Source organism: Erpetoichthys calabaricus, chromosome 3 (assembly GCF_900747795.2).
Source record: "Erpetoichthys calabaricus chromosome 3, fErpCal1.3, whole genome shotgun sequence".
Lineage (NCBI taxonomy): Eukaryota > Metazoa > Chordata > Cladistia > Polypteriformes > Polypteridae > Erpetoichthys > Erpetoichthys calabaricus.
Genome location: NC_041396.2, coordinates 168,369,803 through 168,620,641, shown reverse-complemented (window position 1 = coordinate 168,620,641; position 250,839 = coordinate 168,369,803). Strand labels below are relative to the sequence as shown.

Here is a 250,839-nt window from a genome sequence, read left to right as displayed (position 1 = left end):
AGGGGAGAGGTGAAAAATAGCAAATAAAGATACAGCAGTAGTAAATAAATTAAAAAGATGAGAGGAGCAAATGGGACAATATTTAAAAGTTAACAGTGTGTAGTCACTTACATTAACATTTGTACTTAATTCACACTGTCATTAATGGCACTCTGCTTTTGATAGGTATATTATATGTGCTGTTAGCAGAAAGCTATTCCTCAGGCACCCTCTCAACATAGGATCTTTTATTGTCTAATGGTAGCTTGATTTTTTACTGTTACCCACAAATGAGAATTATTATTTGGCTATTGCTTTTATCCAAGGTGACTAATAACATTTCTTTTTTTTAACTGGAGCACAGGTAAGTGACCTGGGGCCTCATGTATAAATGGTGTGTACGCACAGAAATGTTGCGTACAAACGTTTCCACGCTCAAATCGCGATGTATAAAACCAAAACTTGGCGTAAAGCCACGCACATTTCCACGGTACCTCATACCATGGCGTACGCAATTTCTCCACTCATGTTCTGCAGACTGGCGGCACCTAGCGTCAAAGCAGTGCTACTGTTCCTGTGTGGTCACCCTTTCTTTCTTAGATCCACATTCCTGACGCGGCTTTATAAATACACTGAAACTAACTGCATATTGTTTATTAGTGTAATGCATCTGATTGTAATTAACCTGCAGCAATATAATGGTCCAGGGAATAGCCATAGTATTCCAAATACCATAACTGCTTTAGCGTTGTAACTCTCACTGCATCTTCTTCTTTCAGCTGCTCCCGTTAAGGGTTGCCACAGCAGATCATCTTTTTCAATATTACTCTCACTGCACCACTTGGAGTATTTATATCACTGTATCTGAGTGGGGAATCACAGCAGCAGCTGATCGGAAAGAGAATTATCGGTATACAGCATGAAGCAGATGTTGCCTCAGCCACGGACTTCGCGGTTTAGAAAATGTTTCATCCCAAGAACTATAAACGCACTCAATCAGTCCATCAAGTGCTCCTTGTAGATCTGTTTGTACTTGTAAGTACAATTACCTCACTGTAAACTTGCACTACAGTTATAATATTGCACAACCTGCGCCACTTTATAAACCGCGTATTTACATATGATGACGATACCATTTTTAAGATGAAATGCAGCAAAATATGTTGATTATATTATACAGATAAAACTTTAACTTCATTTAAATAATCTGTATTGTTAATAATTAAACTTGTGAGGACACGGTGCCGCAGCGCTAGCTAGTTCAGGGATTGTTCCTGCATTGCGTTGTATTTTTGCGCTGACGCGACACTGGAAGGATAGACGGATAGAATAATTAAACACGTACTACGAAGATATTTCAATGTTCCTTAAAAGTTTTGAAGAATCGGCGTTCTAAGCTTACAAATGGCTTCATGTCTATTACATAGCTGATTGTGTGGCGATTGGGTATTTGGAGAAAGAAAAGTAAGGACAGGAATTGGAGGTTAGTACATTTGAAAGAGACAGTACTGCTGTGATAAATTATTTCATTGAAGGTCGCATATGGCGCAGCAAGCCTCTTGCGTGAGATATGAACAAGCACTGCGCCACCGTGTTCCCATGTTTAATAACATGCTTTCATTCCTATCATCATGAAAAAGATATCATGTATACATCTCAGTATTTTAATTATTCAGAGAGCTGTAATATCACGAATGTAATGGATTATGTGTCCTGTCGGAGAAAGAGAAAGCCCGTTTAAGAAGCAGGTAGTGATTCACACACACAGAGCACATAGAAGATCAAATACAGAACAAAGCATTTAAAATGCTACTTTATTTACAATGGGATTTGAGAAACTAGTAAATTTAAACGATTTTAAGATGAAGCTGATGATGTTCTACTTTAATGGCAAAATAAACTACGTGATTAAAGTGGAAATTTCGAGATTAAAGTTGACATTTCGTGCTTTTTTCCCCACTGTGTGACTATTTTTTTTTGTCTGTACCCTAATAAGCTTTCATATGACACTCAGATGGGCTACGACTCTCCTTTTCATGGCGACTTTGATATGTGACTTCTTTTTTATTTCGGGCACCGTGCAACTTTGTGAACTTGAGCTTTCGAGTTTCTCCGATACTGTCACTCAATCAACTTCCTTTTGTTGATTATACCACTGTTTAAAATAACAAATAGTACGTTTTTCCTTTGCCTCCACTGGGTATTCGCTGAAATTCTTATATTTTCCCCCGTGCTTTTCCCATTGTCTTTTCACAGAAGGCTATTTATATTGATGAGGCGTAATTCTGGGAGGAGTTGGGGCGGGACAGAAGGCGCGTGCACATGCGTTACTTTTCACGCTGATCAGGATTTATGTAGCGGAAGAACGTGGAAGTTTGCGTACGTACAGATTCCTGCATCTGGATTTTTCTGTGCGTACGCACATTCCCGCTTTTGTGCTTACACCATGTTATAGTGTGAGTTCTACGCACAGCATTATACATGAGGCCCCTGGTCATGGCCACAAATTGTCAGTAATAGGAATTGAACCCACAACCTCAGGGTTTGAAGTTCATAGCCTTAACCACTATGCCACACTGAATAATGCATATCTGACTCTTAAAACATTCCTGTATGCTCCCTTGTCAAACTGTTTTTATGTGCTGTATATTATAAATGAGAAAACAATCAATGCTGCTTGGCCTCTAATGTTTGTTGGCTCTTACACTGGTGTTAATACTTTTTGGCTTATCAAAACAAACTGACCACAAAGACATTGTTAGGTTCCAGTATTACGGATGCTGTTTCGAATAAACCTGCTTCTGTACAGTCATGCAGGTGATTGTTGAAGGTGACAGAAGTAACATTCCCAGTTGCAGCTGTTGGCTCTAAGTGTCTTCTTTTATATAAAAAAAAGGAATTTTAATCTGACCACTTTATACATCTGTTTCTGTGAGTATCACATGTTAGCCAAATAAATTGTTCTTGAATTCTGAAGACTTGTTACTCTTGATGAAATTTTCAGTGTGGCTATCAGAAAATCAGTAATTTGGACATGTTAATAAGTTTGTAATTTTAAAAGAAATGTGGATGGATTAATTTTGGGCAATGTGATAAAGGTAAATATTTTTTGTCATTTACAAATGGCAATTTATATAGTGAACGTGGAAGAAAAATAAGCCTTAATAACCCAAAAACCATTCTATAATATAATCTTTCCAATGCCTTTATAAGAATAAGAGGAAGTTTAAACATTTCACTGTTTACTATGACCAAACTGGTAGCCCAGATTGTTTTTGATTTTTTTTTAATTTGAAAATGTTTTAGAATAACTTTTTTTTTCTTCTCAAATATACTTGTAAGGTGCAATAACTTGTAAAAGAATTACCAGAGATTGGCTACTTCTTGCACGTTGGTGGGGCATGCAAGTAAGAGTTTTACTGTAGTCTAAACATGTGCCAATAGTACTACCACTCTAAACCTGCTTTACTATTAACAGTGTATGAAGTATGTTGATATTAAATATCAAAAGAAAGGTTTAAAAGACAAAATTATAATCCTTGACGATTTGCTTTCATTCTTTCAGACACTGCAATGATGTGTGTTTTACACAAGACTTCAAGACCTAAAATATTTCAGGCTGGTACAGTATATGAGAAGTCTTTCCTTTGATGCCTGCCAATGGAAAAACATAAATTCAGTTCTTTTTCTAGGGTTCAAGCTCAGGGAGAAGCTGGCAGTTTGCTTTCGTTTAGCTTATCCAAATGGACATGCATTTGGCCTCAAATCTCAGCTTTTTATTTTGGTTCATTTTCCATTTGTGAATTGAATCCTGATTTCATGAAAGCATACAGTGAAATCATGTGAAAAGTATGTACACCCCATTATTTTTTTATTATAAACATTTGTGGACATACTAAGATTTGATCTTCATTTAAAAAGTATGAAGATGATGAGGAAAAGTTTATTTTTAATAAATTACCCAGCAAAAAAATGAACATATGTGCCATTTCCATCTGTGGAAAATTTAAGTACACCCTTTGCTCTAATAGCTGGTATTGCCCCCTTTTACATAAACAACTTAAAGTAAGCATTTCCTGTAACTGTGTACTAGTCTCTGACATTAACTGACATTCATCCAGGCAGCATTCTTTTAACTGTGCAGTGTCCGAGGGGTTGTCTTGCATGTTTCAATTCCCCCACTCAGCATCAGGATTTAGAAGTGGGGTTTGACTTGGCCAGTCCAGAACCTTCATTTCTTTCTTTTCAACCATTGCTTTGTGGGATTACTGTGACGTTTAGGGTCACTGCCATATTGCAAAGTCCACTTTCGGTTGATTCACAGTGGATTCTATGATGGTGAGCTGCCCAGGCACCGATGCACTGTGTTTTACAGTTGGTATTGGGTTCTTTTGAGCCGATGCAGGTTAGTCTCTACCAAATGTCTTTTGGTACTGTGGCACTATACCTCTTACCTTTATCTCATCTGGCCAGACCACATTGTTCCAGAAGTCCTGGGGCCTCATGTATAACGGCGTGCGTAGAACTCACACTATAACATGGCAGAAGCACAAAAGCGGGATTGTGCGTACGCACAGAAAAATCCAGATGCAGGAATCTGTGCACACGCAAAATTTTACGTTCTTCCACTACATAAATCCCGATCAGCGTGAAAAGTAACGCACGCGCCTTCTGTCCCGCCCCAACTCCTCCCAGAATTACGCCTCTTTGAATATGCAAATCAATATAAATAGCCTTCTGTGAAAAGACAATGGGAAAAGCACGGGGGAAAATATAAGAATTTCAGTGAATACCAAGTGGAGGCAAAGGAAAAACGTACTATTTGTTGGTTTAAACAGTGGTATAATCAACAAAAGAAAGTTGATCGAGTGACAGTATCGGAAAAACTCGAAAGATCAAATTCACAAAGTCGCACAGTGCCCGAAATAAAAAAGAAATCACATATCAAAGTCGCCATGAAAAGGAAAGTCGTAGCCCACCGTCTGAGTGTCATATGAAAGCGTATTAGGGTACAAACAAAAAACATAGGCACACAGTGGGGAAAAAAAGCACGAAATGTCAACTTTAATCTCGAAATTTCCACTTTAATCACGTAGTTTATTTTGCCATTAAAGTAGAACATCATAAACTTCATCTTAAAATCATTTATTTTACTAGTTTCTCATGTAGCATGTTAAATGCTTTGTTCTGTGTTTGATCTTCTATGTGTGTGAATCACTACGTGCTTCCGTTCTTTCTCTTTCTCCGACAGGACACAGAATCCATTACATTCGAGATATTACAGCTCTCTGAATAATTAAAATACTGAGATGTATACATGATATCATTTTCATGATGATAGGAATGAAAGCATGTTATTAAACATGGGAACACGGTGGCGCAGTGATTGTTCATATCTCACGCAAGAGGCTTGCTGCACCATGTGCGACCTTCGATGAAATAATTTATTACAGAAGTACTGTCTCTTTCAAACGTACTAACCTCCAATTCCTGTCCATACTTTTCTTTCTCCAATCGCCACACAATCAGCTCTGTAATAGACGTTAAGCCATTTGTAAGCTTGGAACGCCGATTCTTCAAAACTTTTAAGGAACATTGAAATATCTTCGTAGTACATGTTTAATTATTCTATTCGTCTATCCTTCCAGTGTCGCGTCAGCACCAGCAAGAATACAGCGCAAGGCAGGAGCTATCCTTGAACTAGCTATACGCTGCGGCACCGTGTCCTCACATGTTTAATTATTAACAATACAGATTATTTAAATGAAGTTAAAGTTTTATCTGTATACTATAAGCAACATATTTTGCTGCATTTCATCTTAAAAATGATATTGTCATCATACGCGCTTTATAAAGTAGCGCAGGTTGTGCAATATTATAACTGTAGTGTAAGTTTACAGTGAGGTGATTGTACTTATAAGTACAAACAGTTCTACAAGGAGCACTTGATGGACTGATTGAGTGCGTTTATAGTTCTTGGGATGAAACTGTTTCTGAAACGCGAGGTCCGTACAGGAAAGGCTTTGACGCTTTTTGCCGTGGTTGAGGTAGTGTGTACTTGAAACTGTATACCGATAATTCTCTTTCCGATCATCTGCTGCTGTGATTCACACTCAGATACAGTGATATAAATACTCCGAGTGGTGCAGTGAGAGTAATATGGAAAAAGATGATCCACAGTGGCAACCCTTAACGGGAGCAGCAAAAAGAAGAACAAGATGCAGTGAGCGCAACAACGCTAAAGCAGTTATGGTATTTGGAATACTATGGCTATTCCCTGGCCCATTATATTGCTACAGGTTAATTACAATCAGATGCATTACTGTACACAAATAAACAATATGCAGTTAATTTCAGTGTATTTATAAAGCCGCATCAGGAATGTGGAGCTAAGAAAGAAAGGATTTGCACACAGGAACAGTAGTTTGACCATTCTGTGGACCATTATATTGTTACAGGTTAATTACAATCAGATGCATTAAATTTATGAACGATATGCGGTTAATTTCAGTGTATTTGATAAAGCCACCGCCGTGGATGTGGATCTAAGAAAGGGTAACCACACAGGAACAGTAGCACTGCTTTGACGCTGGGTGCCGCCAGTCTGCAAAACCGAGCGGAGAAATTGTGTACGCCAAGGTATGAGTTACCGTGGAAATGTGCATGGCTTTACGCCAAGTTTAGGTTTTATACATCGCGATTTGAGCGTGGAAAGGTTCGTACGCAACATTTCTGTGCGTACGCACTGTTTATACATGAGGCCCCTGGTCTTTGCCTAGATCTTGATGGGCAAACCTTAGTATTGCCATGTTTGAGACCGCGGATCTCCTCGAGACACAGACAGGACGCCTCCCGATGCCACGGCTTAAGGAGAAGTCTGTGAATACTGCACGGGGCACGTACTTTCCCATTACACTTTACAGATGGCAGTTTTTCTAAGAAGATTTGTATAAATAAGGATCTTTTAATAAGTGCGCAATCACTGAGGGTTTCGTAATTTCCATGGACGTTTATTTATTTATTTTTGTTCTTTTTCTTCTCAGTGGCATGTTTTTGTAGGTGGGGAGCCTTCATCACTTTTAAACATGGCGCGCTGCTCGGACACGTGTGTGCTCGCGTGGTTATGTGAAAGGTCGAGTACAGTGGGGCTGGGTGCAGTATGGTGTCGGTATTATTTTCATGTGAAAGGCTAGGTTTCTTGTTGGTGTCTTGTGACTTGAGTGTCTATAGTGCTATACGAATAATAGTCTGTTGCTTTTGGTTTCATTTTGTCATTGTTGTCTTGCAAAGTTTTTTTACTCCTTCTGCAAGGATAAGAATGTTGATGCCTATTTGGAGTAGACCTAGAGATAGGATTGCTTTTTGTAAGGAGGTCCCCCGGAGTAGTTGGTAGTGAGAGTACATGTATTTGAAAAGATGAGCACACAGTGGTGAGGGAGACTGGGTGTCTCAGTGCCTGGAGCGTTTGGATGTATTTTCAAAAAAACCCAATAAGCCAGTATTGACTCCTGTTGTTTTTGAGGAAGTCTTATTTTTTATTTTTGTTTTGCTTAGGGAAAATTTATTGTAAATAGTATTTAAGGCTGCTATGCCTTTGTTTTCTTACCGTAGGAGGATAGGCTTAACATTCTTCCTGGATATATATATTTTTTGGGACTTGTCATTCTTTTCACTGTATGTATTTTTGCACCTTGAGAGTTCAGGAGAATTGTTAGTACTAAACTGCAACTTCTTTGATTTTAACATCTTCTCTGGGAATGATCACAGTTGGTCCTGACTACTAGCGGCACACCTGCTCCCGCAGGTGGGTTGTGACATTTTGGTGGCAGCAGGAGGATTCTGACCATTGTAAATGTAGTATAATGTTTGCTATATCACCTTTATCTATAGATACTCTTCAAATCGTGACATGTCCACATATGTGAAACAAAGAAAAAATGTTTCTTGGTGTGCACTTACATTTTCACTGGACTCTACAATCAGTGAAATTCTAGAATGTTTAGTTTTCTTCTTTTTTTTTTTTTTTTTTTCTTTTTCCTAGGATGACGGCTGCAGGGGGAACAGGTGTGCAAAATGAGTGCTGCTATATTTATTTGCTTAAATATCACAATTTGTCCAACTTTGGAGACCAGTACTTGTATCTTGATCCTAAAAGCTGGCAGTTTAATTTAGTCAAGCTCTGCACACCTCAGCTTATTCTTTTGGTTAGTTTACCATTTGCATAATCAATATTGATTTTATTAAATCCTATATTTAACAGATATGCAAGTTTATTTCGTTTCTAATGAATGTTAAAAATAATACTGCACTGTTTGAAATTAAAAGATTTGACGTAGTCAAAAATTGTTAAGCTATCTCTGCAGATATTTTATAGTGTGAACAATGAAAACTATGCTGCCAAAATATCACATTTCTAATCATTTTATTTTTCCAATGTAGGAAAAAAATGTTTCCTTCAACAGAAAACAAAAGTAGACATCATGGATCTAATTTTGAGAAAATTGTGCATACTCTTGATAAGAATGGACAGAAAAAACAAGCGTATGTACAGTATGTAAGGTACGTAAGATGAGCTTTCATTCTGTGAGGGGCCTGCTTAAGGCTATCAAGTACACACTTCGACCCATTTAACAAACAGAAAAAACAGTAAACTTTCCCTTTACTACAAACTCTTTAAAATCCTACACTACTGAATCCATTTTTCAAAGATTTTTTTTTTAGTGAAAGTACTTTTCCAAGTATAAGAATATTTAAACTTAAGATTTTAATACTAATGTACAGCATACCTTGCAGAAACAAATTTCATTAACAGTAAATTAAATCAGTAGACAACACTTTTAGAATGTAATAAGAATAGTTTTTTTCTATTGTATATTTTCATTTTCTTTCTAAACAAGCAAAATGGCACCTTTTATTGGCAAACTAAAAAGATTACAATATGCAAGCTTTCAAGGCAAGATGAAGAAGGGGCCCGAGTTGCCTCGAAAACTTGCATATTGTAATCTTTTTAGTTTGCCAATAAAAGGTGTCATTTTGCTTGACTTTTCACTACATTCATAATGGCTAACACAGTACAACACCCTAGTACTACTTTCTAAACAACTTATTTAAATGTCCGTCATTTTCAGCTGATATTTTAGAATTGCTCTTATGAAATTTTTTTTTCTCTGACACTGTATAATTTAATTTCATGCAAATAAGCATACTATATTGCCTTTCTTATTTGACAAGTTAAATGTCATTCAAAGAAGAGAAAATTAAGCCAGAGAGAAATCACACATCAAATCTACCATTTTTTATTTAATGTTTGGCAGGGAAGCTGACTTCCACATATTGATTTTTTTTTTTTTTTTTATATGAACTGACCAAAACAGCCAGGTATCTCTACATATTAGTATACTTCCTAACAGAGTGAGCGCAATAAAATGCATTGTTCTGAGGGACACAAATGGAAAACATGAAATGGAAAACATGGACTCAAATGTATAAGATGCGGAATAAGTCTATATATGTACTTCATATTCTGAAGAACACAGGCGGTGGAAATAAAATATATTTCACATGTAAAGATGTATCATCCAATTTATTATTTAGCTAAAATATTAAACAAATATACATATTGTGTATACAGAATTTAATGTAATATGATCATCAATGCTGTGGTTCTTGGACAGCATTATAGTTCAAGTATATCAATTGCATCATCTGTTTCGTAAAAGTTTCTATATTCTCTAGAGTGATTATATCTACATATTCCGGGCTGGTACACAAATTTAAAATTAATAATACAACACTGTGAAGTGCACCAACATAACTTTAGATTACTACCTAAAATGCTGAAAAATAAATAACTATTTTGATCTGCTTTACCTGTGTGCAGAAGTGTGCACTTAGAAATTTTAAGGTAATGATGAATCATACCATAAACTTAAAACATATAGTTTTACAGGCAATAATTGCTTTTATTCTGTAATCAATAAATAAAAAATCTTAAGAATCTGAAGTGATCTGTCCAAGAACCACAGCTTATAGTTATTCAATATCTTCAGGTCTCACAGGATGGGGCAGTGGTATTATCGACTTCTTATCCAAATCTCTTGAAAGGGCTTTTCTCATGTCTATTCAAAATTTAAATAAAGAAAAGAAAAACAATTACATTCTTAAGAAAAGCGGATATGAAGTAAAATGTAATAAATTAATTTTTTTTTAAGTTCGTGTTAATCTGAGCTAGACATAAGGCTACATGTTTTACATGAAAAATGACTAAAATTAGCCAATTAGTCCATGACTTTCAATAGAATTTGTAATAGTAAAACAACTTATGCCCTGCATAAAAAGGTTACTTAAACCACTGTGTAACACTAGCTGTTGTTCCCTGCCTGCCTAACTTTTCTATTAGATGTTATGACAGTGTAAGAAAAAAACAAAAAACTTGCCATATGCATCCTCATCAGGCTCGTTATTGCTGGCAGAGTAGTACTCAATCACAGTCCGGTACACACTGTATCCTAACTGTTTGTACATGTTCACTGCAACTTGGTTAGAAACACGTACAAAGAGATCAACAAAGAATCCTCCTTTTCTAATTAGAAGAAAAAATAAATTTCAGTAAATGAAAATCAAGAATCATGGCTACTGTAAAACAAATTCAAAAAAGGCCAATTTTAAAATTGTTAATTAATAAGAGCTGAAAATATGCAAGCATGTCTGATCAGGAATTGTATAGTTTTCATACCACGTAAGGTGTTAAAACGTTACATTCTTAAACCCACTTAATTCAAGGCATATTTACAGATGGCAGTGCTTGTTGCAAAGCAGGAACTAAACCTGCACAGGATTATTACAGTCCATTACAGGGCCTACTGTCTCACACACACACACAGGGCCAATTTGGAATTGCCAAACAACATGTAGCGGATGCCACATGTGCTATTATTCCGTGGGCAGTTTGCTGCCTCTTTGGGTGCATTGCAGGGAAGAAGGATGCTGTAAATACACCTTTAAGGGGGAGGTCATAACTCGGTCAGGGCGGTTGGTGTAAAAAACTTAAAAACCGGAAAAGAAGGGGAGAAAGGGAGACATCTTGTGGTGGAGCAAAGAAAAGAGACGAGGTAGCGCCAAGTAAAAATATCTGCTGGAACAAGTTCTTTTTTTTTTTTTTTTTTTTTTTTTTGAAGACTCAGCGCCACAAGGGAGACGCGTCTCTGAAGACGGACCTTTTTTCTTTGATTTCGCTGGAATACTTGGACCGGTAGGATTGAACTTTGTTGTTATCGGCTCGACGGCCGGTGTATTCCAGTAGGGTTATTCTTTGCCCTGCACAATAAGGACAGTAATCCCATTTGGTTGAACTGGTTTCTCTGATTTATGAACATCGCGCGTTTAAACCAGGAAGGGGGGTTTCGATTGTTATGTATTTGGTTGTTTGTTTTTTTTTTTTAATGTAAGATAATATATGTTATTCTTTTGCTTCTTCTTTATTTTGTAATATGGATTGTTGTTAATGCTAAGCTGGGACTGGTGGTGGGGAAATCAACAAAAGGACGAGCGTTGGTCACGTTGCCCGATCGATTTTATATATTGAACTGCTTTACACTAGCAGTTTTCTAATCGTGCTTATCCCGGGGTTTAGTTGTTCTCCCAGGGCAGCGGTACAAACCTAACTTGAATGGTTTTGGGGAGAAATAATCTGACTCCCATAATACTCTTTGTGTGAGTTGAAGATCCACCTATTCCCTGCAATAAATAATTGGTCAAGAGTCCTGATTTCAATTCAAACACAGTATTCTGTAAGAGTGTCTTTCCAGTGTATTTTTTACATTGGGGTTTTTGAAAGTATATTATTTTTAGCAAAAAATGCATGCATTTTGCATGTTTTGTGCAAACAAATGGATAATAGATGTGAATTAAGTATTTTTTTTCATCCCAATTTTTCACATTATTTGCTGTTGGACAGAACTGGTCACCATTTCATTAAATCATAAACTCTACTCTTTTTCTGCATGAAACCATGAGACTAAAATTGTTCGTGTCCACTACTACAGACTATATTGGGTAAGTAACCTATAAAAATACATAATTTGGGTGTTTATTCCTTTTTTGAGAAAATTTACCTCATCTGCCTACCTTTCTGAGATTTCCTCCAACAATTCCATGAGTTTTGCTGCCAAACCAAGCCGTCTAAATTCAGGGGCCACAGAAAGAGCTGTGACATGCCCGTGCCACTCTTCTCGAGCTACTGAACCCTCTGCCTTTCCCATTACTGTGTAGAAAAAAAGACAGTGTAGTAAGAATTATAATGTGAGAACAAATTCATTGTGTTTGCCATGGCCCATACTTACTGTATCCCATTAGTTCTCCTCCAGGTGCCTCTGCTACGATAAAGTATTCAGGCCAGTGAGCCAGGTACTGTAAGTAAAAGGGAATTCCATACTATGGGAAATTGTGTTAAGAATATAAATATTTAAATTAATCTGACACCAGCTGCTAATTTAAAATACATTTAATAAAGCTGACTGCAAATGAGTAGCAGTATATTTTTTTATGTGCAACCAGAAATACTAAATTCATGCTGGAGTGTTTGCTTTTTGGTCAGGTTCTAACACAGAAATACAAAATGACCTTTAGAAGTGTGCAAAATAAACTGTACTACTGGGAATGTTTTTGTTTTCATAATTGAAAAAGCAAGAACAAAAATATAACCTTAAAAATAAAACAAACTTGTTTTTTCAGTACTGCTTTGATATGTTCACACAAGAGCAACCAGATCTTGGATAGTCATCTGTCTTGTCGGTCTCTTGATCCTTGTGCCTGCAGTGTGGACAAAGTCTAACACCTTAATAAGTAGTGCATGGCAGCAAAAACACATGACATGCCTGCAGACAGCATTCTAATATCCCTTTCTTGTTTTGGACAATATTCCAAGTATTATGGAAAGTGTAGAAAACTGACTTAGTGTGGCCTATGCTTTGATTTTAAGACTTTGAAAAGTGGCCTGAACAGGGATTATTCCTTCTGAACCTTATGGTTAAAAGTGCACCCAATGAGCTTTTGTGTGTTTGCCAGGCTGCAATGAGCCACTGCAGTGTATTAAAAACTGAAATGTCTTAAAATTCAAAACTGCAACAAGTAATAAACAAGTAATGAATATAGTCTTGGCATATACCCACTGGTTTGTAGAAGTGATCAAGTGAAAGAAGAGTTTTGTGACAGGTTGATTGAGGTGACGTCTGAGGTATCACAGGGAAAGGTGATTGTATAGGGCGATGACTCAAACAGGCATGCTGAAGGCAGTGCTGAAGGTAATGAGTTAGCCACTAAGAGTTTTAGCTTCAATACCAGGAATATTGGGGATTAAAGGATTCTGGAGTCTGGTGTTGTATGTAACACCATGTTTACAAAGGAGAGAAAACAAGTTGGTGACATATAAATCTAGTAGTGTAAAGGAGTACAACAGAATAACTGTTGGTTAGAAACATTGATTAGAATATTGTTTAAAATGTGAAGGTGATCCTAGGAGATGACTGTGTATCAAAAATTTCCTGGAAATCCTATTTATAATCTAATGCTGCTTCAGGTTTTAATTTTACTTCTGGGGAAAATAATAAAAAGTGGTCTTCAGCAGTGGACCGAATGCGCAAATGGATTTTTACCTTTAAATAATTTGCCTGATGTGAACACAGTATTTTTTCCTAATTAATCTTCCTTCTTGGAACTTACCCTTCAACTCCACATATTTCGCTCTCTAATGGGGAAGGAAAGACAAAGGAAGGGTGGACATTGGTAGGGGTTCTTTCTCTTTCTGTGTTGTTTCTTTTTATATTTCTCATTCACAATTGAACTTTGGCTCCTTGCTGAAGCAACATAAAAAAAAAAATTGTGTTTATTTTGTGCTGGCATGGGGCTTCTCCTTTTGTGTACTGTTCAATATGCACTTTATAATGTATGTTAATTATGCAAGTGACAGGCAGCCAGCCACACCTGCTGTGCTGCCACAGAAACCAATGTTACACATGACAACTGACTGAACATGGCAATTGGTCAGCTTTCATCAATCAATGCATCTTTTGCATCTGTTAAGGTAACAGCCTACAGCTGGTCTGGAAGTGGCCAGACACATGAAGAAATGAATATTAGTTCACGATAAACACATCCGTGACCCCAGGTGGCCGAGATACAGACTTGTGCGCATCCTTCTACCCTACTGCTACATTAGCTTATTTATTATTGTGGTACAATTTAATTAAAATGCAAATGACCCCTGCCAGTGCAAACAGCAAGCTTCTAGTTATATGAATGCAGCATTGTGAAAATGTAAACAGCTGTACCTACATATAGACACTGGAAATAGCACACCGTCTGTGAACAGACAGCATTGATGGAGGCTGAGCCTCCAAGAGTCAAAAATACGAAGTGGTGCAATTAAGAAAGAATAATTCATATAGTCGGTTTAATTATTTGTTTGAAGGCAAACATTTCAGCTGTTTTTAAAAGTTGTTTTATACTGTAGATGGCTGTATACTGTATCATGCCCAAATAAAAAGTATTTCTAGTGTATTATTAATTATCTTTAGGCGTTTTTATTGTAAACTGACATATTTCACTGATTAGTTTACACACGTAATCAGTGACGGTGCATGGAAGTCATCCAGTCATGGCTTCGCCGTTCATGAATGAGCGACCAATAGATATTGGTGCGCAAATTATACGAAGAGAATTTCATATAGAGAGGGTTTTGCGCGATTGGCAAGATCCTTTATTGCTCCTGGAGGAAATTCTTTTCGAAAGATACCGCTTTAGCCGAGGGGGAATATTGTACCTCAAAGATTTATTAGCACCTTATACTCTAAGTCAAACTAGGCAAAGTCGGGCTCTCACAACCACAGACAGTATGCATTGCTTTGAGGTTTTTCACAAGCGGCACTTTTTTTATGGACTGTAGGCGATGCGGAAAATCTAACTAAAAGTGCAGTTTGCCAGGCAATGTAAAGTCTGTTTGGCTTTGAAATATTTCCTTCGGGTTTTCATAGTGTTTCCTGGACACCTGTGCGTGCAGACAATAAAAGAGGCGTTTCATGCCATTGCAGGTAGGTCAAATATTTCACCTTCGTCAATATCTCGTTGGTCAGACACAGGTTCAAGGGATATGACATTCCATGCAACTGACCCAACAAAAAAGGGGGCTATATGGAACATACCTATGGCACACATGGAGGACAAATATATGCAATGACCATCCTTTACCTGAAATGAAGTGACCACTGCATCCTGCCACTGGTTATGAGGAGGAGCTTCCCCCTGGAATGCCCTCAGAAACGGGGCAATGGGCATTTTGCTGGAGAGCCAACTCTTCTGCAGAGGTTAGGTCTGGACTGCGTGGACCTCCACCTGTTTTTTGCTTGTCTGCCTTCTTATTAGCTTTAAAATTAATGTTTTTTATATTATATATGATTATTTATGTCAACAATTATTTAAATAGATAGATAGAAAATAGTTATATACCAAAATTTACCAGTTTGAAGTATATTCTTGTACCTCACTTTAACCTGTTCCCATGTTCTCACGTTTGATCTGGAATTATGACATATTAAATAATAATTAATCTGACACATAGGAAATGAAAAGCTGCATTCAGTAAGTACAATGCACACTACTTAGCGTTTAATTCGGCAGCCACTTTTTGCCAGCCGTCTTTTCTGGTCTGGGCTGCTTTTGCAGTGTTACCCCTTGTGCATATTAAATCTTGAAATTCTTCATGTCCTTCGAATAAAAGGTCTTGCGCCGCGTGTGTGAAAAAAAAATGCTCCTGTTCTTTCGTCATTTTGTTACAGCCTATCAAAGACTTGCTGATCATGTTTTCTAGACTCAATATATATGGGCTTTTCACTCAGCGCAGGCGCGCGCATTCATCTCGTATGATTAGATCCAGCTAGACTAATCTAATACACGGCTGCATTTGAAAAACATCTATCCCGGATGAGTGTCACCAGCATTAACTCATCCAAGATGATGCATCTGATCTCGGATGATTTAAGCGACGTACGAAAAATACCCCCATGGCCATGCTGCACAAATTACATATTTTACCAACCAAAAAGAAAACAGGATAGGAGGTTGGGTGTATTAGACGCTTCTGATTGATTAATGCAAGAAGTATGCAGGAGCAAACATTCAGAGAACAAAACACTGCAGTAAGACATCAATTCCACAGTCATGTCTGAACAATTAAGACAAGGTTTTCATCTAGTTGTTTTTACAGCTATCATATAAGCATTCCCACATTAAGTACTGTATTCAATGCAAAGGGACTTAAATCTACCATTAGCCACGTAATGCATGAACTGTGCAAGTTACTTAATACCTGCAAACTCCATCATGAGAAAACATATCTTTAAAAGAATGAATCATAAATACACAAGCCAGCTGCCCTAACAATGTGTGCTGTGGCCCTGCCTACCTCATCTATATCCACAGAGTCTGTGTTCATGTACTGTAGCTTTAAACAAACTGACCTTGGAATCAACCTCTTAAAAAAAAAAAAAAAAAACAATACAGCAGAAATTTGGTGGTCGTATGACATACCTTCTAAAGATATTAATAGCATACGTGCACACACCTGTTACTTTATACCTTCTAACTGTCAGCTGTACTGTGTAATAATACTGAAGTTTTCGAAGTTCCTGTTTTGAGAATGGAGACATGTCATGTTCAAAGCATTACTAAGTAAAGTCAATTTTCCCCAAATTTGTTTAGGTTTAGAAGCAAAGTATCATATAAAAAATAAAATAGTACTACGCTTAAAGGATACAGTCTCTGTCAGGGGATCCAAATTGCTGTCAAGGAAATAAAAATCAAGCATTTATTTAAAGTTTAATTCACAATCTGTCTTTTCTCATTTAATCCTGCATTAAAGCTCAAAATTATGTATAATTACTAGGGTGTACACCCCCTGCTCGCTTTGCTCACCAACCCCCCAAGCCTGCGCTACGCATCAGCTACTTTGCGTCTCTGCCATTGCTTGCTGCTTCCGTGCTGCGTGATCTGCATCTCGCGCAGCGCTTCAAACATTTAAAAGCCTGTACAGCAGCTGTCCTTTTGTCTCACTGCCTTGTCTCTACGACGTTCTACTTTGTCATCTACTCTTCGTCTTTTATTTCCATGACAAAAAAGTGACATAAAAACGTCACATAAAATTGTTGCACTTTTAGACTTAGGATTATATATATAATATATATATTGTATATATAAAATATTTCAAAAACAAATGAATATGTATCAGCTATAAGATGAAACAATAATGCAAAATAATAATGATAACACAGAAGGAATATTTTCAGATAAAATAGGCAAACAGCAATTTGCAGGTTCAGTGTCCATTTTGATCTGTTATTTTTTATTCATTCAGACATTTCTAAATTCATATAAAAAATTCTACAGGTCATCTGCTGAATTTGCAAGCATCAATGCTGTATGTGTCAACAAATTCTTTCAGCTTGCCACAGCACTATAGACAGTTGTGTTACATCTAATGAAATAACAAGTGCACCCATGGCATTAAACAACAGCAGAGCCACACTACAGCCAGTCTCGCAGCTTAATGTTTATACCTCATAATTTTAAGGTTACCTAGAAAAGGGAAATCTGCAAATAAACATCTAATTGCTCTTGAAACATGACACAGATTGTGCATTGTTTACAGGTTTTATAATGCACATACCTTACAACTGCCCTAAACACCTTTAATAAGGCCCATTACTATATCCTTGTTTTTGGACAATTCATTACACCACCAGTCAAGTATTTGTGTTTCAGATTGTCTGTCAACTCTATCAGTGCTGCAGGCATTTTTATGCTGGGACTCCAGTCTATGCTGTACTTCATTGTCACAACACATCTGAAACTCTGCCAATTTTCTTAGATTTGACACTTTTTAAACATAGTAGTCTTATCTATTCAATATTTATGCTAACTCTCCAGTGCTATCAATTCATATCATCAAATAACTGTAAAATAATTCCTATTCTGATTTCATTGCAGATCTGCATGATAAAAAAAATACATTTTTGATCCATATTACTCACTTCCAAAAGCAGCAGTTCAGAAGCCAAGCTTAAATAATAAAAATGTAAGTTTGCACAATCATGAAACCGACCCCCTCCACTCACATCTGCTGCTTGTACCTTAGCTACATATGTATATGACATACATTTTTTACAATTGCAACTACTATTGTTAGTTATTGTTATCATTTATGTGTTTATGTTGCACCTCAGTCCTGGGGTAATGTTACTTTCATACCACTCTATGCTTCAATATTGTGTACATACTGTGTTTTTTTTTTTATTTGTAACATCTTCTTAATAAAGCAAATCACTTCTAATGTTTCATTAAAATAAGCATAAAATCAATAGGTGATAACTTTTGCTTTAACAAACAGCCATGCAATGTTATGGTATGTGTAAACTTGCATACACTATGTATTATTTTTAATATCCATTGACAATTACAAGCAGGAATGCATGGCTAAGTGGGTACGATATTGCAACGAACACACTTCTCTGAACATGTTTCAAATGCACTGAATTTTAGTTGTATAGCACCTCAACTACTATGTGTAATATGGTATGACAACTGTTCAATTATGAACAAACAAATCAAAAAGAAAACACTCGTCACCTATGAGAGATACAGTACAGTATATTTAAATGGTTGTACATTTCATTTCAGTCTGTTCTGCCAAGAAAGGCTGTTGTTACCCATTACCCTAAAATGGAGTAAGATTGTGAGAATACGGATCTTTTACAATAAAGTCCTATTCCCATTTTATTAATCAGTAGCATAAATTAGATTTAAGAAAACAGAGCATTTCAAACCAAGCCTGGAAATTACTTGTGCTCTCCTCTGCTATAAATCAATGTACAAAGCAAGTGAAAGCTTAATGCTATTGAAAAACTAAATATTTACAATTAGAAAGATGTCCATGTCCTATTCTTACACACAAGGGGGCTCCGCCCCCTGTTCGCTTCGCTCGCCTACCCCTGGCGTTGGGTATCTGAAATACATTGTTTGTATATCCGTCAGTCGAGCTTGTTCGTTTTGAACCCTTACCTGCTTTGCTTCCGCAGTTTCAGACGCGCGTTTACTTCACTCCGGAGTGGTGCCACTCACAATATGGCGGTAACGCCTGTGCCTTCACTCCGCAGTAGTGCCACTCACAATATGGCGGTGAAGCCTGCGCCTTCTGTACATTATGGACCCGTGGGGCCTCCGTAGCCTCTTCCGTTTGAATCTGGACTGCAGCGCAGAGTCCTCTTATTTGTCTGGCTGTGTCGGTAGTCGTTAGCCATGGGCGCGTTGTTGCTTCATTACTCATTCACGTCAGTTGAGCTCTTTCGTTTTTGGGCCGTGACTCCTTCATGCGCAGTGGATAAGACTTCGCGTGCGGTTTATGAGACGAGCGCTGTACGCGCCTGCACAGTACGTCTCATGGTCCCATCATCATGTCCCTGCGTCCATGCCATCCGGTTTACCATTCTCGGTTAGTAATATGGATATGCATTAAGTAATTAATAATTGGTAAAATGGTATTTACATTTTACCTGAGAACTTGTTAGAGTGCTACAAAAAAATAAACTGCTCCGCAAAATGAACATAAGAATTCAGACATAATGGTACAAATGATTTGTATTTTTCCACATTACAAAGTTTATGTAAAAAATGTCTAATTATTTACAAAATATACATTTCTCATTAAGCTGCAAAAATGACAAAACAGCAGTATCTCATTACAATGAGATTACATTACATCTCCAAAACAGCTGGTCTTGTGGGGGTGTTCCCAGTATGAAGTGGTTAGTACCTACCAAAAGTGGTCCAAAGAAGGACAACCAGTGAACTGTCATTAGGATCAAGGGGAGCAAAGGCTAGCCCATGTGAATTGCTGAAAAACATAATGCTGGCCATGAGAGAAAGGTGTCAGACCATACAGAGCATCGCAGCTTTGTGTAACTACAGACAGAGCAGAGTGCCCGTGCTGACCCCAGTCCACCACCGAATGCACCTACAATGGATACATGAATGTCAGAACTGGAGCGTAGAGCGATGAAAGAAGATAGCCTGGTTTGATGAACCACATCTCTGCTAGAAAACCTTGGGTCCCGGCATTCATGTGGATATTACTTTGATTCGTACCATCTACCTAACCATTTCTGTTGACCACATTGATCCCTTAATAGAAACAGTATCCCATGATAGCAGTGGCCTCATTCAGCAGGATAATGAGCCCTGTAACACTGCAAAAATTGTGTAAAAAAAAAAAAAAAAAATTGTAGAGGAACGTGACCAAAAGTTTAAAATGTTGACTTGACCTTCAAATTCCCCAGATCTCATTCCGGTCAAGCAACTGTGCGATATGCTAGAAAAACAAGTCCTATCTATGGAGGCCCCACCTCACAGCACTTAAAGCATCTCCTGCTAATATCTGGGAGCAGGACACCACAGAAGTCTTATTTAGTCTTTGACGCGTGGAGGACCTTCACAATACTAGGCACATGGTTTTAATGCTGTGGCTGATCGGTTTATATAGCTGATGGTAAATTCAGCTACACTTAATTAATCATATCCTTTATCTTAAAATTTTTAAAAATTAGAGTACGAGAGAGTTTTTTTTGAACAAACCAAAAATGCAGATGTACGATTACTTTTCACATGTGATTGGCCATTAATAATTAAATTCTACCAGATTTGCGGAATGAAATAGTAAAATTGTTTCCTTCCTTCCTTTCTTTCAGCATTTACAGAACTGGACTGCAAACGCGTTTACAAAGTGTTAAGCATTAGGAGTAGGAAGCTAGAGGTACACTAAACATATTTAATCATAATAAGTCCACTAGTAAAATTGCTACAGAAAAGGTAACACGAATTAAATGTTTAGTATTCCTCTGTCTGTCTCTCTCTCTCTCTCTATATATATATTATATATATATATCATTTACCTACTGTCAAAAGAGCACAGACGTGGGTGCTTTACTTTTCAAAATATATACTATTTGTTTGTCACTGTTCTGCAAACTGCTTTGTAATAATCGGTGCGAAACAATATAAAAAGTAAGCCACGGAACAGTTCATTTCTTATCTAGTGACACAAATTATCTCGGTACGCCGGTGGACCCTACCCGACTCTCGTTTTCCAAACAAAACGTTTGGATACTAAAGACCTCAGATTTGTAATATTCTATAAACAACATCAACGTTTAAAATAATGAAAACTCCGCTACTTTGAGAAGGTGCGCCACACGTGTTTTCATGGATCGTAGGCATCTTGCACAGTTGAGTTAGCATTCTATCAAAATGAAATACAAGGTATTTAAATTCACTGTTGCATACATAAACAAAAGTAATACTACAATACAAATATAAACTCACATATTATTGAATTTGAAGAGATCGTCACAAGTGAAAGCTCTTAATGTTGTCATTTTCGTTTCTTCTTTTTTTAATATTCTTCGATTGATCCGGATGAGCTATTGTGAGGCAAGGCGGAAAGACGTACCTTTGTCCCCTGACCTCTTGACCCCGGAACAGCGTGCAGCAGACGAGATTGTGTTCTCATTCTAACAGTAAACACAGCAAATCAACCTCCTGAAAACCTCGTTGTAATTCAGATTAAGGTACATTATGTTATACGTATTTTCGATGCTGAAATTTGAACATATATATGTAAAACAGAATTTTTAAAATCTTCCCCTCCCGAAGGTGCATATAAAAATCCTAACGCCACATAACTTGTATACAGGTGTTTGATTTTGTTCACGGATCTCTGTAGGAGCCGCTACGGCATGAATAATTCAGTCAGGCAAGTGTGCTTATGAGTTTTGGGAACACGTAGGCTGAGATTTTAGTTTTCACTTTCAGAAAAAGCGGCGGATGATCGAAGACAATCCGAAGTTTGGAGATTATTTAAAGTCACAAAAAGCAACAAAAAAAGAAAGAAGATTGTGTGTAGCATCTGCTATACTGAACTACTGTGGTGCATCACGCACGGGTTCGATGACCAACCATCTTCGTTACAAACACAGTGACGTCTCTTCCACGGGCAAGTTATACAAGACTTACAGGTCATCCCGCAATAATCAACCAAAATGTAATCCAAGCGTTATTAGTAACACTGTTCCAGTAGGTGGCGATCAATGAGATAAGTGTACTTCAAGGCTAGCTTCCGTGTGCGCTCTTGATTACCTTCCGCCAAGTACTGCGGAAACGGTTGGCTTCGAAGAGTTTGTTAAAGAACAAAATCATTTGTATAATATACCTAAATGATAAAGAAAACCTCGTATTGCGACACAAGTTGACTAGTCTAGTTAAGTTTTGATTCCTAAATCTGCCTCTGGCGTTAAGCATATTACGGTAGCTGCTCATTTTTAGACTCAAATGGAGAACTTAATAACTTTTGGAAACAAGAGCACTAGATAATAATTAAAACGTAGAAAATACAGTCCACAAAATAAGAAAATTCTTACAGAATATTAAAGGACTCGTGACAGAAAATCTGCCACACATCAAATGTTTTGGGGATGCTCTGCACATTTTAATAGAATATTGGTGTCATCGCTAAAAAAGTGCTATAACAAAGACATTATAGCAAGTCATGGTCCATCCCTCATTTGCTCATTTCTAGTTCCTCATTAAAGGTCCCTTTTGCTATTAAACCCTAACCAGCCTCAGGTAGTATCTCTAATACAGAAGGAGTATTACTTAGGTCAATTCTGCAATGTGCAGTAATTCACAAAGTGTAAAAAGCCAGCGCACAAGTCAGACATGGATTTTCTTCTGGGAAAATATTACCAGGATGCGGAAAGGCATATTGATCTGTTGACATCTGAAAACAAACTTCAGCATTTTATTCTGGGAAAACTTGTTCGAACTGATGTAAACCCAATAATGTGGTGGAAAAAATGATCCAAACTTTTCTACTCTTAGCAAAATTGCAAGAAAATGCTTATGTTATCTTGTCACAAAGGGTGTTTTAGAGCCCATGGGGACACAGTGACCAGGCACAGGGTATCACTTGATTCTGGTAGTATTGGCATGCTTATCTTTTTAAACAATGTTCTCTGTATAAAAATTGAAGAAAATGGTTTGAGTGCTTCACTACTTACAAATGATTTGGAAGATGATATTACTGTTCAAATTGACTTTATACTTAAACAAGAGAATGCACATTCTTGAGTGAAACATAAACTTCATACAGAAATCTTTGTGGTACTTCATGCTAGTTTTGCCACATTTAAATGAAGGAATCATGACTAAAACAGCCGTACATAAATTCATCTTACACCCTCCTCAAGTAGTGGTGACCTGTGGAGACTGTTATGTATTCTTATTGACTCCCTTCCCTAATTAGGTTTTTCCTTCACTGTACAGATGTTCATGTGGTCCAATTTAATTTTTTAGGAAGACTGGCAAATGGGTATTGTGTGGCAGAATTCTGGTAGACACAACTGTCTTGTGTCTTCTTTATCTGCATGTTTTTTTCTGAAAAGTGGTCAGTTCTGATTTCTTTACAGGCACAGTTAAGAAGATGCCCTGTTATCACTTGTGTGGATTTTTATTAGCAGTCCCATAAACAAACCAATGATAATAAAAAGCCACCTTAAATAGTAAAAACACCTTTACAGATGAACAGCTTGATGTCTGGTACAGTCCACTCACTGAAATGCTATCATTTTAATATATTTTAAATGTGCTTGCTTTATTTTTAAAGATTAGTTTCAATGTAAACCAGAAGGTGCCAGGTGTCTCTGGCATTGTGGTTAGGTATCTATTGTAAAATTAATTCTAAATGAAAAAAAGTCATTCATGAAGAACATACATTTTTGCTGATAATGATTTCACTATCAATATGTTAAATTTAATGGACTGGGGTCCTGTCCAGGGTGGGTCCTGTCTTGTGCCTGAGCTACCAGAAGAGGTTCCATTACCTTGTCATCCAAAACTTGGCAAGCAGGCTAGAGAAATGTATGTTTTGTTTAATTAAAGCCAACTGCATAAGTACATTTTTATAAAATCTTCACAACTGTACATTTATGTTAAAACTAGACAAAGAGCCCGTTTCGACAATGTAAGATGAAACGGGCACGAGTGGAATAGTATAATATATAATAAGTATAAGCACCATAAACCTGATATAGGTGTATTGAATGAATGCGTAATTAGGCCTTGAGCTGTAGTCGAAATCGCCTTTCAGGCCTTTAATCGAAGCTTTAATCGAAGTCGCCTTTCTCTTTGAATTTTTGCGGCCGTAACTCCGCCGCCTCCTGCGATGTTGGGGTTGGATGTCGGTCGAAATCGCCTTTCTCTTTGAATTTTCGCGGCCGTAGTCACCTTTCTCTTTGAATTTTCGCAGCTGTAAATCCGCCGCCTGCCGCGATGTCGGTCTCGTAAGGTTTTTCGGCAGCTGCGCAGAAAGCGACTGCGCATTCGGCTTCGGACATGCGCAGAAGGCGACTGCGCATTCGGCTTCGGTCGGACGTGAGTGAGTGAGGAGACTGGCGAATTATGTATTAAGATAGCCAACTGTATGGCTGTATCAGGCTGTGTACAAAATTATTCTGCTTTATAATATTTCTGTAAACAGTGCACATGTTATCTTATTACTGTCGGTCACTGAGATGTAACCTGGTGCATTTAACTTTAAATAAGGTTTTGTTTTCCTGTTTAATATACTTCCCTGATTTTTTTTTCTATATTTTCTATATATTTCTATTAATATTCTTTTTCTATATTTTCCAGCTTCCTTTTAATAGCAATTATTACTAGTGTTTCTGAAAATATAATAGGTGTTGAAATGCTTGGCATTTGCTCAAATGGAAACTACACTTAGATGCTTAGAGCTGAACCAAGGTTCGGGGTCTTTATGAGGGGTCTGTGCTAACTGATGCACAACCATGCCATTCATCACTTACAGTGCATCTGGAAAGTATTCACAGCGCATCACTTTTTCCACATTTTGTTATGTTACAGCCTTATTCCAAAATGGACTAAATTCATTTTTTTTCCTCAGAATTCTACACACAACACCCCATAATAACAACGTGAAAAAACTTTACTTGAGGCTTTTGCAAATTTATTAAAAATTAAAAAACTGAGAAATCACATGTACATAAGTATTCACAGCCTTTGCTCAATACTTTGTCGATGCACCTTTGGCAGCAATTACAGCCTCAAGTCTTGTTGAATATGATGCCACAAGCTTGGCACACCTATCCTTGGCCAGTTTCGCCCATTCCTCTTTGCAGCACCTCTCAAGCTCCATCAGGTTGGATGGGAAGTGTCGGTGCACAGCCATTTTAAGATCTCTCCAGAGATGTTCAATCGGATTCAAGTCTGGGCTCTGGCTGGCCCACTCAAGGGCATTCACAGAGTTGTCCTGAGGCCACTCCTTTGATATCTTGGCTGTGTGCTTAGGGTCATTGTCCTGCTGAAAGATGAAACGTCGCCCCAGTCTGAGGTCAAGAGCGCTCTGGAGCAGGTTTTCATCCAGGATGTCTCTGTACATTGCTGCAGTCACCTTTCCCTTTATCCTGACTAATCTCCCAGTTCCTGCCGCTGAAAAACATCCCCACAGCATGATGACGCCACTACCATGCTTCACTGTAAGGATGGTGCCAGGTTTCCTCCAAACGTGACGCCTGGCATTCACACCAAAGAGTTCAATCTTTGTCTCATCAGACCAGAGAATTTTCTCTCTCATGGTCTGAGAGTCCTTCGGGTGGGCAAACTCGAGGCGGGCTGCCATGTGCCTTTTATTAAGGAGTGGCTTCCGTCTGGACACTCTACCATACAGGCCTGATTGGTGGATTGCTGCAGAGATGGTTGTCCTTCTGGAAGGTTCTCCTCTCTCCACAGAGGACCTCTGGAGCTCTGACAGAGTGACCATTGGGTTCTTGGTCACCTCCCTGACTAAGACCCTTCTCCCCCGATCGCTCAGTTAGATGGCCGGCCAGCTCTAGGAAGAGTAATGGTGGTTTCGAACTTCTTCCACTTACGAATGATGGAGGCCACTGTGCTCATTGGGACCTTCAAAACAGCAGAAATGTTTCTGTAACCTTCCCCATATTTGTGCCTCGAGACAATCCTGTCTCGGAGGTCTACAGACAATTCCTTTGACTTCATGGTTGGTTTGTGCTCTGACATGAACTGTCAACTGTGGGACCTTATATAGACAGGTGTGTTCCTTTCCAAATCTTGTCCAGTCAACTGAATTTACCACAGGTGGACTCCAATTAAGCTGCAGAAACATCTCAAGGATGATCAGGGGAAACAGGATGCACCTGAGCTCAATTTTGAGCTTCATGGCAAAGGCTGTGATTACTTATGTACATGTGCTTTCTCAATTTTTTTATTTTTAATACATTTGCAAAAATCTCAAGTAGACTTTTTTCATGTTGTCATTATGGGGTGTTGTGTGTAGAATTCTGAGAAAAAAAATGAATTTAATCCATTTTGGAATAAGGCTGTAACATAACAAAATGTGGAAAAAGTGATGCGCTGTATAAAACTGGTCTGCACCAGAATCCTCCCATGGTGTACTTTATAGATTTAGGTCTGCTGAATCCATTTATGAAATTGGAATTTCTCTACCACAAACCATTTCCACAAAATAGCAGGTTCAGTGAAACATAATATTTGTTGTTGATTATTTAAAAACAAGTTACATTTGTTTTATGGCATAACTGCTTTTATGCTTAGAATATTATTTGAAGTATCTTTTGAATGGGTATGTGGCAGTCTTCCTTGTTCTTAACATTAGTTGAGATGGAAACATCCAAAAATCATTTATTTGCTACACATTTTTTGCTTTTCCTCTCAATCATTTTTGCTTTCTTCTTATTCCTTCAACATTGCCAGGAAATTATATATACTGTATATTAGGTTAGAAGGGTGCCTTTGTATTGCCCAGTAAAGAAACAAGTTGTTATTTAGATGTTGTTTTATAGAAATATGCAAGGTCAGGTTGATCCATCCATTGTCTTGACCAGATAACAGGTAAGCAAACCTTGAATCTACTGTGCTGTATTTTTGGCAGCCAGATGTCCCATCTGGAAGACTTTTAAAGAAAACAGAAAAACATATTAGCATTTTAATTATAACATGCTATGCTAGAGGAGTATACCCTAATATGCATAATTTACGTTTCTTCAATCTGTTTCTCTGTTAATGAGGTAAAAAGTTTAACTAATACACATCTAGTCTTCTTTTTTGATTTGTTCTTCTCCTCGGTTTGTTGCCAATCAACAGCAGTGTGTCATCAATTAATGTGTAAAGTAACAACTTGCCACTACATATTACTCTCAAAATAAAGGGGCAAATCATAGGGAGAAAGTATGTCCTATTAAATATATTAAAATATATTTATAATTGTTAACTTACATTAGATCAAAATGAGTGTCACTGTAATCCCTGTATAGAAAGTAATAACAAGACGTGCACATTAGTAGGATAATATCTGAAGCATGACTTTCTCTCAGTAACTCATGGGTGAATCTACCATCAGGATGACCGGAGTGTACGCACTTGGACTGTTGCTCCTAAGGATCTTTGGCATATGCAAGAAAAAAAAAAATAATGGCAAAATTTTCCTGTTACAGTGGTCCCTCGCGCTGTGCCATGCAACACACATACACACGTACTCATACATTATATCACCACCCCTCGCTGTTATGTGCGAGTAACCGCTTGTTAAATATCCGAGAGAGACCACCCCTGACTTATTTTATTTTTATATGTGATGAGTGTAAATAGATATATACATGTGACACCCTGGGGGCCTGTCGGGGTCTTAATCTAGTCTTGCTGTACAGTAACTCATTTGTCAATTACGTAAATAATTCAGAACAGTCGATACCTGTCATTCATTATGTGCCCTGCTTTTCCTAATAACCAAATTAATCCAACAGTCATCAAAGCGTATAATATATCCATTCAGAAGCAGGAAAATATTACTAAAAAATGTCTTAATTGTGGTGGAAATTTCAATACATATAAATATTATTTCCATATTTTGTATGTCATATTTGTGCTTTTTCATACCCATAACAGACTGTCTGATGCCTTTGGAGTTCATTTGGTAACATTATCCACTGTGTTAAGTCTGTTAAACCTGCTCATGAGGTGATCTCTGACTTCCGGAACCAGACTGCAACTGCACTTAACTGCAATTCCACAACTGCAAGACAAACTGCAGTGGTGCTAAATCTGGAATTTAGTCTTGTTACTGTAAATACTTACGAAGTCCATTTCAGCACAGGACCATCCCCAGTTGATAGCACACTGCAACTGGCTCACACAGTTTAGCTGTGTTCAACTACTTTTCATCTGATGACCAAGTACTTTAGGAGAACTGCTACAAAGGTATTTTATTATATGTAAACAAATACAAAGTAGCCAAAGGATAAATTATGAAATGTGTAGAAAGGCGGAATGGGGTGAGGAAAAAAATACTGTAGTCTGTTAAATTAAACATTATGTAATGCAAACATGGAATTTATTACCAAAAGTTGGTAACCTGTTTACTTTTGCATAATGAACACAGCAGATTACATCATGTCATCTGGTGCTATTCTTGGAGTACTTTAAATCAGATTAGGGAGAGGGCAAGATCATTAAGTGTAGCTATATCTGTGTTTAAGTATAAAGGTAGGTATTTGTGCAAGACCCTGTTAAAGCTAATATGAAACCAAGTGATGATTTTGAATTTTATTACAAGTAAGTAATAAATACTATCCACTGATTCATTGTCAAACATGCTTAATCCAATTACAGTCTCACTTTGGAGTTATGGCCAAGTTTCTGTCAGGTCATCTTTTTATACCAGTTACAAGTATGAGATATATTTCTAGCATGGCATTTAGCCACACAGCTAAGATAGAAATACACAGGCTTAGACAAAGGATGGATGCATGGGTGAATGAATAATTGTAAGGTGCTTACTATAAAATGTACAGTTAAATTAACCGTGGATTGACAGACTTATGCACCAGAGTTGGAAAGCCATAGATAAATTTGCAAATTTTAGTTTTTTACTACTTTCAGAATCCTGAACAGGTGGAGCACATTTTATTTTGCGTTTATTCTATCTATCTCTTTTTTTGGCTAGGAACTTTTCATAGTTTCCTGTGATGTAAGATGGTTGGTTCTTTTGGGATATGTAAAACCTCTTTTTTTGTTTTGCATTTGTGCATGCATTTTATGCTTGGCAACATACTCAGTACATTCACGAGTTTGTACTCTTTTAGGGGACAACTGCCTAACAAGGCACAAACATAGATACAGGTGGAAGGAAGAGGTTCATCTTGGCTTGACTGTTATTCTGTCATATTTTCTTCTTTTTCTTCTAGCATTATAGTCTTTTTAGAGTTTTAAGCATCACACACTGTTATGTTTGTAAATTCTTTTGACTCGGCAGCATATTTTGCGCTTTCTAGTCAGAGTTAGAGAATAAAACACGGGAAATGAGAAGTTCTTAGGAGGAAGAATATATACTATATTTTGTAGTATAATGTTGGTGGCCTAAAGGAAACCAAAGATACTTGTGAGCGGATACGCAGATCAGCAAAATTTGTGATGCGTTATGTTGCTTTATGTTGGAAAGGATTTAATGTATATTTAGAAGCTCGACATTACAGCAGCACAACTCTAAACATAATTTTCTTTGTTTTTCTACATCTTGATCATTGAATCAGCCAAAGCACATAACACAAACTCCCTGGTTTACTTTGATGGTGTCTGTATTATTAACTTGAGTGTCTTTAATTTTGCCTGGTAATCAACATACAAAAGACTTCTGGACACACATTTTGTCCTTGATTTATGTCTTTGATTCTGCATTTGATTGCATTAAGTGATTGGTTTACAGTTGTATATATGAATATCTTTTGTTGTTTTCATTCAATTTTCAAATATTTCTTGGTTTCATTATTGCATTGTTCAATTTTAATGGGTTTAAAGATTGAGATGAACATAATATACAGTAAATAAATAAGAGCAGATAAATTTAAAAGATTTACCTAAAAAAAGTTGATAGCACTAAAAACACACTATTTCCAGTAGATTTTTGTGCATTACCATCCAACCAGAATGCCAGCTACTATGATGATATCTTTACAATTTGTGAACAAAGTTTATAAATTGGCAAAAGGCCACATTAAACAAACCTTAACTTTCTCTGTGGTTCGAATGCAACAATAGACTATTTTTTCAATATATCATTCCAAACATTCTTACTGCAATTAACAAGATAGATAGATAGATAGATAGATAGATAGATAGATAGATAGATAGATAGATAGATAGATAGATAGATAGATAGATAGATCTTTATTGTCATTGTCACTTTTACAAAGGAACAACGAAATTGAAGGTGCAATCGACTCAGTGTGAGGAATAAGAGTTAAAAAGACAAAAGAGAGAAAATAATAACAAACCGAATAGTAATAAATATACAAATTGCACTTGTTGACTTAAGGTCTATATTGCACATTGGTAGAATGATATGGAGCAGTTTTATTCCAAGTTCAGGGCCATGATTGTGTTTGGATAAAAGCTGTTTTTAAGGCAGTTTGTCCTAGTTTTCATTGCTCTGTATCTCTTGCCCGATGGCAAAAGCTGGAAGAGGCAATGACCGGGATGTGATGAGTCCTGTGAAATGTCTATTGCTTTTTTGCGGCTTCGGGAGGTGTAGATTTGTTCCAGAGTGGGGAGGGTACAACCAATTGTTCTCTCCGCTATCCTGACGACCCTGTGGAGCGCTTTCTTTTCTGAGGAAGTGCAGCTGCCGTACCACACACACAGTCCGTACGTGAGCACACTCTCGATGGAACAATGATAAAAAGCAAGGAGCAGATTTTTTGGGAGGTGGTTATTTCTGAGAATTCTCAGAAAATACAGTCTCTGCTGCGCCTTCTTTAGCAGCTCCTTGGTGTTGGCGCTCCAGGTCAGGTCATCCTCCAGCTCCATACCCAGAAACCTGAACACCGGGACCCTCTCCACACAGGCCCTGCCAATGATGAGTGGCTGGATGTCAGTTTTGTTTTTCCTAAAGTCAATAACAAGCTCCTTTGTTTTTTTGTTGTTGAGGAGCAGGTTATTGACTGTGCACCACTCTGACAGTCGCTCCACCTCGTCCCTGTTTGCTAGCTCACCCTCCTTGCCCGAGATGAGTCCGACCACCGTCGTGTCATCCGCAAACTTTATAATCTTGTTGCTGTGGTGAGTGGGGACACAGTCATATGTGTAGAGGGTGTAGAGGAGCGGGCTGAGCACACAACCCTGCGGCGTCCCAGTGTTGAGGCTGAGAGCAGTGGATGTGTGGAGACCCAGCCTGACCCTCTGGGAGTGACCAGACAGGAAGTCCAGTATCCAACTGCAGGTGAGTGATGGAAGTCCCAGATCTGCCAGTTTGGACACAAGTCGTTGTGGGAGGATGGTGTTAAACGCCGAGCTGAAGTCTACAAAGAGCAGTCTGGCGTAACTCCCCTGCTGCTCCAGGTGGGTCAGGGCAGCATGAAGGGCTGTGGCTACAGCATCCTCCGTGGATCTCTTTGCTTTGTAAGCAAATTGAAATGGGTCCAGGTCTGCTGGCAGGCAGGCGATGATATGACTCCGCACCAGTTTCTCAAAACACTTCATGATGACAGATGTGAGTGCCACTGGGCAGAAATCATTCAGACTGTTCGTGTTGGATTTTTTCGGCAGCGGAACAATGATTGAGGACTTGAGGCAGGATGGGACAGTGGCCTGGGACAGTGGCCTGGGACAGGGACTGGTTGAAAATCCTGGTGAAGATTCCGGCCAGTTGATCTGCACAGTCTTTCAGCACCCGTCCAGCCACACCGTCGGGTCCTGCAGCCTTCCTTGGGTTCACTTTCCTCATCACCCGCCTCACCTCACACTCTTCCACTGTGAGTATATTGCTGTTGTGAACAGGCTGTTGTGATGGAGCTGCTGTTGGTGTCGCCTCAAAGCGGGCAAAGAAGATGTTCAGCTCCTCTGCCAGAGAAGCGTCTCCCTCAGCGGCCAAGGAGTTGCTGGATTTGTAGCCGGTGATGTGCTGGACACCCTGCCACACCTGCCTGGTGTTGTTACTCCTCAGATGATCTTCTATCCTCCTTCAATAATATGATTTATAATGGAGGGTAGATATATAAAGGGCACAGGTTTCTGATACCTTACCCGGCGGCAGTCCTTTACAATGGGAGCATGGAGGAAGCTGCTTCATAGGGCCACATACTACCCCAGCATAACAGACAGCAGCATCCCTCTGGTGAATTCCTCACGTACACACCTGCAGGGCTACAAAGGAGTTGTTGACTTGGTGAGCATTCCCGCTTAGTTTCCTGGGGTCAGCCAGTGAAGACTGAGGGGGGATGAATTCCTTATTTTAACCTTCATGACATTAACCCAGAGTGCAAGTTCCTAAGTGTTCTGAGACCAGTCTATCCTGTCATTAATATGAAGCCCCAAGTAATTGCCTGAGTGGACCACATCTCCATCCACTCCTTGAATAATGACTGGACATAGAGGCTCTTTGGTGCGGCAAAAGTCTGTAATGAGTTCTTTGGTTTTGTTGATGTTAAGATGCAGACGATTCTTTCTCCACCAGTTAACAAACTTTTCCACCTGAACCTATACCCTGTCTTATCCCCTTTTATCAATACACCCCATAAGAGCAGAATCATCTGAGAATTTTTCAGCAAATGGCATGACCTGATGTTATATTTAAAGTCTGAAGTGTACAGAGTGAAGATAAAAAGTGTATGTTCCTGATCGTGTTATAAATATTGACAAAAATGTCATGGATTACAAGGGAAGGCTGTCATGGATACAATACATTGCATCCAGATGGGCATACTTTGGTGTCAACTTATACATGCTGTCTGTCTGGAGTGAAAGGGATTGCTTCAGTCCTTGTTAGGGCCACACTCTAGTGTTCCTGCTATGGACAGCCAGGCCGAGAGCACAGAAGGCATCAAGAGAGCAAAGATCTAGCTCTTGCAATTGGTTATATAGGAGGGAGTGGATGTTTCCTATTGGTTTCTTGTTTACACATAACCCATGCTTTTTGGTTCATATTAGTGCCAAGTTTTATTTATCAGGGTTGCCAGTCATTGAGTTATGTTTCTTTGTTTATATGTTATATATCTGATCAGTCTTATCAGATGAGACTCAGAAACTGCATTCCAAAGAGACATTTTAGCTGATGTTAAGTGGGTCAGGCAGCTGCCTCTTATTCAAAAGGCTTGTATGCCAAATTAAAACAAAGTGGGAAATGCCAATGCTACAGTACACAGTGGTTAACACACCAAAAGACAATTTTCTCTTGGGGATTAATAAACTGTATATATTGTCGTGGATGGCCAGGGCCCATGTCTCGCCGGGATGCCTCTTTCTTTGTGACAAATGTAGAGGGTGTAGTAGCAGCCACTCAAACCGACATAGACAGTAACTGGAGGCACACTAATATAAGCAGAACCTTTTTATTATGTTTTCTTCACTTGTGGGCAAATCCTTCCTCATTCCCACAAGTACAACACAGTCTTAAGCACCAACAGCACACAATACTCTTCTTTCCTGTTCTTTTTCTTTTCTGTCTTCCACTGGCCGAGTTACTGTTGAAAGAAGGATGTATCGTAATGTTATTGTGTGATTTATGTATGAGTGATAGACTAAGCAAAGGAACAAGATTAGTTGTATTAAAAATTGGTCAAAAAATTCTAACATGTAAAATTTTAACAGGCGGCAAGAAAGGTAATGTAGTACATATTCCATGAATAACATTAGTTATATAGTTTCCCGTTAGAATAGCTTTTGCTATGAGCTTTTTTTGCTCTCCTTACCTGTATCTGCTGGCCTGAAAGCATCTTCTCCCAGGATATATCCTTGACTACACCCACAAAAAACTCTGTTTGGGCTTTTCCAGAATCCAAAAAATTCAAAATTCCACAAAAAATCTAAATCCAAAGTAGTTCACCAGTACTAGCAGAAATCAAGTAAACATTACCAAATCAACTTTTTTTCCACATTTGTCCAGTTGCTTTTTCCTTTTGATGTAACAAGCATGAGACATTTTTGCATCAAATTTCTGGATACAAAATAATTAGTAGTGTGGCCTTATATCATGTATTGTATGACATTATAACATGATTGAAATGAAACACAAAGACAAGCAAAAATGTCTTGTCAAAAGTAGGGAATTAAAAAATATGACTGTGTGGAAGAAAAATGATACTTTGGGGTCACATGGTCATTAAGGGGTAATATGGCTATTGGACATGAAGTGTTTTTGTATGCTTTCCACATTGAAATGTAGCATCTATCTTAGAAGTAATATAAAAGGGTTAATATATGTCAGAAACTTTTTCAAGCATATCAGGAAACCAGATAAAGGTCAAATGAACAACAAAGAACAAGAAGGTCCTGGCTGATGGTTCAAAATATTGGCTATTATGTGCCCAGTAAGACTTGACAGATGTCACACAAACAGGAACTCAAGAAGTATTGTGAAGACCAAGAATATACAGTAGTGAAATGAGACTTTCATTTAGATATGTTAGTTAGGTTTGCAAGCCAATGAACCAATAAGAGTAAATGTCAGGTGATGTACGTATATACATTAATTAAGCACTTTTATGTAAATTCAATTGCTTATAAATATAGACCTCTGCACTTATTCTTTGACCATCCGCTGACATCTCTACTCAGGGAAGCTGTCCCTTAGGAGATGGTTGTACAGGGTACTCCCCTCTTCATGAAGAAACAGTTAAAAGATGCAATGGACAACCTTCGTAGTTCTTTGGTTTGATTAACTATATAAATACCCAAAGAGGCCCTAGTTTAGGACAAGATTTCTTTTCTTTAATATGCATTTCCAAATTTAGTTTCTAACCACAACTCAAAAACTAGGACTAAACTATAACATGGTAATCTTCAGCAGAACAGCTTTTCACTGCTTGTATAATGATATGAAGGTGAAAACTGTTGTTACAAAACAGACACCACTGTATGTAAAAAGGGATAGGCACTGTAAAGTAAGTGTTTTGCACACAATTTAGTACGTCAATTATTCAAACAAGTAAGGAGAATCACAGCATTGTTTCAAAAAATGTCCCACTGCATCCACAAGCTTGTTTTAAGGTGAACACTACTGGAACCAGCAAAGCACAAACTTACTGTATTGTAACAGTTCCCATGATATACTCAAACATTACTGGGAGCAGCAAGTTACAATTAATGACTTTCATGAACTGGGGAAGTGAGAACAAGTGCTCAAAGTTTTAATAAACCTTCCACTTGATTATAGCAAAGTGAAATTATACAGAAGTGTATTTTGTACTGCACACAACAGCTGTCCTCTAGCATGGTGGAGAGAGAAAGCAGCCAAATTCCCAATGCCTGCTTTTCTGGTTAAATAATACATCTGATCCTATCAAATCTATATCTGGTAAATGAGAGTTTCAGTAGTGTGGGATATAGTCATAGCAGACAGGTCTTGGCTACATGCAGAGTGTTGACATTCTTATTTTTATTAAAAATTAAATATAACATTAGAAGTTTTTCAAAGATTTAGTAAGGCCCTACAGCTAACAGGTAGTTAAGATGTTCAAAAGGGAAATGAAATGACACCCATTCTTGGAGCAATATTTAATGTTGACTCAGAAAATAAAGAGATACATTTAAATTTGGATGGTTTTGCACTGCAGTAACTGGTTATTATAGGTCTATAGGGCTATTATTGACACATGTCCAGAGTTCAGTGAAATTCTTATTTGCATGTGTTAATCAACATGCAACACATCTTATTTTACTGCAGTGCAGATATTTTATGTTAAAGGAATACTCCACCCAAAAATTATATTTTTAACAGAACGCTTGACCAAAGAATAATGGGGAGAGGTGGGTCTTCAAGTCAAAAACTCACTCCCAGGCATCTTTGGGTTTACCATTTATGTAGGAGCTGATTTCGAAAGAAACTACTGAACAATTATTTTCGAGAAAAAAAAACAAAAAAACATTCATTTTTACAGGTTTTGAGCAGACAACTGGATAATAAACTTCTTTCTATTCATCCTGCATAAAAAAAATGAGATTTACATTTTTTTTGGCCACTATCACGAAGTACATTGGGTAACATATAAAAAAAATAACATTTTGGGTGGAGTATTTCTTGAATATTTAAGATTTTATTTTAATGAAAAAGAAAATGTTACAAGTTTTGTATTTGTACACTCATTTTAAATTTATTTTTCAGTGTTTGTATATACTGTATATGAATGTCTAAAAAATAAGCAACTCTAAGCATGTAGTACATATTTTAATGAAACTTTCATATCATGGGAATATTGTATTGTGAAGGCAAAATTGCAATATGAATTGTATTGGGGGTAAAATGTACTGTTTCATGCTTAATAAGTAAGGGTTATTTTATTTTTTTTATAAAAAAAAAAACACCTTTCTTTATGGCGCCATCCTCTAGCAGTAAGGAGACTGTGGAAGATTGAGGGTTCGCTTCCCGGTTCCTCCCTGTGTGGATAGCGCTTTGAGTACTGAGAAAAGCGCTATATAAATGTAATGAATTATTATTATTATTAGATAAGACTAAAACCGGTGCCCTATCTATCTGTAGTAATAACAGATCCCTGTGCAACTTTCATAAAGAGTAAGGGGTTTTCCAGCTAAATTGTCCATCACAGCTTAGTCATTCTAGCCCTTTATCATTCCCCGTCCCAAACTGGTTAACAATCTCTCTCACCCTTTCACCACCTAATAACCAGTGTGTGGTTAGCATGCTGGCACAAAATGGTTGCCATTGCATCATCAGGGTGGATGCTACAATTGGTAGTGGTTGAAGTGGCTCCTCACTCTCTATGTAAAAGACTCCTGAGTGCCTTAAAAAGTGCTATATACAAGCAATATTGTCTTCTTCTCTTAAGTGCATGGACTGAGAGAAAAATCTAATAGCAAGAAAGGGCAATTACATGCATCAGGAATGAATCCTGCTGAAAGTGTACTAAGTGTGCATTTATATATCAGCAATTCAGTTCTTTCAGAAAAAAACAAGAAGACTATTTACAGTAGGTACACTGAGCAAGTTTGTTGAGCTGAGCACTATTTTAACTTTTAAAAGGAGCCACTATGGTACTGAAGGAAACTTTACAGAAGGTATATACAAAAATGAGATGTATTCAAAGAAGGAGGAACAGGAAGCAAAATTACAGTGTCATAAGAATTTGGGGAAGATCTACAGTATCAATGAAGGAGAGTTCAAATTCAGACTTATAGAAGGACTATGGAGAAAATAGGTAAGCCAATAACAGGCTTGGCAAGTTTAGACATAAAGAGGGAAAGGTAGAAATGACCAAGTAAAGAGGTGCAGTATGATGAACATGGAATTAAGTGAAAATGGACAGAATTAGTGGTGGAAAACATTGTGAAGAATGTTCTTCACCAACAAGGATATCCCATATTGTTGAAAATAGAATTTGGAAAGCACCCAGCCAGATTAAGCAAATACAAAAGAAAACTGACTGAACAAAAAACTTTGCTCATTTGCCATAATATGTACTTAAATTTTCACAAAAAAAAATATAGCAATGTAAACTGGTTCATCCATCCAAAATATTTTCAATCTCAGAATCAAAATTAAGTAAGTATTACCTCTGGCATATCAAGACGTGGCTGGTTTATGGCAAGTTTATATATGGCACGTGCTCTATCAATGTCTCCCAAGATAGTCTCCAGCTCAGCAAACTTAATCCAGGTTGTACAGTTTTCAGGAGCAAATTCTAGGTATTTCTCATAAAGCTTCCTGCAGCGTTCAACTTCTCTCAGCTGCAGTTCTAATTCAATGTACCCTTTGAAGAGTTTGTTTTTTGGACATTTGCCTATTGATGTACCCTGAGAAAAGGAAAATCTATCCATCCATCCATTTTCCAACCCGCTGAATCCGAACACAGGGTCATAGGGGTCTGCTGGAGCCAATCCAAGCCAACACAGGGCACAAGGCAGGAACCAATCCCAGGCAGGCTGCCAACCCACCGCAAGACACACACAAACACACACCAAGCATACACTTGGGCCAATTTAGAATCGCCAATCCACCTAACCAGTATGTCTTTGGACTGTGGGAGGAAACCCAAGCAGACATGGGGAGAACATGCAAACTCCCCGCAGGGAGGGCCCGGGAAGCGAACCCGGGTCCCCAGGTCTCCCAACTGCGAGGCAGCAGCACTACCCACTGCGCCACCGTGCAAGAAAAGGAGAATTACATGTTTAAATAAAAGCAAGATAAAATACAAGTTATGTTTGTATACTTAAATCGAATACTACTGTGTTGTCTTTTTAATTGTTATTTTATTGTAAGGTATTCACAGTGAAGTTGAAGTGAATTTGCTCTTACTATAATTACTGTGGATAAAAGTATTATGTTCAAAAGGGTCTTACATTTCTGTGACGTTAATTTTTTAAAATCTGGTATTTGGTACTGATATAGTTTTCATTTATGTAAAAAAGAATAATGTTAATTTGGAAATAATGCATATGTGAGAAAAGCTTGACTTACCAGTGCTTGTCTGGCAAATGGAAGATTTTTCTGTCTGATCTCAAACTGTGCATATAGTAGCCACAGCTTAGCAAAGGTAAACTATAAAACAAAAAAATATATAAGACACACCATTTTTACACATTAAAATGCTGAAATTATCCAGAAAAGATATACAGTATCAATTGGTCACTTAACTGACTAGAATTAGCCCTTATCAAAGTAGACTATAGATTTTATCATTATTGATTAGCAATATATTATTTTGACACTTATATTTTAGTTTAAACATTTCAAAGCCTGCTGAGATATGTGTTTCAAATAACAGCGTTTAATTAATCCATATAGATACTACCAAAGGTTTGAAAGAAGGTTGCTCAGTGACAATCTATCTCTTGCAAGCATTATAAGGTGGCAAAACACCTTACATACCTTAATACTAGAATCCCTGAAACCTACAAAAAAGTAGTTTTTTTCCCTGAAATTTAAAGATAATTAGTTTTTTCCATCTAGAAAAGAAAATGATGATTAACAATTCTTAAGATGCTATTATCTCTTCAGACATGTCAATTGTGCATTGATCAGAACTAGAGTGTTACCAGAACAAAACATTAACCATTTAACTGTTCACAAACCTAAAACCTAACAGCTTTAAAGAAAAATAATTCACAGGTACAGCTCATCAGATATTGTTTATTATCATATCACCATCATCAAAAATCACCACCAGTTTAATGGTTAGCCATTTACCCCCCTGATATGTTAATACTGCATGTTTCCTCTATTCTTGGCTGTCCTACGCAATTTTTCAGGTGAGACCCATTCTCTTCATATCATCTGACAATAACATCAAACCACATTTTAACTGGTTTCTTTCATTTAACACTAGAATCCCAGAAGCCTACAAAAAAGTCATAATCCAGGCCAACTTAAATTCCTTCATACCTCTTCATCCGTGTCTTTGTTTTTCAAATGTGTCAATCAGCACAAGCAGAAAGCAGCCTGCTATCCCATCCCCCACCGTCGCAGCTCAAGTTCTAACAACTCAAGTCTCTTTATTTGGGTGTGAGGTGCCTTGAGTTGTATAGGGTAAATAATATATTGTTATTTGGAATACACGCATTTCACGTGTGTTCCATGTCTACAACGATCTGGGTAAATGTTGGATGACTGGAAATGCAAGGCAAGAAATGTTGAACACATACCTAAAACAGAAACCTTTTCCATGTTATAGTAATAATGATGTGAAGTGTATAATGTGTGAAGATTTTAGTACAAATATCAAATAAACACGTGCACTTTTATTCAAGAATGTAACAAAAGAAAAATAAACCATTCAATTTACACGTTGCGGTCAATGAGTTAAAAACCCAAGCTGAAATGTCAATTGACAGAAAATTGACATGTCTTCTTGGGTGGTACAGAGGTAAGAACTGCTGCCTTATAACCAAAAGATTGTGGGTTTGAGTCCGGGTGTTCCTTGTTTTGAGTAGTGAGCTGCTATTATTATTACTATAATATAATAAGAACATATATTTGATTTGAGTCTGTAACATCTGGTGTAAATTTTTGCTACCTGTAAAAGATATCACTGAAGGGATATGAGCAGACACACAAACGCCGGTGAATCATGTCTTTTAGGTATTTTGTTGTCACTTGAATTTTTTGTTATTCAGTTTTATTCTTGAATAAAAGCACACTTGTTTCATTATACCTTTGCGGAAGTGTTTATTTTATATTCCAGTAACCACTTGAATGAGATCAAATCAGTCTCTGCCTCTCTCATGCATGCACACACACATCCATGCATGAAAACGTCATTATTTGAAAATGCTATGCCATTTGAACATGAGTTGTCATTTGAACATGTTTTGTTTCGATCTTGCCCGTACTCCGCGTTATGGTGGATGGTACTGAGAATGCAGACAGGCTTCTAATTTTTGGGTGCATACACCATCAGCATGACTCTGCCAGATCCAAATACTAGCATGGAGAATTGCTCACATACACAAATGACTTTAGCTGCAGGTGGAATTTCCCATCCCATTTTATTTATGGTGCCAATCAGAGTTGTGCTACGGTGCAGCAGTCTATTTGCAAGCAAAAGCGATGTGAAGAAGTTGTCTGTTGTTATGGTTCTGCCTTTGTCCAGAAATGGCTCCATAAGCTTTATTACCACAATTCTTGGTAAGTCTTTCTCCTGTGGGACGACTAGGATCTTTTTTTAAATAAGGAATGGCATTGCACACTGCACAGGCTTCTTCTGATGGTGTTCGATGTCACTCCTTTCAACGAGCGTATTATGGGACTCAGATTACGACACTCCCTGGGTGCCTTGTCTGTATGCTCCGACCGCGGTGAGTGATGTCTCGGCGAGGGAGACATTTTATTCGCAGCTTCGCTCAGTGGTTGATGGGTGCCAACGAGGTGACACTCCTCTGGTCATGGGCGACTTCAATGCAGCCACTGGCACTGACAGGGCTGGCTATGAGGATTGTCTTGGTCCCCATGGGTCTGGTGACCGTGGTGAAAATGACTCCATGTTCCTTGACTTTGCAAATATTATATATATATTCAATATATATTGGCGTGGCGGCCCTGTGCAGGTGCACAGTTTGCACATGCCTAAGGCCGCCCCTGCTGCCAGGCTGGTGCAGCCTAGCACTTCAGTTGCAACGTCGCGGCTCATTAACTTTGGACAAGGCTCGTGGCTATGCTAGAAGATGACGTTTCTGGTACCGTAATACCATGGGAAAACACGCTTTTGTCAGAAGGCAGAAGTAAGAAAAGTCAATAAGTAATGCCGAAGATGCAGAATGATTCAATCGCAAACGATAGTAATCATTTTGTACAAGTTTAGTGCTAACTAGGATCTGTCATGCGGGCCGCACAGATTTCTGTTGTGCCACGTGTTTGACATCCATCCATCCATCCATTTTCCAACCCGCTGAATCCGAACACAGGGTCACGGGGGTCTGCCGGAGCCAATCCCAGCCAACACAGGGCACAAGGCAGGAAACAATCCTGGGCAGGGTGCCAACCCACCGCAGGACACACACAAACACACAGCAAGCACACACTAGGGCCAATTTAGAATCGCCAATCCACCTAACCTGCATGTCTTTGGACTGTGGGAGGAAACCGGAGCGCCCGGAGGAAACCCACGCAGACACGGGGAGAACATGCAAACTCCACGCAGGGAGGGCCCGGGAATCGAACCCAGGTCCCCAGATCTCCCAACTGCGAGGCAGCAGCGCTACCCACTGCGCCACCGTGCCGCCGTGTTTGACATGCCTGCGTTAAATGATTTGTTTTTCTTTGTTTATATTCTTGAATAAAAGCACACTTGCCATTTCACCTTTTGTGAAAGTGTTTATTTGATATTTGAACTAAAGTCTTCACACATTATACACTTCACTTCATTATTACTATAACATGGAAAAAGTTTCTGTTTTAGTTATGTGTTCAACATTTCTTGCCTCGCATTTCCTGTCATCCAACATTTACCCAGATCGTTGTAGACACGGAACACACATAAAATGCATGTATTCCAAATAACAATACAGTATTATTTAATGTATATAACTCCAGTCATAATTTGATCAGAAAACTTTAGTGATTTAACTTTTGGCAGATTATCTAATACAAAACAATTGTAATATAACTTTAGAATACAACTTTAGTCACTTCCAGCACTTAACTTGAGAGTCAAAATAATTAAAATACAATACATTTTTATGTGGAATTAGTTCTAGACATGCCCGGTAAACTTGCCTTGTTCGTTCTGAATCCTGTAATTAAACAAATTTAATTAAAGTCAATTTAAGATTATACATTAACACAACAAATGGTTGCGATTATTTAGGATACTTCAGGGTGAAAATTACTTTCATATTATAAAGTTTCTTTAATGATGAAAGGTACAGCAAATGACTTCACATAAAGAGCCTAATAGAACAGATTCATTAGAAATGTTTTTAATTGGACAAATACATATTTGTGACATGCTCAGAGGTAGTGATGAGATTTAAATCTAAAACCTTATTCAAACCTAAACCAAAAACATGTGGCCACAGTTATATAAAATGACACATAATAAAATCACAAAGGTTTTTTTGATCATGTGATTATATTTTTCATTTCAAATAAAATGTATTACCTTGGGGGCGGCACGGCAGTGGTAGCGCTGCTGCCTTGCAGTTAGGAGACCCGGGTTTGCTTCCCGGGTACTCCCTGTGTGGAGTTTGCATGTTCTCCCCGTGTCTGCATGGGTTTCCTCCGGGCGCTCCGGTTTCCTCCCACAGTCCAGAGACATGCAGGTTAGGTGGATTGGCGATTCTCAATTGGCCCTAGTGTGTGCTTGGTGTGTGGGTGTGTTTGTGTGTGTCGTGCGGTGGGTTGGCACCCTGCCCAGGATTGGTTCCTGCCTTGTGCCCTGTGTTGATTGGGATTGGCTTCAGCAGACCCCCGTGACCCTGTGTTCGGATTCAGCGGGTTGGAAGGTTGCCAGTGTCGCTCCATCCCCAGCAAGAATACAGGGCGAGGCTTGAACAATCTGTGAACGGCGCCCTCACATGTTTAATTATAAACAATATAGATTATTTAAATGAAGTTAAAGTTTTATCTGTATAATATAATAAACATATTTTGCTGCCTACGTGCTTTATAAAGTGGCTCAGGTTGTGCACTATTATAAATGTAGTGCAAGTTTACAGCGAGGTTGTTGTGATGTAAGATTTTGCATATAACTTGATAAATATTTTGTATGTCTTTATTTGTAATTTAGGCAAAGCAATGTAATTTAGTGTTACATTAGTGAGTGTTTAAACCCCCCCCCCCCCTTTAGGAATGGGTCTCTTTGAATTTTATGACAGAGTTGGGGGAGGATGTGCTTTGAACCAGTTTGGCGAGTGTTTCTCTGCTAAAGTCTTTCAACCCCCGCAAGGAAGCCAAGCTGCCATATGGTTTTGGGGGATGGCAGGTGTTAAGATTGTTTTTGCCCCATTGGTCTGAAGCATGGCTGTTTGGAATTGGCTTCTATCAGAAGCTTTTAAGTACCATGATGTCCTATTGGCTGTAGGGGTTGGACAGAGAATCTATAAATCTGCTTGTTCAACCACATTCTCTCTCTTACTAGCCTTTGATCATGAAGAAGCATATCTCTCTCTTACTAACCAACATATGATGAAGAAGCATCTCTCTTACCAAACTGATGAAGACCATCACACCATGAACCGAAGAAGACAACACAATGGAGAGCACAACTTGGCAGCCATATTGAGGCAGGCAATGCTGCCTGTTCTGAAGAAAGCTGAATGATGCTTTAACTAGAGACATTTTAAATAACTACAAGTCTGTGTGCCGCCTGAACTACACATCACCATTTAATCAGGTTGTATGGTTGCCAATTTTCAAATGTACTTTGCATATTGTTATTATTTATGATTATTATCAATAATACATTATTTTATGTGTAACTCAACTCCTGCTTGTCTTTTTACTACACCTAATTGCCTGAGGTTATAGATATAGAAGGGAAGGTGGGGATAAGTTATATACTATAATACCTTATAAACAGTGGTAAGTCTGTGAGATTAGGCATTCTGACAAAGGCTAATATTAATAATATAATTGGGGAAAGTAGAGCAATATATTACTCTACCAAGACAAAACAGAGGTGATTGTACTAATAAGTACAAACAGTTCTACAATGAGCACTTGATGGACTGATTGAATGCATTTATAGTTCTTGGGATGAAACTGTTTCTGAACCACAAGGTCAGTACAGGAAAGGCTCTGAAGCGTTTGTCGTATGAGAGCAATTCAATAGATAGATAGATAGATAGATAGATAGATAGATAGATAGATACTTTATTAATCCCAATGGGAAATTCACATTCTCCAGCAGCAGCATACTGATACAATAAATAATATTAAATTAAAGAATGATAATAATGCAGGTGAAAAACAGACAATAACTTTGTATAATGTTAAATGTTAACGTTTACCCCCCTGGGTGGAATTGAAGAGTCGCATAGTTTGGGGGAGGAACGATCTCCTCAATCTGTCGGTGGAGCAGAACAGTGACAGCAGTCTGTCGCTGAAGCTGCTCTTCTGTCTGGAGATGATACTATTTAGTGGATGCAGTGGATTCTTCATAATTGATAGGAGCCTGCTGAGCGCCCTTCGCTCTGCCACAGATGTTAAACTGTCCAGCTCCATGCCAACAATAGAGCCTGCCTTCCTCACCAGTTTGTCCAGGCGTGAGGCGTCTTTCCTTTTAATGCTGCCTCCCCAGCACACCACCGCGTAGAAGAGGGCGCTCGCCACAACTGTCTGATAGAAAATCTGCAGCATCTTATTGCAGATGTTGAAGGACGCCAGCCTTCTAAGGAAGTATAGTCGGCTCTGTCCTTTCTTGCACAGCGTATCAGTATTGGCAGTCCAGTCTAATTTATCATCCAGCTGCACTCCCAGATATTTATAGGTCTGCACCATCTGCACACAGTCACCTTTGATGATCACGGGGTCTATGAGGGGTCTGGGCCTCCTAAAATCCACCACCAGCTCCTTGGTTTTGCTGGTGTTCAGTTGTAGGTGGTTTGAGTCGCACCATTTAACAAAGTCATTGATTAGGTCCCTATACTCCTCCTCCAACCCATTCCTGATGCAGCCCACGATAGCAGTGTCATCAGCGAACTTTTGCACATGGCAGGACTCCGAGTTGTATTGGAAGTCCGATGTATATAGGCTGAACAGGACCGGAGAAAGTACAGTCCCTTGTGGCGCTCCTGTGTTGCTGACCACAATGTCAGACGTGCAGTTCCCAAGACGCACATACTGAGGTCTGTCTTTAAGATAGTCCACGATCCATGCCACTAGGTATGAATCTAATCCCATCTCCATCAGCTTGTCCCTAAGTAGCAGAGGTTGGATTGTGTTAAAGGCGCTAGAGAAGTCTAGAAACATAATTCTTACAGCACCACTGCCTCTGTCCAAGTGAGAGAGGGATCGGTGTAGCATATAGATGATGGCATCCTCCGCTCCCACCTTCTCCTGATATGCAAACTGCAGAGGGTCAAGGGCGTGTTGAACCTGTGGCCTAAGGTGGTGAAGCAGCAGCCTCTCCATGGTCTTCATCACATGTAATGTCAGAGCAACAGGCCGAAAGTCATTGAGCTCACAAGGACGTGATACCTTTGGGACTGGGGTGATACAAGATGTTTTCCAAAGCCTCGGGACTCTCCCCTGTTCCAGGCTCAGGTTGAAGATGCGCTGTAGAGGACCCCCCAGCTCCGATGCACAGACCTTCAGCAGTCGTGGCGATACTCCATCTGGACCCGCAGCTTTGCTGGCACGAAGTCTCCTCAGCTTTCTGCTCACCTGTGCTGCTGAAATTGTGGGTGGGGATGTCTCTCCTATGCTGGTATCAGCAGAAGGATGTGTGGAGGGTGCAGTACTCCGAGGTGAGAGTGAGAGTGGGTTAGGGTGGTCAAACCTGTTGAAGAAGTTGTTCATTTGGTTTGCTCTCTTCACGTCTCTCTCGATGGTGGTACTCTGCTTTGAGCTGCAGCCAGTGATGATCTTCATCCCATCCCACACTTCCTTTATGCTGTTATTCTGCAACTTCTGCTCCAGCTTTCTCCTGTACTGCTCCTTTGCCACCCTGAGCTGGACTCGGAGTTCCTTCTGCACGCGCTTGAGCTCATGCTGATCACCGTCTTTAAAAGCCCTTTTCTTCTGGTTCAAAAGGCCCTTGATGTCACTTGTAATCCATGGCTTGTTGTTAGCATAGCAGCGTACAGTTCTTACTGGAACTACAATGTCCATACAGAAGTTGATGTAGTCAGTAGTGCAGTCAACAACTTCCTCAATGTTCTCACTATGAGATCCCTGCAGGATATCCCAGTCTGTAGTTCAAAAACATTCTCTTAGAGTATTCTCAGCCTCCGGGGTCCACTTCCTGAATGATCGTGTGGTTACAGGTAGGACTCTCACTTTTGGTTTATAGTGAGGCTGAAGCAGAACCAGGTTATGATCTGCTTTCCCAAGCGCAGGCAGCGGGGTGGCGCTGCATGCGTCTTTAACGTTTGCATACAGTAAATCAATAGTCTTATTTCCCCGGGTGTTACAGTCCACATACTGGGAGAATGCAGGCAATGTTTTGTCCAGCGTCACATGGTTAAAGTCTCCAGCGATTAGCACAAGCGCCTCTGGGTGCTGCGTTTGTAATTCAGCAACAGCAGAATGGATGATGTCACTCGCTGACTCCACGTCCGCCCGAGGAGGAATGTATACAATAACAACAATGACGTCTCCAAACTCTCTGGGCAAGTAATAGGGACATAAACTTTCGGCCAACAGTTCAATGTCCCTGCAGCAAGTGGAGATTTTGACGTTAACATGTCCAGAGTTACACCACCGTGTATTAACATAGAGAGCGAGTCCTCCTCCTTTGTGCTTCCCACAGGTACTTGCATCTCTGTCCGCTCTAACTGTGCTAAACCCGGGTAGTTCCACGTTAGCATCTGGGATGGTGTTAGTTAGCCAAGTTTCGCAAAAACACAACAAACTGCATTCTTTGTAGGTTCTGACATTTTTCACCAGCGCAGCCAGTTCATCGATCTTATTTGAGATTGAGTTCACATTCCCCAGAATCACAGAAGGCACCGAAGGCTTAAAATGCCACTTTCTCGCAAGCCGCTTCATTTTTAGCTTAGTGCCCGCTCTGCTGCCACGATACCGCCTTCTTACCTCGTCGGGTAAATAGGGAACCACACTGGCACTGGTATTTGTTCTCAGCGCTCAAAGTTGAGTACTTGAATAGACGAGTCTCGGCGTGTAAAAATCCATGTCCACGTTGTAAAAGTAAGTGTGTCCAGTGAACAAATCCACATAAAATAAAGTGATAGGAGTGATCAATAAATAAAAATAGAAAAATAAAAGTAGAAAAGTACACATACACATACAGTCATACACGGAGCTGATGAAAAGGCTGCCACTCTCGGCGGCGCCGGATGTATAAATGATAGAATTATATCATTTAGTATATCATATCAATAGACAGCATGGCTGAGGCAGCGTGTGCTTGATGCTGTATCCAGATAATTTTCCTGTGATTCCCCACTCAGATACAGTGATAAATATTCCGAGTGGTGCAGTGAGAGTAATATGGAAAAAGATGATCCACTGTGGCAACCCCTAACAGGAGCAGCTGAAAGAAGAAAAAGAAGGTGCAGTGAGAGTAACAACGCTAAAGCAGCTATGGTATTTAGAATACTTTGGCTATTCCCTGGACCATTATATTGTTAGAGGTTAATTACAATCGGATGCATTAAACTAATAAACAATATGCGGTTAATTTCAGTGTATTTATAAAGCCGCGTCAGGGATGTGGATCTAAAAAAGAAAGGGAAACCACACTGGAACAGTAGCACTGCTTTGATGCTGGGTGCCGCCAGTTTACAAAACTGAGCGGAGAACTTGCATACGCCAGGGTTTGAGCTACTGTGAAGATGTGCATAGCTTTACGCTAAGTTTAGGTTTTATACATCGCGATTTCAGAGTGGAAACGGGCTTACGCAACATTTTTGTGCGTACGCACCATTTATACATAAGGCCCGTGGAGAGTAAATTATGACTCTAAATATACTAAAAGCAAAATTTTAATAGCTATTCTAAAATTAACTGGTAATATGCAAGGATTTTCATTATTAGATTACATTAGATATACTTTATGTGATTTAAATGTTACCAAAATGTGCAGGAGTATTCTTAGAATATACATACTATAAATGGATATATTTAGAAAGTATGTGGGTGCAAAAATCAAAGGATATACAGAACTGCACTACCTTAGTGTAATGGGTAGTGATGCTGAACTATAACTCTAGAGTCCTGAGCTAGATTTCCATCTCAAGCATGTGTGTGGACTTTATACATTCTAACTGTATCTTTTTGTTTTTCCCCACTATTTTTTCTTCAGAAAATCCAGTGCCTTCTCACATTTTAAAGACATGTATATAAAATGAAATAGTGGCTCACAATTGTCCCTGTATGAGTAAGAGTGATGTGAGAGCAGCAAAACTGGTAAGCATACTGCAAATGGGTTCAGAAAAATAAAAATTCTTGTTATTCTAATTTTGCCTATACTGTAATTAAAATTATTACAACTATTTTGTTATATAGAATGCATGCCCGTTGAGAATGCAAACATACTTGCAATGTAAACAGAAAACTTAATCCAATTAATAAAGGACAACCAACCTTACAAATTAATTAATCTTTACTAACCTTTGTACTTCTTTCAAGCTTTCCTCCCATTGTGCATACTTTATCCAATTACTAATAATTGGATTTTTTTGGATATTATCTTCAAATCCCTTTCAGAAAAAGAAAAAAAGTTAGTATCCTTTATTGTCCCAGTTTAATACTAAACTCTAATTCAGTTTCTGTAATAAGTATGTAAGGATTAATTATTCAAAATAGTCTTATTAAAAATATGTGAACAAAGATGATTTGAAAGCTGCCTGGATGCAATAGATCATGCCCACACAGTGTGCTGGATCATGAAATACCCAAAAAAAGAGGAGAATGTTGAAATGGTGGTCACTAACAAAGGGGTACCTGTGGGAATTGTTCTGTCTCCCTTTACACTACTAATTTAAATACAGTAACCATTTATGTAACCTACATATATTCTCAAAAGATTCCTCTGCTGTAGGTTGCATTAAAAATAAGAGATGAGAGGACAGAAAAGTGGTGCAGAACTTTGTCAAGTAGTGTAGGGAGAACCGTGTAGAACTCAAAAGAAAAGATGGCTGTGAACCAGGAGCAAGGACACTTAAGTGAGCCCCAGGTATCAGTCACTATAACAGGTTAGGAGAGAAAGGAGGTGTGAGCCTCTAAATATCCAGCGATACATCACAAAGGTAAAACGAACAAAGTTAATTACACAGACATGCATCCTTCAATGTATACTGTATGATAAGCTGCTGGGGATATTCTACTAGATCTTAGTAGCCAGTGTACTGTTTTACGACCGTGTTTTCTGTTGGGGGAGTTGCAGCCCCTCAGCAGACATCAAAAACCTGGCTAAATGGATCAGGAAGCCGGGCACATTACTGGAGGCAGCAGAAGTAAAAAGGTGTGAAGAGGCCATTATGGATGATGCCCATTGTGTTCATAATGTGTGGTCCTGAAGCAACTTTAGTCATCATTTTATTTCATCATGTCATGCTGCAGCCATCAGACAGTGAATTACCTACTTACACACTGTCATACCAGTGTACTCCCAGGGAGGTTTTGATAGAATCACTGGCATAGGGACAGTATTACTTGATACTGTATTTTCATACTATTATTATTGTACAGTTTTGTGTCTTCCATGTCTGTAATTGTTTACACATTTTTACTACTATATTTTGAGTTCTATGTTGCTGCAGGAACAAGTTCATTTTCCTTCAGCTACCAATACAGAACTGTCTCTTAAAGTATATAAAACTAATGTGAATCGATTAAAAATAATTGGCTATATCTTTAAATCAATTTAATGGTTTCTTGATTAAAAAGGTATCAATTTCTAATCAAAAACATGAAAATTTCTGAGTGATCCCAGACTTTTGACTGGTACTGTATATTTGGCTTAAATTACAAATAAAGGAGTCAGAGGTACCATACATTGAGGAGTCAGAGTTGAAGGTTTTGTGTACTGACTCCACAGACCTGATAATAATCATAGGTAAAAGAAGTACCTAAGAGTCTAAAAAAGCAATTAATAGCCAGTACTTTGAGTACATACTCTAATAGTACTAAAGACAACTGATTACAAACTCTAGCAACTGGAACACTGAAAATTATTATTATATGACATCACAATTCTGCTCAGTGGCAGTAATAAAGCTTGAGCTTACTTTTCTTTTTCTCATCTTGTAATCGTTTAATTCTTCTTCATCTGTTATCTTCTGCTTTGGGGGAGGAGGCAGTAGCTCAAGTTCTCTTTCCTTAGCTTCCCTCAATAGCTGCTCTGCTGTTATCTGTACTTCTGCTGGTGCTTTGTTTTTCACCTGAAACAGAAATCAACTGCAGTATTATTTTATGGAAACCAACATGAAACAAATACATGCCATACATTTGTCTATTAATAGATCACTGAGATGTCTCATACAGAGTTTTATTCTTCCTTTAGATCAAAATAGACATAAATAACAATATTTAATGACATACCAAAATAAAATGACCTTTTCACAAAATGACATTGGCAGAGCACAGCACTAAATGAAAAATAACAGAAAACAAATATGCCACAAACTCACATTCATTTGAAGCTCTAAAAATGTGCTTATCTAATACTTTTTTTTTTACTGTGACCTGTCAAGTAAAATGACACCTTTTATTGGCTAACTGAAAAAGATATGCAAGCTTTCGAGGCCCCTTCTTCGGGCAAAAATGGCTAACACGGTACAACACCATAATATTACTGTGACTTTTAACAGTTGTTTACTCTTAACAACAATGAAGATTGTTAGTAATAGTAGTTTTCAACAATCATGGGTGCTACCCAACTAAATTTAATATTTGTAATTTGTTGGATGCAACTCACATCCACAAGGAATTATTATTACACAATCAAAATCATGATTTCCCAAGTACTATACTTCATAAGAAACATTTACTAATAATTTAAGAGTAAAACACACAGTAGTTGAAGTCCCTTTAATCAATCACAAGTAGTGGACTAATGTAAACCTTGTCCTCCTATCATTTAAGCAACTTAGTAGCTATACTTGGAGTAACCCAGGATCTCAATAAAAGGCTCTGTGGTACTACAGAACTAGCATTGGAACTATGTACTTAATGTATGATAATAATATTTAACTCAAATTGCTTAACATCCATGCCACATTTATAAATAATGAATATTACTAATATGTGTTTTAATCAAACTTAATTACTAATAAATGACACTTTTATTTCAAAAGTTTTTTGGAATTGTCAGATATCCTATCGAGTGTACAGAACATAAGGAAATAGATAAATGTACTGAAAGCTTTTAAAGTGTTATGTAACAGTTAGCTGTCAATTGGATAGATCTGTTATATATTTTATCGTGATTGGTCTCCATATTTAAAGAGATCAGGGGAAAACAGAGATAATGAGAAAATGGGGGTTCAGAGAATAAAATGCTTACATTTACCTATACATCTGTTAAAGAAAACAGGTTGAGCATCTTAAAACTGATTATTCATGATAGTTCTTCAGAACACTTTTCCTTCTCTGACCTGTGGTCCAATAGTAATTGTACTGATATACAGAATACACTGAAGTAGGGCAGCCATGCCAGACCCCCACAAGCTACTGCAGGATACTTTAACTCCCTCTCCTCCACTTTGATGGCAATTTTCCTTCATATACTGCATGACCAGACTTCACGTCACTTATGGATGGATGGATATACCACTCCAAAAAAATACCTCAGCATGTGCAATGATACAACACAACAGTCTAATTTTCCCACCACTTCACAACAAGCACATACAAAACATTTTACATCATCATCAACAGTGCCAAATGCAGAACACATTGCAGATATGGCATCTCAACGGACATTCTCTGCAAATGCAAGGCCAGACTAATTCTGACCACAAGGGTCCCTCTGCTCCAGACACACATCTACCTACAGTTTTTCAGTGGGGGCAGAAAAATGCTGAAGTGGAGAACAGTGATGAAGAGAATCTTGACAACAGGAAAGAAGGAATAGGAGCAGAGCAGCACAGGCAGCATGACTTCACAGAGCAACATGCCAGCAAGCTCTCCCACAGTCCGAAAGAAGGTGTTAGAACCTACCAAAACGTTTATGAATTACACAGAAAGCGTCTATTGGCACAGAAGAAGACAGAGAATTTTTAATTTATTCTACCAGTTATTTTGACAACTAATAGATTAATTGGACTTACAATGTATTTAACTAAATGATAGCAAATTTTGATTGTCACTTTTCAAAAACATGCTAATGCAAAAATAAAAATTAGAGGACATTAACAATTGAAACACCATGCACTTCTTCAGCACTATAACCACCAAGGCAATGGCGAGTGGCTTCAGGATCCATTTGCTCTTATTAATGGCCTCTTAATCCCAAAGGGTACAGACAGTGAATTTATGAATCAAGTCAATGTAAAAACAAATCATTGACACACAGCTTATACATATAGCCAGCATGGTATGGTGGTTAAGGCTTGACCTGCCTGTGCTTCAAATGGACAACCAAAAAGAAAAGTAACCAATTGTATCATAAATGTTGTAAATCGCCTCAGATAAAAACATCTGCTAAATATGCAAATAGAAATACATATTTTTACAAATACTTTACTTAATGTTAACATACATTTTCAATCCAAAAAAAAAAAAAAACCCTCCAGAGCTGTTCAGCCACATGGCAAAAAACTGCTTCAGTGTTTATTAATGAAAAGCAAAATTGCACATTTGAATCAGTTGGGCAAATAAAACATCCACAAAGAAGAAAGTATTTTTTGTAGTGATACTTTACATGTTTTTTTTGTTTTGTTTTATTGTGTGCTCATTCTCCAATTTTACACTGTTTGTTCTACCAGGAGTGAAAATGATCTGAATGGATGCAGTGACATAAGTACCATTTCAATGCTACTCTCTGATTCAGGATAAAATCTCTTCAGTGTTTAGCTGCAAAATGCAAAACACTTTTCAGTCAGCCAGAAGGAAAAAAAAGTGTATTTTCCTGTACAGAGTAAATAGTTTATAAAATTACAACCTTACTTACATTTTGGCAAGGCATGTCATGGGTACAGTGACAGGATTTTTATTTTCAACTTTGTTATTATTTAATTTAAAGAGGTACACACTGCACTGGAGAAACGATGCCCCTACCAGTAAATGAATAATCACCGCAGCAGAAGGTCAGAAGCAGGTGTGGCTGGCAGGGGTAATGAAAATGGTAATGCTTTTTAAGCACAGCAACAAGGGGAAGAGTAGGTGAGTAGTTGTGAAGGATCCAGGATGTTAAAATGTGAAGACTGGGTTTTTCGAGGTGAAGGAATTGCTCGATCTGACAAAAGGGGGCAAGGAAGAATCTTCTTTTAATGGACATTGAAGAACTGGAGCAATAGAGTGGATGGGGACTAGGCAATGGAAGCCTGCTGAGAATACAAATGAGAGATGTCATGAAATGGGATGAGAGAACCCCCATTGGGAATACAATGAGCAAGACTTGAGGTGGCCAGGCTATTAAGAGCCAGTGGTAATATAGGCTGCTGGGAATACCTCTTGTCGGCACAGCACGGGATGGTGAGGCTGCGATGAACTCTGTTGCTACTGAGAAGAGTCAAAAGTGGCTGCTGGGAATACCATAGGGTCCACAGGGGTTCCGGAGCAGGACTCTATACCAACTAGAGCAGAGAAGAGAGAATATTTTTGATAACCACTCGTCTTTATCAGTGACATTCAATATGGGTTGCCTCTTCTGCTGTTGGTGAAATAGCAGTGGTAAAGGTGATTTTACTCTCCTGGAGTGGATTCGTTAATTTTAAAAAGAGAGATTCATTTTGAGAAAGACTTTTATTAATTTGTGATTTTTATTCTTACCTGAATTTTACTCATTTTATTCTTTGGAACTAATCAGAACCTTTAATTATTTAGTGACATGTTAAATTTATCAGCTGGCCAATTTTACACAATAAAATTTGAAACATTTTTTGCACTTTTTTTACAAAATGATCTGTTTTCTGCCTCTCACTCACCACTGGTTTAACAAACTACTAGGGGGTCATTTGTCCCTTTGAGTGTCAATCAAGCCCTGGCACAATGATCCAACACACATTTCGCAAAATTATTTAGCTAATTGCAGGCAGCTTAATGGACGGAGTACAATACTTTCCATTATCACCAGTCCACTATTATATCTGCAGTATGAGTGCCTCTTGCACCAAAAATGGGTGCAATGTATTTACGTTTATCTTGCTGGGTATGGGTTCTATCACTGCCTCTGTGCTTTATCAGTGTCTGTCTCCTTGACCGTTTTTTATGTCCTTTCACAGTGAACTTGCAGCTCCTGTCCAATTCTGTTTACAGTTCAGTAAGGAGCAGGCGTGTGTTTTGGAGAAGGAGCATATTTGTCATACAAAGTAATGTGAACATATTGTCAGCAGTGACTTTTCTCACATTGCCAATGAAAGGCTCATGGGTCACATCAACAGTCTACCGTGTCTTTACTTGGCAAGTGAGTGTGATTGTTTCCATATGGGGATAGGGTCTAGCATGTACTGCATATTGGTTACTTACATCAGCAGCTTTTCAAAATTTGAATCCAGAATTGTCATTTCTACCCTTAAATTTAACACATGATGATGTTCTGCAAAAAGTGTGCCAAGTATCTGATAGCAGCAAAGCTGTCAGTATGCAAAGTACATAGTCAACATCAGTCTCACGTGGTGAAAGGAGAACTGAAGGTTCTGCCTGTGCCATGTGCTAGTCCAGGAAAGATTGAGGAGATTAGAAGACTTAATATGTGGCTCAAATCTGGGTGTATGGTAGAAGGATATAGGTTTATGGGCCATTGGGACTCTTTTTGGAACAGGTGGGACCTGTTCTGCTGTGACAGGTGACATCTGAACTAGAGGGACACCATTGTGTTGGGGAGACGTATGAAAAAGTTACTCACTTTAGCCAAGGTTTTTATTATTTTCACAAACAATAGTGTAAAAATAAAAATGCATAGTAATGTAAATTCTAACCCAGTGTTGTATGTAAAAGTAAAATGTGTAACATGTTATAAGAATAACTTGCCTTAATGCTAGAAGTGTCAAAAATAAAACAAGTGAGTTGAAGTTGTATGCAAAAGAACATAATTAAGGATTACAGCAATAATGGAAACCTGGCTAAATAACAAAGATGGGGATGAGTATAACATACAGGGATAAATATCGAAACATAACAGCAGTAGTTTTTAGAAGTAATCAGCGACCGTTTCATAACAAAGTATGTTAATGCAGCAACACAAGCTGAAGCCTGTCTAAATTTGGTATTTTTCAACGAGCCATTCCATGTCAAATCAACCAACGGCCCACACAATTCAGACTCAAAAATTCTGGAAAAATTACCAAGTTTACCCATATTAGTCAGGAGACAGTATGTGATGAAATTAAAACATTTGATGACCCTGCTTGGTCAAAGTAGTCCCTTGAAATTGAAAAAAAATGTAATTTTAGTTTTTGGCTGAGCTATGTTTAGGCCTCAGAAACTCATATTTGTAAACAGTACAGACTTTTGATTTTTTATTTCTTATTCAGGTAACTATAAAGGCTTTCTGAAAAAGCAATAAACAGAAACGTAACTGTAACAGAGTTTGAACAGCAGACCTCTCAAATCCAAAAAATCATTTAAGACTTCATTTTCAGAGCACCCTAACTGCAGGTGGGAACGTGAAGATAATTTTAAAAATATTTTTTATTTATTCTATATTGTCCCTTCTTTCTTTTAACACAATAGGCTGAATGTGCCACATGTCAAAATAGTAATGGTTATCATTGAGTTTTCAATTAGTAACTTTTTTTCATCTTAAATGACAATGTCCTATCTCATGCTGCTGAACACATGGCCAAAATAGTACCCGGTACTCAAGAATTCCACTGTTACATCCCTACAGAAGATGGCAAACTCAAAGTCAGCCGGGTGTCTGGTAAAGACAGTCAATTGACTTCTGAATATTCACCACTGAGGCAGCAGCTGAGATCCTGCCCTCTCATGATCACACCCCGATGGATCAGATGCATCCTTCGATTTAGACCAGTGCCTTATTGGAGGCTATGCTGGGTGCGTGTATGATTAAAATGATTTGTGACAAGAGCGAAGTGGAATCAGATATCCTGAAATGTTTCATGCATCCATTTTCCGAGTCAGCACACATCTACCTATTGTCCTGGATCCACGGTTCAAAGGTTGATTTTGTGACCAAGATACCAAAAAACAAGTGCAGGAAGCACTTGAGAAACAACTGGTCGAGATGTCAGCTGGTGAAGGAGATGCAGAGAACAGCAGCAAACCACAAGAGAAAAAGATTTGCACTCAGAGAGATGTTGCTGCTTAATTGTTGGAGATGTAAGAAGAGATTCTTGAAGAAACTTCGTATGCAGCTGCAAAACCATATTCAACTGCCACTGAGTTAAAGAATCCTAAAATTATTAACAATAATCATACTAATTAGGATGACCAGATGTCCCGAATTTAAAAAAAAACCAAATAAACAGAAAAAAAAACACGGGCCATACACTACAGCTTCCTAATATCCAATCAGTACCATCGTGCATTTACCAGAAACTCACGGTCGGCACTGCGAGGCAGCCTGCTGGGACTGTGCATAATTTAAGAGTGTGATGGCAAACTGCTCCACAAACATTAGCTGAGAAGAAAAGGAACACGTTGGTGGCATCACTTAGTCTTTTTCGTCAGGTTTTTACAATTTATGTTTGCCAGATTGCCTACAAAACTGTTATTGCAGCAGCGCAGTTTGTGGGTTTTTCCATTTTAGACAGTTGAGTCACTGTGGAAAAATATTAGAGGAATTTACTTTAGTGGGTACTTAATAAAAAGGAGGAAAAGGTTCACCTGAATGCTAGAATGCAATTTCAAGTTTTGCACCTTGTGAAAGATGTGTCTCCTGTGTCTAAACCAGGCATGACAAACATGCAGCCCCCGGCTGCATGCGGCCCACAACAGAAATCTGTGCAGCCCACATGACAGATCCTAGTTAGCACTAAATTTGTACAAAATGATTACTATCATTTGTGATTGAATCATTCTGCATCTTCGGCATTACTTATTGACTTTTCTTACTTCCACTTTCTGACAAAAGCACATTTTCCCATGGCATTACGGTATCGGAAACGTCATCTGCTAGTATAGTTGCAGCTGCAGTGTCAGCTCCTTGATACCCTAGGCATGACACTGCCCCCCCTCACGAGCCTTGACCAAAGTTAATGAGTCGCGACATCGCAACTGAAGTGCTAGGCTGCAGCAGCCTGGCAGGCTACACTACTGGCTGGGCTTCTGAGACTGGCCACTGGGCAGAACTGACCATCACAAGTAGTAATAGCTCGCATATTTTCATGTTTTTTTGCTCTAGTTTTATGTAATTTTGTGCTAGTATTGTAACGAACAGTTAGTGCAGACTACAGCTGAAGATCTGAAGTGGATGCGAGAAGTTGGTGAGTTGTTTATTAACAAATTTTTGTGATTTTGAGTTTGTAAAATTAGTGTAGGTCAGGGGGCATTTTGTATATTGGCTTATTTTACAATATAAACTTTGAAATAAACTTAGTAAAGTAAAATTTGATTTTTGGAGGATTTGTTTTCCAACTTGAGTTACTGAGCAATGAATTTAGTGAGTGTTTTCGTGATTTCAGTTCACGCGAACAGGACTTTGCTCTGTTTACGTCACCATACTCTTACAACGTTGAGAATGCACCCGAGAATATCCAAATGGAATTGATTAAATTGCAGTCAGATTCTATTCTGAAAGAAAAATACAACGAAGTTGGTGTGCCAGGCTTGTATGCTTACCTGCCACCCTCATATGTGCAGATCTGTAAGTTGGCATCGAGAGTACTGTCTATGTTCGGAAGCACTTACCTTTGTGAGCAATTGTTCTTATTAATGAAAGCTACCAAAACCCCACATCGCTGAAGACTTACTGTCGAGCACCTTTCATCCCTCATAAAAGTTGCAGCTGCACAAGATTTCAACCCTGATATTGACGAACTGGTTACTAACAAGAGATGCCAAGTGTTGGAACAAAAGAAATAAATCTCACACTGTAAGATTCATATGTAAGGACCTAGCTAAGAGGCTAAGACTCTAATTGTATGCTGTTGTATGGAGATTGTATGGAAATAAAGTTTAAAGTTTAAAGAAAAGCAATTTAAGTGTTACATTCTTTAAAGTTTTCAGTATTGGAAAGAAAGCTACAGTAACTTTGTATAATAGTATTTGTTACAGTGCGGCCCGCTGACGCACATATGGTCGTCGAACCGGCCCAGCAATGGTAGTGAGTTTGACATGCCTAGTCTAAACTGTAAAAGATTTTAAGACAAGATATACTCCAGCTTTAATGTATTACTTTAAAACAAAACCACCCTAAAATATACAACAGTCTCTCAATATTTCAAGGCACACCTGTTTTACAAAGTTTTTCATTGTGGAACAGCTTCTGCTATACCTCTTAAAAGTGCATCCGCATCACACTTTACAGAATGCCCTTTATATGATCCAAATCATTATACGTCAAGCTTTCAATGTCAGAAGTTTTTATTAATGGCAGTGCTTAGTACAGGCAGTTACCCTGTTTTTCTTTACCACATATCAGGTCAGGGGCGGCACGGTGGCGCAGTGGGTAGTGCTGCTGCCTCGCAGTTGGGAGATCTGGGGACCCGGGTTCACTTCCCGGGTCCTCCCTGCGTGGAGTTTGCATGTTCTCCCCGTGTCTGCGTGGGTTTCCTCCGGGCGCTCCGGTTTCCTCCCACAGTCCAAAGACATGCAGGTTAGGTGGATTGGCGATTCTCAATTGGCCCTAGTGTGTGCTTGGTGTGTGGGTGTGTTTGTGTGTGTCCTGCGGTGGGTTGGCACCCTGCCCGGGATTGGTTCCCTGCCTTGTGCCCTGTGTTGGCTGGGATTGGCTCCAGCAGACCCCCGTGACCTTGTGTTCGGATTCAGCGGGTTGGAAAATGGATGGATGGACATATCAGGTCAACCTAAAAATAATTTATTATTTTTTACTATAATATAGGTAAAAGTTTGTAAACTTGTTTTTTTTTCAAGCTGACTATCTCAGCAAGTCCCCTATCTCCAGAAATAACTGCGCCCTCCAGTATTGGAAAAGCAATGTAGCCCGTTTCCCAACCTTGGCCAAGGCAGCGATCAAGTACCTATTGGCACCTTGTACCAGTGTAAACAGTGAATGCCCTTTTTCAGCTGTGTTAAATATAGCAGGTGAAAAGAGAAACACACTTGCTGGTGAAAAGGCAGAAATGCTTCTTTTTGTTAAGAAAAACCTACCATTTGTGCTTTTAAAGAAGCTAACTTAAGACCAAGGTTACTGGCTTCATAGTACCTTTTATTTTAGTTACACTTAAAGTAAAATATGTCTGATTATGGCACAAAGAATATGCATTCATTTTTTTGTTCATATACCCAATGTCATGTTCTGTAATAGCATGGTGTCTGGATGTGCTTAAGTTACCTAAAATGTGTATGTTAAGTAGATTTTTGTACATGACTGCTTATATCTATACCAAAGAAGAGTGCAAAAGTCAGCTAATTAATAAAAAAGTTAATCTCTGTTTCACATGCTACTGTTATTTCTTTGATAATGCATAATACATTTTCAGCATAACTAAAACATTCAAACCTGAAGTAAATAAAGACAAATAAAAAAAATCAGCCATCAATTATTGGTATTGGCAAAGATGGACAAAAAGATATTGGTTATTGCGTAGAATTTCCTTATCAATGCATCACTAAAACCCTTGATGCATATTTTAAGGAAATCACCATGCACTGGGGAAATTTCGGAGGACTGGAAAATGGCAAATATTATCCAGTTGAATAAAAAGGGTGATCGGGCATATCCAAGCAATTACAGGCCAGTAAGTTTAACATGCATCCCAGGAAAATGAATGGAAGGAATTAAGTATAAGATTGAGCAACATATCGCAAGAACAGGAGTTTTACTGAATAGTCTGCATGGGTTCAGAAGAGGAAGGTCATGTTTTACTAACATGCTGGAATTATATGAGGAAGCAACAAAAGCATATGATCAAAGTAGAGCATATGATATTATTTATCTGAACTTTCAGAAAGTATTAGATAAGGTGCCACCTAACTCAAAGAAGTGGGAATTCATGGTGATGTTTGTAGGTGGGTGTAAAATTGGCTCAGACACAGGGAGCAGAGGGTAATTGTGCAAGGAACCTCATCAGAATTGGCTGATGTTAAGAGTGATGTTCTACAAGGGTCAGTGCTAGGGCCACAGCTATTTTTAATATATGTAAATGATTTGGATAGTAATAGAAGTAACAAGCTACCATATATGCTCACATATAAGTTGGGTCTTGAAACCCGAAAAATCGATCATAATATCAGACCCCAACTTATGCGTCCGTTCAAAAATACAGTAGAACACTTAAATTTTTTTTTTTAATATCTTCTTGCCTCCTCCAATCTCGCATCAGTTTCTCAGGTGCATCGAAGTTTGTAGTAGCAGCACAGTTACCAATTTCTTTCGCTACTTCAGCAACTTTAAATTTAAAACCAGCTTCATATTTTTTTCTGATCGAACGCTCCATCGTAGATTGTAGACAAGAAATGCTCTTACAATAAAGGTGTATGAGGGTGTGAGATACAAAAAACGCAAATCAGTGTAAACATTGCTTCGGAATAGTTTGGGTATTACTGTGTGATCATGTAGGCACAATAGAGAGAGAGAGAGGTTAGGAGCAAGCGCTGATACAGTGCACACCCACATAGAAAAAAAAGGCAGTGTGCTCCGTGGTTACTCTCTCAGGTGGGCGTTAACATATCATAATCTCTTTTACCAATAGCTTGAGTTTTCCGCATTCGACTTATATGACCGACATTATAAAATACCTCAAATTGTACGTTAAAAATCAACTCCCGACTTATACTCATGGATAAGTTCTCCCATGGATATACGGTAGTTAAGTCTGCAGATGATACCAAGATCGGTGGACAGATTATCTGGCAGATAATCTGGAATCTGTTGAATCATTACAGATGGACTTGAACAGGATACAGGCTTGGGCAGATTTGTAGCAGATGAAATTTAATGTCGGTAAATGTATTTGATTCAATATGTGTGATTGTGTATGTATCTAATTCAACACATGCGCCAGAATTTCAATAAAGCTGTACTCAAATCATCTTTTTTTCTCTTAATAGGTATCTCATCATAGTGAAGTACCAAGTTACATCAGTCCTTCCATTTTTACAAAGAATGCCATTCATTTATTCTTGTATTTACATTAACTGTCAGGTCTACCATATCTGTAAAATCTTTGCGAGTAAGCTGCTGTCCACTGCTGTACTCTTTACTCACAACTCACTTGCTTCATCCACTATGTGCCACTTTGCATGGTCTCCCTTCCATATTTCAAATTCATGCTGACCGTGTACTTCAAAATCCATGATGTGTGAAAAACTTAAATTAATAGTGCAATGTGAGCTGGTAGTCATTTCTTTACCTAACTGAAGGAACTGGAGTGCTGTCAGTTTTCAGATGTGTTTTTTTCTTCATCACAAGTAAGAAAACAATGTGTGTGATAAGAAGTGTAACATTTTTGTGATTGTGATTTTGTGATTATATTATAGTTGTCAGCTGAAGACAGACAGCAATTCAAATCTGTGAAACAATGTTCTGTAATGTTGATAACTGTGGCAGGAAAGGATCTGTTGGGGTAAAATGGATATGTAAATACAATTGAGGTCACAGACCCGAGTACTAATGTTCGATAACATTGCTTGTAGGGGGATCACAGGGGGAGTCTTTTGTGTGAAAAAAAAAGAAAAATATCAATTATATGAGGGACATTTAAAAAATTTCCACACTTTTATATTTTATTTGGAAGCGGTAAAGACGGGAGGATTAGTAATTTTGCATTAAAAACTTTGTACAACGCTAGGAAAATTGCATCACAAACAAAGGTGACTATGTAGAAAAGTAATGTAATTTGTTTTTGAAATCCTTAATAAATAAGAGTTAAAAAATAAAGTGCAGAAACTTTTTGAATGTCTCTCGTATTTGCTAAATAGGATTTCAGATTAGTAACAACATAAACATTTGAAATGCTGCAGTGCAGGTGTAACAGCCATTTTCCTAGTTCTATAAGATTCATGAATATTTTATTAGATGACAATGCATAATCTATGGGAGGTTCCTATAACCCCCTTAAGTAGAATTGTATTGGTATATTCTTGCCATTTCTAACAGTATTATTCTTCAGTTAGTTAGTGACAGCCTTGCCATGAGTAAGGTGTGGAAGGCATAAGGTTTTAAACCGTGCCCACCGGCCTACGGGCCATTTGAGTGTGTGAAGTAAATATGTAAGAAAACAGCATTTAATTTATGTGCTGTGCCGTACGTTTAAAGCGTACAGAAGAAGAAGCTAAGAATCTTTAAGTATATAAGAAGTTAAGGATCTTTAAGTAAAGAAGAAGAAGAAGTAAAGAACTTTTAAGTACAAAAATAAGTAATGTTTCTCAAGAAAAGATGTGTTTGGAGAAGACACATTTTTCCTTTTTTCTTGCCTTTTATTCTACGTGTGTAACTATTTTTCCTTTTATTCTTGTGTGGATTATTTGCTTTTAACTTTCACTAAATATTTTTAATACGAACTTTTGGACTGAGAGATTTCTTTCGACAAGCGTTTTACCCGTGCTTGATCTCACCTTATGTTTCGGCAGCTACAGCAGGAAAAGTCAAGGAAGGACAGGATAGTGACATGCATACTAATGAAATAATTAAGGATTTAAAAACACAGTTTCAACTGGAGTCAGTTATTGTGCTTCTAGTGTTAAAAAGACTTTGTGAGAGTATAATAATTATGTAATAGATTACATATATGAAATGTGCCGATTGTTTGCTTTTTGTTAATGAAAGTCAGTCAGTCTGATTCAATTTGTGGGTTTTTTGCACACCCATTCCTCATGTCATGTGGTCTGTTCAATCATAACATTTGCGGACTAGCGAAGTATAATTCAGTTTACTGAGTAATTGTTAAAACATGTTTTGACAGCTATGAGCACTCTTCAAAGGGGAATAGTCATGATTTTCTATCTTTTAATAGCAATAAATAACTTTTTCCTGTAAGAGCTTTGGAATTAAAAAAAAAAAAATCACGGCATAAAATGATGCAGCTGTTTTCACATACTGTAAATCAGAAAAGAGTAGTTCAGAAACATCTCTAGTCTAAGTATTGTGCTGGGGAAAAAACTCAACAACCCAAGAATCAATGCAGTGGTTAGAGGAAGGTTGGCTATTCACAGCTTAGTCTATTCAGCTGTGTGCAGCTTTCTTGTACTGAGTCTGGCAAGAAGGAGCTTCCAGATTTTATTCATAATGTTTTATTATTTATCTTGCAGGAAAACATTTCAAACTTATTAATGAAATTACAGTGAAGCTATATTATTTAAATCATAAAGCACAAATAATTAAAATGAATTTAAACTAAACTAGACCATTGGTGTATACCTAAAGTTTTTGATACTGTATTGATACAATGGAGTTGAAAAGGTGAAAATGATGCAGCCAGATGTTGATCAAGCTGCTTATCTATGAAGGAGCTTACCGTGCAGCTATGCGAGCCACAGATTACATTTGGTAACATGTATGCATGAAAGCACAAAATGACTGAAAATGATGACAAGGTAAATACTGTAAGGTTAGTGTTAATGACAGCTTCTACTTACTAATCCTCATCAAAACTACTTTTCTTTGCTCATAAGTATAAAAACGTAGTTGAAAATGAATTGAATTTCAGTTGAAATTAGCAACTTTTGAGTTATATGTGCTCGATGGCATCTGAAGAATGGCTTTAATTCAAGTTCATCATAACTCAAGACCTATGGAGGAATATTTCTGACAATATTAAATTAATATGCCAATAAATAAATGTATTGTGAAATATGACAATAAATACAATAGAAATAAAAGATACAATAATATTTGAGCATAAAGTATTAAATGATTCATTAAATATTTTGGTTGCTTATTTAATTATTAATTTATTTATTTCAGTGACAATGTACGCAACATGAAATATAAAATGAAATTTAAACTAATTTTCAGCCATCAAAGTACAGAGGGTGGGCTCTAGCAACCAGTATGGTTTGAATGGTGGATTGCTGATAGAGGGGACAGTGAATACTTCACATGCAGACTCCTGGTGCCTTATGTATAAAGAGTGCGTACACACAAAAATTTTGCAAACACCCATTTTCATACTCACTTCGAGATGTATAAAAACTAAACTTGGTGTAATGCCACGCACATTTTCATAGCAGCCTCAGACCATGTGTACACGTTTTTGCTCAGATTTGTAAACAGGTGGCACCCAGCATATCAAAGCAATGCTACTGTTTCTGTGTGGTCTCCCTTTCTGTTTTAGATTCACATCCATGATGGAGGCTTTATCAAATACACAGAAATTAATTGCATCTCATTTACAAATTTAATTCACTTGATTATTGTTACAGAATGATTACATAATGGTTCACGGAATGTCCAAACTATTCCAACTAACATAGCTGCTCTAGCACTGTTAGAAGACATTGGAAATTGAACAATTAGAAGAGAGTGCACATTTACAGATGATTATGACTGGCTTCTAAGTTGATTTAGATATTAAAGAGTAGTGCTGGGCGGTATGACCAAAATTCTATATCATGGTATTTTTCAAAATTATACTGGTTTCACAGCATTCAACGGTATTTTTTTCCCATGCATGAGTGGATGTTAACCACATTTTCCACTGCAATTACTGCAGTAGACTGGCTAAGAATAACCTATTCCACGGTCATGAGAATTGTACATTGTACAAAAAAAATTTTAATGTGCACACAAGTATTAATACAGGTTTGCATGGCCCCATAAAGTGACAGTTTTAAGGGGGTGGCACTAATGAAGAAAAGGAATCACATTGCATGACAGTTGCAGTCAAAATATAGAACCTTTTTTTTGAACAAATTTTGCAAACAACTTAAACTAAAATTTTTGACAACATATTTTCAACCATCCAAAGAGGCATTTAGACTTAGTAAAATATCCAGAGGTGCTTGTCAAAAGTTGTATTGCACTGAACATGTCTTAGAAAAGGAATAAATTGTAAATATTTTTTGTAAACCAACTACACTTTCTGTTAATGTTAACAATCTCTGTCCACTGACACGTTTGTGACTTTTTAAACAACTTTACCATCATTAAACTGCATAATATTTAAACTAATATATAATAACAAAATAAATAATAGTACAAGTTCCAGTAATTAGTGGAATCCAGTGCATTACACAGTTTTCACCAAATAAAAATAAAATAAAAACAAGTGCAACTTGGTGATGACATCTTTACCAATTGAACCATCATTTAGGCAAATTGCATTAATATGGACCTTGCTTCAAGCTAAGCTATATACATAAATAATAAAACTGCAACTTGCATTTATAATGCTCTTTGTGGTACAGCCCTACGAAATCGTATTAGGGCCACAGTGAAGAAAAAAAAAATACGGACATGGGGTAGAAAAAAAAAAACTATATGTCAAGAATAAAGTCGACATTACCACTTTATTCTCATAGTTTATTCTATAATTAAAGTAGAATGTCGTAAACTAAACTTTATCCTAAAATCAATGTCTAATTTACTAGATTTTCTCAAACCCTGTCATAAGTTAATGTAGCACATTAAATGCTTTGTGTGTAAGTGTTCCCCGACCCAGTCATTAATCACTACGCGCTTCTTAAATTGACTTCCTCTGCACTAAGACGAGGTGCAGGCAGTGATCACCACACAGAATCCATTCACTTCATGATATTCCTGCTCTCTGAAAATTTAGAATGCTAAGATATATACTTGATATCATTTTCAGGATGAAATGCATTAAAGCAGGTATTAAACATGCACGGTAGTGAGGCGGTAGTGCTGCTCCCTCGCAGTAAAGGGTCCCCAGGTGTATGCTCAGTGTAGAGAACTTTATGGCAGGTGTGACGAGGCTCCAAAAAACTGGATGTATGAATGGGTATCGCACAGGTTTAACTTAAATATTGTGTAAATGTTGGGTTTGTGATCTGGTGGTCGGAGACACAAACACAGAATTCAATGGATGTTCTTCTGAGCAGGCTTTCTTTGTTGCATGCGTGCTGTTTCTGTCCGACGTACCAAAACCCCAGTTCCTATCCTTTCTTTTTCTTTCTCCACATAACCAATCACCACACAATAAACGTCTTTGTGAAATTAAACCTTGTTATAAACTTAGACCACGGAGCGTTCAGAACTTTAAAAAAAAATCTTCATTATACATGTTTAATTATGCCATCCATTCATGGTTGTGCCCATCCCAGCAAGCATTGTGTGCGAGGTAGGAGCAAATCCTGAACACCAGCACATCGCAGGGTGAATACGAGCAATACATACACTAGCAGGGTCAATATAGCATAACAAAACCCCACATCCTACATGACTTTGAAAGCAAACTAAAGCACGCCGAGTAAACCCACCAGAAAAACATGCAAATTCAAGGCAGGGTACACCCAAGACCCCCTTGCTGTGAGGCTGCAGTGCAACCTCCACGCCATCGTACCTCCACATGATTAATACCTGCTTTAATGCATTTCATCATGAAAATTATATCAAGTCTTTATCTCAGCATTCTAAATGTCCAGGGAGCAGGAATATCATGAAATTAATGTATTCTGTGTGCTGCCTGCGCCTTCTCTTAGTGCAAGAGGAAGTTAGTTTAAGAAGCATGTCGCGATTAACATGGCTCGGGGAACGCTTAACACAAAGCATTTAATGTGCTACATAATTTATGACGGAGTTTGAGAAAATCTAGTAAATTAAATATTCATTTTAAGATGATAATTTAGTTTATGATGTTCCAATTTAATGACAAATTACGAGAATAACGTCAACATGTCGACTTTATTTTCCTCATAAGCATTGAGATTAAAGTGGAAATGTCGAGAATAAAGTCAACATGTCGTCACACTATTACATAGTACCCAGGTACATTACACAGTATTGAAAACAAATAAAACAAATACAACTTGGCTTCCAGTAGTATAGAAATAGTATTCACAGATTTGAACATAATGGTCCACATCCGACCTTTTAAAACCAAAGTATCTCCAGGCAACGGACATGACTCCTTTTTTTCGGCAAAAGTTCTTCTGTGTCATCATGTTCAACTTTATCATCTGCTACAGCTTCAGTTTCGGAATGTTCTCGGTCCATTTTCACTGCAAAATACCTCCACTGCCATATGTACTCCGTTACAGTGATGAACCGCTCGATACTGAGGTTTCGGCACTGTGTCAAGCTTTCGAAGCACTGGAGTTTCGAGGCTTGTTTCAAACGCGCCTGTCTCATGATTTTGAGGCACGCTAGTGTAATTACGTCATTGATATCTGCGCAGTCAGCAGTCGATTTGGTCAGTTACTCGTCTGTCGAACTGCTTTGCGTAAAAGCAGTTGTCCTTGCTACAGCGGAAAGGTGTGCTGACGCGAGTTCGAATCCTAATCGGGGCTTGCATATGTTAAAATAAGGATTTTGTATAAAACAGTTATGTAGTACTTGTCTGTAAGTTAACAAGTATATTTTGGAGACATTATGAACGATTTACATGGGGCACCTTTTTCCTTGGTGCAGAATTGTGACCACCTAGAATCTGTAACAAACTGATGAGCATATTTTGCGTAAGGTAGCGCGTATTATAACAATCCAGAATCTACTCTACCCCATGTCGATCATATTAGAGCAGCTAAGAAACGCTTCACTAAAACCGACGTGGTCATTACATCAGTATATGCGTAAGACACTCCTCATTAAACGTTTTTACTATTCAGTGATTCCCAGATCTGTAGCTGATTTGTATTATTGATTTCCAAAAAGCAATGTGAGTAAAAGCGTGTGCTGCATAACTAATCACAACTGTCTTCTGCAATTTTAGGAAAGCTTCGGGAGTTCTGCGTTAATAAGACAATAAAGTTGTAAAGAAAGTTTGCGAATTCATCCAGAGGTGAACATAAAGATCACTCAAGTACTGACAAGAAGGAGTAGCTGGATAAGCACATCTGGAGCCAAACTTTCAAAAAAGCACCTGACTTTGTCAGCAACATCCTTTCCTTCTGAATGCATCTTATCAAAGTCTGCGCTGGGGAGGGTAAATAAGTAATCTTCCGAACTGCAGCACAACAGAGTAAATCATTGATGTAAATAGAATTATTGAAAGACTAAGCTTTTGTCGTTTATGTATTCTTAACCCGCCTTCCAGTTACACAATCCCCCGCAGTCACTGTCACATTTAACGTTCTCTGCTCCTTACCGGACTTGTTACCCAAAGCATCAACACTCAGTTTCATTCAAGACTTTACCGTCCTTCCTTTCACAGATATAAAATACGACACACATTTCCTCTACATACGTGTCCAATAATAATAGTAAACTGGCAGGAATGAGAAAAAGCACAAGATGGGAATATTCATGACAAGAGCCTGGGCACCAGGGTGAGGATGTGTCTTGGCAGCCATTACGTGAGCTCGTCTGCCACCCCTCAGTTGCACTGGCACATGTTACACTGGGGGCAAATGCAATGGAGAATACCGACAGTGTACACCTTCAGAAGTGGAATAAATTGACTGTATAAGTAGAACAGTTCAGATAAACGATGAATTTTGTTAATCATAAACAATGCAACATAACTATTATATGTGTTGTTACTTTTGTATTTATTCTCACCAAACATTACATATCTACATGGGAAATCCATCCATCCATCCATTATCCAACACGCTGAATCCAAACACAGGGTCACGGGGGTCTGCTGGAGCCAATCCCAGCCAACACAGGGCACAAGGCAGGGAACCAATCCTGGGCAGGGTGCCAACCCACTGCAGGACACACACAAACACACCCACACACCAAGCACACACTAGTGCCAATTTAGAATCGCCAATCCACCTAACCTGCATGTCTTTGGACTGTGGGAGGAAACCGGAGCGCCCGGAGGAAACCCACGCAGACACGGGGAGAACATGCAAACTCCACGCAGGGAGGACCCGGGAAGCGAACCTGGGTCCCCAGGTCTCCCAACTGCGAGGCAGCAGCGCTACCCACTGCGCCACCGTGCCGCCCACATGGGAAATGAACATGGTTAATATGTTTATAATCATTCTCACTAAAATACACTGTTAAAATATATTAATGAGCAAACTGAGACACATTGGCCTTTAGGAAATATCAAAAAGCGTGTGCGCTGTCATTTAGGACGGAATGCATTGTTAACGTCACGCACTCTCTACTGATGCGATGTCACGAAAAAAAAGAAACAGCACAGTCCATGCAAACTCATATCCTCCTTGGTTTTTGACCTTATGATTAATTGTCAATATCAAATCAATAAAGTCATTTTAAGAAGATGACAAGTCTGCTATAGTCGGTTCAATTAATATAACAAAAATAAAAAACGGTTTTCGTTTGAACTGGTATACCGCCCGGCACTATCAAAAGCAATCCTCTTGGATCTGTGTGCTGTTAGAATACTAGGATATATACTTAATATTAATTCAATGACGAAATGTATTAAAGTATGCATATTATATTATACAGTGTAAGATATGGCCGGCCATTCATCCTGGCCAATACCCCCAGGCCGCTAGATGGAGCCCTCCCTATAGCATGGAAGTGCCCCGAAGACCAGCAGGGAATTATGGACAATGGAGTTTTTATTCCCAACCCTGCTGGACACCGTGGGGCCCACCAGAGGACGCTGCAGGGAGGCTCAAGGACTCTTATGTGCCCTATAACCCGGAAGTGCGTCATGATCACATGACAAGAAGAAACGACGTGCTTCCGGGTTGAGGAAAAGGACTTTTACCCTGACCCGGAAGTCATAAGGACTTGTGGATTGTTGGACAGGAACACCTCCGGGTCAGGGGGTATAAAGGACTCTGGGAAACACAAGACGAGTGAGCTGAGCTGGGTGGAAGGGTGGCAACGTGTCTGGGAGAGGAGGATTGGTTTATTGTATTGATTATTGATTTATTTATGAGTATTGTGGAGTGTAGGGTGCTTGGTGCACATTATTATTATAAAATAAATAATAATTGGATTTTTATCTGGTGTCTGACGTCTGATCTGAGGGTTCAAGGGGACGACAGTGCCTCAATCTTTCACAACAGATAAATTGTTAACTTCATTTAAATAATGTATACTATGAATAATTATACACATGGAAGCACCGTGGTGTGGCAGAAGCACTGCTGCCTTGCAGTAAGGGGGTACGTCCCTATTGTCCCCCGCCTGGAGTTTGTATGCTTCCTTGGTGGGTTTCCTCTTTCGTAAATGTCGAGAATAAAGTCAACATGTCGACTTTATTCTCGACATTTAGTGGTTTTTTTTCTTCACTGTGTCTGCATTTTTTTTTTCTCCTTGGCCCTAATATGCTTCCGTATGTTTGCACAGCAAGCATAAGCCATCACTTATTAAGCCTGTAAAATATAGAGTTAATTCCTACATCATAATGAACAACACAAAACAGGCCACATTGCCAGCTAATTGTATTTAATTATTAAATACTATTAACATGTTTACCTTAGCAACCTTCTGTATTTGCTGTTTTCCAGCAGCAGTCGAAGCCATTTTTAGCGTTATAGACAAATATACGACACCGATTAACAATAATGTTTTAAAAACGTGTTTATATTTTCCTAGATAGTCAGGCGAGCCGCAATGAAGTTGAGCGCAGGCGCGGTACCCTTTCGCCTTTGACAGGAGGTCGTTGTTACGGTGACACTGAAGTCCCGTTTCCACGGTGATGATAGTTTTCTTTCATCGTTTGAGAGCTCGAGTGAGAACCATTTTTGACGGCATCTTTCCGAAACCACAGAAGGTACTGTAACGGAGCGATTTAAGTATGTTTATTTTGTTTATTGTTATTAAGTATGTTTATTTTCCAAGACGTTCGGTTTACGAACGTCTCTGAACACGTACAAATCGGGTTACGACCAAAAAATTTGCCAAACTTTTGCATCTGTTCACGACCACACACTCGGTATACGAACAGGCCAGTTTCCCTTTCGGTTTGTGCGCGCCGATGATTTCCGCACGTGTTCAGTCTCTCCCTATGAATTCCCTGTGCAGCGAGAGAGAGACACACAAATACACGCACATGCACGCACGCATGCGCGAGAGAGAGACAGACTCACACACTCATAGTGATTGGCAGAGTGAAGCCTCACGAAGCATCAACACGTTTGAAGCAATTGTGTCGGAAATCGTATCGAAGCTTCGAAGCATTTGACACTCACCTCTCTAGTGACACCTCCTGGCCATTTTCATTAACGTTACACAAACTTATGACGTCTGTTACAACTCATTGCTTTTATTTTTTTGCTGCTACAGACTGACAACGAAGAGCAGGGTTCGTCAGCAGCTTCTAGTGTCTGATGTCTGAAAAATATAAATATAACTAACACCGACAGGCAGAATGCACTATACGATAGCAAGAGTTAAACAAAATAAGACGCCTCACTCATGGATTCCCGGCTCTTTCAATCAGTGTTTACTTTTGCACTGTATCATTATAATTGCTCCTGTTATTAGTATTATAATTAACCCTCATCTTTTCTTGAGATCACATTTAATAGCCTTAAAAGTTTTCTTTGGTCTGATTTAATTAAAAGGAGTAGACAGAAAATAAAGGTTTATCCCTGTACTTTGCCGTGATATAGGTAAGCACATTTGAGAAAGAAAAGGTGAAATCCTTAAATCACAAATGTTATTATTCGATCAAGTATTGAAATAATTCATTTATTAATACTTTACAATATTTTGTGGAGCTCAAAAGTAATGAGTTCGCTACGAAGAAAAGACGCTGTCAGTGGCTCAACTAACTAAGGTGGTTGCTTTTCAAATTCTGAGCATAGTGCTGGCCCGAGTTCGATCCGAATTAAAGACTCATCATAATTAACAATTAAAAACAATAATCTGGAGTGAAATCTTTATAACCAATTTGAACTAAATAATTTTGAGAGATACTGTGGAAGGATTGCATAAGAGATCTGAATCATCCCCACTTAGAATCGCCATCAAAATGCGATGAATAATTGCGTAAGGCAGCTCACGTATTTACATTAATTCATCTTTTATTCATTGCTATTTGACGCCCATGAACCCCTCCATTGAATAAGGTGATAACAAACCCACTGTGGTAGATCAGGTTGAATTTGCTCTGCTGCACCAAACATTCAAAGGTGTCAATCCGGAGCATATCAGAGAGGCTGAGAGACATGGCACAGATCAGTCACCGGCACACCGACACACAGACACACACGGGACACTCCAAGGTGAGCAGTGCATGTATCGAGGTCGGCATTAAAGATCCTCTTGAGTGCTGAGGCAACAAAAAGCTGCGGGATAAACACATCTGGACCTGCTGCAGAAAAAGCATTTGCTTTTAAGAGCAGCATCCCTCCCTCGTGAACACATCTTCAAGGTCCGGACAGGCGATCAGTAAAAAGTTGTCTTAGTCACAGCACAGTGCAATAATAAAACATTTCCTAAAACATATAGTTGTCCAGTCTGTATCATTCCTAAGCAATCTTCCAGTTATAGAGGTGCAATCCCAGTTACTAACACATTTACCGTGTATCCCCCCCAACACTCAAAGTAAGAACACATTCCACCTTATTAATTTAATATTTAAAAATTTAAACCGCTAAACCCGCCATCAACAACTACAATAACAGTTGAAATCGTCACCCAAATATTTTTTTTTGTTATAGACATAAAACAAGATGCCCATTTCCATTTGATATATCTTTACTAGTGTTCTCGCCTTGCTCGCTCTCAGTCCACGGTGGAATTTGCTGTTAAATGAAAAAAAAAAAAACGAAAAAGTCTCTTTTGGGTGACAGTTCATAATAGGTGGACGTGGAACCCGAACCCACGTAAGCCTTATTATGGAGCGGCAACGCTACCGTTGCCCCACTACTGTTTTCAGCAGGGTGGATGTATATAATGTATGTTTTTTATGTATGTATGTGTGTAATGAAGACGAAAACAATTATGTATAGATGTATACTATATGACATATGTTCAGTGTTGCATGAAAACGTTGCATGAGGCGAAGAATGGATATTTATGAGAGTATTATAGTGAGAGATGTGTCGTCACCCGTATTACTAAAGCTCTTCTTTGCAGCATTTTGCATTCTACAAGTCTGCATTTGTATGATGTATAATTTATAATTTTATTTTTTCCACAATGTATTATCGTGCACAATCATTTAACATGTATGGATCATCCACAAACATTCATTTCAATGGGAATTCTGTCGAGTTTTTGAACTCTGTTCATGCCATATGTACTTCAAACGGGAGCTCAATGAATAATGATTCGAAGCACTAAGCAGACATGCACACTGGAATCGTCAAGTTTGTTTAGAAGCACTGAGCGGACATGCATACTGAGATTGCATCATGACGGGGCTTCGAAGCCTCAAGCAGACATGCGTAATACTGAGATTGCATCATGACAAGGCTTCGAAGCCTCGAACATGCACACTGGGTTAACAGAGGCTTCGAAGCCTGGAGCAGATTTGAAGCCTCAGACATGCGCACTGGGTTAACTGAGGCTTCGAAGCCTCGAACATGCACACTGGGTTAACAGAGGCTTCGAAGCCTGGAGCAGATTTGAAGCCTCAGACATGCGCACTGGGTTAACTGAGGCTTCGAAGCCTCGAACATGCGCACTGGGTTAACAGAGGCTTCAAAGCCTCGAGCAAAGCCTGAGATTGCGTCATGACGGGGTTCCGAAGCCTCAGACATGCGTAGTACTGAGATTGCGTCATGACGGGCTTCGAACTGTAAATAGATATTGCTGCAGACCGAAGTAAAATGGGCGTGAATATCATTTTCGACTTCAGCCAATCATATATTAAATTTGTGAACGTCAGGCACTGATCAGCCAATCGAAAATTTAAACGTCACGGTCAATCACCTTTTTATTTAACAAATCGCAAACCGGTGTTATTTGTCATTCATGTTCCACTTTAGCCAATTGCCTTATGGATACGTAAAAAGAAAGGTGGGAGTAATTTCTAAAGGTGGACGTGTAAGATAATTTCTAAAGGTGGACAGTCAAGATAAAATGACTGTAAGGGACGGGGTGTATATTCGTAAAATACATCAGCGACGATAGTCTACAAGTGCCACTATCTTACACTATAACATTCTGTCGAGTGCATTATTAAGACTGCAGTGTATTTTTAGAACCGTCATTTATGATTAGCAGCACTGAAAAAATAATGATAATAAAAGTTTGGATATGAGATATTTATCGTTACTAAACAACATCTGAAGAAAATTTAAATGAACATAACAATACAAATTTGTTTCCGCCTAATTTTAATGGATTGACGTGGACTTAAGTGTGGGCTCTACTTGATTGAGTCAGTCAGATTAAAACAAATGTTTGACTGTTGTTGTTTACTCGAATGTCCACTTACATTTAACAAGTCATCTTAAAGACAGGCTATAAACGTATTACAATTTTAAACGAATAAACTGTCAGAGTTAAATCTTTACTTCTATAATATACAACCTTAAAATGTGTTTTATTACTTTCATTACTATTTATCCACATTTATTTATTTAAGTATTCCTAATATTCCATTGTCCCCCCCCGTCTGCCCGCAGATCAGCCTCTGTTCTTTGTTTGCTGATGTCTGTCAAATATTCTGCGATCTTCATGTCTGTTCTCAACACACCAACAGCTCTAGTGAGTTTCTTGCCTGTGGATCTCGTAGTCAAGTTTGTTTTAGCTGTATTATGATTACAGAATATTACAAATCACATACTTGACACTTTCATTTTCAGGTATCAGGGAACAGACAACATTAAGAAAGCTGGCAATAAAATTGTGACTTTAAAGAATCCATTGGCTGTCTCTACATGTTATCAATGTTAAATGTAAGAAACACAGCTAATAGTCACCTTTCAATTATTATTTTTATAATGAAGTTTACTATGTTAAACGATCTGTGAAGAGCAAATATTATACCTTTAAAAGAATAATAATTTTGAAGTTTTTGTGACTGTGCACCTGTTAATCAGGGTATTTAATTATTTGACTTAATTGGATATTTATTACTATTTGGATTTTAAATACCTCTTTAAGATCATCAAATATATGTTTATTATAATACATATTACTTATGCAAAAGTTACATTTAGAGATTAAAACTTGACAGATGTTTGTAGTTCATATCTCATTGAGCCTCCATTTGACTCCATCAGGTCCTAGTGGTCTGCTAAACACATCAGCCTGTCTTTAGGGTCTCTGAGACTGGAGGAGGCCAGGAGTCCAACTGTACAGCAGGCACTGATGGGCATCAGCATCACGACTGTTAACAAGTTAGAGATGGCAGATAGTTCAGCTGGACATCATCCTATATGACTACACAAGCAAACAGCATATTAAGAGCACACAGAGTCTGTTTACTCCAGTATGGCCCTGACATAACAACCTGTACAGCTGTAAATGACTCCATTTTACTGGTCATTTTAGCACACACTACACTGAGTCTGTCTAAGCTTAACCATTAAATAATTCAATTTGAAAAGCTGGGAATTTATTTTAATAGTAATAATAATAATTCATTAAATTTTGGCAATGATATTTCTGGTAAGGCATTTTTTTTCTTGTTTGACATAGGTTTAAACTGATATATATATATATATATATATATATATATATATATATATATATATATATATATATATATATATATACTGCTCAAAAAAAGTAAAGGAACTCTTTTTAATGAGAGTACAGAATCAAGTCAATGAAACTTCTGGGCTATTGATCTGGTCAGTTAAGTAGCAGAGGGGCTTATTCATCAGTTTCAGCTGCATTGGTGCACTAGAGGGGCAACACTGAGACGACCCCCCAAAACAGGAATGAATGGTTTAAGAGGTGGAGAGAAGCCACTGACATTTTTCAATTCTCATCTGTTTTGTCACTCATTTTGCATTTGGCTGCGGTCAGTGTCAGTACTGGTGGCATGAGGCCATACCTGGACCCTACAGAGCTGGCACAGGTAGTCCAACTTCTCCAGGATGGCACATCAGTACCACGTGCCATTGGTAGAAGGTTTGCTGTGTCTCCCAGCACAGTCTCAAGGGCATGGAGGAGACTCCGGGAGACAGGCAGTTCTTCTAGGAAAGCTGGACAGGGCCCCTCGTAGAAGGTCCTTAACCCATCAGCAGGACCCACTGGTATCTGCTCCTTTGGGCAATGAGGACCAGGATGAGTACTGCCAGAGCCTACAAAATGACCTCCAGCAGGTAGGCCACTGGTGTGAATGTCTCTGACCAAATAATCAGATATAGACTTCATGAGGGCGGCCTGAGGGCCCAATGTCCTCTAGTGGGCACCGTGCAGCTCAATTGGCATTTGTCATAGAGTACCAGAATTGGCAGGTCCACCACTGGCGCCCTGTGCTTTTCACAGATGAGAAAAGGTTCACCCTGAGCACATGTGACAGACGTGAAAGGGTCTGGAGAACGTTATGCTGCCTGTGACATCGTTCAGCATGACTGGTTTGGTGGTGGGTCAGTGATGGTATATCTGGGGGAGCATATCCATGGAGGAACGCACAGACCTCTACAAGCTAGACAATGGCACCTTGACTGCTGTTACATATCGGGATAAAATCCTTGGACCCATTGTCAAACCCTATGCTGGTTCCTCCTGGTGCACGACAATGCCCATCCAGGAGCACAGTGATGCCCTGGTCCATATCTGGAGGAGATCCCCCAGGACACCATCCGTTGTCTCATTAGTATGTTGTCAGGCAGGGGGGGGGGATGGCAGCATACAAACTACTGAGTACAATTTGGAGTTGCTGCAATGAAATTTCGGCAAAATGGAGTCGCCTGCCTGCCTGCTGCATCATTTTATGTCTTTGATTTTCAGGTTGTCTTTGAATTCAGCCCTCCTTCTGTCGGTTGATCATTTTCATTTCCATCCTTTCGTTCCTAACACATCACCATATCAGTTCAAAGCAGTAGAGATAGCCAGCAGGATTTTTTTCGCATTGAGATCTGATGTGTTTTCAAAGTGTTCCTTTAATTTTTTTTGAGCAGTTCATTATATATATATATATATATGTATACACACACACACATAAACACTGACACACACTTAATGTCAAGACCTTAGAATTACGAGGTTCTAGTTTTGAGTTATGGTTTTAGAATACTGAGCTCCAGAGGTTTTGACTCTCCATTTATCAGGAGTATTCAATCCTTTTCCTTTAATTTTGTTCCTATATATACAAGCTGCATTATAAGTTAAAGACAATGCAAGTTTTATTGAAAATGTGACTCCTAAATAAAGATAAGTAAGACCCTTATTGTTGTAGATTATGTTTGTAAGTGAACAAGAAAGTCTTGATCAGGATGCTCAGTTTCCAAGCTATAGGATTACCGGCGAGTCCAGCAAAGTGCCATTTGTAGACGGTGTTGATACAAGCGGAGGCTCTGCTCAAATCTATCAGTTCTAGTTGTGTTAATACACGAGCTGATTGGGGCAGCACAAATTAAAACAAAGTGTTATTAATAATTATTCAGTATAAATTGTACAACCATTTCAAGAAATATTTACAATTAACAATAATGATGGGTCAGTTGAACTGAAAGAAAAATTAATCTTCTTTGTGCATTCCAACAAACAGAGTGATCGGTGATTATACTAAAACATGCCCACTTCTATATATTATATATAAATAATACGTAATGAGGATAGACATGTTTGCTTGTAATGTTCAAAAAAAGTAATAAAACTGTACAATGCAGTTATAAAAGTTAAAGAAAAAATGCAGATGGCATGAATTGCCTAAAAACAGATACACAGATAATTTCAAATATACAGAACTTAATCAACAAAGTGTCCTTTATTATTTACATCAATAGTTAAATCAAATATACACAACTCTGTTATGCACAGTCAGTTTAACACTCAGAAATAAAAAAAAGCCAAAGACAAATAAAGCCAGTGACGTGTTTATTAGAGGAGTGGATGCGATGGAATCCTAAGTTGAGATGCCTCAGTGATGCTGTCTGTCCTCGCACTCCAACAGTTGAAGCACAAGTTTGTCAAACTCATCGCTCACCTTTAAAAAAAAAAAAAAAAAGATTTATTTTCACCAATACTAAAAGTGTATTAATGCATATTTTATATTTCACTTTAAACAAATATTTACATTTATATGTATTTAGTTTATATTTTTGTCTAAATTTGCTACAAGTAAAATGGTATTCTGATTAACAGAAGAATCCATCCATCCATCCATTTTCCAACCCGCTGAATCCAAACACAGGGTCACGGGGGTCGGCTGGAGCCAATCCCAGCCAACACAGGGCAGGAAACAATCCCGGGCAGGGTGCCAACTCACCGCAGGACACACACAAACACACCCACACACCAAAGCTAATTTAGAATCGCCAATCCACCTAACCTGCATGTCTTTGGAAGGAAACCGGAGCGCCCGGATGAAACCCACGCAGACAACATGCAAACTCCACGCAGGGAGGACCCGGGAAGCGAACCCAGGTCTCCTAACTGTGAGGCAGCAGCGCTACCACTGCGCCACCATGCCACCCTAACAGAAGCATGGTGCTGAAAATAAAAAGAAAGGACCGTCTGCTCCCAACACCACATGACGTCCCACTCACCGTCTGCTGGCCTTAAAAAACACTTTAAAAGAAATATGTTTACTTTTTATGCAGGTGTTTTTATCACAAGGTGAAAAAATTGATAAGTTCAACCTAAAAATAACCATTTTTTTTAAAACTTTTGGCATTTACTAGCGAAATATCAAATACATTCAAAATGTTTACAATGTTGGGTATACCAAACACGTGTTAGTTTTGCTGTCAAATCCATGATTTTTAAGCATAATCATGAATTACCGCACATCCACACACACTCTCTGATCATTTGCCTTTAACTTAAGGTCAGTTTTGATTTGTGAAATGTCATCAAAACACCAAAAATATTTGACCATAATGAAAACAATTTATTACTTTTTACATTAAAAATATAAAATATTTGACAGGATAAGCACTTTGCTAAGATGCACTTTCAGCTTCAGCACTATCATCATTGTCTTCATCAGCAGGGCTGGTCTGTTGCTGTTTTTTCCACATTTTAGCCATTGCAAGCAGTTTGAGATGAGGCTGGTTGGCAGCGTCTTCAGGGAAAATGTAATCATAATACTCTTCCCAGCCAGCATCTGACTGGAGGAAGGGAGGAGGGAAAAAAACACTGGAATTAACAATTTATACAGAAACTTAAACACAAAAGTATCTATAGAAAGTAGCTACTACACATAATCCAAAGCTGCTTCACAAATGCAGAAACTAGAGTGTAGTTGTTCATACACACTTTAAATTTACATGCCAGTGAGTTGACTTAGTTTTGTTCATATAGTGTATCAGTAGTGTAAATAAAACCAGTGCCATAGCCCTTATATTGAACTGCCATAATGAGTCGTTTATTTAAATGCACATATTGTCAGATAGGTATTTTATTGAAACGAAGGAGAAACTGCACTGTTACAGCAGTCTGCACATATTATGTAATCAGCAAAATAAATCAAGTTCATAATCTTTTTAAATAAACATATCAAGATGGCAGAAAATAGATGATCTAGCCAGAGAATAGAGTTATGGGTTTATAAGGTACAGTAGCACTGTCTTAACCTGGTGGTACAGCCTTTTGTTAAAGATACTCCACACATCAATCAGGATGTCATACAAAATGATGTGAGGCCTTTTTCATGACAAAACATATCTTATCTACAAACCCTTCTCTCTGGTTCTACCTAAAGAGGGTCCAGGCCAGTGCAGACCTCCTGACTAACATGTTCCATCTGTACCACCCCACATTTGTATACACAAACTAACAGATAACTAATCATAAATAATATTCAAAGATTACTATTACATTTATTTTTTTCTTTTTAATGAAATAACTCTCACAACCGAACATCATTATTTGCTCAGAAATGTGTTTTTACTTCATCCAGTAGCAAATATATTACAGAATCTATCACAAATGTTATGAATAATGGCAATATTCACTGACAGATGTTTTGGATGTAAATAAAAATTCTTTCAAATGAGAAATGGCTGTAAGGTTGGGACTCAATCAAGACAAACATAATTATAAAACAATGTGTTTTGTTAGTCCATTTTTGTTGGAGTTGTTTTAATATATAATAATATTACAATTGTGAATTCTCTGCTAGACACTGTAGAACTGTTATTAATTAACATTAATTAAATTAATTAAACTGAATTTTATGAACACATCCAGATAGGATTTTCTGGTTTATCTATCAATTCGTCTTCTTTCTTTGACTTTCTCTGGAATCAGTTTCCTTACTCTCTCTTTTGTTGCCTCAGTACCGAATTCTGATTCAAAGTCTCTCCAAGATTCCAATGTGACGTGTAAAGTCTAAACGAATATACAACAGAATTACGGTAAAATATATTCTTTGGTGCAGGCCTTAGCATGCTTACTTTTGTGTAATTTAAGGTGCTTCTTTATTGTTTTTAAGGACAAACACAAATCTATACTGTGATAACTCATTTAACTTGCATTAAATAATATACAACTGATACTTATGTAAAAAATATTACACTCCAAAAGTTGACCGAAAATAAATTGTCAAAGTTAATTAACTATTCCATTAGGCAATTACGCAGTCAGTACAGACCACCTACAAATTAAATACAAGGACTGTTTTTATTTGCTATTGTTGGTGGTCTTTTGCCACCTTCATATCCCTGCATGCTTTTTTCCATCATTACCATGTGACCTATGACGCTGTCATCAGTTGATGTCTTTCAAGACATGTATCAGCCTAAGAATGCAGAAACTGCCAACCTGGACATTTTTTTGTCTGACTTCTACTCTTCTTATATGAACCTAATGATTGAAAATATCTTGCATGAAAGTTAATATGTTGCACTACACCAGCAACCTACCTTTTTTGGTTTTGTGCTGAATTCTACTAAATGCAGTGATGCCAGAGGGTGCATGAACACAATTTGCTGTGCATGTTCTGAGCCTTTGTGCATGCAAGCACAATTTAAGATAAATATGGCAAAACTACACACTTTCAGGTCACAGTATGACTTTCAGAAACAAATATTAAGTTTTACAACTATATCAGTTTCACACTTTTAATAGATAAGGAGGTTAAAGTGACATTTACCATTTGTTTGCTGCATTCCTGTAAAGCATAACACAGTCTTGTACAAACTAAAATATATCAAATTTAAGACAATTTCAAATGCTTGCATAAAAAGTTTTTTTTAGGATACTGAAGCTCCACAAATCAACAATATGAGAGGGACTCTACACAGTAGATTTACTGCGATGCTTTAGTCCCCTCCTTAATTATTCTTTAGATAACTAGGAAGCTCCACCCCCTGCTTGCTTCATTCACCAACCCCACGGGTTTGGTCCTATGGAAATACAATTTAAATTATTATTTTTCATGGGACTTGTTACATATGCATTATGTTCACTTTTGATAATGCAACGTATAACTGGCTGTGAGTGAATATTGTTTCAATAAAAATAAGACTTTTCTGATAAAACAATCCACTTATGGAAGTGGGAATATCCAGAGCCGATGTAGCAGGTGGCATTGTTCTCAAGAAGCTGCGGATTTCTGGCCATTGTGAATTGCACGTCACTGTAAGAAATAAATATGGCCGACCGATAGTTCGGGATATTGCCATTGCATCATGATATAACTGTTGCAATGCTCTTGGACTACCCTGATATGATGATGGTAATATTACTGCTGTACCTGTTTTGAATTTGTCTGAACTATTGATATTTGAATTTTGAACGTGATCAATGAGACCGTGCATATGTTCCATTCTAAGTTTAGCTTGATTCGATTTAATAAAGAAGAGACGATTAGCTGCGACTTTTACATATGCATAATGTAATGTTGCGATAGACGTTGAGATGATAGAAGTGGGTTAAATACATGGGAAAGCTTCGCTAATTTTGACCTGAAAAATTGTGTGGGTGTTATTCGTTTTGCAGAATGCGTTTGTTTCAAATTGTACGACCATCTTGTTTCGCCATCTGAGAAAGCAAAGATATAGGGTTGGCATGTGGTGATGTATTTGACATAAATGACGAAGCATGCTTTGCCTTTGGATATACACGAATATCTACTCTGTCTTTGATATCTCTGTCTTTTGAAAGTATTATCGCTGACAATTCGTCACATGTGGGTTTATTATAATTTCAACTGTGATCTTTCGGATTCATACAGACATCCAAGAAAATCTCTTTGTCCGTGTGTTGCTGGCAAATCTAATGTAAAGTGCGATACGTTTGGATGTATGGATTTGTTATCCATTATTGGCTGTTGTGACAGATAGGGGGCGCTATCGCTCCCTTGAACGCTCGGACAATACACCAGACACCAGACAAAATCCAAAATATTGAATTTATTATTAATAAACAGTACACCAAGCACCCTCCTCTCCACAATACTCATACAATAAACAATACTACAATACAATAATCCTCCACTCCCAGACGCGTTGCCACCATTTCCACCCAGATCGGCTCAACGTCTGTGATCTCCCATAGTCCTTTTATAGTCCTTGACTCGGAAGTGTTTCGCTCTCTCTGTCCATATGACTAGGAACACTTCCGGGTCAGATAAAAACTCTTCTTCTTCATCCCGGAAGTACGTCATTCCTCCTGTCACTGTGACTAAGACGTACTTCCGGGTTATAGGGCATGTAAGAGACTCTGGGCCTCCCTGCAGCGTCCTCTAGCGGCCCCCATGGTATCCAACAGGGCTGTGGATAAAAACTCCATTGTCCAGGATTCCCTGCTGGTCTTCGGGGCACCTCCATGCTGCAGGGAGAGCTCCATCTGGCGGCCTGGGGGTATTGGCCGGGATGAACGGCCGGCCATATATCACACTGTATAATATCTATTACGTCGGATCGTTTAACTGTTTTGACTCTATGTTGCATCGCTTCTCCGTGATCATAAAGATACACCTGACCAAATTGTGGTTTTTTTTTTCGAAATTAAATTTGTCGTAGCTGTAATTGTTGCGGAAACACAGATTCTTATACCGTATGGTCCATTATTGTGTAAATCAACGCTTTGTGCATTGAATGATGCTAACGTGAAACGATTATTGTAGAGGCATATATTTTGCTTGTAGTGTTTGTTGATTTCACTTTCACCAAACAACAAATCTTTTAATTCTTGCGGAAACGCCCCTTCATTGCAAAGCAGTAGTACTTTACCCTGATGGCAACAAGAAGTAGATGATCTACAAGTCTCAGACTCCACAACTCACATCAAGAGGCCATTTTTAAATAAATAATCGCCGCGCTTGCAGCTTAGCGAGGGGGCGTGGTGGTTGATTGCTACAGCTGTCACATCCTCTTCATAAACAGAAGCGCGAGGCGGCCAAAAAAAAGAAAAGAAAGACGGAGGTTGCAGAGTAAGGAAGTAAGTAGGAAGCAGTCTGGAAAGAACCGGTGTGAGCGAGCGAGCGTGTGCTCGCAGGCAGGCAGCTGGACAGTGAGCAGTGTTTGGCCGACACTCGGTGGGGTGTTTATTATTCATAAATAAACACAGTTCCACACAGCACACAATGCACACAGCAATAATCACCACTATATCTCTCTGTCTCAGTCCTTGGCCACCTTTCTTCTCCTCCTGGGAGCTTTGTCCTACTCCCATTCCCGACTCTCGCTCCCAGACTGTAGGAAGGCGGCGCCTTTTATCCCTGCCCGGATGTGCTCCAGGTGTCTGATGACATCCATCCGGCAGCACTTCCTGGTGTGGCGGAAGTGCTGCCCTTTGCACCGGAAGCACTCCGGGCGTCCCTGGCAGGTTCCTCCGCCATCTTGCCAAGTGTGGCGGAAGTAACTATTTTTGAGTCCTACGAGGCTTGAGGCGTCCCCTGGCGGTGGCCACGGGTCCCAACAGGCCAGAAGCTTTTTGTTCTTCTCCCATGGCCCTCTCCTGCTCCAGGGCAGTTGCCCCCTCGTGGCCCGGAAGCTATTCCGGCCACCTTCCGGTCCTTTTAGGCATCCCAGCCAGGTAATAACCCCGGCAATCTGCCACAATATATATATATATATATATATATATATATATATATATATAATTTTATATATATATACAAATCCTGTAAAATATCTTGAGATAAATTCAAAAGGAATTTTAAACAATAAGAAATTGCCAAAAAAGAAAAATAGTGAATTTATTAAATCAGTGGTGCTTTCAATTTCCTAGGCTGTAGATTTGTATTCCAACCATCTTCAAATTCAGCGTGTCATTTGTACTTTTAATAAATCTCATTGTTTAGTTATCTGACCTACATATATATCTAAGAAATTCATAAATATTTGTGTTCTTAGTCATAGCTTTAAATGCTTACTTTTTGGCCATTTCCATCTACCCCTTTCTGTAGAGTTTGCTCTTTGTATCTAAATGCTGACAGTTAGCATTGAACGGTGCAGAAACAGGTGCAAACAGCATTGAATGCTTAAAAGGAGCAGTAAATTCACTGCTCTTTTCACTCATTTAGTCATTAAATAAAATTCTTACAGATGAGGAGGCAAGTGATTTTTGGCTCTGAAGTTATTGCTCTCCCATAGCCTTCATTATTGTCAATATTAAGATACAATTAAGGGAGCAAACTCTACAGAAAAAGATAAATAAAAATGAAACATCAGAGAAAACTTAAGCATTTCAGATTTTGTCAAAAATACAAATATTTCCAAGGGTTTTGAATATGAGAATAAAAAATATAGCTCACTAAATAATAAAACTATGGTAAAAACGAGAAAGGCATATCTATTTATACATTTGTGTGTTAAAATATGTTTATGTTGTTATTATTGTGTATAGTGTATGGAGCATAGTGCATGTGCTAATCAACATGCAACACATCGGCATTCTCTGGCACCATGATTAGTGAGTAGAGCTACCTTGCCTTTAAAATTCTGTATTCATAGCTTCAAACCTTCTGTTCAGATTGCTTGAAAAAGTTCAGAACGGTGGGTTTCTGCATGCATGTGCTGCAAGATATTTATACTGTAAGTCATTGTAATTTGAAATCATCTATTAGATTAACCTACCGCATGAACTGTTCTTTTAAGCTAACAGAAGTGGTCCAGGTCTAAGATTCAGGAAAATATGTGAAGTATGAAGTCTAACATAAATCATAGGTGTGTTTGATTTTGCAGAACATTCTAGATGCATCATTAACACAAAAAGCTTGTTCCAAAATTTCATAAGGCAATAAAATGTGGTAGCAGAAATTGGATTAACACAACTGCACCTACTGTGCCACCCTTGGACCAAGGGAGCCTACCCCCAGTTCTGAATTTTATGTTTTATGTCCAAGGTTTTCAGCCTGTAGCCGTTGATGAAACACAAAGAACATTTGCAAGCTTGCTTAAGTCAATATGGACAGCACTCACTTTAGGAAATGGCGCTGAACAGGGTGCTGGTACATCACTCTGACCACTCAGACATCTGGAGGACATGCAAATTCATTGAGGAAATCATCCTGGTGCAGTATTTAAACCCGGTATGATGAATCTGTGAGGCATCACCAACTGTGCCACTGTGCTGCCATGACATACATCTATTTGGAAAAAATAAGTCAAAGAGAAAGATGTAATCCTCCCCAAAGAAATGAGATATCCTATTTCTGCAGTAAGGGAAAAGAAAAAAAAAAAAAGCTTGAAACTGCCTGCCTGTTAAACTAGGACATCATGACGTCATTTGTAACAGCACATTTTACATTAGAAAATTAGATCGTACAGTATATAACATTTAACTTTGTGCCTTGTTCTGTGGTAACAGTTTACATATCAGAAACCTTATTTCTTATAACTTTAATATGTTTAACTAGTTTGGGAGTTTACATAATAATTAATTCAGAAGTATGTTTCTGAAGTATACCATTTATCTGAAGCTGATTGGTGAAAATTAAAATACCTGTATATTGAAGTGAATTATGTAAATGAGTCTAACTGATAAAAGGAAGCTTTCTATTAGATTTCTTCTGTTTGCCATGATGCTCCACCTAAAGGTGCAAATAAAGAACTGCCATGTTTAAATTTCACATATAACTATGACTTAAGACTCTTCTTTCCCTAGTATTCTCCACAACACTGCACTTGAGGCCATAAGAGCAGCTACACTGTACCTCTGTCCTCTTCACCTCCCAAACTCTCCAGTGCTTGAATTTATTTGCTCCATTGGAGTTTGTATGAGCTTTTAAGCTATGTCAAGATGGTCTTCTACCTGGCATACCCTAAGGACACTTACTATGGTAATGGATAGCTTTTATACTGGTATTTGACCATTTAACATATTCTGTTATCTTTCCACCTCATAATATGCTATAAATTGTTGACATGAAGAAAATTGTAACACTTAAATTGTAATAATCATTCTGTGTATTGCATAACAATTGCTAATGTGGTCGTCATATTTTTCTCACGTCTGGACTAAGGCTTCTATGCACAGTCTATCTTCTTGAGTGGGTTCACTGAAGGCTACCTGCAATACCAGTATAATAAATATAATTAATAATTCTCAACAGCTAACAGAACAAGATGCAGAGGATAGAAAGATGTGGAAGAAGATGATCCGCTGTGGCAACCCGTAACGGGAGCAGTCGAAAGAAGAAGAAGAAGAATTCTCAACAGCCCGTTGACCAGAAACAGAAGCATATTAAGTTAACAAGCTTATGTTAACAGAATTGTAATAGGGATACTGGAATGTCAATCTGAAAGACCACTAACGGTGAAGAAAGCACCAAAGCCTATTATGGTTTCCACCCAGATTTCTTTGTTTTCACTTACATCCGATCCCTTTTTGTGTGCATGATTCCTGTCATTAATCTCACTGTAGACATTAAGACAAATAAAAGGGAGCATACATTTTTCCCACTTTGAAACTAAATGTCCATTTCTCCTATTGGCCACCTATTTAGTTCCAGCTAACAATATGGCTTTTATTATCTATGATGGCACATCTCCAAGTTACTTAATGATCAGCAGTGGAAATTCCTTTGTGAAAGCACTGATACACATACATTGTTCTTTTCACTCTCACCTTTACTTGTTGGTATTGCATTACTTTAGTCCAAAGAAAAACAGGGCTTAGCAGTTTTGTAAGCACAAGGAAATAACATGTGTTCTCGTAAGTACAAATAAAACAAATGGGTGGTTCCTAGATGTCATTTAGCCAACAGGGAAAAATTTCTTTGGATTTTTTTGTCGAAACAATGTTGACTTGATTATTTCTTTTTGGGTTGCTTTGCTTTAGATCTACACCTTGGGACAGTTTTACCTCTATAGTTTATAGGAAGATTGACCATTTTTTTGTAGCAGAAAATGAATATACTGAACAAATGTAATTATTTGTCATTCTTTTATAACATTTAAATTTCACTAAAACAAAGTTTTTGTAAAGATCTTCCTGTGTAAAGTACCAGCAGGTTATGACAGGTTCTTAATGCTGATGCTGGAGTCTTGGCCCAAGCCTATTGCAATGAACTCATCTACATTAGCTTCCCATGAGATACTGGAGTCAGGTACTGATGTAAAAGCGCTTTGTCCCGACACTTCATAACACGTACTACACTGTTTATACCATCAGACAGTTAAGATCTTAAGAGGCTGCTGGTCTTCTTGATGCCCCAAAATTCATTTTTTCAAGTTTGTGGCTCCTACCCCTGAGAACTTTCTTCCTAAATCTATTTGTTAACAGGGGAATTGACAGTGGGGGCAAACTGGAAGACTTGCCCCAAGACCAAGATGGTCCTTGCCATCAGTAGCAATATCGACAAGAGTGTTGCGTTACAGAGGGATATGTATAATGACTTGAACCATGTAGGCCATTATGCAAATTGCTCCCCACTTTTGGTTGCCCACTGCCTGCCACATAAAAACAGCTTCCTACCTCAACCACATTTTAGTTACTCCACAGAGACTAACTGAGCAGTACTTTTAGAGATGAGTAGTCTGAAATCAATGAGAAATTACTATAGCACATTGGTGTACTAAGAAAGATCTTGCAATCTTGTCCAAATGGGACAAATGATTTTTGAGGATGTGGCCAATGAACTCACAACTGTGAAAGCTTACAGGTGGGTTCTACAGAAGTGAGTGCAGTAAGTTAGCACCTGTTAGTTACTATATTTATTGTACATGATAGTAAAAGAATAGTTTGCTGCACTTGGTTTGCAGTGTTACAAAACATGATCTGATAGTCATTTGCATTCAGCTTGAAATGTAAAAAATTACCGTCTGGTAGTGTTTTGCATTTAGTTTGAAATGGTATGAAATTAATGTGGATAATGTTCTGTTACTAAAATGGTATTGTTAAATAGTTAATATATTCTGAGGATGAGGAGGGGCCTATTAGTACTATTCTGTAGTGGACCCTGACACGTGTCACAGTTTCAGAGGCTTCATCTGTCTTAATGTTGAATTCCAGACTGACTTCTTCTCTATGGACATTGCATTGTGACTACTTCCCTGGATGATATTTACTTAGTCATAGGCATTGAAAGGCCCACCTATACTTTATTACGTTGGACACTGTTTTGTAATTTTACACTGTTGGTGTTCATGACCTCTGTGTTTCTTTTTCTTACTTTCTTTTACTTTGCAATACACCCTACTCTATACTCTAGCTTATCCTTGTTTTGTTTACCTACTTATGATATTTGTTGTTGTCCGTGATGACACGGACATGGGTTCAAGGATTGGAGTACCAGACCAGCAATCCCCTTTTAGTGGAAAAATAAAAAGATAACTGTAACAAAGAAATATTGGCTACAATCATGCGTGTGTCTTGTTTCATTTCTTGTTTCCTTTCTCTTGGATCACACCTTCAAGCTGGTCCCTCAAATTGAACACCCTCTTCTTCTTGGGGACTAGCTATATAGTGGCTGGCCTTGAAGGGGTGGGTTTTCTGAGCACAAGGCACTTTCATTGTTGCAGGGAAAAGGGGAGAAAGAGTTAGCTATAATTATCCTCTTTAATAAAACCCCTGTGTGTGTCCAGTGTCCGTGTGTGTGTGTCTTCTGGTGAAGTGCGCATGCGCAGGGCACGGTGCGATGCTTCAAAGGTCGCCTGACGCGTCCCACAAGACAGAGAGGTCGGGACCTATAAAATATCACGCGGCAGATCCAATCGGATTTCAGTAAATGAGGTAAGACCTAAAACAGAAAACACGAAAAATCCAATCGGGTACTGAGACACGGAGACCAGCTTCCCCATTGTTGTGCAAGTGTTCACTCTGAGGATGTCAGATTTGCGATTACAAAGCTTGGCCCGGTAAAGTGTAAAGTAAAAGTAGATTTATTTTCGCACACATTGCATCAGTTGCTGGGGAGAATCTGCTGATTGCCCACTGTTGTGACAGAAAATTAAACGCATATTACGGACAGCAAAGCCAGTTTTACTGTCAGAGAAAATTACAGGCATTTTACAGAAAAAATTTAATGAGGTAATAGGTCCCTTGCCATTTAATATAGACTGTTCCTACTAATGTTTATGGACTACTGTTCTAGCACCCATTATTGTAACGGGCTTAATGTCTAGTAAGCTATAATCAAGAAGTGGAGCCTCTTACATGTACAGAGCATTGAAGGAATCCCAAGGAGCATGTCTCTGACCCTCAGTGGCGTAGCATAGTGTGGGCGCCAGGGGCGGCCCGCTCCGGGAGGCAATTTTAGGGGCAGCATAATTTCACAATAAAGAATAATAATATCTTGTAAAAATTTGAACCATACCTAAATAAGGGGGCGGCGGAATTTTCCTCCGCCCCGGGCGGCTGACACCCTGACTTAACAGTTTTCATTCTATTTCTCTTTAAGTTTAGCATTCGTTTGCTCAGAATTTGATGCGCTTGCTGCTTCCTGAGCAGCTCTTCTTTTCTCCACCCTGGCGATCCACTTCTTTTTTCTTCTGTCGACATCTTTTCACGTTAAAACTGATTAAGTCAGTTTTTGTGTTGCAATTACTTAGTATGTTTTTCTTAATTTTTCTCTTAAGCTGGCACTCAAGTCTTCAATCTGCCTCAAGAATGATTTAGCCTTACGCATGCGCCACACGGCTGCCCTGCTGTCCTGCTGCAGAGAGTTGATTCTACAATAAAATAAAATAAAAATAAAAAGAGTAATAAAAATCATCACCCCGAAAGCGGATAGTAGATGTCACGTAGTATATGTGTACCAAATTTCAGGTCAAATGGTTTGTGAGCTACAGGTGATTTAAAATCCTGGACAGACAAACGGACAGCCACGGTATACAAACCTACAAATAAACTGTTGACATGTATATTTTTACAAATGAATCACAGGCAGATCACATGACTGAGCAGTGCAAATATTTTGCTGATAGCTGTGTACTAATACCTTCAAGCTCCAAGGCAAAGTGAGTCTATGTAGGTTAAAGACAAGAGATGGTCTGTATGCCACGAACTAAACAATCCATGGACATTTTGAAAAGTAAATCCCAATGCAAGACATTTTTCCCCATTAATTCTTCCTGCTGAGAGTATTCTGGTTTTCTGTCAGTGCAGGCTCTGTCTGTGAGTAGCTATAGGAGTTCCCATTGCAAATATGTGGAAGCACGTCTTTGACATCATTGTCAGGCTAGCCATCTGCATAAGTGTTCCAATGTTCAGAAGGATCACATCTGGCCTAACAGGAAAATAGATGGTGCAATGGTTAGCACTTTAAAGGAACATCTTACCTGAATTAAGAATATATAAAGACTGCAACAGTTAAAATATTAAACCATCTGATATGAAATTTACTGTATGGATTTTGGTCCTGTGGTCCTAGCAGCCTGCACTTGTTATGAACTCCAAGAGTAAGTATTTTGAGGTGCACATAAAAACCAAGGTTAGTAATCTTAGGAACAATATTTGGGCAATTATTTTCAATTAATCTTGTCCACCAGTTAAAAAGGACACTTTTACGAGAAGACAGAGAGTAAACCTATTAAGAGATACAGTAATAAAACCACATAGGTTTTATTTTTAACATAGTCCCCATAAACATTAACTCTTGTTTTAAATTTCACAAAGCTATGCCACTTGCGCAACCTCTCTTCTGTACATGACTGGATGGCCTTCATCATTAGCATAGCACATCAGATGGAGGTAGCCCTTCAGAGTGGGCAATGGGTGGTAGGCACATGGGGCCAGAATTGGAATGCACAGATTCACAGTGCAGTTTTTAGAACCCAGGTGCGATGATGATGATCTAAACACAGGTCTTCCCTTCTCCAAGATTCCAGCTCTCCTATCAGCTTTAAACTGAAGTATCCTCCTTAATGTTATGCTTACCTGAGGAAAGAAGAGCTAAAAATGAACATTTTCAACAAGAAAAATAGGTTATTATATGTAATAGAAACATGTAAATCCATAAATACGGTAGAAAAGGTATGTTGAGTGTCCACTGCTAATGTTGCAATCAGGAAAGTAGAAGCAGGCTTCTTTGCACACTTTTCTTATATTTTTTCTGTTGCTTGCACACAAGTGAGTAGAATGTCAGTACTTGACCAGCATGACTGATGCACTCCTTGTGTTATTGTAGGCTACCACAACACAGGGTTTAGTGACCACATCTCCCTTGACACAAACATTGACAACTGCCACATTGTGATCTGTGTTTAGGGGGCTAAAGTCTTGCTTGTCTTTGCCTGTGATAACAGTGCTTTTTACATTTTTGTTACGCAGTTGCTATGGCACCATGGTGAAGCATCACGTGACCGAATTCACCAGGCATATCACAGCAGTTTGGTTGCACAGTGCTGTGTCATGCGTCAGTTTCACTTTCCGTGTCAATGTTTGATGACCAATTCACAACATCATCACTATCATTCAGATCGAGCAATGGTTCAGTGACAGTTCATTCTAAAACTATCTTTGCAACTTTTCATTCGCACTTATATTTTTCGTTGGAGGCTTTGCCCAACATATGAATATTAATGAGTTACCTTAGAGTTATCATAAAATGCCAGAAAAGAATAGAAAAGTTCATGATTGTTTTGCCGCATTATGTTATTTTATCCACTAGATGGCAGCAGAATACTCTCCCAAGAGTTATTCTGGTTTAACACTATAAGCCTGTCACCCCACGCCTGACTCCGGTTTAATCGTAACTGCATAGAATTCTGAGTCCAGGTCACACTTGGGGTTTATGCGAAGGAGGTTACCATAAATATTTACTTGACAATATTAGTATATAATTTGTATTGTAATATTGGTGTCCTCATTTTGTTTGTTGTCATCCTGAGTTAGGATTTGGACAGTTACACCACGTTTCATCATCAACACGGCACACCACCCCACTACTCTTAAATCAGTGGTAACCGATATTCTATACTTCTTGAAATTGGAAAAAATTCAAATTCTCACTTAGAAGATCTGTTCAAAATGTTTTAAAAATATGGCAGGATCTTATCAATAACATTTTAGAATATGCTTCCATTTCAGTGTAAAGAACCCCTACTTTTCTTCCTCCTTTTAAAGAGTAGCTTTGGTTGTTCCCCTCTCTTTCTCTTGGATGGGTGTGGATATTTGCTTTGATTTGTTAAATTTGTTTGGACTGTATGGAATGTTATCTGTTTCTAATTAAAATCAAAAAAATATTACAAAAAAAAAACAAACCTGGGGCACCTGCAATTAAGGAGAGCTCAAAACTAAACTTTTTTCCTATTAGTAGTTAAAAAGTTACAAATCCAGCACGAGATTTTTGACTACGACTTTACATTACATTTTTGTTTTCTTATTAGTTTCTAAATTCAAACTTCTGCCGTCCTTTCTAACTCTATTTCTGTCTAGTGTTTCGGCTTTGTTACTGAGATATCCTGGTATTGACCTTCACTAGGTTTTTGGTTCACATTCCATCTCCTGGCCCCTCTGTTACGAATAATCCTCACTCTTTTAAAGGGAAACTAACACATACTTGAACATTTATTTTTTCTGCATTATGTACAACATGGTGGCACTGTGGCGCAGTGGTAGTGATGCTGCCTCGCAGTAAGGAGCCCTGGGTTTGCTTCCCGGGTCCTCCCTTTGTGGAGTTTGCATGTTCTCCCCATGTCTGCGTGGGTTTCCTCCGGGTACTCCGGTTTCCTCCCACAGTCCAAAGACATGCAGGTTAGGTGCATTGGCGATTCTAAATTGTGCTTGGTATGTGTGTGTGTGTGTGTGTGCGCGCCCTGTGGTAGGCTGCTAGCGGGTTGGATAATGACTGACTGACATGTACAACATGTAAGTTATTTTTGCCAGTGTTGTATTAATTATATCTTGTTTAAGTAAATGAGTACTATAAGTGAATAATTGCTGTACTTATAATTTGAAATCAGGTGTCTGTCAAGTAGTGCAACTCAAGAAGCAGACCGGGCTTCAGCCAAATGTAACAAAACCTCTTAACATACAGAGAGCTTGAACGGAGGGTCTTTTGCATTCAGCTTTGGCTTCATGACCATGTCTGTATAGGACACAAGTATGGCTTTCATCTGCATCTTCCGTATTAGTAGCCAGGCAAAGCATTTCAGGAGTTATTAACTTTCTTTGTGTGAACAAACCAATGATTAAGATGAATGGTGGGAACTCAAATCAATTTTCTAATTGACTAAAATAAATTAATTTTACTGTCACTCCATACTTCGCGCACGCTAAGTACACATTAGAAAAATATGAGTTCATTTAAGTTTGTTGGAAGACACATACAGTATAGTACGTGTTTTCTTTTTGAATAAGTATAAAGCTGCTTGTGCAGTGCCCTTCCATGAATTAAAGAAGGACAGGGAAAAGAGTATTAAACATCTGTGTGTCCCTTTGATAGGAGCTTGAGCTTGACAAAACACAGAGAACTTCCATAATAACTTGATCAGAGCAACTTTATCCTATTCACGGTTGACTTGGGTGCAAGGTAGGAAGTAATCCTGGATGGAGTGCCAGTCTATTGCCATGGCCATTCTCACACACACACACACACACACACACACACACACACAGAAGACCAGTTAGTCTAATTTACACATTCTCGGGATGTGGCAGAAAAATTGGAGTAGGGAGAGAGATGGAGGAAATAGCGTCAAATTCAGGGAGACCATGCAAACTGAACATAGAATATTAGAACACTCTAGACGAGAACAGGCCATTCAGCCAAACAAAACTTTCCAGACCTATCCACTTATTTCTTCCAAAAATTATTATTATTATTATTAAAAAAACATCAAGTCGAGTTTTGGAAGTCCCCAACGTCTTACTGTCTACCACACTACTTGGTAGCTTATTCCAAGTGTCTATCATTCTTTGTGTAAAGAAAAACCTCCTAATGTTTGTGCGAAATTTACCCTTAACAAGTTTCCAACTGTGTCCCCGTGTTCTTGATGAACTCATTTTAAAATAACAGTCTCGATCCACTGTACTAATTCCCTTCATAATTTTAAACACTTCAATCATGTCAACTCTTAATCTTCTTTTGCTTAAACTGTAAAGGCTCAGCTCTTTTAATCTTTCCTCATAATTCATCCCCTGTAGCCCTGGAATCAGCCTAGTCGCTCTTCTCTGGACCTTTTCTAGTGCTGCTATGTCCTTTTTGTAGCCTGGAGACCAAAACTGCACAAAGTACTCAAGATGAGGCCTCACCAGTGCATTATAAATGTTGAGCATAACCTCCTTGGACTTGTACTCCACACATCGTGCTATATAACCTAACATTCTGTTAGCCTTCTTAATGGCTTCTAAACACTGTTGGGAAGTCGATAGCTTAGAGACCACTATGACTCCTAAATCCTTCTCATAAGGTGTACTCTCAAATTTCTGACCGCCCATTGTGTATTCAAACCTAACATTTTTACTTCCTATGTGTAATACTTTACATTTACTGACATTAAATTTCCAAGTCCTTCTGTAATAATATAATGGATTCCAAATTACCGTATTTTTCGCACCATAAGACGCACTTTTTTTTCCCCAAAAGAAGGTTGGAAATGTCTGTGCGTCTTATGGAGCGAATATTGTGTCACAGACCATGATGTGTATTACCTGACAAAAGTCGACATCCAGGGGTAGAGGGCGACAAAACTCACTGTTACGTTACAGGCATTCCCTCTGTGCTTAGAGGAATGTTAGACTCATTGACTCGGCATCTAATCCTTGCGTGTGCGTGAGTTGTGAAATGTAAACAAATATAAGCAAAGGCAAGATGGCATCTACATCTCACAAGGGAGCGAAGCGAGTGCAGAAAACAAAATACTCAGCAGACAATGTTTTGCGCATTATCACTGAGTCGGACTCTGATTTTTCAGAATCTGATTTTGTTGAGAGTGATCAGGAGATCGAACAAGAGAGTGAGAAGCCGGCATCAGCTGATCGGACACCAGCCGATGCCGCGCCAACTGATCGGCTGCCAGCTGAACGCATTCGCGCAGCCGATGCACCTACGGCAAGGTTCGCGTGGGAGGAATACCTAGACATTGATCCGTGGAAGCCAAACTGGCTACTGGACTTCACAAGACAGTATGGCTTGCTGTTGGACTCGACAGATTACCAGCCGCTGGACTACTTCAGGCTGTTCTTTCCTGAAGCTGCCTTTCAGCTACTGTCAGACGAGACAAACAGGTATGCAGAGCAATTTTTTGAATCGAGGGCTGTGCTTGAACCGCATTCTCGTTTTTCAAACTGGAAACCCACAACAAAACACAAGATGAAGGGCGTTGTGGCGTTACAAATATAGATGGGACTAGACTGGTGATATAAATTCAGGGAGCATTGGTCCAAACGTGCTTTGTCCCCTGGTGGTTTTGGACAGGTTATGCCGTGTGATGATAGGTACGTGCTCCTGCAAAGTGACTGTGAGCAACTGAGCTTAATAAATTCTGACACTAGCGATGAGGAGTTCTTGGGGTTTCCATAAAACTAGAAGAGTGCTTGAACCTTAAAGTCTCTCCTTATTTGTTAATGACAGTGATGATGTTTTTTAATACCGCTGTTGAATTTACATGGTTGAAATATTATTCTGCTATATTTTATTAAACATATTAGTGCACCATTTGGTTCAGAATATTTTTTTTCTTGTTTTCCTCCTCTAAACCTAGGTGCGTCTAATGGTCAGGTGCGTCTTATGGTGCAAAATATGCAGTATCTGCTAATCCACCTATCTTGGTATCATCTGCAAACTTAACCAGCTTGTTACTTATATTCCTATCTAAATCATTTATATATATTAAAAATAGCAGCGGCCCTAGCACTGACCCCTGTGGAACACCACTCTTAACATCAGCCAATTCTGATGCGGTTCCTCACACCATCACCCTCTGCTTCCTGTGTCTGAGCCAATTCTGCACCCATCTAAAAACATCACCCTGAACCCTCAGATTTAACCAATCACCTTACAGATCACACAACAATCTAATTGGCTTCCACCTATGATCAGTTGTAGTAATTTCTGAATAAAAGCAGCTGTTACTAAATGATTCCACTACTTGGAAGTGAATTTCGTTCTTCCATTACAGAAATGTCAGAACTATGATGTTATTTTAGGAAAGTTGATAACAGAGGATTTCAGTCATAGGAAGTGGACATGTATTGTGGCCTGAAATATGGCATTACTTAATAAAAACAGAGGCAATCGTGGAGCAAAATTACCTGTTTTTAGAAACATACATGTATACGTATTGAGCCAAATTTCAGTCTTTTCAGTTGAGCACGAGCCAAAACATATCAAATTTATATCAACAATACAGGCAGGAGATCATTTGAAACACTGGTGTAATGGTAGGTTGGCTTTCAAACCTGCTTTGGACTTAATACTGCTGATCTGCTATGGGAGCCCCAGTGGCAAGTAACTTAAAACTGTATAGTTTTCCAGCATGCAGAGCAAACTCTGGTCAAGAGCCTCAGTGGAATGCCTAAACACAAACCTAAGACTCTTATGCCTGCTACCCATCATATGATGGACTAGAACCTAGTGTCAAAGGTGGCTGGGTGTGGTCGGCAATCAGCTGCCTATTTAAAGGTCTGCCTCCCGACAATCAAGGCTGGAGTCTGGTGAGGAGGTGGACAAGGTTGGAGAAGGAGGTGGGCGAAGAGAGGCCCAGAGTGTGTGGAAGAGACGGCTAGGGAAGAAGCCAGGACTGTGAGAGACTGTGGGGGGTGTTTGGTGGCGGTGCACTTAGGACTTGTATATATTAGTGAATAAACGTGTGGTGATGGCTATGAACGTGTCCTCCTGTCTGTGTCCGGGCTGTACCCTTTCACACTAGTAAAAAAATGTTAAAAGGTTGGAAAATGGATGGATGGATGAATAAAGAAAGAAAAGTCGATTATCACTCTGTTAAGACCATAAATGTCCATCAACTGCCCATATTGTAGTCAACGAACACCTTTTAGTTTGACAGCATGCAGCCATACAGTGTAAGAAACTGCAGGCTTGTTCCATTAAGCAGATTAACTTTACCACAGACAGATTTCAAATGGTTTGAGGTATTCAGCAGTTTTTTTAATAACCAGAAGATGCAGATACTCTTCTTTTCTTAGCAAATGAACAATAAATAACTCTTGCTATGGTTCTGCTCCGATTCATAATGAAAAGGTGTCTCAGGATTTATCTTTCTCGAGAAAAGCATGATTGTCATGAAAAGGCTTGTTTTTGGTTAAATGTGTTCATACAAACTATTGCAGGTAGATGCAATATTACAATTTAGTTATCAGTCAGCCCATTTGTCTTTAATTAACATCAACTTACGTTATTCAGACAGTGCAGATCAGATAAAACATGAAACTAAACACTTTTTGAAGCATCCCCATCAGCAACTAGACACGATGCACAGACTCATTCTTTCATGTAACTTTTACACCAAGAGAAAGACCATCAGGCGGTGTATAACTGTGTAATAGTACTCTGCCCTGAAAAACAGTTTTAATATACAATATAATGTAAAATGTCCTGTATTTATTGTTATACTTTTAATGTTTAGCAGCATCAAATACTGCACGTACAAGGTTACAAAACAAACGTGCTTAACTCAGATTATGGGTATGGCAGGAGCTGCTGCTGCTTCATTTGTAGAGAAGCAGTCTAAATAAGACACAATTTTTTCTGTCCACTCTGTGTTTGTGTTCGGTTTTTTATTCTTTCCTTCCACATTTTACATCTTTTAGTTTGTTTTTAACTTTCAAACTGCTTAAAATTATGTTTTTTAATATTACATTCCTTCAAAGGCTTTGGCAGCTGTAGTGTTTATTTGTCAATGATTCTCACACTGTATTTCATTTTTATTGATTTGATATGAAAAACATGCACACTTAAGTGCTTTTAATTTAATAGAAAATTCTGCTTAAAGATCGGAATAAATTTGCAGTTATATAGGAAATCATGAAAGGGTGAATGCTTTGTTCATGGCACAGTATAGATTAGCTAGAATAGGTTGCTTGACACCAACCAAGAACCACTTGACTGAGACGGCTCTACTAACGATGGTCAACCAGCTACGACTTGCTAGAGCTCCAGACCTATAGAATGGTGTCCTTTTGTCTATTCAAACTACATTAAATTTACTCATGTTAAGGTACCTTTTGAAAATACACCTATTCATTAAATATTTTAGGACTGCTTAGCTATTCTCTTTTACAGAATAGCTGCTATTGTATTGACAAAAGGTTTAGTTTGTCTTAGTCTAGTTGCAGGTAACATTATGTAGTAGTAGTTGCCAATAGTACTAGCAATTTCAGTCTCCAGGAACTTTTCATAAACATGGAAGCAACTAGAGAGAGAGAGAGAGGTTAGGAGCACATGCTGATACAGCGCATTGCCGCACCTACCACATGACAAACCAACTCAAGATCAGATTAGGACGCTAGTGCAGCCATGCAAAGGGTGACACCTCAGCACCACATTAGTTCAGATGGAATGGAATCAGTGTGAGGTTTTCTTTATGGTGGCTGGAGTGCCAATTCTGCTACCAAACCCCAGGGTTTTCCCTGCAGGTTGGAGGGCCTACATGCAAAGCTGGATGCAGATTAATGCAACTAGCAGTGTAGAAAAACCACTCTAGCCACACACAATGAAGGTTCTCAATAAAGTATTCAAAGGCAAGGAAATAACACCCAGAATGAAGCTCAGACTTGTCCACACACTCATTTTTCTCAGTGGTCAATTATGTACATGAAAGCTAGACACTAAAGAATCAAGACAGAAAAAAGATTGACTCATTTGAACTTTGGTGCTGGAGAAGGATTCTGTGAGTGTCATGGACCACCAGAAGAACTAACAAATTCATTTTGGAAGAAATGTAACTGGTTATGTCGCTCAAAATCCTAATGATGAAGTTACGACTGTCTTATTTGGGTCCCATCGTGGGTGAGGGTGATCTGCAACCAGATGGCTGGACATGTTGACGACAACCATGGGGATAATGCTGGAGGACCTCACCAGACTAGCACAAAACTGACTTCTTTTTAGATCTTTAATTCATCAAGTCACTAGGACTCAAACGCAAGTCAATGGGCACCTAATAATAATAATAGTAATAGTAATTGTCTGTTTTTTTCTGTCTCTTTCTCTCTGCTGCTTTTGATGTTTGCACCTTCTAATCATTCTTTTTTTTTTTTTGTTCTTTATTTCGCCTTATACAATTTCTTGTATTAGGAATTTGGTAGTTTTCACATACCCCTTGGGGTCAGAGTGCAGGGTCAGCCATTGTACAGCGCCCCTGGAGCAATTACAGGTTAAGGGCCTTGCTCAAGGGCCCAGCAGAGCAGTGGCGGGGATTCGAACCGGCAACCTTCAGGATACCAGCGCAGCTCCTTAGCCTCAGAGCCACCACTCCGTATGTACTCCGTGTGTATTTTAATTTGCTTTGTAACTCACCTTGGATAAAGATGTCTGTTAAATAAATAGCAATTGACAGTTGGTTGACAGACGAGATTAGACAGAAGTCCCCGTGGACTATGATGTTTGTTGATGACATTGTGATCTGTAGCGATAGTAGAGAGCAGGTGAGGAGACCCTGGAGAGGTGAAGATATGCTCTAGAGAGGAGAAGAATGAAGGTCAGTAGGAACAAGACAGAATTCATGTGTGTAAATGAGAGGGAGGTCAGTGGAATGGTGAGGATGTAGGGAGTAGAGTTGGCAAAGGTGGATGAGTTTAAATACTTGGGATCAACAGTACAGAGTAATGGGGAGTGTGGAAGAGATGTGAAAAAGAGAGTGCAGGCAGGGTGGAATGGGTGGAGAAGAGTGTCAGGAGTAATTTGTGACAGACGGATATCAGCAAGAGTGAAAGGGAAGGTCTACAGGATGGTAGCGAGACCAGCTGTTATATGGGTTGGAGACGGTGGCACTGACCAGAAAGCAAGAGACAGAGCTGGAGGTAGCAGAGTTAAAGATGCTAAGATTTGCACTGGGTGTGACAAGGATGGACAGGATAAAAAATGAGTACATTAGAGGGTCAGCTTGAGTTGGACGGTTGGGAGACAAAGTCAGAGAGGCGAGATTGCGTTGGTTTGGACATGTGCAGAGGAGAGATGCTGAGTATTGGGAGAAGGATGCTAAGGATACAGCTGCCAGGGAAGAGGAAAAGAGGAAGGCTTAAACAGAGGTTTATGGATGTGGTGAGAGAGGACATGCAGGTGATGTTTGTAACAGAGCAAGATGCAGAGGACAGAAAGATATGGAAGAAGATGATCCGCTGTGTCAACCCCTAATGGCAGCAGCCGAAAGAAGAAGAAGTTAAATAAATAGCAATAATAATAATTATGATGACTGAGGATCAGCTGTGTATTGCATCTTCCCAGTTACCCATATGCATCTTCTTTCCTGGTCATAATCCCCAGCAGTAATCGTCACAGGGCCAATAGTAGCTATTAAAATGGAGTAGGAAGCCCCACAATCACCCTATAGAAAATTGAACCTGACTGTAATTGTACAGGAAAAGCATCCATTTACCCATGCACTCATCTGCTCCAGTACAGATTTATAGGAAGCTGCAGTACCAGTTTTGGCAAGCGCAATTACAAGCACCCACTCAAAAGGTTTCACTCAGAAACATGGATTAATCATCTTTGGAATGTGTAATAAACACTGTATTTAATTATACTGTACTCGTCTATACGTATAGCTGTTCACCAAGGGGGTGGATTCTCAGCTTTAGAAAGCTTTGTGTTCTCCCCATGTCAGTGTGGTTTTGGTTGAGTGCGGCGCGCACATGCGCTCTTTGTCCTTGTCCAAGGTTGGTTGCTGCATTGTGCCTACTGCCTAATGCTACCAGGGTAGGCTGTGGTCCCCACGACGGCGTATGGACAAATAAATGAGCAAAGCGCGGCAACGCGCTGTCAAAATTGTAAAAATCCAGTAAGGACACAGAATTGGACACAACCTGGACTGAAATGACACTTTAGACGATAGGCAGCGCGCGCAAACTTGGCGATTTTTTATTTCTGGACATTTGAGAGCCTGCACTCGAAGCCCCCTGGACTATGTAATCCACACTGAGGAGCGCCTGTAATTGTTCCCGCTCAGCACCTCCCTTTCCTTGCTATGCTTTTTGAATCTATAAAAGATCACCTGGCGAGTTGTGGAGTTTGGTTCAAGAGAAGAGGGAGGAAGAAGGATGATGGGGATCGAACTGCCGAGTGTACTCTGCGCTGTCTTCATCGCCACTCTACCGCAATCTTCTGAAAGGTAAGTAACGCGCAGGATTTCGGAGACAGTTATTTCATCTCGTATCGTTCGTTTAGTTTTACTATTAAAACAGACAGAAGCCAATGAATTGACCTATGCTGTGCATATGGCCAGAATTGTGAATTTGAACTTCAATGTGTACAGAGTGGACATTTCTGTAGTGTTGTGATCGGCTCGTCCTAAACTCCAACCGCCTTTGCTTTGCTTCCTATTAGAGCCCTGGAAGAAGAGAATCATCAAAAATGTCTTTTCTTATCCTGTGTAAATGGGAGCGTGGGAAGGAATCTTCAATTTTTTAGCCCAGTTTAAACTAATCCTACGTGAATATGAGCGTGCATCGAGGCATCCTGTCCTATGTAGATCCCTGCGAACCCTACACTGAATAAAGCGAAGTCAAAACAGGGAACATCCTCAGGAAAAAGTCGTTTAATCGAGCTGGCAAGTCGTTGTAAAAATGAGACCAAGAGCGCGTAGTTGTAGCGGAGGGGAAAAGTTGTCGTCACATATTGTAGCGTGTACCCCTCATGCCCGCAGGGATTCCCAAACTAGGTCCTGGAGACCCACCGTGGCTGCAGATTTTGTTCCAACCAGCTTCTGTTTTTAGGGGTTGGTGGTAGGATTGGCGCTCCAGCCACTGTACATAAAACAAATCCACACACTGTTCCAGTGGGGTGCTGAGGTGCCACCCATTTCTCGCCGGCACTTAGGTCCCAATCCGGGTAGTTCGTCGGGTGGTGGGTGCGGCAACGCGCTATAACTGCGCAGTCTCCCAATCTCTCCTCTCCTCTTCATCTTCCTGGGCTAATTCAGTGAACTGTTATTTTCCAAAATTTTGTGTTTTGGGAACAATATAGAAATTAGAAAACTAAGTTTGGTAAATAAAAAAAATATCAAAATGTAAAAAGCAGTTATATGGGAATGATATATTTTTGTCTTTCTAACAATATTTTTATCTTGACTTTCATTGTACTTTACCATGGTGTTCTAATTGCTTAATTAATCTATTATTTACTAATTAGTAGGCCGGACGCTAAAGTAGTTGCAGCCTTTCATGATTCAGTGTTGTTTGTCTGGGTCTCAGCTCTGCTAGTTTTTAATTGTCATTATTAAGATACAATGAAGGGAACAAACTGCACAGGGAAATGGCAAAATATAATGAAATCAACAAGAGAGAGTTAAACATTTAAATCTGTAACAAAAATAGAAATATGTCTAAATGTCTTATAAATGTAAAAATCGTGCTGCTGTGCTTTTCTGAATGTAGAATAAGAGAAGAGAAAAATAATACCAGCTAATGAAATGAAACCAGTGTTCTCAGTTGTTGTCACTGATTATGAGTCTGGTTGAAACAAAAACCTGCAGCCACAGTGGGCCCCGGGACCTAGTATGAGAACCCTGCTCTACAGTATTTTAAGTAAGGTGTGGAAATCAGTGGTGGTCCTACAGTACATGTTTGGGGCCCTGAGGCTTTAACTGCTATGGGGGCTCCTTTGCCACCAACAGTGAGGTTTGGGTAACCACTGTTCTTCATTGGGGGTTGTTCCATGATAGATCATCACACAATTTGTTTTTATTTTTATTTAAACACTATATCTCAGATTTTGATTAAAATTGCCATACTGGATTCTCTCACATATCAAAGTCATGTGTGTTTAAAAATTTCCAATGTTTGATAGTTTTTGAGTTATGGGGAGAATGAAAATTATAGGGGAATATTATGTACATGCATGATGTATTCATTTTTAATTGAATTTGTATTGAATCACACTGTTATTCATGTGATTAAAAACGCTTCTCATACAGCAGACATCCAATATTTTTAAGCGTAGTGAACTAAACTCGACTGAAAATTTGTGGGCAGAACTGGAAAAGCGTGTGCAAGCAAGGAGGCCTACAAACCTGTTCCAGTTGCACCAGTTCTGGGCCTTCACCAGTAGGCCACACCACCTATGGGGTTATTATGACCCTCTTGATCCTGAATTGTTTTAAGAGGGGGTTAAATAATGTAATGGAATGTTATATTAAAATTTCAAAAGTTAGCTAAATATTAATATTACTAATCAGTGAACTGTGAAGGTCATATAATGAAAATATACATTTTTTCTGTAAGATCAAAACAGGTATTTTTATTCCAGATAGACTCTCATGATATTTTATATTTGTAGGCATAAGTGGAAAGATATGTTTTAATGTAGGGAGTACTTTTATTTTTTTCTTGAAATGGAGGCTTATTAAATATGCATTGTAGGCCCATGGTGCTGAGCAGCCTGCTGTAGTGCATAATCCACGTGAGGCATACCATAATTTAAAAATATATATATTGTTCACACTAATCTGTCATGACATTGCTTCTAAAAGAGTGTGTAACTGAATTAACATGTTTAAATACTTTCAGGGTTTAAAGTAGTGTAGATGCTAAATTTTCATGAACTTGTAAATGGATAGATGGATGATTTTTACAACAGCAAAACATAAAAAAATAAGAAATTTGACAAATGAGAAGAGGCCATTCAGTCCATCAGGCTTGTTTATCCAGCTAAAAGCTAAGCTGTCCCAGTATCTCATCGAGACACTTTTTGAAGGTTGTCAAGGTTTCTGCTTCAACTAAATGTCTCAGAAGTTTGTTCCAGATTCCCATAATTGTTTGTGTAAAGAAGCACTTCCTGATTTTAATCCTAAATACACTTCCGTTTAACGTCCAATGGTGTCGTTAAATATGTGATTCACTGTTATGTTGAAAAAATTCATCTACTTTATCAATGCTTTTGGGATTTTTGAAGACCTGGATTAGATTTCCACATGTTCTCCTAAGCCTGAGACTAAGCAGGTTTAATTTTCTTGAGTCTGTCATAGTACGCCATGTCGCTAAGTCCTGGGGTGCATTTGTCTGCTCTCTTCTGCATAGCTTCAAGAGCTGCTATGTCTTTTTTGTAGCATGGTGACTAGAACTGCACACAATACACCAGATGCAGTGTCACCAGTGCATTATATAGTCTGAGCTCAGCTAAATGAAACAATAACTGCTGTCATACCTTAATGAAGCACTATTTAACATTTGTAGCCCAGTTCCTCATCATGTCACTTTTTTGGGAAGCCCAGAGATGACAATGTATCAGATTATGTTAAAGTACCTCTGGAAATCCCCTGAAGAGCAGGCTCACTGAGGAACTCTTCACATTGTTTCCAGGAAAATTTAAGTCTTGTGTACACATTGTTTATTTACATAGGTACAGTAATTTGACCAGACATCTGTTCATTTTAACATGATTATAAGGACTTAATTTTACACTGAGACATTTGTCCATCTCAAGCTTTGTAGTTATTTCAGACAGTTATGGTACAGAGTAGCAGGTTTTACTGAATTGGAAAATCCGTTTTGCATATACTTTCAAATTATCCTCTAATTTGTAAAGACTTCAAACAGCATTTTAATGCAATCAACATTTAATCTTTTAAATATTTGATTTTTTTGCATGTAAATTATAAGGTTGATTTTGTTAGGTAGCCACACTGTTATGTCACCATATTATTGTGACATGTTCTGTAAATAAATTAAATCAAACAAATGCTTATAAGCAGCCAGTTAATGTGACTTTTAAAACACAGATAAAGAAGGAGATTAAGGAATAATTACATTTCTACAATAATGCTTAAAAGTATAGATTGTGATGTAGGATGGTAGAATGCATGGCTAATGCCTCATGGCTCTGGGGACCTGAGTCTGATTTCTGGGTTGGTGATTGTCAGTGAGGGGACTCCATGTTTTCTATATGGTTTGTGCTGAATGTTCTGGTTTACCCCTATGTTCCAAATATGTGTAGGCCATAGTTACTAAATTTTATTAAGTTAGGCAGAGTGAGTGTGAATGCACATGAGTGAGTGTATTCTGCAGCGGACTACTGCCCTGTTGAGGTTGTATCAACCCTATGTTCCCATAAGCCTGTATTGGAGAAAGCAATTTTAAAAAAGGAATGGATAATTGGAAATAGTGATACCAATATGCTAAAATGCGAGTTATGTGTTAAAAAAATACATAAAAAAACAACCTATGTTGATTGAAGATGTCAACTTCTAATAGGGTTACCCATGGCAAATTGGTCTAAGAGGAGGGTCCAGACAAGGAATAGTTCAGATTAAAGAGATCCTTGTCTGGAACAGTTGAATTATCACTCGGTCTACATTACCATTGTCACCTGTGATCAAAAGGCTAGGACTGTGAGTGCAGGTGGTCAAAATGAGTTTCCTGCATGGGGTTACTGAGCTCACTGTCCATGACAGGATGAGGAGCCCAACAATGTGCAAGTACCTACTACTTCAGATCAAACCAGTTGAGGTGATTTGGGCATGTAACTAGAATGCTCCTTGGACAGCTCCCTCAGAATTGTTATAATTCCTTATCTAAAACTGGACAGATCTGACATCACAGTAGTTCTGTACAAGAAAGGCCAGAGCAGGCTGTACTTCCCAAGGAGACTCAGGTATTTTGATGTGTGCAGTAAGCTGCTGGAGACATTTTATCAGTCCATAGTAGACAGTATGGTGTTCTACAATGCAGTCTTCTGGGGAAGCAACCTGAGCTCAAAAGAAACACAATGCCTGAACAAACGTTATCAGGGAAGCCTGCTCTTTCACAAGGTGAACCCTGGACATACTGGGAGCTGTTGTGCAAAAGATGATGATGGCAGAATTGGATGCCATCATGAAAAGTCCCCACCATCTGCACCAGGTCACACTCCCTTGGTCCACTTTTAGCCACAGGCCCATTCCACCAAAGTGTACTAAGAAATGCATCTGGGGGTCTTTTCTGCCCACTACTATCAGACAGTTCATTCCTTCAACCTGACATCCCAAACTAAATACTTATACTCTTTAATTTGTTATTTCTGCACAAGTATACATTTATTTTTTTATTGACTGATTGATTGGCTATATTATTTGTCAGTGTGTGTCTTTGTTTTTAATGTTTCTGCTGCTGCACACATGTAAATTTCCCCTTGGGATTAAGAAAGTTTATCTAATCTAATCTAACCATTAAAGAGAAAAGCTGGGTAGTAATTAATTTTAATGTCATTGTACACCAAAGCTGTAGACAGATTTCATTGGTCTGCAAAAATAATTTTTTTGTTCCAGTCAAAACATTTAGGTGTTGTTTATAGGTTTGAGGGTTGCGAATCCAAATCTGGTAACAGAAGTGTTCTATCACATTCAGTTTCTGAGAGATGAAGGTTTAAAACGTAAAAACACTATTTTAGAGGAAAAAAAACATTTTTAAAAATAAATGGTTTAGACTTGTACAAAAATATAAATTAATCATATACAGTAATTGTATTAAATATAATTACTACTTACAACAAGTAGTCACTTGGTAGTTTTTTCCCCTTATAATCCTCTGAAGGTGTTTCACAGTGGAATGACCAACAGATGTCTGCTCATATTCACTCCCTTCACTATTCATTATTCGATCAAAGTCCTGATGAAACCTCAACCCATGTTCATCAGAGACCGCTCCCATGTTTCAGAGGAAAAATCCTTGTGATTTTCCTCCTTTGTATTCCCAAGAAAATAGTGGCCCACCCTTTTTTTTTCCTTCAATAAAGGGAGGGTGTATATTCTTTTATTGTTTGCTTGCCTGTTACCTAGTCAAGACAAAGGATGGATCAACCAAACCTCTTCTATAAAAACATTTAAATAACAACTTTCACTCTTCTGGACAATGAAAAGACATCTTTTATAACCTTCTAAATATAAATTCCCAGCTATTTTGTTGTAATAGACAAAGAGAAAAAAAATACTGATTGAGAGCAAAAATATGTAGGAAATACTTGATTTTGGGTTGTTTTCCACCTCAAATAATGTTAAGAATGAAGAAGGCTGACATTTTCCAGCTCAAAATATACATCAAATAATATTGAGCCTGACAATACTTATGCCATAAAACAGACGTAACAAAATCAACATTTTTTTTACTATATCTTACGGTATATCTTACAGACATGGTTTGTGATAGAGAAATTCCAATTTCAGAAGTGCATTCAGCACACTTCAGCCTAGAAAGTACAATTATATTTTGCACAAGAGGATTTTGAAGCAGACCAGTGTTTTCATTTGAATAACTGGAATGTGTGCACCGTTATTAAAAAAAAATATATATATGTTGAGTGCATTAGCAGTGTACCCTGATATCTTTTATTCATAGTAGAAATGCAAAATGCAGTATGATTTTCATTCGGTGATATCTGCAGACATGCATGACAACACATGGAGTTCTGTTTTCCTTTCATCCCTTTTCATATTATACCCCTTCTGGGTCTGTCTTTCATTATGTTAAACGTGCACACAGCTCTCCCTGTTTGTTTTGTGGGTGATGGAAAATGGCAAGTAAATTATTGAATTATCTAGCTTATATCTCTACAAGGGCAACCCCCACACTGAAAAAAATGGCATGTCAGATTAAAATAAAAAAAATATGTACATTGGTTGCACATAATCAAATTGTTTTTATCAAACATAATTTAATTATGATTAATGCACTAAATTAATATATCCCGAAACAACATATTTTTATATAAAATGAATGAAACTTTTTCATTCTCTGTTAAATTAATTATATTATGTTAAATGAACATGACTCATGTCAATAAAGCATAATATTTTAACAATTGTTTTATAAACTTTTTTAAAAATGCACTTCACTGAGATACTTAGCTATAACCTTTTAAGGTTGTCAATTATACTTATTCCAGTATCAATTTATAGTTCATGTTCAAAGTTATTAATAAGAAATAAATAGGTTTGCGTATACCAAAATTAGTTTTATTTGATAAAAACAATACAAACCAACAAAAATACAAAAGATTAGTATTCAAAAGCTGTAATGTACAACAGTTGTACAAGAACACTGCTTCTTTGGCTGTGCCAGAATACCATGACCAATGTATAACTAAATATGAACACAAAATGCACCTTGGATAGAGTGTTATGTTATAAAATCCATCCATCCATCCATCATTGAACCCGCTATATCCTAACTACAGGGTCACGGGGGTCTGCTGGAGCCAATCCAAGCCAACACAGGGCGTAAAGCAGGAAACAAACCCCGGGAAGCGTGCCAGCCCACCACAGGGCACACACCACCACACACCAAGCACACACTAGGGACAATTTAGGATCTGCAATGCACCTAACCTGCATGTCTTTGGACTGTGGGAGGAAACCGGAGTGCCCAGAAGAAACCTACGCAGACACGGGGAGAACATGCAAACTCCACGCAGGGAGGACCTGGGAAGCGAACCCGGGTCTCCTAACTGTGAGGCATTATAAAATACATTGATTTATATTTATGTAATTGTATATATTATAGAATAAATGTTAAATATTAGTATAATATAAAGTGCAACAATTTCTGCTTGGCACCTTCTTTAACAAAATTTTTTTTTTTTTTCATTTTCAAACGAGCAAATTCAGTAGCTGCATTGTATTGTATTCGGGTGTATTATTTATTTGCATGTATTAATAGTATTTATCTGGTTGAGCAATGTTATGATAATAATGAACAGAATACTGAAAGTAGTTAACCCATAACGAAAAGTCAGAACCTTTTTTTTTTTTTTTTAAATACGTAAAGGTACGTAGTCAACTTAATAGTACCTTTACTGATTTGTGACAGTATAGTTAGTGAGCATAGTTTGATAAAACATTGAAAGAGAATACAAGGAAAAACGCAAAATGGAGTAATGTTAGTCTGTGTGATTAAATGTTTTAATTGAATATCTGAATATTTCTCACGTGTTTGTGAAACTTTTATTTCACTAACCTTTTGCTCTTAACTGGCAACAATAACTCAAACCCACAACCTGTTGCTTCTTTGAAAGTCACATGACTTTACCGCCAAATTATCCAACCTCCACTGACGATGAATCCGCTTGGCGCTTATTAGTTTCCAGTGAGGACTAAATATAACTATTTTGACTTCAACCTAAATGACTGAAATTAGTATATTGTACATCCCACCAGATTCAATAAATTAAACGTGATTGAGTTATGTTCAAAAGTGGAATATAAACAATACATGTAACATAAAGTAAATACATTTTTGTTAATGCAACAACCTGCCATTTCCCTTTTTTCAGTGCACAAACCCAAACCCTTGAGTACCAATTTGTTCACTTCAACCACTGAGCTTCTATGCATTCTATCAATTGCAAAAGGTCTTATTTTAAAGTAAATTTTCATGCCTTTCTCTTGGTTGATTTACATATATTAACCTCTTGAATGAATCTCTTTTATCTATCTGTAGCTCTCTCTCCAAATTTGTTTTTTTATCTCCCATATGTTTATTTCCTTGATTTTCCTGTCCTCTTCACTTCCAGTCACATCTTCCATTTGGGATTCTATCCTCTTTACTTCTTTAGTCATCCCAACATACCCACAGTTACACCTTCCACTTACAGCTGCATTGTAAAAGCAGGATTTCTAGTTACCTGAAACCTCATCTGTCTAACAGCTCTGAACATTTTAACATTTAATATTTTATCACTATATAGTTATGTGTCACTTTGGTAATACTTTAGTTTAGATACTGCAAAGATGCATTTATTAGTCATATACTGTTATGTAACAAGACCTTAACAAAGGTTTCTTTTGGTCTAAGAACACTTACAAAACATCAATAAAGTGGTTATTTATCTCTGTGCAGAATAACATATTAAGAGCCTTTAACATGCTAGCAAAATTACTTTGAACTAATTTAGTAATTATTTTGCCTTGCATTAAACTTCTTGTTTGTCATTCTATCAGAATCTGGCTGCTTTCCTATTTGTTTTTTTTTTTGTATTTGCAGCATGAGATTAAAATAGAAAAAATGAAAATGTCCATCCATCCATCCATCCATTTTCCAACCCGCTGACTCCAAACACAGGGTCACGGGGGTCTGCTGGAGCCAATCCCAGCCAACACAGGGCACAAGGCAGGAACCAATGCCGGGCAGGGTGCCAACCCACCGCAGGAAAACGAAAATGTTCCTCACTAATAAACAAATTAGTGATTAGTTCACAAACACCTCCTCTCTTTTTGTCTATTGCCAGTCAGCTTCTTTTCTACAAGCTGGCTCTGTTCTCTCCCGAATTATATCAACATTCCCCCCAAATTCTGAGGATGTCTATGCATCTACGTATGTTTTAGTGAGCAGAACCAGATTTACTTACTTTGGTTTGTTATTATTAAAGCAATAATTTTCTAATTTGTTCTCTTTTAATACTTTTCACAGAATAAGAATATTTTTACTCTTGCCATCACTGCTGTAAACTGACAGACTCTAAAAAGCTCAAACATTGCTATTTTTTAATTTCAGCCAGTTGTACTTAATAACAGTACCTAAAATAATCATTCCTGAGAGCTACCCAAGACTTACTGTGGACCTGCTAAAGGACAGTCCTCCTCGGGTGAATGTAACTGCATTGATTCACAGCGATGGACATCTTCTTCTGAGTGCTGAAGACAGTTTCCAAAGAGGTGAGTGTAGCTGGTTCCTAAGGCTGTGAGAAACATAAAAATGTTTTTGAGGCCACTGAACATTGAACCAAACATAACTAACGAACTTCTACTCTCCTAATTTATATCAGACAAAAATAACATTCCAAGACGTGCATTTTCCAGGCTTTTACTTTCGACCAGTCAAGCTACAAGCCCTCTCTCTAAAGGTCTATAAAGAAAAGAGGGCACTTACAACATTATTTACAACCAGGGCTCTAACTGCCATTAAATTTTTATTATTATTATTATTATTTTTTGCCTGTGTACTAATGGAGCCAGTGCATGTGCTCTGAATAAAATGATGGTTTGACAACCTTTAAGTATCAGTAGCAATGTGAGAACAGTAGGAAAAGAATACATTTTAACTTGTCCACCCCAGTGACAGCATAATACTGTAGTGTGAGGTGTATGATCCCTCAGTTAATTATGAGTTTTACCTTCTGAAATGCTGGAAATTAATTAAAACACCAAGACAGCCCTCAAGGGACTCCATGTTAAATGTAGGTTGAGTGAGGGAATCTCTGTTTCACTTTATGGCAGGGATGCCAGAAAAGTTAAGAGATCTGTATGAATTATGAATGAAGTTCATATTTCAGAGAAAGCTTACATTAACACTTTCACTTTCTCTGTTGTGGTTTGGACCTGGCCAAAGACAGACTTACACAAATATCCCAAACACGCTTGTTGAAATAAACAAAATAATACAGTTTATTTAGAATTTAAGGACAATAGAAGATGGATAAATGCAAGAATTTAAATATAGACATATATGTATATAGATGGAGAGATAATAATAAACAACACAAAAAATAAAATTATGGAAGCTTACTTTAACTTTTTCTGTCCTACCGATAAAGGTGCATTACTTATTAATTCTATCTCTTGGCTTAGATAGATCTTTTTCTCACTTATAGAAAACGGCATATATCTTATGAACCCTTATTTTTCAATCCATGGTTTCAAGATGGATAAGTTCATTATTTTGTTAGTAAGCTTCTCATGTTGTATACTGTGGCATTCATTTGCAAACAGCAGCCTCTACGCCGGGTTACCACTAATCCCATACAGAGCCCTCTCTGTCTCTCTCTCGTGTGAGGTGCTGGTCTGCAATTTCTTGCTGGATGTAGGATGAGAACTTCATAATAGCCAAAACTTATCATCGACCAGGTTATTACCTTACTGTGACACCACTACAGTAATACATTAGCTAGCTTTGTTTATTAAATTACAATTAATAGGTTTCAGAATACTGTGGTGGTCTGGCGCCCTGCCCAGGGATTTGTTCCTGCCTTGCGCCCTGTGTTGGCTGGGATAGGCTCCAGCAGACCCCCATGACCCTGTGTTAGGATATAGTGAGTTGGATAATGGATGGATGGATGGAGGTTTCGGAATAAAAGTAATAATTATAGTTTGAGGTGAACTGTGCTTGTTCTTTTCCTTGTAGGCTTTCTCCAGACACGGGAAGAATTTTCAGTGTGCTTTCTTTCTTTGTTAAGAAGCTTAACTCCTTCGTCATCTTTTGTTGCAGGCACTACTTGCGATTGTTTTTGAGGGTTTACACACACAATGTCCTCAGTAGCTAGCAAACTTACACCCTGCCAGGTCAGCTGCTGATCAGTCAACCCCAATCGTTAGCATGGCAAACACATGATTTACTGTATGTAGGTCTCTCTCTTGCTCGTGCTTGCTATTCTGGACTAATGGCAGCCTCGTCGAAACTCCTATGCAGACAAGTACTTTTCCCTTCTAGACCAGCTCAGTTGCTTCAACATCTATTTTGGTCATAGCCCAGCTCTGGGTTTTGACTATGGGTAGCCAAAGTTGGCCAGGTTGAGCTGCAGCTTGATGAGAGATGAGCTGTTAGTTGGGTGATGGTTGTTGATTTTAAAGGAAAGAATAGTGGCCTTGTCATTGGCTTGTTGCATACAAATAAGCCCATTCTTTTGGTTGATCACTGGCAACAATGTTGCTCCTCCTTGAACTTGGGCCTACAGCTCATACCTTCAGGAGACATCCTTGGTTATGATACAAGGTATGGCATTGATTATCTTATCAGATAAGGCGCAAAGCTGCATAATGCTGATGGCCCTATCAGTCAAACTGAGACTTTTTAGCTTGCAATAAGAGTGTCTGGCAGCAGCATATTAAACCCAGATTTGGGTTCCAGCCTGGCTAAATGGGTAATGCCAGTCTGTCCTACATAACCTATTAAACAGTGCCAAAGCTATATGGTATCAATTGCTTTCTTGCTGATAATAAATAAGTTTAAAAAAGTATAACTGTGGAAACATAGAATTGATTCCGCATGTTAACACACAAGACTGTTGTAAAAGCCAAATCTGATTACAAAAGGTTTATCTTTTCATTGACAGGACCAGCAAATAAAAGGAAAACAGTTATTCATCCCAAATAATATACTGTAACATATTTATTTAATTTTTCCGGTGTATATTGTAATAATAAAAACTCTCGGTTATCTGGTTCTGTATATATATATGTTGTACCTCATCTCAATATTTGATATCCTCCATCTGTCAACTTTACATTGCCTTGTGGAATGGTGAGCCACAGATAATTTTCACAGTAATCATGAATTACATATTCTGAACCTATTTGTTTCATTACAAGGTTATGCTGTGTTAGTAGTAAGCAACCTTGATGTCTCACATGTATGCATACACTCCCTCACTTCTTCACGTAAGACCAAGTGACTTTCACTAATTACTATGTTCTGCTGGAAATAACACAAACATTAAGTGGATATGCAAATTCTGCACATAAAGAGGCCTGATTGGGGTTTGAACCCAAGTAACTGGAGCATGAAGGTAGCATCACTAGACACCGAGCCATTATGCCATGTTCAAATGATTCATATTCAATAAATGTAGCTTAGAACTGACACCTACTGTGTGGAAGCAGTGGTGAGCAGTTAAGGAGATTTCCAAAAATGTGCTCACACAGACCAGACGTCAGATGCACAGAAATGAAACTTGAAATGTGCATACACAACTTTCCACACAAAAGCTGGGATTTACAAAAGAAAACTTAATAGGAAGACCTCTTGACCCATCTGTACTCAACATTTTGGAGAAAGTGGGAAATGACAACTCTCATTGATTATATAGGGAAACACAGCCAAACAAGATTAAAGCCGTCTCACACATATAATAATTCATATCACAGAGCAATTATTGTAATTTGTGTGTTGATGTGACAAACATATTAAACCTCAAAAGTGATGAATATGATGTATACACTATATTTTAGTTCCCTTTTAAGAAGGTTAATGCTGCATATTTGCACAGAACGTTTTTGTTTTTTCGTCAATTCATATTGGCTACTTGTTGTCGCTTCTCAAGATTAGAAAACAAAGCACAGTAAGAACACAGATGTGATTCACTCCCTGCATACAGAAAACTTTAAACCTCATGCTCTATTTAGCCTTTTCCTAGTCTAATGTTTTAACACAATATAGCTTATTTGGCACCACTTGAAGACTATGCAAATTTGTTATATATACAGTATGAGGGGAATGAGCTTTTAGGCTGCGGCTCTGCATTCATTTTCCATATGGTCGGGTTGCACTTGCCAACATAAAAAGGCCATTTGCAGCAGTGTCTGGTTTTCCTAACGTAACCGTAGCAATTGACAGCACTCAAATATCAATAAGAGCACATAGCAAGAATTATGCTGCTTTTGTTAACTGTAAGCAGTTACATTCCATTACACACTAGTCATCTGTGATGCCAAGATAAGACTGACAAAACTTGATGGCTTGAGTCAACCCATCGTTCATTTATTTTGAGGCAATGTAACATTGGGAGACAGTGCTGTTGTGCATGATGGCTGGCTTGTTAATTATAACAGATCAGTAATGGCACACTGCATGATAACGTGCAGTGAATACACTTGACTTGAGCATTCCTAGTTTTCATACTCTTTCTCCATACGTTTAGCATTCGTTTGCTCAGAGGTTGATGCACTTGCTCCTTCCTGAGCAGCTTCTTGTTTTCTCCACCCTAGCAGCCCGCTTCTTCTCTTCAGTGTTTGTGTTGCAGTTACTTAGTACGCTTTCCTTAATTTTTCACTTAAGCTGGCACTTAAGTCTTCAGTCTGCCTCAAGAATGATTTAAGATATAAAGAGGTAGGGGAAGTGATTGCGAAGGTGGTAGGGATGAGAACTGCACCCGTATACATGCGCCGCTTGGCCGCCCTGCTGGCCGTTGCCGAGAGTTGATTCTACATTAAAATAAAATAAGAATAAAAAGAGGGTGGCATGGTGGTGCAGTGGGTAGCGCTGGATAAATGCAAGAATTTAAATATAGACATATATGTATATAGATGGAAGATAATAATAAACAACACAAAAAATAAAATTATGGAAGCTTACTTTAACTTTTTTTGTCCTACCGATAAAGGTGCATAACTTATTAATTCTATCTGGGTTCACTTCCCGGGTCCTCCCTACGTTGAATTTGCATGTTCTCCCCATGTCTGTGTGGGTTTCCTCCCACAGTCTAAAGACATGCAGGTTAGGTGCATTGGCAATCCTAAATTGTCCCAAGTGTGCGCATGCTGTGTGTGTGTGCCCTGAAGTGGGCTGGCGCCCTGCCTGAGGTTTGTTTCCTGCACTGTGCCCTGTGTTGGCTGGGATTGACTCCAGCTGACCCCTGTGACTCTGTAGTTAGGATATAGCGGGTTGGAAAATGGATGGATAAAAAGAGGAAATGACCTCGGAGGTTAATCATCACCCCGAAAGCGGATAGTAGACGTCACATAGTATATGTGTACCAAATTTCAAGTCAATATGTCAAACAGTTTGCGAGCTACAGGTGATTTAAAATCCTGGACAGACAAACGGACAGCCACGGTAGCGTATCTATATATATAAAATCCCTATGTGCGTCCAGGTGTCCGTGTGTGGCTGTCATTTGGTGAAGTGCGCATGCGCGGGGCACGGTGCGATGCGCGATATTACTGTCAGAGAACGTTAGAGGCGTTTTACGGAAATACAAACCAGTATTACTGCGAGAGGAAATTAAAGGTACACAATACAGTGACGCATATTACAGCCACATACAAGCCAGTATTACTGTCAGAGGAGATTAAAGGCATATTACCAACGCGCACGCCTGTATTACCGCCAGAGAAAATTAAAGGTATATTACGGACGTACAAGCCAGCGGACATACAAGCCAGCGGACGTACAAGCCAGCGGACGTACAAGACGGTATTCTTCAATAAGGGCGTGCACAAAAAGGCGAGCCTCAAAAGGGCGACCTCAATTGGGCGCAGCGAATAAAGGCACGCATAAATAAAGATCTGCACCATTGTTGCTCTTCACATATTCCAGAGCCATTTCAACTAAATTATCTACGAACGCCTTTATTTGCCGCGCTCAATTGAGGTCACCCTTTTGAAGCTCGCCTTCTTGTGTGCGCTCTTATTGAATAGAGCCGTACAAGACAGTATTACTGTCACAGAAAATTAAAGACACACAATACACGGCGTCAGCCCACGAAGAACGGTCAGCTCAGCAAGTAAACATCAACAAAAGAAAGGCTGAAAGAAAGAAAAATACGACCGACAAAAAGAATGAGGTCAAAGTCCCTTGCCATTTAATATAGACTGTTCCTACTAATGTTTATGCACTACTGTTCTAGCGCCCGTTATTGTAACGGGCTAAATGTCTAGTTATATATAACGATAATTAAATTGTGTGGAAAGTTGTGTATGCACATTTCAAGCTTCTTTTTTATACTGAATGGAATTCAGTATTTCACAATTGAGGCTAACCTTCAATGAAAAGTTTCATTTTCTTAATCTTTAAAGCCCACCATTGAAATGTATCTCCCAGTTTATAGCATGCAATACAAATAGAAAAATTTTTTTTAGCTGTTTGTAAGAGAAAGAAGATTTTATAAACCATTTGAAGGCATTTTGTGTCATCCATGTCGCTATAGTGGTAAGGGATAATAAGCTCATCACAGTCACCTTAATTTTAATTTGTGTCAAACAGTGAATTGCTTTATTTAAGAAGTTAAAGCTTAACATGATATGTGTGTAACACCTGCTCAAGACTTTATTCCACTTGAAAGACTTTTTAACTCTGTAGTAATATAATCTCTTTACTTATAAGAAAAGGTGTACACAATCAATTCACGGCAAATACAACAAAAATTCAGTTTAAATTTATGAACATATAGAAATGTGCCTATTCATGATATATATTGTTAACCCGGTTACTGTAACACAATATGTCTCAATATATTGATGAGTGAAAAATCTGACTTATACACCATATGTATTACCTTATTTCCAAGTTAAGTAGCTTGAATAGGTGTCACTTACAGTTTAGATTGTCCTTGTGTAAATGACCTCTTTTGTTATATTAAAAAAAGGTGCTAGTACAATTGATACTTTTTCCGGAATGTCTTTTACCTGATATGGCAATTACATTCTTTGTTATGTGTTGTGACAATGATAGTAGACACTGTTGATTAGACTGGTGTTTTTGAAATCCATAATGTAAGAAACTGACATATTTATTCAATATATGGATAGCGCTTTGAGTACTGAGAAAAGCGCTATATAAATGTAATGAATTATTATTATTATTATTATTAATATATGAGATGAGTCAACTAAGACCTGAGAAATCCTTATTTATGATTATCTTATTAGATTCTTATGTATTTACTGCAATAATAAAATTCTTTCGCAATAGCATAGTACAGTAAAACACTAAGTTAACATTACTGCTTCATACTTCCATCTCTGTGCAGTTCAGTTTTCATCATCATAGTTTTCATCTCAAATATTTGCATTTTGCATGCTTTAAATTAATCTGAAATGAGTAAGTATGGTTTATAAGTAAGCATGCTCTGCATTAGGCAGGTGCTTGAAACTAAAGGGATATCCTCCCTCTTCCATAAGACCCTAGAATAGGATTAAGTGTGTTCAGAAAATGGATCAATGGTTGTATGAACTCTCTGAATGTCTTGAGTATACGGCAATCAGTGAAGCTCATTCAATGCAACTTTGACATCCATTCTGTGCATTCTGAAAATTGACATTGTTTTGGTAATTCTATCCATATTATTGTAAATCCATATACTGTTCATCCATTGCTTGTTCAACCATCCTTCATTTGCTGAACGTATGTATGCTATATATACATTCTATATATACTATATATATCTACTGTATAATAAAATGCCAAGGTCTGTGTGTCCAGTCCTCAGAACAAGCTGATTGGTCAGTTGGGCTTTGGTGTGAGTATGAGGTGCTTATTGAGGAGTAAAGGCGTATGAGCCATACTGAGAGAGTCGCCTTCAAAGATGGCAAAAATAAAACCAGACAGGAGACCAGAAAGGTGTCTCGAAAGGGCAAAAGGTTGCTACAATCAAGCACACTTAAAAAAAAAAAAAAGTAATAATAATACAAATAAATAATACAATAATTCAAGAGTGAACAATAACAGAAGAATAAACTGTGTATGTGTATGCGTGTGTGTGTGTATATATATTGTGGACCACCAGGGGTCGTACCGCTCCCCAAACTCCGACACAGACAGGCCGAGACACAAGTCTTTCCCAATAACACACCTTTGTTTAAGTGGGGAAGCGTTTTTCTTTTGCTCCTCACTACACAGCACAGTACAAAGCACCAAAGATATAATTCAGTCTTTTCTTCTTTCTCTCTGTCTTTCTCTTCCTCTGTCGCCTCCACTCCTGTTCGCAAGCTTTGTCCTCCACCTCCCGACTCTGGCTCACTGACTGATGGTGAAGCAGCTCCTTTTATTGTGCACCCAGAAGTGCCTCAGGTGTTTCTTGACCTTCTTCTCGCTGCACTTCTGGGCGTGGTGTCCCAAAGGGTTCAGCTGTAGGTGCAGCACCCACGAAACCCAACAGGGCTGCTCCAAACTACAGCTCCCGGCATGACCTGCAGGGATCTGTGATGCAGTAGCCCTCTAGCATCTCGGGGAGGATACTGTCCCAAAGAGGTTCCCTCTCTCCTGTGTTCCGGCCGGGAAATGGTCCTGGCCATTTGTCACTCTATATATATATATATATATATACTGTATATATATATACAGTACATATAAACATTCCTGAAATGAGGCAAGGAAGATTAATAAACTTGTGACCAAAACCCAAAATACTAGACTACACTTTAAGGTGGCATAATGTTGCAAAAAATTCAAAACGTTCACTTACAGATCTTTGCTTCAATCACAACAAGCAACAAGAGTGAAATAACTGAAACTGAATTCCGTACAAATCTAGGATAACATGTCAGGGATAGTTTTTAAACATGGAAGAAGCTGAGCGCTAAAATGAAGGCTCATTGGAAAGAGGAACACAAGCTAAGGTTGAAGGAAAGGAAGGGAAGAGAGAGAGAAGGAGAGGGAGAGGTAGCAAGAAGGGAGATTGCTTACCACATGAGCATGTCATCAAATCACACAGCTAATGCACATCTTGTCCCAGAATGGCCTTAGGTTTTGGTTTTAATGGAGAATATTGATAGATTTGATGAAGGATAAAAATGTTAACTGCCCTTTCTTCTATCATTTTAATCTTTTAAACAAACCACATATGGTATACATTTTATTTTCACAAGAACCAGAAAACAACACTTCACAACATTAAGTTTTAGAAATAAATACAATGTCAATAACTTTTTGTTGACCCACAATAATCCAACTTCTGTCCCTATCCCTTTTTTTCTGTTCCTAGGTATCCTTGGAATGCTTGTTCTCCCACCAGTAAGTAACTTTTAAACATTATGTTAAGCTTGCTAATGCCAAAGGGTAGATAAATATCTAGCAGAAGACCTCCAGGTGAGAGATGGATTCAGAGACTTGTTTCTGCTGAAGGATGGTTTTCTTTCTCTTTCCTGAAGTGTACTGCTCTACATAATATTTTAATATAATATATTTGTTAGAAGCAGATTGCATCTTTTAAAAAATCCTCCAGAGAGAATGTGTGATTCAGAATATTCCTTTTTCAGTATTGAGAGCTAAAAAATTACAGACCACTTACTCTGTGGCATGCTTTCCTTCTTTTTGTTGTGTTGGCTGTGACTCACTCATCCTATTTTTCTGGCATGTTCTCCTACTTCTTGAAAGGTACCGAGCTCTGCTTAGTCTTTGCCATGTTCATGTGGCTAAAGGATATGACATGCAGGTTTAATCGTGGTCAGGACCAAGAAAACAAAAATAACCAGGCAACCTGGAATTAAAGGGTAAGAGGAGAAACAAATGTCAAAAAAGAGGCAAAAGGAATGTCAGAACTAAAAAAACATGACACTAGTGCCTACGTTGCTTTTAAACTAACTATGTTAAAGATTCTGCAAGACTTTGTGTATCCACCATGGAATAACTTACACTGTGACTGTCGCAATATTCATACTATCACTTCAATAACGATTTCTGTGGCACAATATATTCAAAATGTGTTGTATAAACAACAAAAAACAAGAAAATTAAGCCTTAAAAAACAACAAAAAAAAAACAAACTAGACCAATTTCCATTCATCCATCCATCTTCCAACCTGCTGAATCCGAACACAGGGTCACAGGGGTCTGCTGGAGCCAATCCCAGCCAACACAGGGCACAAGGCAGGAACCAATCCCGGGCAGGGTGCCAACCCACCGCAGGACACACACAAACACACCCACACACCAAGCACACACTAGGGCCAATTTAGAATCGCCAATCCACCTAACCTGCATGTCTTTGGACTGTGAGAGGAAACCGGAGCGCCCGGAGGAAACCCACACAGACACGGGGAGAACATGCAAACTCCACGCAGGGAGGACCCGGGAAGCAAACCCAGGTCCCCAGATCTCCCAACTGCGAGGCAGCAGCGCTACCCACTGCGCCACCGTGCCGCCTAGACCAATTTATATATATAAAATACATTATAGTCCACATTTACATGATTAGTTGTCGATATTTGTTGTTATTGTTTCATTTTGGAAGAATGGTAACTAAGACAGAATGACAAATTATTCCTTATCTTTTTTTTAGCACTTTAGTGATGTCAGCATTCATGCACCAAAAACTTCAGGTCTACCGAGTATTCTTGCAACCAAAAACATGGAAGAAAAACAGGGGTAGAGAATGTAGGGATGAGTATAGAATAGCACACATACAGTACAAGTATAATGCCTTAGTGCAGGGTTCCTCAATCACAGTCCTGGAGGGCCGTAGTGGCTGCAGGTTTTTATTCCAACCAGTTTCCTAATTAGAAAGAAGTCCATGCTGATAATGAAACTTGGTATTTAACTATTTAGCTTGTTAATGCTTTCATTCACCCAAGAACAATTTTAATTGCACTGTAGAGTTCCCTTCTGTGAGAACATTATCCATGTGTTTTGTGGACCAGAATAGATTTAAACTTAACAGTCCTTCCAATTCCCCTCTCATTCATTTCTAAACATTTTTATCACAGACGCTTCATGGTAAGCACGTGAGCTGGAGAACTGCTGGTTTATTGGTTATCTGCATCTCATTATTAACTGATGTCTGATTAAGAAAACAGGCAACAGTTAAAACTTAAATGCATCTGCTAAAATCTAAAATAGGCAATTAATGGTGCTGATTGGTAACAGGCAAAAGAACTAAAATTAAGCCCAAAAAACATATTGCTTCAGTAGTAAATAAAAGGGTTCTAATTAAGAAATTGGTTAAAGTGAAAACCTGCAGCCATAGCAGACCTCCAGGACTGTAATTGAGGACCTCAGATCTACAAAGGAACTAAAATTTGTCTTTGATGAATAAAGGACTAACAAGGCATAGAGTTAAACACCAACTTTCATTATCACCAAGGACTGAGTTCTAATTAGGACATGGCTGGAATGAAAACCCGTAGCCACTGCGGCCCTCCAGGACCGTGATTGAGGACCCCTGCCTTAGTGGAAAATGTTTAGGTCCTTGCGTTACAATTTTTCTTTTAGATTTATTACAGAATGAGAACTAACAATATCTTTCCTGGACAGTAGAACTCTGATGGCCATCAACTATGTTGGTTTGTGCTGATCCAGTAGTGAGCGATTCAAAGATACACTGAGACGTTTTCAAAAACAAGTCAATGTTAGTACAGTACACTGATTGACATATAATGTGACCCGTTGGCCCTGTGCCAACCAGCACATGAAGTCATGCATTAGTTCTTCTATTTCTAGAAAATAAAGATGTATATGAACCAGTTAAATAACCAAAGTCAATTATTATAATTGTTCGTACTAGGTTTCAAGTACTAGTCATCTTTTCCCTGGAAAAAAAACTCTATAGACCTCTTCAACAGTTTTGAACTTCACAGTTTCTCATTAGAGATTGCCGTATTTTGTCAGGTCCTGCCCATATCGTGCTTTCGTGGAGTCTTTCTTACTTATTTAAATCAAGCTCCATGTGGATTTTCCCTCCATAGCACATCTGAAAGTGACTTCCAGCATGTCCTTTTAATCCCAGTCCCTTGATCACGGAACATTACTGGGTGTCCATTAATTTTGAGACTTCTAGTGTCCTCAAGGGGTATTTGCTTCAACAGTCATCCTCTAGATCTATCCAGGAAAAGAAAATTATGCCTTGAGGCATCAGGAGTTCCTTGTCCATTTCCCCGAGCTTTCCTTTTTCTTCCAGCTTGGACATCACAGGGTAGAGGAGATAGAAATAGCAAAACATATCCAAATGGACTAAAAAATGGAATTTAAAAATGAAGAATAAACAAGCATCAAAATGAAGTACTGGAATCAAGATGAAACAATAGGATCCAGCATTGTATAGGTAAGCAGGTGCAGAGGAATGGGTCATGAAAACAGACAATGCTGATGCCTTGTACTTGTTTATACTTCAGAAATTAGGGTGACTACAGACCAGTGGCACTTACGTTCTACATCATGAAGACCTTTCAGAGACTGGGCCTGGACACTAAGAGTCCCCTTATGGTAGACAACATGGATCCACTGCAGTTTGCCTATTGGACAAAGATTGGAGTGGTGGATGCGATTATCTATCTGCACCACAAGGCTTATTCTCACATGGAGAAAGCTGGCAGCATAGTGCAGATTAAATCATCAGTGTCTTCTGTACCATTTAGCCATCCCTGATAAGCAGTGAGGTCAGAGGTATTCAAGTGGACGAGCCCATGGTGTCCTGGATAATCGACTACCTGTCCTGTTGACTGCAGTTTGTGAAGCTCAAGGAGTGTATTTCTGATATGGATGTGAGTAACACTGGAGCATCCAGCTTTACACCACCAGCAATACGCCAGAATAATACCTCACTGTGACTGTGACTGCCAAGTCAGAACTTTTTTTTTTTAATTTCATTTTTTTCAATCATTCAAGTGTGTGTTCAGACCACAGTGTGTACATATGTGTGTATATTATTTATTTATTTATTTATTTAAAGAGCTTCTGTAAAAAGCCAAATCTATCTATCTGTCTATCTATTGTCACAAAAACAAGACATAAACAGATAAAGGTTTGGGGTAGCCACCCGTATAATATGGTATCCTGGCTGCAAATTCGTTTTTTTATCAATAAATAGCACTGATGTGCTTACAACTGAGTCCAGAACAAGACTGACAAATAGGGAAAAGGTGTAGACTTTTAAAGGGGAAGACAGGAAGTGAGGTCATAGGGATCTGGCTCATGGTCTTCAGCCATTGGTTTGAGCCCAGAGGTCACATCACAGGGGCCGGAGCCGGTAAGGTCTTCTTCCATTGGCTTAGTCCCGGAAGTGACGTCATGAGAGCCAGGTGAAATCTCCCGGGAATGGTCTACAGGCAAGGGAAAAAAAGAGTCAGTGTACTCTGCCACATCCCGGCATGCCTCAGAACTGCCTTCACTCAAGCCCTTTAGCTGCCTCCCATGCGCACGTTTGTGACACTATCTATCTATCTATCTATCTATCTATCTATCTATCTATCTATCTATCTATCTATCTATCTATCTATCTATCTATCTATCTATCTATCTATCAAGTTTTTAAATAAATATAAAATTGCATATAACTGTTCAAAAGTCATTGCAATCAGACTTTTTTGGAAGACATCATTTATGACGTAGACTGTAATTTTTGACATTATGTTTCTTATGAGAGTATAAAATATGTGACAATTTTTAATAAATATTAAATTAATAAGTTGTCCAACTTGGAACTTTTGCAGATTTCATTGGTGGTTACAGGTCACAAGGTTAACTTGACAGTAAGTGGCTATACAGAGGGTGTGCTGGTTTTCTCTGAAAGTACACAAGTGGATATTGCGGTTAAAAGCTTCACAACCTTCATCCAGACAGACAAGCCACTCTACAAACCTGGGGATGAAGTGAAACTAAGAATTATATCAGTAAATCCTGATCTGAAGGCTTATGAAGGCCAGATAAATGTAACAATTAAGGTAGGTGCCTTAAAGCCAGGAAAAGCTATAAACCTGTTTTGTACTTGAAAACTATATGGATAATTGTTATAATTTGAGGATATCACAGGGTTATGTATGCAGATGGAAAGGTCCATGGTTATTTTAAATAAGCACTTGTACTGTCTGTTTCTATTGTGTCTTAATCAGGTATGTGAGCTGTACTGTCCATTTACTTAAAGAAAATCAAGAAAACTGTTTATGGCCCATATCTATTATTAAACTAACTTTATGGGGTGTTGTTAAATATGGCTCAGGTGTAGACATGTGTTAGAGATGTTCCTGCATTAAATTTACCAATAAATTTATATATATAGTATAGATTTTATTTGTAACAACTAAAATGAATGGTTTAAAGTGGCAAACTTTGGAATCTGCTAACTCTTATTCAAAGGGTGACAAGTCTTCATGGAAGAATAATGGCATGACAGGCAGCACTGATGTTTAATGATGAGAAAGATTCAAACTTCTAGTAAGTCAAGAAGCAACTGTTGTGACTCGGTTTACCCTTGATTTTTATGGGAGGTTGTGGAGGTTTAGAAGGCTTTGAATGACATGTCTGACAGACGCCACATACAAAAGTCCTACAGAGGAAATTGTGGTGCTCAAATGTCATTTTGAGAATTTATATGTAAGGGATCAGAGGACCAATTTATCTTTTATTAGTTGTGACAGCGGGCCTTAATTTGATTGTGTTCATCTCCCAGCTATTGGTTGACCTTTTAGATAAAGATGAGCTGAGACCTCCTCTGGTTTTGGTTAATTTGCAACACTTACCTTATCTTGGCCCAAACATGGAAACAGACCATACATTTGTAGAAAGAAACAATACTGCAAGAGAGAAGGGACGACTTGTTTTTCAAGAAATTCAAATTCATATTTTTGCCAAATTTGGTACTAATGTGGCCAGACGATATGAAGCTTTTGCCTGCTGACATTTTATGAAAATCGTTGACAAATAATCACATCTGCTGTAGACATCACCACTTTTTGCAAGAAATTTGTACAACTTGTACAGTAGTGGCCAAAAATTTTGGCAGTGACACGAATGTTGTGTTTTTCAAAATTTGCAGCTTCAGTTTTTGTGGTGGCAATACACATTGTTTTTATATTATTGTGCAGAGTGATCAACTGCATATTAATTCCTTGCAAAGAGCTTTATTAGCATAAAAAGTTAACTTTATCACAAAAAAAATTTTCACTTATTTTGGCCCTAGCACAAAATGATCAGCTAAAAGTGTCCAGAAAGCACCAGGACTGTCTCCTCTTGAGGAGTCAGTTATGGAATCATGTTTCCAACAGTGCAGAGCTTGCTACGTATTGGCAGCAGATGGGTGTGAGAGCATCTGCACATGCATTGAGGTGAATACTTTTGGATAACAGCCTTGTGACAAAAAGGGCAGCAAAGAAGCCACTTCTTTCCAAGAAAAACATCAAGGACAGACTGGAATTCTGCAGGAAGTACAAGGATTGGATGGCAGAAGACTGGTGCAAAGTTGTTTTTTCCTTCTTCTGTTTGGGACATCTGGAAAATTGATTATAAAGAATGGTATCAAACTGTCCTCCAAGAGCAACTTCTCCCAACAATCCAGGTGCAATTTGGTGATGATCTGTGTATTTTCCAGCAAGATGGAGCACCATGTCACAGTTACAAGGCAAAAGTGATGACGAAGTGGGTTGGAGACCATAACACTGAAAGTGTGGACCCATGGCCAGAAACGTCCCCAGATCTTAATCCCATTGAGAACCTGTGGTCAAGTCTCAAAACGTGGGTGGACAAGCAGAAGCCCACAGATTGTGATCAACTCTAAGCACTAAAAAGGCAAGAATGGATTACCATCATTTGGGAGTTGGCCCAGAAGCTGATATCCAGCATGCCAGAGCAAATTGTAGAAGTTATGACGTAAAGAAGACTCTTTACGTAAATTTGATATCTTTTCCAATAAAAGCCTTTGAAACTTATGAAATGTTTATAATTGTTCTTCTTCAGTATACCATAGAAACATAAACAATAAACTGAAAATGCTTAAGCAGCAAACTTTGCAAAACACAACATTTGTGTTGCTGACAAAACTTTTGGCCACTACTGTACAATGTCCTTTATTGTTTTGTTTCATTAGTTTGTTGTTGTTGTGCTTTGATTTAGGATGGCTGCTTTTAGCTAAAATGTTCTAGCAAGGACAGGTCAGTAGGAATAGATGACTACGTTTTGTTTTTTTATGTTCCCCTTTAAATTACTTTGGACTTTACCATTTTTCTGTATTTTTAAAATTATTTCTGATTGTTATAAAGAGGAATTAATTTGTGTTAATTTTATTTTTCTATACTTTTAATGTAACTAAGCAGGAAGCCATGCATTTGTCACTACAGTATTTTTTTCTCCTCTGCATGGCTTTTGTATTTTGTACATGAGTTTTCAATCCTTTCAGTTGGTGAGATGATTAATTTTGTTCTGTGTTGCACTGCCTGTGTGCATCAGTGCCCAGACTGATTATATTCTTAATTTGACTGCAAATATAAAAGAGGAAAGATATATTCCTATATACTTGATGTAGCTACAGTATATACCTGATGTAGAAATATCTATAGGAAGAGGATCAGAGTTTTAAATTGTCTGATCGAATTTGGGAAAGTGTACTGTTTTGACTACGTGTGTGCTAGGCTAAGGCTAGACTAAGTACAGGTTAAAACAGTTCACTGTATCCACTTTTCTAAGGTTAAACTGGCTATTATTTTTTGCATTTTACCACTGTCATTCCATAGCTCTTAAAGATTTTCCTGTTCTCCTTTCCTTTCTGTCTTCTCTTCACACATTTGCTTTTCACTTTTACATCTTTCTCACACGTTTTATATTAAAGTTGGATTTATACAATCTATTTCAGTACAAAGTCAGTCATACAATTGTGATTGTTTATATTTTTTGTTGTTGTCTCTGGTATCGCTGAATATTCTGTTGTAAATCTGAAAATCCAATTAACAAACTGAACACAATCACACATTTATTAAAAGCTGGTAATATACTGTTTTTGACAAATTAATACATATAGCTATTATGTAATTGCCTAACGGATGTGATTAACATAAAACAATATAAAGTACAATTCTGGTATAATTATATTTCAGCTCAGTATATTTCTCAGATCTGAGGTTGCATATAATTGGTATGCAAATGTCACCGCTGGCGCCATTTTTCCCACTGCAGGGTGCTAGAAAGCTGCAGTTCTGAATCAGAAGTGGCCAATATGTACTCCAGCTTGAGTCAAAATAGACAGCATGCATTTTTATGCAAGCCTGATAAATTGCATTATACTGGCTGGCCACCTCTTGAGCAGTGTCATCTTAACTGAACGCAATGATTAATTGTGACACCCCAAGATGAAAAATGATGCATGGGGGATTTTGACTTCTTATGGTTACTCTGACAAATTCATGTGATTTAATCTTAGATACTTTATGTTTGTTCTCTAGTATTGAATATTTTAGTAACTTGTGAGAGCTTTTAAAAGAAAAATTAGCCACCTCAAGGGTTTTGCAAATGAAAGATTAGGATTCATTTCCCACACTGCTCTCCACTCTGACCCTATCTGGTCCAGGACTCTCCCCAAGTCTGCCCTGCGCCTGTAGCTGGCCCTCTTCTTCACATTGCTTCCACTGGTGGTTCATTGCTTTTGCTTGTCTAATAAATTTCTACTATCCTGTTAGCCATTTTCTTCTTGATATAATGTCTGAGTTTCCGATCATGATCCCAGGCAGGGCAGAAAAGTACAATATCTGTTTTATATGACCACAGTGAGAATTTGCAATATTAGAAATACATGTAATGGATACATATCTTTTTCATTTTAACATTTATTCAATAAAGTTAATAGTATATTGTTTTATTTAAGACTTCAAGTAATCCATGCAACTAACAGTTTTATATTTGGAACAGTCCTAGATAAATGTTTAAAAATAAAATGTTACTGATTTATTTGATAGCATTGCATTTAACAGTTAGTTGATAAGAATCACAACATCACTTATTAAGACTTTAATTACCAGATTTTGCAATTTCTGTTTAATGAGTGAATATAAAATGGTGTCTGATTCCATCCCAGACTTTTTTTTTAAAGTAATTACACAATTGTGGAAAATATTTCATTAGGTAGTTGTTTTCTTTAAATTGGATTACAGTAATAAGATTTGTTGCAACAGTTCTATAAGACAGTTGTTTATTCATAAACAGTCAGTCAACAGTCCGTTCCACAAGGGAAACTGTCTCCCAGTCTGGATTTTTTCTTGTAAGTACTGTATTTTGTTCATCCAGAAGTGAGAGAGAAGCTTTTAAAAATATTAAATAATCTATCAAACACTTTTTTCATTTTGTATTTGTTAAGTCTTCCTGTGGACATGAGGACAACTATTGTTAAAAAAAATCCATCTTCTTAGTATGTATCATTACATACTGTTTTACTTTAATTCTTTCTGCCCGGATGAACATTTTATTATTAATATAATCATAATATCAACAAAAATTATATGCATAGGACAACAAATTAAGCAAAAGTATTGCTCTGCTCAGGCTTGTCAAACTTGATTTAATTTTAGTATTATTTGTGTTCAATTTCTTTGTTCCTTTTTTTACTTGTAAGAGCATAAAAATTTCCAGACTTGATGTTAATTTTATCTGTAGTTTTAATTTGTATATTCTGCTTGTATTATACAAAACATGTAATAAATAAAAATATATAGAGAGTAATACTGGTAAATACACACAAACCCATATGCAATATCATGGATTTACAGGATCCCAGCTCTAATATAGTGCAGCAGTGGATATCAGAAAAAGGCAATCTTGGTGTTGTTTCGAAAACATACAGACTGACAGACAATTCTCTTCTTGGTAGCTGGGCCATTCAAGTCACAATAAACGTAAGTTCAATCTTTTCCTCAATTATGTGTCATAAATATCTATACTCTGTGGTGGGCTGGCGCCCTGTCCGGGGTTTGTTTCCTGCCTTGCGCCCAGTGTTGGCTGAGATTGGCTCCAGCAGACCCCCCGTGACCCTGTAGTTAGGATATAGCGGGTTGGATAATGGATGGATGGAAATATCTAAACCTTGGAAACATATTGTTTTGACAGAAATCAAATATTGTATTTATCCAGGTAGATGAAGTTATTAAAAATATGTAATGATTGTGTTAGTGAAGTTCAGCACAGTTAGAGGTATAGCCACACAGTCCCAGAAACCTGTGCGCAATTCAGTGTCACTGTGGATTTTGACATTTTTAAGTTGTCTCTGAAAAAGTTATGGTCTGAGTGTTTTCATCTCATCCAAAGTTGGTTTATGATTTGTACCCAGTGCTTCAGGATAACCTTAACCATCCCTTTAATTCAATAAGGGGGTCTGGAGAATAAAAATAAGTTACAAATTTTAAACTGTTCATCTTCTTGTTATTTTTCAATTATTATTTTCTTGTGAATTATGAACATTAAAGTTTAAGTAATGTTTTAAGAATGCAGTAAACAAAACAGAAAATTTGGTGCATAACAGTTTTTCTGAATAACTTTTGAAATTCTTAAAGAATCAAAAATCCTACTCAAAGTTAAAGTTTATCAAAATGTACAAAATTTTAACCTAATTTTGATTGTAGGAAATCTACATTTTTCTCTGTTTTTAGGAACTCTCGACTACGAAAGAGTTTACAGTGGCTCAGTATGGTAAGCATCCTCATTGCTTATAGACACTAGTGACATCAGGTCCAACTCTGCTTTCAGAAACACAGAGGGTTTTTAAGTAATCAGCAGAAGTTGGGACACCTGTGCAAATTGTGTGCTTCAACTTGCAACTCCTAGTTTACTTTAATTGCCACAGAACATCTGCAGGTTGTAACCTATTAGTTTTTCCCTGAAGAAGGCCCATTTGTAATCCATCCATCCATCCATTTTCCAACCCGCTGAATCCGAACACAGGGTCATGGGGGTCTGCTGGAGCCAATCCCAGCCAACACAGGGCACAAGGCAGGAACCAATCCCGGGCAGGGTGCCAACCCACCGCAGGACACACACAAACACACCCACACATCAAGCACACACTAGGGCCAATTTAGAATCGCCAATCCACCTAACCATTTGTAATATTTTGAAATTAACTTTTTTTCAGTTTTTGCTAACCTAAACTTTAAATTGAAACTTCTGGCTATTTGCTTCTTACCCTTTCACCATTTTAGGTCATTCATTGCATTTCAACTGATTTACATATGTAATAAATATATTAATATATTAATTATATATGTAATAAATATATTAATATATTAATTATATATTAATCTCTCTCTCTCTCTCTGTATATATATATTTGATGTCCCACGAGAGACACTTTAATGTCACACAAGACAAGGCAGTGAGACAACATTTAAAATAAGTTCACTGAGATCTAACCTAGCAGTTGTTGGAATGCTTTTGGCAGACACGCTTCATGTTCTCCCAGCTCTCAAAACAATGACAAGCAACAAGCAGAACATGCAGCTCGCCAGCAGCAGAAGCAAGACAGCAGATGATCCGACTGCTACTCCTTAGCATGCATTCAAACCCCCCCCCCCCCCCCCCCCCCCCCTTTCACAATGCGAGCAGCAGGGACAGCTGCTGTACAGGCTTTTAAATGATCGACGGGCAGCACAACAAGCAGAACACACAGCTCTCCAGCAGCAGCAACAACAAGCCAGCAGGTGATCCGACCACTTATCCTTAGCGTGTGTTCAGCTGCCCCCCCTTCACAATGTGAGCAGTGTTATACTTCCTGTGAGAAAGAGATTTAACCACGCCGGAAATAAAGGACAAGTACAGTATTGTTTTTACAAAAGTTTTAAAGTAAAAGTGAAAATAATGCATATGTAACAATTCCCATTAAAATAACAATCTCTTTAAATTGTATATCCGGTAAACCAAACCCGGGGGTGGGTGAGCGAAGCGAGCAGGAGGCAGAGCCCCCTAGTATATATATATATATATATATATATATATATATATATACAGTATATCTAATATATACAGATATATATATATATAATCTGTATCTTAATGGTGGTGACAAGTTGCATCAGCCTGGGCGTGAGTGTCCATCCGAATGAGCTAGCATTACATCATGCAAATAAGTAATTTCGGTGCCTGCTGCTAGAGAGCCAATAAATATGGCAAGTATGCCACAGCCTTATATGAATTTCAACTAGTGCAGTAACAGTAAGCTGTCCTTCTAAGAATATCAAGCTATCCAAAACAGAGATGTTAAGTGGAAGAATCCATTGGGTTAGTGCTGGCAGAACCTGCATTACTATGTACTGCATATGTGATTATAGGAAATTTTGCAAATATATTAAATATAAAAACACTAAAATATCAAATTGACACACATATTCAGACCCCTTAATCAGTACTTAGTTGAAGCACCCTTGACAGTTATTAGAGCCTGGCGTCTCATCTGCTAGTTTTATAATGTACTTTATATAATAATATGTCTTGAGGAAATTGATTTTTGAACTCATCTCTGAAGTACTTTAGTTAAGATTGTTACTAAATTCCCTTTTGAAAAAAAATAACATCTAACATTCCTCAATTATAAAATAAGCTGGAGTTAAATCAGAATAATGTCAAGGTGCCTTTTTCATTGCATCAAGGTACACTAAATGATTTTGACATTTTAAATAAACTTCTGCTTCTTTTAACAGTGCTGCCAAAGTTTGAAGTAATGCTAGATGTTCCATCAATCTACTCTTTATCAAGCATGAAGAATTTTTCTGGAAGAGTTCATGCCAAGTAAGTGACTGAAAAAATGCAGAATAAATACTAGTACAGAATTGTCTTTGAAAATATGTAATTTATAAATAATTGTAATATGTGCAGTATAAATAAATGTAATGTGTTCTCCTTCAAAGAAAACCAAACTAAAGCTTGCAAATGAAACACCATCAGATGCTAGAATGATGTCTTGAGTTCAGAATGACAGATTAGATCAAAGATAAGAATAATAAGAATAATAGGTGTGTGAGTAAATACATCCTTTATTGAACCTTTGTTTTCCTAAACAGGGTCACACCTGCATATACAGAAGTTTAGTATTAATTATGGGTAGATATAAGGTTAATTTTTAATCCTAAGTGTTAATTTTTTTTCTTTGTTTGGCAGATACACTTATGGAAAACCAGTAAAGGGTACTGTAAATGTAACAGTTTACTTACAAAGACAATATTTTGATCCATACCCAATAATGGTCAATACTTTTAATGTAAGTCCACTGGCTTTTCTCTTTTTATGCTATAGTATAACTTTAATGATTATACAAGTGTTTATTTAAGAAATAAATATACAGTATGCATTTTGCATATTTATGAAAAATAACATGACACCAAAATGTTCTTAAAAATTGTTATGAATGCATCTGTTGTGATCGAAAGGAAAAAATAAGCCTACAGAGCTAATTCCTATAACCCTCATCTTACATGATATGATATCATTACAATTCAAGTTGATGTTTACTCCTTGACTCTGTTTCATCCTCCTCTGCTAAAGTTAAGCAGTATGTGATAAAAGGCCACATTTCTTCTAACACCAGTGTAAGAGGCTGGTGCTGTGTCTGCCGCAGATCACTAACCTCCAGGACTTGCAAGCAACTTATGCTGCAGAGCTAATGGAGTGCTCCTATAGCCAGGGATTATAATCACTCATCCTGGGTATGAGGTGATTATATCACTACATGGCTCAGTGAAGTAGGTTTACTCCTTAATTCAGTTACAGTGTGGATTATCTGTAATCCTGTGACATATACTTGCTTCAAGTGAGTGTTCATTGTTTAAACTGCATATGGAAGACTTTTCTCCACATGAAGTGAAATAGCAGTATACAGTAAATAAACTTGATGTGAAAAGCTCCTAGTAAAAAGGTAGTTGTATGTTCTGACTGAAATCTATTGAAAGTGTAGAGCACATTACACACATATATATCTATATCTATACATACAGTACCTATGCATATACATATGCTGTTTGCCACTAATCTATCTTGACACCATATGCATTTTTCCATAAATATTGCTAGCTGTTGTATTTGTTTTTTTTTTTTTTTTTTTTTTTTTTTTTACTAATGCCAGTTGAACATAGCTACTGTTAGCCATATCTTCATTTATCCATCCATCCATCCATTATCCAACCTGCTATATCCTAACTACAGGATCATGGGAGTCTGCTGGAGCCAATCCCAGCCAAACATAGGGCGCAAGGCAGGAAACAAATCCAAGGGCAGGGTGCCAGCCCACCACAGGGCACACACACACACACACACACACACACCCACCCACCAAGCACACACTAGGGACAATACACAGGGAGTTGGAAGCAGTGGAAGTAGTGGAGATTTAGGATTCAAGTAAAATCAGGTTATAAAACTGACTGGTAAAGGCTAGAAACATCTCTAGGTACTATAGAGTATCATAGCTGATGGAGAGGTGGATAGTACATTAAATCATTCCACAAGCATTCAGACTGAAGTGAAATTTAGTTGTATTATTTTTGATGAGCACATTAGAGCCCCATATTTGCTTACTTACTTAGAAGCCACTCACTTGTAAGCAGTTGATGGATTAGATGGTCCAATTTTATTAGACACTGAAGGAATGAGTTTGCCAGATAACAGAAAGGTGTCCGGTTGGTCAGTATATTGTGTAAGCATGACTGTCATGAAAGTTTATATACAGTATATATATATATATATACAATTTAGAGACTGTTATTTTCATGGGAATTGTTATATACTCTTTCGATTCTATGTTGCATCGCTTCTCTGTGATCATAAATATACACCTGACCAAATTGTGGTTTCTTCAAAATTAAACTTGTCGTAGCTTTAATTGTTGTGGGACCACAGATTCTCATAGAGTATGGTCCATTATTGTGTAAATCTATGTTGTGAGCACTGAATGATGCGAAATCAAAAAGATTATTGTAGACTCTGATATTTTGCCTGTAGTGTTTGTGGATTTCACTTTCACCAAACAACAAATTTTTTAATTCTCGCGGATATGCCTCTTCATTGGGAAGAAACACTACTTTTCCCTGATGGCAACATGAATTAGATGATCTACATGTCTACATTTTTAAGAGCTGAGAGCACATGAAGTGTGTCTGCCAAAAGCATTCCAACAACTGAGAGGTTAGATGTCCGTGATCTTGTTTTAAAGTCTAGTCTTGTGGGACGTCAAAGTGTCTTTCCGAGAAGGTCTCGACCCAAGATTATTTTATATATATATATATATATATATCCATCCATTTTCCAAGCCGCTGAATCCGAACACAGGGTCACGGGGGTCTGCTGGAGCCAATCCCAGCCAACACAGGGCACAAGGCAGGAAACAATCCTGGGCAGGGTGCCAACCCACCGCAGGACACACACAAACACACCCACACACCAAGCACACACTAGGGCCAATTTAGAATCGCCAATCCACCTAACCTGCATGTCTTTGGACTGTGGGAGGAAACCGGAGCGCCCGGAGGAAACCCACGCAGACACGGGGAGAACATGCAAACTCCACGCAGGGAGGACCCGGGAATCGAACCCAGGTCCCCAGATCTCCCAACTGCGAGGCAGCAGCGCTACCCACTGTGCCACCGTGCCGCCCTATATATATATGCTAAAATGATTTAGTTTCAATTTGCTCATTATATCCATCTTTGAAGGAGGGCCAGATGAGGTTTTCTTCCTCTTTGCCATTTGACTTTAAACAAAACAACTGATATTGAATAATTCAATTCAAAAGTCAGAGTAAACTATTTTTACCACTAGATGCCAGCAAAATATAATATCAGCTAGCCTGTAGACTCCAATTCAGGTGCCACTTAAAATAAGCCATCCAACATGAACATTTCAAAAATGTAAATTACATTTTTAGCTACTAGCATAAAATGGGTAATCAGATTATTTGGTATTATACTAAATTAATGGTACTTAAATGAATGGCTCTTTGATTCAAATTGCATTTTTCAAAAATGAAATAATTTCTGTCATTTTAATTTGAACCTCTTCTGCCTTGTAAGGTAGCTCTAAATTCCGGTTGGAATTAGGAGAATTAGTTTTGGCCGAATATCTTTAAAATCTTTAAAAGTGATGAGGCACTTTTAGTGTTCAAAATCACATTTTAAAAATTCCAGTTAATAATTAATAAATCCAAGATACAGAAAAGTAAAAGTGGTTGCCGTGCATGATTATGGTGAGATATTTTCTTTCCTTCCTTATTTCACTAAAATGAACTAGTGGCTTTTTTATAATTAAATAAAATGTGGGTCTATAGAAGGAGGCAGTAACATACTTTTTGTATACCTAGAAAATTAAATAAAACACTTTTGCAGAGACGAGACTATAATGAACAGAACAAAAACAAAGTGCTATAAATTGCATAATCAACTTTCTGATCCAGCTTTTCCAGTATAAAATCAAGAGGGGCTGCTGTCTATCACAAAAGAAAGGAGGCGAAGTCCACCATGGTATACATGGTGTTATGAAAATGTATTTGCACCTTCTTGATTTCCTCTATTATTGAACTTTTTGGACACTGAATGTTTTCATGTCATTAATCAAAATCAAATATTAAGTAAATGAAATATAATTATTCAACACCAACTGGCAAAGTGTAAATGACTACTATAAAAGCATATAAAAAAAAGAAAATGCAGAATATATTGTATTATGTGTCTTTTTGTCCATAACAGTTTGCTAAAAGAACAATTTTAATGTGGATTGACAGATGATATACTAGGAAAGAGAAACAGGGGAGCATTGATAATATTTTGCCTAAAGAAAATTGGTAAATTTATTCATAATTGCTTAAAATATATTTAACCAACATCCATGGCTACAGCATTATTAAACAAATCTCTAGAAAATAATAATTGCCTGTGGGACCTCCTTTTTTAAAGTCATTTTACAAAATATGTGGTTTGTTAAGTATGCTAAGCGACTTCCTTAACCCACCTTTCAGAATTGTTTAATGAAAAGTTCAAAGGTTTACAGGTGTTATTGCTGTTGATACTTTGTTCAAAAAGAGTGAAATTATTTTTCTTGGTAGGTAGCCACCCCTAAGTTTAGATGGTCTTCATTGGTCTCAAGAAAATGTCTTTCAAATCTGTTTGTTCCTTCCTTCCTTCATACATTTTCCAAATTTTTTTCTTATATTCAGAAGGGATCTTTTGCTTCTCAGAAGCAATGGTCCAGTTTACATGGTAGTGGCATATGCAGTTATGCAAATAATTAGGCTTATGATATGATATCTATATGTTGCCTGACCACCACCTAAGTGCCAAATATTAGTATTGAAACAAAAAAAACACAAACTTGATAGATTTGGACCATTTTCTTTTCAGAATTCAAATTTCTGTCAGTCCAGCAAATAAAAATGCTTCAACAAAGCATTTTTTCAGTTCAATGAAGAAATGAGAGGCTTTGATAGAAGTCCCAATGTATTGCATGACAGTGGGGTTATACTGGTGGAAGGCTTTCGTGCATGTTGTCGAGGAATCTGGGAGGACCACAGGAACAACACACTTATTTGACAAACAACATCTCCACAAGCTTCAATATTTACCCCACCTACGGAGATGTACCACACTTCATAAATTACTATATACTGTACAGTATCTCTATGAACCATGGACCAACATCACGTCACAAGACTGGGACTCTATGCGCAACATCTATTATAATATTTGCAATTTGCAGTTCACCACTGTAAACTATTGCTGAAATAGTGTGAGTACTTCTGCAGCATAGGCAGTCTTGGATGGGCTTTGGGTATTCTTACATGATGGGCCTATTTAGAAAAGATGCTAACAGCAGTGTCCTTTACACAACACTCTCTAGTGCTACTTTCTCAGAGCAATGATTACCATAAATCCTAATGACTCCCATCTGCAGCCCGGTTCTAGAGCAATTATTTATTTATTTGTTCTGTTTTTGAAATAATTTCTTATGCCGGTATCCTGACATTATTATACCACCACACCTGAAAGCAACTTGTTTTTTTCCACATTGTGTAAGTTTGTTGTATCTCTTATCAAATAAAACAGGTAAATCTACATTTCTTACCTAATTTTCCTGCACCCTTTATCACAATGCATTTTCTATCTCCTTATATCTAACATGATTTACCTTTTAGCTTTTCCTTTTGTGGTATTGTCCATCTTGCTCTTATGTCATCTTTTGCTTTATACTAGGATATCACATTTTGCAGAAGTCCATATTATTGTAAAAGCTTCATCCAAACCCTGAGAACAAAAAAATCATTCTTTTGCTAATCTGAACAAGTCATATTGTATTTTAAGTAATATGCTTTTGTCATTATTCTTTACAGATTACCGGTTCGGCCAATTTCACTTTTTCATATCCTGATATATACAAAGAGGTACCATATGAGACTGAGCATTTTTTATCTTTATGGATAAATGCCAGTGTCGAGGAATCTTTAACAGGTAAGGAAAGCAAGTGAGTTAATTTCCTGTGCTGAATATTCTGGATTGTGAATCATCTAGTCTAGTTTGTGTGTGTAAGTTTTGAAATGCTGGGTTACGTAACATAAGTTCTGATATCATTCATGCATTAATGTTTCATGTTAAAGACTCACTATTACAAGTGATTTACTCATTAGAACATTTAAATGGATATTGCTTTTTTTGGGCTGCTCCTTTAAAATGAAAGACCTGAATTGCAAGAATTATGTCTTTGCAGACATTTACAATGTCAGTCAGTCAGTCATCATCTAACCCGCTATATCCTAACACAGGGTCACGGGGGTCTGCTGCAGCCAATCCCAGCCAGCATAGGGTGCAAGGCAGGAACAAACCCCGGGCAGGACGCCAGCCCATTGCAGTCATTTACAATGTGAATATGTTCAAATATGAACATTGTCATGAACATAAATTTTCTTGCTGCTTAATCATGCACTCAGGTTTATATTTAATTTACAAATCTACACCATCAATTTAAATGTTTGCCTGTTTCTTGATTTTAAAAAATTGTGTCAGTTACATAAGCAAGTCCTGCTCTAAAGGCACTTCTCATGGCATGACTTTTATAGCCAAGGTTAAAAGATATGAATCCTAGTTCCATATCAGGACCATGTCTTAAAACACTACACACCAGCAAGAGGAGCAAACTCAACATGTGGAAATTGCATGCAAGGTAATTATAAATAATAGTAAGAATAGTAATTGATAATAAATATCTTAAACAGGTGCTTTGAAGCAAATACACAAATAAAAATATATGAATTTAACAGTAAATTAAAGAATACAATAATCTCTGTAACTATGTTCCTTATACTGTTGTTGAGAAATCTTCAGAAAAAATGAGCAGAGTCTTCAGAAAGGCAGTCAAAATTTAAGACTTTATTGCACAGAATAGAAAACAATTGCAGAGCACATAAAGCCTGTCTCAGTTCATGAAATGAGCCTGGTGGTTTGGGCACAGTTCGTTTTTATTTTAGTTCTAATCACAAAAACATCCCCATTTCATACATAATTCTCATCATTCACTTTTCATGTTATCTTCGTAATAATAATCTCGTGCTATACCTGTTTTCATTACAATTACCTCGGCTGGTAAACATCTTTCCCCTAATAATAATCAATCTTTTCATAACAATCATTAGGACTCGAATGTTGTAATTGCCGCCTGGCCCACAGATGACCATCATCTGATCATGTTTTACATTCCTCACATTCCCAATCTTGAAATAATAAAAATTGGAGTCCTTTTAATTGATCAGCCCTCATCATTAAGTTGGAACCAGGATGACCTTCATATGAAAAACTGAACTGTTCACTTAATACTTGCTTGTTGCACCAGCATCCAGTAAGACTAAAATCATAGGCAGCTGTGCTGGTAAGTGCAGCATGCAGCTTTACTGATAAGAGCTGAGCTGCTGCAGCTGGAAGCAGGCGAGAGGCCTTGAGTCAGCAAGCACATTGCTAAAGCCTTTCTTACTGAATCCTTAAATTGTTTTATTGCTCAAAGTCAGCTGATATAGTTCATGTTGCTTTACCTTGATTAATTAAGATATTGATTCATGACGAAGCATTGCCATAGGAACTTAAATGCTATCTAGAATGTATGTATACAGGCCAATGTTACAGCCTGAGAGCAAAGGCAGCTGCGTCATCAGTCAGTGATGCACAGCCACATACGGTATGACTTACCAATACAGGGGCAACCCTTGATAATCAATTCTTAAAGCTTCTATATAATTCAACCTAACTAACACAATACAGCTTGCTTTTAATCTGATCATATGAAATGTTCATAAGCCTTCATATATACATTTAAATGTTAAAATGTTTATATGTTTAAAGTGTTTGTGTGGTAGCATGTCAGTTTACTTAGTTTCCTTTAAGTTTGGGGTGTTGAAGGTTTTTCCAAAATTCTTGTTTAGACTCCGGTGAGTCAAAAGGCCCAGCAGAGTCGCTATGTCCCAAAACAAAAACTTGTGTCCTCAGTTCCCTCAAAAACACATGTCCTTGGTCCTTAAAAAACAAGGCAAGTGAAAAGCAAGCAAGCAGGCCATATCAAAAACAAAAGCAATGGCCCGTAATTAATAGTGCCTCACTAAGCCACTTAAAAAGATGTCAAGCAACTCCTTTTAATAATCAATAGTTCTAAAACCAATAACAAGGCATATAAACTTAAATTCTGGCTGAATTAAATATAAATGTGCTTGCTAATATAAGATCCCAGCACTGTTGAGTCATGGCACGCAGCTGCACAGTGGTCTAACTGAGGCCAAGCTACTGCTTACATCATGGCACATGTTCAGGAAAAAGTCCCTAACTTTCGACAATCAACTCTTAAATCCCTATAGTGCTCAAACTAGCCAATATCATAATATATTGTATTTTAATCTTATTGCCTAAGGTATTGAAGAGCCGTAATACTTCTAAATGCCATTTGAATGCTTATATGTTTCATGCGCTAGTTTGAGAGCTTGCCCTTTACTCACACAGGCAAAGGCATTACACTTGCATTCTTAAAACAAAATCTGCCTGCTTACTTCCTTAGAGAACATGATGACCTTGTGTATTATCGTGGTATTTCCCTCTACTTATCCTTTGCCTATTTTCTTTAAGGGTAAGTGTACTTGTCAGGTTCGTTACCCGGTTGGCCTACTGTTGCACTTTTAAGAATAACACACACATACATAGATATACACATACACAGAGACCCTAACCACAAAAGTACCGTATGAAAGACGTATACACATGCACGTTATTCCATAGCACTTTAATCCACACAAGTATTATATGAATAACACTTGCACAGTTCGCTTTCTCTAGTACTCCAAGAGACTTACTTACCATAGGCTTGAACAACATGCAATGTCTTAGACATATCTCAGAACTAAATATTACCTTTGGTCTCCAAGAATATATTTAAACAAAGAAAGACTCAACGTCCCTGGCTATAGGCCATTGATCAACCATAGAATGTTTTACTTTAATGCCCTGTTCATTACTGGGCAGAGCTCTTCATCCGCAGCTCAATAAACCTTGAAGCACAGAGGTAATGGCAAACCTCTGGCTTCACCAAGTGCTCAAAGAAATGTACTTTATTACTTCAATCACTCTAGACATGAAGACAAAGCATAGACAATTAAAAGCAGCTTGGTATTTATTGCATGAATAATAATACCAAATAGAACAAAGAATAATAGAAAATGTGGATAGCAAAGTCTGGATATAAATACATATAGTCTTTAGAAAAAACTTACGAAAAAGTAAAGATGACAAGGATGAATGTCCTAGGCGGCTTCTGATCTAGCACTCGTAGTTGTTCATTAGATGCGTTTCTAACGATCAGATGGAAATGGCCACATGTTGATGTCGCTCTGTCCTTTTCTGACGTCGCTCTGTTCTCTTCTCCTTTTTCCTCAGATGAAGCATATTTATTATAAAATTCTACTGGGGGGTTTTGCAAGATGAGATTGTTAAATATTCTGATTGGCTGGCTGTCAATATGATGACTGAATTCACTCGTCCATTTTCCCAAACAAAAAAACTTTTTGGTGTTGCTTAGTATCTACTGGCATGTCTTCCTTTCCCAGGCTGTCAACCAGTTTAGCAACTTGTTGTCCCAGATGCCCAGGTTATAAACTAATCGATATCCTTAGGCACCAGCATGTCTTCCTTTCTTGGTTGGAAAAGCTGTTTTAAAAGTGAGGTACAATCGGGAAGAGGATATGCTTTGATGTACAGTATCCTGTTTGTAAGTTCATCTAGTGTTGTCTTGAGCAAAATATAATGAAAATATAGACCAACATTTACAGATTTTGTACCCCACAACACCTTGTCTCACAGCTTGACTTACAGAAACTCAAAACAAAGCAAGTAAGAAGGACAAGCGGCCTATGTAACAAAGTAAATGATATCTTTTTAAAGTTGCTCCAGGCCTAGGATTTTCATAGCTAAAAGCACTAAAATTAATAATAAAACATATTGATCCTTAATCAAAATTCTCATCAATACATTATATAACTTAAACACAATAATTGCAGAACTTTTGCAACTGATACCTAACTAAATTTAAGGACGGACACATGAGATAGATGTGTTTGTAAAAATGCATTGGAATAGACATAAATGACAGTAGTATAGAAGACACCTAAATAATTGTTTTTTTTATAATACTACTGACCCATGTCACTAATTGCAGCTATTATATGATCAAGTATATAAACACAATCAAATCATTGGGCATATTTCTGGTTAACTTAATATGGCCTTGAGTCGTAGGATTAAGGAGGAGGAGTATAGGAACCTCATCAAGGATTTTGTTAAATGGTGCGACTCAAACCACCTACACCTGAACACCAGCAAAACCAAGGAGCTGGTGGTGGATTTTAGGAGGCCCAGGCCCCTCATGGACCCCGTGATCATCAGAGGTGACTGTGTGCAGAGGGTGCAGACCTATAAATACCTGGGAGTGCAGCTGGATGATAAATTGGACTGGACTGCCAATACTTATGCTCTGTGTAAGAAAGGACAGAGCCGACTATACTTCCTTAGAAGGCTGGCGTCCTTCAACAGCTGCAATAAGATGCTGCAGATGTTCTATCAGACGGTTGTGGCAAGCGCCCTCTTCTACGCGGTGGTGTGCTGGGGATGCAGCATTAAGAAGAAGGACACCTCACGCCTGGATAAAATGGTGAGGAAGGCAGGCTCTATTGTAGGCATGGAGCTGGACAGTTTGACATCCGTGGCAGAGTGACGGGCGCTCAGCAGGCTCCTATCAATTATGGAGAATCCACTGCATCCACTAAACAGTATCATCTCCAGACAGAGGAGCAGCTTCAGCGACAGACTGCTGTCACTGTCCTGCTCCCCTGACAGACTGAGGAGATCGTTCCTCCTCCAAACTATGCAACTCTTCAATTCCACCCGGGGGGGGGGGGGGGGGGGGGTAAACGTTAACATTATTCAAAGTTATTGTCTGTTTTTATCTACATTTTTATTACTCTTTAATTTAATGTTGTTTTTTTTGTATCAGTATGGTGCTGCTGGAGTATGTGAATTTCCCCTTGGGATTAATAAAGTATCTATCTATCTATCTATCTATCTATCTATCTATCTATCTATCTATCTATCTATCTATCTATCTATCTATCTATCTATCTATCTATCTATCTATCTATCTATCTATCTATCTATCTATCTATCTATCTATCTATCTATCTATCTATCTATCTATCTATCTATCTAATTAAGTAATGATTATGACAGGTTAAATGTGTTAAATGTGCAATCTGTTCCTTAAAATCTTTCTGACCTTTACAGAACATTGTGTCTGTGATGTCTAGATAGCAATGTTATGAATATGAAGAAAAAGAAAGTACAGGTAGCTAAGTACAAGCAGATAGTTAACAACCTACAGGCTAACTTTGCACATCCATTATCTAGCATAGCAAGCTTAATTGGACTACATTTGTGCTGTTAGTGATAGTGATGCCATCAAACTGCAGCAATAAAACAAACACAATTTGCACAATGGAAAATTGTTCATACCTAAGTGCTTACTGTAGATTGCGTTCCCTCTTCCTTTTAGAGTATTGAACGTCTCATGGCTTTTGTGTTTTCATTTTGAAACACTCTTCAACAAGTCCTCATCCTAACCTAACAGTAGCCTCATCACCTTTCCAATCCTTCCACACCATGTAGCTATACTGCACTGGAAAACACTCATTCCATGAGGGCATAAGGAGCATGAAGAGTGAGGAGCTCACCATCTGAGACCAAGTTAAATTGGCTTGTAAATCACCCCCAAGAAGATGACTCCCAAACCTAATGGATTGACCTGCACTGCCCATGAAAATAAGCCAAAATACATTATGGTAATGACAATAAAATGTAAACGTTATTGAAGCATTTGATAATGTTAAAAATAAGCACAAAATTGAAGTTTGCAGAGTTAAAAATGAAAAGGTGATTCATGATAGTCTTGGTCTGGCGCAGACCATTGTTATGCATTACAGGACAGCAGGGAGATGAAGCCAACAGTAATCTTTGTTCTTTAACAATTTTACTTTTATGGCACTTGGAATACACTTACTTTTATCCAGCCATGGCTAAATTACTGATTAAAGCAGCATATTTTTGGTCCGAATGCTCAGAATTGGTTCACATGGGTTGACAAATTATGTGTTGGAGTGCAAGACTCCATAACTATTGTAAAAATTGTAATAAAGACTAATGGATTCACAAAAATGTTTGGGGATAGCCACTCCATATACTTCAAAAACTGGCAGAAAAATAAACATGTCTTTACAGACTGGAGTCCAAAACCGAACTGACCAACAGGCTGAAAAGCTGTTTTATAAATATGGCTGAACGGATAAAGAGGTGGAGTCAGGTAGGCAGGAACAGGAACTGACGTGGCAGGAAGTGTGTCCGGAAGTGATGTCAGCAGGGGTTGGGCTGGTGGTGATGTGATTTGGAGGCAGGTTCTTTAGCTGGTCTTCAGAGGGACAAAAGAAGAAAGGATCAGGTGAAGTGCCAACCTCTGCTCCAACTCAGAAATGACACGATTTGAGCCTGTAAATCATCTCCTATGCGCCATTGTGTGACACTATGCATTACTAGTAGTAGGGACATAGGAGTAGAGGAACTACAATGATAGAGCCCTACTCTCCAATAGGTAGCCATTGCATTATACTTGGCTTCCTGTTACAGAATATGATAGAACTGACAGTAGCACGCTGTCATCATATATTTACATATATAAACAAGTATTTCAAAGCAAAAAAATATATAACAAAGCTTAGTTTCTTATTTTAATAAACCTTTCTTCAGAAGTTAATTCAGTTTCCTTAATGTGGAACTTGTTATATCATTACATCACACATATAGACAGTAATGCTTATTTCATAATTTTAAATTTTAAATTTTGTTGCTTTGCTTATATCCTCTAACTGCAATAAAACAGCAATTTGGTGTGCATTAGTTTCACTGTGACTTTCATACTGTAAAATGTATATTATCAAATATGCAGTTGATTTATTTTTTATTTTCTATGTTGTTTGCTTTTTAATGGGAAACTGACAGCTGCATTTTAAAGAAAGCTAAACGTCCTTCTGTGTGATAGAGCCAGCACAGCATACTCATTGGTAATTTTAAAATTATTTTTATTCTTTTTTTCTATTTTTTAGGAATAACTCAGACTGTAAACAAGTCTGTGAACATAATTAATGCTGAATACAATTTGGAATTTATTCAGAAACCCACAGTGCTGAGACCATCACTAAACTTTACAACATATGTAAGTATGCTATTTAAGTCAAGTTTATTCTCATGTCTACACAGTATGAGGATGTTTGCTTGCAGGTCTCCTCAAAATAGTTGACAACAACAATAATAATAATAATAATAATAATAATAATAATAATAATAATAATAAAGAAATTAAAAGTATACTAAGCATGCGAAATATTTATGCAATTATGTTCAATATATACAATATGCATTTGCATGTATCATATACAGTGCCCTCCATAATGTTTGGGACAAAGACACATTTTTCCTTTATTTGCCATACTGCTCCACAGTTTAAAATTACAAATCAAAGACTTTAGATGTGATTAAAGTGCGCATTGCAGATTTTAATTTAAGGGTATTTGCATACGTTTTGGTCACACCATATAGAAATGGCAATAGTTTTTATACATGTTCCCTCCATTTCAGGACACCATAATGTTTGGCACATAGCAATGGCAGGTCTGGTATAGCAGTCATATTTAAGACTTTGCTGCATATCTATTGCATGCAATGACTGCTTGAAATCTGTGATTCATAGGCATGAACAGGCCAAGCCTCTAATACAGCCATCTTAAGCTACTGCTTATCCCCTTATGTTTTCTCTTCAGCGTATGAAAGACATGCACAATTGGGTTTAAGACAGGTGACTGGCTTGGTCATTCAAGAATTTTCAATTGTTTTGCTTTTAAAAACTCTTGTGTTGCCTTAACAGTATGTTTGAGATCACTATCTTGTTGTAGGATAAAGTGCTGTCCAGTGTGTTTGGAGGCATTCACTGGAACTTGAGCAGATTTTTCTATACACCTCAGAATTTATTGTACAACTACAGTCAGAAGTTATACCATAAATGAAGATAAGTGTGCCAGTACCTGTGGCAGCCATACATGCCCAAGCCATAACACCCCCCCCCCCCCCCCCCCCCACCATGTTTAACAGATAAGGTGGTATGCTTTGGATCTCGGGCAGTCTCTTTTCATCACCACACTTTCCTCTTGCCATCACTAACTTACAGGTTCATCATTGTCTCATCTATCCACCAATTTGTCAGACTGTTGCAGGCTTTTTTAAATACTTTTTTTTACAAATGATAAACTGGCTATCTTATTTTTATGACTAACTAGTGGTTGGCATCTTGCAGTGTGGCCACTCCATTTCTGTTCATAAAGTCTTCTTTGGACAGTAGTGTCTGACACATACATATCTGCTGCCTGAACACTGTCTCTGATCTGTTGGACAGATATCTGGGGCATTTTCATTACCATAGTGAGGATTCTTCTGTCATCAGCAGTACAGATCTTCTTTGACCCTCTTTGCAATTACTGAGCTCACCAGTGCATTCTTTCTTCTTAATGATGATCCATACAGTCGACTTAGGTAATCCTAAGTGTTTACCGATATCTCTTAATGGTTTTATTCATGTTTTTCAAGCTCATAATGGCATCTTTGACTTTCATTGACACAGTTCTTGTCCAAAGGTAGTCTGTAGGTAGAAGTAAGACTTACGCCTGCACTGATGAAGCAACAAATCACACCTGAGTAATCACACACACCTGTGACGCCAATTGTCCCAAACACTGTGGAGCCCCAAAATTTGGTGACCATGTATAAAAAGTGTAATCCATTTACATGTAGTGAACCCATTTAATCAAAGCCTATCACTCTAGTATCAGAGGCAACATAGGAATCAACACTGGAAGACACACTCACGCGTACCAACTCAATTTTTAATTGTGATTAACCTCAACATGCATGTCTTCAGAATGTGGTGGGAAAATCACATTCCTGATCACCCAGGCAAAAACCCACACAGATATAAAGAAAATGTGCAAACTCCCCGAAGGTAGTTACCTACCTGACCTGAGACATTTTTTGGTATTTAAAGTTTCACTTGGAAGCAAGTATATGAGATAGTTTAATGGTTTAGATTTAGAGTTTCTTTTGTTGTGGAAAATGTTTAAAATTTCTTCCTAAATTGAAGATGTCTACCATCTGCTTTTTAGTGACAATTGAAAAATTGAGTAGCATCCTGGACCCCACAAAAGCATTGCAACCATTCCCAATTCAATAGAGATATGCTCTAATTAAGTACTTTGTCACCATTTTGGTAGTTCATTGTATGGATGTATATTATGTCTCTAATAAAAGTACAAGCCAGAGTTTTTGGAACATAAACATTCAATGTGTATTTGCTCCATCTACTCTCTCTCTCTCTCTCTCTCTATATATATATATATCCTCTTTAATAAAATCCCTGTGTGCATCCATGTGTCCGTGTGTGTGTGTGTGTGTCTTCTGGTGAAGTGCGCATGCGCGGGGTGTGGTGTGACGCTTCAAATCAGATGCTTCAAAGGCCGCCTGACGCGTCACACAAGACAGAGTGGGTGGGACCTATAAAATATCACGCGGCCGATCCAATCAGATTTCGGTAAATGAGGTAACACCTAAAACATAAGGCACGAAAAATCCAATCGGGTACTGAGACGTGGAGACCAGCTTCCCCAAAGAGGTGGGATTAGTGTTTGTTGTTGTGCAAGTGTTCACTCTGAGGATGTCAGATTTGCAATTAAGAAGCTATGCCCGGTAAAGTGTAAAGTGTCAGTCGTTGAAGGGGTTTTCCTAAATATACGAATTTTCATGATATTACAATAGGATGACTTTTAAAAGTAGATTTATTTTCGCTCACATAAAATCCATTGCCGGGGAGACGCCACACATAAAATAATCAGCTGCACGCCAGCACAGATTAAAATACTTGCTGGGGAACTGCACAGTACTTGCTGGAGAGACGCCACAGCAAGCTAAAATAAAGAGAGGCAGGATAGGAGATCTTCAAACGGAAACAACTTATCAATCAACAGCCACAGGGGAGAGGATAAATGTAATATTAATTATACTTACTGTATTGTCATATACGTTTCTATTTTATTTTTATTATTATTTTACTTAAGGCTTCTTGCAAAAATATTTTTGACAAAAAAAAAAATTAAGACAAGAAACAGAATGAGGTCAAGGTCACTTGCCATTTAATATAGACTGTTCCTACTAATGTTTATGCACTACTCTTATTGTTATTGTAACAGGCTTAATGTCTAGTATATATATAAAATCCTAAGCCTAAAAGTGCAATAGTGATGTTTTTATGTCACGTTTTTTGTAATGCTTTAAATCGGCTTATTTTAAAACCTACATATATATGTTTGGTATCATTCTTTTCAGAATTTATCAAACTTTAATGTGATGTTGTTAGATTTTCAGGTTCTTATTCCGTTTTTAAATTATAAACTAAAAAATATCAAGAACTCATGTCTCACGAGATGGGACTTTGTGCCAAAAGATTTAACCACGCCTGGGGCTGGAAATAAAAGGCAAAGAGTAGGACAGCTGCTGTACAAGCTTTTAAATGTTCAAAGTGGAGCACGAGATGCAGATCACGCGGTACGGCAGCAGCAGCAAGCCAGCAGTCGATCGAACAAAGAGGAGGTTAAAAAAACAGTATTTGTTTCCCATTATATCACCGTTTAAGAGGGTGTTTCGGAGGAGAGATCGCGTATCCTTGGGGTGCATTCAGCCCCCCTCTTCACAACGAGAGCGGCAGGGATGTGAAGTGGCTGGCGAGCGAAGCGAGCAGGGGGGAACCCCCTAGTATTTCTCATATTTTTAAAAGTTACAAGCAAAAAAATTCAAATTAATAGCAGGCTCACTGACCACAATCTGAAGAACACAAAAAGCTGCAAAACAATAAAAAAAATAGAAATAATTTTAAGAAATGATGATTCAGAAACTGATATGATTGTGCCAGGAACAGAATAAAGGACTATATGAAGGCTTTTTGAAAAGCATACCACTTCATTGGAAGCAACAGTAAAGCATGGAATGCTTATCTAAAAAATTTATACCATATCAAGAAACTGGAAAAGATGTGTTCAACCCAGTTTATAAATCTATTTATTCCACTATAGGCTTGCAGAAAGCCTGCATTAAATCTGCTGAATATTTCGAATGACATCCCTCTTTTCAAATAACATTTTTATTACTTTTTGAATGCAAGATGCAAAGTTGGTGGCACAGTTGCGCAAAGGTTTGCGTTGCTCCCTAATAGCTCTAGGAACCCTGTTACTAATTTTCAGGACTTTGTGGGCCATCCTCATGTAAACATTGTTTTTTTTATGGATAATTTTGTTTTATCTCCATGTCAAAGAGGATATGCCGGTTAAATTATTTTAGGCACAGGCCCAGTGTACAAGAATGAGTGAGGAAATCCTGTGATGTCCTATCCAGGGTTGAGTCCTGCCTTGCATGTAATGTTTTTAGGATTGGCTAAACCTTCCTGTAATCCTGAATTGGGTTAATCAGATTCACAAAATAGAGGAAAAGATATAACATTAGGTAATTTCAAAAAGTCTTCCAGGAGGAAATATCTAGAATCTGCATTTATTAAACCTATTGTTTGAAATATTGATGCAGAACATTTTTATTGATATTCTAGTGCAAAACTTTTTTTCTTCTCAAATACTTGACCATTTATTACCCATAACTGCTGTGCAAAATCTTATGTAAAGACAAAAAAAAAACTTTTTTGCTCTTGCAGGCATGAAGTCATTTTCAGCTTGTCTGGGCAAATTTGATTAGTACAATAGAACTGAAAATATTCTGTTTCATTTACATTCATTGGCATAACTCAAAAGTAAATATTTAGACAATATTTACTGATGGTGATTAAGCTTTGAAAAGACACTGTGTTTCCCATTGCTGCATCTGTAATGTTTAAAAAATAAAAATCAATTTTGCTTTACACTCATGTGAGCAATAAACATGCAGTGCATGGATAGAAAGCACAGACTGACAGGAAGCTTCAGCCTTTTATGAAGTGGTGGGTGTTAACTGACAGAATGAGAAGAATTCACATTATAAATAAGAATTCTAATGCATCACATCCTACTAAGATTGTGGCTGTATGTTCAGTCCTGAACCAACCTGGTTGGACAGTCATTCAGTTTCAGGCAATTGGCTTTAAAGTTAGCCTCTGACATAAAGTAGGGACTTAATGCTGGACAGCAGAAGATCACCCGAGCTAAGGCATTGAGACACCATATAGCCTGTATTTTAAGTTGCCGCATCCCTGAGTTATCCTCCAGTTTTAATGAAAACATGTACAGCTGTTCTGGAGTGATACTTCAACAAATACTGTACAAACAAAAAAGGCACCAAGTCAGCTTTTTTATGTAAATATAGCAGAGTTTCCCAAGAGGGGCATTATTTTCAAAAGTCCTTTGTAAATTTAAAGATTAGGGAATTTTTTTCTGTTTAGACTACGCATGACCAGTAATCACAATTTGTTATTACACTATTTTTTTACAGCTTTTTTACAGCTATTGCTAACAGAGTACAGATTGAAATATGGCAGAAATGACAGTACAGGACAGGTCGCAATGGGAACATAATATCAAAAGGTTACCTCTCCAAGCCAAATTGCAATAAATAACTCCAGAGACAATATGGGGCTTGGAAAATGATAAACATTGCCCAAATTTCTTGCTTGAGAGGTATGCATGCTAACCATCACACCTCCATCAGAACCCATGTGATGCTGTTTCTTTTTTTATAAATCACACTGGAATATATTTTGCCATTTCTGCCAACCCAGGGCCACCCCCATTACACCCTGGGTGGACAAAGCTGTAATTCTTTGTATAAGACCTCACTTATGATACCAGATTTCAAGTCTGGGGGGCTTAAAAAAATAGATGTGCATAAATAAAAAAAACCTTATGCTTAAAAGATACACACTCTATCCATCCATCCATCCATCCATCCATCCATCCATCCATTTTCCAACCTGCTGAATCCGAACACAGGGTCACGGGGGTCTGCTGGAGCCAATCCCAGCCAACATAGGGCAGAAGGCAGGAACCAATCCCAGGCAGGGTGCCAACCCACCGCAGTACACACTATCTCTTTCCTTATATTCCATTTAAATGCTATTTAATGCATGTCATTAGAAAATTTATATTTATATTAATTAAAAATGCATTTGTTTCTTTCACAGCTGAAAATTTCATTTTATGATGGCCAGCCTTTAAGTGAAGAGGAAATTGGAAGAAATGTAACTTTTTCTATAAGTCAGTCATTATTTTCTAACAGTTGGAGGGCTTTTCAAATGACAGAATCTGTACAGATACAGAACATTCAATCTGAAATTCCTAAAAATGGCATTATAAAGCTTGAATTCCCTCTTGATATCAATATTACATCTTTAACCATCAAGGTAAGCAACTTATGTACTTATAATTTTTCAAATCAAAGTTTAAAATAGAGATTGTGTATACTACACATAGGTAAAGCAAAGAGTTTATTTTGCCTATTCTAAAATCTATTACTGTATCATTTTTCAGTGTCTTTTTGTGTGAAATACGAGGTTTTCAAATCCATCTTGTTTATGGTATGTAAGCGTTAGGAAATTCAGTCATTAGTCTTGGGTTAAATTTAAAGGGCATTTTGGTCTGAATATAGGTGGCTTGGTGGTGCAGCAGGTAGCTCTCCTGCTTTATGAATCAAGTGTCTTAAGTTTGAATCCTGCTCCTGGATGTTTCTGCATGTGGGCTTTGCATGGTCTCCCTATGACTTTGACGGTTTTACTGTGGCTGCACTGTGTACATCCCCAGAGATGGGCCAGGTTAGGTAACTCGGCTTGAGTGAATGTGGGTGAGTGCACAAGTTGGCCCAGTTCAAGGCTGTTCCCTGCCTTGTGTCCAATGCTTTTATGATAGACTCAGTCCCCACTACATCCCTTAGTTAGATTAAGGGGGTTTGAGAATGTTCTGTTAAAAGTAAAGTTGACAATTATTTAAAACTTTGTATTATTTCATATTTAAATTCTATCAAAACAGCACATTCCAAAATTAAATATTTTGTTTCTGCATGTGGATGATTGCCACACTGATATTTGGAACTGAATGAAGTAACTGTAGCAGAAAATGACTCTGCTGAAATGTTGGTTTAGGAGTCTTCATTTTTCTTTATAGAAAAGCTATGTATAAGTATATTTTTAACTTGGGACTAAATACGTTTTAAATGTACCATTATAATAATGACGCTTATAATTATGAAAAATTATACTTAAGAAAGATGTTCTTTAGTAAAAAAGTAAGTTGATGAGAAATTGCTGAAAACTGATTGAGCGAATAGTACTTACTAGTATTGCTTTTGCTTGAAAGGAAACTAAGAGCAGTTGACGAAAGTGTTTCTTGAACACAGATGTCTGCCAGTAGTTTACAAACTGATATTAGGTTAACACAATTAATATTTCAAATAATGTATGTGACACCAACTTTCTGTATATATTCAAATATATAAACAACAGCAAAATGTAATAGTCAGTAGTATGAATAAAACTTGTGACATATGAAAATATCAAAGGTGCTTTATAGTAATAGAAATAACAAATGAATAAGAGGCATCTTTTGTTTTTCAAATGTCAATTTCAACCTTTGAGTTTTTCTTAAAATCAATTTTAGTGTCATTAATATACCCATTACATGTGCAGTGTCTCTTTCAGCCTGAATGGATGTGTGCAGACTTTAACAGCTGCTCGATGTTATGTCTTGCAGGCTAATTTCAGTGGTGCTGAACAGACGCTGTCTGTTTTCAATGTGCTTAACTCTCCTAGTCATTCTTATCTTAAACTTCACGTAGAAAGCTTGCATATTAAGGTAACTGCTTTTTATTCATTTAACTAAGCTGAAAGCAATGGTAAAATATTTCAGTTTTGTACTTAGAAATTATCTGGAAATTTGTAGTTTGGCTAATTTTTTGTTTGATGTGTATAAAAACTCTTCTGATATGATGGTTCACTTTTGCATTTGAAAAGGTTTTATTCTCCATTCATGTAAGAATTACTGTATGTTCCATAATTTAGGATATTTGGATGAAGAAATCTAGAAATGACAAAAGGTTAGTGTATCTCACTCAAAGTGCTTGTATATATAGTAGATAGTGCCATGCAATAAACTCCTGAGACGAAGTAACACTTCAATTTGTATTTAAATAATGGAAAAATACTAGTGGGTGCCTATTAAAAAAAGACTGAAATGGGATCTCAGCATTGCAAATAAAGAAAGAGAATTCTAGTATCAAATCGTTAGGCATATGACTATGTTATGGAAATAGCAACCTGTTTAAGCAAAAGAAGATTAAGAGGTGACATGATTGAAGTGTTTAAAATTATGAAGGGAATTAGTACAGTGGATCGAGACTGTTATTTTAAAATGAGTTCATAAAGAGCACGGGGACACAGTTGGAAACTTGTTAAGGGTAAATTTCACACAAACATTAAGAAGTTTTTCTTTACACAAAGAACGATAGACACTTGGAATAAGCTACCAAGTAGTGTGGTAGACAGTAAGACTTTAGGGACTTTCAAAACTCGACTTGATGTTTTTTTGGAAGAAATAAGTGGATAGGACTGGCGAGCTTTGTTGGGCTGAATGGCCTATTCTCGTCTAGAGTGTTCTAATGTTCTAAAGAAAGATTAGGGAAATATGCACTTATTAATAACAGTAACTGAGAGAAGATGAATTAGATAGAAAGAATCAATGTACATGTGCTCATTTTGTAGAAACTATGGCTAGTCACAAACAAAGAAAAACTTATCCAGTTCAAATAAGAAAAACATTGCTGATTTATTCTTGCATAATTCTGGTTAATTAGCATTAATATGTCTGTTGTTAATACAGTTTAATTTAATTTGCAAGAAATAGATAATGATGATGATTAAAAATAAGTCTTTAGGATCAACAAATATATAAAGCTTGCATAAAAGAGATACCCAAGTTTTCTAACAGGGTGGATTTTCTTCTACATCAACCATGTATGCTTCATTATAATTTGTGAATAATAATTACTTCTAAATTTTGTTTAAAAATATAATTCACATCCCTAGTAGCAGTAGTTTAAGAAAAAGCAAATATATTCTCTCTGACTACAAAATATTTGCAATACTGTAAACCAAGTAATGTGACGGTAGTAAGAAAGCATATAGCAATCAGAATGTGAAAAAAGCTATTTAAACATTCATATCAAATGAGTTATCTATAAGGTAATGCATAATATAAATTACTGGCCTTATGTTACAAATGACTTCTCTAACTAGTACTAGTTCCAAAAGATCAAAATGTGGGTTGCAAGTTGGTAGGCTAACAAAGACAACTGAGCCCAGGCGACTAGTCCAGTATTGTACTACAAAGTCTGCATAGTCTCCACATTGGGGTATTTTTGGTTCTGGAGGTCAGTCCCTTTGGACTACAACATTGATAAAGATTAAATAAAAGGCCAAATCTGTAAATATTAATAATGACAATAATAGAAAATGTATTTACACCTATTATACATAAAATACATCACAAGGTACTTTATAACCAATAAAATCACTAAAGCAAAACCAAAAATTTAAAAATGAATAAAATGAAAAAAATATCAACATGACAGAATAGGTAAGTATAACAATATAGCAAAAATAGCAAAACTATTGTAGATAAATAAAATCAAGGAAGGTCTAAATGATAAAAGTTAGTTTTAAAAATCAAACTAGATACTGCTTAAGAGTAGGAAAGCCTCTTGCTGCTGTGACAAAATACATATTAGACAATCTAGGAGTGCAGAAGATGAAAGCGAACTGTCCTGCGCATTTCCAGTTAAATTTGGGAGTTACTAAATGAGTTTCACATCTAGAGTGGAGCTCCCTTTTTGGCTGATATTTGATTAGGAAGCCTCTTATACATTCTAGGGTAAGCCATTTACAGCCTTATCAACCCATAAAAGAACCTTGAAATTAGCAAGAAGTTTCTCAAAGTCAGGGATGATGTGCACTGCTGTGTTTGACTTTGTTAAAATTTTGCAGATTTGTATGGAGTTATTACCAGATATTCTATATTTCTTTAAGAGAGGCCAGTAAAAAGCAGTTGTTTTAAAAATGAGAGGATGTTTCAGCTTTTCTTAGTCTTCTAATGATTTTAACAGTCTGCGCTTTGCTATATTTTTAAATGATAAATTGCAGTCTTAGTAGCATCATTCAAATACACCATGAAGTTCTTTTTTATAGATTTATAATGTATAAATAAGCATACTAAGACCTGAATGACTCACATAAAAAACAATTTCTGGTCTCTTTTTTCTCCATAGGTTGGAACATCTTTTCTACTAACTGTTCACAGCAATTTTATGATACCTCAGCTAAGATATTTGGTAAGATACAATTCCTACTTATTTTTGTTATTGTGATAGTTTGCTTACATTTATAAAATAAAGTGACACATTTTCCTTCAAAAGTATAACTTTAAATATTTACAAGCTTAAAAATAGTTTTAGGTATTTAGGCTGATAGCAATGTGAATTTTAAGAGATCTTTTTAGTAAAAGAAAGCAAATCCAAGTATAAGCAGATCAAACAGATACGTGACAGGACACATTCTTCAAATGCTTTCTTATAACTTTACTGGAGTGCACTCTGAAATATATAAATGGTATGAAGTATAAATTTAATCCATGTAGTTAAAAATGATTGAGCTGACCCCACTGCTAATCCATTGCACCGTTGTCTGGTGTTTTCCCCATATTGTCAATAGCCTACATAGTTTAAGGAGTGTTTGTTCTATTTAGAATATCATAAACTAATTTATGAGCAGTGGTTATATTGGCAGCTTTATGGTACTGATGAAATACAGTATCACGGGTGGACTCCACCAAAGAGAAAATGTTGATATCGGAGCAGTCTGTACTGGATATCCTGTTGGGTTGAGTTATGCCGCAGTTGTGCAGTAGAGTAAACACTGTGTGTGAATTAAAAACAAAAATAAAAAATATTCCTTTAGATTTCACATCAAATATGCTTAAGACATGGAACACCTTAATGTCTTCTAAAAACACATATAGCAATACACTAAAAGGAACCCTTTGAAAAAAATAGAGATGTGTGAAAATGTAATTTATGACAGTTTAAATATCCCTAAATGGTGCCTGGTAAATTGCTAATGTCAAGGAGATACTATATCATCTTAGTTTGTCCCCTGGTTATAGTCCTTTAGCAAGGATCACGCATTTGAATGGCATCCTCAGCATTTTTGAAGAAGGCCACCCTTGGTCCATCGACAAAAGCCAGATCAGGACAAAAATGGGCTATCGATACTCAACATCAATTAAGATACATTTTCAATTTGCTATCAATTTGTGTACAAATTTAAGCTAAAATGCTGTCACAAGTAACAGGCCCCAGCCGTACCAGCAAGGTAAGAGTTTTTGAAATGTTACACATTTTACCAAATTAATTCTTGCTTATTTGACAGGTTCTTTCAAAAGGAAATACCATCTTAGCTGGCAATAGCTCGGCCACTTCTTTTTCTCTCACAGCCACTTACTCTTGGGCTCCTGTTGCCAGTGTGCTTGTGTATTATGTCAGAGATGATGGAGAAGTTGTCGGAGATCAAGTACAAATATCTATTACAAATATCTTCCAAAATAAGGTATGTTTAGGTTGAAATGGTTAAGTGACAGAGTGGGTATACGTTATGGTGGAACTGCATCATCACAAAGTTTCAAGTCATTATTAAAATGTAGATATGATTTAGTATTTTGTTTTTTATTTGTCAGTTCATCTACCAGCAATTATTAATAATAAAACTTGTTTGAGACTAAATAAACAGTTGAATTTCATATGCAAAATTATCAACATTAGATTTCAAGTATAACCATGCAATTCTTGCAATTCCTTTTTGGTGTTCTTTATGTTCCTGTTTAATATGACAGCCATATTGTACGTCCTCTTCCTATTGCAAAGAGTTTTGTATATGAAATATATAAATAACTTTCTAACCATCATGTAAAACACTTAGGAAATTATGGTTAAAATCTTGTAATTAGACTGCTCAATAAAGTTACTTAATTACTAATGAAACACATGGACCTACAGTCCTAAAATAAATGCAAATAAAAATTAAGTTAACGGTAAGTAGCTGTTTTCTAAATAGTCACTTCTTACAGGTTCTCTAGAAGTCATAATGTATTTTATTACAACTGTTGACTTATTTAGATGAAGCAGAACATTTCTATTTTGGCAACACATGCTTTGATTTTCAACATTAAAAAATATAGCTTGACCTTGTTAATGTAACTTTGGTCTTCAAATAAACATTGATGTAAACATGTAAAAACAATGCTCTCATACTGTTGGACATCTCAACTATTTGTTACAATGTTCTTGATTGCCACTATTCATTTCTGTCTCTGCATCCTATACGCCATTGTGTTTGTCTGCTGCACTTGCTCAATATTCAGATTTACTTCTTGTTTATCAATGTGATTCAGTAGCATGCCTTATTCTTTTTTCTTCTTCGTCATTTAATCACCTTCTGTGATTTGCTTGATGCTCAGCAGATGTCACTGATCTTCTTTTTCTTTGTGCCATTATGGTGGCTATAATTTGTTTTTTTGGTCACTTTGTCATAGACACACAACCACAGGTCACTTTGCCCTTCATTATTTACGTGTGGCAAACTTCTGTGTCTGATGATCTATCAACACAATACTTATGCTTGATTGTAAATTCTGAACATGTGTCTATCATGTCTTGGGGGAGAATGAATAGATAAACCAGGTTGCCATTACCTAATTTTTTTACTTGTTTCAGTTTGTTGTCCTTGCATTCTATAAAATGCACTTAACGCTCAGCAGATGTTCTTCCTTCTATTATGGATTCCAAGAACATATCTTGTCATATTAGATTAAGATAAAGTGTAACAGGCAGACAGATTTTAGCAATTTATATATACTGTAGATATCTTTAATACAGAAATTTTTCCTTGGATTTTTATATGGTCAGATTGCATATTGCTAACTTGACATAAACATACATAGTACATATAAGAAATACTCTCAACCCAAGGTATATATTTCTAACTATTTTTTGCATTGCTGTGTTAAAACACTGTGTAGCACCTGTGATTGGGTCATAAATAACATTGCATTAGATGTTATGCTGTAGCTACCACCATGCAGTGTCCCTAGTGGACTGATAAAAACATCAACACAACATGTGTTTTGTGTCACCTGTTTCTTGTTGTTGGTTGCACAGTACAGTAAGAAGTTAATATTATATAAAACTTGCAGCTACTATTCAAGTATAGATGTCACAAGTCAGTTTTAGTTTGGTATATTTAATGGATAAATACAACAAATAGCACAGGGAGTTTTAATACTGGTATACCAAAATACATCTCTGTTAAAAATGTGTTGGCATAAGATAACTTTCTAAATTATGAGCAAGAAAAATATACATGTAGATTAAAAATGCTTCATATTTCTTGCTTAAACCTGTAAAAAATGTAAATATTACTTTTTGACATTGTAACAGAATCCCGGACCATGGACAGAGACCACAACTTTGTCACACAACACTCCTTTATTTTCCTTTCTGCAACAGTATACACCAATCACCACAGTACTCAGTCCCTTCTTCCTCTTTCTTAGCTGGCTCCACTCCTCTAAGCTCTGTCCTCTGCCACCCGACTCCGGCTTGCTGAGTTGTGACAGCTGTCTCCTTTTATAGAGGACCCGGAAGTGCTCCAGCTGTTCCATGATCAGCTTCCGGCTGCAGTTCCGGGTGAGACAGCAGCCCTACACAGGAGGGCTCAGCCGTTCTCCACACGCCCCCTGGCGGTGTCCATGAGCCACAGCAGGGTTGAGCTTCTCTGCTCCGTGGCAGTATAGCAAACCAGGAGGGCTGTCCTCCATCGTCCCGGCCGGGTAAGCATCCCGGCCGCCCATTACAACATGTCCTCATCTTCTATTCTTTAGCAATAAGAACACTGTACTTAACATGTAGCAAAAGCATTCACTTCTGGATTTCTGCAAAGCTGTCCTTATACATTCCTTTGTTTCTTAGTTTAGCCCAACAGGGTGAATGGTAGAACACTGAAAGAGCTTGATGATTTAGTTCTGCAGGAGTGAAGATGTTGCTATTAAATCCATCCATCCATCCATTTTCCAACCCGCTGAATCCAAACACAGGGTCACGGGGGTCTTGCTATTAAATAATATCTAATATTTTAACAAATATCTCATAGTTAAGAGATTAAATATTTGTTTTAGAAATGCATTTTATAATGAATTTAAGCCTTCATATTTACAATATTTTACCAATTTTAAACATTTTTTTTCTTGTGCTTCCTTTCTATGTATTTAATCAGGTTAACCTTTCATGGAGCAACAAACACGTCCAACCATCTAATGCAGTTTCACTTCAAGTCAATGTTACTGAGCCTAATTCTTTTGTTGGGATTTTAGTTGTTGATAAAAGTGCAAAATTACTTGGTGATGCAAATGATCTCTCTGAAGACATGGTAAGTGTTCATTTCCAAGTATTATCCAGTATATACACTAGAAAATACAAAGAGATTGTTAATGTTAAGTTTCTAATTGTAAATTTTAGATTATAGGAGGTTGTTTGATGTGTCTGGCATGAGCAGGGATTTGACATTTCTATACGTTATGATAGTGTCAGCTTTTTCTTTTATTTCATTTATTTTCATATTATTTTTGTTTAGAATTACAGCTTTTAATGAAATATCGGATCTCTATAAGTTAGGAATGTAGCCGAAGACATTAATATACTACTAAACTTTGTGATCCTCTTGTTCATAAAGTCTTACAGTATATATCAACTAATGCATATTTACAGTCCAGTTTCAGTTCAGGGCCCGTTGGCCCAGCTCTGAATGTGTTACTCAGTGCTTATTAACAAAAGCTCTTCCAAATACACTCTGCTCAAGCCACTTTTCCCATTTAAAGAGTGTCAGAAAACTGGTAGGATGATTGGATCTAATGAGTATTGACATCCTTTCACTTATAAAAAATAACGTTTTTATTTAATTCAGTGGATCTACTTCTACAGTGCTAAATACTTAACTTCTAGTATTAATTTTTAGAGCAATGCATTCCTGATTAAGATGGTCTGTGATGAGCCTGTGTTAGATATATACAGGTAGTAGCCACAGAAGTGCAGTATATGTATATATTAGAAACAATATGTTTCAATTTCTAATCCAGTTTCTTTAAAATTTACTAATAATATACTGTAACTACCTGTTTACATTGTGTAATCAATTTTATTTTATAACACTCATCATAGGAAACCTCAAAGTTGACTGTAAGAAGTAAATACTTAATTAAGTGCTGTGGAAGACAGTTACTTCTTTATTGTTTGACCAGTGCCCCACCAAAACATATCTCTCTATTATAAAAAAAAATCTTGGAAGGCTTGGAAGGAGACGATACATGACTTTCTCGGAGACACTTTAACGTCCTGTGAGACAAGGCAGTGAGACAAAAGGACACCTGCTGTACAGGCTTTTAAATGATCGATCTGTCACTTCCGGTTGAGAGTAAGCTGTGCGCGTTTGGCTGCCGCTTCTCACCGGTGTCATTGCATTTGTTTTGTTTTGTCCCGTCAGACTTGACTGCTCTTTTCGAATTTGTTTTTTTACGAATGCCACTGGCGATTGCCTAGATCATACCTGTTTCAGTCTTGCGCGAGCTCCCTTCCTTCTCTCCTGTTACTGCCTTCGCGGTGAGTATGAATCTACTCTTGCTTCGTTTGCAGTTGCGAGTCTGAACTGCGAATGTGCAGCCTGCCCGCTGTGCTTTTCCTTTTCTAGCTGGTTATGCAGTGAGATTTGGGTTGGCTAACGTGTGTAACTGGAGTTAGCATGGTGTTGTGTGGCATTCTGTTCGCTCTTGGCGGTGTCCACTGCTGTCTGGATATTCTTAGCCTGTTCTGTCTCTGGTTTGGAGTTGTGCTGTGTATTGCTATTTCTACTTTTTTGGCAATGCAGCTCATATATTCTCCATATGAACTTAAAAATCTTGACTGTCATCCGCGATTGGTCTCCCTGACTTATAGTTTCTGCCAGTCGCTTGGAATTACTCGGCGTCCTTGCCATATTCACCGGTCTAAAAGAGTCTCCTCGCGGATCTATGGCTCGGACGTGTCGATTCCAAGTACAGTGGAACCTCGGGTCACGAATGTCTCGGACCACGTACAAATCGGGTTACGACCAAAAAGTTTGCCAGACTTTTGCATCTGTTCACGACCACACACTCGGGTGCCGAACAAGCCAGTTTCCCTTCCAGTTCGTATGCACCGATGATTTCCGCACGTGTTCAGTCTCTCCCTGTGCATTCCCTGTGCAGTGAGCGAAAGAGAGAGAGAGTGCGAGAGAGCAAGCGAGAGAGAGCAAGCGAGAGAGAGAGAGAGCATGAGAGAGCAAGCGAGAGAGAGAGAGCGAGCGAGTGAGTGAGAGAGAGAGAGAGAGCACGAGAGAGCGAGGTAAGAGAGAGAGGGCTGGCCGCATAATACTGAGAAGGCAGTTAAAGAATGCACCGGGCTTGTTTTTAAAGAGACAGATTCCAGCATTGTTTTAACCTTGTTGTATTTAATGAAGACTTTTTTCTATTGGATTTTAACCTCCACTTTACTTCTGTTTACAGCGATCGGTTCGTAGAGTGCATTGTTGCAATGTTACTTTTCTTGGTTGTTTATTAAATTACGGATTTTTCAAATGTTCATGTTTCTCCCTGTGCTTAAAACTCACTAAAAAAAAACTGTTTACAACGAGCGGTTCGTAAGGCTATAGTGTGAATTCTTGCAATGTTACTTTTCTCTGTTCAAGGTTTTCTCAGTGTTATTCAATGTTTTTACATTTAGTTTACTACTAGCAAAATACCCGCGCTTCGCAGCGGAGAAGTAGTGTGTTAAAGAGGTTATGAAAAAAAAAGGAAACATTTTAAAAATAACGTAACATGATTGTCAATGTAATTGTGTTGTCATTGTTATAACTGTTGCTGTCTTTTATATATATATATATATATATATATATATATATATATATATATATATTATATATATAATATACACACACACATAAACATTTATATACATATACATATATATACATATCTACATATACACATCTACATATATATACACACATACATAAACACACACATAAGACTTACTGAGTGAAACGGGCTTTCATTGACAATCATGTTACGTTATTTTTAAAATGTTTCCTTTTTTTTTCATAACCTCTTTAACACACTACTTCTCCGCTGCGAAGCGCGGGTATTTAGCTAGTATATATATATATACATATACACACATACATGCAGTTTTAATAACACAGAAATCAATATAAACATTAACATCATTATCATATGAGAATATGAAGTAATATATAAGAAGCACATTTCATATAAATATAAATTATTAAACAGTAAAATCTTCTTCTGTAATTTGCTACCGTGGCAATTTGTGTGTCTGTCCAGGATTTTAAATGACCTGTAGCTCGCAAACCGTGTCACCTATACACTTGAAATGTGGTACACATATAGTACCTCACGTCTACTATCCGCTTTATGGGTGATGATTGTTTTACTCTTTTTATCTTTATTTTATTTTATTGTAGAATCAACTCCTATCTGCGCACAGCAGGGCAGCCGTGGGCGGATGCGTATGGTGTATTCACTCCATGTTATCGTGCATTGCGCTGTCAGTGGTATTTTGATAAAAGAATTTGAACAACATATAACAACCGTATAAATTATTAAACAGTAAAACATTAACATTTAAGAAGTAAAGTTACATTAAGTACTACTGCAGTGCCTTCGGGTATACCTCATTTTTTGTTTGCCCATTACATGCTTAAATGTATACATTTTTTGTTGCACCTACCCGAGAACACGCGACATATAACCGAGCGTGGGAGAAGCATGGATTTTAAACACGCGTTGAGTTGATCTGCTGGTCTCCCTCGTGGAATAACTGGTAATGTTTGACTAAAATCTACAGCGAGTAAAACGACATTACCTCCTATTTTTTTTTTTACGATCTCTGAGATCTTGGTTTTTTCGGTTCAAAGCTTCATAAGCTCTTTTATGTTGTATGGTGTACTTATCCCAAACCATCATCTTTGAATGTTGCAAGACTTTCGCCTTGGATGTAGATCGGGGTAATCACATTCATTGCATTCCTAGTCTGAATCACAATGTGATTGTATGGGTGGTTACCTGGCACTGTAGGGTTGCCACCCGTCCTTTAAAATACGGAATCGTGCCGCGTTTGAGAATGAAATTGCGCGTCCCGTTTTGAATCAATACTGGACGGGATTTATCCCGTATTTTTTTTATAATTTTTTTTTTAAAGCAGCGTCTCATGCAAATCATCCCACATGCATTTTATGAAGATGCCTCCTTTCCTACTTTGGATTGGGTAATACTTGATGTCATCGTTAGTTTGATTGGTGTTTTTAACTGTCCAGTGAGGAGGGCGTGTCTTTTAAGTACAGTCTGCAAAGTGTTGTCACTGAGATGTGGCGTCAGCGCCATAGTTGAAGCCCCTAACGTTGCGGTCAGCAAGTCGGCTAACATCCGCCATGTGCCGTCTTTCAGTTGCGAGAAGCAGATCATAGAATGGTTGAAACTGTTGCCCCTAACGTTGCGCCACGGCGTGTGGTTCGTTTATACCTCGTGTCGTCTCATTAAAGTTTTATCTCGCGAATATGTTATTGCAATCCGCAGCGGGAGCGTTTCTATAAACTTAATTTAAACTTACGTTTTACACCGTGCTTTGTTTCCCTTATGAACATGCTTGTATGCTTAACTCGCTCCGTTCTCAATTGTTTAATTAATTTTTTGCTCTTCGCTGTTTGCGGGTCTTCCTCCATTTCCCCCTACTTCGTTGTTTTATCTCGCGAATATGTTATTGCAATCCTTAACGGGAGCGTTTCAATAAACTGATTGAAAATAGTTTTGCATTTACCTTTTTAGTAAAAGGCGAGCTTTTAAGCCTGAGAAATCACCCCGTAAATGCACACGTTTAATTGCACATGTGTTAATATGTATGGTTACACAGTATTAAAAGACAGTGAACAACGTCAGTTACCTTTGTTCCCGCGTTTGATAAAAGGTGAGCTTTTAAGCCTGAGAAATCACCCCGTAAATGCACACGTTTAATTGCACATGTGTTAATATGTATGCTTACACAGTATTAAAAGACAGTCAAAAATTAACGTCATTTACCTTCGTTCCCGCGTGTGACTCGTGCTGTAAATCTCTTCCTTGTTTTTAGTTCACGTGATTACGTAGGAGGCGTGATGACGCGATACGTGACTCCGCCTCCTCCATTACAGTGTATGGACAAAAAATATGTTCCAGTTATGACCATTACGCTTTGAATTTCGAAATGAAACCTGCCTAACTTTTGTAAGTAAGCTGTAAGGAATGAGCCTGCCAAATTTCAGCCTTCCACCTACACGGGAAGTTGGAGAATTAGTGATGAGTCAGTCAGTCAGTCAGTCAGTGAGTGAGTCAGTCAGTCAGTCAGTGAGGGCTTTGCCTTTTATTATTATAGATTACGCTGTGCATTCTATGGTGTAATTAACTATTTTTGTGCTTAAAAATCTTTAAAAAATCTATTTACATACAGTTCGTACTGTCTGGAACGGATTAATTGTATTTACATACAATCCTATGGGGGAAATTACTTCGGGTCATGACCAAATCGGGTTGCGATCAGAGTTTTAGAACGGAATGCGGTCATGAACCGAGGTTCCATTGTATATTGACATCTGACCGCGTTCACTGGCCTAACGCTAGGGCTGTCCGAGGAATAAACATGGGCCATCTTCGTCCTCTTCAGGAAGTGTCTGCGCCCTTCTCTCCCAGCTGTTCCAACTTTAGGCTTGGCCTTTTGAACACTCGCTCCATCACTAACAAGACATCGCTGATTAATGACCTCATCTCCCAGAAGCAAGTGGACATGTTTCTTCTTACAGAAACTTGGCAACAACCTGGTGATATTGCTGTTGAAATGGTTTCCTCCCCTCCTGTACTGCTGTTGTTAGTTTATCACCATCCCAAATCTGTGGTGAACTTTATGTCTGAATTTAATGAACTTCTCACTGTAATCTCGTCTCTTTGCCCTGCTGTAATTTTACTTGGTGATTTTAATATTCATGTTGATATCAACTGCTCTCTTACAGCTGAATTTATCTCAACTTTGGAATTTTTTGACTTGACACAGCATGTGGATTTCCCCACTCATACTCACGGTCATATTCTTGACTTGCTTTGTTCAAATGGCTTGAATAATGTCCTCTGTCTCAGGTTCACTCTCTGGTATTTCTGATCATAAGATTATTGAATGTAACTTTAGCATTATTACCACTACATCTGTCAAGAAAAAGTCTGTCTCCTATCGCAACATTAGGTCTGTTAATTCTGATTTGTTTGCTGCTTCCCTTCTGTCTTCGTCTCTTTCTGAATTGCATAGTCTTCCCTCTCCTGAAAACATGGTTTCCCTTTATAACAGCTGTGTTTCCCAACTGTTAGATAACTTTGCTCCCTTAAGGACTAGGCATGTTCCAGCCTCCCGCTCTTGTCCCTGGTACACCGGTGAGTTCAGAGCTATGAAAGCCACTAGCCGGGGTCTTGAATGACTTTATAAGAAAACGGGCCTCATAGTTCATTCACAGCTTTGCACTGAGCGCATACTTAAATATAGGGATGCCCTTAACACTGCTCGCTCCAACTATTGTTCCTCTGTCATAAATGGTGCTAAGTCTAGGCCTAGAACTCTTTTTAGAACTGTTAATAAACTCCTCCAACCCCCTCCTCTATCATGCCCCAATACAGCTGAACAGTGTCGGGCTTTCTTACATTTCTTTAATACCAAAATTGATCAAATCTATCACAGTTTCCCCTCCTCACCACAGTCACTCACTCATTCTGATCTGCCATCTCCATCATCAAGACTCACTTGTTTCTCACCTGTTGACTCTCTTGCCATCTCTGAACTTATTAATAAGTCTAATGCCTCCTCCTGTCTGCTTGATCCTGCCCCACTTCTCTGTTTAAGACATGCTCATCCATAATTAGTTCAGGTTCTGTCCCTACTGTCCTCAAAACTGCTGCAGTTACCCCAATCCTTAAAAAACCTGACCTGGATCCTTCTTCTCTCTCCAGTTACAGGCCTATCTCTAATCTCCCTTTTTTGGCTAAGGTGATGGAACGCGTGGTTGCTACACCACTCCATGCTTTTCTTGTAGATAATACACTCTATGAGCCTTTTCAGTCTGGTTTTCGTACAAAGCACAGCACTGAGACAGCTCTTCTCTGTGTAGTCAATGATCTTCTCCTGTCTGCAGATTGCGATTCCCTTAATATTCTCCTCTTTCTTGACTTAAGTGCAGCATTTGACACTATTAACCATGAAATCCTCCTGTCACGTCTCTCTGCTGTAGGCATCTCTGGCTTAGCCCTTCAATGGCTCACATCTTATCTTTCTAATAGGCAACAGTTTGTCACACTTGGCCGATATAAATCCTCCACCTCACCTGTGTCACATGGTGTCCCTCAGGGTTCAGTCCTTGGGCCATTACTTTTTCTACTTTGTATCCTTCCTTTGGGTTAGATTATTCGCAGACATGGCCTTCCACTGTCATGCAGACAATATACAGTTATATCTTAGTACAGACACCCCTACAGATTCACCTCCCAGCACACTCACGAAATGCATCACTGATCTTAAGCTATGGATGGAAAATAACTTTCTCAAACTTAATGCCAATAAGACTAAAGTGTTACTGGTAGGTCCAAAATCCCAACCTTCTAAGGCATTCAATTTCTCTATTTCTGTTGATGGTTTTCAAACCTGCTCCTGTTGTCAGAAATCTTGGTGCTTTGTTTGATTCATCACTTAACTTTGAGTTACAAATTAGGTCTCTTTCCAAAATTTCATTCTATCATCTCTGTAACATTGCCCGCCTCCGTCCATTTCTGTTCTTGTCTGATGCTCAAACTCTGGTTCATTGTTTCATAATGTCTTGTATTGATTACTGTAATTCCCTCTTCATTGGCCTCCCTGCAAAATCTATACAGAAGTTATAATATATTCAGAACTCCGCAGCTAGAGTCCTTACCCACACAAAGTGTTTTGCTCACATCTCCCCTGTTCTTTCCCAGCTTCACTGGTTACCAGTTCCACCAAGGCTTAAATTCAAGATTCTGCTTCTCACCTTCAAAGCCCTACATAACCATGCCCTCCTCTACCTCACTCAGCTACTAGCTCCTTACACTCCTTGTCGCTCTGTCAGGTCCTCGAGCAGTCATTTCCTTACTGTCCCACGCACCAGACTCTCCAACTTGGGAGGCAGGTCCTCCTTGACTGCAAGGACCTCAACTCTGGAACTCTCTTCCTCAGTCTCTCAGAGATTGCTCCTGTTTCTGTACTTTTAAATCACAACTGAAAACTTTACTCTTCTATGAACTTTTGTCATCTGTGTAATTTTTTTTTTTTAACTCTGTATGTAAAGCGACCTTGGGTTTGTGAAAGGCGTTCAATAAATGTAACCTATTATTATTATTATTATTATTATTATTATTATTATTATTATTATTATCAACGCACAGTGCGACAAGCAGAAAACGCAGCTCGGCAGCAGCAGCAGCAAGCCAGCAGCTGATCCGACCGCATCTCCTTAGCGTGCGTTCAGCCCCCACTTCACAATGCGAGCAGCAGAGACGTGAAGTGGCTGGTGCGTAGTGTGCCCCAGGGTTGGGGTTTGGGCAAGCAAAGCAAGCAGGGGGCAAAGCCCCCTAGTTTATTACAAAAAGGATTTTAAACCAACTTTTCATCATTTTAAAACACGACTGTACCATCTTAGGCCACAAGTAGCTGGGTTAACAGAATGTCAGGCCAACTATGCTCTATATTTAATAGTGCATGCAACACACAAATGGGCTCTTGTGAGGAAAGGGAAAAATAAAGTTTAGATTTAAGATTGAACCCATTATATGCTGAATTGTGGTGTTGACAGTACCTTTCATATTTAAGTCTCAAGGTTTACTGCATGAACATGGGAGTGCCCAAGCTGACAGAAGGCTGTAAATGCCATGCTCGAATGGGCCATCTTACTATTTGGATAAGTTAAAACTGAGTTCCTCTATCTGTTATTTGTTGGTCATGTTTTTTTTGTAATGTTGAAACATATTTAATGCAATTAAAGTTAGACATAATAAGTAATGAATAACAGAGTAGTTTATATTTTTAGATTTATTGGTTGTTTACTAATGCACTTGAAACTTTTCTTCTTTCTTAATCCCTTCTTCATAAGGGAATAGCGTTTCACTGTAGATCATTATATTAATGAGTTATATCTGCATTTGTTTTTGTTTTTCAATCTGTATCAGGTTGCCAAAGATCTGGCTCTGTATGGCACAAACAATCAAAACAGTAATTTCCAAGAAAATGACAGATCTTTCTCTGTATTTGAGGTAATATTTTAGAATATCAATATTATTATTCATAGTGAGAACCTGAAATATGTTCCATTGTGGCCTAAAGTTTCTTTAGAAAATAGATGTCAAAAACTGGAGTGTTATAACGAGAGCCTGGATTTCTTTCAGTAATTACCAGTATTTTGAGTTCTCGGAAAAACGGCAGAACAAAAATGTGTCTCTGATTTTTAATCTGAACTTGGGAAATTATTTGACCATTACTTGACCTTTTGAAAATATTTGTCTTTAGAAATATACATGCACCTATTTTAGAGATGTGGGAATCCAGAGCCCATCTGGCCGGATTAAAAGCAAACTCTGAAAATGGACAGTGAATTTACAGGGCACCCATATACAGACTTGTATTCAGTTATTGTAACCTATGTATTTTTTCTGATTTTGGAGAATAACAATGTAGATACTAGAAGAAAGTACAAAGTCTCAAAGGTAACCAGATCAGAATTCAATTTTTTCCTGGAGCTATGAGGCCACAGTGCTAACCACTGCACCCTTGTGCTTTCTCCTCTCATGCTTCTTCACCTCAATTAAAAAAATACAAAAAAACACAACTAAAGTACAGATATCAAAGTTCAAGAACATTAATGCAGGTTCATGGTTGACACTGCTTCTTTACAGATCTAGCCTCCTTGGCTTGAATATTGTGCTCTATTACAATATCATTCTCTGTGTAGAATCTGCACATTCTCTCCATGTCTGTGTGGGATTTTTCTGCAGGTATTCCTGAATTCTTACAAAATCCCAATGAGTGTCCATGTTAGGTTGATGGCTGATTCTAAACTGACTATGTGTGAGTGCAGACCTGTGTGCGAGAAAACTCTCTGATGGGCTGGCAACTGTTCGTGGTGGGTTCCTGCCTTGCGCTAGACTCTCTCCTCCCACAGTCTTGAATTGGTTTTGCAAGTCTGACCATATATATATGTATTTTTAGGTAAAAAAGTGTATTTTGTTGTACAGTATATTCTTACCTTTAAACATAACTCTTGTCTGAAATACCCTTCATTTCAAGCCAAAGTTCCATTGTGTAATGTTTTGGGGCAGACTGTAAAAGGCAGCACAAGTTATTTTAGAGATACTTTTATTTTTAGACATCAAACCTGAAGGTGATGACTGATGCCATGCTGCCACATGATGTGATTACATTTCCAGACCTATGTAAGTGAAATCTCTTATACAGTTTCATTTATTATTTTGTATGGTGGTATTGGCATTAGCTTTTGGGACAGTATAGTGAAATTGCTAATTTTTGCTGTATACACAAGCAATTAGATTTGAGATTAAAAGATTCATATGGGCCAAAAAGCACAGAGTGTTCTCGATTATTGTAGGGGACTTTTGTGGCTAAGAAATGAAATTAAGCAGTTTAGATGATGAAATTTAAAAATTAAGGAAGAGTAAGAATGATACAAGTACAAATCAGAAAGAGTTGGGCCACTTTTGTGATTCTTGTATACTCTGAGGAGAAAACAAAAATAAAAACGTGGTACAAGCGATAAGTATTTTCAGATAGGAGTCCAAGATCAGACAAAGATGTTGTGGAGAAGCTGCTTATGTAGAATCTGGGCAGGAAGATGCAGGTTGAGGAGGGCGTATGACAGAATCACATCAGAGGTAGAACAAGTGTTTGTCTTCTGTCCTGCAGAGGAAGGAGAAGAAAGAGCATTAGGCAACAGCGCCAACCCCTGATCCAGAGGAGAATTACCATTAAGAGAGCCCTTCAGCCGTCCCTGAACACATACGTGTGACCGAAAAAATATACAATGAGATTCTTTATGGCAAAACAATATAGACTATCTTGTAAAACAAGCTATTTCTATTTGTCACAGCTGACAATTTACAAAGATAAACTGCAGTTGATGTAAAGATAAACCATAAAACAACTGTTTCTGTTATTGCCAAAGTCCTACACAGTGAAGTAGTGAACATGTCATAAATATTCTTTAATGAAAACTTGGACAGCAGAGTTATATAAGGCTAGCCTTCAAGATACAAACCTTTCAACAACACAAAAAGTTAAAGGCCATATTAGAATATATCAGAAAATGTAGAGAGACCAGCCTAACATAATTAATGATTGCAGAGCAAAATGATTTTGACAGTATACATCTTGCCTTCCTTTGCACAAAAAAAGCTGCTTTAATAGTAATTGGTGTGTCCTTCGTCTTGCTACAAGCCAAGCAAACACACTTAACAACTGGTTAGCTAGTGCTAACACTGGCCAAGTTTGTTTCCTGATTTAAATCCATTTGAGCACGAATCAAGATAAGTCATCATAGAAAAACTGTCAGAGCATAGAATGATGTGGTGAGTCGCCAGACGTTTTTACAAACATAAGTGACAGTATGACCCTCATGAAGAGCTCCCTTTGAAACATAGTCATTACAATAAAACAGGTGGGTCCCTTTGTTTTCTCACTGACTTTCTTTATTTCAGTTTCCTCTCTCCCTGTCTCTCTCACACACTCTTCTTTCAGTCATTACTTATATATTTGAGATGCCAGTAGAACGATCTGGCAGACCCTTTTTGTGCTGTGCCTGGAGAATAGTTACTGGTCTGAAGTAGTGTTTTCACTTAGATCAGACAGATCATTTGCATTTCCTTCAGGTGATTCTGTCCCCCTTCATGTCCCATCCAGATATGTCTCTTTAACTATACATTTATAAGCATACTTACAACATGACCCATTCCAGCCCCAATCTATGAGAAGGAGTCAACCCAGCCACATTGTGCTTTGGCAGGTTTGTGGACTCTATCAGTAAAGTTGAAGAATCAAACACTACCTCATGGCCCTAGGATTCAATATTGTCTTTACCCATCCACTGGAATAGTTCACAATAGTAATAAGAATGAACTTCTGGCCCAAAACATAGGATTGCAGCTGCAGCACAGGCCATTTAGTAGCAAGATTTGCTCTGTGGCCATGCAAGGTGATCTTGAGTCAAACGTTTGTCTTAGATTCATTATGGTTGTTGAGATTCTTTGGTGATCTGTGTCAGTACTGTTCCCAGTAAATACTGCAAATATTTTATTTATTGGTAATTGTGAGGGATGCTACGTGAAGACTGGCATCCCGGCCAGAGCTGAACTGAGACCCTTACCTGGCCGGGGCATCTATGGCATAGAACAAGTGGGGAAGACAGTTTGCACAGGGCTTTGTCTACCCTGAAATGCTAGATGGCAGCCCCATTGGGTTACAGTACCACCACGGATTCCCACAGGGCACATTGAGAATAGTAGTTCATTGCTTCAGCCCTTTTGGGTTCCGTGGGTGCTGCCAGGGGGCACATAGAGGACTAGCAAGACCTATTCTGTCAGGCTCCAGCTTCACTTGGAAGTGCTCCCGGGCCACAGTATCGGGACACTAGAAGTACTCCCAAGTTTTATATAAAAGGAGCTGCTAGAGTTGGGAGGAGGAGGATAACACTTGCTGAAGGAGCGGACCAGAGGAGACAAGAGTGCTGTGTTATCATTGTAATTGTGGTTGTAGTGTGGGAAACTCATCCTTATAATAGTGTCACACAATAAAAAAATTCTCTTCATTAGTGACCTTGTGTCCAAGCCTTTTGTGTCTGGAGTCTGGGGAGTTGCAGCACACGCTACTGGTCACATAATCTTAGCAGCTTTGTTTTTCAGAATCTCCTACTCTAGATTTTTAGAATGAGTGTGCCTTTCTGTACCTAACTTCATTAACAAGTTTACATAGTTTGGGATCACTTCTTTAGCCTAGCAAATTTACATAACTTTGTCTAATTTAATAAATGTATGGTTTAACATTGTTAGTTTACCTAGACCAAGTCATCTACAGATAGATAACACGTGTTATTTAAAATTCACATATATTACTGTATAGATGAATTTTATAATAATATAAAATAGTTTATAATATAACTTATTTATATATTCTGTATACAGTATATATTTAATACTGTATATATAGTAATATGATTTTTTTATTTATCACCTTTTATAGATGAAGTATTTCATGCTACTGATAAGAATCTTCCTGAATCACCTTCCACAGAAACAAAACCAATCAGGAGCAATTTTCCTGAAACCTGGATCTGGAATGTAACATATACAGGGTAAATAATAACAATGAACACTGTATTATTTGCTATATATTTAGATTTTAGAAAATGAAAAGAAGTAATATGTAGAGATGAACCTATATTGGTTTACTTCTTTTGAGATATTTTATGAATTTCTGTAGTAAAAAGTCTATTTATCATAATGTCTTTCTATTTGCCGTCTGTTTTTTAACATCCTAATACCATGTTTAATAGATAGATAGATAGATAGATAGATAGATAGATAGATAGATAGATAGATAGATAGATAGATAGATAGATAGATAGATAGATAGATAGATAGATAGATAGATAGATACTTTATTAATCCCAATGGGAAATTCACATTCTTCAGCAGCAGCATACTGATACAATAAATAATATTAAATTAAAGAATGATAATAATGCAGGTGAAAAACAGACAATAACTATGTATAATGTTAAATATTAACATTTACCCCCCCCCGGTGGAATTAAAGAGTCGCATAGTTTGGGGGAGAAACAATCTCCTCAATCTGTCAGTGGAGCAGGACAGTGACAGCAGTCTGTCGCTGAAGCTGCTCTTCTGTCTGGAGATGATACTATTAAGTGGATGCAGTGGATTCTCCATAATTGATAGGAGTCTGCTGAGCGCCCTTCGCTCTGCCACAGATGTTAAACTGTCCAGCTCCATGCCAACAATAGAGCTTGCCTTCCTCACCAGTTTGTCCAGACGTGAGGCGTCTTTCCTCTTAATGCTGCCTCCCTTTATGTAATAAATACAATTTAGGCACTCCTCCATTCAGATATTTACTGCTAAGTGTTGGATGTTAACCTCCTTATAATAGGATAACCTTACACAAGCAGTTCAATTTATTCTATGTATTTCTATATATTAACTTACTTGATCTTATTTTCCTTTTTAGAAAGAAATTGATTTTCTCAAATCAATCAATTGCAATATTTAAATAATTAAAAACTACCTACCTAAAGGTTAAATTAAATTGACAAATAACAAAAAACCCACTGTCTGTCACACATTACGTTAATATAAATTCCAGAAATGGCCACAAATTTGTCCAGCAATGCATATGACACTGTGCATATTACTGTTTTCAAGCGAAGCCAAGCAAAATATTTCATTAAAATTTAATGTGTCAAGCCACTCATATTTGCTAATTTCTTTGTGGTGTAACTGCCTTTTTCTGTTAAAGGTTTTGTATACTTTTCTTTTCTTTTTTATTTGCCTTTATATTTAAAGGAAATTGTATTAGCTTTTGAAGTTTGAATTTGCTTTAGCTAAGAGAAAATGCCTAATAAGTTCAATTAAACACTTCTACTATATTTTAAATGATCTACAATAGTTTAGTTTTCATCAGCATTACATGTCACTTTATAAAGGCACTCTGTTATATTTACAATTAAATTTACTTTGCTTTGTTATCTTATGAAGGGCCTCAACAACTGTTAACCTGGATGTGGTCGCTCCTGACACTATCACTTCTTGGATAGCCAGTGCTTTTGTTATGTCGGAAAATCTTGGTCTAGGTCTGACTAGCTTTTCAGAAGAGGTACAGAATAGTTTCCTGGCCATATATTTAGTTTTGTGTATAATTTGATTATGATTTATAAATGCTTTTCATTCTTTTGCAGCTGGTGGTTTTTCAGTCATTCTTCATATCTCTAAATCTCCCATACTCTGTTATAAGAGGAGAGGAGCTTGTTCTTGATGTAATCCTCTTTAACTACCTGAATCAATCCATAGAGGTAATGTAATAAAGTTTGAGGGATTTTGTGTGGGTAATATTTTTAGAGGTACCGTAGTTATTAATGAGTATTTTTCATCTCTTTTTCAACCCGTTTTTAAATTCACTTAATCCAACTAAGTTCCCGAGCAGCATCAGGGTCTAGGAACAAACCAGCACTGGATAAGGCAGCAAGTTAAATGGGAATTGTATCATAAAAACATTTTTAAATGAGTAGCATTCTCATTTCTGGAGTATCCATCTGCTATATATCCATTCTCTCTTTTAATAGTCACCTTGCCGAGTTAAGGTCATAAAAAGCACAGTTGGAAACTTGTTAAGGGTAAATTTCACACAAGCATTAGGAAGTTTTTCTTTACATAGAGAACCACAGACACTTCGAATTAGCTACCAAGTAGCATGGTAGACAATAGGACTTTAGGGACTTTCAAAACTCAACTTGTTTTTTTAGAAGAATTGAGTGGATAGGACCTGCGAGCTTTGTTGGGCTGAATGGTCTGATCTTGCCTAGATTGTCCAAAAGTTCTAATGTTCTAAAACAGTTTTCAGTCATGAAAAATGGACACAAGACAAGCAAAATGCTATAAGAAATGTCAGTCCATTACAAAACTAAAATTAGTCAGAGTTTTCTCTACTTTATGAGTACAAATGTAATTATGTGCATGAACAGACATGTGTCCTACAATGGACAACCCATGAAAGGTTGGCTTTGTCTTGGGCCTAGTGCTGCTGAGAGAGACTCAAGTCCCCACAAACCTGAACTGGATTTTGTGAGTCTGAGTTATGTTATGTTATTTTTAATGGATAAATAAAACAGATGTTACAAGACTTTCAGTTCAGGTATATAAAAAAAACGGTCAAAAATATGTTAGCATAATATATTTTTTAGAAGGCAGATGTTCCTTGAAATAGCAGTACATTTGGAAGATCAAAATGAAAATGGTCCCTTTAGAGCCCTGGAATGGAGCCTTCATACTTTAAAATTAGATGGTATCTTTTTTATGGATTCATCTGGATATATTATTCGCAAACATAAAGAGTAAAATTGCCCTAAAATTTTAGCTTATGTAGGATTCATTAGTTACCTTCAGTGGTTACTACTTGAAGTATTACAAAAACTGCGACAGCAAGGCATAACACCACTACTGACATCCCACAGTTGCCTTTGGGAGTTTCTGCTTGTTTCTTGCTTGTACCCAATGCTCCTCATGAGATGAATCAAAAGAAATGCTACTAGAATGAGTTAGAAGGACTATAGAAATGTTTCAAAAAACAGTAGCACAAATATACACAATGCAATAAATATATAAAAATATATAATACATTCTACATAGATTAAAGAAGCTAAATTATATTATTTATCACCCAATTTATTTTATCAATTAATCTGAATAGAGTGAAAGCCTTCATTATAGCAGCAACTTTAATCCAAGATACATTATTAGCTGATTGATTAAAAAGCAACATTATTACATTGACTTACTTTTACTATTGTGAACCTTAATAATGAAAAACAGAGACATTGTCCTAGTAGAGAATACTTAATTAATACACCAATCTGGCTTTGGTTTATTTCTAGGGTTTGATGTCACATTTATTTCACTTTCCAAAAGCATAGCAAAGCAAATTCTGAAATATCCCTTTTCATCTTTTTGATGAGTGGCAAAATTGTTAGCGCTGCTGCCTCACAGCTTCCATGACCTAGGGTTGTTTCCTGTTCCTTGCACCTCTTTCAGTTTTGCACATTCTCCCTGTGTGCTGCTTTTTACATCCATTTTGTAAGGATATGCATGGTGTGATTAGCTGGAAACTTTAAATATTCCAGTGTAAGTAAGTGTGGGTGTTCGTTAATGTTCAGTGAGATGAGCCACTAACAATCCAGGGTTAGTGTCTGTGTTGCAGCAAACAGACAACAGCACTTTGTCGCCCTAAAATATAAAAAATGGCTTCAGAACATGGATGTATTCTAAAGATAGGAATTATAGATATAGCTAATGAAACCAAATTGCTAGAACCTCATCATATAGTAGGAGTATAATTGTTAAATCTATATATATAAAATCCCTATGTGCATCCAGGTGTCCGTGTGTGGGTGTCTTCTGGTGAAGTGCGCATGCGCGGGGCACAGTGCGATGCGCGATATTACTGTCAGAGAAAGTTAGAGGCGTTTTACGGAAATACAAACCAGTATTACTGCGACAGGAAATTAAAGGTACACAATACAGTGACGCATATTACAGCCACATAGAAGCCAGTATTACTGTCAGAGGAGATTAAAGGTATATTACCAATGCGCACGCCTGTATTACCGCCAGAGAAAATTAAAGGTATATTATGGACGTACAAGCCAGCGGACGTACAAGACGGTATCCTTCAATAAGGGCGCGCACAGGCATCCTTCAATAAGGGCGCACACAAAAAGGCGAGCCTCAAAAGGGCGACCTCAATTGGGCGCAGCGAATAAAGGCGCACGTAAATAAAGATCTGCACCATTGTTGCTCTTCACATATTCCAGAACCATTTGAACTAAATTATCTACGAACACCTTTATTCGCCGCGCTCAATTGAGGTCGCCCTTTTGAAGCTCGCCTTTTTGTGCACGCCCTTATTGAATAGAGCCGTACAAGACAGTATTACTGTCACAGAAAATTAAAGACACACAATACACGGCGGCAGCCCATGAAGAACGGTCAGCTCAGCAAGTAAACATCAACAAAAGAAAGGCTGAAAGAAAGAAAAATACGACCAACAAAAAGAATGAGGTCAAAGTCCCTTGCCATTTAATATAGACTGTTCCTACTAATGTTTATGCACTACTGTTCTAGCGCCCGTTATTGTAACGGGCTAAATGACTAGTATTTTAATAATGCTTTTTTGTGAGAATCCCATTACTTATAACATTGATTTTTTAATTTAATTTCATAGTTAAAAGTAATAGTTCATAATGACACAAATGGATCATATCACACTGAAGAACAGTCAGTCAGTCATTATCCAACCCGCTATATCCTAACACAGGGCCATGGGGGTCTGCTGTAGCCAGTCCCAACCAACACAGGGGGCAAGGCAGGAACAAATCCCGGGCAGGGTGCCAGCCCACCGAAGGGCACACACATACCAAGCACACACTAGGGACAATTTAGGATCACCAATGCACCTAACCTGCATGTCTTTGGACTGTGGGAGGAAACTGGAACACCAGGAGGAAACCCATGCGAACACAGGCAGAACATGCAAACTCCATGCAGGGAGGACCCAGGAAGCGAATCCGGGTCTCCAACTGCGAGGCAGCAGTGCTACCACTGCGCCACCGAAGAACACCCGTGGTTAATCACATAGAGTTAAAAAGATGGTTGTGAAGCCTCGGGGTTAAAGATTATGTCAAAGTAGTTTAGTGTGTCTTGAGCATTACCAGGTATTGTTGAAGAAGCAGCAGATATCATTAGCAGAGTCCCTCTGCTTATTGCTGTATGTAAAATCCCAACACTGCTGGTTCAGCCCTCTATCATAAACTTTATGAATATTAATTTTTGTACAGTATGCTTTGTCATTCTTTGTGACACACAGATATCCTATTGATTTCAGCATTACAGCTGTCTTCCCATATCAACACCAGTCAGATATGCTCAAAAACTACACCCATGCTCATAAAGTAACAAAAAAGAATATGTATGTTCAAAATATATTTAAAATGGCAGGAAAATATTGTCTTTTCAAAGCACATGTTGTTAAGTTTGATAGCACCTGGATAAAAGCTGTCTGATAGTATTTCCTAGGGCGCCATGGTAGAAATAGTCTGGTGCTGAAGGTTGACCAAGGCATCATGCAAAGTGTGCATGTTTCTGTTCATGATAGCCAAAAGCATAGCCAGTATTCTCATCTTTACTGCTTCCTCGAGAGAGCTGACTTGTTTTCAGAACAGACCCAGATTAACTTTTTAAGGCTGATATCTCCTTTCCTCATAGCACTGCATGAAAGGGCAACCCTTAAAACCACAGACTGATAGAAAACATACAGAAATCTTCTGACTATGCCAAATGACATAAGCCTTCTCAGGAAATACGGTCAACTCAAGCCCTTTCCTTCCGTGGCTTCTGTGTTTACAGCCCAAGTCAGGTTCCCTTCCAGATAAAGCCCCTGGTATTTATTTTCCTGAACCAGTCAGCCTTTACGTTATGAAGTCCACCATTATCCCATTCATTTGCCAAGCTCTATTTGTTTCATCCCACACAAGGTCATCCACCAGGACTGTGCATTCCTCCTGTCCACAGTCGTCTGTTAACCTAGAGTTGTATTTGAAGTTTGACTTGGATAGGATTTACACGAAGGGAGCTAGGGAGTTTCTCCTTTGTTGCTGACAGATGTTCTACAGCCACACAAGATCTGGACTTCTTTTGAAATCCAATGACACTTTGAAATGTGTTGCAAGAAATAAGCATTACTTAACGTCAGGTCCCTTCAGATATGACAATGGAAGAAATTAGCCAATATGAGAGCAATTATATATGTTGTTTTATATAAAGGAAAGCAAATCTGCAAATGCTGCAGCTGTTAATTTCTCAATGGACTTAATTTAAACAGTGTTATGTTACATAGGGGAATGGCCTTTGTTTGTGTGAGGCCAATTTAGCATTTAAGACATGTGCAAGGAGAGCTTATGTTCTTCAGTTGATTTTGATTACAGTTCTTATACACTTTGATAGATTGTGTGGAGCTGTGATTCTAATGGGAAAAGATTGTATTTTATTTTTTATTATAAATAACAGGATTCCCCTAGCTTATCTACATATTATTCCTGTAGCCATAAACTTTAAATTGTTTCCTAAAATGTAGATACTTTTGTTTCCTAAAATGTACATACTCACTATAGTGAGTTGTTGCGTTTGCAGCTGAAAGTAGTGTAACAAAATTATTCATGTCTAGTTTTCTTCTCTTACACAGTTTTTAAAATAAAAACAAAAATAAACTGCATTTCATATCCCTGAAAACTCATATGTGGATCTCTTACAAGTGTCTGAGAAGCCCGTGATTTACTATATTTTAAAATGAAGACTCTGATCCTCTGACTGGAAACAATTGTGGGCAGCTCCACAAAGAGGTTTTGGGAGTTCAAGAACATCAAACTCTTTCCAGATGGGATTATTCGGGTCACCCTGGAATGGAGGCTATTTGGATATAGCTAGGGAATGGCTATTGAAATGAGGAGAAATCTGGAGTGGTTTTACAAATAATACATGTGGGTCATGGGACATGTGGGATCTTTTCTCTGCTTTGCTCTTTGTTCAGCCTGCTTTGTTTTTGTGGTCATAACATAAAAATAAATCTAAATCACTGAAATGGGGTCAAGATTTATAGGGGGTAACCTGTTACAAGAAGCAGATCTGGCATGAGGCAAATATGTTTTACTGAAACTTGTTTTACACTACCATAAGTCTACTTTCCCAGACCCCAGCACGGATGGTTTAACTGCTGGTGTCTACTTTCATAATAGTCATTAATATGTATTTGAGTGAAAACAGTTCCTTGATTCTCAACACAGTTGCTGCCATACTTCCTCATGTCATGTGCACCATCTTTGTCACATCTTTATGTACTTCTGCTGACATTTTTGCCATTCATTTTTATTCAGACTTACTTATTTGCACATCACCAAGCTGGGACTGCTTGGTTATTGTGCTATTGGCTGCCATCTTTAAGCAGGTTTATGTCTTTTCTAGATATTTTGTCATTCTGCCTTGTATTCGTGAGCATTTTGTTTTCTTTTGTGTTTATTGGTTTTGCTTAGTCACAATTTTTACATGTTTTGCCTGTTTTTGACTTTTGCTTTCGCTTTTCTCTTTTGGCTATTATTTTTGATCATCTGCTGAGGTTTGCTCTTATGACAATGTCTCTGTATCCTCCTGCCTCTTCATTTCCCTAAGCCTTCTCCATAGTACAGGCACCAACTGCTTAACTAGAGATGTCTCACTATAGTGACTGGCATAAGAAACCATCTTCAGCGGTAGCAGCAGCATAGCTTTTATACAGCGGTTTGATTTCCTCAAGAATAAACACTGAACATATCTGATAACATCATCACTCTCTGACACTGTACTGAGTGTAATTCTGTTTTAATAGCTACTGTTCCTCTTATAATGTGGATCAATTTTAGTCTGGGAGATATGAGGCAGCAGCACTAACAACTAGAGTCCTAGACTGGCATACTTTTATTTCCAGCACCCCATGATGCTTTGGGAAGCCAGCGTGACATCACAGAGCTGTAGCAGCTACACACAGAACTTTCATGCATGCATACTATAAGTGTACTCTACCTTACATTCAAATTGCTCCTGATCTTCTTCATGCATGCATAGTGTCACTACTCCAGTTGGATTTGCACACCCTATGCAAAAAAAAATATTTATTTTAAGAGCCACATTAGCTGACCATAATTATAATATTATGAAAATACTTTGTCATATAGTTTCATTGTATGTTGCGTCTTTACTGCTGGATTGAATATGTTATGAGCCTCGCTATGTAGCACAGATCAGGTACTGACAGTAACAACCCCCCAAGTATACAACACTGATCCCTCACCTCACAGTTTCTCCTGGATGTGTTGATATGCACAGGTATGCATACATTACCTGCTGCTACTCTGACATTCAAACAGGGAAGTGCTGTTATGGAGTAGCACAAACTGATCTTCAAGTCCCAGCAACCAGAGCAGCAGCCAACTCACCGGCCACACACTGGGTCCATATTATGGGAAAGGGTGCAGGCTGAATGTATGCCCAATTAGCCATGCTGCGTGGTTCCTAATCAAAACAAACCTTAAATGAGCCAGACCCCCTCCCCACCCAGAGTCAGAAAACACATGAGACCCTGTTAAATAATAATAACAAAAGATTCATTACTATTTACAAGTTTTTTTTGTTTTCTTGATGGAATGAAAAAATGTGAAGCATCTGCACAGATTGGAAATAAAAGATGTGCCAGCTGTGCCTGATTTACCTACGCTGATGCTTTGCCCTTGTTTCTTCCACAAAAAAAGATAGAAAGGCCTTGTAAATAGTCATAAATGTTATGTATTAGTATTATTACTACTGTTTCACAGGGTTTGAGATTTGTTGCACATGCATAACCCTACCCCTAACCACATACCCCCTTCCTTTATATGGACCCAGCGCATGCTCAGTGAGGGTCCTGAAGGTTGGTTTAAAGACAATTTAGGTGACCATTTCAGCTTTATTTATTTTATGACCAATATGTTTAATTTTGTACTTTTCACAGGTGATGGTCACAGTAACACCAAGTGATGATTTTCAGTTTGTGATTTCTCTAAATGACACTACTATGTTACCAAACAGACAAAAAGTGTATATACCAAGTCAGGAAGGTGCAGCGGCCAAGTTCCCTGTCAGACCCATTAAACTGGGGGTCATCCCAATCACTGTGCATGCAGCTTTCTCCAAGTCTTCAGATACAGTAATTGAAAAAATCCTTGTCAAGGTATACTCCTTTTCTTTTGCTCTTATTTTTAGATATGTTGTTCCAGTTAGGTACTGTAATATATATTTTTAAATAAAGAATATTTTTATTTTACATTATTAATATTAAAAATTTTGGTGAATTCGATAAACCATTATAAAACAATTGTCTCATTTCTGTTAAGAATTGATCTTTGTCCCTGAGACCCTTTATAGTATACCTATAATTTCCCTCCATAATTTTGCTTTTCCAAGTTGCCTGGCTTGCCCCAGCCTATTCAGTAAGTTAATCATTTACATACATTTAGGTCTCAAATGCCGTGAACAGAATCTCAGGCAGAACCTTTCATGGAAGTCCCCAGGAAATTCAATTAAATTTAATTGAACTTATTTTTATAGCTCTCTAAGTGCATGCTCAGAGTGCAGCAACAAATTCACAGGTAAAATACTATTACAAACTTTAAAAATCACTGATTACATAATGAATACACATAAAGTAACTGAATAATTTAAACATACAGTAAAACAAAAAAATTTCAAACTGATTAACATAAATTGATCCTAACTCTAGATGTTCATTAATGTTATCATTGCAATATAGACAATTGGAAAAAAGGAGAGGAATTCAAAAACTCTAATCAGCAGCATCCCTGGAGAAAATAACCTTGTGGACATAAATAGTCAGTAAAGTGAAAACAGAAAGTCAGACAGATCTGGGATAAATGTACTCAAGACACGCTAATGGGTTACAATTTTTATGTGGTGCTCTGCAGGTGTGGCATCAGTCGCTCACACAGTTCGGGTTCCTATTGACCTTTTTGGAGTTTCCTTCTAGACATCTCTGTGGCTCGCCTGCCTAAATAGAGAAAAGGACAGGGTTTATGACTTTATTCAAATTTACAGCCCTCTGCATGACAAAGTTTGGGCTCAGCTGAAGTCCTCCTAGGAAAGACTGAGATAACATCCTTCACTAAGCTGCATTTCCCAGTCCCAGTCTCTCATAATATGGGGGAGAGCCAGTTTGTGTAGATTAAGTTGAACTGGGATTGTCCATGTTGTTTTTAATAAAACATTTTTCCTGTAGATTAGAAGCTTGCTGGTGTTTTCGACTTCACTAGATGTCAAAATGCTCAAACATTTCACGCAAACAAGTTGTATGAGCATATGCAGCTGTTGTTACAAATCATTCATGTAAAGATTGATGTGTGTTTTTAAGTAGAATCTACTGTACTTTTTTATAGTTTTTAGCATGTATAATAATTTGCATCTCTCTGTCATAGGCAGAAGGCATTCAGCAGTCATTTTCACAATCAATTCTTTTGAGTTCTGCTGGAGGTCAACAGCAAAATGTCATCAAAGTTTTAAATTTTACTTTACCTTCAGATACAGTACAGGACAGTGCATCAGCTTTTGTGACAGTTGTTGGTAAGTTTTTTTTCTTGTTCTTGAAAATAATATTGCAGATTATAGCCAAGTTATAATGGGGCTTGAATACACTTGATAGCTTGCGGGTGACATTTTAATGCAACATAATAATTTTATTGTAAGGGCGGCATGGTGGCACAGTGATTAGTCTTGCAACATCGCAGATCTAGTAGTCAAATCCCTCACTGAGTCATTGTCTGCATTGAGTTTGCACATTCTCCTCATGTAAACATAGGTGTATATCTGGTGACTTTGGATTTCCATTTACACACTCAAGCAGAGGAATGCCAGTTTGATTTGAATTATAAATCAGTCAAGTGTGAGTGTGCCAGACCCTGCCCAGGTTTGCTTCCTGCCCTGCACTTGAAGCTTTTGGGACAGGCTCCAACCTTCTATGCCCAGAACTGGATTAAGCAAGCTGGGAAATGTTATGTTATGGTTTATCATTATTGCACTGTGGAACAACAGTTAGGTCTGCTGCCTTACATGCATGGTATATCTATAACTGAAACCAGAAAATGTTTTTCACAGCTATTAAAAGCAAAAGTGGTATTGGGAAAGACCTTTATTGTTTTTACACAAAGAAATAAAATTTTATGATCCATTCCAAACAGAAGACTGTTTTGTTTTATTAAATCTAAATCAAAATTTTCCATATTTACATAAAATAAAAACATTTTAAATAAATTAGTATCCTGTTATGTGAAAGAAAGAAAACTAAATTATTATTAACTGGTCACCATTCACAATGTAGTAAATCTAAACGCATATTCTATAGGGACACACACTTAGCCAGTGGCAGACCGTGCATTTCACACCTAGGCCTTCAGTAGTGCTCCGTCTGAATCAACCCACCCCTCAAAAACTAATTTATGGTTATAAAAACCATCTTAATATGCAGAAATACAGTATAAAGAGCCGTTGCATCGCAGATAGATAACTCCTATAGCCACAATAAATGCCTTTATTGAATAGACAAACCAGGGGTGAACAAGTTCCTTTCTACTGCAGCTACAGCCCGCGACACACATAAAAAACATCAATAATAACTCAGAAACTTGCAATATTATTTAGGAAAATCGCAACATTTTACTCACCAAAAATTCGGATTATTTGTAAACAAAATCCATCCTCCTCTCTTTCCTCAAAAACAGTTCAATTACTCTGTCATACAGATTATCCGTGCGCTTCAGTTCCATCACGAAGTCCCTTTCTATCGCCATCGAAGCTAATGCTGAAAGTCAAACCTGCCCTGTCGTATTTCTGGCATAAGTTTTAATTCGCTTTAGGGCTGAAATTGTCCGCTCGACAGAAGCAGTGGACGTGGGAATGCTCACCGCCAAATATACCAATGTGTACAGCTACCCCATGATGCTCTCATTCAGATTTTTTTATTACACCATCCTGTCCAATCAACGGGTCTGAATACGGTGACGTTGCCGTACGCCTGCTAGAGGGCCCTAGTGAAACCAACTCAAAATCTGATTGGTTGAAGCAACGGTTTAATCGACATCTATTTTGTGTTAGAGGGCCTGCAGAATGGATTGTGAAGGCCTCCTGGTAGACTTCTTTGACTTTGACCCTGCCTGGCAACAAATGATGGCTGAAATGTGATTGGTTAAATGCTTTAATACGAAAATACATGTCTGGAAGCAGCACAGCCATCGGAAAAGCTATGAAAGGAAGCGGACAGACTATTTGGAATTATTTAATAAGTATTCATGGACAAAATATAATTAACATCAGTTTGTGATTCAGATATTTTTTTAGGCCAGCAGAGAAGGCCTTGAAGGCCCTGACGGCCCGCCACTGCACTTAGCACGTTATTAGTAAAACATGAATGTATTATACAGAACCAACCAACTCACCAAAGAGGCATGTTTTAAAAAATGGAAGGCTAATTCCTTCTGATTCAAATTATTAATGCGAATAGAAATTATGACGCCAGTTCCTTTCTCCTTTTCTGTGTACTTACTTCATAGTTTAGGGATATGCTGTCTTCTGTGGAAATTTCACTCTGTTGCTTGTTTTCTAATCCTGAGTATTACATGTGGCAGGGGTAGCTCACTACCATTTCATTTCTCTTTCCAGAATTAGGACTAAATGATTGTTAAAAAACTTAAATGTTTATTTTAATTTTTTACGGATGTTCCAGATGTAGAAAACTTTTTGAGCTATTCTGTGATGCTTCCAAAACTTTTTGCTCAAAACCCATGAATAATGAATAACTTTTTTTCCCTTTACCTATCCTTTCTTTTTAATAATCAACTAAGATGTGTAATGTAATTATGTGCACTGTAAAGATGTATAATGTATGTTTAACCAACAAATCTGACAGTAACTTGTTCTATTCCTCTTCTTTTTTTATTAATCACACAGGAGACATTATGGGACCTTCTATAAGCGGGCTGGAGTATCTCATCCAGATGCCTTGTGGTTGCGGCGAGCAGAACATGATCATGTTTGCCCCCAATATTTATGTTATCCAGTATTTAATGAATACAAAACAAGTGAACCAAGATATTTATAATAATGCCATCAGATTTATGACACAAGGTGTGTAAACTGCGAAGCATTTATAAAAGAGTGTTGCTGTCTTAGTTACTGTACATAGGTGCAGACAAGACATGTCATTGTCATTATCATTACTTGTCTTGTTAGCACAACAATTTCCATAACATGCAGAGTAAGTGTAAATTAACATATTTTGTATACTCTGTTACAGAAGGGGCCAAAATACTTTATTACACTTTGCTCAAAAAACAAAATGTACATGCAATAACTTCCGCCAATGTGTTTAGTAACAGCAGCACTGAATGAAATAATACGGTGTATGCAAAAAAGCCTTTATTATTTGTTAACAGTTATACCCAGTTATTATGTTTCTCCAAGTTTCCCTGACTTAACAGTATGAAAAACCCCCACCCACATATATTGCTTGACTTGTCTTGATGTCTATTTAGGGTATTTTTGGACCAGGTTTTGTGCAGGATATTATATCCATATGATGAAGAGCAAACCAGTCAGTGTATTTAGCAAAAATCATCAGATTGATGATGTTGTGTGTGCCACATCAATTGACCCCAGGGGTTCAGCCCCTAATGGTAGTGGGTGAGTAAATGTGTTCCTTTTCACAAAACTTAGAAAGAATAGGGATTGGTAATATAGACATGCGGAGTGTCATTTTATGCTATGTCGAGGTTGCTGATCATGAATATGATACAATTTTAGATATTTCATTCTTTACTGGTGATTCTAGCCCTCTAAGAGCCATTCTCAGAAGGTTAAAAATGACATGTGGTTTATATTTCAAGGTCAGTAATTACGAATATGATGGGTTTTTTTTTATTTTTGTTCCTTTACTAGGGATCTAGTCCCCTATGGACCTCTAACAGAGAGTGAAAGATTACAGATTTCCTTTACAATCAAGAATGTAAAACTTTGCAGACTTTAAATATTTAATTTGAAGCACGCATTTTAAAATTTCAAACAAGCTATTCTTGTTTATTATATACTACTACGTAATGAAGTAAATCATCACATTTCTTATGAATATCCCGTGTTAAGGTGGTTATTGCTAATTAAAACTTGTATTATTTTTTTCTAATTCAGCATTGTGATTGTCTGGTTAACAGCTGCAAGTGTGAGGAGTCCAAGACAAAGAAGGCTCACGTAGGCCCTCTCTGAACAGTGGGACAATAAAATAATATTTTTCAAAACAAAAGAATATTTTTTTAAGGATTGAGCATCTGTTTTCATCTAGCATTAATGCATGAATTTTTAAATATTTCATCTTGGACTTTCAGGCTATCAGGGAGAGCTACGATACCAAAGAGTGGATGGCTCATTTAGTGCTTTTGGAGATTCAGATTCCTCAGGAAGCACCTGGTATGTCATTATTTTCTAATGGCTTACATACATGTTTTTGACCAATATAGGTTAATCACTATCTGCTTTGGACAGAAGTATCAGTTTACTAGTACCTGTAATTATAAAATGCATTAGTCATTTAGGGCAAAGTTAAACATGATATGCCATGAAGAAATGCAGACAATTAAAGGAGAAAAAAACTGTTTTCTAAGGGATTAGCTATAGAAATCTCACAAATTAAGCTTAAAAGGTGATCATAGCAAAGTCATAATCAATATGTTAAGCAATCTGTCACAAAACATTTTATCCTTTCCCAAAATAAGATGTTGGTTTTAAACTGGTTGTAATAGAGTAATAGTAATACAGTCTGCGTACTTAAAGAAGAACAAACATCATCATCTATGGTTTGTGTACCTTAACATTGCTTGGTTGTTTTGGATCTTTTAATCAGGGACATGAGGAAGCATGTCTGTTTGAAAACAACAGAAAAACTTTGTGGTTAAGGAAACAAGAAAACAAGGTTTCACTCCACATGCCCAAACCACCTTAGTTGGTTTCTCCTCAGTACAACACTTTGTACCTCATCACCAAGTCTTTCTCTTAACTCAGCGTAGATCTTCCACTCATGCCACCTGATCTTTTTCATTTCTGTTCTTTCCAGCTTTGCTTCATGGTCCACATTCATTGACTATACAGTATTTCACTCCCATAAAGTCGGATAAACTTTTCCCTTCAATAACTGAGAGTCCCCTATAGATATTGGAATTTTCTCCATGTAACTCTTACCCTAACTATCACTTCTGTCCCTGTACTTTTGTCTTCAGTCATTATTAAAATGCCCATGAAAAACTTCAAACTCTTGAACCATTTATGCTTGGTCAACCTCATCTGACAACATATTCAGAATTAAATGCAAATGTGGAGCTACTTGGTTCAAGAATAAAAAAAACTAGTCAGCAGCCATATCACCTGTACTTCATAACATGTCATCCACCTGAAGCTAAGCATGTTTGGGCCTAGCTAGTACTTGGATGGAAAACCATCTTGGGCAAGCTAGGGTTGCTGCTGGAAGAGGTGATGACGAAGCAAAAAAGAGGCACTTACCTTGTGGTCTATGTGTGGATCCCAATGCCCCAGTGCAGTGACAGTGAGACTGTGCTGTAAATATGGTGCCATCCTTTGGATGAGATGTAAAACCATGGTCCTGACTCTCTTTAATCATAAAAGATTCCTGTGCGTCTTTTGAAAAGGGTAGGGTCTATCCCAATGTCCTGGGTAAATTTACCATCATGGCCTCATCCATTCTGGCCCGCTAATTATTCCCTGTCTCTAATTGACGATCTCTCTCACCTTTTCACCACATAATAGGTAATATGTGGTGAGCGTATTGGTGTAATAATGGCTGACATCACATCATCCAGGTGCATGCTACACATCGCTGGTGGTTGAACTGCTTCCCTTCTGTCTATTTAAAGTGCTTTGAGCAGAGCCACCCCTCCCTATTTGCAGATCACACACTGTATGTGATGCCCATGACCAGAGGACCAATGTGGGGGTTCCCATTGGGGTTTCACAGAATTCCGTGATTCAGAAGCTCCACTGTACAGCCAATTGGATTCCATTTTTTTATTACTTGGTTTACTTGACTTGAGTCAGATAATTCCTTCCATAACCGCAATCTTAACCATACTGTAACCAGGGCATATCGCGTTGTAGCGGTGCTACACGATTAACGTTGTCATAAATGTATTTTGTGCTGAGTTCTGTCTTTCATAGTGTTGTCCTGTTTACACCGTCTGTGTGTCTATGTAAATATGCTTCCCTAGAAACAAAAGGGGAAGGATAACACTGTGGAACTGTGGTCCCTCATGATAATTTGTCCTGTCAATCCCACCACCTGGATCCGGGTCATTCGCTATTTAAACAGGAGCACAAAAGATTAAAAAAAAGAAAGAAATGCCATTCTGCTATATCGTCAATTTATTGCAGAGCCAGGAGAAAGTACCGATCAATTCACTTACACCTTTTTCTACTTGCCACTTTCAACACCTGACAACTTCAGTTTTGCACCACAAAACCCTGGTTTTCTGGACTACGCTGATGTACCAAGGATAAGCACGGCGAGACTGTTTCTTGTTGTTTTGTTAGAGCAGCAAGCCATCATTTTCATCTGTATAATTGCCGTAGGACAATTTTTCCAGCTGAAGCAGATTCACAAACATTACTCATTTTCTGTTTAATCTTCTGGACTTTTATGTGAGTTTCATGTTTTCTGTGTGTCTCATTGATTTCATATTCAGTGTGGAGTCAAGGGAGGGTTTGTGTTGTATATTAACTTTCTGCTGCACCTTTTTATTATTACATTCTGCCGGTCACTTTTGGGGTTGAGGGTAATTATATATTGTTTGGAGGTTTTTCATTTCTTTTTTATTAATATATACTCGCTTTATTATTTTACATACTGTTTGTTTTTTGGCTTATTTTTGATCGTCAATTGGGGAAGTTTATTTGAAAGAAGTACGGCTTGTCGAGTCTAACATGCTCAGTTTGCCTGGCCACGGATCTTGGTGGTGTAGCTGCTGGTTATGGTGAGTCGGCCATTACAGCGTAACATCACTGAAGTATAATGTAAAGTAAAAACCTCCTCAGCGAAGTGGGGCTCTGAAGGTCCACAGCTTGACTATATTGGGGTTATTGCTGTTTCATGAATTGTGGGAAAGCACCATGCAAGCAACTTTGACATACAAAAAGAGCAAATTAGCTCAGAATAATTTCAATTGGGGTGGCACGGTGGTGCAGTGGGTAGTGCTGCTGCCTCGCAGTTGGGAGACCTGGGGACCCGGGTTCGCTTCCCGGGCCCTCCCTGCGTCGAGTTTGCATGTTCTCCCCTTGTCTGCGTGGGTTTCCTCCGGGCGCTCCGGTTTCCTCCCACATTCCAAAGACATGCAGGTTAGGTGGATTGGCGATTTTAAATTGGCCCTAGTGTGTGCTTGGTGTGTGGGTGTGTTTGTGTGTGTCCTGTGGTGGGTTGGCACCCTGCCTGGGATTGGTTCCTGCCTTGTGCTTTGTGTTGGCTGGGATTGGCTCCAGCAGACCCCCGTGACCCTGTGTTCGGATTCAGTGGGTTGGAAAATGGATGGATGGATGGATAATTTCAATTGTTTGTTAATTTTATTGGCAGCTAACATTACTGATCTGTTGTCATTGGAAGGACAAACTGAAGTGTATGTGATATATTCATGGGTTCATTATTTAAATATGGAAAGATTCAGTTTCATTTTACCCCTGCATTTACAGCATTATGTAAGTTTATTATAGTAGTATTAGTATTTTATATATGAGTAGTAGCAGTTATATGTTATAGTATCTTTATTATTATTAGTAGCAGTAGTATTAAAATTGTTTTTGTTGTTATATCATGTCACAAGTGATGCTGTTGGCTATAACAAGAAACAAAGAGTAACAGCACATTGATACCCTGGACCATTATTATTATTATTATTATTATTATTATTATTATTATTATTATTACTGCTACCTCTTAGGCCTTCATTCAGCCCTCTGGATTGCAGCAACCTTCCCAGTTATCATTTATTTCAAAACTTAACCAAGACATACTTGAGGTCATCCACTGCAAAAGAAAGTATCAGCAGCTTGGCTAATATCAGGATCAACTCAATCCTTGCACTGAAGCTGTTGTGTCATGCCTTCGGAAAATATAGATGTGTGCTGTTGTGATATGCAACAAAGAGACTAAAGAAACCCTTAAGCTTTCACTATCAAGTTTCAATTATGTATTTAAAAAATATTTGTATTTGGCATTAAGAAATTAGTCAAGTTTCTGATGTCTTAATTAATTGATTTATTTATTGTTCAAATTAAAGCTGTTACAAGAAACATCAATGTGGTGGATTCAGGGAGGGCGTTTATGGGCATGGAGGGCCCCAAAAAGATTCCGCTTAGGACCTCAGATTGGCTAGGGAAGGCACTGGCTTTGAGTAGTAAAAAAGCTATATAAATGTACTTTATTATTATTATTATTATTATTATTATTATTATTAAAAGGATGGGATTTGCTGCTGCCAAGTATGAAGATTTCAGCTAAGAGGATTTGATAAATTTCTTTGTGCAGGTTGGCAACCTCTGTTTCTGCACTAACATTGATGCCTTTGGGTTGTGTGCATGACCCTCAATAATGTTGTCTTTTTATTGATTCTTCTCTGTTAATCCTGAAAGCTGTCTCGTTACACAGTGTCAATGTCCACACTTGCATAGGAGATACTTTAAACTGATCAAGTAATTGCCCTTTTGGCTTCTAGTCTAAAGTCTTGTCCAGCTGAATTGAAGTGCACTTCATGTTGGGGAACTTGAAAGATGAAGCAGGACTTAAGTTATTATTATTTTATACTTTTGTTACTTAGCGGCTAATCTCAGAGAACTGACCTTGGACATTCTGATAGCAGTGTCTGAAGCTTTTTTATTTTTTCTGAGAAACTGTAAACAATAATTTCTACATGCTCTGGTGTGTTCTGTTGCTGTGTAAGGCGAAAGCTGATACTGGAGGGGCCCCCTTTCACCCCAATTCACTCTGCTTCTTTTTTAAAGCTGGCAAAAAGTCATCTCTTTCTCACTGTATACATGCTTTGCTTGAGAACACAACACCTGCAAGAAAGAATACATCTGGGAGTGGAATGATCATCAGCATCTTACTACTTTTTGCTTGGTGTGAATGAAGAAAATTTATACCATCTGGGTCAAAAAATCTGTGAATCTCAATATATCGTCTGTTACTGGTTATAATACAAAAGCATATCATTTATGAATGAAAGTTTAAAAGTAAATGCCTTTGTCTAACTGTTTTAAACAGCAAGCCAAGGAGTTAAATTGTCCATTCCTTGTCCAACTGTGGTCCCTTAAGGGCACTTGAGGATGCTCGGATGTATTTCTCTAATAGTGTTAAAAACAGTCCCAGTGAGCAAGCAGTATGCCATTAGGTAATCTAATAAAAGTACGATAAAACAATCCTGCTATACCTACTGCCTATGTAGTACACATGAATGAAGCATACAAACGCATAGAACTGTTGTTGAAAGATACTGTATACAGTACAACAACTACAACTGGAACTTCTGTGGTAATCTAAAAGTAATGGTACTGCTATTAGAAATCCAACTTGAATGTTCCAAGTACTAGTACTATTGTTTCATTTGCAAATCGGCCAGCCATGCTAAAGAGTCTGATTTCATCAAAACAAATTGGCCAATCCATAAGCATTTGGTTCTGAAGGAGACAAGTGTGGTACAAAAACCACGTCCACCCAACAGAGATATTTTTGCCTCCTCTGCATGAAAATATTTTCTGAAAGCAATGAATAAGGCAGGTGAAGAATTTTGATATTTGAGGCAGATGTTTCCATGAATAACTGATGCCAAGATTATGCAGGGGATTTAAATTGGTCTACAGATCTGACATGTCATTAACGACATGGGGTTCGAAGATCTGTTAGTGGGGACAGAGGAAATCGTAATGAAGACATTCAAGGATGTTGTTGAGAATTTTCTTGGCAACTACAGAGCCCAAACTACATCCAGCTGGTTGACAACATGCTTCAAGCATACAAAATCATGAAGTGCAATATGGTGCTAAAGATTTGTTTTCTGCATTCACACTTGGACATCTTCCCTGCTAAACTTGGTGCAGTCAGTGAAGACTATAATGAAAGGTTCTCCAAGACGTTACATCGGTGGAAAAGTAGCAAGTGGAATCTATCAGCACAGCTCAACTAGCACTAAAACTAGAAGCATCAGATGCTGAGTATAAACAAAACTCAGCCAAACATTTTTAGTTTTTAACTGAACTGCAATGTGTCTCATTAAGTGGTTAAACACGCTAAGTCAAAGTGTTGTTTCTCCAAATTTGTGTGTAATACAGTTAATCTGAAACTATATTTGCAGTCTGCCATAATTACCAGATTTGTTTTAGGAAGTGTGAAGGATGGCCTGGGCTCTTGCCCTGCCGGGACAGAGAGTGGGCCTAGAACATCATCCCCCTCCCAGATGCTACGTCACAGCCCACCTGGATTGCTGCGGTGCCACGGATTCTCACAAAATTGTGGTGGTTGCAAAGCCCTGCTACATTGGGCCACCTGGAAGTGATTCCAGACCTATCTAAAGAGTCACCTGGAGCATTCCCAAGAACAGAATTAAAGGAGCCAGCTGCCACTACTCCAAGAGCCAGAATCACGAGGAAAAGGAGCAAAGCTTGCATGTGGAGGTGACTGAGAGCCAGACAGAGAAGAGAGAAAAGTTCTGTGTGCTTTGTACTGTGTTGCTTTGGGGAACAAAGGAGAAGCACTTCCCCACTATAATAAATGTGTGTGTTGGGAAAATTTGTGTCTCTGCCTGTTGTGTTCAGGTGTTTGGGGAGCTGTGCACCCCCTGGTGGTCACAAGTAGCATCCCAGATAGCACTTCCTAACCATCAGTTTACAGCAGACCCATATTAGAAAATTTCTTGTGGCCAGCCCAGGTGGGCTGCAACCTAGCGTCCCAGGAGAGATTATGTCCTGGGCCCACTCTCTCCCCTGGACCTTCCATCATATAGGCATCCTGACCGGGCAAGAGCCCACTACAGAAGCAAAACCTTTGAAAAAATGTGTTGTCCAGTGTAACTGGTGAATCAAAATTAGGCTCTGTGAGTGAATAAGAGTGAACATACTCAGTTATGGATGGATGACCAGTTCAGTTTTTCTTCCTGTCTTTCACCAGAAAATGCTGCCTGGATAGGTTCTGACCCTTATGACCCTGAATTGAAAAATGATACACTTAATGGATGGATTAATTATGAATAATAATTGTAACAATTATTAATTATTAATAGAGTATATGAGATGTGCTGGTCATGTTGTTAATTATGTGGTGAGGAATTAATAAGTTTGAAACGCCTGCTCCAGTCACTCACTTATAGCCTGATCTTGAGGAAATAACTTAATCTACTGTCATTTCATGAGTAACAATAGATGTCTCTGTATGTTATTCTATAAAAGACAAAAGTAGCCATTGACTTCAGTTCAGTTCAGTTTATTTTTATATAGTGGATTTCCACTTCTAAAAACAGCACACTGTACACCAAATTAAGTTCGGTACAGTTTATAAAATTTAAAATATCATAAAATGTAATATTGAAATAGATAAAAAAATAACCTCAAACTGTATTTTAATTGACAAATGAACTTTCATGTATGTAGCACAATTCCAATGTGCACATCATATTTTATAGGTATAGAGCTGTATTGTGATTATGTAGATTTTGTTTTTTATATTTGGAGTGCTGTGTGTTTAAGAGATATGCACAGTGTCACATAGTGAGTAGTCAAAGCACAGATTTAAAAGGCACACTCGTGGCTTTTAGTCCAGTCAACTGGCCTATCTATTAATTAGATAGAAATACACGAAACTGACCCTTTGAACCCTAAAATATTTTAAAGAAAAAGGAAATTAACCTTTTTAGTGGTTCTTAAGTGTGTCCACAGTGAAGCAATATGCATCCTGCAGTTTCTTCTGTATGAAGTTTATTCTTTATCATGTACTGAGGTATAATAAATAAAGAAAAATGCTGAAAATATTAGAAATAAACTTTGCTCAATGTTAATAACAAATAAATATCCTTTTTTTTTGTATTCTAGGTTGTCTGCGTTTGTACTCAAATGCTTTTTGCAAGCTCGTCCGTTTATCTTTATTGATCCAATGGTACTGGAAAAAACAACAGCATGGCTTGTAAAACAGCAGAATTTCAATGGAGCCTTCAATGAGCCTGGGAGAGTAATACACACCGAACTGCAGGGTGGACATAACGGCCCCATCACACTTACAGCTTATGTTCTGATTGCTCTCTTGGAAAATGGAGAAGTCAAGGTGCTGAGGAACCTTATATTCATTTTAGTGTCATAATTGTTATGCATAATTGTTAAATGTATCTTGTGCATGATTAACATTATTTTCACATTTAACATTTTTGACATACCATGTTAATTTGTCATCATTTTTAATTTTAGAATGTATACAAAATGGAAATTTTGTCTGCTGTTTCCTACCTGGAAAACAGGTATTTGGAAGGCATCTCAGATAATTACACTTTGTCTATACTGACATATGCATTGTCGTTGGCTAAGAGCCACAATGCCAGCAATGCATTGATTGAGCTGAATAGAAGAGCAGATAAAAGAGGTAAATACACATTTCCATACCGTAAGGGTGAGGATGACTTCCAATGATATTATGAATGAAAGGAATCCTTGAACCATTCACTCTGTGCTTGCAAACTTTCAGTAAACATTTTTCTTTATGTACAGAAAGTTTTTCCTTTAAAACCTTATTTTTTATTCTGCTACTATTAACAGCACATCATGCATTGCACAAGCAGTATTTATATTAATTAGTATTTCTTGTTCTGAAACAATTTTCTTTTTAATATAAATAATAGAACGTGTATGGGTAGTTCTTTCAAGATAAAAATTTGTATTAATATAACCAAAATATGACTTTTACTTCTCATATTTAACCTTAGGATGGCATAGTGGCGCAGTGTTACTGCTGCTGCGTTGCAGTAAGGAGACCAGCATTTCTATCCCTGGTCCTCTCTGCATGGAGTTTGCATGTTTTCTCTGTGTCTGCATGGGTTTCCTCTGGGTGTTTTAGTTTCCTCCCACAGTCCAAAGATATGCAGGTTAGGTGGATTGACAATACCAAAATTGGCTCTAGTGTGTGGTTGGTGTGTGTGTGTTTTCACTCTGCAATGGACTGGTGCCCTGTCCAAGGTTTGTTCCTGCCTTGTGTCCTATACTAGCTGGGATAGGCTTCAGTACCCCCCACATCCCTGTTCAGGACTAAGCAAGTTAGAAAATGACTAGACATATGTAACCTTTGTTTGTAGGTTATTACAGGAAATGGAAAGTAACCACACAGAATTGAAAAAGGACGATGGAATGTGGCAAACCTGGTACCTCACATGTCCAGGGGCTTAGATTTGACTTCCACACTGGCCACTTACCTGTCTCAAGCTTGCACATTCCCCATCTAAATACATAGATTTTCTATGGGTCCTGCACACGTGGACATAAGTAATAGTGAGTGAGTTTTGGTGTGTGATTGTGCCCAGCAATGGACTGATGTCACATTCAGGACTGATGTGCACCTCCCACCTGATAGGCTCCAACCCTCTGTGTTCCTCTGTTGGACTCAGGATAGATGGATGAATAATGTCAATGTTACTAGCACCAGTAGTATACATTTCAGAGGGTACCACTGATGAACACAAAGCTGTATTTGGGAATACAGCAGCCAGAAAAGCACTGAAATTCATTGTCATTCTTTTAACCTGTATTGTATGTAACTCAATGCAGCCATTCCTAATTCAGCTGCTTGTTTAATATTTAGAGTATATTATATCCATCCATCCAACACAGGGCACAAGGCAGGAACCAATCCCAGGCAGGGTGCCAACCCACCGCAGTATATTATATCATTTATCTAAAATATTATTTAATCATTTGTTGTTTTTTTTTGTAAAAAATTATTTTTAATCAGCAGTTTGGGTTTTCATTTCCTTAACTATATTACATTTTTAGTTTAGTAACATAATCTAATATTCTCAAATCTGTTTAATTTAAATTCATTGTCACATAGGACAGCAGGGGGAACCAATTCTGGACAAAGCAAGCTGGCACAAGTATACTATACGAATGTGGAAGTGATCAGTTATTTTAAAGTACAAGAATCTGAAGTCAGGCTTTTTGAATAATGTGCTGCATTATTGAAAAGGATGTTTCTCCTACAAGCATTACTATCAAAATGTAACTATGGCAAGCCAAATTAACATTTAGAGATATCTCAAAATGAATTTTATGATATCTGGAAATGCATTTTAGATATCTCAAATTGAATTATAGATATCTAAAAATACATCTATTTTAAGATATCTAAAAAGAATCGTATGATATCTCAAACAGATTTCAAGATATCTTGAAGTGATATGCTGTACATTTTCAGATATCTGAAATGCATTTCAAGATATCTTAAATGCAATTTGAGATATCTTGAAATATGTTCATGTGCATTTTGAGATATCTCAAATACATTTCAAGATATCTTAAAATACATCTGCAGGCATTTTGAGATATCTGAAATACATTTTCAGATATCTTAAAATAGCTTTCTGCACATTTCAAGATATCTCAAATACATTTTCAGATATCTTAAAATCACTTCCTGTAAAATTTCTTATACTTTCAATGGAACTTCCTGCCTATTTTAAGATATCATGAAATGTATTTGAGATATCTTGAAATGTGCAGGAAGTCATTTTAAGATATCTTGAAATGTATTTTAGATATCTTGAAATGTGCAGGAAGTCATTTTAAGATATCTGAAAATGCATTTCAGATATCTCAAAATGAATTTGGGATATCTTAAAATGAGAAGGAAGTTATTTTAAGATATCTCGAAAAATAATTTAGATATCTTAAAAAGCATTTAAGATATCTTGAAATTCATTGTTGTTTCAGATATCTGAAATACATTTTTAGATATCTAAAATTAATTTCATGATATCTTAAAATGGGTCTCTGCTCTATTTCAGATATCTAACAATGTATTTCAAGATATCTAAAATTGTATTTCAAGATATCTAAAATGCATTTTAAGATATCTTTAAAAGGACACTCAATTATTTCAAGATATCTCAATAGCACTTTCAGATATCTACAATACAATTTAAGATATCTCAAATACATTTCCAGATATCTCAAAACAGCTTCCTGTCCATTTTCAGATATCTCAAATACATTTTCAGATATCTCAACATCACTTCCTGCTCATTTTCAGATATCTCAAATACATTTTAAGATATCTTATAATAAACAAGAAGTCCCATTGAAATAATAGGCAGTTTTACAGGAAATGATTTTGAGATATCTTGAAATGCATTTAAGATATCTTAAAATGCATGAAAGGTCAATTTAAGATATCTGAAAATTCATTTGAGATATCTTGAAATACAGACACAATTATTTTGAGATATCTGAAACTGTATTTGAGATATCTTGAAATGCATTTGAGATATCCCGAAATGTATTGCAGATATCTTAAAATGTAAAGGAAAGTATTTTAAGATATCTCAAAGCGAGTTTCAGATATCTTAAAAAGTAAATTACATTTTAAGATATCCAAAATTCATTTTGAGATATCTCTAAATGTTAATTTGGCTTGCCATATGTAACAATTTTTAAACTGAATGTGTTGTCTGTAGTTTATGTCTTTTTTTCTTAACTATTTCCACTATAAATGTTGTCTAGACAGTATGGGGAAAAGTGTTTTGACCTATACAATGTGAGTACAAGTACTACTGCTGACAACCTAAAATGGTCAATAAGTCTTTACATTTATGCTCATTTGGGTGTGCATCTGTTTCAGTGAATACTGGTATACAAGATAGCTAGCTGATAGATTCCACCATTATTTTAATGCTTTTTTCTAATGTTTCATCTTAGGTTTTGTTGTTTTTTTGCAAGTTTTTAGTTACCATATTAGATTGTTTAGTAGGAGGAATATAGCCTCTCATTGTGTGATGTTTATTTTAATAATTAACCATTAATAATGTAATATTAATAATGTTTAATAACATTAGTAATAAATATTTTCAAAAATTGTTAAATTAAAAATAATATGCAATATTAAATATTCATATTTAATAATTATTAATATTAATTAATAATTGCCTAGCTGTATTTTATTTGTTTAATTTTCTGAAGTATTGAACATTTTATATGATTGCTTTTGTATTACAAGGTGGCTCAATGTTTTGGAGTTCTCCTCCTATTGGCCAAGCTGGTTGGTGGCAGCCTCGCTCTTCTGACATAGAACTGGCCGCCTATGCCCTTTTATCACATTATACACAAGTCAAGATTACTGAAGGAGCCCTTGTTATGAAATGGCTGAGTCAGCAGAGGAATCACCTTGGAGGATATTCGTCCACGCAGGTAGAAATTCTAATCTTAAACCTTACTATTACTCTCACTTTACCTATTTTCTGTAATTTGGGTGACAGTACCTATAGCTGGGAAAATCTGTACTCATGTTACAACTAGATTAATACACTATGCTCAAAATATGTCCAGTTTAGCATATCATGATGAATTGTCGTACACTATACCAAATGCACAGCACTCTGCAATTCCATAAATGTGCTATCTCATAATATTATAATCACCATTACAGTATTCTTAAAGCTTTATGGGAGCTGGTAAACCCAGGTATTATTGATTCATAAATAGGGGACAATGCCTCTAGAGTATGTTTTGATAATCACAGAGTATGTTCATTTAACATAATTTGTGGCATTTCAAGAAAATGTGATGTGAATTTTGGGAGCAAGGAACTCGTAATTTTTTCCCATTGAAATTAGCAATGATTATGTAATGTTACGTTACGAATTTGTAACTTGCTTGAATGAATTATGTAATTCATTTGAACTGTTTATTTTTATTTTTTTCCCTGACTCTTATTTCAGTAGTACGGAGCCATGTTCCGTATTAATTCGTTCAAACAGATTATTATTGTTTTTCCACCTTGCAGTTCAGTTCTTATTACGGAGCCCCATACGTTTTTCCTGGCATACAGTTCAGTGAACCATAAGTGAACTGCAAGGTGTATATTAACATCAGTGAACTGGAAGAGGAAGTAGGTGGAAGACCACTGCAGTTGAAACGGTTCTTTTGAGGAGTCCTGAAATGAGTTTCAAACACAGTTCGAGTTACGAGAATTAATTTATGGAATTTTCTTAGAGAACGTGATATTCTGGAGTCAGTGGTTGAAACGTTAATAGAAGAAAAGGTAAGCTTAATATCTAGTCAATAATGGCACTGAATAGCATAGAATAGACCAAAACTATTAGCTCGCTATACTCTTCCTGTTCCAGTTCAACAAAGTGCATGTCAGGAAAAATAAATAGCTACTGAAATAAGACAAAAATAAAAATAACCAGTTCAAATGAGTTATGTAATTTGTTTGAATGAGTTAGTAATTCATTCGAGTGACTTACTAATTCGTTTGAGCGACTTACAAGACACAAAAGGTCATTGCTAAAGAGGCTGGCTGTTCACAGAGCTCTGTGTCCAAGTACATTAATAGAGAGGCGAAGGGAAGGACAAGATGTGGTAGAAAAAAGTGTACAAGCAATAGGGATAACCGCACCCTGGAGAGGATTGTGAAACAAAACCCATTCAAAAATGTGGGGGAGATTCACAAAGAGTGGACTGCAACTGGAGTCAGTGCTTCAAGAACCACAACACACAGGCGTATGCAAGACATGGGTTTCAGCTATCGCATTCCTTGTGTCAAGCCACTCTTGAACAAGAGACAGCGTCAGATGCGTTCGCCTTTGGACTGCTGCTGAGTGGTCCAAAGTTATGTTCTCTGATGAAAGTAAATTTTGCATTTCCTTTGGAAATCAAGGTCCCAGAGTCTGGAGGAAGAGAGGAGAGGCACAGAATCCACGTTGCGTGAGGTCCAGTGTAAAGTTTCCACAGTCAGTGATGGTTTGGGGTGCCATGTCATCTGCTGGTGTTGGTCCATTGCGTTTTCTGAGGTCCAAGGTCAACGCAGCCATCTACCAGGAAGTTTTAGAGCACTTTATGCTTCCTGCTGCTGACGAACTTTATGGAGATGCAGATTTCATTTTCCAACAGGACCTGGCACCTGCACACAGTGCCAAAGCTACCAGTACCTGGTTTAAGGACCATGGTATCCCTGTTCTTGATTGGCCAGCAAACTCGCCTGACCTTAACCCCATAGAAAATCTATGGGGTATTGTGAAGAGGAAGATGCAATACGCCAGACCCAACAATTAAGAAGAGCAACATGGGCTCTCATAACACCTGAGCAGTGCCACAGACTGATCGACTCCATGCCACGCCGCATTGCTGTAGTAATCCAGGCCAAAGGAGCCCCAACTAAATACTGAGTGCTGTACATGCTCATACTTTTCATGTTCATAACTTTCAGTTGGCCAGCATTTCTAAAAATCCTTTTTTTGCATTGGTCTTAATTGATATTCTAATTTTCCGAGATACTGAATTTGGGACTTTCATTAGTTGTCAGTTATAATCATCAACATTAAAAGAAATAAATATTTGAAATACATCAGTCTGTATGTAATGAATGAATCACTTTTTGAGTGGAATTACTGAAATAAATCAACTTTGTCATGATATTCTAATTTTATGACCAGCACCTGTATGCATGAGATTAATATATTTTAATAGTAAAATAGATTTATCTAATTTACATCCTTTTTGGCCAGTGTTAAAGGTAGGTAATTGAGAATCACACAATATATTGGAAATTTCTTCACAAACAATTACTAAAGTAGAATATGTTAGTTATAACAGAGTGCCTTTTACCAGGTGCTTGAAAATACTGTAGTATAGAAAGCTAAAGAAACTAAAAGCTGTGCAAAATTATGTTTATTATTACACTACAAAGTGACAATTAAACTACAAACAGATAGAAAATCAAAAACCTACTTCCCCACTGGGTCTGAATAATGATGCCTGATCCACATTTAAAATACTAATGTCAGACTTCAAAATCTAGCTCCATTAGAATAGTTATCCTGTGAATTACTTCATTCCAGAACCCATTCTTATGGGTTAAAGGGAGAAATACCAAAAAGTAACTTTTACCTACATTCCTACTCTAATGAAGAAGCAGGGTCTCTGCACATCTCCAAGGTACACTCTTCTTCGGGCAAACTCTATGCACCTAAAAGGGCTTATCACACTTCATCAAATCCTATCTGCCTTCAAAGTTAAGATACTGCTTATAACTCACCCGAAATAGAAACCCATCCCCCACATTCTAGTCACTCCATTTGGATGATTCACCTTTTACAGATTTTAATTTAACTCATGAAGTCAAACATTTTCATTATATTTTGATTATTAGATAGATAGATAGATAGATAGATAGATAGATAGATAGATAGATAGATAGATAGATAGATAGATACTTTATTAATCCCAGGGGGAAATTCACTTGCATTCCGGTTTCTTGTGTCCTAAGTACTCAACAATGTTTAACCTGATTTATCAATATTGTATACAGTGATTTTTACACTACATTAAAATTCCTGTAGAATAAATAGTCAGTTTTCATTTTGGGTCAAAGACAACTTTGCTGTTTTTCACTTATATTGCCACCAAGACAGAGCCTGCTGTTTTGAACGTTGGTTGTGTTATACATAGGTGAATTTCACAATGCTTTATGTATTGAGGTGCTTAAAATTTGATTCTACTCATTTGTTTTATTGTTTGACTGGAACTTTTTTGTTTTTAATTGCAGGACACTGTGATCGCCTTACAAGCTCTGTCTCAATTTGCAGCTAACTACAGCTCAAGTAATACCAGCCTTAATGTTTCAGTTGACATTGCTGGTACAGAAGAACCAATAATGTTCAGAATTAATTCAGAAAATCTTTTAGTGCTTCAGAGCCAGAAGGTCAACAGATTTTTCTTTCTTAAGGAAATTTTTATTTCATGTTACATGAAAATAAAGTTTTCAAAAATACAAAATAAAACTGAATAGTCTGAAAGTATTTAATTATTTAACGCCATACAGTTTTATATGGAGTACTCGTTATCTACAATAAAACTGCAAACTGCCATTTAATTACTATTGTAGCATTTATGACTCAGGGTATACTAGTGTGTAAATACAAATAGTATACTGATGAACATTATATACTGCCTAACAAAGTTTGGCAATAACAGGTAAGGAATGACACTAAGATTAGGGAAATGCCAACTGATGTACTATTTTTTGCTTTTGTAAGCTTAATATTAGTCAAAGTTCAGCCAGGTCTCTTCTGGTGTGGACTGTGCAGTTCACCAACTGACAGCTTTGCAAATAGGTACCTTTAGACACTGAGAGAATATATGTTAGTATTACGATAAAAGGAAGCTGAGTAGAATAAAAACTTGAAGAATCAGAAATAGAAGGCAAAATAACCACCAGTCACATGCTGTTAAGAACAGGGGTATGTGTTGTAAAAGTTAGGGGGGCACCACTGAGCCCCAAAACCCACAAAATAAAGGTTTTTATTGCACAAAATAGCTTCTTTTACAGATAAACTTCACAGCCTTTCGATAAACTACCCCTCCTTTTCCTCCTCCAGTTGAGCTTTGCCTTTTCCTTCCTGACTCCGACTCACTTGGAGGAGGCTGGACAGCTCACTTTTATGTCAGACCTGAGACTGGGCACCGGGGCATAGCCTGATGGAAGCACTTATGGCTCAGACAGAACCCTTCTGAAACAGGGAGTCCCTCTCCCTGCAGTACCCCCTGGTGGCACCCAAGGACCCCGACAGGATTGTCCCTCAGGACTACAACTCCCATAACATCCCTGCGGGCATCCTTACTGGGTCTACAACAGCAGAGCACTGCCATCTATTATACAGGGGGAGGAACTGCTGTTGCTATCCCAGCTCCCCCCTACTGTCCATTAATTTATTCCTTTGTATGGGATGTTGAAACAGCCCCATCCCAGCCGGGTGATGCGTTCTTCTATACTGTCCTTCCATTACTGTGTCCCGGCGAAGAAATGGTCTAGCGCAGGTCTTACAGTGTTTACAGCAGACATGAGCCCAGGACGATAGCTTAAGGAAAATGTTGATGCTTAGATAAGTATTTAATAAAAAAGTCAAATCCAATTTTTCCACAGTTTTTAGTTTTTTTTTTCTTTTTTTTTTACAAGCATGCACATATGCAGCTTTTTAAAAAGTGATGTATTTTAAGATATTTTAGCTTTTAGTTAAAAGAAATTTTCATCTTGTATTATATGTTACACACTTTTTGTAAAAGAGGACTTTCATAAATTTTGGAAAAATGAAATATTATTGCACAATTTCGTATTGTTCATCTTTGTTTACAGTAATGGCATACCACTCTCATGAGTCAGTCAAATGGATAGCATTTGTTTGGTTTACTAGGGTCATTTAACTGTTTATGGTTATAGTGTTTGAACATAATCTCATATTTCAGAGTACAAGCATATATTCTCAGAATTTTTGAATCATAAATCCAAAGCCTGTTTGAAGGTTGTCAAAAGCAAATGAATAAACAATAAGAATTTTAATATGTGCTCTAATGAAGGGTGTTGTTATTGCTGTTGTTTGTTATAATATTTCTTGAGCTTCTGTAAAAAGCTAAGCTTCCCCTTTGGAACAAATAAATTAATATCTGTCTAAAGTATTGGCGGAGTGGTTGCTTTGAGGCTGGAGATCTGTGCCGACAATCAGAAGGTTGCTGGTTTGAATCCCGTAAATGCCAGAAGTGGCGCAAGGCCCTTAAGTTACAATTGCTGCATCTTGGGTATGATGTTAATCTACATCCAGCCCTCCAAGCAGGTCCTCCAACTTACAGGGTAAACTTGTGGGTTGCTTGCAGAATTGGCACTCCTGCCCTCACCTTGCTCCATTGTGGTGCTATGGTGTCACCCGCTACATTCGGGTCCCAATCCAGGTGGTTCGTCATGTGGTAGGTGTGACAACGTGCTATCAATGCATGCTCACAACCTCTTCTAAAGTATTATGTATGAAAAAGGAACAGGTTCTTTTAATGGACTGGAAGTATGCAAAGACTATTCTTAAATGTAATATGGTGCACATATTGGCATAAAACTATTGCTACAGTTACACGATTGTTTTTACTTAAGCGAGAATGTAGTAAACAGTAGCAAATACTGGAGCATGTATTGTTCTTTTTACTGTTTCATAAAGTTGATCCTGAAATAATATTGCAGGCCAATCACTTCTGCACTTTGTTTTACAGATTAAAACTCAGAACAATATGCAGCTTACTGTTAAAGCATTTGGAACAGGGTTTGCCATTTTTCAGGTATTTTACTGTATCTCTTTTAATATTTTAATATTAATGACAAAATATTTTAATGAAAACACGTTTTCAGTTTTGATGTTTATGGAAATATTTTTTAATGTGAAAATGCACATGCATATTTATGAGAATATTATTATTTTTAAAAAAACAATAATAGTGGAGAAGTGATTAATATTACTGTTACACAGGTCTAGGAGAATAGGTTAGATCCCCAGCATTATTACTGTCTATATGACTCCCCATGTCTTTATGAGTACTTTAGTTTGATTTCCAAAGATGTGCTGCTTTGTTGTTGTGTGGTCCTATTCCTCTTTATACTCTTTATTATGTGCACCTTAACAGAATGCCCCAAATCCCATATTCTTACCAAACTGTCAGGGTTTACTGCTACTGTTCAACACTTCACACTTTCTTTTATATCTGTATCTCCAGGCAGTTAGATAGAGTACCAGAACAGGCAGGAGTGAAAGTTACACATTTATTCATGCATTATAGATAATATGCCCAAAATAGCAGAGTACAGTGAGTGTTGGTAAAATAATACAACTTGAAAACTGGCTGCCAGGTAGCTCCCTATCTTATTATGATGATGTGGTCTGGCATGATCCTTTGATGGATTTGGAGAAATGGTCTGTCAGAATATGGCCACCGGGAGAGAGAGATGGCCTAGCCTCCTCCATGGACTGAGGATTGCAGAGAAAAAGAGAAGCATGGAAGCCTCCACTTATTATGGCTCCTGACACAACTCCCAGACTAGTGTGGGGTGCAGCATTCATGATTTAAACAGTTCATGTGCAACCCATCCCAAGTTCAGCAGCTCTGTTCCTGTATGTAAGTATCCTGTCCATTTTCAGGCAAACAAGTACAAGGATACACAGAAAAGTTGGTCATAAAGCACCAGACAATTCTAGTCATATCTCCTCCTCCCTGTCTCAGATGGTGCTTTTCTTATCAATGATCACATTCCTTAAAAACCTGGGGGTAGAAATTATGATGGTTTACTTTCAGAGGGGTGCTTCTTTATTTTTAACAAATTGTTGTTAGTTACAATTCACCAATGCTACCATATAGAGCATTTCTGCTGTTTAAGGTAGTGTCCTGTAAATCTCTTTTTTAAAATTTCTGGATGTTGTAAACATCTTTGTGGTACATTTAGCTAGTAAAAACCTAATTACAGAAATTAAACTTTGCATTATTTTTTTACTTTGCTTTCTGGTTTGGGCTTTGCCTTGCAGTGTGAGACTCGATTTTTCCTCTGATCATTTGATTCTATGTCTACTTCTTTCTTTTAACTCTGACAGAGTGTGACAGAACATTGGACTCATTCTTAAGCCATCTTTAAATCCAAAAAATGAGCCTTAGAGACTAAAGTGTAACACAAATAATATGAATTAATTGCAAAACAGGCAGTTAACAAAGTATTGGAGCCTGTGCTCCAACTGCGTAAAAAACAACAAAAAAAAACTAATCGTAGCAATTGTATATATACTGTAGGTGTTGTAAGCCACCTTGGTAAAGATGTCAGCCAAGTAATGATAATTTGTATTTACTGCCTTTATTTTTTATTGTACAGATTAGATATTTTTTAACAAATTATTGTAACCATGTATGCTGTGTAAAATGAAGAATGATGAGGCACTAACATTCCTTAAATTGTGGTATTTTATAATTTATTTAAATTTTTTCTTGAAATATGTTTGTGAATTTGTTGTACTATTTTTAAATTGGTAGTGTTTATCTTGCATTGTGATGTTCTGTATAGTATTTGATTATATTTATATGGAGAATATTACTTATTATTTTTACTATTGAGATTAGATTGAAACCCTCATATAGTTATTTTTGTAATATATTTTTATTATATTAAGTCACTTGCTGCATTCTGTCCTAGTATGAGACAGATAACAGGCAACAATCTTCCATAGGCAGTGTTATGCATGAAGTAGTTCAAAAGAGCGTGTTCATGAATAAGCTAATTTTTCTAAGAATGGTGAACTTAATGTAATGATTTGCAAGTGAAGAACTTGAACGTGAGCTAATTCAGTTTTATGTGACATTCTGGATCTGGTTTAGGTGCAGATTAAACGTTTTGCCTTACCCTCTAATATACGGGTGGAACCGAATCCGAATACAGTATTCGGATAAGCACAAATAGTGGATTTTTATGAATATTTATTTCCTACAAATTTTTTGCCATTTATTTGTATTCGGAAAAAATAACGTAAAGTCAAATAGGCACTATTTGTGTCTGCCTACTTGTGCTTAAGCTGCACCCCCGGTGACATGAGCACGCAGTGAAGGTCCACTTATGCATTCAGGAAAACGTTGTACTTCGCGAGGCCACTTTATATTTTTCCCTGTTGGACATGCAATATGTGACGCGAATTTTGACCGGCAGCGTAACAGGTTAGTTCACCTACACGCTGGTTCCACAGTCACAATTTGTGTCACACAGTTGTAGAGAAAAGCCAAGCAAAATGACACCTTTTATTGGCTAACTAAGAAGATTACAATATGCAAGCTTTCGAGGCAACTCAGGCCCCTTCTTTAGGCAAGATGTAATACAGAGACTGAAGTCCTCTGTGTTTATATACACACTCTAGGACAAGAAACAACATTGGTAAATCTTTAAATGAGAAATTTTAAATGTAAAAAATTAATAGATTCATTCAGGCTAGGGTTAATTTAACAAGAGAGAAAAGAACAATGTATTGTCAAGATATCTGGGTAAGATAACTGTCCAACAAAGTCTTTTGAAGTTTGTAATGAGTTTTATCAAAACAATGTGGATCTGTAGACAGGTTGTCTGTCATTCTGAGAGATGTAAACAATCCTCATATCTGGCCATAAAACTCTTGTCTCTATTCAATCCATGTTGTAAAGTATTAAATTTTAACATGAGTTTAACTTCCCATTCTTTTCTCTCTTGCTGTGTTTTGAAGTTGCCCTCAAGCACTGTGACTTTAATGTCCTTCTCACAGTGTCCATGGCTGTTGAAGTGGGCCGCTACAGGAACATCTGTGTTGCCACATTTAATGTGGAACCTGTGTAAATTCATTCTCTGGCGGAGTGTTTGTCCAGTTTCTCCCACATAGAGTGCAGTGTCAGGACATTTCATGCAGAAAATTAGGTAGACTACATTAGATGATCTGCAGGAAAATGATCCCTTTATGTGATGTTCAAGTCGGCAGTGTGGTATAACTATACGGTCTGTATCATAGATCTTGACAATACATTGTTCTTTTCTCTCTTGTTAAATTAACCCTAGCCTGAATGAATCTATTATTTTTTTACATTTAAAATTTCTCATTTAAAGATGTACCAATGTTGATTCTTGTCCTAGAGTATGTATATAAACATAGGGAACTTCAGTCTCTGTATTACATCTTGCCTGAAGAAGGGGCCTGAGTTGCCTCGAAAGCTTGCATATTGTAATCTTTTTAGTTAGCCAATAATAGGTGTCATTTTGCTTGGCTTTTCTCTACATTCATAATGGCTAACACGGTACAACACCCTAGTGTCACACAGTTGGAAATAGAGTGGTATTTTATATGCATACTTGCATCTATTTAGGATATTAGCATATATGGTGTTGCTAGGTATAACTCAATAAAGTGTATTTAAATAAAAAAGTCTTCATAATTATTGTATTTTATTTAAGAACACTGTAATAGCCTAATATAAGGCATGCAAAATTGACAAAAGTAAACTCAAGTTGTTATTTATTCTCACTCCTTAAAAAATACAAAATTAACTGAACATGAACTAGTTCAAAATTGAAATGGTGAACTATGAACGTGAATTTATTCATTTTAATCTGTGTGAACTGAACTTTGAGCTAGTTCTTGTGAGGTGTGAACTTACACAACACTGTCTATAGGGCACACTTACACACACAGTAAAATCTGCCAAATTTAAAGGCACAAACTTACCAGACATGCATAGAATTCCCACAGTAGACCCACAAAGACATGAGGAGAATGTTCAGTCTCCATATAATATGATTTGAAGTAAGTCTCCTGGGGTCTCATTTATTAAATTGTGCATGGACTTGCCAAAAAACAGGAAAATGCATACACTAAAAAGAAAAATGTCAATTAAAAAACCTGCTGTATGCACATTTCCACACAATTAACCTTTGCAAATCACAATTATCTTGTAAATATGCATTCTTGAATGCATATTGATTCTGACCTCGTACATATGCAAATATAATGCTACAGAGGCTAGTACAGCAGTCTCCATCCTGACACATCTAAACCCCACCACCTGCATTCAAGACCATCTTGTTGCTTTCTGCAACTGAGGGTGCAAGAACATTATAGCACTTTTCCTCTGTACTCTAGGGCTCCAGGGAAGGCATAAGGTACTTGCATCTTTGCAGGTAGCCACTATCAACTGGCATATGTTATGACATGATTGCTGATGCATTGAATAGTATAGAACATATGAAAAAGAGGATTCAACCAGTTACCTTACCAACAAGCCAGCCACCACGTACAGTATCATCACATCTGCAAAAGCTAGTTTGCCTTAAAATAAATTAATCAAAGGTTGAACCAGGCCACGAAGACTTGATGTTTGACACTGTTATTTTGGCATCACATATGACTTGTGCGTTAATGGAATGTAACTATTTATGGTTAGCAAAAGCAACTTGATCCTTGCAAGGTGCCCTTATTGCAATATGAGTACAGAATTGCCCCGATTACATTAGACGAACTGGACACTGCTCCAGATTGTCTTTTTATACCAGCAAAAATCTGTTGTGTTTTATGTTTGTGCATCCACGCTATACAAAACTGGATGTATTGCCTCCTCAGTCAGCTAATGGCTTTGAGCACAGTGTGCATAATGGATCCGAAGCTTGGCTGAGATATTCCTGACCTGTCGGCCAGTTACCTTGAGAAACATCAACAGTTAGTGACATATCCAGACGAAAATCAAAAAAAGTTCTTCATTGCAATTATGTAGCATTCCTCTTGAAAGGAATTTAAAATAGTCTGTACATCATATTCATCACTTCTGAGGTTTAATATGTTTGTCAAATTAATGCACATTATAATAACGACTTTGTGATACAAATTATTATATGCGTGAGTTGCCATTTAGCTCAATTTCTCTGCTTGATCAAGGGTATCGTCTTTTCACAGTTTCTCCAAAATATTGCATATGCATAGGTTACAGTTGCCATAAATATATGCAAGCTTTCACAAAAAAGTTTTCTTTTATAACTCCTGGGAAGTTAGAAGACACTTTTTGTGGGTACACAAGCTTAAATGATGTTCCTGGAGTTGTACGAATGCAGTGCTAATCATTGTACCACTATGCCACCCAAGGTTGTAATTTTAATACACACATTTTAAATCAGGTGAATATCTTCTTCAACATAAAAAGCCAAGTAGCATCAAGACGAAGAAGAGATGCAGACCTTAATGAAGCTTTTGAGTTGGATGTCAACGTCTTTGACAGCCTTGGAGATATTGATCATCTACATTTAAATATATGTACAAGGTAAGGACAGGCTTGAAATGCTTAAGACATCACAGTTTTTTTGCTGAGTGCATATATAGGAAAAATTAATAGCTTGTGTGAAAAGCTGCAAGAAATGGGCTGCCTAAATCAAAATGTGCTTAATGAAAAAACATTAATACAGTGGTACCTCTGGTCACAACCGTAATTCATTCCAAAACACTGGACGCAATGCTGTTTGGTCGCGACTCGAATGTAATTTCCCCATAAAATTGTAAGTAAATACAATTAATCTGTTCCAGACCGTACGAACGGTATGTATATATATATTTTTTAAGCACAAAAATAGTTAATTATACCATAGAATGCACAGTGTAATAGTAAACTAAATGTAAAAACATTGAATAACACTGAGAAAACCTTGAACAACAAAGAAGACTAGCATTGTAAGAGTTTGCGCTAGACCCTTACGAACCGCTCGCTGTGAACACTTTTTTTATGAGTTTTAAGCACAGGGAAAAAAATTAAATGCCACTACTCTTGCAAAACCTTTCACACCATCCTCTACTGGCTTTAAATTCCTCACCTTCGTCACTCGAAGAAGGATTTTTTTTCAGCAAATCGCCATGAATCTTCCTAGCTTTCTTACATGTGTTCGGCTCGCTTACGCTATCCCCTACAAGTTGCTTCTCGTTCAACCACACTAGCAACAGTTTTTCCACCTCTTCCAGCACTTGAGGCCTCTGCTTGGTTAACATTGTAACTCCTTTTGCAACATCAGCTGCTTTGTTAGGCCCTGTATACGCAAACAAAAGAAAATGGGAAACAGAGAATGGCAAATCATTGGCGCGTACGAACGCGCATAGGGAAACTGGCCGCTGGTGTTTCTGTTCACCACCAGAGTGTGTGGTCGTGAACAGATGCAAAATTTTGGCAAAGTTTTTGATTGTAATCCTATTTGTACGTGTTCGGAAATGTTCGTGACCAGAGGTTCTACTGTACTTTTTTTTTGCTAACATCCCTCCTTTTTTTCAGTCTTCCTTTAAAGCCATGGATAGAAGGATTCATCATTGATGCAAAAAAGAAAGCGCAACATACCTTCTAGAATAGTTGCCAAAAATAGTACAAATCAACTTAAAGTGCAAGTAACAACTAAGTACTCTTCACTAACAGCATTTTACTATTTTGCTGGAAATATCAATGTGTCTAAAGTAAAGACAGAAACGTAGGTGTGGGAATTGATAAGCTCATGGTGAAAACTCCTTCTTATTTTGTCCCTTCTCCTGCCCATTATGAAAAATGTGTATTCAATATCTTCAACCTAAAAATATTACGCCAACAACCATACATGCATCATGTGTATGATAATACATCTGCCATTTCTCCATCTTCAGCATTAGTTATGGCCATCTCAGCCTGTCTCCTTATCTTAAGTCACTAGTCGAATATGACTATTGGTGAGTTGGACACTTGAGTAAGGCATCAAAGTTCCACTATAGAAATTTCCAACACAATGCACAAAACATATTAAAAGGGAAGTCCAATCTGATTTATGAGCATAATACATTTTCTGCTTCTTCAGGAATTTCTGTACTCACATAACCAGTCTTTTTTAAAACAACCTTTTTATTCCCCATTTGAATTTTTTATATATAAAATGGTAAGGGTTGTCCATGTGTCACACAAAAACCCATGAACCACAGGGCCGTGCAGCTTGAACTTCATCTCAGTTGAGAACTTATGCCGTTACACATGTAACTTGACCCATGAATTGGTCATGGGGGGCACCTTGGCCATGAAATTCAGTTCTAGGTCCTTCTTATGGCAAAAGGACAGGAAGCCAAAAGCTGTATGAGTACAGACACGGGAAGCAGCAGTGTGGGCAAGCACTCTAGTGCTGACAGTGAAGCACATTGCACAGGCCAACTGGTAAGGAGAAGTGTTTCTTCAAGGACCGTAGGTCTGAGTGTTTCTAGTTTTTTTAATTTATGGTATTGCTAAAGTCTGCTGAAAAAATGTAGTATGCTAGTTAAAATTAAAATATATAATAGCAATATCAAAGTAGCAAAAATGTATCCTTATACAGATTTATAGCTGAGGCTATGCATTATGAAATTTTTTTTCTTATTTTTTATAAATTGTCATATGCTGATATAAATTGAAATGTTTATTTGAAATAAACACATTAAGTATCTTCTGTGTATTCCTTTCCAAATTACATGTTCCACAGGTATTTGTAGATACTGCTGCCAAAGCAATACTATATTGTGACTAGGTTCATTAAACTTTTCTTCCTTAAATATAAAACTATTCACATATTATTTTGGGAGGAAAATAAATTCAATATGTTAAAACATTATTTTTTATTTATTTTTAAGATTTATTGTTTGTGTTTTGTTTTAGGTTTATAGAAAATCAATATACTAATAAAACTGGAATGGCAATGATGGAAGTAGGCTTGCTAAGTGGATTTATGGTTGATCAGGATGCTATTCCAACAGATAATCTGATCAAAAAAGTAGAAGTTGACTTTCAAAAAGTTAATATATACTTGGATTCTGTAAGTAATGTATTTTCTTTAAATTGTATTCATTGTAAATCGATTTTTATTAAAGACAACTTATTTAGTGGGTTTCTGCCTTGCACCCACTGCAAAAGCAGGAAAGAAAATATTTAGAAGGATGAATTCAGGTCAGCTGGAAACCTTTGCTTATATGACGTTTGTTGAAGTTCATTTGTAGGCTCAACACCAAAATTAAATCAAAACACGCTTCAAAATCAAAGGAATGAGAAACAAACCATTATCTGTAGTTTATAAATGCCATTTAGCTTTTATTTCTTTCAAATTAGTAGTAGGTTTAGTAGTATAGTAAATTTGCAAGTGTTATACTAACACTTTGAAGTATTTTGCAGTATTAATTTAAAATATTAATTTAACATACTTTTTACTGTGATATTGGTGATTGGGTTGTGAGGGTACTGCCAATATTACACAACTGATATCTCCCTTTATCTGACAAATTTTACATGTATTAGTATTAAATGGTTTCAATTTATATAGCAATCTGGCTAAAATGCCAAGCTTTTATTATTTTTGCTTACATGTTTTATGATTTTTTTTTTTTACAGTTAAATACTTTAATGATTTGTTTGAAAATTCCACAAAGGAGAATGTTTAGTACAGCAAGTTCACAGGATGCAACTGTAGTAGTGTATGACTACTATGAGCCTGGTAAGTAAATTCATTATTAATAGATATGAAAATATGCAGTGCATTTCATTTAATAAATATTAATGTGAGAGGTTACCCAACTGGTGTAACGTGGCCACCAGGTAGCAGCATGCAGATGGTAACCAAGATGGATGGAGCCATAGTAGCCCTTTAATTAAACAAGCAGCATAGATAAAGGGTCACTTAGAAGCGTTATCAAATATTATAGCCCCTAATCACATCATTGATTCTGGGGCTTAGGTGGGATTTGAGCCAGAAGAGTACTTAAAAGTATTTTGGATTTGAACAAGTAGGTGAGCTGTTCACTAGACACCTAGGAAGGCCCAGAGGGGTATCAGGTTTTGATTTGGTGTTAACTGGTGGGAATCAAATTAATCCTCACAAATTTACTATAATTTGTTCTCTGTACAAAGTATGTTTTCTCTTATTTAAATTGGCGTTCATATACTGTAATTATTAATTATTTTCTCTGAGTTCATTATCTGTGATCTTTATGTCCTTCAGTAGCTTATATCCTAGTATATTATCTTTCCTCATTCATTCAAGCCATTAGCGATGAGAGAAACTGACAAATTTCATATTTGCATACAAAGTCGCAAAAACAAACAGTAAAATACATTTTTCTGGCGATTTCATAATTGCAAAACACGAGACTGACCAAAACAAGTTTTTTTGTTGCGTTTTATAGTTTTCTGGAGTGGAAAACAAGCAATATTGCTTCCTAAAGCCTTGTTCACACTTGAATGTTTACATTTGGTTTTCCTGCAGCTGAATATCACAGGTAATCTGTAGCCCATCAGTAAAGCTTATTCTATTTATGTCTCTCATTCACATCATCATTTAGGAGTCCTTGGATTTTTTAAAGGTTTAACATTCTGCATATTTCCCTCATGAAGATGTGCTAAAATGCACCATTGTGTACATTACTGTATTTTCCCCACAGGAATACACACTACACAGAAAACCATCTCCTTCTCTCCCCCCTTCCGCTCTTACCTAGCAGCCGCCCTTTCTAGTTTCTTTATTTCTGCAAATAAGGGTTAGCATATACGTGCTCCAAGCACCACAGAGCTTAGAGTTTTATTTGGGTCTCTGACGTGTTTTTAGGATTTGCCGTCATAATTGGTGAAGTGGGCATCGTACTACCAGAACAATCTCAACACATATCTGATGGCTCCACAGGATGTCTACAAATGACAGAAAATGAGCCCAGTGTTTTTTGTTTTTCTTTTAGTAGAAATCTTCATTTAAATACTAAATGAAATGTCGGTGCTTCTAAAACTGATGCATGAAAATGCTTCCAGTCAAGAACTAAATACCCATCTTCTTTTTTTCTATCTTCCCTCCCTTCAGGTGAAGGGGATGCTGGAACACACATGTTGCTCCTGCTCCTCCCTGTTAACAACACTTTTTGTTAAAATTTGCATTAACCTTGCACTTTTTGCACTTCTTCATTTCTTTTATTAAATATATATTTCATGTAATGCAGTTAACTCAAGTTGTATTGTTTTTGGATCTATTTTTATGGACTTTGCCTTGACTGGGTTTGCAGCCTGTATGGCTGTATGTTTTTGTCATTCACTGGATGAGACTTTTTTTTTTTTTTTTTTTTACATCGTGGAAATCTAGGAGCTGGGGATGTTCTGTGTCCTTGATTATAATGGATATACTGTATTACTCTTGATTCCTTCTATACATGTTTCAACTGGGAATGACTGACAAGTCAGATGTTGGTTGCAGCCACCTGGCTTGTAACTCTGGGGCGATCACACCTGTAATACCCAGTGTTATATGTATGTGGTTGTATGTTGGATCCTCCAAATTCTGGTAGCTACCTTTCATATGCATCTTGTAATATCTCCTACTATGCTTCTTCTGGATTTTTTTTTTTTTTTGCTGCTTTGCTGTCGTCACTCATCTGCACCTCCCCATCCCGCCTGTCTCACATTCTCTGCTGTGCTGCACTGCTTCTCTGCTACTGTCAGATAAGTATTGCTTTAAACTATGCTAAAATACTCCCATGATAAACTTTTTTGTATTAAACAGTTTGTTCAGAGCAAGTGGTCAGACTGGAATGTCCTCAAAGACACTGGCATTATGCAGCACCCGAAATATTTACATTGCAGGTCAGCTCGTTGCCAAGTTCATTAGCAGCATCTGTTCAGTACTACTCGTGGCTTTGGAAAAAAGAGTGTCAGTGTACCATATTCTCAATAAAATAACTTCTGGCTATGGATCTGTGCACAATGAACCCTCATCAGCAAATATTGCATTGTTTAACTTAAGATCTCTTAATGGTAAAGCATCGTTGATATCAGAATTCATTAGAGATTCCTACCTTGATGTAAATTACATAACAGAAACCTGGAAAGAACCAAATTAATTTACGTCCCTCACAGAAGCAACACCATCCAGATATGTTTACTTCTCAGAGGCTCGTAGCTCAAGACAAGGAGAAGGAGTCACAGTAATTGCTAGATCAGAGTTAATCATCAAAAGAATCCCAATTGACTACCCATTGTCTTTTGAGTGTCTGGCTCTTAAACTAATTACAAAATCTGGTCCTGTCTTACTTATTGTTGTCTATCATTCCCCATCTGATCTTTACTGATCTGACTGAACTTTTAACCCACTTAAGTTCGCTTTCCCAGAGAGTCATTCTTCTCAGCGACTTAAACATCCATATTGACACTCCTACATGTAAACTGAGGAATGAATTCCTATCCTTACTGGACTGTTTTGACTTGGTGCAACATGTTGATTGTTCCTACCCACTGTGGTGGTCATATATTGGACCTGATCTGCACATGTGGCTTATCTGTTGGCAACACTTATAGCAGAGATTTGGGACTCTGTGATCATAAAGCAGTACTTTTCAGTGTCTCATTACCTCTCCCTCCTCTTACATGTAAACGTCAAATTTCTTTCAGAAACCTTAAAAATATCTGTCCCTCTATCCTTGCCGGATCCATTTCTGGTCTTTCCCTATTCCATCAACAATAGATAGTCTTGTTGACCATTATAACTCAGCCCTTCATTCACCACTAGATAAAACAGCTCCTTTAACATAAGGAAGTTTCCTTTAAGTGTTCATCTCCATGATAAAACTCAGAATTATGGTCTATGAAAGCAGCTGGATAATGCCTTCAATCAATCAATCAATCAACTTAAAGTGCAAAAATCACCATGCAGCATGGACAACATACTGTGTAAAATTAAAAGAATACATGAGACATGATATAAAATAAGCAAATAAAACAGAAATTAAAATAAAACATCAATGTTAAAGGAATAATAACTAATAAAATGGATAAAGTAACATTAAAACATTAAAAGTTAAGGTACAATGATCCCCCGCCTATAGCAAAAGTTACGTTCCAGACCCATCAGTGATAGTTGAAAGTCTGCCATATACAGTAGAAAGACCATATAAATAAACATTTTTTTATAGTTTAAGCCATAAAATACTCCTCCCACACGCTTTAAACACATGTAAACTTATTAAAACACACTTTGTAAACACATATGATATGTGGATGTCGGGCTAAGGATATGAGTAACATCTCTCTATTATAAAAAAAATCTTGGCAGGAGAGACCAGGGAGACGAGGCTTGATCTTCTCAGAAGATAATTTGACATCCCGCAAAAGACACTTTAAAGTCACACAAGACAAGGCAGTGAGACAGAAGGACAGCTGCTGTACAGGCTTTTAAATGATCGACGCACAGAGCGACAATCAGAACAGGCATCTTGGCAGAAACAGCACAAGCTAATAGCTGATCCGTCCACTTCTCCTTAGCGTGCGTTCAGGCCTCACACACCCTCCTCCTTAACAACGCGAGCGGGAGAGACGTGAAGGGGCAGGAGTGTAGCACACCTCCGGGGGGTTGGGGGGGTTTGAGCGAAGCGATCGAGACTAGACATTACAACCTCAGGAAGCAAAACCTGTGAGACGGTGACCTTTGCATGTCACGCCCTACTTACAAACAATTTAAAACAAGTTCACTGACATCTAACCTACCAGATGTAGGAATGCTTTTGGCAAACAAACTCCAGGTGCACTCAGCTCTTAAAACAACGACAAGCAGAACATGCAGCTTGCCAGGAGAAGCTGCAGCAAGCCAGTAGATGGTCCAACCACTTCTCTCTTAGCGTGCGTTCAGCCCTCACACACACACACACACCCACTTCAGAACGTAAGTGGCAGAGACGCGAAGTGGCAAAAGGACAGCTGCTGTACAGGCTTTTAAGTGATCGACACAAAACGCGACAAGCACAACACACAGCTGGCCAGTAGCAGCAGCAAGACAGCAGCTGAACCCATTAGATTCTTTTGTGAGAATGTCATGTAAGACTGGCCTCACTGTGTATATCCAGGCTTTCTCTGACCACCAAAGGGCTTACAGGGATGCCCTAACTGCAGCCAAAACATGCAATATGGCAGAATAACTGGAAGTGGCCATGAATGTTTGTTCTCTGCAGTTAAAAAAAAAAAAAAATACTTCAACCTGCATCTAACCAAATTACCTCCTCTACTGTCTGAAAAATTCCTCCACTTTTTCTGTAATAAAATTAAAGAATAATTCAGCTAACATAAATCCATCATCTGTTTATATCTTTCCTTGTCTTCCCACTCCGTCCACTCATATCTGCATTTGTTAATGACCTGCTTTGTAAGATGAGGCCGACTACTTGTATACTGGACCCCAACCCCACCACACATCTTAAATCCTGCCTTCATGCCATGATCCCGATTGTTACAACAATAATAAATACATCCCTTGACACTATCTTTGTGCCAGACACTTTTAAAATTGCTTCTGTATGTTAAAAAAGTCTGGTCTTGATGTTGACAATCTTAACAATTTTGGCCTATTTCTCATTTACCTTTTCTGTGAAAAGTTCTTGAGCGTGTTGTAGCTGACCAACTCACCAATTACTTAATCTTGATGGAAAACTGATGGAACCCTTTCAGTCTGGTTTTAGGGCATGGGCACAGTACAGCTGTGAAACTGCTCTGCTTTGGGTAACCAATGATTTGTTTATAGCAGCAGACTCCGGACAAACCAGCATATTAATTCTGTTAGATTTTAGTGTAGCATTTGACACTGTCAGACATGATGTTCTATTGTCCGGAATGGAGAACATGCTGGGTATCTCTGGCACTGCCCTCCAGTGGTTTAAATCCTATTTGACTGACAGGCAAGAGTTTCTTAGTCTTGGCAACAGCAGGTCCAGTGCAGCATTTAGGGGTTCCTCAGGGTTCTGTCTTTGGCCCTGTGCTCTTCTGTGTCTATATGCTTCCCCTTGGCCATATTATTCATAGCTTTGGACTGGGTTATCATTTTTATGCAGATGATAGTCAGCTCTATTTCAATGTTAAAAGCAAAATTTCATCAGAGCTTTTTCCACTCACAACTTGCCTCAGTGAAATTTTGGATGGAGCAGAACTTTTTAAAATTAAACTGCAACAAAACTGAATGCCTTCAAATTGGCACTAAAGCACAACTTAAGGAAATGAACTCCCTCTCAATCACTCTTGTCAATGATCTCATCAGACTTGCCTCTAATGCAAGGAATCTTGGTGTCATTTTTGATTCCTCCCTTTTTTATTCCACCCACATAAACCACATTAAGAAATGTTGTTACATTCATCTCCATAACATACCAAGTGTTCACTCATTTCTCTCCTTTTCTAACGCTGAGAAACTTGTCCATGCTTTTATCACATCCTGCATCGATTATTGTAACTCCCTACTGGCAGGTGTTCCTTCTAATCTTATATCACAGCTCCTGCTGATTCAAAACCCAGCTTCAAGAGTCCCTTCCCAAACCAGCAACAGCGAGCACATAACACCCCTCCTGCTTCACCTTCACTGGCTTCCTGTGTCTTACAGAATTGAATATAAAATTTTATTAATCACCTACAAAGCTTTAAATGGCCTTGCACCGGACTACATCAGTTACCTTCTCCATTGCTATGCTCCTGTTCACCTACTAAGGTCCTCTGATTCTTGTCATTTTGTTGTGCCTCACACTAACCTGCACTCTGTGGGTGACAGGACCTTTAGCTGTATAGCGCCCAGACTTTGGAATGACCTCCTTAAATTAGTTAGATCAGCTGACTCCATTCATTCCTTTACAAAACAACTTAAAACTTAACTATTCAGGTAGGCTTTTAACTGAACCTAATATTCTACCACTTCTTTCTGTTAACCTGTCTGTCCAGATGCTCAGGATAACTTGTGTGTGTGTGTGTGTGTTATATCACAAATAATGTTGTTTGTTCAGGCTTTTGTTTTAGTATTGAATTTAGTATTTTACTCTGGTTTATTGTCTTTTTACTTTCTTGTATACATTGTATAGAGAAACTATGGGCATTGTGAAAAAGTTCGACCCCGCAATTTTGATGAATCTTGATATTTAGACCTTCCTGAGTCCAAAAATACAATTTTTGAAATTATGTCTGTCTGTATGTAATCATGATAACTCGAAAACGCATTGACCTAGGTCAATAAGATTTTGTATACCTGCTTTATTTAAAAAATAAGGAATCCTATCAACTTTTGGGCCATTTCCTGCAACCGGAAGTGGTACTATCTATCTATCTATCTATCTATCTATCTATCTATCTATCTATCTATCTATCTATCTATCTATCTATCTATCTATCTATCTATCTATCTATCTATCTATCGGTTGATGAATGATTTGCTGTATTATCTGTCCTGTGTGTCCGTATTCTTGTTTTTTATGTTTCTGCTGCTGTATGCATTTGAATTTCCCAATGGAATTAATAACGTTTTATCTAATCTAATCTATTCTAATATCAACTGGAAATTGATGTAAATTTCCTATGGGTAGATTTAGTCCAAAAATTGGAAAGTTCTTCTTCACGCAGGGAACTATAGATATATAGAATATATTAATAATTGGTATAGTAAACAGTAGGACTTTGGTGGCCTTCAAAACTTAACTTGATATTATTTTGGAGAAATTAGGTGAATAGGACTGATGAGCATATTTGGCTGTTCTCATCAAAACTGTTGTTATATTTACAGTGACTGACTTGTGCTATTTCTGGGGCTTCAATACTTGTACTGTGCGGTATGATATGTATTTTGCCTTGTGTACTCATGTAGACTACTGCACATAGAAAATTCGCATAGATCCATGCATTTTCCCGTCCCGAATCTAGCAACTCATTCTTAAAATATGGTCCCTTCCAGTATGTCTTCTTATCAACTTTTTAGAGCACCATCCTAACACTTTGATCATTATGTTTTCTAGCTTTTTTCGCCATGCTGTTTGCCTCCACTCTATTCTACTTTCTTTTCTTTTTTAGTGTTTTTAGTTTTAATTGGTTAGCCATACAATTAGTTATCCAAACATATTTTTATTTGTTGCCCTAATTGTGCTTCTCCTTTTACCTTCTGCTTCAACATTTGTTTCCATTAGTCATAAGTTATGTACTGATCTGAAATCAGTTTCTTTATGCTTCCTCTATATAATTTTTTACACTCCCTCTGTATTTGTCAAATCCTCAGACTTCTACCTTAACTTTGCTAATTTTTTTCTTCTTGAAAATATTTGTCAAGTGATATAAAATACACTCTCCTGTAAAAACCCCATTGGCCTTCCTCCTTTGTTGCGTCTATTTTCCAAATTGCAACTTCTTACTTATTAGTCATTTTTATTTTTATCACCTAAGGTGTTACTTTCTCATATTTTCATTAATTGTTTTTTTTTTGTAATCTGAATATGCAGGTTAGAAAAAGAATGGCTGGACATTTTCAGTGTTTAATTGAAGAATGAACCCATTTATTCTCAGGAATCTTTATAAATTATGCCTTTATTAGTTGTTCATATTAGTAATAAACTAGGGACAACTACTGGAAGTACAAAACCTCCATCTCACCCCTGCTATGGCAGTTCCATCCTCATTAGAAAATATTAATTTCTACTCAATTTCCAGGTTAAGTTTGAAAATTGGAGATTGACTCAATGAGCCTTCTATATCATAATTGAGTATTTTTGTCAACATGCAGTTTTTTGCCTGACATTATGCTTTGATTTTTATGAGAAAGACAATATTCTTCAAACAATAGGTTTCTGTGAAGATGCAATTGCTAAATAAATCTAAAATATTTGACATGGTCCTGATGTGATTTATATGTTTTAAAAGGGAGAAAATCTACAAGAACCTACAATTCAGAAGTAATGAAGAAAGTGAAATCTTGTGACCTGTGTGGTGATTCGTGTGATGACTGCTTATCTAATGTCTATGTTGGACGTGAAACTCCTCCATACCATGATTCTGATTCATTATCTGGCACTGCAGCTGTTCTGCCTTTTAATATTGCTATCTATGCTTTTCTATGTTTTATCATCCTGTGCAATGCTATCTAGAAAGACACACTCTATAAAAATTATTTCATTTGAATTAATGAAAGCAGTAAAATTGGACTGAGGTAGTGTCCTCTTTGAAAATGCTTTTAGTAACCTATATACAGTTGCATTCAGTAGTTTAGTCTTCATATAAATAGATGCTTGATGTAATTAAATTGAAAAATGCTGTTTTGTAAAATTAAAAAATTAAGACTTGAACACCCAAAACCACACTATGAAACCTAGATGTGTGGAGTGATGATCTATCAGGAGTATCACAAATAAATTCTTCCTCCCATTGTTTTTTGATTGCCCTCATTTTTGATAAACCATGTAAGAACAAATTACATTTTCACTGTCAAATACATGCATTGATTTGTGTTTGTTGTTGTAGTTTGCTTGTCCTCCACTTGATGGCAGATGAGTTCTATCTCCAATAGCAAATCATTTTATGTCTTGCATGTATTCAGAGAAATGTGCTGCTAAGCTGTGCCTATATTGCTTGAACATGCCTTCACATCTCTTATTCAGAGGAAACTGAAGATCATTCACTCATTATTCATTAATTCACGAATCATTTAATAGTGCCCATGTACGTAATTTAAACAAAATGAACTTCACTGGAATTTTAAACACCATCTACTGTACAGTGTAGCGAAATAACCAGCTTAATATAACAAGATGTTTTGCTTTCCAAGAACAAGAGTGGTGTTAGTGTATAAACAGAATAAAAGGAACTTCTGTTTGTGCTCTATATAAACATGATCCTAAAATGAAAGTGCCAGTTTAAGATTATTACAGATTTTTAGTTGATGCAAAAATAAATAAACCAAATTTTAATTTGGCACCTCTTACAATAAGCAGGCATATCCATAACCAAAATTTCATAATATTTTGTGAGTCCTCTCGGCCATGAGGTGGGTATTGTGGGGTCAGCTTTTCCTCATTAATTGAAGAATTAAGAGGTAGTTCTTTATTTGTTACAAAAGTTAAACCAATAGGAAACATTTAGTAATTAAGAAGAATAAAAAAAAATATATATTACTCAATATAATGTTATGGTTTTGTTTGATTTAAACAAGTAAAAGATGGTACCGTTTATCAATCGATATGCTCAGCAATTTTCTTCTACCTCATGTTCATCTAAAACTGCTCTTGCACTTCACACGGTTATTTTATTTATTGGTGTACTTACACCATGTTTAGTTACAGCATTTTCAGAATGATCTACTTACAGTGCCATGAAAAATTATTAACACATTTCTTGAGTTCCTCTTTTACTGCAGATATTTGACTGCAGAATTTTTTCAGGTCTTCAATCAAAATCTAGTAATGGATAAAGGGTACAGCAACTGACTGAACCGATAACATTTTTTAAACGTATCTTATTTATTGATTGAACAAGGTTATTCCAGATAAAGTGGAACTTTTTAAAAAAGTAATTGTTCCTTTAAAACTTAATAACTTTGTGTCTCTTAAGCAGTGATGACTACAACCAAACACTGTCATTCACATCGCTGTTGAGAAATATTAGCCCACTCTTTCTTGCATAACCGCTCTGCTGTAATTCAGACACATTGGTAGGTTTTCGAGCATAAACTCTTCACTGTATTTACTGCCACAGCATCTCTATTGAGTTTAGGCACTGGGATGAAACTAGACCAGTCCAAAGCTTTCTGTTAGCCAGTCTGATTTGGACTTCCTTTTGTGCTTTGGATTTTCGTCTTTCTGTAAGACCCATCTATACTTCAGCTTTAGCTCACAAACAGATAGTCAGACATTGTTCTTAAGAATTTTCTGATACAGTGCAAATTTCATGGTTCCTTCGGTTATGACAAGGTATCCAGGTCATGAGGTGGCAGCACATCCCCACCCTGCCACAGACCCTGTTTGATTGTGGTTATAATGCTCTTACTTTGGAGCTACTGTATTTGTCTTACATAAATGAAAGATGTTCTAAGTGTATTACACAAGCGCTCTTTATCTAATATGAGGTTTTGCTTAAGGATCTGAAAACATTCAGGGTCAAAACTTTGCAAAAGAGGAAATTAGGAAGTGGCGAATACTTCATGGCACCTTAAATTACAATTATTGTATCGGTTTATTCCCTCTTTTCAGATTAATAACACTATCTCCTGTTTATAATCCAAAATGTCTTTGCTCTGCGACTCCTTATATAGTTTACTGACGTAGAAAATTGATTCAGATCATCCACTAATTAAAAACAGCATTTTGTATATATAGGGGTGGACAAATTACAATAGCTTTATTAACTTAATAGCTTTATTAACTTTATTAACTCAGAAGAATGTCACAGTGGCACAGTGCACTTAGGTAAGATCCTGTAACTGTTAAATTCCCAACTGTAGACCTACTTTTGCCCACCCCTGTGTATATATATACATACATACGTACATACAGAATATCTCTGGACTAAATTAGCATGTTCTTTAGTTGCTATAAGATGGCACACTTTATAAAATTCTTTTACAATGGAAGTTATTTTTCTGCTACTGCCACTGTCTTTTGCCCAAGTCCAAAAATACTAAATAAATGCAAAGAAATTAAACATAACTATAATTAACCAAATCACTACAGTTTGTTAAAGTTATGCATGACCTCGCATTAAAACCCTACCTTACCATTCCTGCAGCAGGACAGATGTATGTGAAGAATAGCAAATGATTTTTAGTTTGTTCACAAGTTAAGGTATGGATTGATGTGGAAAAGTAATTTAGTGATTTTATATATGAAAAGTGTCTCAAAATGAATGAGAAAATTAATAAAAATGAATACACTGTTAGGTGTTTGATATTCTATTAGTCATTGTGGCTCAGACATGACTCCACCATTAAATTCTACGTATTGTATCCAATGGTAAACAAGTGGAAACATCAGAGTAAATGTGTCCTGGGATGGCTGGATGTTGCTGTCTTTCTACTTGAAGTGTTACTGATTTAACTTACGCTGACACCACTCCTTAAGTGAAAGCCACAAGATGATAAAGAACCTAAAATTTTACTACTATCATAATTGCTTGAATGTTTCTTAATAAATGTCTTTGTATATTTTTCTAGCATTCTGTGTTATTTTTTGTATCATTAAAAAGTAAAAAAGTAAATACATTTTTGAACCCGCTTTATCATATTTGGCAAAAGTCGGGGTCATAGTAGCAATGAGGGACAAGTCACGAGATGAATTCATGTTACAAACTACAAGCTTCAGCAACTTTACCACTAGGAGGAAGCAAAGCATTAGAAATAAACTGAATGTTTTAGTAGCTTGCTTATATGTTACATTTCCTACTTAGAATGAATTGTTTACATTAAATATTAATAATACAAATTAATCTAATTTTGTAAGGATTACACTCCATAAAGAAATATTATTTCTGAAATGTTTTTATTTATATTGTAATATAGGTCTGTTATTCTTGAAAACGCAATCCTTACTGAATGTGGTTGATGTACACCAGGGGTCCCCAACTCCGATACTGGAGCACTACTGTGGCTTCATGTTTTCGTTCTAAGACTAGTGACCAGTTTCAGCAGCTAATTAACTCTTTTGCATTAATTTTAATTGACTTGACTCAGACCCCTTAATTATTTTTTTCCTTAATTAGTAGCCAAGCAATAATGAGACACAAAGTGAGCCAACACATGACCAGCTAACCTGTGTCCATCATACAATATCTGAAAATAAAGCGAGGTGATGGTCTCAGTAAGGTTGATCTGCTCAGGTCCACAATACATTCTGATGGTGTTCTTAGAAAAAAAGAAAATCAGTTTTGGAAATGTCTGCTGTGGCAGACCGAGAGCACTAAGAAACTATAGAATTAAATAACAGGTTTAATTAACAACAAGAATTGCCTTCTAATTAACTGGACAGTTTGGTTGGAGATTGAGGTCCCCACGTAGCTGAGTGTCTGTTGGCTCACTTCACATCTCATTTTTGCCGTTTAAGGAAAAAAATGAATCAATTCAAATGACAGAGTAAATAAAAAAAAAAGAATTAAAACTTACGTAAAATAAGTAAATTAGCAACAAAAACTGATCACTAATTAAGAGAAGGCTTAGAAGGAAAATCTACAGCCACAGTAGCACTCCAGGACCACTCCAGGTATACAAAATGGCAACAATTAACATTTTTACATTTTTTTTCCCAACATAACACATACTCTAACAGAAAATATTGGATGTGACTTCTTATTAGTGTTTTTCTATGCCCCGTTTTATTTTATGTAAAATAACTTAAAAGTGGAGTTTCACAGAAATATGTTGCTGACCTACAACTCTAAAGTTAAAGCTCAGTATGGATGGTACTATATTGGCTCTTTTTGATTGTGAATGATGTATTTGATTGAATTCTTTACTTATTTCTTAAAAGAATACAAGTTAAATATGGCTTGTAAATATGGCTATGTAATTCCTCCTGCTACTCCCAAACATAGCACACTTGAATTAGCTCTGGGGTGTTTATATGAGTGAGCTCTACAATGGACTGCCATTCCAGCCAGAGCTGGTGCTTGCCATGTGCCCAGGAGTTTCATTTTAGGTTTTAGCCCTAAAAGGGATTAAGTGGGTTTGTTACAATCAAATCATTCTGATCAGTTTAGTAAGGTTCCTTTTATTCTGCTTAAATTGTATTCCCAACTTGAAAAAGAAAGACCTTTCTAGTTGGTTTAAATGGGCTTGGCAGAAAAGACTTTCTATAGGGTAAAGAGATGAAGGGAGCAATATGTTGATGATCAGGGGCCTCGTGTATAACGCTGTGCATAAAATTCACACTAAAACATGGTGTACGGACAAAAGCGGAAATGTTCGTACGCACAAAAAAATCCAGATGCATAAATCTGTGCAAACGGCAACTTCCATGTTCTTCTGCTACATAAATCCCGGTAAGCATGAAAAGTAATGCACGTGCACGCGCCTGCTGTCCTGCCCCAACTCCTCCCAGAATTACGCCTCTTTGAATATGCAAATCAATATAAATAGCCATTAAGCTCAGCCTTCTGTGAAAAGACAATGGCAAAAGCACAGGGAAAAATAGAAGAATTTCAGCGAATACCAAGTGGAGGCAAGGAAAAACTTTCTATTTGTTGGTTTAAACAGTGGTATAAACAACAAAAGGAAGTTGATCGAGTGACAGAGTGTCGAAGAAACTCAAAAGCTCAAGTTCACAAAGATGCACAGTGCCCGAAATAAAAAGAAACGGTCAGATATCAAAGTCGCCATGAAAATGCGAGTCGTAGCCCACCGTCTGAGTGTCATATGAAAGCTTATTAGGGTACAGAGAAAAAAAAATAGGCACACAGTGGGGAAAAAAGCATGAAATGTGAACTTTAATCTCGAAATTTCCACTTCAATCATGTAGTTTATTTTGTCATTAAAGTACAACATCATAAACTTCATCTTTAAATCGTTTAATTTACTAGTTTCTCAAATACCATTGTAACTAAAGTAGCACGTTAAATGCTTTGTTTTGTATGTGTTCTTCTATGTGCTCTATGTGTAAATCACTACGTGCTTCTTAAACGGGCCTTCTCTTCCTCCAACAGGACGCAGAATCCATCACATTCGTGATATTACAGCTCTGAATAAATTAAAATACTGAGATGTATACTTGATATCATCATGATGATTATAGGAATTAAAGTATGTTATTAAACATTGGAACACGGTGGTGCAGTGATAGTTAGGAGCTGGCGCCTTGTCCAGAGATTGTTCCTGCCTCCCGCAAGATGATTGCTGCGCCGTGCGCAACCTTCGATAAAATACTTTATTGCAGCAGTACTGTCTCTTTCAAACGTACTGACCCCCAATTCCTGTCCTTCACTTTCTTTCTCCAAGTAACCAATCGCCACACAATCAGCTCTGTAATAGACGTTAAGCCATCTGTAAGCTTAGAACTCCGATTCTTCAAAACTTTTAAGGAACATTGAAATATCTTCATAGTACATGTTTAATTATTCTATCCATCTATCCATCCAGTGTCGCGCCAGCACCAGCAAGAATACAGCGCAAGGCAGGAACAAAGCCTGAACTAGCTAGTGCTGCGCCACCGTGTCCTCACATGTTTAATTATTAACAATATAGATTATTTAAAGGACGTTAACATTTTATCTCTACAATATAATAAACATATTTAGCTGCATTTCATCTTAAAAATGATGTCATCATCATATGTAAATATGTGCTTTATAAAGTGGCGCAGATTGTGCAATATTATAACTGTATCACAAATTTACAGTGAGGTAATTGTACTTGTAAGTAGAAACAGTTCTATAAGGAGCACTTGATGGACTGATTGATTGCGTTTATAGTTCTTGGGATGAAACTTTTTCTGAACCGCGGGGTCCGTACAGGAATGGCTCTGAAACGTTTGTCAGATGAGAGCATTTGAAATACTGAATGGCTGAGGCAGCGTGTGCTTGATTCTGTATACCGATAATTCTCTTTCTGATGAGCTGCTCCGAGTGGTGCAGTTAGAGTAATATGGAAAAAGATGATCCACTGTGGCAACCCCTAACGGGAGCAGCTGAAAGTAAAAGAAGAAGGTGCAGTCAGAGTAACAACGCTAAAGCAGCTATTGGACCATTATATTGTTACAGGTTAATTACAATCAGATGCATTAAACTAATGAACAATATGCGGTTAATTTCAGTGTATTTGATAAAGCTGGCGTTGTGCATGTAAAAAAGAAAGGGAAACCACCCAGGAACAGCAGCACTGCTTTGACGCTGGGTGCCACCAGTTTGCAAAACTAAGCGGAGCACTTGCGTACGCCAGGGTTTTAGCTACCGTGAAAATGTGCATTACTTTACGGCAAGTTTAGGTTTTATACATCGCGATTTGAGTGTGGAAATGGGCTTACGCAACATTTTTGTACATATGCACCATTTATACATGAGGCCCCAGGTTATCTGTGGCCATTCCATCTAAGCAAAGTTCTTCTGCAAATAAAACAGAACATACAGTATAGTAATAAGGAAAGGAGAGGAAGAAATGCACATGAATTTAAGCTGCTGGCCTTCACCGTAATAATCTGAAAGAGTGATGGAGCAATGGGTAGAATGAAGAAGGGAGTTCCTCCTGCTGAAGGATTCTTTAAAAAAAAAACAACATTCTTAAGTCTTAAATTTGAATATACTGTAAAATATTATGTAGTGGGAAGTGAGTTTGGAGGAAGCATATTCCTCCTACCTTCTTGTCAACGTATAATAATAATGACTTTGCAACAAATATTGTGGATTAAGTTTGATTCACTTTTTGACATTCCTGTCAAAGAGTCGGGCTGAAGTCTTTATAAACCAACCTCAAATGAAATTCAGGAATTTTCACTGGATCACCCAGACTAGGACAACTGTGCAGCACTGATTAACATAACATGTATGCTTTTCAGAGGTGGGAGGAAAACTGAAGTATCCAAAGAAAACTCCATGTAGATTTAGGACGAATGTAGCCCTGCTAAGTTTCAGAGTGCCTTTAGTTTCATTTTAATAAACTATAAAAAGAAAAAATATATATTTTTGAATTGCTATTTGAGACGTGCCTGGTGAACATGCTGAGCACTGCCCATCTTGACCATATCTCTCTTGTGATTGGTTGAATGAGGGTCTGTATTCTCTTCAAGCAGTGGGAATGGCCAAAAGGAGCGAATGGGGAAGACTTGAATAAAGACTGGGAAGCGACCAGAAGAGCTGCCTGACCGTACTCAAGCCTTCATACATGTATTAGATTTATTGTGTCTTTTGAAGGTTTTATTAACACAGTTGGATTTTTTACTGCAGCTGTACCAGTTGTTCTTAAAAAAAAAAAAGGAAAAACAAATCCAACTAAATATGTAGGCGTCCAGGCCTAGTGTGAATAGAAGGATGAGGATGATGAATAAACCAAATTTGAAGAACGTCAATTTTAATAACTGGGGTTGGATGGGAATGGGTCTGTGTGAGTCAATATGAAAAAGTAAGAGTTAAATTAAAAGATTGTGGAGAGTGTGGACGGGTGCAATGAACACAGGGTAACTCTTCACAGTGTCAGGGTGCCAGTCGGGTTGTCCCTTTTAATTGTAGTGGCAAACGATAAAAAAGAACAGGTACATGAGGGTACAAAATCTAACATAAACAGCCTTCTTGGTTTCTGTATGTGAGTTGGCTCGTAAGAGCGGGTCACGATGGCAGAGCTCCGTCCTCAAGTAAGTCTGAGTCAGGTGAGATGCTGTCATTCGTTGGTGTCGGATTCTTATAGCCCTCCAGCCAAAATGGGGCTGGGTTAGTTTCCCTCAAGGGAAGTCTTTTCATTGCTGCAGAGGAGAAGAAAGACAACACTGTTAGTGGCAGCGCCACTCTCGTCCCGGTGGGGTATGGCATACCCTTAATGAGCCCGGAAGCTGCCCCATTGACGCATATGTGTGACAAATGTATTAGAAGGAGGAGGAATGATTAAAGGTCAGTCAGACAGCCATTGTCCAACCCGCTATACCCTAACACAGGGTCATGGGGGTCTGCTGGAGTCAATCCCAGCCAGTACAGGGCACAAGGCAGAAACAAATCCCGGGCAGGGTGCCAGCCCACCGCAGGGCACACACACCATGCACACACTAGGGACAGTTTAGAATCGCCAATGCACCTAACTTGCATGTCTTTGGACTGTGGGAGGAAACCCACACTAACATGGGGAGAAAATATAAACTCCACGCAGGGAGGACCCGGGAGACGTGAACCCCGGTATTCTTACTGCGACACAGTGGTGCTAACCCTGCGTCACCACGCCAGCCTAATAATGCCAGTGTTTTTGCTAATGCCAATAGGAGTGTATTTATGAATAAGATGAAATTTATTGTTTAGTGTCATTCATAAAAAGGCAGGGTTTTGTATTCCAATTTAGATGACAGTAAGGCTTCATTGCAGGAGCTGGTTAGCTGAAACTTATTTTTCTTAAAACAAATTGACTGAAAGAGCAGCATCAGGAAAAAAAAATATTCCTGTAAAAGAAAAAAAATCAGTTTCCTCCATTCAAGTATGAAATACCCAGAACTTAAAACACTGAGTGTTAAAGAATATGAGAATCAGTGTGGCTAAAAACATACAAAAAAATATAAAATAAAATGGAGGCAAACAGTCCACCAAGAAGCATGGAACAGAGGAATAGTCCTGACTCTACGTGGGAGAGATCTGAGCAAAATTAAAGCACAAGCTGCTGCGGTGTTACAATTGAAAGAGCAGTAAAATTAAATCACATCTAAAGAATGCAACAAAAGTCCAAGTCATTGGAAATTAAAAGTGAGCGACCCCAATGTCTTGATTTCAAGGAAAAAGGGACAAGGGCTCAACCAAGTCTAACGGTAAAAGAAAAATAATAAAAGTTTTTCTTGAAAATAATCTTGATGTAATGTGAATGAAAAGCAACAAAAAAGAGATCATACAGTAAAAAACAAAACCTTTGGATGGTGTTAGTGAAAATGAAACCCCTGGGAGTCCAAGTGCTGTACCTTCCAGTTGGACAGGAAAGCTGACAAAGCAGTCTGAAAACATGAAATTTAAAAATATCAAATGTAAAGACTTGCTGGTGCTTTAGTTGCTGTCTGTAATGTGAATTGTCCAGAAATGTGGCACTAGAAGACCCATACAGGGAACAAAAGCAGGGTGGGAAGATTTTATCCGTGATGGATGATAATTTCACAACTTGAAAGATGCCAAAGCCGTAAGTGGGAGACACAAGACAAATGATTATGGAGTCAGAAGAAGAATACTTAGACTCTGCTTCATTTGGAAATTTGACGTATTTTTTTTTGTAGAACTCACACACCATTACAGTACTTGCAAGCTCTAATCTAAGCTCAGATTGTTAACAAAAGCAGGTCTGAAGAGCTTATGTAAACTCTGCCCTTTATTGGACACATGTGTTTTGTTCTCCATCTTTTCCTGGTGGATTTAACTAAATGAGATCATAATTTAAACCTGTGAAGGTAGAATTACTGAAAAATGGTGTGGACCATTGTAGAAAAAAAAAGAAAAGAGGAAGCCTCAGTAATGCAGCCTAATTGAAATACGATTTTGTGCTGTGACATCAAGGAAAGGAAATCAACGCAGACCATATCAAAGGCAACTGAGCACTTCCATAGCTACTCAGAGGGTAAACTTGTACACAGTGGCTGCATCGCAGTGCTTTATGGAACATCAGAGACTCCACGCTGAATCTGGGATCAATCAAGTTCTGCACCATAAATTTCCTTGTGGGTAGGTAAACTGATTTGGCAGATGGTTGTGTTAAAAAAGCAAATACCTCCCAGCTACACGTTCTGTACATGCGGCACTTCACCAGATAGTAATGTTCCTGCAGGACGGTGCTCTCAGTTCTGTTATACACTATGACGGGCCTCTTCAGTGATTAAAGTTTTGTTTTCTTTCAGTTCCGCAACAGACAAACTGTAACTCAGAGTAATGTACTGCTTTTATCAGTTTACTTTGCAGGTGGAACATATCTTTGCTGACGTTTGAAGAAATACAGTGAATTCCCTGCATTCTACATTATTCAATGGACCAAATTCTTCTTAGTAGGAATTCATTCTACTCTTTTCTTTAAAGTATTATAAATCTTTTCAAAATGAACGCAAGCCAGCATGCAGCCTTTACGTCACTCTTCCAGTGCAGGCTCAATTGTATTTTGTACTTTTTTCTTGTACCACATTTCAGATGCTCCCGGTCGGTCACATGCCAAGATTTTTCAGAATGACATTAAAAAATATGAAGACATTTGAATGCCTACACTATTGGTAAGACTCTAATCCCAGCCTTAGTGTGTTTGTTCGTAATGATTTAATGATTCCCTCACATTAGTTTCTTCTGTTTGTAACAATTTGATGTTCTTAAGAATAGTGGCACAGTACTGCAGAGGACAGTTCAGGTCCAGGAGCTCACTATCGGTTGTTGAGTCTGTGCATTTAAACTTTACTAAGTTAACAAGATAAAATTGGGAAAAAAATGAGACCCTCTTCTGCGTAAGAAACAAGCTTGTGCAAAACAATCTCTTTGATAAAGCTTTGACTTAAGTATGTCCAAGTCTAAACATAATAAAAAAGAAAACAATGATTACTCTGAATGACATGCGAAAATGAAAATGGCTGTATGTCATCAGCTTGGCAGCTGTGAAAATATTCAGGCCTGAAGAATGTCATTCAGTGCTGTTCCTGCCTTTCTCCTTTTGCTCAGTGCGTTGATAGTTCATGTTTGTTAAATTAGACACTGTAAGTGCAGTACGTCTGACTTCTTCTGGATTTGTATGTCAAAAAGATGCCTACACCATACACAATAATGATTTGCTTCAAACTCTAAAATCCACCTTCCCCTTTTCAGTAATGCACTACCTTTGTGTCACTCGAAGCCTTGCTTCCACATTTGGTCCTTTGGATGTTTTAGCAGACAGTTGAGCAGCCAACCATCCATCAGCGTGTCTGCAGCGCCCTGCAAGTTTGTTACACTCTGTCATTCATAAAACTGCCACTCTTCAATTTCCATGGAACCAAACTTCAGCCTGCTTAAATATTTGCAGTACTGTACAGATGTGATTACAGAGGCAGAAGCTAGATGGAAAAATGAAACCACAGTTGATTGTACATATACAATGTAATAAGAAACACCTAGCTTGTAATTTAATGTGCAGAGCCTAAAAAGTATTGTATACGCTCAGGGCGTAGTTCTATCTTCTGTTTGTTGCTGCTGTTTTAACTCTGACATCACTCAGCCCCAAAAGAGTCTGAAATGCATTAAGAAAATGGATGGTTAGATTTACGTATGTAATATTTTAGGGTATCATTTGATAACTATTTTCCAGTAAAAATTGTCAAGCTGACTGCCTTGAGATACAAACAAAAATCTTTTATTGCTCATATTAAAGTCATTAATAGGCACATTTGTCTAATGCATTTCAAATTCATTCACATCAGCAGCACTGATTGTCAAGTCAGATGTCATCAATTAAACAACATAAAGATGTTTCAAATCAAAATGACATTCGGTCTGCTTTAAAATGTATGCAAATGAGTTCTCTGCCAGATAGATCGCATTACCGATCATCTGTACACCTAATGCTGCGGGATACCAAAAAAAGACGCTTGAGTTTGTTTTATTCTGGCAGGACGCGGTATTTCCATTTTCATCATATGGCACTAATCAAAAATGTATTTCAAAACATTATGTTGGTATAACATTACTGACTCTCTTAGCTTCATTATAAGGCCCGATGTGTGTGTGTATGTTTTAATGGTGTTGAATCCCAGGATTCACAAGTCCAAAATAATCCATGAAAAGGTAATAACTGACCCACACTGCCTCCATATTTATACATGTTCGTCCTCAATATGATGTTTCTGAATGCCACAGGAAGGACGGACCGGGAGAGCGGCACTATTCTTCCCTGGGCGCCTGGATGGTCCTTGAACCCTGGAGGACAGCGCTTCCAGTACACCAGGAAGTGCTGACGGACCAGGGATGGTGTATGCCTGGAGTGCTTCCGGGTGCAAGGGCAGCACTTCCGCCACACTGGAGAGTGCTGCTGGAAGGTCGTCATCATGCATTTGGAGCACATCCAGGGCAAGATAAAAGGGGCTGTCTCACTCCAATAGGGGAGCCGGAGTCAGGTGGAAGAAGCACGGAGCTTGCAAGACAGGAGTGGAGGCAGCCCGAAGGACCAAGGACTGAGTAATTTATAAATATTGTTGTAAATAGTGTAAATAAACGTGTGTGTGGTGGACATTATGGTGTGTCTGTCTGTGGCTGGGCTATCTGTTACACATGGCAACTTATCATTTAGAGTGTGAATAAGGTGCTATATAAGCGTCCGACCCGGCACAGATTCACACTGAGGCACGTATAAAGTGTACACAAATCTTTTTATTTTCTCTTCAGCCATGGGGCACGTCTTCCCCATGTCCCACAGGCCCAACACAGTCCCACAAGCACTTAACACAACACAAATAAATCTTTTTCTTCACCTGTGGGGCACGTCTTCCCCGTGAACCCCACAGGTATAACACAGTCCCAAAGTACCTCTTTATAATGACAGCAATCCTTCCGTTGGCACCACCACTCCTCTCAGGCACCTCGTCCTCTTCCTCCTGATTCTGGCCCTGAGTGGTGGTTGCTGGCTTCTTTTATGGCCCTCCCGGGAGTGCTCCTGTTCCTTGCTCACCTGTTCCCAATTGCACCCCAGTGTGGGCCCAATGATTAGACCAGGTGAGCTTAACTGTCTCTGCCTCGCCCCCTGGCGGCCATCCCAGGTCCCCACAGGGTTGGGAAGAACTCCATCTCCCATGAAACCCTGTGGGAAACTGAGGCATCATCAATAACCAGGGAGGCTGCCACCAAGCGTCCCAGGGGAGATATTGAGGAGTCCATGGCTGCTCCCCCGGAATACAAGTAGAAGGGACGTCCTTGCTGTCCTCCACAAGAGATACGTCTGAGTCATTTACAGCTAAAGGGGTTCTAACAATAGTTCAGGACAATCTTTTTCCTTCAGAGTAGCTTCAGTCTTTCTTAGAAGTTGGACTGCCGTCATACAAGTCCTGAACCGTGTGTAGTAGGTTACTTCGACATTCAGAACTTTGATGGATGAAGGAGATGGTAAGTCTCTTTCAGATTTTCAGTCCAGAACGTCCCATAAAGGTTCATTGATGTTTAGATGTGGTGACTGGGCAGGCCACGGATGGCATCTGAATTCATCCTGGTGTTCAAAACTGAGTATAGGGACATTAACCTCTTTAGTGTTAGACCCGAACATCACTCGGGCTGTAAAAACTGAGCTAAAAGCGTTAGAGCCTCTTATTCTGACCGCCTCCACTTCTCTCCAAGCTATGTCACCCAACTCCAGCTGACAAATGGAGGGAGGCGGACCCTTTTATGTTCACCCAGACGTGTTCCAGGTGCCTCCCGATGAAGTTACGCTGGCACTTCCTGGTGTGGCGGAAGTGCTGTCTGAGCACCTGGAAGCACTCTGGGTGTCCCTGGTAATCCTTCCGCCAGCACCTCTGGGTGTGGCGGAAATGGTGATGTCCAGGGCTCTTCAGGCATCCGGGCGCCACCTTGTGGTGACCATGGGCCCCTATAGGGTTGAGCTTCCATGCTCTGTTCCCGTGGCCCCCATACCAACCAGGGCGGCTGCCCCCTCGTGGTCCGGAGGAGGAGTAATCCCTCTTCCTGTCCTTCCAGGCGTCTCGGCTGGGTACCGCACCCAGCCGCTCACCACAAGCATTAGTACTAAGTATCACTTGGGTAACTGTACAGACTCCTCTTGCATAAGCATTAGACCCAATGATTACTCGGGCTGTAAAAGTGGTAACAGCGTTAGTGAAGAGTGTTGATTGGAAAACTATATAGATATGACTTGCATAAGGGCCAAGTGTTACATGCGCAACAGTGCAGACATGTCTTGTCCTAGCCTCATAATGGTGTCTTGTAAGAAACATTTTTCGGAAGCCCAGGTGTTGCAGCTCTTGACAGTGATACAAGCAGTGATGATGAAGTGATTCTGTCTTCAAGCAGTGAATTTGAAATGGACAGTGAAATCAAAAATGATTCTAATGAATCTGAAACTGATACTCATGTCAGTCGCACATGTGCAGTGTGCTGTTCAAAAGCTGATCAGTCTAGAAAGAACATCCACAAGGAATCATGCTGCTATTGTCCCGACTGCGACGTTGGATTGTGTTTTTCACCGTGCTTCAAGATATATACCACACAAACAACACATTTTGACAGTATATACAGTATTGGCATTATTATTATTATTATTATTTGTATCATTATTATACTTCTGACTTTGTACTTTTAGTGTTTTGCATGTTTTACAATGGAAAGATTAGATTTAATAAATATGTAATTTTTAAAGCCAAAGAATGCAACATTTTTACATATTCCAAACTAAATGAACATCAGCTTGCATCGGGCTGTACTAGTACTTCATTTGATAACAAAGGTGTAAATCAGAGTGGAACTGACATCTTTGCAGATGCCTCACTGCAAACTTCTTTAGCCAAAAGGTGCAGAATAGACTCGAGTCAGAACAAACAGCTATAAAACGATGAATGACAACTGTCACGGACAAAACAACACACCTATGACATAACACTGATTTTGAAACTGGAAGTGAGTTTAATCCAATTAGGAGAGTTTATACCTTCATTCATAAATCAGTTGCACTCATCCCATCTAAGGATATTTTCTGAACACTTTCACTGAACTCCCCTGAGACTCTTTCGGGGCATTGTACTGTAATCTCACTCTGCAAAATGACCTTCTGAAGCCTCTCTCTGAAACCAGAAAGCTGATGAGCCGTTCCCTCTTTTGGGAGCTGAAAGCTGCTAATTTCTTCTCTTTGTAGACCAGAAAGATTAAATCTAGTCTGCCAAGCCTAGCACTGAATCCTTCAAGAAGGAAACTTCAGCATCTAAACTGTTGTGCCAGAAAGAGTAATGCTTTTCACTATGAAGGTGCGGAGGACACAGCAAAGGGTCTAACTGAAGAAAGCACAGAACAAAGGACTATGTTGCAAAGAGAAAGAGTTCACTCCAACACAAGAAGAACACGGAGTGACAACAGCAGCATTGGATATCATTTTTAGAGATATTGTATGATAACACTATCTGTGCTAAGATAAATTAGAACTCTAAATACCAAGTTATATGTTTTGTCTGTCGAGTCTGTCTGCATCTTGTCTTATTTTGCAACATAAACAGTATATGCAGTTATTATATTTAGAAAATCCTAGTGTTTATCAATAAATTGCATTATTGCTTCTTAAAATGAGTGTGCTTCAGTTACCTTGATATGGTGAAAAGGCTGGCGACCCGCCTCCTACAACAGAGAAAGGTAAGGTAAATAGTAGGAGTCATACTAATTTTTTTAATCAATTACTGAAGACAAAATAATTAACCACATTAAATCTCCCCCCTCTCTTACACCACTTATGTAAAATGTGCACACAAAATGACAATACAAACATAATTATACAAAACATCAAAATTCATTAATGCGTAAAAGTGAACCAGAATGGTAGACCATTTTTCGGCATTGTGTTTCCATTATTTGGTTCAATCCCATATACAGTGCATCTGGAAAGTATTCACAGCGCATCTCTGCAGCAATCCACCAATCAGGCCTGTATGGTAGAGTGGCCAGATGGAAGCCACTCCTTAGTAAAAGGCACATGGCAGCCCGCCTGGAGTTTGCCAAAAGGCACCTGTAAGACTCTCAGACCATGAGAAAGAAAATTCTCTGGTCTGATGAGACAAAGATTGAACTCTTTGGTGTGAATGCCAGGCGTCACGTTTGGAGGAAACCTGGCACCGCTCATCACCAGGCCAACACCATCCCTACAGTGAAGCATGGTGGTGGCAGCATCATGCTGTGGGGATGTTTTTCAGCGGCAGGAACTGGGAGACTAGTCAGGATAAAGGGAAAGATGACTGCAGCAATGTATAGAGACATCCTGGATGAAAACCTGCTCCAGAGCGCTCTTGACCTCAGACTGGGGCGATGGTTTGTCTTTCAGCAGGACAACGACCCTAAGCACACAGCCAAGATATCTAAGGAGTGGCTTCAGGACAACTCTGTGAATGTCCTTGAGTGGCCCAGCCAGAGCCCAGACTTGAATCCGATTGAACATCTCTGGAGAGATCTTAAAATGGCTGTGCACCGACGCTTCCTATCCAACCTGATGGAGCTTGAGAGGTGCTGCAAAGAGGAATGGGCGAAACTGGCGAAGGATAGGTGTGCCAAGCTTGTGGCATCATATTCAAAAAGACTTGAGGCTGTAATTGCTGCCGAAGGTGCATCGACAAAGTATTGAGCAAAGGCTGTGAATACTTATGTACAGTACATGTGATTTTTTTATTTTTAATAAATTTGCAAAAATCTCAAGTAAACATTTTTCACGTTGTCATTATAAGGTGTTGTGTGTAGAATTCTGAGGAAAAAAATGAATTTAATCCATTTTGGAATAAGGCTGTAACATAACAAAATGTGGAAAAAGTGATATGCTGTGAATACTTTCCAGATGCACTGTATTTGAATATTACCTTTAAATTCATTTACACATAGCTGTAAATAATAATTTTTGAATTCTACTTTGCAGAAGAAAATGACAATTGCATACATAAGGGATTACAGAGCAGTATGGTGGCAGAGTGGTTAGCCCCGCTGCCTCCCAGCTCCGTAGTCCTGACTTCAGATCTCGTAAGCAGACAGGACAAAGGACGAGGTTTGTACTTTACTCTGAGCTGAGTTATGCCATCAACATTGCCAAGATGAAACAGTGTGCCCGATCACAGACTGGCAGCCTGTCCGGGGTTATTTCCTGCATGAGTCCAATGCCGCTGACCGGGGATCTGGTCTGGAAAATGGGATGGTGCTATTATTTTTTTACGTAATAAAGTTTTCAGATTCTTGACCTGTAGAATGAAATCTTGCTGTTACATATCTGTCAGCCTCTGTGCCAAGTGAATTGTTTTATGAGTTATAACCATAGCAGTCTATGGTCTGAGAAGGGATGTGTGGAGAGTCATTGAATGCAGTCCTTCAAAGGAGGCAAGCTAGTCTTGACAAAGCTCGGTAGGGTGCTTTTCAAAAATGTCATTCAGTTTTATATCACTGTGGTCTTGATGCACTACGTAAAACAAATATGTAGGGAATGTCACCACACAGTGTGTCATCTTCAAGTAGCTGCCATACTCTTACACTTTTTGTAAGTGCCGTCAAGGTCTCTATTTGAACCACAAGACTTGACAATTTATTTCACATTTCAATGACATTTTGGGCGGCACGGTGGTGCAGTGGGTAGCACTGCTGCCTCACAGTTGGAGACCTGGGTTCGCTTCCCGGGTCCTCCCTGCGTGGAGTTTGCATGTTCTCCCCGTGTCTGTGTGGGCTTCCTCCCACAGTCCAAAGACATGCAGGTTAGGTGCATTGGCGATTCTAAATTGTCCCTAGTGTGTGTGTGTGTGTGTGTGTGCACGCCCTGCGGTGGGCTGGGGCCCTGCCCGGGGTTTGTTTCCTGCCTTGCGCCCGATGTTGGCTGGGGTTGGCTCCAGCAGACCCCCGTGACCCTGTAGTTAGGATATAGCGGGTTGGACAATGGATGGATGGATGGATGACATTTTATACAAGAAAATTCCTCTTAATTTTACATCCAAAAGCTCCTACATTTACTACTGTATGTGATTCATTGTGTAGTTTAGTGAGGTCTTTGAAAATTGTCAGGGCTTGCTTTGGGTTCCCATTTAGTTTCCAGTAATTAGTTTTCCTTAACCAGTAAGAGAAGAAAATCAGATGTAAAGGCAGCTGCAAAGCCATATTAGCAAATATAAATGAGTAACTAATAAAGCCCTAAAGTAATACTGTATATAATAGGTTGCATGTTTAATTTGCTTAATGCCAAGTGGTAACAGTGAAGAAGCAATCAAAAACTCATCATGATGAAAATCTGCCAGAAGTAAACACACTGGGGCTTGTCTGTGCTTTAAATAAATACAAATAAAATAAATAAAAACTAAACCTGTTAAATTCAAATAAATAAGCTGCCCTTAAACCCCCCTGCCCTTGTTAGCAGTGACTAGACATTGGGATTCTACTCTGAGCTGCAGAATTGACTCCGCTGAGGTTAACGGCTGCTCTCCTGAAGCCCTGTGTCTGCCCTGAGGGGTGCCTGGCACTCATCCTGGGCACAGTCCAGCTTTATGCCAACGCCTCTGTTGCCGAGCGCAGAAGTGAATGTTAATAAGAAGTCAGTGTGCTTTATTTTATTTTAGTTTTTTTTTTACATCACCATGAGGAGGACCTGCTGGTTGATATTTGGCTATCTCTGTGTTATGGCTCCTCCTGTGCTTTGATCGTACCAAAATGTTAAATACCAAACGGCGTGGGCACGGTGTGGGCTCTACTGCAGCACATGAGTTCGCAGTGGCCAGTTGATTATTTTTGACAATTATTAAGTTTCCAAATGTATAGTATCTTTTCTTTTTTTAGATGAACTTACACTTATTGGAATTTTTTTCATTGAAGCACTGCTGTTTTAGGAGATCATAATTCTTTTTAAATTGTAAAATACATTCTGATAGATGACATATCTTTTTGTGTCAATATTTAGAGCTTGCATAATACCCTTGAATCCTGAAAGTAACTGAAATTCTGTGATGTTCTTTTTTCTACAGGCTTCATCAACAGGTTGGCTAATCCCTGTAAGGATGGACTGCAGTACAGCAGCGCAGGTTTAAACCACAGCCTGCTCCATGACAATATGGTGTTTGGATGTTATCTCTGTGCTGTCTTTATGTCACTCAAACATCCCACATCCTACTGGGTCTACCGTGAGTATGCCTTGGGATGGATGGCTAGGGCAGCCTTGTGCCTAATGCTGTCAAGGTAGGCTCCAGTTCCCTATGATCTTTTCAGTGTCACAAAAGGGCTCAGAAAAGGCATGAGCACACAAGGTCTTGGTTGCCTGCTGTTATATTCTGGTAACATTTGGAAAAACAGACAGAAACTTGCAATATGGTGACCAGAGTACAGTATAGAAGCTTACAGGATGTGTAACATCAATAAAGATGCAGAAAAAATGTTCCTTGGAATTATCTTTAGATAGTTAAGATGTTGCACTCCTGACTACAAACTTCATGAGCCAACTCAAACACAGGTAGCTTAAAGTGAAGTATAGTTAAGAATTGAAGCAATTGTTTCTGATTCATTCTAGTTTAATGGTCACAGCATTGTGCTTAAATAGCCTAAAGTAGTGTCCTTATTTATTTATACACACTGCAGTAAATGGAGGTAAACGAAGGCTTTCTTTTAAACTTTTGTTTATATTGTTACAGGAAAAGACTTTTTTCTGCCGAGATGATCTTAGTTAACTAGCACATTTTCTGCTTTATAAAAAGAGAAATGTAAACCTCTTATAATGCTTTACAATATGTTCCACCACGCAGGTCAGTTTGCATAAGTTCAGATGTTTCCTTCTTTATACTTACATTGTGTGGCAAGACCTACATCAAACAAAACACATTAATCTATAATTAGCTCTTTGGTGAAAATCAGCGATCACGACAGGAGAATTAAATACTGGAAAAAAAGGCACATTTTGCAAAATTTTACAATCAGAACAAAAGACTTGATGGCACTAGTCAGCTGGAGGAAAAAAGGTTTTTCCACTACCACAGCAGACGTCTTTAAAATCAAAGGAAGAAAATATGTATTAAGGTTTCACTTTCCTAAGAGCTTAATTTAAAGGGATACCATGCTCGCTTCTCTAGGAAACGTTGTATACAACACAAGAAAAGGACATTTTTTAGGAAATACTTTTATAGTCAGCATTTCCTTAAAATGCAAGATACCCAGACTGTCTGAATGCTATTTATTGGGAAATGTTTTGAGATTTCTACAGGTCTGGCTTGATCAGCAAGGCACCAAGTGGGGAGATCTGCATCCAAGCAGATGCGAAGCAGATGGGGACTTCTATCACTGAGCAATGCCGTTAAACTATGCACAAAATAGCACTGTCTTAAAGATCACTTGCTAATGAGATATTTGATTGTAATTATTGTTGACACAATTCTTTTATTTATTTATTGAAAATGTAAGCTAAATTTAACATGGATTTGGAGAATAATATGAATATGTTTATCCAGAATATGCTGGCAGTAATGGGAAACAGAAGGATGATGGGCAATTTCTAACAGTTGATGTCAAGAAGTCATGCTTAGTCACTCTCATGCAAAAGCACATATAAATTGAAGAAAAAATGACAAAAGTAAATTTAATTAGAGTTGACTAGAGAGCCCACCTGAAACTGTGAAACATAACACTCCACAACCTGGGTATATTTTTATAAATTATGACATTTCTGACCTCGAAATGCATTATGTAGATATACTTATATATAATTCTTTCTTTATGATTTGATGGTGTTGGCAACAGTGAATTAAGCATCATTTAATCTGATTTTCAGTAGCATACACAAAGGCACATTACATTTGTTACACTCATTATTGCTTTCCTTTTTATCTTGTTATGTGACGATGAGTGTGTTTTTCATTTCACATTAATCATGTTATACTCATCAGCACCATCACACCCTGATGGCTTTTGAATAAGATGTGACTGAATGCTGGACATATTACTCATATAGATATAGTGTACATAAGCTCTGTGACTTCATTTAGATGTTCAACACCCTTTTCAACATATTTTGACCTCACTGCTTAGTAGACAAAAATATGGAATATAAGTAACAACTTGAAGTAGCAAATACATTAAGAAAAATGAGTGCTGCAGAAGGCGGTAGGAAAGATGCAACCAAAAGATGCAGTTTAGTTCAGTTTAATGTACTCTTATTAAGGACTTCTCTAATACAAGGCTAGCATACTATAACATATTTACAAATATATTGTAGCTAAAACGCATACAACATAAACAACAATGTACCTGTAATGTTTAGATATAAGCAGAGAAACATCAGTGTCAACATATAGAAAGAACTATGCAAGCATACACACACACACACACACACACACACACACACACATATATAAACATATATATAGTGATGCCAACATGAGAGGGGGTGCTGTTGCTAATGGTGTCATCTCTTTTTCCCTCATTAGCACCAAGACGCCTAATGAGAGCAACTGACTCCACCACTCCTGGTCCAAAAACCATAAAAGCCAGGTGATCCCACAAGCTGGAGTCTTATTTGGACCTGGGCTAGGAAAGAGTGCAGAGCTCCAGTGTACAGAACCTTTAATAGAACAGCTAAGGAGGTTATTACTTTTGTTTTTATTAATGGCACCACCGTTTGCTTGTTTTATTTATTTAGCACTCCAACATTTCTCACTTTATCATCTACCTTTCACTCGACCACTATATATTGTCACGCACAATATACATGTTGTGTGGACCAACTGAAGGTAATTCCATGCTAGGCCAGGGGGTGGCAGGGTGCACTAAATCTTCTATTGTTATCTCTACAGACCAGCCGTGGGAAAACCTATCTGACTCAACCTTGAAGACATCACTCCCGGTTCCGGCACCTTGACTGACGTCAGAAGACGGTCACTTCCGGTTCCCCTACGTCACTTCTGGTCTGACTATTTAAAACCACCATCTTTGTAACTGAAGTTCATTTCTGTTTTGGACTCAGTCTTTGTTCCTTTCAAAACCTTTTGCAGCCAGGGATAATATACGGGTAGCTGCCCCAAAACTTTTTAAGTGTGTCTAGTCTGATAGTCTGATCTTTTTACTATATATATATATATATATAGTGGCATCCTGGCCATGATGAAGTCTGACAGTTGAGGGACTGCTTAGTGTAGCAGGCATGACAAAGAGCAGCTCAGAGGACTGCCATCAAGAAAATGAGTGAGGCTAGAAGGAAGAAAAGATGTGTTACACTGAACAGAGGAGCTGGAAATGGAGGGGTGGGTTTCTGGATGGTTCAGGGTACAACAGAAGGTGTGTTTGGTGTGGTATATAAGGTTGAGGTTTGAGTATGAGGGTTGAAGAGGTCTCTGTGTAGGGAACCGTAATTTTTTAGGGTGCAATCATTTCTTAGTGCTCCTGTGTCTTCCTTCCGAACCTGTTATGCAGTTGTCGCTACCTCTCCAAATGTTCTTGTGAGGTTGTTATCACATCTCATCTCATCTTTTGAAAATGTTGTTCTTGGTGAGGGTGCGTTAATTGTATTTTGAAATGTATTGCTTTACAAACAGACCACTAAATTATAATTTGAAAACAAAATATCTGAAAATATTTTTGTCATTTGTGAAGACGAATCCACTCCAGCGCAGGCCAAGTAGCACCACGGAGGCTGAGATGAGTTAATAAAGGCCAGTCAGAATTAGAAAATAATACGAGCAACTTCATCACAAGCTCAAACAATTAATTCTTACATCCCAGTTTCCAGGCTTGATTTAAATGCTGACATGTCACTTCTGTCATATTGGTAGTAGATCATCCCAGCCTTGGTCTTTCCTATACCTTCCTATAGATTCAGGCTCTGTCTCTAAATGACTTTTATTTATCTATAGAATTTTAAACATCTTGAGAGGTCCAACAGTATGATCCATCTGTAGTTAACATACATACATTTTTCTGTTCTTTGGGTGAAAGTCCTGGGGTCTTTTTTAGGCATTTTCACACCTAGTTCATTTGGTGTGATTTTTTTCAAACTCTGGTGCGCTTTCCCCGACACATGCCAATCACACTCTACCGTGGACCAAAACAACTGGACCAAGACCCTTCAGAAAGTGTGGTCTCAGTGCAGACCAACCCCATAGCGATTCACGTGAGTTATGAATGTGATCTGAAACAGGACTGCTCTAACTCCAAGAAACACTGCATTATGGGTAACACTTTGGATGCTGGGGTAGCCATACTAAGCATCAGCTGTCGATTACCAGCAAATTTGACAACAGAATCGAGGGGTGATATGGAACCTTAAACAATAAGGTAAAAATAAATACACATTAAGGTACAAATGTAACACAATTCGCGTGAAACAACTCCCACAATTACCAGTCAATCAGAGCAAGCATAGCACCTGATACATGCCCCTGACACGTGCGATCAAAGAAAAAAAAAGATATAAATTCACTTGTGATCGGGTCAACAAACGAAGAGAAGTCAACACTACTGCCTTATATGACTGATGATCAAACCCCCTAATCTTACACCGTGAAACGCAATCAAACCAACTGGAAAACTGAAACAAAGTAACAAATCATCCTCTGATTCTGAGAAAAGCAAAGGGACTAGGAGTGCGAAAGCATCTTAGAGCTTTAAAACACAAGGACACTCAAATCCAAACTGGCCAACCTCCAATATTAAAACCAAAACATCCAAACTCCAAAAAATGAAAGTTTTGTGTTATTCGTCACAGTTTAGCAGAAAAGAAAATCAAAATGAACATTTATCTTTGGTCACTAAATTATTCACATGTCTCATTCGTTTTGTCTCTCTTTATTAATGTTGTCTGCCAGAAGATACACTAAGAACAAACCAGAGAACGTCTGCCTTCAAAAAAAAAATATCAGGCAAAATACGGAGCTCCATCTATTTTTTTACAAAGTGGCTCCTGTATATTACCATGAGCTACCCATGGTGCATCAGATGACATCATCAGTAAGCAAAAGACATTCTTGAGGAGAGAATAATCTCTTAGAAAAATAACACTATGTTACATGCATACGAAGACATGTAGTTAGTTGCTAATAAACAGGAAAGGACATCCACAACAGACAAGAGTCTGACAATATTTAAGTAAACTAATGAAAGTTGAGAACAGAGCACTAAGTGTAGAGCTGGTGTAGTGAAATTACAATCCTTAAACGTGGCATGGTGTCTGACTTATTACCATGGCTTCCTTACAGGTTCACAAGGACGGGCTTGAATTCCAGCATAGATTGTGTCGGTGGTGAATTTAGTCCCACATCCCAAAGTAGTGCAGGGAGTTTCATTTATATGACCCATGCATAAACTGTGCCCTCGGCAAAGCTCACCTTCTTTTGTACACTCTATTTGAAACATGGCCTTTTTGTACCATGTGTGGGTGCATATCATCTGAAAGGGACGGGCACCCCATTCAGGTTTGGTTCCTTGTGCCCCGAGCTTTCATATTACACTGTGGCTATCTGAGACTCTTCATAGTTCAGATTAATCAGGTTCACAAATGGATGGAGATGCCTTTTATTCATCAGCACATAAATACATTCCAGAAAACTAAGAGTCCCCCTTGGTTTTATTTAATAACATTTTATTTTGCACTAGCTGTGCTACCAATCCAAGACAGTTTGAAATCTAAATAGTCACCTTTAACATTTGCAGTGCAGCATGTAATGCACATGCTTCTGTTATATGCCATTTGGTACGGCATACTTAAAAGCAGTGTTAATGTGTGTGATACGCCAACTGTTGGAATGATAAATGCAATGCATTTTATTACTACAGCTGTTTGTGATGTGTCATCTTTTGGAATGACTGAGACACAGCAACCAGATGGACAGAAAGACAAGTCACACAGACACAAATTCTTTTATTAAGGTGGATTTCTTTTAACAGCATACATAATTTATTTATTTTTTTGTTTATTTTAGAATATCCCAGGTATTTGTAACATGATAAAGGTCAATTTTTAAGACATAATATAATGTTTTGTCTACATATTCTCTTTGGCCTCTGCATTCTTAGTCTTATTTCCTCCATTGATTGGTGGAGAACTACTTGTGCTAGCAGAGCAGTGTATATGAATGTCCTTGCTATGGACTGTGTTTTCAGTGAGTACTTTCATGTCAATTGAAAATAAAGATGTTTTTTCTTATTGCCTTTGCTGAACTAACATAAGATGACATTCTCAAACCTGTTTAATCCAAATCAGCATTACAATGGGCTGGATCCTAAACCAGCAACATCAAATGCAAGGCAGGAAGCAGCCCTGGGTAGGGTGGGCTGTTCATTGCAGGGTCCAGTCATACGACACCCACATTCAAATGAATCCAATTTAGAACCACCAGTTAACCCACTGTGCACATCTTTGGGAATGTGGAATGAAAAATCAAAGAAAGACCAAACATGGAATCCTTGGGATTTGAACTGAGGCAGTAGCACTAACTACTGTGTCATAGTTCTAAATCACAACTCTTGTACATGGTCAGATTCTTTTAATAAGTCATATATTTACATATGACTTGGTTGCATTGTCAAAGTTTTACTGACATCCATGTACCCGTTGAAACATTCATACCCTATGACCAGGCCCGGTCTTAGGTATTATGGGGCCCTAGGCGAAAGGGGGGTCCAGGGGCCCCCTGGAAGCTCTGTGAAATGCGTGAAAATTAGACCAAGGAGTCGATCCAGGGCTAGGCGGTCGCCTACTTCGCCTATGTCTAAGGCCGGGCCTGATTGGGACAAATAATGCTGTAGTATATTTAAGTATATATGACGATTGCTCACTTGGACAATTTGTTTTGGGGGCCCCCAAGAAGGCGGGGGCCCTAAGCTATAGCTTGTGTAGCTTATATGTAAATCCTGAACTGCCTAAGACTGTAACCCACAGTTCCAGGAATTAACTTCAGAGGCTGACACACATGACCTTTTCCAAAAGATAGCAGCAGTGAGCAATATTAGCCAATATTTAATTTATTAATCAACTCTAATTTAATCACAAGGAATAGTATGTAAGTGAAAAGGAGGCCATTAATGGCGTATCTAATTAAGAAGGACACTAGCAAACAACTGCTAGTTTAACTATGGCTCCAATACTCGGGCAACATTATATCTGGACAACTGGTATGCATGCATAACATATTGGGATAGAAAAATATTGAAATGTCAAAGCTGTGAAGAGAAGAGCATAAATAATGAACATTGGGTGCCTTGCTATTAAAAAAATGCATTTTCAATAGAATCAATGTTCTTATAAGTCAGGGGTGTCAAACTCATTTTGGTTCAGGGGCCACATACAGCCTAATTAGATGTCAAGTGGGCCGGAGCAGTATTCATAACATAATTACCTATAAATAATAGTAAGTCCATGTTTTTTCCCTTTGTTTTCGTGCAAAGAAGTACAAGTACATTAGAAAATCTTCATATTTAATGAAATGTTTTACAAAACATATCAACATATCAAAACATATAAACAACCTCAGATTTCTTAAAACAAGTGTTTGCACAAATACAAACAAAACTTTAAGTCAGAGGTATTTGGAACTGAAAAATATAGTACTGCACCTTAAAATTTATGGCATTACATGAACAATAGGATTCCACCAAACCAAACTCTTTTGTAGTGAAGCTGTTAACTTACATTAAATGTAACATTTTTTATCTATTTCTACAGCAAGAATTCATTTTCACAGAACTGAATTCTTTAAGTGCAATCGGTGTCTGAAGCAATATTGTAAAGGAGTTAGTCACATCTAGACTACTTTGTTTTTGCTCCTGAAACTTGGCATCTTTTGGTCTGCACAAGTGCATCAATATCAGGTGTCATGTCCTGACTAGTAGCCAATCTCAGAATGTCATCTAAGTGCTTGTTTGTGAGCCTTGAGCGCAATTTTGTTTTATTGATGTTCATTACTGAGAAAACTTGTTCACAAAGGTAGGTTGTCCCAAAAATGCACAAAATTTTTGCAGCCAGGGCTGTTAATTTGGGGTACCCTGGCAAGAGATATTGATAAAATGTGTCCAAGCCCACTGAGGCAAACTTGCCCTTCAAATCTGCATCACATTGCAAATCAATTATCTCTAGTTGGATGTCGACAGGGACATCAGAAGCTTTGACTGTGAAGGGTGAGAGAAAAAACTGCAAATTCTTTCTCGAGTTCACCAAAGATCTGAAACCGTTTCTCAAACTCACACAGCAATCCTGCAATCTTGTTTTTATACCGTTTCATGTCAGCATTAATGCCTGCTGCATATACCTCTCTTAGGCAAGGGAAATGTGCAGGGTCACCACTTGACAGCTGTGTCTCCCACAAAGTCAGCTTCAACTTGAATGCACATATGCTGTCATAAAACTGTGTGACAACTTTTTTGCGGCCTTGCAACATTTTGTTCAGAATATTCAAGTGCTCTGTAATATCCACCAGAAATGCAAGGTCCTGCAGCCATTCCTGACATTGTAATTCCATCACTGGATTTCCTTTTTTCTCCATGAACTGTCCGATTTCCTCGCGTAGATCAAAGAAACGCCTCAGCACAGCACCTCTGCTTAACCACCTTACTTCAGTGTAGTATGGCAGGGTATTAGTAACGTGATTGTCACTGAGAAGGCAGTCAAACTGACGATGATTCAGGCCTCTGGCTCGGATG

The 250,839-nt window shown here is 37.8% G+C and overlaps 2 protein-coding genes and 1 long non-coding RNA gene across 3 annotated transcripts; 1 reads left to right on the top strand and 2 right to left on the bottom strand.

Annotated features, from left to right (window-relative positions):
- Positions 1-9,543: 9,543 nt before the first annotated feature.
- naa20 (N-alpha-acetyltransferase 20, NatB catalytic subunit) lies at positions 9,544-21,557 on the bottom strand. The gene is made up of 6 exons (XM_028797516.2): positions 21,403-21,557; positions 16,787-16,811; positions 12,321-12,411; positions 12,106-12,241; positions 10,416-10,561; positions 9,544-10,097 (listed from the first exon to the last, which is right to left on the bottom strand). The coding sequence occupies exons 1-6, from the start codon at positions 21,453-21,455 to the stop codon at positions 10,012-10,014; spliced, it is 537 nt and encodes a 178-aa protein (XP_028653349.1). The 5' UTR covers positions 21,456-21,557; the 3' UTR covers positions 9,544-10,011.
- Positions 21,558-33,558: 12,001 nt separating this feature from the next.
- LOC114648460 (uncharacterized) lies at positions 33,559-42,381 on the bottom strand. Its single transcript, XR_003715705.2, has 4 exons — positions 42,304-42,381; positions 38,594-38,674; positions 37,690-37,929; positions 33,559-33,644 (listed from the first exon to the last, which is right to left on the bottom strand). It is a non-coding gene; the product is annotated as an uncharacterized LOC114648460 (long non-coding RNA).
- Positions 42,382-101,817: 59,436 nt separating this feature from the next.
- On the top strand, positions 101,818-223,636 carry cd109 (CD109 molecule). Its single transcript, XM_051924726.1, has 33 exons — positions 101,818-102,202; positions 111,552-111,712; positions 120,472-120,500; positions 124,913-125,143; positions 129,947-130,072; positions 130,823-130,862; positions 132,866-132,953; positions 133,323-133,422; positions 138,535-138,652; positions 145,873-145,982; positions 152,025-152,243; positions 153,586-153,687; positions 156,155-156,217; positions 157,314-157,490; positions 160,212-160,364; positions 169,270-169,353; positions 170,463-170,529; positions 173,330-173,456; positions 174,874-174,991; positions 175,074-175,187; positions 182,462-182,680; positions 183,939-184,083; positions 186,463-186,639; positions 187,890-187,971; positions 195,637-195,865; positions 196,006-196,177; positions 199,796-199,986; positions 203,348-203,503; positions 205,834-205,899; positions 211,271-211,413; positions 213,775-213,931; positions 214,501-214,603; positions 222,790-223,636. Exons 1-33 carry the CDS (start codon positions 102,132-102,134, stop codon positions 223,011-223,013), a joined length of 4,362 nt encoding a protein of 1,453 aa, XP_051780686.1. The 5' UTR covers positions 101,818-102,131; the 3' UTR covers positions 223,014-223,636.
- The last annotated feature ends 27,203 nt before the right edge of the window (positions 223,637-250,839 follow it).

What these genes read in the sequence shown, in the direction of transcription:
- cd109 (XM_051924726.1), top strand. Translation starts at nt 102,132, where the DNA reads ATGATGGGGATCGAACTGCCGAGTGTACTCTGCGCTGTCTTCATCGCC. An exon ending in ACCTGAATCAATCCATAGAG is followed by an intron (nt 175,188 to 182,461) that starts GTAATGTAATAA and finishes TACTTTTCACAG; the next exon opens with GTGATGGTCACAGTAACACC. An exon ending in TAGTGCTTCAGAGCCAGAAG is followed by an intron (nt 203,504 to 205,833) that starts GTCAACAGATTT and finishes TTTGTTTTACAG; the next exon opens with ATTAAAACTCAGAACAATAT.
- naa20 (XM_028797516.2), bottom strand. Translation starts at nt 21,455, where the DNA reads ATGACAACATTAAGAGCTTTCACTTGTGACGATCTCTTCAAATTCAAT. An exon ending in CTCTTCAAATTCAATAATAT is followed by an intron (nt 16,812 to 21,402) that starts GTGAGTTTATAT and finishes TTTCCTTGACAG; the next exon opens with CAATTTGGATCCCCTGACAG. An exon ending in TGGATCCCCTGACAGAGACT is followed by an intron (nt 12,412 to 16,786) that starts GTATCCTTTAAG and finishes AATTTCCCATAG; the next exon opens with TATGGAATTCCCTTTTACTT.